This window comes from Xenopus tropicalis, chromosome 1 (genome assembly GCF_000004195.4).
Source record: "Xenopus tropicalis strain Nigerian chromosome 1, UCB_Xtro_10.0, whole genome shotgun sequence".
NCBI classification, from domain to species: domain Eukaryota; kingdom Metazoa; phylum Chordata; class Amphibia; order Anura; family Pipidae; genus Xenopus; species Xenopus tropicalis.
In genome coordinates this window covers 118,029,974-118,318,331 of record NC_030677.2, presented here as the reverse complement: position 1 = coordinate 118,318,331, position 288,358 = coordinate 118,029,974, and the positions used below count along the sequence as shown (strand labels likewise).

Sequence of the window (288,358 nt, the reverse complement as noted above, 5' to 3'; positions counted from 1 at the left end):
ATATAATAGTATAACCTGCAGACCAGCACTTCCAAAGCTAATACAGAGTTACCTAAGAAATCCTACCTGTAGTTCTAAAGCCATTCTCTTTTTGCCACAGCACAACACTACTAGGGTTGTAAGGCCAGTTTTGGCTATACTGTCTGACAGTCTGTATGGCACCTTGGGGCAAAGTTTGGACATATGTTCATCCCAGACCTGGGATAACTTTGACATAGTTGGCCAGCCTGAAGTATATAGCAATACAATCCCTGTTCTGCTTAAAGGAGAGGGCATATATTATTGGTAGCTTAATGCACAGAAAGTCTTAATGTCCTATATATATTGATAATGGGTGAGTGCAGAGGACCTCTTATTGTTGTCTATATGAATTTTGTGGTCACAGCCTCATTGCACCCCGCCTAATGGTTTAAAATGTAGTGGTAAACACAACTTCCCCATTTTTTGTTATAGTTTATACAGGAGCAGTGGCCAGCTCCATGTTATAACTCCCACCCTTTCCAGCTACAGTCAGGTGATCCCAGTGGGCCAATAAAAGGGCAACCATTTGGGGGTTTTAACCTTGAAAGCAAATAAGTTGCAGCTAAAACTCAGTTCCTTTGTTAAATGTATATTAAAGCAGTAGGATTCTTAATGAATCAGACAAAAGTGAGTGTAGGACTGACCAGACCGGGGATGACTGTGACATAGTTGGCCAGCTTGAAGTATATTGCAATATATGCACAAACAATCCATGTTTTGCTTAAAGGGGAGGGCATATCTTAGTAGCTTAATGCACAGGGTGTCTTAATGTCCTATATATATTGTTAATGGTTGAGTGCAGAGGATCGCTTGTTGTAGTCTATACTGTTATCCTATTGGAAACCAACAGACCAATCACATTTTGTCATTACTGTGTCAGTCATACAGTGCTTGTCTATGTAGCCTGTAGGCCAATTGGTTACATAACTTGAAAATCAAGCAGTGCAACCACCTATACTTTTTCAGGTTTAATCAATATGTATAGCATTCATTAAAAGTGGACTCGAAGTTCATTTGATATCAGGCAAGTTTCTGCAGTTTCCTAGTGATTAAAATGCTGAATAGGAATTATGTGGGTGTGCCAACATTGAGAAATCTAGCCAGGCATCCAGTCAGTGGGGTTATATGGTTTTGTATGGAGTTGGTTTGTATTTCTGGTTTTAGTATCTAAAATCTATTCATTCAAAAGCAACTGCCAGAACTCAAGAAGTTTGTCCCGGCCGGTTCATAGATACTACTAGGAAGAATTTATTATGATTCTGATTATTTAATTAGGAATGTGTATCATTTAACATGTGCATATATATATATTTTTAACACAGAAGGCAAAAAACACAAAGACTTTTCAGTAAGTTGAAAAATGAATGGATTCAAATGTACAACGTAATTATTTTCCTTATGTTGATTTCTTTTGGAGACATCATATATTACCATGTAGATGCTAATTTGGATAATATCAAAGTGTGATTAAACTTATGACCATTATAAGTAAACATTAAGTGGCTCCTGAGAATTTTCTACTTTCCTTTCCAAGCAATAGGCCAGCTTTCTCTTTTCACTTATGCCAATATGCAGGGAAGCATTATTTTAAGAGAATATAAGAAGACTATAAACTTTACTTATAGTTATATACCCCTTTAACTCTGATTTGTAAACACGTTAAGATTCAGGGCCAGCTAGATTGACTCTGGGTTCAGTATTTAGTTATCTACAACATTGCTTAGAAATGTGTTTGCCTACTATTGTTGCAGCGATGACATTTATTATTCAGTGGGGGAAAACAGCAGTTTTACTTTTTTGTATTTTTAAAAAATACTGCATGTAACTCTACAGACCACATGAGAAAACTGCAGTTCACACCATAAATCACTTCAAACCACTGTGCATTGAAAAATGTTTCACTTACAGGATGCCAAATCCCATTGTTTTGGTCCCATGGTAGGGGGCCTTCATCACAATTGTGAAGATTCCTTAATTCATTCCATCAACAGAGCTACAAATGCATTACAGTGCAGAACGAACACCCTGCCTGTATGCTGCAGTTACAATAAGCAATAGAACCGGTATACAAAATGGATCTGAATTCTATTCAGGAAATCAAAGGATAGATATGATTATAGCTACCAATCACACACATAGCAAGCAACACTATCTGCCCAGCAGGGCCTGAATCCTCATCAGGCAGGAATTTGTTTTATAATTTAATAAAGAGCAACAAAGTGTTCAAAATGAATCTGTTTATCCTTTTGCTTGTTTTAAAGCTAGCCATGCCAGGACTGATATTCCTTGAGGAAGGTTGTGTAGTGTGTGTTTGAACAAAAAAAGAATGATTAGCATCATTCACCATAATGCAGTCATTTATTGGAAAAGGGGGTGGTATAACAAAGCAATGCCACCCCCAATCACGTTGGTCAAGGTACTAATATTAGACATAGAAAATAAAGTCCTTAAGACCATCTATAAAAATATATTTCATAGAACAAGCCCTCATGTAAAACCCTGCTGCATCCAAAAAAATACATTTTGAAAAAAAGAATTTTTTTAGGAGTATGTGCCCCTGGGAAATAGAAATCTGCCCTTTTAAATACTAAGAACTGCCCCCTGGGATCATGCAATTCACGGTGCACACAAACAAACCAAGGCACACATATGTAATTGGCTATAAAATAGTATAAAATAGTCAAAACCCAGGCTAGTATAGGTGTTAGAGCATGGGGTATATGTGACTTTCTTAAACAGGATGGGCCTTCGCTATATGGAAGAGACCTGCGGAGCTGGGGTGTAGTGGACCTACAACTCACTGTAGCTGTGTGCAGTGCAAATTAGCAAAGATGGGCGTCAGAAGGTTCTTGCAGTTGAACTATAGACAGATTTATTGTCAGAGACAAGTAGCAATGCAGGGTTATACTTACAATGCAAATACAGATGTTAAATGATAGTAGTACTCTGAGGACAACAAGAGAGGATGCACACCGGTTTATCCCACCTCCTTTTAGAGTCTGGACAGGGTAAATGCAACTGGTCAGCTTGACACCCCTTTGGAAGCAGTCTGGATAGATACCTCAGTCCTCAGGTTGAATACCTCTAGCTTTAAGAGTCCACAACCGACTGTGGATGAGAGTTTAGATACTGCCTGTCTCCTATGTCTTAACCATGGCCCTATGCTGAGGCAACAGTGCCTGTATGGAAGGGTACTTCCAGCTACTTTCCTTGGTGGAGCTGAAACTGCTCTTGCTTCCTTCCCTCTCTATCTCACTCTCCTAGAGAGTGCTCTTACAAGAGTAACTATCTAACTGGTCCTCGTTCACGGGGTCCCTGTCCCCGACTTCTCTAGAGTATAGGATGATAACTCTAGGGCAATAAGGCTTTACTGGGGCCTGTTCTTATCCCAGGCTCAGTGACCTGTTCCTGAGACACAGAGGCAGCCAAACAGGAAGCCACACCCTCCTGCTAAACACTATATGAGGTTGCAAGAGGTGTGGTCAACCCGATAACCAATGAGGTATAAGTGCAAGGATAAAGTGGATACATGGGTCTTTGCCCAGTAACAGCATAAATCAGGAAGTAGTAGGGTTGAAAGCCATAGGGGCATATTAACCCTATGGGTCCCTACACATACTTGTTAGGTCACATCATCCAATTAATGGACAGCGTTCCGACTTTTACTCCCACACTACTTCCTGTTACAGTTAGACCTGTATTATTTCCTGTCAGGTGATCTTTGAGGGAGCACACAGCCCATCATAAAATGGTGGCTCAAGGTAAGAGATTTAAAAGTGCAGTACATACTGATATATATTCCATAAATACACAAAAAGAGGTTGTGGGAGCACTCCAAGGCTAAATAAAGTATACAAATACAATGGAAGTGCAACTGATCTGGCCAAATTAACTACAAACATACAAAAAGAAAAAGGGATTGATCAATGCACATTCCCTGGTCCCCTGTTTCATAAGTAAATTGTCTGTTAGTTTAACAGACAATTTACTTATGAAACAGGGGACCAGGGAATGTGCATTGATCAATCCCTTTTTCTTTTTGATATATATTCCAGTTTGGTAAAATTATTTCATAGGACACTTGAAGTTGGGAGTAAGTATTCATTTTGGGGTTAGTTTTCCTTTAAAGGCCAGTACCTTTGACTCTATGGAATGCCAAATCTGCTTGGCCAGATAGAGCTCTAGGATGTTTTAGGCAGGGGACTAATGCTTTGAAAAAAAGTAATTGTTGAGCTCCTCACAAAAGAAAGGAAAGCCCCAAAAAGGTTCTGTTGCATTCAATGTTGTTTACCTTTGAAGGACATTTTGTTGCATTCAGTGTCCAAACACATCAAGAATAAACAAAGCAACAAATGGACAATCTTTCATCTTTATATTCATAATATTTGTATTCTTTAGTATATGTCTGTGCATTTCAAATTCATATAGTTATGATTATGATATGACTGGGAGACATATTGTAACCTGCTGCAGAGAGCATGTTCAAGAGTGTTCTGCACACCTCCACCTTTTTCCCTTGTCCTATCTGCTCCATTACCTTTCTGTTCAGTGTGTACTTTGACTTTGATGCCTGTACAATGAATTTGCATTTCTCAGTTACTTCTTAAAGGAAAGGTAAAAACTAAGTAAGCTTTATCAGAAAGGTCTATTTAAATACAGCTATAAGCACTCACAGAAATGCTGCACTGACTTCTCTGTCAAAAGATTTGTTGTGTCTGTAATTCATGTGCCAGCGACATGCAGCTTTCTGTTCTCTCCTCTCTCCTGCTCCCTCCTCCCTTAAGAATGCTAAGAACTCACACACCCCCTTAGGAATGTGGATCTGAGCCAATCAGCAGGAAGCTGACTCATAGGGGCACATTTACTAATCCACGAACGGACCGAATGCGTTTTTTTCGTAATGATCGGTATTTTCATAAATTTCGTAAATTTTTCGTAGCCATTACAATTTGTGCGAATTGTCACGACTTTTTCATAGCCGTCGCGCCGAGTACGAAAGTTTCGGATTCATTCAAGCTTCAGTATCGTGACATTCCTTGGGCCAGGTTGGAGCTGCAGAGTGCCATTGAGTCCTATGGGAGGCTTCCAAAATCATGCAAAGTCTGAAAGGTTTGCCCGCCGTTTATGAGCGCTCAATACGAAAAAGTTGCGACAATATACAAGCAAATCGTAATGGCTACGAAAAAGTCCCGACAATTCACGCAAATCGTAACAGCTACAAAAAAGTCGTGACAATTTACGAAAAAGTCATAATGGCGACAAAAAAATCGCATAAAATACGAAAAAAATTGCAAAATGTTTGTTTCCAATCCAAATTTTTTCCCATTCGGATTCGTGGATTAGTAAATGTGCCCCATAGTCTTACTAACTGGGCATGATCACTTGGTCTGGGTGTCTGTGCAGGAGTGAGGCATTATGGGAACTTTCTTTACACAGCTCAGCGTTTTTTCTTCCTGTTTGGCTTCTGATCATCTGAACAGGTGAAATATGGGGAGACTTAAGGGCACTATTGAGACAACTGAAGGTATGCCTGCAGCTTGAGATTGACTCTTTATTAGCCTTTCCTTCTCCTTTAACTTACTAGTAAGTTTTGGTCACAGGTGCAATAATCCTTAATCATTATTGCTGGGTTACTTACCCATCCTATTAGTATGAACTTCTTTATGTCATGGTAGTTGCTGGGGTCAATTTTACAACAGCATGTTCATCTTAGCTGTTAGATGTGCTATTCTACATTATCAAAAATTAGTTCAACCAGACTTAGGGGCATCTGTTTAAAAAACAGATGATTTTTGTTCTTGGTAATTGAATATGTGTCCTTCCAAAATGGCTCCTCTAAAAGCATGAGAACACATACTGAAGTGTTTATTCTGTTGTGGACATTACAAATCTTCTAATGGATTCTTTGAATTTATAACATACTGTATACTGGTTCTATGACAGGTTTCTGCCTCATTCTGTAGCAAGAGTACAGCAGATTCCACTTTAATAATGTTTCACAGATCTTACTTTACAGCCTCACATTTTACATGCAGAGCAGTAAAATTAGCCACATAGTGAAAAAAAATGTACCAAAAATATTTTGACCTAACTTCAACTTTTTATATGTAAGAAAATATTCAAATATGAGAGAAACAATGACAGTTGTATTTATCCATGGAAAAATGTTTGTATATCTGCCCCCAGTTCTGTAACAATGCATGGCACAAGTTACAACAACAAGGTGGAGTAAGCAGAGGTGCCCTAGGGGTTCTACCCACCTGAGGCAGCCAAGTTGATACCCCTCGTTCCCCCTGTGTTTAGCCTTGCCGTGTCAGAGGGGGGAGAGGGGAAGCCGCATTGAGAGCACAGTAGCACTATCTGCACTAGAAGAGGTGAATTTCTGATTTAAAAACTGGAATTTTGGTTACCAAGAGATGCTTTTTACCGCCCCTGGTAACTTGCCGGGCACTGCCAAGTTTCTCAACACGACTCATGGCAGCAGCGCCCCTGGGTGTAAGAAATTTCTTTAAATTGTTCATAACAGAAAGTCAGGAGCACAAAAGCCTTACTCTGTTTTGTAAATACAGCCTTTTCTATGATTCGGCACTAAATATCATTCCATGGCCCACTTCTATGAATTTGGACTGCAGTCATGTAGTATCCGCGGGCAATACTTTGTATGCAGTTTACATATCAGATTGGGATATCAGTGACATTAATTTTGCAATTACATCCAACTTGTAGGGTGAGATCTGTCTATGACAGCACATCCAATGTTAAAAGGCTTATTTATCAATTTTCCAATTTGTGAATTTTTAATTTGAATAAACTCAAAATTTTACTGAACTCAAATGTGTGCCTGCAGGAGCTGCAGGTTTGCCCATGGGTCAGGCAGATTTGGGGCAACATTCACAGATAGTGAGAGTGTTCAGGCCGTGGTCTTCTTTCAGCCCCCCCGCCCACAATCCTACTGTACCCCGCTTTCACATCCGGCAGCCTCTATTTATGAATGCACACCTTCCCTGACCCGCTACCTTTGTGACATTATAGCTGGGGCAGGTCATGCTCTGGTCTATAAATAGAGCTTGGTTATCAGACTGGGTGAGTGGTGGGAGCAGGCGGATAGGGTCGAGTCAAATTAAACTTAAATTAAAACATGCAAAAAAAACCTCAAATGCATCAAATTTGCATCCTACCCATCATTTTCAGTGGGTGTACAAACTCTTAAGAAAGTTTGAAAAGCTCAAAAACTTTAATTGAAAAACCACATCAATTTTGCCTGGGACAACTCCATTGACTAAACGTGCAAGCTTTTAGATGCTAATGTTTTACATTCATGTTTTTTGGATTTTTTTGGATTTAATAAATATTGAACATTCCAGCTTTTATGAAAAAACATTTGAATTGTGGCAGGACTTCAAAATCAAGCATTGATCGATCACCACTGTATACTGAACACTTGTTTTTGGAAAGGAAAATCTTGGGTGGTTGCTCTCATGGGGCTATTTAGCCTCCCGGCTGGTACTGTAGGTCCAGGGCACAGAGTTCAGCATCTAATCCTTTTGTTTTCCATTAACCTAAAACCATTAAATACTCTACAACACAATAACAATATGGTTAAGAGTTAGTTACACAGATTTCTGTTTATTTTTGTAATGTGAATACATTTAGGATTACTGTTCAACAGAGCCATCAAACTAGCCATTTTTTAATTCAAAATCTCTAAACAGTTTACTTGGAAGCCTGGCAGGTAAACACAAAGAAAGGTTTCGATTTCACACTGTGGAAAAGATGTATAAAAGTGGAAATGAAGTAATTGTGGTGAAAAGTCATACAGTAAACCATTTTATTGATTACTAGGAAAACTGTATCTTTTATCCATATGGAACAACTGCTGTGCATCGTATTTAATCCAGCTCCACATTTATACATTTTGCCTTGCTATTGCCGGCCATGGGTTTGCAAGTAATGGATGTGAAAGTCCAAACTGATTAGTGGAAAAACGACAGATTAAGATGCCAGGTTTGATGGCAAAGAGTTATCTTATCCAAACTGTGACCACACAAATATGTAGAGCATCTGTGACATCAAGCAATCCCACTTGTGTTAGGGGGAGTCACACACTGACTAACTTATCAGATGCAGTTTCTATAAGACATGCAATTGTGCAGGTTTACACAAACACTGTATTGTAACTCTTTTTCCAGTCCAAAATTAGCTTTTCACATTACTGGTGTAGAGAATTGATTACATGGGTCCCTCTCTCTCAGATGGGCCCCCATTTGTGTGTGGAGGAAGGGAGAAGTGCTGCTAAACTAAACCACTTAACTGCACAAATAGATATTGCACATTAATAGACAAGCTCATTACAGGTGTTGGACACAATGATTGTCCAGTGTACCCTGAATCCTGAACACTTGAGTTCCTACTGTAGTGGATTTTGCCTGAGGAATACTAACCCCACTACTTCTACTCGACGGAGCAGAAAACTGCTCTAATTCCCTAGGCCTGACTATCTTACACCCCTGGGATGTACTGTAGCAAAAGCTAGGCTATCATTAACTGGTCTTCATTCATAAGGTCCCTGGAGCCCCAGCTTTAGCTTTTCCCACTTCACACCTATATGTAGACTCCTGCCTCAGGCTCCCTAGCAGCATCAACTCTGTTTGAAGTGGAAGTTAAAAGAGCCATGAGCTCTCAGTCACTATAATAAACCATCACAGGAAGTTGTCATAACCATCCTGGACCAATAGGAAGTACAATCCTGCCCAAAAATCCATGTTATAGGCAGCAGCACTACCTTTAGAAAGTAGAGGGAAATCACACTAGTAAGGAATTTTCCAAGCCATTAGGGATTTAACCCTATAGGTCCCTACACTAAAATTACATTGTACTGAAAAATAAAGCTTGTTTTTAGCGAACTAATATTAAGCCCTACAGACCTATGCTGATCATACTGCTGGTTCTTTTACTGGGCCTACAGAGGGACCTGGTTATAACATTTTTAGGGCCACCAAGTAAAAAAATAACTTGTGGGAGTTTTGAAGACAGGGAGGAAAAATAAGAAATTAATTACAAAGAAAAAGAAAATAAGAAATCAACATTGGTACTGTGGTTATAACAACAGGGTGAACCCTGGGGTGTGGGCACCATGAAGGAATAAATTGCTGCACATTAAAATAATGAGAAACAATGGTTTGGTGGGGTCTAAAAAGACATTGCTATAGAGTCTTAACGTCTAACTTTGATGAAAGATGAAATGAGTGGTACAAGAGGCTGAAATTATGGAAATAAAGGATTTATAATGGGAATGTGTGTATCTGTACACACAATCTTGACATTGCAAAGCACTGCAAATTGTGAACAGAAAATTTGTGCAGAAATTCTGAGCACAAAAGTACATTTTATCCTACATTGACCACAACTATTTACAAGGAACGTTGGATCAAACATGTTACCTGTGCTTCAGTTCATGTGCCTGTTGCACAGGGTACAAGATTTCAGCTGTCACTATCACACTGATGGAATTATGACAGATGCAGAGGGGTTCAGTTTTATGTAGCTTTTAGTGCAAATTGGAAATGCACATATTCTCTTTAGCTATTCCCAATGACATCTGCTAAGCTGGAAACTGTAGCACACAAATTGTTGCTAAACTATAGCTCCTACCATGCTTTTAAAATGATTAGATAACTAAAGGAGGATGCTGGGAGAATCAGTACAGAAAGACCTGTTGTGTGAAATGACTCTGAAGCAATTTTGAACTAGCTTGGGATTCATAGAACATTATTTTATTGTGCAAGTGCCTGGCAGACGTACCACTTGCTTTTCTGTACATGATCGTTTAATACTGCACCTGCATAATGGATTTACAGAAACTTCATAACCAAAACAAAATTAATGGTGCTGGACTTTTGTTTTCAGGGTTGAGCCTGAATAATATCTAACTAATGACAGAATCAGAAGAGAATGCAGGGCAGAGGAATGCAATGTTACTGCCTTAAAAAAGATTGATAAAAAGGCAGGAGCTCCATCTTGTGGCTGTCCATACAACAATGCTCTGGTTACTGATTCAGTTCAGGTATTACTCAGTGTGGTGGATATTATGTTCATTCTCATTAGAATATTTTTTGGTTTAAATGACATTTAAAAGCTACAATCTTTAATTATAGATTGACTTCACAATAAAATCATTCCCATGTCATACCTAGGAGACTATATTTTCTAGGGGTGACATTTTCTTTTCAAATTATAGTGTTAAAGCCAAAAAGATTCAGCATACCAATTATTTCTACCCTATATATTCAATATAAAGTTCAGACATTTCAGATATTTTTTATAACATAATGCATGTTCATAAAAGTGGGCTTTGCAGAACCCTTAAACTATTGAAAGTATAGCTAAGCAGGTTCAGCTTAATCCTAACACGGGGAAGTCTGTACTCTTTGTTTAGCAGTGTGATCATGGGGTCTACTCTGTGGTACCTTCAGTTTCCTACCAAACTTGGACTTGGCCAGTTGCAACTGCCGGTAGAACACAGGTTATATGCGACTCTCTCCTCTCAGGTGGGCCCTCGCTGCACTGATGGCGGAAGGGTTAACCACCCTGGAATTACACACAGACCTTGACCTCTTAAGTAACTAGGGGGCAGTGGTTCTTAAAACAAAATATTAACTCTGTATTGCCTAGGTCTTTTTATGGGTACTTATTAGATAGTATCAATCATTTCATAAATCCTCGAAAACTTTGATCCCTTGGATGGTACCCTTACATTTCAGCTGCAGTGTTCCCAATACCATAGTGGTAGTTGTGACATAACAAGTTGTTCACAACCTCAGGGCCGTGAGTTCACAGACATAGGGCAGGACCCAAAGAGCAAACGGTTGGTATCACAGGATGAGGCGTTTATTAGAGAAATGGCAAGTAGCCATCAGCATGTTCCCATAAGCCAGTAAGTGGTAGCCAGCCTGCACTCTGATTCCTTCATTCCAGGGGAACAGTCCTTCCGTAGGGAATAGGGAAATACACACAGTTGGGGGGAATCTTCTTGCCGCAGCTAAGGTAGATTCCAGGGGAACGCAGGGGAGGGTGTCCTGCCGTAGCGAGATTACACCCCAGACAAAAAGGCTCATTGGAACTGTTGGAAGCCACCTTTGTAGCCAGAAAGGGAGCAGCCCCTGTCGTAAATGCAGAACAGGGTTTGATTCCTTCTGCCAACCCAAAGGCAGCTTCCAGAGGGGGCCAATCATGACTAATCCCACTGGGCCTATGGGAAGCCACCTAGTGAGCACGCCCAGTTCAGTCTATTGTATTTATAAGACAGAGCAATGCTCTCACAAGGGGTAACTATGTGTATTGTGTTACAGGGTGTGGCTCTGTGTGCCCTCACAATAGGGGCAATTACATTGGAAGGGCCAGACAGAGCTGGCTGGCTACATACAATACACACTTAGATGAGATTAACCTACACAATGCATTTGCTACAACAGGCAGGAGGGGGCAGGGGGTACATTTCAGCGTAACCACAATATTTCATGTTTTCCCTCCAATTTATACAACTTGTCACAGTAGTGCTCATAGATTGGTGAACACGTTCTCAGTGCTAGGCAATGCTCACAGTGCTCCCTGTGAATCTCCTTTCCCTGAGCCTGACCACTTAAGTTGGCAGCGTTTCACCGCAGTCTACTAACCCTTCCTGCCCTCCTCGTTGGAGTCTCGTTGGCTGCTCTGCTAACTACCCTGATTCTGCCTCTCACTCATAGAGTGCTACAAAACTTCTAACACTTTCTGTACCTACTGGGGCTTATTCCTCCCAGGCCATTCAGCAAACAACATCCTCCAGCAAATGGGGATCAAAGAGACAGAACATGTGATCGCTTCCTCTTCAAAGACTACGGAGCCCTGACACCCCACCCCTCCACCTCCCAACTATAAATCAGGCCCAACTCTTAGATGAATAAAACCCTTCCTGGCAGTACCTGAAATAAAGGTTGGCAAAACCTCTACCCTCCTACACCAGAAAATATGTAAGATATCAGATAGCTAGAAGGAATGTCTGGCTATAAATAGATGTGGGAGGGTTAAGAAGCTGTTTATTAACTATGGTTTAGGTGCTTCTTTATATGAGCTGCCATGTGATCTCTAGCTACAACAGAACTACTTTAATTACTAATCATTTATGTGGAGAAATAGAGTAACATAACTTTGTAATCCAAGAAAGGCAGATTGCACCTCAAAAAATATGTCACAGACCAATTGTATCTTTAGAACAGTTTATTTTCAGAGTCAATGTTTTTCATGATACTGTTAACACATGAAGCAGTAAGCATTGCTTTCATGGTGCCCAATCCAGTACTGAAGTGGCACATTACATTAAACCTGGTCCCTGCTCCCCCCCCCACAAAAGAAAAAAACAGGACTCTTTAGATAAAGAGAAATCTAGTTAGCCCAACTCTAGAGACAATTGTTACAAAATAAAAATGCAAAAGACAGCACAATACACACATAATGAAGATGGATAACATTGAAACATAAAGAATATCTTTTAAAACAAAACTCTTTTAATGTACACAAATCAAATGGAATTGTAGTCCTCACTGAGGGCAAAATACATGCACCAGTAGAAAGGTCCAGACAAGCTAATCACCATAATGGCGTTTACATATTTACGGTTTGAAAACTTACTGTAGGATGCTAAATGGTATGTCTGCCCATTCGCCACAATGTTTGAAGACAACATGACCGTTTGTGCTATGAAGGCAGTTTTTACTACATCCTTTGTTGCCTACCCAGCTTTAGAAGAAATCGTAGTATTGTTGGCTTCTGCTGACTGATCCCAACACACTAATCTGAATGATCGTGGCTCGATGGATACAAAAATTCAATTGCAAGAGAATTTAGAAACTGGAAGACAATGGAATACAAAATGTTTTTTTGACAGGTCAGTTCAGTCAGTTTAGCTGATTTTAATATTTATCATTGTCTGGAACTTCAGAATTCGTTGTCCCAGACTGGCTCAAATAATGCCTGGTTTAGCATGCCTAATTCCACAGATGGCTATGGTCAATCTTCATTGACCTGTTAATATGATAAATATTATTATTGATTGCTATTTATTGAATTAATACTTTCCCCTGGCAGATTCATCATAATTAGATACATTCAGAAAGAATCATTCAACCCAATTTATTATTTGGGAAGATAATACGAGTTTTAATTAGAATTAAATGGTTATTCAAATTAAATTACATTAGATATTAGAATCCCTAAAAATAAGCCATTTTGAAATACATACCAATTATTTACATAGTCTGTGTATTGTGTGGGTTTTACACAACTCTTGCCAAAATGACTTTTGTCTACAATTAAGATTTTTGGATTTCCTAACCCCAAGCACTGGCCAAGGTTCCTGAATTGTCAATCTGTGAGAGCCATGACGATGCTTGATGTGCACTAATTCAGATACTGAAGGATGAGCGTTAATTAGTTTTAAGTCTCATAGTGGAGTGGGGGTTTGGCACATGGGTATTGCTAATGTAGTGTGGAAATTAGTGGCCTTGCAGTAATAGGGACGGAACTGTCCATATATTGCCCTTTTTAGAAGAATCCAAATTAAATAGCCTCTGGCTATTTAATTCAGTGCTGCTTTTCTATCAACAATAGAAGCCATATAGATAAACCAAATTAGTGCCTCTAAGCAATTTAATTGCTAGTTGGAGCACGTGCTGATCAATGATTATTCCACAAAAAAATACAAAATGCAGTGATCTCACTGGGTTTTTTATTAACTATCTGACACAAATGAGCCACCCAAATGTTTTATTGAATTTCCACCCGCTTCTCCCCAAACTTCAGTGACTTCACTTGTGAAACCTACTAAACTGAAGACTTTTTTTAATTAGTTTATCACAGTTTACTTACGATTTATTACTGATGGTATTAATGGATATATAGATATATTTGATGAACTGTGATTTTGATTTGGGGACTCACCAGCGTGGCAAAGATGAATTCATTGTTTTCATGTGAAATGGATCCTTTCTGTTTGGTAATATGTCTGAAATTGCCCAGAATTCTTATATTGAATTTATAAGGAAACCTCTATAAGCTACTGTGATTTTATATGTGGTATTTCACTCAGACTTTGAAATTCAATAGGGATCTATTTTGTCTTTTTGTTTTGTCCAGTTATTGTTTTTTAAAATGCTTAAACGAGTACGTCTGTCTTCTTGGGACAGAATCAGGCAAATGATGTGTGGTTCTTATATCACATGCAAAATCAGTACAACTGTATTTATATATACCTGAAAGCAATGCATGCTCAGTATGTATGTATATATATATATATATATATATATATATATATATATATATATATATATATAGTAGAAAGAGTGCCGCACACACAGGGACTTGATACAAAAGAAAAAGTGGTTTTATTGAAAAAATTCCAACGTTTCGAGCACAATCTGTGCTCTTCCTCAGGGACAAACTTTGTCCCTGAGGAAGAGCACAGATTGTGCTCGAAAGGTTGGAATTTTTTCAATAAAACCACTTTTTCTTTTGTATCAAGTCCCTGTGTGTGCGGCACTCTTTCTACTATATTTTTGTTTTTGGACCTGCACCAAGGGCATTTGGACTTGTATAGGGTGTGCTCCTCCCTGTATACTATATATATATATATATATATATGTGTGTATATATATATATATATATATATATATATATTGAAATTCAACCAGATTATTTACATACATTTCACCAAAATAACTGCAAATGTGTGAAAGTTAACCTAACTAACTTATGTAAAATGTTGTGTGGAAAAACCATAAACGAGAATTTAATCAGTTGGAAAACAGAAATTCAGTTGTTACAAAGAGCAGAAAAGCGCTTCAATTCCATTCCCCATTTATTATGAACAATCATATTAGGAAATGTACACGAAGCACGCAGTCAAGCAGATTCACAGCCAACATTTAATATTTTATTACTGTTGAGTGCAACCAACCAGGGGCGTGCATTTAATCAATAATAATCACAAAAACATGTTTATATGTGCATTAAATCTGCCTCACAAAATATATGATTACGTTATTTGCTTTGCATAACTTTAAAGAGTGTTCATTTTTTTAGGTGCTTTCCACTGGGGTATGAGTGCCTATTGTAATCATTTGCTCTATGGATCTGAAATGGGCAGATTTAGAGCTGTATGCAATCACAATATATTACCTATTCAAATGTAACGAAAAATTAGGGACAACAAAAAGAGTGTTAAAAGTTATATATATATGAAAATCCCCTACATTTGGAATGCCCTCCCTGATTTCCTCAGGAGAGAATCCTCCCCCAGTCTTTTTAAAACTAAGGTTAAAGACTACCTTTTGGAGCACTCGCCCAGCACCTAATCTGGGAACTGGCACTTATATTGTAATGTCACCCACTGTGACCTACAGCACTTATATTTGCCTATTTGTGTTAGTTACCCTCCCATATAGATTGTAAGCTCTACGGGGCAGGGACCTCCTTCCTCTTGTGTCCTCGACTCTTAAATTATTGCTGCTGTATTTATCTGTATTTATTGTTATACTTTGTATTTATCTATTATCTTATTAACACCCTGTTTGTATTGATGAATTCTACTGTACAGCGCTGCGTACATAAGTAGCGCTTTATAAATAAAGATATACATACAGATATACAAAATACATTTTCCAGATTGTTAAAGGGGCTGTTTCCACCATAATAACAGTGAATGCTTGTGTTTGACATATTCACTTTAATTGGGTTTCAATTAATAATATAGCTATAGGTTGTGTGGTTTCTTGCAATGATCAAAAGAACACTACAGCTGAAAGTACATTTATATTTCTTTAAACCAAAAGGCAACAGATCATATTAAAACTCTCCTTGTTCAACATGAGTTCAATGGATAGGGCTTGTACGGAAGATGATTTTGCCCATTGTTTTAATTAGAGAAATCTATGGCTTTTGTTATTTTTGAGCTAAACAGGTCGAACTGAGAAACTGACCTAAAGAGAGAAAACTATTTTCTAGTTATTGGCAGGTAGTTAATCAGATTACAAGAGCACAAATTAACTCCCTGCATAATGGACTTCATTATACAAGCCGAAACAATCACAATCAGTGTGTGAAAGGATGCATTTGTTTATGCAGAGCTCATTATCTATATAAAAGCAACCCCAGATAATTACAGGGGAGGTAGCAAGTATGAAAGCAAAACAATTCTCCTTTACTGCTTTATAATAAAAAGGAATAATCGTGCCTTAAAATAATAGGCAGAATGCATTTTTAACATATTCATTTTGCTCGTGTTGAAAAAAGATGTATATAAAGGTGGCCATACACGAGGCGATTTCGCTCGTTGTGCGATGAACGATTATATCGACAAACGATCGTATGGCGATCGAGTTCCCATACGATATGCCATCCACGGGCAACGATAATTCGGGAAAGATTTTGTCGCATCATTATCGTAAGATACCTACGATCGTACATCTACGTACGATCGATGTCGTTGCTGGCAATCGTGACATGCGCAGAGAACAATCGTTGAAAGACAAATGTCTGACACTCACACCAACTGGCAGATTTTATCGTTAAACGACAAAAATTTTTAAACCTGGCCGATCGATTTTGGGGACGATAATGTCGGCTCGTTTAGTGGGCCGACGATCGTTCGTACACCACCAACTATACGATAACTTAACGATAGCATCGGATCGTTCGGGAATCGGTCGTTTGTAAGTAAAAAATCGGTCCGTGTATGGCCACCTTAAGTGTATATTGCTGTGTTAAACTCCTTAAAATTATAAAAAGATATCCATGAAAGTTTGGTAAATGTATCCTCTTGCTTTCCTTGCTTTTTCTTTTTATTAGTCTACCACAGTTTCAGAATAACTAGGGAAGTGGGATCAAGTGAAACATTAAAGCCATTATAGGTTTCAAGGTTCTGTGCTGTTTAAAATAACAAAAACTAGATAGTAAAAGAATCTAATAGGGATGAGCGAATCTATCCCGTTTCCATTCGCCTGCAAATTCACAAATCTTTGAAAAGGTTCGCAAAACGGTGAAAAATTCGCAAAGCAGCAAAAATGATGCGTGCCAGAAAAAGAGGAATAGACAGATAATAAAGATGCCGTTTGTATAATTGTGTCTGGGCTTCTTGGGCAGGGTTAGTGTATGGGAACAGGTAGGAGTATGTATTTCTTTTCATCTGTAAAGTAGTGAAAAAAATAAACTGAAAAAAGGCTTCCATGTATGGACTTTCCATAATTCTGTACATAAAGGTATGCCAAAATATCTTCTGTATGCTGTATTGTTACTGTATTGAAAAATCTGCTCTGTCACTTTTTATACTTAAAATGTGCTTTTAGCTAAAAATATAGATGCTTATACTATCTTGCAAAAATACCTTTATTATTTATTGCTTAATGAACAAGCAAAGGTTACATTTTTACTCATAAAGGATGCTATGTTGTGCAGAAGACCCAATTACCTGTGGGTGACAGGCAGGGCATCTGTCATAGGAAATGGGGTGGGGGGGGGTGGCCTCGACTGCTGAGTTAGATTTAATCAAAAGGGATGAGGTTTGGGAGAGTAGTGGGCAGGGACAGGCTTGGGCAGTTCAGGGGCCCCAGTTCAATAAGGCAACCTTGCTTGCATGCAAAAAACAAAAGTTAAGATAATTGGTGGAAAGCAATAAAAAATCTGTGTAGCATTATTTAAAGACCTGGTTGTAGGTGAGTTTTTTGCCAAAAAATAATAAATAACTTGGTGCAAAATGAAAAAACATGCAGGTAAGTGGATATTTACATCTGCACGTTTTGAAAAGTTATATTAAATAAGCACAAATGCAGTCAGCACAAGGGAAAACTGTTCACTGTTTGGTAATTTATTTCATGACATTCCCCACCTATGTGCTGTATATGTGCCTGTATATGCACTCCCTCCCCCCAGGCCTGCATCCATTTAATAAATAAAACACACTGTGACTATATTACAGGTTATGATACTGGAAGTTAACATATGTAAATATATATGAATATTTTTGGCTTACCCTGCTTCATTAGTCCACGTTTCTCACATTTTCCTACTTTATTAAACCAAGGCATATTTCCAGCAGAGCCAACCAACACTCACAGGTTAAACAATCTCATTAACAAACACCTTGCTTAACAGAAGCAAATTTCATATGCAGGTAAAACAATGGGCACAGGCATATATTACACCACAGGCATTCTTTTTGCTTTGCTTTCCACTATGGCTAGTCTTGAGCTGGCCATATACAAAATCCGATTATTTGGCAAGGTCAACGGGTCTTTACCAATCTGGCCACTTATATAAAAGGCCATATCTGGCTTATGAAATATTTTGGTCCCCGGGCCAACAATCAGATCATAATGGAGGCAAGACTCATATGCTTTATGCTTATGAATCAAAGCAAGCTCAATATTTATGGAGATTGTATAAATTGCAGCAACAGTGTTTGATACATATATAACTGACAGATGTGTTCCCATGCACAATATGTCTTGTATAATATTTTTTCAACTGCTAAAGCTTATACAGATATGCAATCTACTATACAGAATGCCTGGACTATGGGGGGTTTTGGATAATGTATGATGCATCGGGGTACATTCCTTCAATTTAGCTGCCTTCTCTCTCTTTTACGCTTATGGTTAAGCCAGCCACTGCAACACAGCAGTGTAGCAAATGTTTATTAGCCATTCATGTATTGGCTTACACAATCATTTACACATGTTTTCAGGTAAATGTTGACGCTTATTTTGATGACAATATCCCTTTAAAGACTTCAAGAAATATATTATTAAAACAGATCCTCATTTTAATTCTATATAACAATTTAATTAAATGAAATCAAGATGGACTTCCATATGTTTTCTAGAAAGCCTGGTTAACTGCAAAAATACTAGACAAAGAGTGGTCTGCACAAATGTAATGGTCAGCACAACACATATGGAGGTTTAAAGATGATACTGAGCAGTGAGGCCTAGCCTTGAGTTTACATCAAATAGACACAGCAAATGCCCTCTTAAAACAGAAGGTATGCACAAGTCCAGCTGTAAGAACCTCATTGCTACACAAAATGAAGGCATAACCCTCACTTTAGTAGCTGTGGGCTGGGACTAACAAATTACTCCTTCAGAACAGCTGGTATTATAGCACAGATACAGCCATGAATACAGGAGCCGAATCTGCACCCAGGATGACAAACTGTTTAAATTTTGTAACATCACATCAATGCTTGATATGGGGTAATGGGTTCTGAGATGAAGAGTACTTAGCACTGTGCCTATAGAACATAAAAATGGCAAAGATAAAGTGCTTATTCTTGAGCCTGCAACTAAGGTTCATATGCCAAAAACAGGTTTGGGCTATCAAACCAAGGGATCTATTATTACACAGTTGCTAATTAAGAGTACTTTAGGGCATTGGTAACAGAATAAAGGGTTTCTGCTGCAGGAATATTTCTCAGGTTTCAACTCAAAAAATTCTCAAAGCACCCATAACATTTCCATTTCCTACCATGAGCAGGTTCCTCAAAATACCTGGAACTTGGTGTAGCTGCTGTACCAATAGTAGCTGTACCTCTACCAGGGGCTGCAAAGTGTGGCCCCTAGTAAATCATCGTGTTTGCAAACACAGAATTCTAATTTCATTAGAAATTTAAATTCTGCCATATGCGCCTGTGTGCACTGAATCCATTTAAAAGGAGAGATGCCACAACAAATACCATTTATTTATTTGCTCAATATAAAGGACTCTAAGACTCAGATAAAAAGAAATACAACATTAGAAGAAATAATAACATATATATATATATAAACCAATAAAAATGACAATGGAATGTAACAACTTAAACCCACTGCAATTTGTACTTGTGGTCTGAAGAAAGCAGCTGTAGAAGCAGTGGAACAAACTGTATAATCTGGTGTGTTTTTTAGTGGGGCAGAGGTACCAGGATGTCAACGTAATTGATTGGAAAGAAGCCCGACTGGCCATGAAGCATCCCTTCATACCAGTTTTCATCAATCTGATTGGTGAGAGTAATGATGTCACCCTCCTTGAAGCCAAGTTCACCTTCATTTTCTGGATCAAAGTCATACAATGCTCGACAGCACGGCTGATCCATGGGAGCCCCTATAATAAAAAGAGAAAACATTTAGCTTCAAGAAAAAGATGACATGCTACAAAGGTACATAAATCCAGTTGGTCAGTACTACTCTCACCAATGGCTTACTGCATTTCTTCTATCCTATATAATTTTCAACCTGTGAAGATTTATGGTCTTTATCGAATGGAAATATTAAAGGTGTTGCTAAATATGTTTCCATTTTCAGTTTTGAAACCCTCCAGTTTTCTTTTCATGTTAAACAAACAAGTCTTAACATATTCAATTTGCCACAAGACTTTTCTTAAGGGGACTGTCATGGATTTGTATGATTAAATTACACTGTAAAATCATTCATTCTACCAATTTAAATTTTATTCTTGAGCCACTAATTGTTTTTTTTTTTAGTTGTATTATTGGTGTGTAGGCTGCCATCTCCGGTCAATGTGCCTCATGCTATGCTTTCAGAAAGAGCCAGCACTGTACAATGGAACTGCTTTCAGATAAGCTATTATTTTTCCTACTCAATGTAACTAAGTCATGACTTGGGTGAGCTGGACTTTTATTTTTACTATTGAGTGCAATTCTCATATCTACCATTGGGTGGGGTATGGGAGCATTTTTGTAGCAAAATAGGTGTCAGCAAGCTGTTATCCTGCTACCTTCCCATTGTTTTGTTGATAGGCTACTTGGGGGGAAATGGGAGGGGGTGATATCACTCCAACTTGCAGCACAGCAGTGAAGTGTTCCTGAAGTTTATCAGATCACCTGGGAATCTAAGAACATGTATAGCCCCATGTGAAATTTCAAAATTAAATATTAAAAACATGTTCTCTTTCAATGCAGGATTCTCGTGGAGGAGCACTATTAACTGATTAATTTTGTAAAAAAAGAAACAAAGCAAGGAAAGAATTATACACTCCTAAAGGGAGAGTTTAACTGACCTTTAAACAGTATGTCTGTAATAGTTACAGGAGGATTCTGCATTTCTAGATATAGTATTGCTTTAATAAACTAATAATTCATAGCTATTCATTGGTATCACACTTTGAAAACAAGCCTGTACATAAGGAAAACAGATTGGCTATGGGTGGAATTCTTGGCTTCTTGTTTCCCAACACAAACTGTGCCATGCAATCTCTGCTACACAGCAGACTCATGCATCATCATGTAGGGATCAATGAAATGAAATATGTGTTTGATTTAGAGGGACATTTCTGCAGGTGCTAACAGCAGATCAACTCTTACAAATTATATTTTTTTGCAGGGATTGAGAAAGAAAGCTACAAAAAATGTGAATTTCCAAATTTTTGAAGACTGAATTAAGAGATGGTTTAATTTATGTGTCACGTATTAGGGGCCTATTTATCATTTATAAAGCGGTGTATTTTCTTTTATGCTACCCAATCACCATATTTTACTTTAAACTGTTATAACCTATTCAAGTCAATGGGAAAAATGTAATGCCATAGAAATATGACGATTTGTTTCACTGGAGGTTTTTTCACTTGTTGGTTTTTACACAGTATTTTCAAGTAGGCACATCATTTTGTTACGGGGTGTTTGGCTGCCTGGAACAGTTGGACACCTTTCAGTCTATTACCACGGTAGTGCTCAGTGCAGAAAAGAAATAGGAAATACTGCCCAGCAGTAACTATTGTGACCACTATACAGAAGTTATTCAGGCATTATTATTATATATTCTAGCTCAGCAGATAATATAATTATATCAAACAGGAAAGCTCAAGTTTATATGTCCAGCATGTTTTACTATATTACAATTTACCTGATGGTTTGGGGGTCCCAGCAAGAGCAATACCCCCGTTAAGTTGGCTGTTTTCAAGCTCCAAGCTCATGCGTGGCTTTGGCTGATATTCTCTTCTGGGCTGACTTGAAGCTTCTCTTATTCTGTAAAATTTAATACAAATATTCAAATAAATCCTGTATGTTTAAAATATATTGCTGAACTCCTGAATTCCCCCATATTTTATTCTGTATTGTAAAATAATACAATGTTTCACCATCTCAAAGAGATCCCACATCTACAATACAATAATAATAGTATTCCATCACAATATACAAAATACTGGGTTCATTAAAGACAGCAAAATGCTTTAAAATACGGCATTTGGTGAGTATGCATTCTGTAGCATGATGCTATCAGTGTCAGTGCCCTAAGCAACACAGCTGGCCACCTCCACCCCCCTGCCACCACCTCCACCACCCTGCTTGTTCACTCACATGCGCTAGTTCATTCTAGAGTGCGTATTGATGCTCTTGTTTGTTTGTCGAGCACAAACAAGCACTGTCACAAGGGCCCTGACTAGGAGTAGACAACAAAGAGGTATGTACCTAGTGCCTCCCCACCATTGTGCCCTGAGAATGTGCCTCTCCCACCTACCCACACAGGCATTATATTTCTATACACCTTCCAGTCAATTCATTCAAACCACTGTTTTGTAGCTTGGTCAGTGTCCCTTAAGCAGATAACTGCATAATTTGTTTTTTTTTTAAAAACTATGGGGCTGATTCACTAAAGTGCGATAAAAATTATCGCACGCTTTTTTGCGTTAAAAAACGCAAAATAATTTGCGCGCGATTCACCATAGTATTATCGCGTGCGAAAAATCGCCATTTTCGCATGGGTTATTTCTCGCGCTAGTTTTACCGCATGCGTTAATTTCCGTGCTGAAAAGAATACGATCGCATGATTCACTATAACTTTTGCGCGCTAAATATCGCATTCGGCTATGCGAAAATTAACTCCTACTACAGGCAGGCGAAAAATTATAGAAAAGTACAGTAAATGAGTTTTTGCAATAAAATATGGACTTACAGTGTTATTTATGTGTCTTTTTACTTGATTTTACTAAAGTCTTGGCATGTATGGAATTTCGCTACTAATATACAGTACTATAGCGGTGAATATGTTGTCCCCAAAATATACTGTACTGTAGCGGCGAATATTTTTTTCGTGCAAAATACATTACTATGTATATTTTGGCGTTTTTTTTCCGCGATTTTGTAATCTCGCGAATTGCGGACATTTTGTGGCGATTTTGTAATCTCATGACATGTGCGACTTGGGGCCATTTTGTGTCATTGAGGCTGGAGCCACCAAACTGAGAGGAGATGCCTGGGGTTTCTGACTTGCTACCAGGGGAGAGGCGCTATATTATCAGCATGCTCCTGCGTGCAGGATATGACCAGCCACCGCCGGGGGACTTAGGGGTCCACGAGAGGAAGAGGGCAATCCTGGACGAGCTAAGACAAGGTTTGCTCGCCAGGTTTGCCCTTGATGTGGGCCCCCGCCAGCTCCGGCGGCTGTGGTCCGACCTTAAGCGCAGGAGCCCAGAACTGGTCGCTGAAATTAGAGAAGGTAATTATTGTACTTTATTATGCTTTTACAGTATACGTTCAGTAAAAGATTTAGCAAGTAATTTGAACTAAAGATACAAATGTAAGAAATGTCAGGGATGATGAAAGTAACATAGTAACATAGTAAGTTGGTTTGAAAAAAGACATACGTCCATCACGTTCAACCATAATGCCAGTGAGGAACTGAAACGTTGGTCACAATAAACCTCTGAATATTATTTCACATATTTGTGACTCCTTGTCAAAATCATGTGTGTGCTGTCACCCCATGCCTGTCTAGATTTTGTTAAAAATAGCGCACATTTTATCGCACTTTAGTGAATCAGGCCCTATGTTTAAATACTACTAGTACTATCATACTAATTACTATCATATTTTCGCTATATATGAAAAACACACAAAAAATTTTTCTTTCCAAACTAGACCTTTCATAAATGGGAAAAATATCCACATGCCAAAAGGGAAATAAGATTTAAAGTTAGATAATTGATGCCAATGTATTATTTTGTTGTGCACCTAGTTTGTATAGCAATGTTTACCACATTTTATTAATTTACTTTGTGTCTTATTAAACACCCAGGCTGCACTGGAGGCACCAAAAGAAAGCCCCTCTTTAATTAAAGGGAGATAAATAAAAGGAACAGTTTTCTAGGAATTGTTCAGCTCTGCACAAATAGATCTCAAGTCACTTAAAAGTCTAAAACCAACAAAGCATTTACTAAATAAGGAACCATATATATATAGGAACTATATAGGAACCAAGAGCATCAAAATCTGCGTGGATGTCTGACAATTATTTGTAAATTATGCCAGTTGATTCCACTTGATTCATCTAATGTTGCTTTTACCTACTGACTGGTCCATAAAGACTTCTTGTCCCAGTGCCAGTGACAACATCTAAATCCCTGTTAAAGCATGGGGTTATACACAGCCTTTTTATGTCTCTACCAGTGGGGGCAGCGCATTTTGTTGATATCTACGGAAAACAAGGAGTGAGCTACATTCAAATATAAAAAAAAAGCAACACACTCATTCGAAAATAACCTGGAGGTGCCAAATATGGGCTGTGATTGGCTATTTGTTGCCCCTATGTGGACTGGTAGTCTACAGGAGGCATTGTTTGCCAGTACACATGGTTTTATTGAAATAAAGCTTGCCTTCAAGCCAGGATTTCAAAGCAACTGCTTTGAGGCCTCTGGGAGCAACATACAACGAGTTAGTGAGCAATCACCAATATCGAGGAACGTTTTGTTTGTTTACCCTTCTTAGTTATATCTGGATAAAATATTGAGCTTAAAGGGTTACCTACTAGATATGTTGGATGATACATGAGTTGCAAAGACATTAATCAGTGGATTTCTATAGAGTACATTTTGTACCATAATTTCCTTCTGCAAGACCATGAGATTATAATGGCAGAAAATGAATCTGATTATCATGATGTACTCTGCATGATAATTAACAAGCTTCTAGCACCATTCCCATTACCTATACTGTATATACATATATTAAAAAAGATTCAGTATTTTTCCACCAGATGGCAAAGCTGAAATGAAGAGATTTAAATAGATACTTATTTTTATTTGTTGCCCTTCCAGAGCCTTTTAACTCAGTTTGTAACTGTGTAACAAATCATTACTATTAGAAGCCTCCCACACTATATCTTGTGGAGAAGAGAGCTAATTATAGTTAGTTGAGCTGGGAGTTAAGAATATAGAGTTTAGACATTGCCCTAAGCGTTGCTGTTTACAGTTCGATGTAATCAACACTCTCCCTCAGACAGCCTTGTGCTGATCTGCTAACAAGGGAAAAAACACCATCCAATAATACATTTTCTAATAAATGCTTAATTAACAGCCTTGCTTCTCTTCATTATTTCAAGAGAGAATACTATTTTACCACTACTAATTTACATTTACAAATGAACGTAACTATATTGGATGTGTACAAGCATTACAGTAAAGGAAAGGGAAGAAAAAAAGGGTAGAAAGGACGAAAGCTAGCTATGTTATTGGCACACATGAATCAATGCCCATACCACTCTGCTTTGGAACACTGTACAGTTCAGCTATTGCTGGATTCTACTTTCTGGTTCTCAGGCCAATGCGGGTATAGAGGGTGTTTTGTCTCCTCTAACCCAACATTTTTTCCAAGCCTCAGTACAGAAATTATTGGCCCCTATACTTCCCATTGTTAAATTAATGAAGAAATGCTGCTTAGGCCAATGCAACATAGTCCTCAGTACCAGTGTATTGCTGTAGGTGCAATAACCATTTTGAGCATGTTATAGCACCTGCAACTAAAACTACAGTAGAAACTTGTCTGCTCAGGTACCGGGTCATATAATTACATTTGCCATTACAAAATGTTAAATATTGCAACACATAGTAGTGGGGCTATACACTATCAATTAGTAGCAAATTCAGCAAGCATTCACATTCAGAGCTTTATCAAGTTATGTGAATGCTTTCCACAGGAACTATTTTTAAAACATGCAGTATATGAGCCATGTCTCTTGTATTATTCACAATCCCTTTAATCTGGTATTTAATATAGTCTTAATCCATTATAAACTGCAATATCAAGCAGCAAGCCTGAAATTTTTAGGGTTTTACATAAGATGAAGACTTACCTCTGCTCCAGTTTCACAGCAACCTGCTGTAGGATTTGTGATGCTTGCCTGTGATACTCCAGTTGTGCTTGTGCAAGAGCTGACAGCTGGCTCACCTGCTCAATCTGACAAACAGAAAAGGCCAAATTCATCATATATATATATATATATATATATATATTTTATTTTATTTTTCTTTTCAAAAACAGACAGCACACAAGTTTAAAGTGCAAAAATATGTATTTTGCATGAAAAAGTATTTTGTATGAAAAAGTCACATCATATGCTTACTGTACACATTCCTCAAGGCATGTAAGCAGCAGTTACAAAAATACTTTTGTATATACAGTATATATACATATATATATAAGTTGTGCAGCGCTTTACATTGATTTATAAGAAACAGGGGTCTTGCAATCATTTAACAAGCATGAGTTCAAGAGTAAAAATTGGATTAGAGCTTACAATCAAAAAGGCTTTGTGAATGCTACAATAATGGGCTGATTTTATTGTTTTACATTGTTGTTATATTGTTTATTTCATTTTTGGGGGTCCATTATCTATAGGGCTCCACAGTCACCCAGCTAACTGTCTAGGGGGCTGATTTACTTACCCACGAACGGGTCGAATGGAGTCCGATTGCGTTTTTTTCGTAATGATCGGTACTTTGCGATTTTTTCGTATGTTTTGCGATTTTTTCGGATTCTGTACGAATTTTTCGGATCCAATACGATTTTTGCGTAAAAACGCGAGTTGCGCATTTTTCGCGTAAGTTTTAACGCTACGCAAAATGTGCAACTTTTTACGCAACTTTCGTAATGGATACGAAAAACTCGCGTTTTTACGCAAAAATCGTATTGGAGAAAAATTCGTACAGAATCCGAAAAAATCGCAAAACATACGAAAAAGTCGCAAAATGTTCGTTTTCAAGTCGGAACTTTTCCAATTCGGGTCGGATTCGTGGGTTAGTAAATCAGCCCCTAGGTGTACTCAACAAACCCAATCACAAGCATCAGGGTGTGAATCAGCAGTCTGTGTGGCAATAGAATAGGACAGTCTTGAGAAATATGTATTACATCACAGATCAAAGGAAGGCAGCAAAACTACATGCAAGACTTTATCAAAGATAACTTACGTCCATTTCCAACAGGTTAAACATGCTTGATTCTGCAATTTCTTTGGACTCATCAAACTTCTCTAATGCCTGGCGGATTTCATCATCCGTGATCTTGCCTTGCCTTTTCTTTTTGTAATCAAAGTCCAGACGCCTGCCTTCCAGCTTTTTTAGGTGATGCTAAAAGCAAAGCACAACACTGATGCTATGGCAGACTTGATAGTAATTCCATCTGCTTTAGAATAGACAGGGCCAGTGGTGTAACTTGGTCTGCCTTAACTGTCAGACCCCTTTAGAAGATTTGTTTGCAGGGGGCCCGGCATGAACAGTCGTTTCGCTAACACCCCCACCCAGCCCAGTTCTGCTTGAGGTCAATACACAGCAGAAACGGAACGATCAGCACCACAGTTAACCCTAATACAGCATTGTAGTTTTAATTTTAAAGGGAAAACATACTCAATTTACAGGTAGAATTTGTTTTTATTTTCACTAAGGGGCACATTTACTAAAACTCTAACATTTCTCATTTTTTAAAATTTGGGTAAACTCGAGTCCACGAATGTTTTAAATTTACTAAAAAGTCAAAATTAAAAAAGTCAGTGCAAGAAAAGTTGCAAAAAACCTGAATTTTTCGACGTGTCACATGAAAAATGAAATTGTTGCACAAAAAATCAGTGTCAAAAATCTAAAACCTGTAAAGTTTCAAACCAAAAGAAGGATCTTTCAGGAAAGGCAAGGAACATCTGCCATTGACTTCAATACAATCTTGGCAACTTTTAGCTGGCGAATTGTCAGATTCGGATCTTTAGTCGCATAGTAAATCTCGACAAAGTCGCAAATTTTTTTTCCCCACAACTTTAAGCACTATAAATCCGAATCTGAAAAAAAGAAATATTCTGAGCATTCGTAAATGTGTCCCTTATTGCCCCCAAGAAATATTAGGGCTGTTCTAATGTACTGAATTTACTAAATAAGAACAATAATCTCCTATACAAGCAGAGAAATAAAAATAAGTTAAACCCTATAGTACCTACAAAAAAGAAACAGTAACATTTAAGAAACAGTGTATGTAGTTGCACCAACAAGACTAAAATTAAAGGGGGGCATTTACTAATGCACATTTTTTTCGGGTCAGGTTTTTTGTCGCCAAAAACCCGAAGTGACTTTTCCACAACTTATTATGCAACAATTCCAAATGCAAAAATACGCCAGCTAAAACCTGTCGAGATAATGTAGAAGTCAATGGCAGATGGCCATTTTACAATTGGAAGATCTTTCTTTGCTTTGTGGTTTTAGAGGGTTTGGGGGTTTTTTTTACATTGACTTTTGTGTGACAATACAAAATGTCAGTTATCACGTGACTTTTTTTCATTCCTGCTTTTTCAGTTTAAATCTTTTGATAAATGACTGCCATTTGTGTAAATCAGAAAAAAGTAGTTTTAGTGAATCCCCCCTAAATGACACATTAGAGATATGAACTTGTAGTGCAGATTTAATACAATATTTACTTTATGTTTATATAAAATATGCAGGTAGGCTGCTATGTGTGCACAAGGATTTTCTGTACAGATTTCTATAATGTATTCATACCTGAATCTCTCTTAGATCTTTGTCATGTAAGTTCTGCAGTGGGTCTATGAAGTTTTGCTTCACATCAATATCCAAGCAGTCTTTGATATCTGAGAGCTCCCTCATTGCATCTCCTACATCAATCAGCGCTAAGCCTAAGGGTGAAAAATAGCATCATCTCCAGAGAAAAGACAGGAAACACCTGCACTGCAATGACCAACTAATAGTGCCACAAATGAACAAATCACTAGTAAATCACAATTTACCAGTCAGTCTAGAAATATATCAGTACATAAGTATCACCCTTGTGTGCCCTAAAGTATCAGTATTAGATAGAGCCACCTTGGTGTTGACAAAGGTTTGCTTATTTTCTACACCGTCATTTATGTATATGTACCCAGGAAGAGTAACAATACCTCTTGAGTCACAAGATGCTTACCACATGATAACAGAATGCAATAGTATTAAATACTACATGCTGCAAAAGGAAAATTTTATTACCGAAATTTGATTCATCACCAATTTCCCTTCCAAACTTGAACATGGCTTCAGCCAATAAAGCTTCAGCTTGAGGGTAACCTGGTCCTTTCTCTTGCCCTCGAATCTTTGACATTGTGTTCAGCATGCTGAGTTTTGCCCTGGAAGCTGTGTACAGAAAAACAGGCTAGTGAAGGCTAAGTGGTTTAGTAACAAACATTGAATTTTTCTTCTCCATTTCATACACATGCTCATGGGGTTTTGTAACAGTGGTAATTCCTTCCACAAGTTCTTCCAATCTAAAATAAAAATATAAAGCGTACTAAGGAATCGCTCTTCTACATCTGCTAGGATCGCTCTTCTACATCTGCTAGGATGAATAAATTTTTTTTTCAGTGTCTTTTCTATATTATTTATGTTATTACAGGTATGAAAACTGTTATCCTGAATGCTTGAAACCTGGGGATTTCCAAATAATGGGTCTTTCCATAATTTGGATCACCATACCTTAAGTCTACTATAAACTAATTTAAATAAACCCACCAGGATTGGTTTGCCTCCAATAAGCATTAATTATATCTTAGTTGGGATCAACTAACAGGTTTCCAGATGTCAAATCCTGTACTGTGTTCTTATAAACAGAGTATGTTGTAGCAAAAAGAAAACATTAAACACCTTCTTAATAAAAGCAAATCATGTTCCTATTTCATTATAAGCATCTGGGCAGAAGGAGTTCATGATGCATGACCCAATTCGTCCCCCCACCCTACCCAGTGCAGTCTTCCCTTCATTAATCATCCTTCTGAGTAACATAAATGAGCTATAAAAATGTGCAAAAGACTAAATTCAGTGAAATGCAATACTAAAACTGCACATGTAATAGAATTCAGCACTTTCCATAATGAATAAGGGAAAAAAAGGGGGAGAAAAACAGGAACTGGAAAACAGAATGGAAAAATACATGATATATAATAGAAGAGAGAGAAAAAGAAACTGGGATGATGAAACAGAAAGTGAACATGGAGAGAGTTAAAATTGTATTTGCTTAATTCAGCTGTGGTTATAAAACCACATTCCTTAGGCTAATGTCACACGTGGCGGATTCTTGGACTGTGGATAAACAAGTTGAGAATCCGCACCTACACTGGAAACAGCCTTCTTTGCGTCATGTGTGCCTGCAGCCGGGCCACAAAATGTTTCCAGGTACAAGTAAGGAAGAAGGCTTATGCCAGCATAGGGGCAGATTCTCAGCCTGTGTTTATCCTTCACAGTCCACAGTTTTGAATATAATTGTCTTTTTACCCATAGGGGCAGATTTATTAAGGATTATAGTTGAAGTGATGTAAAAATCACTAAAAACACCAGACAGATTTTAATTTCACTCAGGTTGCCTTGCATCAATAGCTTTTAAAATGTTACCTGCAGTGACCTTCACTACTACTGTGTTTGCCAAAAGAAAGTTACAGAAATCTTTTTAGCTACTAAATTATTAATATGCTAGCAAACACTGGAATAAAATCTATGCAGCAGCAGGAACCATGGCCTGCACACAATGATTATGCAAATGAAACCCAAATATTATATAAATACATATATATACACATATATATATATATATATGTATGTATATATATATATATATATATAATATGTAGCAGAAGCCGGCACTCACGTGTAGAGAGGAATAGTGTGCCTGGGTGCAGTCCCAACGAAAAATGTATACGAACTCTTGTAGGAAGGTACCGCTCACACAGGTCTTAAAGTTCTATATTGAAGCTTTATTGTAGCAATAAACTTTGACAAAGGTTGGTGTTACAGCCGAAACGTCAGTTTTCCTGCCTCTATAATAAAGCTTCAATATAGAACTTTAAGACCTGTGTGAGCGGTACCTTCCTACAAGAGTTCGTATATATATATGACAAAGATGTGATTGATGTTCCACTGACTGGCTACCAGTTTTCAGATGCAGAAGCGGCTGAGATACTGTTCACAGAAACCGCTGAGGAGACTGCCCCTCTAGCCTCAATCACAGACTTATACCATGAAATTTTGAAAATGAAAGAACGTGAGATTGATCTCAAATTGCATGGCATTTATTTGTTAGATTTCTATAAAAGGCAACATATACCACGAGGATTCAGGATCCGTAACATCCCCACCATTGGTAGGAACAACGTGGAATTCTGTAAACGCTGGTGTCAAATTTTGAACAAATGTTCTATGGACCTTATGCTTCTGGTAATTGATGAAGTCTCCAAAAACCTTGTTAAAACACGTACGGATATTTCAGCGTTTGAACAAGCCCATGCATACACTAACCTCTGATAATGATACTAAATGGCTGGACAACAGCAACTATCACACTACGCTGCTGAACTTCACCGCTTCAAGAAACAGAAAGTAGCAACAGTCTCCACAGACTACCAGAGCAGACGAGTCTACAGATGGCTCACAGGAGGAGAGAACACTTCGCGCAGTAACATCATTAGATCTTCAAGACCATACTTCTGTGATTCCTTACCATATACTTCACAGTCATCAGATGCCGACACACCTGGCTCCTACAGATCCCGAGGGAGAGGCAGAGCAAGGAAAGTGACATATAGCACCATTACGCCTAGAAGCAATTTTACTGGGACCCCCCCGTTATCTACACGCCATGCTGCACAGCCTTTTTTAGGACCAACAACACCACCCAGAGACGGAGGCGCCCGCACAAGAGAAGGGGTGGGCGCAAACACCCGTTCAATAAGGGGGGCCAGAGGAATGAGGAAGTAGTATTTAACCTCAGCTCCATCCACCTGTCCGAATCTGAGATGAGTTTGCTTAGAAAAGGTCTGTCATTCGTACCCTCACAGATCACCAAACCTCTGGATATTCTGATTGACATACATAGATTCCAGCGCACCCTTAAACTGAAGGAACACTTCAGACTTCCCTCCACAGAGCACAATGTCTTTAAGTCACCCAGCTCATTCGAGCCCACTAACACTCCCAAATCTATTGAAGCATTCACGCGCCTGATGATTGACGAAACCAGAAAATGTTCTGCAGAACATACCAGTTTCCCCAACCTCTCTAGAAGTGAAAGAGAAGCTATTTCCAGCCTTGCCAATAATCCGGATATCAGACCTGCGGACAAAGGAGGATCAATCGTGATACAGGATTACACCGATTACCGCTCAGAAATCCTACACCAACTAGCAGACAAAACTACATATCAGCAATTGCCTTCTGATCCCACTGCCAATTACAAAAAGCAGATAGATTCCTTTCTGCATATGAGCTTTTCAATGGGACTGCTGTCACAGAACACTTTGAACTACCTCCTACAAACACACCCCATCTGCCCAATCCTGTATACCTTACCCAAGATCCACAAGGATAATAAGAGCCCCCCCGGCCGCCCAATAGTAAGCGCACGTGGTTCTCTACTCCAACCTATTGCTACCTTTGTGGATCATTATCTTCAACCACTGGTACAGGATATGTCTACCTACATCAAAGACTCAGGTGATTTTTTGGCAAAATTGCTACAACTACAACCATTGGCACCCAATGCGCACCTAGCAACCATGGATGTTTCCTCTCTATATACTGTGATCCCTACGGATCACAGCCTAGAAGTTGTCAAAAACACTCTCTCTAAGCATCCTACTACCAACAGACCACCAATAGATTTTCTCATCCACCTACTACAATTTTAGCTAAACCATGAACTACTTCAAATTTGAAAGGTCATACTTTTTGCAAATAAGCGGAACAAGTATGGGTTCTAACGTAGCACCATCATTTGCGAACTTATTTATGTCAGAATATGAGCATACTCATATTCTATCTAAGTATGACACCCACATATACAAACTGTATCGCTACATCGACGATTTGTTTATCATATGGACAGGTAGCACTGAACAATTTTCATCTATGATACAAGATTTGAATAGACTGCCCTCTCCAATTCGTTTCACCACCGCCATTGACGCACATCAAATATCTTTTCTGGATCTGACCATCACATTAACGCAACGTGGGGTACACACAATGACCTACAGAAAACCGACCGACCGGAACACTCTTCTGCATCATTCTTCATGTCACCCCCCTCATTTACTGAAGAGCATTCCATACTCACAAATGTTACGGATGGTCAGAAATAACTCCCATCCAAACCAACTGGAGGAACAACTTGATGACTTGGTGAAAAGATTCCTTGAAAGAGGTTACAATCCACATGATTTAAATACTAGCAAAGAAAAGGCACTCCTGTGTCGTCAAGATGAACTACTTAGGCCAAGACCAATTACAATTACGTCCACACCAGACAGACTGACTTTCCTGACCACCTTCAGCCACAATAAAAAACCCATCATTGATGCCCTCTACAACCATTGGTCCGTGATGGCCAAGGACAAAACACTACCCCCGGTTTTCAGAACACCACCCCATGTGGCCTACAGACGAGGCCGCAGCTTGAGAGATTTGCTTATGAAAACGGACCCTGCACATTGCTATAAGCCTAACAAGCCCACCATGTGGCTTAGCGACAACAAACCCGGTTGCTTCAAATGCCCTTCATGTACCACGTGTGGTAATCTACTCACTGGCACAGTATTCCAACACCCCCACACTGGCAAGCCCATACCCATTAAACACCATGTGACATGCACATCGAAATTTGTAATATATTTTATCAGATGTCCCTGCGGTCTCTACTACATTGGTAAATCTATCACGACATACCGAGATCGCATGGCTAACCACAGGTCAGCGATCCATACAGCACTCGATACAGGCAAAGCAGATACACCTGCTGCCCTTCATTTCTTGTCCCACCACCATACACTGGCTAGTATGCGTTCGATGATAATTGATCATATACCACCCCCGGTCCGGGGGGGAGATCGCGAGAAATTACTATTGCAGACGGAACTACGCTGGATCCATGGACTAAATACGCTGAATCCTTACGGACTCAATGAAGTAGTATCCTATGCCCCATTTTATCTGGGTAAATGAATCTGAGTGATTTGATGCCTCCATTAACATATGTACTCCTGGGAATGATGGCACACCTAATGGACAAATTGTACTACTTAACATGTGCCTATATATGAGAGATTCTCCGTTCTTTCTTTTTCTTTCTCTTTTAAGTTTTCTTCCCTACTTCACCTGTTTGTCTCTGTTCTTCTCCCCCTTTTTCCCTTTTGTTTATAGTTTATGTTATTTCTCGTGTAAACAAGTGATGCTATCCCTACACCACATTGGTGAGCTGCTTGTATCTGTCCACAACCTTCCCTTGAACAACGATTACTACCGATATAAGTCTAGATCAAGGCATGTTGCTCCGTATAATACCCTTTCCCTAAGCCCAAATGGGCACTTCTCATAACTGACACCAGGGGGAGACACCACCAGGAAAGCCCCGTTGGTCTATGTCCCCCCTATATGGGCGGGTACCCATACCATGGGTGCTGACCAGTCTCCTCCCTTGGCCGGTATATCTACGGCATGTTTGGACATTATTTTACCATTGCTGATATTCTCAATACCGAATATGATCACTCTACTTACTCTATTGATGTGATGTGTTTCAAACACATACGGCTTGTTACCACACACCTAGAGGGTAAGTAAGTTAAAATGATATGACAACGTTTCATTGATTCTGTTAGTCTTTCTCTGTGGCACGGGGACCAACCCTTATTTCCCACTGTACCTACTCCACTGATGTGATGTGTCTCAAACATATACTGCTTGTTTCCACACATCTATCGGGTAAGTATAACCATGTAATTAAAATAATGTTACGTACACCCCCTTGACCCGCTACAGACGCTCTTACCCCATCTACACTACTTTACGGAGCTATTGTCCGCCTTTACTACCCGTACTTCACTCAAGTAAGATCTGCTTACTGGCGCTATGATGACAGCCGTCTGACACACGGGCCATTGACAGATGCGTGCAGCTTACCCCACTGCCGGTTTCAGGTACTGCCTTCCTTTTCCTATAGTGGCACCTAGCTTCTCTACTTCTTTTCCACAAATAGTGGTCCTTATCTTTGCCCAAGCCAGCTGGTTCTTATTCTTCCCGGCGCGCTAACACCCCGATCACCGGAGCGATCGGCTATGTGTTGTGCTATCCCTATAAACGCTTAACTTGTGGGTTAGGGTTTGCAACACTATTTTCTAGATATATGTTTTTATTTGTCCTGTCACACCTGTATGTTTGGGTTCACTATTAACTGTATCTGTATCCTAACTGGTCTATAATTGACACTATGGGGCTGATTTACTAACCCACGAATCCGACCCGAATTGGAAAAGTTCCGACTTGAAAACGAACATTTTGCGACTTTTTCGTATGTTTTGCGATTTTTTCGGATTCTTTACGAATTTTTCGTTACCAATACGATTTTTGCGTAAAAACGCGAGTTTTTCGTATCCATTACGAAAGTTGCGTAAAAAGTTGCGCATTTTTCGTAGCGTTAAAACTTACGCGAAAAGTTGCGCATTTTTCGTAGCGTTAAAACTTAAAAGGTGCAAAGTTTCGCGTAAGTTTTAACGCTACGAAAAATGCGCAACTTTTCGCGTAAGTTTTAACCCTACGAAAAATGCGCAACTTTTTACGCAACTTTCGTAATGGATACGAAAAACTCGCGTTTTTACGCAAAAATCGTATTGGTAACGAAAAATTCGTAAAGAATCCGAAAAAATCGCACAACATACGAAAAAATCGCAAAATACCGATCATTACGAAAAAAACGCAATCGGACTCATTTCGACCCGTTCGTGGGTAAGTAAATCAGCCCCTAAGTATATATTTTTTGTTACTCTGCGATCAGATACGCCGTTGTTACTGTTTATTTGTTACAGTCCACAGTTTTACTTTGAATCTCGCTGCTGTGTATATATATCGTTGTTGCTTTATTTTAGACTATTCACTAGACTTTATTGTAGTTTATTGGTGACCACGCGCTGTCTGTATACGGTCAGTGTGACGTCACCAGCACACATCCCTTGTCCGTGTTTTCCCGCCTCTAGCTGTATTTATTGTTCGTTTGGCACTCTATGTTTCAACTTTGAGAAAGGCTGAAGCGTTCAGCCGAAACGTCAGTTCACCATGTAATAAAAAGACTCTGTATTTTTGCACATAAGACCTGTGAGAGCGACTTCTTCATGTTCAACTTTTATATATATATATATATATATACAGTCCAAAACGTTTTCAGCACACCATACTTGAAATACACATTACCTGGGTGCTACCTCCATGTATCTGATTATCCAAAAAATCCAAAAATATAAGGTGCACACCAGGAACTTTTAAAGATAAAACATTATTTTTATTGTATCATGCTGATAAAACGGCCAACGTTTCGGTCTCCACCTAAGACCCATGGTCTTGATAAAGGTCTTAGGTGGAGACCAAAACGTTGGCCGTTTTATCAGCATGATACAATAAAAATAATGTTTTATCTTTAAAAGTTCCTGGTGTGCACCTTATGTTTTTGGATTTTTTATATATATATATATACACATTTTTTATTTATTTATTTTGCCTAATAAAAAAGTAATTCTAAGCAACTTTCCAATATACAAACATTAGATATATTTCAGTTAATTACAGCTATTTGTAAATGAAATTGCAATTCTAAGTAGTTTCTGTCTGTCCTTTGCTATTTTCATTTTTAGCAGACATCAGCTCTCCCCCAACTATACTAATAATACTATAATTTCCAATGCCTTGCATGTTCTTCTTCAAAGCATTGTAAGGATTTGTGTCTTGTTTGGAAGAGAGCTGTAGGAAATAAATTGTTTCATTGGTTCAAAGGCAGGGACCAGAAGGGGCAACAGCATAATAGAGATGGGGACTGCTTTCAATGGCAATTACATTTACATACAGTATTAGTGTAAAATCCTGACAATTTTTGATGAATTTATTATGGAAAGTTGATTCAAATTATTTATATAATTTATTCAGGTGGACACCCCCCTTTTGAAAGGGAAAATTCTTCAGGAATATTTATTACTGTGCTCATTTAACTGACTAAGATCAATAGGAACAGCATTCAGTTTCCACCAGCAATTTATTGATCTAACAGAATAATTTGGTTTATAAATAGCTTTCAACAGAAGGTACAGAATAGCAAGGAGTAGTATATGTTCCCATAGCAACAATGGTTTATCCTAGGTAACCATAAACGCTGTTCCAAATATTTTTCATATAGTTGTGAGTTTGTGCTAATGCCACAACAATTTTTAAGTAAAGATAACATAAAAATAAACATATTTTCCTAACTGTGTCAGCTGCTGCAGCAATATAGAAAGATTCCCCACTTAGCAGCACACGTGCCTAAGAAGTACATTCATTCTAATCATTGCTCAGCTATGACCAATTTACTTTTTTTATATAATGATATCAGTCTATAACTATTTATATGAAAGAACTGACTCGCTTTGACAGCTTGTGTATAAACCATGATGATGCAGTGTTCTATTACTAAGACACAAGTTAGTTCTGACAAATTAAGCATAAGGATATTGCTCTTCCGAAAAAAGAGTTACATTATATAAGCCAAATACAATTGCAGGGGTTAACCAGTAAAGTTTATTAAGGCTTAAGGATTTTAATATGGTTTTGGCAAGCTGGTTACAGAAAATATGGAATGATCAGTTCATTTTATGCCTACTTGTTACTTCCCTTACCTGGGTTCGGCTGGAGATACTCTGTTGTTTTTGTCATTATCTCCATGACGGCCCTGCTGGTTACATCAACTTTCTGAAAGTGGGAAACACAGAATTGATTTGAATGTAGTGCGGATTGCTGAAATTTGAATTATAAAATTATCAAAAAATCAGTAATTATCCACCCTACCCTCTTTCTTGGTAAAAATAAGTGAATATGAGAAACGGCTGTAGAACTAGCAAGCAACAGATGGAAAGGCAGAGACAGACGAGTTTTCCAACAGTGAGAAAGATGGGCAGAAAGATACACATTTATTGTGTATGCCTAAAAGATTTTTTAAACATTCTAAATGTCCAGTAACGAGAACTCTAGATGTATGTGCATTTTCACAGAAAATCGTAATAGTTGCCCTGCTCCAAGCTGCATCCATGCCCAATGCGTCAAAATATATGCAACTGCCTTTGCGTTTTGACGGAAGTAGCTGGGGTTGCAAATGACAAGTTGTACACCAGCCTCTTGGCAGCAAATACATGGCTAAATACTTTTCTGATAATATGTCTTGCTGACACAGGGCCAATTAGCATGACTGGGGTTGTTCAATAAAATCTATAGTTGTAAGAGTTGTGCTTTTCCCTATGGAGAATTTTAGGAGATAAATAGGAGACTGGGGACCAACAAATCATCACTTTTGAGTTTCTCCTAAATCATTTCAGTACCTAAGGATTTTTTTCTGTAATATGTTGTTATATGTATTACTGGGCCTCCATTCACAGGTTTTTGGGTTGTTTTTTTTTTTGGTCCTTGCAACAAAGAATTAATACATATTAGACTTCCTTGAAAAAGCTGTGAATACTTAGCAGGCATGGGTATATATGCACTAAGTAGCACATATTAATCAATACCAACCTTCAAATGATATTATGATCGTTAATATGTATTTATAAAGTACCAAAATATTCAGTAGCGCCGGTAATAACACCACTGTGCATCTCCTTTTGAAAATTTCAATAGTACAGGTGCACAAACCAGTGAACCTTGCTCTTTGCTGCATATGGTATTTAACTGCCTCATGTCACAGTAATATTGGCTTGTACTGTCTAATTAACACTCCTACTAGCTTTCCTACATAACATGCATGAGAAAGGCCTTTAGTACAAGCATAATTGTGAAATGTTTCTATTCAGAGCACAACAAATGTATTATTTACTTGTGTAAAATTGGTTTCAGTGAATTTTGTGTGAAGGAAAGCAGCTAGTTATCTGCTGCGTACAACCTTGTGGCGGTACTGTTACTGTTAAACAAATAGCCAAGTAATGTCTGGGAAAAATAAATTAGCATCCTACTTGCCTATAACAATCAGTGCAACACAGGGTATTTATAACACATTCTAATGTTGCTTTGGAAGTGAAGCTCATGCGTCCTGTTGTGGTTGGGTTCTCATGACAGATGGTTATGTTTTGCATTATCTGTTGGCTTTCTGTAGTTTGTTAGACTGACACAAATCAATAAATGAAATACTTAAGAAATAATGAAATAACCTCCTATACCTGAAACCTAAAGGTAATTCTGTTAAATGTTTACCCAAGTCCAGTAATTTGTAAGGACCCCCATTTTATTTAAAATTAAAAATGTTAATTTTCAGCAATAATAGAGCACATAAAATATATGGATTAATTTATGCTTCTTAGTGCAAACCCTGAGAGGCAGTCCCCTTGGGTTATGCGATTAAGAGAAGGGGGGCATTAGCTGTTGTTGAGAAAATGTTTGACAGCAGCTTAATGTGATTAAACATCAGTTCTTAAGTGACATGATCCTGTTATTGCTTAGAACATCACAATCACATCACAAGGAAAGAGTACGAAAAAAGTATTTTCAAGGATATTTAATCATAGTTTATTAGAGCAAAATCTGCCCATTGCATAGATTTTATGTTTTATGTAAAACCTGGAAGCTCAGATTAACTTCAAAGGGTCATTGTACATTACTCATCTTCCAATCTTCCACTGGTCCTGCTGATTTTACTATGAATTTTCAAAAATGTGTTAGACTGAGTTTTTAGTTTTGATGTTGCTAAAATAATCTAAGAAAGACTAAGAAAATTTTATATAAAATGTACATGTATAAATATGCACTGGTCAACATACAAAGGGTTTCTTTTTTCAACCCGAAGCTATGTAACTATGTATGAACAATAGAACCTTAGTATATACAATGCTGTATGCTTACCACGGTTCACATAGGTGCAGTTGTGTGTCCCTGGACCATGTTTGTGTAAATGACGCACATTGTAATAGCAGTAAGGAAGGAACTGTAAAATATCAGTAGTTTATTAAAACATGACTGGTTACAGCAAATCTCAAATGTACTACTGAATTTACAGCACCTTAGGCATTACTGTTCCAACGTGTGTCCTCCCAGGTTTTTTGAGCCAATAATTTTTACAAAGATACCATTTTATCTCAGGCTGATTGCCACAAGCTTCCTTATCAGCATGTTAGCCATCCCACTGTATTACTATGCCCTAGCAAGGAGTGATTTTACCCACAGTCCAGGGGGTCTGACCAGAGGGTCTTATATATAGTTAGTATGGGCATGGAGAGCCTAACTGGTTTGTAAATTGTCTCTATAGCAGAGACAACCATATTCCCTTTATGTAAGTACTGCAGTTCTGCATGGATATATTAGGGTAAGGTCACCCTATAAGCCATTTATTTAAACCCCTATTCCCATGTCTCCATATTGACCACCATTTTATAAGTATTTATATTAACAGTATCTACTACTATAATGCATAGCATTCCTAGTACTCATTTTCACACTTCAGTCATTTGCAGTAGATATAGAAACAGTATTTAATATTTATCATTTGCTAGGATTTCTGCCTTTTAGTGATAGAGTATGGTTTAATACTATGTGGGGAATTATCTGCAAGGATGTATGATCTCCCTGTGTGGAGACACCTTGGAACACAAAGTACTTCAGTTTCCTCCCACACTCCAAATACATACAAGCAGCCAAATTGTCTCCTGATTAAATTGATCCTAGTTTGTTCCGTGAATGTGTTAGAGAAATTAGATTGTAAGCTGGGATCTCTGTAAAGCACTGTGTATGCATGTCAGTGCTATATAAATAAAGCATAATAATATTATTCATTTACAGCAGGCTGACTTACTGTTACATGTTGTACTAAGTGGCTCTGTTGTTTCAGTCCTTAGAAATATTAGATTTATATAACTAAATTAATAAAACTTAGCTCAGGCTCGATATGAAGTTGAAATTGACTTTTTCAGCAAATGCGTTCTAATTCTTATTCACAGCTGATACCAGTTTGAGAGTAATGATTGCCTGGCTTCCACGAGAACTATGCCTGAATCATAATGAGAATGTTCAATAGATTCATTACAATGCAGGAGCTTGATTTGTTTTCAAACCAGCAATGCAAGAATGCAACAAACAGAAGAAAATACACAACAGGGGATAAGAGAGTAGAGTGGCTTTAATAAACAAAACTATTTATAATGAGCCTTGAATTAAATTGGTAGGCTGAAACTGCTATAATATTCCCTAAACACAGTATTTTTTGGGAAAACTAGCAGGCAGTGGAGTTCTTTTTTGTAGCTAATCATGTGGATGCAATCCAAGCCGTGCATATGGTTAAAAGTTTGCTCAACAACTTTTTCACTGGTCTTTATTCTTAATTTTGCTTTTTTTTTTTAGTTACAGGTATGGGATCAGGTATCTGGAAACTAGTTATCCAAAAAGCTCTGAATTATGGGCCATAAAGGCCATCTCTCATAGCCTTTGTTTTTTTATCAAATAATTCAGATTTTCAAAAACAAGTTCCCTCTTCTCTGAAATAAGAAAAAAGTACCTTTTACTTGATCTCAACTAAGATTAAATGACTAAGATAAATAATTTTTTTAGTATGGAGATCCAAATTATGGAAAGATCCCTTATATGGAAAACCCCAGGTCCTGAGCATTTTGGGTAACAGCTCCCATACCTGTATGTATTAGCATTCAAAATCTATCTGGGTGGCAAAGTCACTGACTTAGCAACCAAAAGCTGTGAGAATTCATTTTTATTGTTATTTATTTTTCTATTGTTTATACTTTTTTAGGTCCCCTACTAAATGCAGATTGCATTATTGGAACCAGCGGTGTAACCGCACTACAGGAGATCCCACAACAGAGGGGGTACCTGTAAGGACATGCTCTACCTGTGCCCACATTTGCAGGGGACAGAGGAAGCTGACATTACACCACTGTATGGAACCAACCTCAAAACCTCAATACACTGTCTTTCAAGAAGAACATTTTTTTATTGTTTTTTGTTCATGACTCAATGTCAGAAGCCAGCTCTCCTCCAGCCAAGAGCACTTAAGGTGTTTTTGGACTTTTGCAAAACTGTCAGCAGTATTGGGTCTACGTGTTTTGGTTCCCTAGGCCACCCACATGCCTTTTTCTTATTTACCCCTTTCTCCCATGTCTATTAATATTGTCCTAGTCCCCTCACTTCCTATCTGCCATTCACCCCTTGCTGCCTTTTTCGCTACATGCCATTCTCTCTTATGTCTTTCCCCTACATGGGCTACCGCTCCTTTTAATCCATCCGCTGCCATATGGCAGTCTCTTTGTCTTGTCCCATGTACAAATTTCCCCCAATCTTCCATTCTCTCCTTTACATCACAGATACTTCAGTGTTGGGAGGCAGGGTAACCACAGGGAAGTAAATGGTGAGCTCATGAAGAGGAGTAGGACTGGGTATCTCATCACTTGGCGCATGCTGCAGAGGCTGGATATTGGCAGGGAGAGGGGTTAGTGTATAGTTTGTTTAGCAAAACAGTGCACACACAACAGAGGTCATTCGCGACCCCTGGGGTGCAAAAGCATCCAGCACTCGGTGCAGAGTGCAGGGTTCAGGGACTTGGGCTACACGTCCTGACGCTCAAACCAGGGGTGTGGCTGCCGGTTGAGAAACTCGCCTCAGGTGGAAAGGCAACTGAAGTTACCAGGGTTGGCAAAAAGCTGTTTGAAACCATTTTGGCTCTTCTAGAGCAGAGAGAACTATTGTGGCCCCCCTGGAGGGTGGCATTCCCTAGGCTGCCTAAAGGTAGCACTCACAATGACGTGTCGGGCAGGCAGCTGGAAGGGAGGATGCCTACGGGTCCCCTACTGCCTTCCCCTTTTAAATGGAGCACTGCCTAATGCAGGCAGTGTTCCATTTAAATCGCTGTTTGCAGGTCTCTGTGCTCTGAAAAGGAGTACAGAGGCCTCTTTTTGCACTTTGCCCACTGTGGTGGGCATTGTAAATGAGACCTAACATTTTTATCAATCAAGTGACAAATACCAGATACCTGCTTTGAATTTATCATACACTTTGGTGACTGACAGTTGCAGAACTGCATTCTTACTGGCAAACTATGGAGCAAACTATGGCAATAACAAGGTTTTCTCTTGAAACAGTAGAGCTTTATAGCTGGTCAGGTACTTCTACTTTACAAAATCCAGCATGCCTTGCAAGGGAGGATTAAATAGCAGACATGTCACTTTCCACTGAGAGAAAAAAAAACTATTTACACAAGCTGAGAAAAAAAGTTTTTATAATCTGTATGGTGCATTTGTATTCTGATTCTACTACACACAGGTACTCACCCTCTCCATTTCTTTGAAGTCTTCATCTAGCTTGGTCCCCTCTGCTCCTCCAACTTTCTCACTCACTTTCTGTAATTAGAGAAAAAACATTCAGTAGGGCTGCCTCCAGGGACAGTATAAATCCCCAAAGAATTGCAGGTATGGGACCTGTTATCTAGAATGCGCAGGACCCCGGGTTTTCCGAAAAATTGGACTTTTCGTAATTTGGATCGCCATACTGGTGATTACTAATATCTTTATACATTGCAGTAGGGGGTACATTACAAAGGAGACCAGAGAGGGAGAGGCAGAAGGCGCTGGACCAGAGAGGAGGGGCGGTGGAAGGAGACTGGAGATGGAATGGCACAAGGGCAAGGCCCAGATAGGTGGGGGAGGGAGACTGGAGAGGGAGTGGAACAAGAAACAGGACTGGAGAAGGAGGGGCAGGTGAGGGAGATCGAAGAGGGAGCGGCACATGTAGAGGGACCGGAGTGGGAGGGGGTGGGATACCGAGGAGAGAGAAGCGCAAGAAACAGGACCGGAGAGGGAGGGGCAGGGGAGGGAAACCGGGAGCACAAGGAAGGAAAGATGGCTGAACGCTTGAGAGGTAGTGAGACAGGAGATGCCAGTGACAGCGCCTTGTATGGTTAGAAAGTGCGGGAAGGCGGAAGGGGGACTGGGTGGTAAATGGTGGTAGCTGCTTGGAGAGAGCAGCAGCTAGATGTGCTAGTTGTTATAAACAGCGTGTTCTGACGTCAGTACGTGCCGTTTATAAGGATATAATTTGATTGGACCATAGGGAAATGGCCAAACTGTAGATGTATGTATGTATGTATGTACACCTTTATTTATAAAGTGCTACGTATTTATGCAGCACTGTACAGTAGAATACATTAATACAAACAGGGGGCTATTAAGATAATTATAGATAAATACAAAAGTATAACAATAAATACAAGATAAATACAGTTGCAACAAGTTAATAGTCAAAGAAACATGAGGATGGAGGTCCCTGCCCCATAGAACTTACAATCTATATGATATCTATATTATAATGATATTAAACACCACCCTCTTGTATTGAGTTTTACTCACACATTTGCATCATTCAACAAGTATAGGGAAAAGCCTATTTATAGAGAAATAAAGGAGATTCTCTTAAGATGAAAACACATTTTTTTCATCTGCTTTTTTTGTGTGCGAATGATTAATCTGAAATTTTCTGCTGTATTATTAGCTTCTAACAGCCTGTTTTATCTTTAGCTCAAGTCACATAGGATCTGAAGGACACATGCAGAAACTGAACAGCTTTGTGGAACCAGAAAGATTTATTCCTTGGTTACCAGTAGACTCTATAGTGTGGCATAAATATGCCACTTTGCAATTAGCCACTATGTTCCTTCCACTGACAGTGGGCAAAAAGTCCACTAAAATAAGTCACACCCTTTCTCTCTCAGGCTGAACTCTGCTAGCCCCACCTTGACTCTGCAGGGCAGCAAACGTTAAATAACAGCCAGGGCAATTAGTAAAATTTTGGGTACTGGGGAAGGGGGGTAGGACATGATGTGTATTCCAATTATACTATCGAATATGAAAAATGTTTCCCCCACTAAGCCACCCACATGTTTAGTCACATGACACACAATGATCCATAATTATGCCCTGTTGTAATATTACAGTAATTCACATTGCTATAATGGGATTCACATACTAGGGAGCTTTTACAACTTAAACTCCCATTAAAATTCTCCACCAAATGGTGTTGATGTCCAGTAGAATATATTATTTAACTGAAAATTAGTCCTTAGATCCAAATAATATCATTAAAGGGAAACTAAACCATGAGTGATGTTTAAAGAAACATTATAATTGTTAAAGGTATTAGTGAGTTTTTTTTAACTATAACATTTTTCTCATTGCAATTAATCCTAATCTAATGCATTAGAATTAGTAAATGGTTGAACAAGTCAGGGTAGGGGTCATGGGCAAGTTTTTTTATGTAATATAAAATAAAAGGTTGACTCCAGTTCTAGAAGTCCAAAACAATGGATAAACAAACATCCTTTATTGGTCAGCTGTCAGAAAGTAAACACACATTCTCCAACGATTTTAACTGCCAAACAGCATGATAAAGTAATTTGCAGTGGGAAAAGAAAATACTGGCTTAAAAGTAGACACTAAAGTTAAAAGATCCCTTTCAAGTATGCATCTACCTGAAATATCCCAGCATCCCCTTATGTATTGCACTGAAAGGCTAAACAAAAGCTTTTGCAACAACTACAAAAACATTGACAATCAAACTCTTAAATAGCTAAATTAGCAGCCTAGAATTCTTATACAAGCTAATTCATACCTTTCAACATAAAACTATTAGTCCATTTCCATCTGTGTTGTTCTATGACATACACCCAGATCCTTGAGAATAGGTATGCAGCAGAATATGAGGGCTAATGGTGATCTGCAAAAGTTGAGGGGTAGGTGGGACCTGTTTTTAGGCCCCTTGGACATCGGGCTGTTGCTGTCCTGCCAAGAGATTGTGGCTACCAGGCCTAGGCACTATTTTCCAGACTACATGTCTAATGGGTAGCATCAAAATCATACTACAAAAACTAAGCAGAACCACAGCATCAGTCTAGACCTATTAATTTTACTTCTAGAGCTATGTATTCCCCAGTTTGTCATTTTCTTTACATTAAGCTCTTTTACTTTGACAGGATTGATTGTATTAGCACAAAATATTGAATCATATAATAAAATAACTAGATGAAACACCATTGTGCCTTGCCAGTTTGCTGAACCACTGAGTTTAAAATAAGGCTTTTTATATAACTACTACTTTTTATGTCAACAATTTATTGGATAATGTCATTTCTGGCCTAACATTCACGCTCACTTTTGCGAATATAAACTGAATAGAAGCTGAACTGATTGAGAGAAAAGTTTTAAAGTAATATAAAAATGAATGTGTGGAGAATGCATTTAATTTAAAACACACACAGGGCCTCAATTACAAAATACTTAATAGGGTGCAATCCACAATGTAGAACACGCATCTGCCCGAATGACTGGCAAAACGTCTTCAAGAAAACACAGCAAGTCCAGTTGATTTGGCTTACTTACTAGAGCTCCACAGTATTTTGCTTTTAGGTAAAGCTTTCCTAACAGATTCTCCTAAAGGACATGTAAACCCTACATTTTCCTACCATATATAAAAGTTGGGCACATCTCCCCCACCCAAACCACACCATTTGTTTTGCATATATCCCCTCAGTTTGCCATTGTCATTACATTTTCCTAAATAGCATTTTTTTCAAATTTTACCCGGCAGCCATTTGCCCTCTGACACATTATCAGTGACACTTACATCAGCAAACAGCACATTTGCGCTGTAACGTTCATGGAATTAAGAATGCAAGATTGAGCTGACCATATACAGAGGGTATTTCTCTATTTAATGACCAATTTCAGTGTGATCTGACAAATTATTGCAAGGCTAATGTGCACTAGTGATCTTTTATCTGATATCAGTCAGAATATGAATTGCTCAGGTTTACAATAACGTTTGCCCATTGTCCAATTGTTTGCAGGACCAAGCAGGTAGTCTTCCTAGCTTCATCTAGATGATTTCGCTTGAAATGGTTGTTTTCATTAGTGGACAAATTATACTTTAAAACGATCATTCCAGGATAAGCTTGGTCCTACAATACTGAAAAAGATCTTTTAAAAATCTTAACATGTATGGCCAGCTTTACACAGGCAGAACCTTTATGGAAACCAGCAGTGCTATCTCTTTATTGGCTGATAGACTGGTTGTGTGGTAACCCGAGTTGAGAAGAACTGAGCATGCTCATTAGCCAACAGCCAAAGTAAATTCTTAAGAGAGGGGGCCGAGTGGGTTAGAGGAGAAGAAGTAATCCTAATAGATAAAGGGGATGCTGCAGCCTTACTTATAATCTTTTAACCAGAGTGGCAGCTAGTTAAAGTTTTCAAAAAGGCTGTTCATTGATTACATTTTTTTGTGGGGGGGGGGGGGGTTGAATAAAATTAAATGCAGTCCACTGAACTTATAAAGCCACTTTACACGGGCTGATAGCAGTGGGATAGCTCTTAGGAAAGCAATTTTTTGGCAGTTTTCACTTTTATAGGCCACATTTCACTTTTATTAGCGACAGTTTATCCACCACCTCTTATCAGGACTAAATGGGCTAGTAACAGACTAGTAACAGCTGTTAAGTAATACAGGTATGGGACCAGTTATCCAAATGCTCGGGACCTGGGGTTTTCCGGATAAGGGATCTTTCCATAATTTGGATCTCCATAACTCTGCTAAAAATCATTTAAATACTGAATAAACCCAACAGGCTTGTTTTGCCTGCAGTAAGGAATAATTATACCTTAGTTGGGATCTAACTTATCTTTTTATTCTGTGCAAAAATAAAGGTTATGTTTTGGAGGTTTCCTCATCTGATAACAGGTGGCGCTACTTTACTTAGTATGTATTATTGATACCCTGTATATAGCATTGTGTTTTTACTTAATCTGTAAATCTTTCCATAGTGTCACCACAGAGTGAAGCCAGACCATTCTGAATGTGAAGTCCACTACTCTGTAAAATTTATAATTAACATTTAGATTAAGGTTGGAAACAATGGCAGCTGGTCTTCTCACTGAATTAAGGGAAATGATTATTTTTGCTACAAGCTAATACTTTTCCAGAGCAACAAAGGGAAAATATTTTAAAAAGAATGAATAAATAACTTTTTACAAGGCAATTTATACACTACACTCAAAGATGAGTGCTTATTTAAGTTGGAGGCTTGTACGTGCTGCCAGTCAGATGAGCATTTTGCCTCCTGAATTGCTTTCATATTCTTTTGTTCTTTTACTGCCTTGTAAAGAATACAAAGTATTATAATGCCAGAGCTGAACAGGGGGACTGGCAAAGGCAGCAGTGTTCCCCCTCTTGCTTTCAATCTGTTAAGACACTTGTTGAAGAGTACTGCAGAAGCTATTTCCTTTGTGAAGCCTAATATTTGTTCAGTGAACACAGAGTACAGGTATAGGATCCATTATCCAGAATTCTTGGGGCCTCTGGTTTTCTAGGTAAAAGGGATCTTTCCGTAATCTGGATCACCATACCTTAAGTCTTCTAAAAATCATTTAAAGATTTCATAAACCTAATTGGATTGTTTTTCCTCTAATATGGATTTGGATTAGTTTAGTTGGAATCAAGTACATAGTACTGTTTTACTATTACAAAAAAAAAAGAAAATCTTTTTTTAAATTAGATTTATGGGTTCTATGGGAGATAGCCTTTCCATAATTCAGAACTTTCTGAATAAAAGGTTTCCAGATAAGGAATCCCGTACCTATACTTATTGCCATTGACAGGCTGGAGGCTAACCAAAGTTCACTTATATATGGCATGTGAAGCCAAACCCTAAATCAGTAAATGGACAGTAGAAACTTTTGTCCTATTTGTTCTTTATAACATTAAACATTTTTCCATTTAACATAAATTTCTGCAGAATAAAACTGGGAAGTCTTTTATTTGTCAGGTAAAGCAGTATATGAAGCTATAAACAGAAAACATATAAAAATATATGTAAGAGAAAATAGGAAGCCATGAAGCTATAAGCGCAGGGGCTGCATGACAAGGGATCCGAATGACCAGCAGCCAGATTACACTGGTTTATGTTTAAAGATTGGCAAAATCAGATGCAGCTGTGTAAATTAAGGAGGGGGAAAGCTGGGCTGGAGGTGGAGAAGGATAGGGATGTGATGTCACAAGAGAAGCAGTTCACTTCCTATCTTCAGAACAGGTAAAAACATCCCACCCACCCTCATCTATTTTGTTAAATGCCAGGATATTCTCTTCCTTATGCTCTCATATTATCTATTAATAACAGAATGGGAATGTTTTCCTATATGCACTGTTATATTGTGGTTTCGGTAACATTATACAGTATAAATGTGAGAGTCTGCATGGTATTATTTATGTTAAATGAAAGTCCTTGATCCAGGGAATTTTCTGATCGCCAGGGGGGGTCAGGAAGGAATTTTTTGGCACAAGCTTCAGGCTGCGTTTTTTGCCTTCCTCAAAACAGTGGTTATATGGTAATGTATTTTAAGTTGTATCTGTGACAGCAGTGGTAGGATCTTGCCAGAGTACTGCACAGGAAATTTTAGAAGAGGGAGAAAGGAGCTTCTTTCCTTTGACTGCACAGTGGGTTGATACAGACACTACTACTGCCTGTGCTAGGTGACAGCCTGCTTGGATTTCCTATCATCGAGGCACTGCAGATTCAGGACCGGCAGCAGGACTGCTGAACTTCTCTCATGGTGGGAGATGCAGCTCTTGCTGGTAGCAGAGTTTGGGGCCATCCTCTCTGTAGGTAGAGGCAGCCTAATACTGTAGTGGTAGATAAAATGACAGTGCTGATCTCAAGTATTCAGTAAGGAACAGCAGAGCATAGTAGCGATCTCTTATGGAATTCTGGCTTTGAATATTGCCTTGGGGTGAGGCTGGCAAGGTCCTATTTATTTGATAAAAATGTAAATAAATGCTGTGGCCTCTTTTTACCCATTTCTGGCTCCTGGTGTTTTATTAAGGTTTGTAACAATGGGGTTCAGAGGGATGGTTGAAAGCAAAAGGCAATTGAGGAGTCCCCTTGTCTTCTTAAAGTTAAAAACATTTGTAAATGATCATGTGGATATAACTTTCAATAAAAGTAAAATAAAATACCTTAAAGGAGAAGGAAAGGCTAAGTCACTTGGGGGTGCTAAAATGTTAAGCACCCCCAAGTGACTTTAATCGCTAACCTCGTACCCCGGGCTGGTGCCCCTGTTAGGAGAAAACAGCACCAGCCTGGGGTACCTGGAGCAATGCGCTTCCTTCTTCCGGCTTCGTTTCGCTGCGACTAACACAATAGGCGCATGCGCAGAAGAGTGAAAAGCCGACTTCTCTGTTAAAGTTACACTATTCATTCTACTGCGCATGCGCACACGAGCGATACAGGAAGGAGGAAACGCTGCAGGTACCCCGGGCTGGTGCTGTTCTTTCCTAACAGGGGCACCAGCCCGGGGTATGAGGTATGCGATTCAAGTCACTTGGGGGTGCCTAACCAAGTGACTTTGCCTTTCCTTCTCCTTTGAGAACTGTAGAACTCAAGGATTTGAACGTCATAAACATTTCAAAAGATGTTCCCTATTTTATTATTTTCTCATTTATCTAAAATGTCCAGAAAATTATAAACATCAATTTGTTACTAATGTTACTGAATTGGGAAAATATAGCTCCTTGAGTACATAAATCTCTGATATGTTTTTACACTGTCTTGGATGAAGGAGAGTCAGGAGAAATCCAATCTAAAAATATTGACTTGCTTGCTTGCTGCTACCATTAGAATCTGAAGGACATTAATGACAATGAAATTGTAGTCAGTCTATTTTTTGTATTTTGACTTTGTTTTTTCAGGATTATCAAATTAAGGGCAGCAAAAATTGGATTAGGTTTTGGTTTAAATTGAGTTTTGTTTCTAAGATGTTAAAGAATGTTTTCACTTTAGGACTTAGATAAGGCATAGAATGTCTACACTTTGTAGTTAACACTGGATAGATTGATATTCTTTTGTTATTTTAAATTTCTAGGAAAATCTTAGGAGTAACTACCAGGTAATGTTGCTCTCTTAAGTTTGAGATTCTATTGCCAATAAATTCTTATTTTAACTTGAATGCATTATGAAGTAAATTATAGTTTATTCTAGCATTTTGCTCAGACATAGTCTGACGTCTTTTTTTTTACGTGCCCACAATTTTTTTTGTGATTGCGCCCTTTTTTGACATGACCACATCTTTTTTGATATGCACAATTTTTCACAGCAAAATTTCACGGAAGTTTTTCTAAACAATTCACCAATGGCGAAATGCAGAAATTCACTGTGAATCCATGTCTGGCAAAAATATTTTTTTTTCCTTTAAGGTAAACTCAAAAATTGTACCTCCATTAGGGCATTTTATGTATTTTATTTGACTCATGCCTAATGTACTCCATTTATATAAAATACAGTTTGTTAATGAAATTTTTTTTACTATATGAGGAATTTAGCAGGTAAATATGGTACCTCTATTTTACTTTAATATCTTGTGTATTACAGGATTTATGCATTCATTCTTAGACATGTATTTTGGATTCCAGAACTCATTCAATCTTTGTATCTCTGCTGACCCAACAACCATTTCTAATATAAGTCTAATTCAGAGGTTAAAATAAAAATTCACAACCTTTTGTACTTATGAGCCACATGCAGGTGTAAAAAGATGTTGGTGAGCCACACAAGCATAAAATGTTCTCTGGGGATGCCAAATAGGGGCTCTGATTGGCTAATTGGTAGCCCCATGTGGCCTGCTAGCCTGCAGGAGGCTCTGCAAACCACTGGTTGGGGATCGCTGTTCTAGTTAATCTAAATATTCGCCTGGTAAGGAAAATTTTTGTTCTTTTTACTGTCATAAAAATTAACTTAGAATGTAATATTTTTCTATCCTTATATTTCCGCAACAGCGGAATATTCATTAATGGATTAACTATCTTCAGGATACTTTTTCATTAAGGTTTAGGGTAACAGAAATTGCCTTCTCTTACAATGATTGAAATGGAGGGTGAAAACCTACAATGTGCCATTACCCTTAAAGGTAAATTATTTTTTCAAATTGTTTTATAATATAATTTAGCATAATAAACTTCAAGCAATACAATCTTAATAAGTCTGAGTCTTTTTGAGTTAACAGTTTTTAACTTTTCTAAGATATTCTTAGAGGTTTTTAAAAACTTTAATAATAGCTAACAAATGATATGGATAACTGACCTTTAATTATAACAAAAGAGGACATTATCATACCTTAAGGTGCAATCTGTACAACATTTCATATCTCTGTTGAAACTGTTCAATATAATTGCTAACTTTTGACTATTTCTGACATTTTTTCATCCAGTCTGCAATTCAGCTTTTGTTGAAAAGCAGAAAAGTGTCATCTTTATACAGAATTTAACAAGTTTCATTAATGATGGGCGAGTTCACACTTTCTTCAAACTTCACAGTGGTGCCAAATTAAAAAAAATCACATTTCCCACTAGGAGGAAAGAAAATGTCTTCTCTTCACTGCTGAAGCAATAGTTTTTTAATGTCTGTACTCATTCAGCTTTGCTTTGATATCTGGTACAGTCATTTATATTTGTCTGATACTGTTATTGATCTAGGTCTGACAAACTTTTTGTCAGTTGTCATTTTCAATCTGAAATTTAAGGGCACACTGGTTGCAGTTCTACAAAAAATGGGGTGTTCAAAAACATTTGACTAATAATGTACATAAATATAAAAAAAAAAACTAAAGCCTCTAAGATTTAATAATGACAAAATTCACAACAACTGGCAACCCGTCTTCCAGAGGAAGACAAAACTACTGAACGGGATCAATTAAGTATATGCCTTTGGGAGAAACACTTGTAAATATAGGCTTTGGGAAAGCATATGTGCAATAGGTGAAGACAAAAATGAAAACTGAAAAAAAAAAAATATTAGATCAAACATTTAAGGAATGAACTGAAGAAAAAAGAGAAGTGGGCTAAAAACTGCCATGGTTTAAAAGAGGTGCAGGTTTGTATGCCAGAAACAGCATCTGAAATGGCACTGGTGCAAAGGTTCCAGGTCTATGATGTACAGGTTATTACATTTTTAAACAGTATTTCCTTTTCTCCTTGTACTTGAACCCAATGTGCCATTACTCTTGACGGTAAATTCTTTCACTTTTCAAATTGTTTTATAATATAATTTAGCATACTAAACTTCAATCAATACAATCTTGAAAAGTCTAAAGAATCTTAATACCTAACTATTTAGGCTGTTTTTTTTTTCTTTTTGATATATCTGTTTTGTGCTTTTCTAAGATTTCCTTATATGAATAACTGACCTTTTTTTATTTAATTATAACAAAAGAGGACATTATCATACCTTAAAGGAGAAGGAAAGTCATTTTGGCATTTTACTGCCAATAGATTTGCCACATTAGTGCCATCTAGAACAATATATTTATTCTGCAGAAACCCTTACAGACACTGGAACATCATGTTTACAAACAAGGAAACAAGAAATCCTCTGTTTCTTTTGATAGAGGACTCAGTGCAACATTACTGTAAGTGCTTATGGCTGTATTTACATAGACCTTTGTGATAAAGCTTACTTAGTTTTTACCTTTACTTCTCCTTTAAGGTGCAATCTGTACAACTTTTCATATCTCTGTTGTAACTGTTTAGTATAATTGCTAACTTTTGACTATTTCTGACAATTAACCCTTATTGGTGGTCTTATTTAATGTTGCTATGTTTTTTTTATTATTATTAGGTTTAATGTATGTATATACAAATTATGGGAAATTATTATCTGGAAAAAAAAAGCCTCACAGATATTTCAAAACATTTTAATAAATATATGTAAATTAATGCTAATATGTCTTTATGATTAGCAATGTTTTTAATTGTACTTTTTACATTTCTTTTATGTTCCTATAAACGATCATTCTTCCATTATGTACAATATAGATTTTTTTAAAAATAATATATGTAGAATTCAGTTTTTTATAAAAGTGCTGACGTTCAACAACCCATTCTCCTGAGGGATTAAAGAAACCTTTTTCTTATAAAACGTAACACCAAATAATGCAGTATACCTTACTGGCTACCATATCCAAAATATCCCCTTATCACTCAATAGAATACCTTCTGGCTATTAGATGTTTTAAATTATAACCCTATCCAATCCCAATTTACGGTTTGATAGGTAGTTAAGCTTTGTTTTGCAGAATTTTCTGGGTGTATTACAACTCCAGTGTTCTCTTTTGATGTGAAATGAAATGGTGTAATAAACTCATATGCAATTACTGTAACACCACTTTTAGTAAACAGTTTGATTTTCAACATGGGAGGAAACATAGCATTATTTCTCATTTTATGGTCAATAAAAATATTTGGCTATACTTTTGAGAATGTTTCTAAAGCAATATATGTTATTATACAAAAATGTAATTATGTTGGATACAAAACTGGGTATATAAAAGTATGCCATTATGAATATACATTTTTTTATTTGCTATAGGATTTTAAGAGATTACTTTTTTATTCTGAATTTCTGAAGTGTTTTATAATCTATATATTTGTATAACATCTTATGTTTATTGTGTTTTGTTTTCAAATCAGCAAGTGTTCAATTCCGAACCAAGGTTAAAAAAGCATTCTAAAATAGAAAATCTATTACAGTACTAGGTAAAGCTGGCCGTGCATGGAAAGGTTGCCAAAGTGTTGTATCGCCAAAATGGTGGGTCAAATTGAACAGGTCCCTGGCCCCCATACCAGTATTTGGATTTTTGTGGGGCCAGTGCAGACCTGTCAGGAAAGTAAACCATTTACAGCTTGTCCCACCCCCAACAGGCTTTCCCAGTCTTTCTAAATAGCAGTAAAAAAAAGCACTGATTATGTATCTGAGAAGCCATCCATTGGATAACATGCTGCCAACACAGTCAGGACTGGGCTAGTATTTGCACATGTATGAGCAGTTTTGCCCCTTTCCACAAAACAGTTACTCAGGCATGCATCAGGAATCATTTCTTCAGGGTTTATCAGTTATATTGTTATAACGTACAATAAGATAACAGCTAAGGATTGCAAAGTCAGTTACATTAAAAATAAAATAATAGAACACTGATAATAATGTCACATACTTGCCATATGTAAATGGTTTTATGCCTAATAATATTCCAATATAGGAATTGACATTCCATATTTTATAGTTGTGACTATTTGTGACCACACCAGCGATCCACAACGATCCATTATAAAGGATCCACTATTCTATCCACAAATTCTGGGAAACTGCAAGCTGGCAGGTGTACTTTTTTAACTGTTGTTGCTCAACTAGTTAAGGCTAAGGACACACGTAGTGTATGGAGCATATTTTCGGCAAGCCAAATATATGCTCCATACGCTCAAAAATGCCCCTACCTGTTCCTGCACCCGATTGAATGGAATACGCTTGGGTGCAGGCACATGTAGCCGAAAATATGAAGGCTTGCATTTTTTGGTGGATATCGGCTACATGTGCCTGCACCCGAGCATATTCCATTCATTCGGGTGCAGGTACAAGGTAGGCTGAATTTACAGTAACGAGGCGTATTCTCGCCAAGCATTTTTTGCCTTGCCGAGAATATGCCTGTGTGGCATTAGCTTAAGACATAACACACATACAGTGCTCTCCATTTTATTCATAAACATATTCACAGTTAAAACCAAACTTGCCAATAATATTGCAAACATTTGTTGACAACTGTACAACCAAACAAATGCCTGTTGCACTCCTGAAAGTCTTCTGATAATACTGAGGTCTGTGAGAAAGATTGTGTTTGGGGAGGAACTTGTTTGATATTCCCATGCTTGTCTAAATGTCTAAAACACTTTTTGTTAATGTCAAAAAGATAACTGTGGGAAAACCAGTGTTGAACAAAGTGTGATATATGAAATGTTTCAGTTGTAACTCCCTGATCCTGATACAACTGTTGTTACAAAAAAGAGTGTTTGCGGAAGGACTAGAAGAACACCTGCTGACGTGTTGGTCCTCCTACTTTTAACCTACGTTTTTAAATGGACTGTGACTGCACTAATCCGGGAATTTAGTACAAAAAACATCCCACAAAATGTTCCATGCCATGTGATTAAACACAAATATGAATTTATAAGAAACATTACTGAGCAGAAGATTTATAAGTGTACATAAATGGGTTGTTCATCTGAGTACAACATTCACAAATCTAACAGTTCACATTAATAGAACAACAAAGAAGTTACTTTGCCCACAGAGAAAATCCCTGGTTATAAAGCTGTGCACAATAAAGCAAAGAACTGGGAATTCTCTCAGGAAGACTGTATAAATAAATGCTATAAACACAATTTTCTCCATGGCACGCAGCAGTAACAGTAGATGAGAAATATCAGATATGTTGATTAGAGATAGCTGGAAAAAGTCATAAACGGCTTCATGTATAATGCACTTCACTCACTGTCAATATTTTATTGACAGACTTAACATAGGAAGGTTTGAAGATGCCTTTAAAACAAATGTTTGTTTTGGGTTTTTTTAAATAATAAGGGTCTTATTTGCTTATTAATTTGCTGAAGATTTATAGTTTATCAGGTTTAGAAACAGGACTCATGGCAAGGTTTTTTCAATTCTGTAATCTTCTCAGCAAACGCAGATCAATAGAGAAATTAAATAAGGCAACAGAATTGATTTCATAGCACTTTTAGTGTTTCTAGATACTTAGATCTGCCAGGGGGCATAATATGAAAAAATGACAGTGACAAGGAAATGGTGCTGAAATAAATTTGAAAAGAAGGGGAAAGCTGAAGTAACTGTCAAACTGTAATTTGACCTTCAGAGGAAGCAGTATTTAGTATATACAATTAATAAAGTACCCGCTATTGTAAAACATAAGGATATTTTTAAGTCACTGAGGCGTTCCATGACTATATAAAAGCACGAGGCCAAAGGCAAAGTGCTGTTATACAGGTCAAGGAACTCCAAGGTGGCTTCTAATATCTTCATATTTTTTAACTAAGGGTACTTTATTTATTATAATATACAAGTTTCAGTGAGTCATGTGACAGGAATAACATCACTAAGCACTGATTATAAATGATGATATCTTTAAGCACTGATTAAAAGGATATAATTTAGCGGATATTCATCGCACTTGTGTACTATAAAAGTATAATGCAGGTTTAAATAATAAGTAGCCAATTACCTGTGTTATACCATCCAGCTATTCCTTATAAAAAGAGTAAAAAGCAGCCTTCAAGAAAGGCATCTAGTTAGTGTGGGTTGGGAAATGGTCAGATTGACCTGGAAATAAAAAGATACTTTTTACAAATATGCTCTTGGCACTTTATACTTGTGGTAGGGGAAAATTCATCATCTATTCTAATGAATAGTGCTTAAGTGCACCCATTAATAATTGCAACCCTGGAATTACGGTCACCCTGGATGTGGCAGTAATCTCACGTCTCCTACAGCGTGTTTCGTGGTAACATACATAGTAATTCATGCCCAGGGGTGTTCAAGGGCCCCTGACTGCCCTGAATGCCCAGATGCTGACCCCCACAAACTTACTTTTCTGAGCTTTGGAATGGTGCAAGGGAGGCTGTATCACTAGTACAGAGTGCAATTGCCCTTAAAGTTACCAGAAGAGGCTCTTGGCCCCACCCCTTGTAACTGAAACGGTAATGCTGCCTGAGGCATTAAATAGTGGGCACAACACAGTGCACAGCTACAATAAAACTGGAATTTTGGGGAAAATGTTGTTTTAACACAAGTTGCATCCAAAAACTACACACTGCTTGGAAATTATAAATGAGCCTCTGTGTATCATTCAGAGGAGAGAATAGCCTAAACTACCTGTGATTTTAGAATCAGGGTCAATCTTGCTTTATTAAAAACTGTTTTTCAAAGTTCGATTTAAAGGAAAGCTCTGGCAGCCTACATACATATAAATATACAACAACATTCAGATATATAAGGCTCCCTGTGCACAATAACATACACCCATATGTTTCTTTGTGCTGTTTATTTATTTATATAGCACCAATTATAAGCATTGTACAAACAGGGGAATGTTATTATATAGCAAAAATAGATAAATCTATGCTTAAGTGTTTAGATGTTTCAATACATAGTTGGGAGGAGGTCTCTGTCCCAAAGAGCTATTACGAAAAGACGAGGATTAGTTTCAAATTATAGTCACGGAAAACTTTTTTGCACAAGCACATTGTTCAGCTATCCATAATTAACATCTTCCAGTATCCTTTGTATCAGCAGTCAGAAAAGATGCTGGCCATTGTTATTCTGCTACCAGCTTTCTGGAACTGGAGAAACATCGAAGTCCATTTTAGTCTTTCCGAATTCTACTGTACATGCTCTTATGACTGTAAAATGGATCACGAAACCCTTATTTAATGAATGGTGGTGGATAGTTGGAGTTGTATTTTGCAACAGGTATAATATTTCACAGTTACAGTATACTGCTGGGGAAATGTTATAACATGGGCAAAGTTTTGTAAAATCTAGTCACACAAACCATTCAATGAGCAGGAAGCATTTACTCTCGCTCTGAATTATTTAACTTGGTAATGTCATTGATGGGTAAGAACAGTCTTTTTGAAAGGAATATTAATCTCTGTGTTCACATATGGACTAATCAAATTAGCACTGATTCAAATAAATAAGGTGATGATATGTTAAGTGAGGGGTCAAATAAAGAGTGAAAGTTGATCTTCCAGCTGCCAGTACAGCACAGAGCAGGGCAGTGTAGAATAGATTACAGCAAGCTTTTAGACACCATGTTGTATAGATCTTTCCTTAAATACTTCATAACAATGAATAATGTATATGGCAAAGATGCGTAGCACACCACACATGCCTGACCTACATATTTGGATGTGTTTAGTCATGCATTATATTATGCCTAATGATAAACCAAGGCAGATAACTGATTTTTAATCACCTAGTGGCTGCCATGCTCAGAGACACAGTAGTTACTGTTCCTTTTCTTAATTATTATGTTGCAATTTTAAAAATATAAATTTCTCTCGCATTTCTAAAAAGATGTATCTACAACATGCTTTGTACTGTTATTGTTAGGATTAGCTCACTAAAGGCACAGGGACTGTGTGCTCAGTGGATCCTGGGATGTGTGCCTACACTGGCATATCACCAGCAGGCTGTCAATACAACCATATGAGACAATTGTGCCCTTTTCAACAAGCTGAGTTTGTAACCATTTATTAAAAAAGAAAATAATATATACTGCAGGTTTGTATCCTAGGTAAGCATCCTGCGCAGCTTTATGAAGCCCTTAAATAGCTGATCGGGGGTCATAAAAAATTACTGGCACTGCAACTGATCCCACTGGTCCCATATTAACAAGTAAAATCAAATCTTTCCCATAATAACATGAAACAAATGGGTAAAGAAGACAATACTATACTTCAGGGCTCATATATGTCCACAAGTACAGTTGCGGTCCCTGCACTTTTGCCAAAGTGAGTTGCACGTCAAACCACTTTAAGGTACTTTCTTCAAAATGTGCTCCTCCTGTTTAGTTGCACTTGGCCTTTCTGCCTTCAGTGATGTATCACTTGAATGCAGGGATCCCCCAACCTTTTTTATATTGCTGTTATTTCCTCCCTATATATCCTCTTATTTTCCTTGTTTCTTCCAGAAAGAAGAATTATTCCTGAGTAGCAGGAGGGGATACAGCTTTCCATTTCTTTGGTATCATAGTTTTGCTGCTTGTAGCATAAAGATGGGTTGAATTTAACCCCAGAAATACTTTTTTAAACTAAATATATTTGTGCCTTTTCGATGATAAAATCAAAGGCAGTTTAATATTTATAATTATTTACTTCATGTCAGTGTGTGGTGCCAGAGTGCTTGTTATTTCCACATAACATGCCATATGTAGCATATTTAGTTTTACAATAGTGCAGAACACAATAATTAAACGTTAGTCTGCTTTGCAGTGCTATCAGGCCATCTGCAATCAAAATTGGCTGTAATTATAAACCTAATCAAGGAGATTTAGCAGATTAAAGAGAGGACAAAGAGTAATGAAGCAGCTGGTACAGTAAGTGTAAATTCAATTTCATTCATTTGAAATGCTTCTTCTTTGTTTAATTAACACTAGCTTGAACTCCTAAACGGAAACTAAATGTGTACCAACATGGATGCCAGAATTGCCTTTGAGTGACAGGAATTCCAATTGGAATCTGGGTGGTTTTAAGTATCAAGTTTTATACTCCAAAAGTATGGTGCAGGGGTGCTCGACACCATGTTTTTCACAGGGTCATGTCATTAAAGGAGTTTGCCCAGGAGCAGTAACCCATAGCAACCAATCAGCAGGCAACACTTACTGGTAACCTGTTTAAAAGCAAACATCTTATTGGTTGATATGGGTTACTGCTACTGGTCAAACTTAGTGCCTTTTATTACATATGGGGGTTAGTGCCCTGCTCTGCTCTTTTCTGACTTTCCACAGGTCACATAATTTAAAATGCAGAGCACAGACCTGTATGTGCCCCATGAATACAGTGCTGCCTGCATTTGATAGGACTATATTCAGGTAGGGGGCAGGTAGGGAGAGCATAGAGTTTTCCCCCTCCTGTCCCAAACCTGCCCCTTATATATGTAGTAATGCAAGTTAGAAAGCACCAGTAAGCACATGGTGTAACAAAGCCTTGTACTTAGGAGTAGGCAGAAGAGGCACCTGCCTAGGGAACAACGATTGGGGGGCGCCAGACAAGAACCTCTCCTGCCTACCTGTAGTCCACTCTACGTTGTCATTGCTCCCGCCAATTGTCATTACGCGGTGGGGGCAATGACGCCACCACTTGACAGAACTGCGCATCTGCATGGGGGGGCTAAGGTGCAGGGGCGAGGTGCCCGACCGGGTTGCCTAGGGTGCCCCTGCCTATACTTGTCAGTTAGGTGCTGGGAGCAAAGAGCAGCAATAAACTGGAGAGAAATGTCCTGTAAATAAGCACATACAGTATACTTTTGTGTACATACATTAGTGCTCTAGCACTTGCATCTGGGGTAATAGAAAATTATTTATTTGCACTGTAGCTTTCACCATTTGCCATATCAAAACATAACATTATCAGCTTTTACCATTGCAAAATGAATTTGCTCTCATATTGTGGTACAGATAGGTATTGTAATAAAAAACTGAAAAATTGTTGGGGTGACCATAGTACAATATTTCTCTAGCTTTGCTGTCAACTATAGGCTGTAATGTAATGTTTATATTAAATAAAACAGTGTGGTGTAGCCGTCATTTTGCTCCCACATGTGAAAGGCTTTAGACTTGGTGGCTGTACGTGCCCAGTGAACTGCGTAGTAAACTTTAAATGAGATTAAAAAATAAATAATCCTTAAAAAAACCTGTTGAGATATTGTGTTTTTGCAATGTAAATGTTCTGAAGCCTTGTGTGTTTGGCTAGTAGATGCAGGCAGATGAAATACTGCATGATGTGTTTGATTTGTTAAAAATTGATGTCGCCCCACAGCTCAGTGCAGTCTGTGCGATTACCATGGAAACCCAGGCACCAGAGGATAAGAAAGAAGCAATTATTTTCCCAGCTGATAAATATATTAAAAATACAGAACTCTACTAGGAACTGAGATATCTTCCCATTTATCAAAGGATTTATAATTTTAGTACACAATGAATGATGACTCAAAAAACAAAAAATGCCGCAAAATGGCTTTAAAAACAGCAAGTCATCTCCAAACCAGCAGATTTTTTTTTTATATGTTATGGCTTTTTATAAGGACAGCAATATGTACCATGGAAACATACCTTGAAACTCAACATTTGTTCAGGAGCCCATTAGATCATAACAAATTTACCACCCAAACCAAATGCAATTATGAAATCTGAATTCCAGCTATGGCTGTACAAGAAATGGATAATATGTGATCATTGCACTGAAGGAACTTCTACTACAGAATTACACCCTAATAATCATTTCAGCTGACTGTGCATATTGTTGATTTACAACCCGTAGCATAAGAATCAAGCCCTTGATAAGAAATGTTGGACATTAAGCTGTAACTTAAATAGTACTGGGGTTTAGTGGTGTGTAAAAGAATCCACAAGCAGATGTCAGACTACAAGGCAGAAGCTTAGCTTCATTCTGTGCTCTTCTCTCCACTCTATAGGCTACTCCTCCTCCCTTCTGCTCTATGTGTCAAAAGCCTTTCTGAATACCATGCCCAGTGCTAAACAGAAAATGCATATTAAAATAAACAGCTAACCTTTTTACAGAGATGGATTGAATTGACATCCCATTTTACAGTTCAAAACAACAAACTGCAACAAATTCGATGAAGGTTCTGAAAGGCAGCCTACTGTGTTTTTGAAAAGTCAATAGCCAACCTCAAGCTTTACTGAAAGATAAAATATTTGAGGTGACCTGGCAGCCTTTGGTTTGTTCTTTGTCGATAGTATTGAGTTGTCCAGTCTTTACATTTTTAGGTACAGTTAGTACTTTAACTGCTGAAGGTTAGGCAGCAGTCATAACACTAGGTATTAAACTGGTTATCCAATTGCAGGCCATCATCATAATCCCCTTGGTCTGCTCCATCAAAGTTATAGCCTTAAAGTCTTTTAAAGTTGGATACATTTATAGTTACTTTCTAGCCATTTTGCTGAACAGTGGTTAGATTACCCTTGTTTTGGGCAACCTGGTAGAGTTCAGGGTGCTATGGCAAGGATAACTTGCCATCAAGATCACCAACATTTATCCCTTCCAGTGCATGTACTACAATTCAATTAAATTTGATGTGGTGCTAATTTACTCATTATGAAGGGTAGAGAACAGCAAATACCTGGAATGTGATGGCATGGGTTTAGAAACCATTAGTGATGGGCGAAATGTTTCTCCAGGCATGGATTCGCTGCTAATTTCCGCGTTTCGGCATTGGCGGATTGTTTTGCGAAACAGATGGAAAAATTCGCTGCACGTCCAAAATTAATAGCCGCGGGCAACTAAATAATAGCCACGCGACAAAATAATAGCCGCAGGCAACAAAATAATAGCAGCGGAGACAAAAGAATAGCCGCGGGCGACATTTTTCCCGTTTCGCGAATCTTTTGAAAGATTCGCGAATTTTTCGGCGAAACGAAACGGGACAGATTCGCTCATCACTAGAAACCATATTATAATTTAAATGTAGGGGGCCCACTGGCTGGCTTGCCCAACCAATATCTGGCTGAAAATTGTCCAGACATCTAAAATCCCATAGGTTCTGCTGTATAATGTGATAGGGCTTATCCTATTTGGCCCAGGGCACTGGAAGGAAAATCGGGCTAAGATCAAGTATGGCCTGCTTAAAGGAACAGTAACACCAAAAAATGAAAACTTTTTAAAGTAAATGAAATATAATGTATTGTTGCCCTGCACTGGTAAAAGTTGTGTATTTGCTACAGAAACCCTACTATAGTTTATATAAATACCCTGCTGTGTAGCCATGGGGGCAGCCATTCAAGCTGGAAAAAAGGAGAAAAGGCACAGGTTACATAGCAGATAACAGATAAACTGCAGAATACAATGGCGTTTTATCTGTTATCTGCTACATAACCTGTACCTTTTCTCCTTTGAATGGCTGCCCCCATGGCTACACAGCAGCTTTGTGTATTTAAACTATAGTAGTGTTTCTGAGGCAAACACACCAGTTGTACCACTGCAGGGCAACAGTATATTATATTGGAATTTCTTTTATACACTTGAATTTTTTGGTGTTACTGTTCCTTCAATAATGAGGGACTACTGTGTAGCATGATCATTAGTGAGTCCAAGAAAGTAGCTGGATAATAATGTCTAAATGGAGCAGCCCTGAACCCCACTGATGAGGTGATGGGGTATTTACCAGATAACATCTTTTGCTTCACCAAATCAGCTGAGGCTGTTAAACTGGCCAACGGCAGGTAGGTTCAGATAAAGAACCCTCACAGCTTTTATGTTGAAACTATTTGCTTAAATAAAGAAACCCTTTCATTACTATTTCCACATGTACTGGAGTGTTAAAGTGTTGCAAAATTGCACCGATAATAAGTAGTTGCATCCCATTGAAAAATATTTGTCACAAGGCACCAAGCAAAATTCATGTGTGCAAAGTAGGGGGTATAACACCAAGCTAGGGTGCTCTTTGTACCTTGTACCACTGTAGAGTGCTTATGAGTTCAAGAATCCCTGGGGCATCAGTAAATAAAGGATGTGGCTGTACATTGTAGAAACATATATGATTACAGAAGGGGCTACTGTTTTTTTTTTCTATAGTTTTATTTATCTTTTTGCATTGTATAAAGAAAGGAATTCCACACTGAAAGCTAACATTAGATCTGAATTCTGCAGCAATATAATGCTGGTGTACTATTCATACCTACATGTTTCCACAGCATGCTGTGTTGAACAATATATCAGAGAAGTCTTCCCCACACAAGTAATGAGTGGGAGTTGAAAAGCTGACATTTTGTTTTCAATAAAATAGAACAGTGAGTAACGGAAAAAAGAAAATATTTTGAATGGCAACAATAGGGTGGATTGTTAAACTGCACCTTCAGAAAATCTTTTTACCTATATTGTACAACATTGTATTGATTTACTAAGGAAGATATAAAAGTGTTGGTGCACTAAGGCGTATATCTGCACCCCTTAGGCAAGGCTTTTTCGGCGATTTCGGGAAATCGTGCCGCCGCGTGTGCCATCCCGCCGGCGACTTACATGTTCGCCGGTGGGATGGCGGGTCATGGCAACTCGGGGAGATTAGTCGCCCGCGAACAGGGAGTTTTGTCGCGGCCGACTAATCTCCCCGTGTGCCAGAGCCCTTATAGCTCCGTTCACTTTACCACTTGTACCTATCTCTTCTGGAATTTGTTCTCTGCACTTTGAACAAGTTGCAACAAATCTGACACAAGGTGCACAATGGATACATTGTGCTGCTTTGAATAGGCAGTAACTAGAAGGCTCTTAATGCACCTTGTGCTCACAGGTGCTCCTTCTTGAGTGTCAGTAATAATGTGAAATCTGGGTGCAAGCCCACATGCTGCCTTTTATATGGTGCAAATGTTGCCAGCACACCAGTTACAGTCTAATCTCTGATAAAGCATTACAGTTTTCAGCATGCCAACTTCTTTTCAAAGAAGATGCTAAGGGATATAGTTTCACAACACCCAAACAACGATAGCACCAAAATGCATTAGTTAATAGAGCTTATCCAGCAGAATCCTGCATTCAAGTTCATTTTTTAAAAAGGCAAACTTTTTTTTATATTAAATTCTGAAATCTGACATAGGGCTAAACACGTTCTTACTTTCCCAGGTGCCCTTAGTCACGTGACTTGTGCTCTAATAAACTTTAGTCATTCTTTGCTCTCCCTCTCCCTTCCCCCTCCCCCCCAGCAGCCGATCAGCAGAACAATGGGAATGTAGCTACCTAGCACATGTATTGCTAAAAATGCTCCCGTGTCTTCCTAGTGGTAGATATGAGAATAGCACTCAATAGTAAAAATCCAAGACCAGCTTGGGACTCCTCCAGTAACATGGGAGTAGGAGAAACAATAGGGTATCTGAAAGCAGTTCTAATGTGCAGCATTGGCTCTTTCTGAAAGCTCAGAATCAGGCACAATGCACTAAGATGGCTGCCTACACACCAATATTACAACAAAATAAAAAATACCTTTATTGGTTAAAAAATCAAATGTTTCATGTAATTAATTATTTGCAATGTGAACAATGTAACATACCATAAAAATCATGACAGAATCCCTTTAATAAGGCATAGGGCTGCATGTCCTCAAGAATACTTACTAAGCACTTTATCCATTTCAATGAGTGTTGTTTTGAAATACTGTAAGTTTATTCAAACCAAATGTGGCTTTTTTTAAGCCATTACATTTTCATTTTCCTGCAAACTCCACACTGGCAAATTATCAGAACAATGCATAGCAACATGCTGCCCAGCAAGCAAGTTAACGTAGCATGAAGAGAGACTTTCACGTCAAATTACAGCTCTTTGGAATGGTACATTTGAGCAACAAACCAAGTATGAAAAGCAGGTTTCATAGCAGGTGTTTCTCTTAAATAGTTTTTAATCCATTAGAATGATAGGCACCTTAATCATAGAACAACTATGGTTTTGTTCTTTTAATATGTCTTTAACTATTTTGTCACATTAAGTAATTGCCTGTGACAAGTAAAAAGCTGGCAAGTCAGCTGCTATTGAACCATGAGATTCTCGATCACAAGGAGGCAGCAGTGGAAATGTATAAGCTGATATCATTCAATTTCTTTTTTCTTGACCTTTTGCCTCCATCATACAGTGAAAGCTGATCAGCAAAACTACTTGAATCACTATGCTTTACCAGTAATTTTAAAAAAAAGTATCTTTTAGGCACTCTCTAAAATCTAACATATAAATACACATGCATATTGATACTCTTATTATGAGAAAGATTTATTAATGATCAAACTGGGATCCAAAAGGGTTCCCAACAATTTGATCTATCCCTGTTTAACAGCATTTTCTGGACAGTCAGCAGATTCTTTCTGACAGTTGGTGTTAAAGAACTGACACATTTATCACAGCATATAGATGTGTTGTCACAATGATTTTGGCTACTAATCAGTCAAAGAAATCCACTTTCAAAGGGTGCCAAGTACTTTATGCAGTTTAACACTGAGTACCAACACCCATCCAAATTCTAAATATCTGATGCAAATCGTGTATGGGAAGAAAGGATTCAAACATTGAAAGAATATTATTGAATAGGAAATTACTGGTATCATTTTACTGTGCATTGTTACTGACCAACAATCAATAATATATTAGCACCATATCAATGTTATATTAGCCCTATAGTCTTCCATACAAACAACAAAAATAATTAATAGAACAAGAGACAACGCTTCTTCCTGAGTCATCCAGTCATCAATACTAAGACCCAGTTATAATAAAGTATTGATGACGCTATTGGCACCACTATGGGATTCCATTCTCAGCCTAACAAAACTATAGGCCTCCTAGTTTGATATTGGCGGTAGGAAAGCTTTGGGATGGCGGTAATAGGGCATAAGATGCTAAAATACATTTCAAATCCCAATACTAAGGGGCACATTTACTAATGCACGAACTGGCCGAATGCGTCCGAATGCGTTTTTTTTCATAATGATCGGTATTTTGCGATTTTTCGGAAAATTGTCGCAACTTTTTCGTAGCCGTTACGTCTGTTTCGCAAAATGTAGCGACTTTTTCGTAGCGTTACGACTTGCGCAAAAAATCGCGACTTTTTCGCAGCGAGTACGAAAGATTCGGATTCATTCAAGCTTCAGTATGGTGACTTTTCTTGGGCCAGGTTGGAGCTGCAGAGTGCCATTGGGTCCTATGGGAGACTTCCAAAATCATGCTAAGTCTGAAAGTTTTGCCCGCAGTTTACGAGCGCTCGATACAAAAAAGTTGCAACAAGATACGAGCATATCGTAACGGCTATGAAAAAGTTGCGACTTTTCGCGCAAGTCGTAATGGTTACGAAAAAGACGTGACAATTTACGAAAAAGTCGTAACGGCGACGAAAAAAATCGCAAAAAATACGAAAGTGTCGCAAAATGTTCGTTTTCCAATCGGAATTTTTCCAATTCGGATTTGAATTTGTGTCTTAGTAAATCAGCCCCTAAGAGTCTGTGTCAGCATGGTTTATATGTGCAATATATCTTGCAGGTAAGCAGGAACCTAGATACTGGGATGGCAGTGGATGTGATCTACTTTTGCTTTCAGTACCACACATAAGATAACTGATTAAATTAAAGAATATTGGCCTGAAATATAATATTTGTACATGGATAGAGAACTGGCTGAAGGATAGTTTACAAAGAGTCCTGAATGGAACATTTTCTACTTGGACCAGTGCTATTAGTTGAGTACTTGTCCTTGGTGCTTTGCCTTTTTATTCATAAATTACCTTGAAGTGGGCATTGTAATCACGGTCACTAGTTTTGCTGACAATAATAAAGTGTGCATAGTGCAGAAAAATTTGACTTAACTAGAAAACTTGACAGCTAATTGGCTCAATGCTGATAAACAGAAGATTATGTGCTTCAGTAAAAATAACATGGACGCTAGTTATGGACTAAATGATAGTGTATTGGGGGCCTCCTTATTTTAAAAGAATTTGGGAGTTGTTTTTTTTTGGAAGGCACTCAGTGGCTACTAAAGAAAAAAAACCAATTTCTTGCATAAAACGGAGCATTCACTCAAGGAATGAAAACTTAATTTTGCTTCTTTATAGAAGCATATCAGGATATTAATGAGCTGGCTGAAAATTCCAGATACGAATTTGTTCTTTGTCATGGCTCTTAGTTCTTACATAGGAAGATGAACAAAGTTCAAATGCCATTCATGACTCTCTATCAAACTATTGAATGAAAACCTTTTTATATATAAAACAGGACATTTTTTGCCAAGAAATGGTATATTTGTGAGTGATGGATAACTGGTCCTTTAAGACCAAGTATTAGGAAAAATGTTATAGGGAACATGTATAAAATAATTCAACTGCATATTGCTATGTATCAAAATTAAACTCGAACCCAACAAGGAGTAATTTCAGGCTTGAGTAAAACTATTATAAAGCATAAGAACAATAAAAATGGCAATCAGAAATACTAAAAAGAAATATAAATTTAACTTTAATCAACATGCTTCAGATTTATTTCATCGGTTGATTTAAGAGATTTGTGCCTGTACTGACCCTGCTGTTAATAGGGGTTACTCTATCCTGTAATAAATCATAGTAGCGTTATATGAGAGTGAAGGAAATCTAGATATTACTTTAGGGATTCCAGCTATCATAGCAAAGCCCAAGTATTCACTGAGGCTATAACTCATCATTTCTGAATCTTCTCAACTCAATTTCATGGCTGCACAAATGCAAGGTTCACAAGAACCAAAATGAAAAGAACATTAAACACAGATGAAGAAAATGGTTCAACAGTAAAATAGGGCATATTCAAAAACTGAAGTGCACTAAAGCTTGTACAGGTTGCTTCTTATTTAATGCTATCAAGTACAATTGTTACCAAATGAATATGTGCAGCATGTAACTGCTTTTAGTTTTATTCTGGCACAAACTTTTGTTTATAAATGAATGGGATTTTGCCAAAGGCTGTCTTCCCTATTTTCCACAAAAAGCATAGCACTTTATACATATAGCGATATATTCATTCCATGATGCATTGTGTGCTCAAAATATGCTTTGACTTTAACTACAAACTGATCTGAGCAACTAAAATATCTCACTCCTATAAAATGTATTTCTTCTATACAATATTTACTTCTGTAAGTCCCATATTTTGCACCAGGTCTTGTACATTAATCAGTAAAAATACCTTTAGAATGCTGTTCTGTGCTAGAGGTGATTTTAAATTGCTAAAGGGTGCCCAGTATTATAATGGGAGATGATCCTAACATCTAACCAATGCCACCAAATGAAATAAAGATAGGCCTGCCCACAAATCTGGGCCTGTCTCTAGGGACACATCTGGTCTGCTGCATCTTGGCAATAGATCCAGTGACATTGTGGCCTTATCTGTGTCTACCTCCAGCTTATTAAGCAGGGCAATGGGGGATAAATTCTTTGGGCTCTAGGGTTGCCACCCTTTTTGGGAAAAAATACCGGCGGCTAGGGTATAAGTGTGGGACTGTGAGGGGAGGGGCTATGGTGGAATATGTGCAGGGTTATGCTGCAAAGGGGGCAGGGTAATGGCACAAGAAGAATGGCACAAGAAGAGGCTCAGCATGGATCAGGCCAGTGAGGCAGAAACTTGGTGAGTTGGGTGAGGGAAACAAAGAGGCAGGATGGGACAGGGCAGAAAAGGAAGTGGGAATCAGAAAAATTGGCACACCTGGTAAAGTGCATGGGGGGTTTATTTGTTTGGTTAATTACTTCTGCCTATCTCCAGCTTACCAATTAGAATGAATGGTGTCAAATTTGCACCAAATACTTTTGTGTTCATCAAACTAAAGGAGCCTAATTTTAATTTTAAAATAAAGGAAATTTGCCTCTAAATTACTACGGGCAGCTTTTTGGCACCCCTTGTAAAGTACTGCTATGGAAACTTAAATTCTGATTTTAAGCAACTCTCCAGTAACATTGTGGATTTTTATATCCTTTGTACTACAGGTGTTGACTCCCGAAACAATGCAGCAGGAGCCAGCTGAAGAATGAACCATCAGAATCAGTGGCGTAGCGTGGGCTTTCGTCGCCTGGGGCCGACCGGAAATTTGCCGCCCCTCTATTTAGTTATTCTTAAAAAAAATAGACAAAATAAAAAAAGCAGCATTACATTTTTTTTTTTTTTTTATTGAATTTGAAATGCGGTGCGCATGTCATAATTGTCAAAAGTGGATTCAGCTGTGCATCCGTGGCTGCCCATGGTGGCAGGGCCGCCATCAGAAATCACGGGGCCCCTCCCATCAGTACAGGACACACAAAGTACCTAAAAGTATTAGGGTCACCCTACCACAGTGCCCCCTAACACTATGCTGGCCAGGCCCCCCTAACGCTATTCTGGCCACGGTCCCCCCATACAACTGCCCCATAGACAGTACCCCCATACACAGTGCCCCCAATTGCCCCATACACAGTTCCCCCCACACACATTGCCTCCAATTGCCCATAGAAAGTGCCCCAATTTCCCCATAGACAGTGCCTCCAATTGCCCCATACACAGTGTCCCCATAGACAGCCCCCTCCACACAGGGCCCCAATTGCCCTTAGACAGTGCCCCCAATAGGAAGTGCCCCCATACACAGTGCCCCAATTTCCCCATACACAGTTCCCCCATAGACAGTACCCCCCAAAGACCTTGCCCCCCCCACAGAAAGTGCCCCCATACACAGTGCCCCAATTGCCCCATACACAGTTCCCCCAATAGAAAGTGCCCCCATACACAGTGCCCCCAATTGCCCCATACAAAGTGCCCCCAATAGGAAGTGCCCCCATACACAGTGCCCCAATTGCCCCATACACAGTGTCCCCATAGACAATACCCCCCAAAGACCTTGCCCCCCAATAGAAAGTGCCCTCATACACAGAGCCCCAATTGCCCCATACACAGTGCCCCCAATAGGAAGTGCCCCCATACACAATACCCCACAAAGACCTGGCCCCCCCCCATGGAAAGTGCCCCAATTTCCCCATAGACAGTAGCCCCCACACAGTGCCCCCAATTTCCCCCATAGTACATACCCCCAACAGACCATCGGCGGCGGCTCCTTCTCTCTTACAGGCAACAGGCGCTTCTATAAGGTTGCGCCTCGTCGCTGACGTGTGAAGTCATACGCACGGGCGCAACCTTATAAAAGCGCCTGTTGCCTGTAAGAGAGAAGGAGCCGCCGCCGCCCCTTCTGATACGCCGCCCGGGGCCATGGCCCCCTCGGCACCCCCCTCGCTACACCACTGATCAGAATGACATTCTCTTTCAATCAAAAAATGATAATTCTTTGGTATTTGTTACATGCACTAGTAATGCTCCCATAATATATAAGAGGTAACTCATTTGCACCGTACAACTGGCTTAGAATTACAAATTCATGTAATCTGCACATCAGCATTAATGATGTACCAGGTCAATCTGTTATCCTCCTCCATGGTGCCTTATCTTGAAACACCTACAGAATATAAAAATGTGACAGCATGCTTCCAATAATTAGCATCCCTGCGAAAAAAAATTCAAACAGGAGGAATCTCAGTCGTCGTGCCATCTAAGTTAAATAATATGAAGCAGATATTTATTTCCTAATATAATCAATGCATCTGAACAGATTATACAGTTCATTATTCCAAAGGCGTTGGATGGAAACATGCAGCAATCCCTATTCTTTTATTCAAACACCAAAAACAGTTCTAGCATCAGTTTAACAGAGCATGCGTCATCTTACTGGGCTGATGTGCAAAGGTCACTTTTTTGACATGATAAGCAATGTGTAGGCTTCACTGTGATCAAAGCGAGCCACTAAGTATAGCATGACAAGCTACAGACAGGGAGGAGAGTGGGAATGTCATAGGTCTGAGAGAAAAATAAAGAAGTGGCTCATACACATACTCTATACCATTATGTATTTTCATCATGTTAGTGGTAGGTGGCAGCAAATTAATGATAAATACATCTATTTTCAATCAAAGTTGACAAAACTGGAAAGTAATAATGAAGAGAATCAATAAATGCAGCCACACTGGTGAGTTGTTATACAGCAGAATGGAATGTTAAACATCTAATAGTTTCTGTGGCTGATTTATTAAAGCGTTGGTTCACCTTTAATTTAACTTTTTAGTATGTTATAGAATGAACAATTCTAAGCAACTTCTGAACCGATCTTTGTTAATAATAGCTGTTATAACTCCAAACTGGAGAGTTGCTAAACAATTATAGAAATAACTAAAAACGAAATTAAAAAACTACTAAAAAATGAAGGCCAATTGCAAATTGTCTCAGAATATTACTCTCTACATCACACTAAAAGTTAACGCAAAGGTGAACAACCTCTTTAGCGGCACCGCTACATTATCCCAAAGCCTCCACACCTCTTCCAATTCCTTAGTGGTACTTTATACAGGTATGGGATTTATTATCTGGAAACCTATTACCCAGAAAGCTTTCAATTATGGGACGGACATCTCTCACAGACTCTATTTTAAGCAAATAATTCAATTTTGTTTTTCCTTTTTCTCTGTAAAAATAAGAAAAAACTGTACCTTGTATTTGATCCCAACTAACATATAATTAATCCATATTGGTTGCAAAACAATCCTACTGGGTTTATTTAACATTTAAATGATTTCTGAGTAGAGAGATCCATTTTTAGTGCTGTACAGTATAAAATGATCTTGTGACAAACACACCACTAATGGGGTTGCAGTTTTGTATTCACACTAAGGTACAACACTAACATTTTCCAAGTAACTCTTATCAGGTTAATCTGACCACCTTATAAATACATTATTAACTTACCAAGCACAGGGCATTGTTTTACATGCAAACCAGTTTTTAGGGTGAAAACACATAGAGCTACTAGTCGCAGCTACTAGTTATGACTACAAAAATAGACAATGCTGATCATTTACTGATAATTGACATTATAGGGTTGATTCACTAAAGTGCGATAAAACGAGCGCTATTTATAGCATGCATTAAAAATTTTATTGTGTCTTATTTTTCGCGTCTTAACACACGATTCACCAAAAGGATATTTGCGTTAATTTAGACGCGATGTTGTTTGCGTTATTTAAGTCGCAAAGACTTATTTTCATGCGGTATTTGCCGCAATGCGCGCTAATTAACACAGTGCGCTACTTGTCGCGTACACTAATTAATGCATGTGCGCTACTTATCGCCTGCAAGCCATATTAGCCATACCATTTCCGTGCAAACTGGAGGCTGCATCACTCTAGGGCCAACACATACTTGAATAAATCACACTGCAAAGTCCATATTGTGTTACCAAATATACCCATTTCACACCCATTGTGCTTGTAATAAGCTATTTATTTTGCCACTTGCAATGGTTCTTTCTTTCCTATTGGTTCTAAATAGAACCAATATTTTAACCAAAATGTTAAATAGATGAAAAATACGCAGACATCTAAAATACAAGCAACTGTAACTCAGAGTAAAGAATAGTGCATTCTGTGCCAGAGAGAACAAAAACAGAAAGTGCAAGCATACACACTGAAATGAAGGGCCTTTTTATTTAGACAGACATATAATATGGAATGGCAGAATACAAAATTTTAGGAAGTAAAGTCACCTACATCCATCCTTCCCTCAGGTAAAGGGCAGTAGTGGATATAAAGGGTTGTCCGTTAAAGAATCTATTAGAAAATGTCCCATGGAGTTAAGCCTAATGTTTGTGCATTCAAGTACTACTGATACATTCATACCATGTAAGAGTGCACATAATACATAAAAACCATAAAACCTTTGAATTTACTACTGTCAGTACCTGAATACCGGTGAACAATGAAGAAAGGAGTGTTTATCGCCGGAACACTGAATCCTATCATGTTGTTATATAATATATAATGTTGTTTAATTTGCACTACAGTTCCTATTTTTCTAGGTAAGTTCCTTCCAGACTGAGAAACAAAACATTACAGTGCATAAAAGGATTGCTGTTTTACTGGGACAGATGTTTAATGTGCAGGAGACAGAGAAAATAAATGTGAGGTACAACATATTGTTCTGAGTAATACCAGTCCTGAAATAACCCATGGTAATAACTTTTGCTTGTTTTGCAAAAAGTCTGCAGAGTAAATAAAGAAATTATTTTATGAGAGTTGTACATGTGCTGGGGTCAGCAGGCATGCAGTACAAATCAAAGTGCAGGAAACCAGGCAATGCCGCTAAATATTCTAACCACAAAGAGATCAGCAGTTTTAATACCAGAAATGGGAGAAGGGAGTACAGTTCACAAAGCTATCTAGTACTAATTGAAATAGGCCTCCTGCCCTCACAATAAAAGCTGCTGTAATGTAATGGATTGAAAATATAGTACTTATCCATAAATATTTTATGCACAAAGCATCAAACCTTAACTTCAACTCTAAGGACACTAACCATGTCACCAAACAATGTTACAGTGCATGAAACAGTGGAGTAGTTGTTAAGCTCATGTTTAGCTCTGAAGGGGCAAAAGGTTTTTGGAATGTTATTTTCTACCCTAATCCTCTAATATCACAGTAAGTCACAGTATTTTAATCTAGATGAATTCTTCTGCAGGGTTGGACACGGCCGGCGAGACACTGGGAAAACACTCAGTTGGCCTCAGCCCTATTGTCCCTTGCAGGCCTTGCAGACCCAGCCCGCTTTTCTTGCATGGCAACAGCGTGCTCCAGCGCTCCCCAAGCCCGTACTGAACATGGCGGCGCTCCCAACCTTGGAAGGGGGTGTGATACACAGCACAGGAGGGGGGAGCAGGGGGGAGCAGGTGCTCGCTGGGGGGGCAGGTTCCACAGGCGGCAGCCCTGGTGGGCCCCTGACATTTCAGTCCTACACTGTTCCTCTGTTGCTCACTTAAGATCATTTTTATTCTAGAGCAATATCTCTTAACAACCAATCAGACATTACATTCAGCACATAACTTGCAGTAGCAAGCTATTTACAAAAATACAAGCCAAAATACATTTTAATGCATCTCTCACCTGATAGTAGAAGTACATCAGCATGGCAATCAATTGGGAAACTTTGTTTCATACCATAATATCGGTGCATATATGGCCACCTTAATGTATGTATATCTTTATTTATAAAGCGCTACTTATGTACACAGCGCTGTACAGTAGAATACATTAATACAAACAGGAGGTTTTAAACCTAAATTGAGGTAGCAATTATTTGCCAATTCTGTCTTCCATAATTTGATCCTCTATTGTCACCCAGGTCAAAAATAATTTACACTGCTCCACTACACATATGCTCTATTTTAGCCACTAAAAGCCACTTATGAAATATTAAAAAGTACTTAAAATGTAAAGTGTGATATCAGATCACATCTTAAGGCATGTACAATGCTGCAAAAAAATTTGTATGCAGATGGTATGGATTCATTCTGGTTACAAATCAGAATATTTTGTAAGTGAAGTAAATGGAGGCTACCATACTGTTCCTCATCAGAACAACTATTTAAATCTCATCAGCAGGCTCCAGAAATAGTGGCCTCCTGTGGGTGAACTTCCACAATCAGAATTATATCTCATCCCTAACAAATGTTTTCTTTTCCATGCAAAAGCTCAGGCATGGTAATACCCTTGTTTTACACAGCAAGAAAAGAAATGTACAGTATATGCATATAATACACAAGAGCCATGAATATCCTGTAAATTATAATAAACAGTGCTTAATGATGTCATCAGTTATAATCTGTGTTAAGTGATATCATTTCTGTCACATGACTTATTAAAACTTGTGTTTTGTGACTTGTATTGTGTATAATATACCCCCTGTTGTAAAATACAAAGATATTAAAAATCCCGTTGGAGTTCAACCATGACCTGTATAAAAGCACTGGCCTCCAGCCTTGTGCCTTTATGTGGTCAGAAAACTTCTTGGTCACTTATAAGATCCTTATATCTGTAAATTATTCACTATATAAGCAAATATATTTAAAATGCCATTAATAAATCATCTGCATAATTTAAAAACACTGCAAAAACAGTTCTTGTTAAAACTGCTACCTATTACAAATTTCCAGGTAATCCAAACACTTAGGGGCCGATTTACTAACCCACGAATCCGACCCGAATTGGAAAAGTTCCGACTTGAAAACGAACATTTTGCGACTTTTTCGTATGTTTTGCGATTTTTTCGGAGTCTTTACGAATTTTTCGTTACCAATACGATTTTTGCGTAAAAACGCGAGTTTTTCGTATCCATTACGAAAGTTGCGCATTTTTCGTAGCGTTAAAACTTACGCGAAAAATGCGCAACTTTTTACGCAACTTTCGTAATGGATACGAAAAACTCGCGTTTTTACGCAAAAATCGTATTGGTAACGAAAAATTCGTAAAGAATCCGAAAAAATCGCAAAACATACGAAAAAATCGCAAAATACCGATCATTACAAAAAAAACGCAATCGGACTCATTTCGACCCGTTCGTGGGTAAGTAAATCAGCCCCTTAATATATGCGTGTGTACTGCAATGGTAGCTGCATTTTACACAAAGGATCCAGAAACGGATAGTGTTAACATCCTTGGTTAATTTAGAGTATGTAATCATGGCTTCATCCCTTTTAGAGGAGACAAATGAACAGCCAACAGGAATTAGGTCAATGAATCACACTATTTGAATTACAGATGACAAATACCTCAGTGCCTCATAGGCTCTGTTAATATTTACATTTCTTTTTCTACTAAAAATGCTGCAGAAGGCATGAAATGGGGATTTCTTACTACAATGTTGTCCTATTTGGATGTTTCTCTAAGTGCTTAAAAACATAACCTAAGCTCCAATCAATGTACCAGCCAGAGGTGAGCTAATGACAGTGTATGATAACAATGATAGCAGCCTCTGAGGATTCTCTGTTGGATAGCTCACTGACCTCCCTGCCAGTGCTGGGAATGGGACAGATCACAATAACCCAGAGCACATAATAGCTTTCTGCACCATAAGTTGGTAGGCCAGGATCTGAGGAACAACATATCGGTTAATGGCTTATGTATACCAAAATTTGAGGGACAATAGTAAGCCCTGTGACTTCCCCAAAACAAATCACATTCCTAATTCCACTGTGTAAGAACTGTTTGAAAACATCATTAATAAAAATAATAAGGGTAACATGTTAGCTCAGTGCTGTCTTGCAGCTACGGGTGTCCAATTCTGCCCAGGCTAGTATCTGCAAGGGGGAGTTCATATCTTCTCTTGATGTCTGCACTGGTTTCCTCCATGTGCTCATGATTTCTCCAAAACATCTGAACAGGCTAAACAGTTTAAAATTGGCAACCAATAAGATTGTTGTATTCATTGTTCTACCTGCTAGCTGAGAAAAAACAATCACTGATTGGCTGCTATGGGTTACTTCCCATGGGCAAATTTGCCCAGTGTTAATAAATGAGCCTTAGTGTCTGTTTCTGTGTCCGTGTGGGAAGGACTATATAGGAGAATGTAACAAATAGCATTAATGCAATGCAAACAATTTAAAGCAAACAATTCATAACTTCTGTAAACCTGGAAAACAAGCACTAGAGGAGAAAAGACTGAGAGTGTGCAGTGTGTAGTGGCCTTGAATGTAAACTGCAAAAAGTGCTCAGAAAAGCACCATAAGTAAGTTTACATTAATTTATTATTTGGGTTTAGATACCCTTTAATGCACATTTATATTTTGCAAGTGACAGCACAAGATATTATGCTACTAGCCTGATACTTTTGCATTTCACTCTTAAATCATTGTTGATTGTAAAAAAAATTGCAATTCTATCCTATTGTGTTTTATTATGCAATGCTGATCAGCTTGCAAACTGATGTTTGCAATGTTACAAAAGTTCAAATCTGCTCTCTTTTGTAGCATACTAGCTTCAATTTATAATGGTTTTGTCACATATAAAAGCACTGAGCTATATTTAAGCCCTGCTCCTGGATACAGATTTAGAAACACGCCAAGCTTATGGATCCAGTGGGAAAGCTTTAGCTGTTATCTTGTCACTTGTGGGACTTCCTTGGGGCAGGCAAATCAAAACAATTTACCTTTAGGCTTTTATAAGAGATTACAGTCCAACCATTCAGACGTGGATTTAACATACCTAATCACTTCCATTACTGTAACAGTGTAATCCCCCACAGTCTCATGGTCAAGAAAAAGGAAGATTACTTATGAACTATAAGTTTTCTAAGGGAGCCTGCTGAACAAACACGTGCGCAGCACAAGGCAATCTCTTAAGCAGGGGGATTAATGCAGCCAGATCACTCTCCTTTTCATGGGTGCTGCCAATCATACTGGATGGCAAATGCAGCTGATTGATTGGATAAATTGTAGGACCAGGAGAGTGAAATATTATGGATTTATTAATGTTTGTATAAAGCAGCAGGCAGACTCATTATACTTTTTTATTTCAAAATTAAAAAGTTTACATAGCAAATAATTCACTCTACCAAAAAATATACTGCTTTCAGGTAACCTATTTTTTCACCTATTCCCATGTAACTGGAGAAGTCCCAAGCCGGACTTGGATTTCTTACTATTGAGTGCTATTGTCATATCTACCACAGGATCGGCTGCTGGGAGGGGGGTGGTTTTACTCCAACTTGTAGATCTGCAGTAAAGTGTAACTGAAGTTTATCAGAGCACAGGTCACATGGCTGTGGCACCCTGGAGAATGAAGAATATGGCTAGCCCCCTGTGAAATTTTAAAATTAAAGATTAAAAAATCTGTTTATGTATTTGAAAATCCAGATTTCAATGCAAGACTCTGTTGGAGAAACTCTATCAACTGATGTGTTTTGAGTCAAAGAACCATTTGAAAGGCCAATTATTTTATATTCAACATATTCACTTATGGTGAATGCTGTTATCCTTATTTGTTCATGGCTTATCTTTTTGTGTTTAATCAGGATCCATTCGCAAAGAACATATTAAGAAGATCCAAGCAACTTTGCATGTCCCAAAAATACAGAAGCCTAGAGATGTGAAATCCTTTGAAGGTTGTAATAAGAGCTGTATTTCGGTCTGGTGCTGCCCTAGGTGCCCCCTTCAGCGGTGACACATGTTCACAAAAGAAAGTGTATCTTCCTTCCGCCTCAGCTCCTCCTTCCCCTCCCTTCCAGCTCCCCTAAATTCAGGAATGATGCACACAGAGAACTAACATAATTAGTAAGCACCCGCAAAAAAATGGTGTTTAATTCAACGTTTCGGCTTAGACTCAATCCTTTTTTAGGACATACAATTACAATGTGATCAAGTGATGAAACATATAGCTGACTTTTATCGCCAATGCACATGAGAGGTCTGTCTACACAGTTTTTTTTTACGTCCTCTCATTAAGTGATGTCACGATCAGGGTATGAGTGTTGGGGGAGGGTTTTGCACAAACTGTTTTCATTGTAATTGTGTGTCCTGAAGACGGCTTGAGTCTAAGACAAAACGTTGAATTAAACACCATTTTTTTGCTTCTTACAAGTCCTGTGAGTGCGGTTTGTTTGTGAACTATATATATAAATACCAATAGAAATAAATGATTATAATGAAGAGATGCAAACAAACTGAACTGAATGACAGGGAAAGCATCTTTCTTTCTTTCATGTTATATTTTATTAACAGGAGCCAGTGTTGTAATGTTTTTTAGTCTGTGGGAGCATGGGAAGATCTGATAACCACTGCATTCCTCCAGGCAATGGCTTATCTCTGGAACCTGTACAACTACATTCCTAAATACACTACATAAATGTTTATTGCATTGAAAATGCATGACACAAAAGACAAAAGGGTTCATTTAAAAAAGCAAAGAGGTAAAATGGACACACACAGTGGGGATTTTCATAAAGGTACTTGCATCCATAAATCCTCCATGCACATCTATCAAGTGCCAAAGTACCTGTCCAATATGCTCTATACATCCTGGTAAGGATTTTTTATTCTGGGGCTAATTTACTAAAATAGATGCAACACTTCAGTTGCCATAGAAACCAATCTGACATTTGATTTTATTTTCAAACTGGTATGAGACTGGTCAAAGCTAATTGTTGACTTCCTGCTTGGGCAACTACATTGGTGCGATTTGCTATGTCCGTAAACCCTTCTGAATTTTTTCCTGCATTAATTATATGGTTATTTACTATATCCAAATGTCAAGGCCAGAGGATTGATATGCAGATATTTGCATTAAGTAAATCAAAGTATAATATATAATATAATTTACCAGTAGATTATTAGCACCCAATGACATGATGCTGGTTGATGTCTCTGCAGAAAGGGTCAGTGGCAATGTTCTGAACAAAAACTTAACCAGTAGATAATTTATATCCCAGCTAAGAATAATAATAATTTCCCATATATTTATATCAGTACATGTTGCCCCTTTTACCATAGACCACCATTTTATGATTGTCTGTGTGCTCCAGACTAGCATGTATGCATGCCCTTGGTTTGTGTAAACGCAGTGCCTTATGTTCAGAGTACTGCACTTACTTAAATCATACCTCCCAACTGTCCCGATTTTGGTGGGACAGTCTCCATTTTGACACCACAGTCCTAGATTCTTTCTGAAAAGTCCCTCATTTCAAATTGATCTGCTGCACTGAACCTGCACTGAATTCTTAAAAAGATACAATTTTTCTCAAACTTAATTAAAAAAGTAGCTTTTGGCAGAGAGTACAGAAAAATTAACAAGCTACACCTGCACTTAGATACAATTGTAACTAATAAGCTAAATAGGTCTCTTGGGGAACAGAGACTTGCAGCTTAAAGGGCAATTTCACCTTTTTTTTTTTAGCAAAACTGTGATAACACATAAAACCACCAGAAATGTGACTTGAAATTGACTTCTATAGAAACTCGCAAGCTTTTTTACATTTGAGTTTTTGTGTTTTTTTTGCACTTAATAAATACTAGACATTATTCAATGGCACATATTTCTAGAAAAGTATATTTGTAATAAAAAAGGGTTTATTTATATGTTTATGATATCAGCTACTTTATGTGATATACTGTTAGACCTGCAATGCATTGGGTTATAGTCCCCTTTATGTATCTTTCCAGCCGTTTTTGTTTTATTTCTGTTTTAGAAATAAAAATACATTTCCAGCCTCTGCGCTGGGTGCAAGGAATTTCAGAACAGGAAAAACAGGAAGCTTCACCATAGATTACTGTTCCCAGGTTGTAGAATTTATTGTAAAAAAATGCTGACAGCTTATTCTGCTGCATAGAATAACATTTCACAGATTTAGATGCTATGTCTTCTATCCCTTCATTTAAATCCATTAAGAAAACAGGAAAGAAAAATATAAGTAGGCAAACTGTATCATATAGGCTTTCTCAGAATATACTCAGTTACCAGTCTAGTGTTTATATTTCTCCTTTATATGCTTATTAATGATCACCCTTTCTTTTTTGAGAGCACCTTCAACTAGCAATGTGTTTGTGACACAGCTATGCCTTTTATTGGGTTTCATTTCAGAATACCAATCTGTTTGGAACCTGAAGTTTTATGTGAGGTTTTTTACACAGTGAAGTTTTAACGAGAACATATTGGGATCATTTATCATGGAGCTGCTGCTTCTGCAACGTCTCACAGTGAAAACCATGCTGGGACTAAATATGACCTTGGATCGTTCCTAATATTGTTAACTAGACACTTCAATGTCATAAATCACATGGATTTGGCAGGTTCCTGAATTGTGCACTACATGTGCCAAAGATAAACCACTGTGCTTGCTGAGATGCCCATAAAAAGAGTAACCAAAGCAGCATGAAATGATAGTGCATCCCTCCAGTCGCCTCTGTTGACACTTGATTACATCACCAGTGAAAACCAGTGACTGATGCTCTATTTTTTAACAATTAACTTTCATTCAGATCTGTTTCTGGGGGCAACTTGTGAATGTTTTTGTGCAAAGTTTGTCTCACATAAGCCTACATGAGCCACTCTTCAGACCAGTAAGGCTACCATTCTGTACTGTACACTGTGGTGTGGTCGCAAGTGGTACAGTAGTGTTGCCATCTGCCTGGTATTTGACCTGCCCAGTCAGTAAATCACCAGTTAGGGCCAGGGCCGGAATTAAAAATTTACCAGGCAATGTAAATACCCTTTAAATCCCTCCCTTCGCTGACCCGCTCTGCTGCTAGAATACCCCTTATAAGAATAGACCTGCCTATGTTCTGCCCATTTCCCCCACCCAATCTGCCAATTTCCCCACACCACCCCCATGAGACATCACCGCCTACTCCCCGACCTGAATTCCAGTTATTTTACAAAAAAGGTGTCAACCCTAGGAACATGGACATTCATGTTAGACAAAAACAGATGCTGTTTTACTATTGTGAAAAGGTATTTTCAAACTACACCCACATCCCAGTCTCAATCATAAACATACTGTAACCCCTCACCAACACATGCACAGCACCATACAAACGCTCAGTGGTAACCAGCTGTACAGTTAAGCAATGAGTCAGATATATGTCAAAAATGTGATGTTATACTGGGAATGAGAAGCAAATAATTGTATGATTAACCAAGGAGTACTTTGGCTTCTCCTTTCTGGAAAAATAATCAATAGAGTGTGTCATTGAGGGTGTAAGTCTCTTACCTTCTATAATTAGTCTTATTTTAGATTTTTTACATTTAATATTGCTATTTTTACTTGTATCACTTTTTTATCTTTTGTTACATGTTATAACATGCTATACTGCCAATTGACCTAATACTGCCTCATGATAAAAAACACATTATTGTATAATTTATTATATAATTTAAAGCTTATTTATGAAGGTTACTTTTATCTCCGTTACTTTTAGTTTCTGATGCTTGTGTTGACACTATAGCTCGCCAGATAATATTTCCTGAGGTCTTTGTACATATCATTCTGTGGCTGTAACCAACACCCTGTAGGGGCACCCTCAAGCACTGCAGCTTCCCTGGAGACAAGGAGGGAAAGTGACAAAACCAGTTAATGTTCTTGCAAGGCAAGGAGCACAGAGTTTACTAGCAAAAATAAATTATGTTTACTTTTGGCCACAGCATGGCCCTTCATGTTGAGATCAGATTTATAAATTTATCTGTGCTTCCTTTAATAATTGAACTTTCATTTAGGAATCATTTTAGGCATACATGATGCTTCATATTAAGATCAAAGATCTGACAACAGGGGCAATTTCCCATCCCCTCCCTACCTTATTCTGTATTGGAATGATGGACTTCAAGTCCCATAATCTATGACTTCACAATAGAATAAGGTGAGGATGAGATTGAATGATTGCCCAGTGTTCCCCAACCAGTGACTTGTAGGCAACATGTTGCTCCCCAACCCATTGGATGTTGCTCCCAGTGGCCTTAACAAAGGTGCTTATTTGTGAATTCCTAGCTTTGAGGCAAGTTGACATAAAAACCATGTGTACTACTAATCAGAGCCTTCTGTAGGCTGCCAGTCTACATAAGGACAACCAATAGCAAATCACACCCCATATATTTTGCACCCCCATTAACATTTTTTATGCTTGTGTTGCTCCTCAGCTCTTTTTACATTTAACTCATGGCTCATGGGTAAAAAAGGTTGGGGACCCCTGGATTAGCCCAAGGAGGGGGTAGGAAAATGGACCTTGCCAGTCAGATTATCATGATTTTATCTCAGACTCAAAAAACATGTAAAGCTGTGGAAAAAAATATATACATTTTGGGGGTTTGTTTGCTGTGCAACTTTTTTTTAAAGCCTTATTTTTTAATTTTTAATTGCCTCCAATATAATATCACTAGGTTCTCAGAGTTATTTTAATATTGAAAAACAATTATATATGCAATTTATAGCTGCGTTAAAGCTTATTATATAACACCATTAATCAATCTCTAACCCTGTATTCATTCAGGATTCTGACCCCTGTCAGCATGTGAAATGGGTAAACTTATTTCAGATGATAAAGGTCAGGCTGGCTCTGGCAAGTCTTTCACACATTACAATTAAAACGTGAAGATCTATATTTATCCTTTTTTTGTTCTCCTGTAGCACTGAAAAAATCACAGTATGGGTGCATTTTTCTCTTTGCTTTTCTGTATATTTTCTTTTCTACTTACCTTTTAATGTTTTATCCTCTCCTCTTACTCTATCTGACATATTGCTTTATATTCTTCCTCCATCTCTCACAATCCATCATCAAATGTTATCAGTTATATATCTGTCCAGTTCCCCATCTTTCATTCCTCTTCCCTAGAGGGACCACTTATGAGGTTAATGCCTATTTGCTCTCCTACATACACCCGAAAACCCAGTTTGAAGGTCAAATTAGATGAGTTGTGGGGTGCATTTGATAAAAGTAAAAGTTTTTAAATGGCACATACAACAATGATTTCATACATTAATTAACTTGTTATTAGCTAAGAAGGTCCTGCATTTGTGACTTCAAGGGGGTTTGATTTTCTCCATGCAAAATGTCTAAAGCCACTGACCATAGATTGGAGGTTTACTGTGGTATTTTTTGGCTATTTTGCTATGGCAAAATTGTTTCTTTCTAACAAGTAAAGCAAATTATGTAATTTGTTTTGAGATATAAAAAGTCACATAATTAGAAATATAGAAATATAACTGCAATCAGATAAGGGTTTATAAGGAGAAATGCAATAAAAGCTGTTTCAAAACATCACCCACTATATACTGCATGTACTGTATATGTCAAACAAAAAGAGATACATTATAGTTCAATGTGTTTCCTTTTTATCAGAATATCTATGGGCCTACATGGACCAGCAAAACCTTGCTCTGACCAGTGCTCCTGCCAACCCCTTGGATGTTGCGCTCAGTGCCCCCAAACCAGGTAGTTATTTTTGAATTCCTGACTTAGTGGCAAGTTTTGGTTGAATAAAAACAAGATTTACTACCAAATAAAGCCTCCTGTAAGCTGATAGTGTGCATAGAGGCTACCTAATAGCCAATCTTAGCCCTTATTTGGCACCTCCAAAAGTTTTTTTACATTTGACTGTGGCTCACAAGTAAGAAAGTTTGGGGACCCCTGGCTTAAGGGCTAGCAGTAGATCTTGTGGCAAGAAGAAGAGCCATTATGTAGAAATAGACCCACCACAATATAACTTTAGTAAGAAAAGCCTTCACTTCCGTCAGCCACTTGAAGAAATGTCAATATTGCCAAAAAATTAATATATTCCACAAACAAAGCAATGGGAACTTATTTTTGCAAACAGTTGCAACAGAATGCAAGAATTCACTATTTTGTTTGTTTGAAAGATTTTACTTTAAAGCTGTGCATAGTCTGGGCTGTGATACTAAACCCTACTACAAAGCAAATGCTAGGAACATTTGTATTCGCTGAAATATTTTCATTACAATGTATTAAAATTAAATTCTTAGTTTACATTTGTGATCTGCTTAAATGAATGGGAAAACTTCAAATTTCGATCTTGTGAGTTTGAGTTTGTTTTTCTAAATCGTTTTTAGAACATGGTTTGAATTTGAGTATTTATAGCACCAAAAAAACTTGAACATTGATAAATCTCCCCCTGAGTGTACTTTTTTACAGTTCTCATTATACACCTTAATAAAGCAAAATACATGCATCATAAAATGCCTGGACATGGTTGAAAAAAGTTCTTCATTTTACACTTTAACTCAAAATGCAGTAGGCCAATGGTGTTACTGTAATATTACGTGGGTGTACATCTGGCCAAATAATGATATACATGTAAATATTTAGACATAAACCATACCATCTATGCTAGCGGTTCTCAACCTGTGGGTTGGGACCCCTTTGGGGGTCAAATAACCCTTTCACAGGGGTCGCCTAAGACCATTGGAAAACACATATTTCTGATGGTCTTAGGAACCAAGACACCGCTCCTCTATGGTTGGGAGTCACCACAACATGAGGAACTGTATTAAAGGGTCGCGGCATTGGGAAGGTTGAGAACCACTGATCTATGCAATACAACTTCATAGGAATTGAGTTATATAAAAGCAAGAGGTGTCCATTATTTAGGTCTTTTGCACCTAAATATCCAAACTGACACACAGCACCAAGCTTTCCAAACAGACCTGTAGCGTCAAAGCTTCTGGGCTGCAGCCCCATTTTCTTATCAGGATTCCAAAGCCAACAAACTACACATCTAATAATCTAACTGCTGTATTTATAGGGAAATTAGGATCTAAAGCCATTATGGTATACAACTATTCATTTACTGTAAACTAACCAATAAAAAAACAGCAAGATTAAATGATGCAATGAAGTTATTACAATTTTAATGTATACACCATCAGTTTTTAGATGTTCATGAATAGCGTTGAATACATAGTTATTCCTTGGGAAATTAAGTGAGGATAATAACCCTTATTCTGCACCAAATCCCACCAAGAATAAACAAAAGTTCAGCCAGTGTACAACGTTCCATTTACAGCTGTGCAAACAACAGTGCTAGCTGGGCAGGACTCCACTCTAAGGTTATACAGGAGACCTTGGGAGCAAGATACACAAGTACAGTTAATTCAGTCACTCACCCATGACACTAGCTGCCCACAAAACTGTTAAGCAATCAATTGATTGCTTATGTCCATTTTTGACAGCAGAATAGGCTGAACCTGGTCACAGAACTGCACATTCCTGTATATATACAGTGGTTGCTGTCACAATGGGACAAGTAGGACCAATGTATTCAACTGGATGTCTAAAACAAAGGGCGCTTTTTATTTGACCCCCCCCCCCCCCCCACATACTTAAGGCTAGTTCTGGGATATTGTAAAACTCCAGTAACCATCAGATTGGGCTAGTTCCATAACGGGGTAATTATACAGTGCTTGAACTGGAGGTTAAAAAGTGGGGGGATGCTATGTGTGTTGACATAGCGTGGCTTGCAAAAACAAGCCCCTCCCATAATTATAAGTCACACCCACTATTATAATAAGCTTTGCACACCAACAGTTCCTGTTTTTATCCACTTTAAAGCAAAGACATTTCACAATTTCTATCTACTGAACAGTTTGATGCCCAATATTCATAGATTTAGCAAAGTATGCTATAGGGAGCCAAAAATGATAAAGTGAAACCCAAGGTTTTCTATTTGAATGTGCTATTTAAATTACATATGCTATTGTGGGTTCCAGTTCATATTATATTCCTAATAAGGTATGCCAGCCAGTATAAAATGGTAACTGTTAGAACAAGTGTCAGCTGTTCTAGTAATCTTAGATAGGGAGCTATAGGTTATTTCCTGGTCTTTTATTATTGTTATCCTTTGCTTATTTAACACCAGCATTTTCCATATATCTTGTAATAGGTTACATACACCACTCACATCAGTGCTTGCCCTATACAAGGCACTTTGGCCACACACCTTATGGACAGTTTTATCAAGGGCCATGTTTTGGCATGTAGGAGAGAATCAAGGCAGGCATTAGAACAAGATAGAAACTCCTAGTTGGAAGCCAACCACAGCACATGGGATTATGGGCTCTGTAACTGGACAGGGAACTTGGGAAGCAGTGGGTGAGTTTTAGAATGACATATAGTGGGTCTGGGGCTGCAGGGACATGAAACAGACAAAGAACAAACAGGTGCACACAATATTACTGGAAAAGAGGCTGGTGTAACCCCGCCAAGGCCTTTTATAAAGCAAAGACAAAGTATCATATTAGCAGAGTCAAGCATACAAGACAAGTCAACAAAGTCAAGCAGGGAAGAGGTTACTGCTTCTGGCAGCAAAGAGGTCTGGAGAGACAAATAAAAGAATAAATACTGTGAATACTGATGCAATGTGTGAGTTGGGTTCCAGAGAAAGTGACCTGTAGTAACTGGCAGCTAGGTTTATAGCAATGAGCAGTGTGACAGCAGTTAACATACTGATTTTGCACTAAATGTGTTTAATTTTCCCTACCTATGTTTTCCACCAGCAGCTCTGCTAACCAGACTGCCAACCCTTTAAACTGCTACAATTTCATACATTAGTTGTTACATTTGAAGCATACTTCCTGGGCTTTTAGTCTGCAACATAATAACTATTACATTTGTTGCTGACATTTTTCAAATGCTCCTGAGAAATGTATCTAATTTTAACATTAACAGTTTAAAAGGCAGTTAACCTAATTAACAAATTAAAATGGGGGAGGAAAATAAAACTAATTTGTTTTTAAAAACCTACATTTTATAATACATTACAAAATGAAGACATTATGTATGGTGTAGTAAATGAAATTATGTTTGTAAAGGTGCCTGCTCCTTTAAGAATGTTACTATACATTTAGAGATGTACTCATGGGTCAGTAGGGTTTTGATGGAAAGTAATTCAGTCATTCAGATATTGATGTGCTGTTAATTTAACCTTCCCATCAGGAAAAAGTAAACTGCATGTCGGCTGTTTTGCTGATTCAGCAAGAAAACTGAACCAAAAAAAAATTTATTGATGAATTTTACCCTTGGAGCTTTCAGATAAACTCCTCTAAACCTTTTATTCCTTTATTTTGTTCAAGTTTACAAACCTTCCACAACACAGTCGAAGATTCATATGAATTTCAGCCAGTGAATATTTTATATTAAAACCCACACCAAATAAAAACAGACTGTGCAATGCAACTTGGTTGAAGTTGATGTACAGTTATACAAATGTAGTCACAATTAAAGGGCTTTCTAAAATATTTTTCAATAATGGATCAGCTATTAACTATTTAATTTCAGTGTCTACACTTGACCCCTGCATTTGGGCAGGCTTTCTAATAAAATAAAATGTAGTGACAGATGACAGAAATCAACACTTGGTAAATAATGTACTAGATGCCTAGGTTTTACCATACCAGCCCCAAGGCAGCTTCTTTTCCTATCTTCGAACTGAGAACCCCCTCTGCCACCACTCCTGCACTCAGACATGGGCGAGGGGGGCTTCACAACTTGTCTTAAAAGAGTCGTACCAGCCTAGGGGTACATGGGCCCTATGACAATGAAGAGCCATGAATGAAAAGTTTTCCTTCATCTTGTGTCAGCTCTTTTCCTAGTGACAGAAGCAATGCATGTATTCAGTGTGGCCTGCATGCTGGAGTTATTACTCGTGACTAGAGCAGATCATGCATGCCCAGTGATGCCACCAGCAATGAAAATAGGGGACTAAATCCTTAGAGGTCATCTGTACCTACAGGCATGTACAGCAGCCTTGTACATAATATTGGTCATATCTTGCCTTATGCTAGTTGCCCTATAAATATTTTGGTCTACTTAAGGAAAATAACATGGGAAGGGCCCCTGCATTCCTTTTCTAAGAACAGATACTATATATGCCACTGTTGGATGTGCAGGGCTCTGGGCCATTGGGAGGCTGGGGGGCAGATCCTGGTGCAGATTGTATTCCTTTCTCTCATGGTATTTATTCCACTGAGTGCAAAGATAAGTTTTCTATTGCTCCCTGGATGATTAATTCAGGGTGCATTTAACAGGGTTATGTCATCACATTACTCCTTTTATTATAATACAAAATGGGCTTTTTGTTGGAGCCCTGCAACTCTGATCCTGAAAGTATATTTAGAATTCCTTCCAAAAAAGCAAGTGTGAGATTTTGTTGTTTGCCAAAGAGCAAGTAAATTAGGTCACCAAGAATCCAAGAAACTGATTCCATTAAGCAAGCATAAAATATAGCAATAACTTTTCCTGAATCAGGGGAAGCTGGTTGTAAGAGGGCAAATAAATAGGCCTGATTGGGGCATAACTGGGCAGGCTGGTGGTGTACCTACAGGAGAGTCTACATTTACTAGAAATGACAAAGGTCAGAACCGGTATTGCAGGTTTACTGGCAGAGTCAGTATTTTACCAACTAGGTATGTGTAATAGCAGCCGGTAGCAACCTTAACCAGGTAATGTGCAAAAACTAATGAGAAATGCTATTACACAGCAGGTATAAAGCATATTGCTTTAGTCATTATACGTGATGCTGAAAATTACGGCATATACAGTGAAAGGCTTGAGGCAAACAATAGCAATAATAGAGGCTTTAAACTCCCTAATTAAAGGTAACTTTGAAATCATGTCCTAGTGTCCCTATGAGAGGGGATTAAAAAAACAGAACTGCAATATCACATCCTTCCTGCAGAAGAGCCGAGAGAGAGAGGAGACCTCCCCAACCTGTTTAATAATGCAGCTGATATCAGATAGCTCTGCATGGAGCTTTTGGCTGCAGGCAGCAGTAGGGATGAGGAGGTGACCTCTATGGGAGAATTTCTGTGTGAACACTGACTGCAGACAAACTGATGTAAATCCTAAATCTAAGATCATGATTTGGCTTCAGCAGTTAGTAATCCCTCTATGCTGTGCCTATCTCCTAATCTCCATTTTATCCAAGTGTGCTGTGATACACAGGAGAGCTGCTGCACGCCTCCAACACAGAGACAGAGAGATAACCCTGCTGCATTTTATCACCATTGCTAGGATCACAGCTTTCCCCTGCATTTACTGCCTGTGCATCACCATAGAAATAAAACCACAAAGATGAGGCAGATTACTGAGTTACCTCAATACATTTCATTTTGACCTGGATTTCCATGACAGCTGGCATTGTCTTTTGTTTAACCCATGGCATGCTGAAGTTTTATTGTGTGTATCATGGTTATCAGTCAGCCAGTGGGGTACCAAGCCCCATCCTTACTACAGTCATGTGGGGGTTCCCATGGGATATATATTATGGGAAAGCAGAGTATCAATTCCAGCCTACCCCCGGATCCTGCGCTAGTATTTACATCTATTATGGGGGGGAGGGGGGGATTTCTAGCAATTACACCCATATAATCAGATGTATTGATGCACACACTCCATATAGCAACAAATCACAATTGCAGCGATAAAAATAGCCTGGAGATGCCCCTGGGGGTTAACCCTTACACAGCCAGAGCGCTGCTCGCCTTGCACAAATGCCCCGAAACCTGCTGAACAGATGAATCCGTGTCATAGTCGTTGTTCCCAAAATAATGTAGGCAAGAGCCAGGGCGACAGGGAAAAGGGAAGGACCCCTCTGCAGAATGACAGGGGGCTGCAGCCATGAAATCGCTTGATTTACCTGAGTGGCTTTGTGGAACTGCTTCTTGAGCCCTGCTACCGACATGCTGCAATATGGCCGGGTCCCCTCCTGCTGCTGTTGTTGCTGCCTGGTGTCCGGGTGAGAGGTGCAGATGGCCGGCCTCGCTCGGGACTGCAAGGGAATTTCTCCTCTCCTGCTCGGATGGCAGTAATCCTGTGATGCTGCTGCCGCCTTAATGCAGGGACACCGTGACGTCAGCAGGCAGCCCGCCTGGCTCCTCCCACCTGCCCTCCCCTGTGTGGGGCCTCCCCCAAGTGGCGGCGCATCAGGGGATTCTATCACCTTCTGGGTGCAAATATTTCTCGCTATAAAACCAGATAGGAAACATATTCTGTTAATGCCTTTAAGAGGGGCCTGGATGAGTTCTTTAACAATCAGAATATCCAAGGCTATTGTGATACTAATATCTACAGTTAGTATTAGTGGTTGTATATATAGTTTATGTATGTGAGTGCAGGGCCGCCATCAGTGGGGCACAGGGGGTACTGTTGTGCCGGCCCGGACGATATCCTCGCTTTAAAGGGGGCCCGGCTGTGACACAGTTTTTTTTTTTTAGCTGTCTGTCCCCAATGCATACATCACTGCCAAGCACAAAGCACTGGACCTGGGGTATCCCTTATAAGGGGTCTTTCCGTAATTTGGATCTCCTATCTTAAGTCTACTAAAACTTACATTCTCTTTAAATTAAATGTCTTTCTAGTCTGTCCCCCACTCCCAAATTTGATGCTGCTGTTCAATGTTCAAATTATTTGGGTTCAAGCCCTGCTTAGCTAATACTTAGCTTATACATTTGTTGAACCATATCACTCATTCTACTATATTTACAACAATATTCAGTAAATCAATTACATTAGGTACCTTCATTGGCTATCAGTCTAGGCTTTAGGGGATATCTAGGAAAGCAAGTTAGCACTCCCCAAATCTCAAACTAACTGACCATTAGCCTTGGGCACTTTACTATGCTTTGGGCTCTTCTAGGGGGCAAAACCTCACAGCATAATCATAAGCATAGCATCTTTGTCATTTCACTGTTTCTGGTTGTTAAATAATTCAATAAACTTAATGTAAAAAAGGGAAAAAATGCTATTGCAAGGTGCACATGTTTAACCACAAGATACAGTAGAGAGCTAGTGTACTGGAAATAGTAGGATGAGGTCCCCAGAGAGATGTGACAATTTCACTGCACAGGCATCCCATAACAGTGTAGGGTAACCTGAAACACCCTGTGCTACGTGTGTACTACATTACTGGTGCTTGAACTATGCTGAAAGGTGACTGTGTGATAAAACATTACTTTGTAGTGGTTCAATATTTGTTAAATAATTGTCACACATTGCTTGTAACATGCATAATGCTGGACTTACATTTCCAGGAATTATAGTTCATATCAATACTGTACATTTAGAACGCTTATCTACTGGGTGTTAAAAAGGGTGGGGAAAATTAGATTTGAAAAATAGGGGTTCTTCGTTGTCACCTGTATAGTACCCACAGATGAAATCCCTAGCTGATCAGTGGCCACCCCTGTGATTGCTAATAAATACTGGTTTCTACTATACATCCCTTCCTTAGAGGTATATTTATCATGCTGTGTAAAAAGTGGAGTAAACCATTACCGGTGATGTTGCTCATAGCAGCCATAGCAGTTGAAATCTAATTGCTGATTGGTTGCCCTGGGCAACATCACCGGTAATGTTTCACTCCACTTTTTACACAGAATGGTAAATATACCCCTAGTGCATGTGCAAAGAATCTTTCTTCGCCTTTATCTGCAGCCTGCGCTAAAGTGTCCCCCCATCCCAATACAGTATACGGTATGTTGCCATACTGTAGGCAGCTCCGTATGTAGATAGAACTGCCAGTAATGGAACACATTCAGGTGCACTGGGGTCTAGCTATTTTCAGGGACATACAGTATGTCTGTATTAATTTGATTTTCATTTACAGATAATTTGCATGCACTTATATACAGTTTCTGTTAAGGCTATTCAAACCCAAACAATGTCATAGTTAAAGGACAAGCAAAAGTAGAATTGCTGAGGGGTTCCAACATGTATATTTCTTTATAGCACCATGCCATCATTTTGTTCAGGAGTCCCAGCAACATCTGTACCACCCTATATAACATACCCCCCAACTGTCCCGCTTTTCGCGGGACAGTCCCGGTTTTTACAGCGCATCCCGCTGTCTGTACGAAAATGCAGAACATTCATTAAACTATCCAGGCCAGCGGGATGCGCTGGCTGCAGCCAAGCGCTCTGGCTCCGTCAAGTCCTGTGGCTCCTACTTCTTATTCTGCTCCTCGTATGGCGGGGACAGGCCCTTTAATAAGGTTGCGCCTGTGCATACGTGTGATGTCACACGTACGCACGGGGCGCAACCTTATAAAAGGGCCTGTCACCGCCGTAGCAGGAGCCGCATAAGGAACAGGAGCCACAAGAAGTAGCGTCTATGGGGGGCACTGTGTATTGGGGGCCTTTACTATTGGAGGTACTCTCTATGGGGGCAATTGGGGCTACTGTGTATGGGGGTATGTGTATAGGGGGATTTTCTATTGGAGGTACTCTCTATGGGGGCAATTGGGGGCTACTGTGTATGGGGGTACTGTGTATGGGGGCAATTTGGGGCACTTTCTATGGGGGCATTGTGTACGGAGGGTACTTTCTATGGGGGCACTGTGTATGGGGGCTACTGTCTGTGGGACAATTGAGGGAACGGTCTATGGGGTCAATTGGGGGCACTGTCTATGGGCGTTGCTGTCTATGGGTGCAAATGGGCCACTGTGTATGGGGGGCACTGTCTATGGGGGTGCTGTCTATTGGGCCATTGGGGGCACAATTTTAACTATTTTAAAAATGAATTTAAAAATTGGGTGTGGTAATTGGGGCATGACCACAAAGTGGGCGTGGTCAAAAAATTGCCAAGTCTTTTTGTCCCTCTTTTCATTTTTCAAATGTTGGTAGGTATGCTGTATAAGCACATGCATGGTACAGAAATTTTATTTACTGCTTATTCAGCAAAGGAGCTGCTGAAAGTGATTAATGTTCTCTCTATGTACAGGTAATAGAAAACTTAAAGGAAAACTCTACCCCCAGACTGAATACTGAATGACCTATTAAAGAATCTCACAAAACTGGAATATAAATATCAGTAAATATTTCCCTTTTACACTCTTTCCCTTGTGCCACCATTTAGTGATGGGCTGTGTGCTCCCTCAGAGATCACATGACCAGAAATAATGCAGCTCTAACTGTAACAGGAAGTAGTGTGGAAGCAAAAGACAGAACTCTGTCCATTCATTGGCTGATGGGCATGTTTGTGTGCACTGTGAATCCTATGATCCCAGGGGGCGGCCCTTAATTCTTAAAACGGAACTTTTCTATTTAGGATTACCCAATAGCACATACTACTAAAAAATATATTTTTATGAAAATGATTTATCCTCCTCAACAAAAATGGAAAGAGGAACAAAAAGAAATGCCGCATTTTACAAAATTTGGCAGTAAAGTTTGACCACATTTCTGGGGGTTTTGAGGTCTTGTTTCATGTGTTTTTACAGTTTTACTAATGAAGGTGAATTGCCCTTTAAGATGCATGTCTCAGTTCCCCCAAGAGACCTTTTAGCTTATTAGTTACAATTGTATGTCAGTGCAGGTGTTCAGTATTCTGGGCTCTCTGCTAAAAGCCTACTTATCTACTTATGTTTGAGAAACTTTGTATCTTTTTTAGTGTTCAGTACTGGAGATCAAAGGTAACTGAGGGACTGCAGGCTGAGCTGTTAAAATCTGGTCTGTTTTGCGATAATCAGGACAGTTGGGAGGAATATATTTTTATAGAGACCTACATAGTTTGGCAGTATAGATTTCCCTTTAAGGTGGCCATCGACCAACTGATCAGCAAAAACCTTGGAAATCGGTCATCTTCCCTATTGGACAGGATGGACAATTTTCATCAGGCACAAATATCTATGAAACCAATTTCATTCAGCGCCTCCTGTCACTTCCTCATTCCCTAGAACTTTGAAGGAGCTGAAAAGACTAATTACCAGATCAATGAGAAGCCCCTGATAATGCACTGCCCAAAGGCTGCTACTTAGAGAAGAGAGGGGTTTGTTTAAAGTTAAATAGGGATCTGTTTATTGGTCTGTTTATAAAAGGGCTGCCAGATAAGGTCAGTGAAGAAAACCCAGCTTTAAAATTAGTGCTCTCTAATAGGAATGTAATTATTAAGAATGTAAGAATGTAATTTCAACACAAGTCCTATTTATTGTGTTCCCTTTTATCAAAGGTGTTTTTAGGTGTATACTTTTTTTTTTAAGAGAATGGCACACTGGTTGTTTTTTCTCCATTGGTGCCATTCAACAGGAAACAATGGAAGCCAGAAGCAGATAAAACTCCGCTGTCCACCTGTCACCACACCTAGGGGCCGATTCATGAAATCATGAGTTTGAATCCGAAAGTCACAAAATGTTCATACCAAACAATCGTAAAATGCAGGAAAACCTTTCCGACTTTGATCCTTCTGTGCATGATTTTGGAAGCCTCCCATAGGAATCAATGGCACTCTGCAGCTCCAACCTGGCCCAAGGAAAGTAACGATAACGAAGCTTGAATGAATCCGAAACTTTCGTATTCAGCGTGTCAATACGATTTTGTCGCACAAATTTTGTTGCAAAGTATGAAAAAAAAAAGTCATGCAAGGTACAAAAAAGTCACAGAAAATAAGCTTGGAGCGTTTGTGGATTAATAAATCTCCCCCCTAGTGTTATTTAATGGAAAGGCCCTCACTGACACACATGGAGTGGTGACAGGAGGGCCTTCATGTAAAAATACTGAGGTAAGTAATGACAGATGGACAGGGATGTTTTTGGCTGCAAGCGTTTTCCACAAGAAGAGAGTGGTGGTCAAAATGCTCCATGTGCAATTAGCCTAACGCTTATAAAACAGGCAGCATGTTAGAACTTTTGTGCTTAGGCAACACCAGGGTTGCCTGGGGGGAAAGAAAAAGGACTCTTAGGGGCTGATTTACTTACCCACGAACGGGTCGAATGGAGTCCGATTGCGTTTTTTTCGTAATGATCGGTACTTTGCGATTTTTTCGTATGTTTTGCGATTTTTTCGGATTCTGTACGAATTTTTCGGATCCAATACGATTTTTGCGTAAAAACGCGAGTTTTCCTATCCATTACGAAAGTTGCGTAAAAAGTTGCGCATTTTGCGTAGCGTTAAAACTTACGCGAAAAGTTGCGCATTTTTCGTAGCGTTAAAACTTAACGCTACGAAAAATGCGCAACTTTTCGCGTAAGTTTTTACGCTATGCAAAATGCGCAACTTTTTACGCAACTTTCGTAATGGATACGAAAAACTCGCGTTTTTACGCAAAAATCGTATTGGATCCGAAAAATTCGTACAGAATCCGAAAAAATCGCAAAACATACGAAAAAGTCGCAAAATATTTGTTTTCAAGTCGGAACTTTTCCACTTCGGGTCGGATTCGTGGGTTAGTAAATCAGCCCCTTAGTTTTCCATTAGGCAAATACAACAAATGTCCTGTTATATGTGAAACCTGTTCTTATGCTAAAGTTCTGTAGCCATAATTGTAATTTTACCCTTTTTTAAATCTCCCTTTGCAATAACTAAAACCACTGTATTCTATACACCTTATCTATTCTCTGCTATGTACTAATATACCTTATGTCCTGTTGGCTGTCCCCACAGGTTCACAGTGGGTTATTTCTATAGTAGTATTTCTGAGCAGACAGCATACAGTAACACTACATTACTCGTTCACCTTGGAGCTAACTTTTAGTATGTTATGGAGGGTAATATTCTGATATTGCAAGTAGTCTTCATTTTTTATTTTTGGTAGTTTTTAAATTATTTCGCTTTTTGTTCAGCAGGTCTCCAGTGTGGAATTTCAGCAGCTATCTGGTTGTTAGGGTCAAATTACCTTAGCAACCAGGGAATGGTTTGAATGAAAGAGTGAATTTGAATAAGAGAAAACCTGAATACAAAAATAAGTAATAAAAAGTAATAATAACAATAAAATTGTAGCCTTACAGAGCAATAGTGTTTGGCTGCTCAGGTCAGTGACCTCCATTTGAAAGCTGAAAAGAAGCAGAAGAGTCAAATAGTTTAAAAACTATAACATACTAAAAGTTTACTTAAAGGTGAACCATCCCTTTAAGGGTGTGATCGACAACTTGTTTTGGAAACTGGGCATAGAGTGATGGATGGATTCGCACAGAGGAATACATTGTTTCAAAACCGATTCGATGGAGTGGAACAAAATTTCCAGCATGGTTCTGAATGTACAACTGTCTTTAGCAAAGCATGAACATAACGCAAACAGAGCCTTGAACAGTAGGTGCACTTTGTTTATCTACTCTACCTATCCTTCAGAATGAGAACAGCTGAAATAAGGAATGGATATTACACTGTGTCTTTACTGACTAAGAGATATATATGGGATCCTATCAGGCACAGGTCGTTACATAGTTACATAGTTACATACGGTTGAAAAAAGACCAGTGTCCATCAAGTTCAACCCATCCAAGTAAACCCAGCACACCTAACCCACACCTACCAATCTATACACTCACATACATAAACTATATATACAACCACTAATACTAACTGTAGACATTAGTATCACAATAGCCTTGAATATTCTGATTGTTCAAGAACTCATCCAGGCCCCTCTTAAAGGCATTAACAGAATCTGCCATTACCACATCTCTAGGAAGGGCATTCCACAACCTCACTGCCCTCACCGTGAAAAACCACCTACGCTGCTTCAAATGGAAGCTCCGTTCCTCTAATCTAAAGGGGTGACCTCTGGTGCGTTGATTGTTTTTATGGGAAAACAGAACATCCCCCATCTGCCTATAATCCCCTCTAATGTACTTGTACAGAGTAATCATGTCCCCTCTCAAGCACCTCTTTTCCAGAGAAAACAACCCCAACCTCGACAGTCTCACCTCATAGTTTAAATCTTCCATCCCCTTAACCAGTTTAGTTGCACGTCTCTGCACTCTCTCCAGCTCATTAATATCCTTCTTAAGGACTGGAGCCCAAAACTGCACTGCATACTCAAGGTGAGGCCTTACCAGGGACCTATAAAGGGGCAAAATTATGTTCTCATCCCTTGAGTCAATGCCCTTTTTTATAAAAGACAGCACTTTATTTGCTTTAGTAGCCACAGAATGACACTGCCTGGAATTAGACAACTTGTTATCAACAAAAACCCCTAGATCCTTCTCCATTAAGGAAACCCCCAACACACTACCATTCAGTAGATAGTTCGCGTTTATATTATTTCTACCAAAGTGCATAACTTTGCACTTATCAACATTGAACCTCATTTTCCAGTTTGCTGCCCAGTTTTCCAATTTTGTCAAATCGCTCTGCAAAGCGGCAGCATCCTGCATGGAACTTATAGTTTTGCACAATTTTGTGTCATCAGCAAAAATAGAAACAGTACTCTCTATGCCCACCTCCAGGTCATTAATAAACAAGTTAAAAAGCAAAGGACCAAGGACTGACCCCTGCAGTACTCCACTAACCACACTGGTCCAATTAGAAAATGTTCCATTTACCACCACTCTTTGTACTCTATCCTTCAGCCAGTTCTCTATCCAATTACAAATATTATGTTCTAGGCCAATATTCCTTAATTTGATCATTAACCTTCTGTGAGGTACTTTATCAAACGCTTTAGCAAAGTCCAAGTAGATGACATCAACTGCCATTCCAGCATCCAGCCATTCCAGGTCGTGTCATCAATGCAGTCTTTATGAACTTATTATGTAAACAATGGTATTCTAAGGCAATGATATCCTACCTTTTGCACTACATCTATTCAGTTAGGCATTTTGATGGCTGTCAGAATGGAACCTAATTATCAATGGGGATAAGCAAAAGAAATAAGAATAACTATAAAAATTTGATGTATGGAGTTTTCGTTTTTGGTTGCCAAAGTCACTGTGAACCCAGATTGCAGTTTTATGTATGCTGGAAAGAGGGAGTAGAAGAAGGCAAGTAATTCAGAATCTAGATGAAAGTAAAGTCCAACAGTGACAGTTGCATGGAACTGGCCTAGTCATACCATATGGAAGGCTTAATAAGGTGGACCTTCACCTCTGTTATGCTAAGGGAAACATTTATGATTGCTCAAGCAATAGTAAAGGAAACCCCACCGGTGATAAGGAACCCATGCTGAGTTTCATTAGTTGAGGTTTTTTTCCTTTTCGTAAATAATGAAAATAATAATTAAACGTTTTCTACCTAAAAGCTGCCTGACTTTTTATTATTTAAACAAAAAAGGGGGGCAAAAACCCTCAGCTAAAAAGGTATTTTTGCCCACAACCCTTCTTCTGCCTTTAGCTATTATTGTAATGGAAGTTGCAATTCAACAACTATACATGTCCTCTGTTCTTTTATCGTTTTTTTTACCCACAAGGGGGAAAAGGCAAATGCCCTCTATTTACAACCCTAAAACCGGTGCTGGTGAATCTGAATGATAATCTGTAACAGGTAAGATATGGAAAATATTTTCTGATATATTTGTTTTCAAATATTTTTAAAATCATTTCAAAATACCTTTTTGGAAAATATTCCACAGTGCTGTACAATAAATAGGTGTATACACTCAACATACATATTATAAAAAATATATGACCGATAGCCAACACAAGAGGTAGAAAAGGCCCTTCTAAAAAGAGCTTCTATGCCAAACATAAACATAATAAAACATCAGAAATGATATTTATTACCAACTTTCAGATAAAATAATGTTTGCCTTGAAATTTAAGTGGTAGACGGAAGAGTTTCTTTGGCAGAAAGTAGCAAATAGAACAATTGTGTGGAAATACCCAGAGTGCTATACTGTTTCATATTGAGGTCACTTGGCACAAATTGAAAATTACAGTAAATAAGGAGACACACCTTGAATATGAAGAATAGGGAATATGAGAACTGATAAAGAGATGCAGAATTCAGGACTTACATTGACAGATAGGGGGGATTTGCCGAAGTTGTGATATTGACACAAAATAAAAGTGGAGAAAGATTTGTTGGATTTTCCAACTTATTCACAAACCTCTATCTCAACTTTTGTAAATTCTGCCCATAGAGTTGGATTGTAAACCCCTGGCATGCTGATACTTCTAATAGAACACACATACATGTATTGCATACACTGAACAATTTACCCCGAGAGAACTGAAATTCAGCTACTTATTTAGTTGTGTTTCACTTCTTGTAATTCCAGACTGTTTGGTAGACCTAAACACCTAAGGGTACAATATCATTATCTAGGAGAGTAGGTCAACATATTTAAGTAAAAAGAGCTCTTAATAATAATATTATCAGAGCTGTAGAAAAATATTTAAACAATAAATAAACAATGTGAGTGAGGGTGCACAGACATAATACAGACCCAGAAGTCACTAAAAAGATAGTAGAGAGAACATGAATATGTAAGTATCATTACTTTCGAAGTGAAAGTAAGAGCCCAATCTCTAAATAGAAATCACAGATTGGTTACTTATGATACTTGGATGTGTTTTCATAATTTCATTATATAATTCTAATTTTACAAACATGTCATGTGCCATTATATCCAAGAGATCTGAAGCTCCAGGAACTTAAGACCTATATATATGTATTTATGTAAGTTCCTTGACTTGGTTTGTCCCTCCAGCCAAATACAAATTGGTTAGCATTGTGTAAAAGATGTAAGGCTCAGCTTCTATTTATTTGGTTCTATATCTGATTTCCATCTCCTTCAAGCGAACAGCATGGAACATAAGGAAAGTTCATGAAGATAACCCCATGCCACTTTTGTGAGTGCATTCTAAAATCTTCCTGGCTTAAGAGGAGACCCCCTAAGCATTTTATGCATATTTATTTTTCTATATTAGATACAACTAAATTGTACAATATTCTAGGAAAAAAAATATTGTTTGGGTATATAGATGGGTTTACTATGGGATCAGATCAAATCACAGTCTAGCATGCTGAATAGATTTTACCTGGGATCTGCATCTCCTGTACAGTGATGACCAATGTTCCTGTTCATATAATGGACAACACTGAGGTAGCGCATATGGTGAGAAAAAATATTTTTAAATTAACTAAAAAAAGAGAGTTAAAACCCAATACCCCCAATACACTCAGGTCAATTTTATAAATCCCTCATGAGTACTGCATTGGTTGCTATTCACTAAGCCACTTCAACAATGGCACATAAAAGTTTGTATATGACAAAAAACTCCTATTTATTAATTACTGTTAAAACCACACGTTAATCAATTTCATAGAATTAAAAATGCAGCAGCCACCAGAAGTATTTATACATTTATACCCTTGGAATATGAGCACTGTGAACCCACTTTAGTCACAAGCTAGATGATGGTATAGGTAAATAAAGTCAATTTTAAATTGCTACATATATATATGTAGCTGTATTCAGTTGCCATCTTGATGATTACTTTGAACAATATGGTCAATAAGGATAAATATTCAGAGTGCAGAGACCTGAGGCAAAGCTGCGTTAGTCAGTGCAGAATCCAAGAAAGGCAGCAGGAGAGGCAGATAGGCATGTTGACCTTCTTTTACACTACGGGGGGGGGGTTTTATGAATTCTCAAATTGAAATTTTTGCCATTTTTTTAGCACTAAAACTCCAAATTTAAATTATGGTTTCAAAAACTTAAATGTTTGCTATTTATTAAACACAAAAATTGGAAAACTTGAATGTGAAACTCTGCCATGTACATGAACTTGTATGCTTTCAAGTTCATGTAGAAATCAATGGGCAAAATTTATGCCGTTTTTAAAAAAATAGTTTTTAAAATTTGTATGGTTTGTAGACCCATTCAAAATGATGGAATATAGTCACATAATAAGTTAGGTCCATCACGTTCAACCATAATGCCTATATATAACCTGCCTAACTGCTAGCTGATCCAGAGGAAGGTAAAAAAACCCATCTGAAGCCTCTCTAATTTGCCGCAGAGGGGAAAAAATTCCTTCCTGACTCCAAGATGGCAACTGGACCAGTCCCTGGCAACTTGTACTAAGAGCTATCCCCCATACCCCTGTATTCCCTCACTTGTACTGAGAGCTATCCCCCCTACCCCTGTATTCCCTCACTTGTACTGAGAGCTATCTCCCATACCCCTGTATTCCCTCACTTGTACTGAGAGCTATCTCCCATACCCCTGTATTCCCTCACTTGTACTGAGAGCTATCTCCCATACCCCTGTATTCCCTCACTTGTACTGAGAGCTATCCCCCCTACCCCTGTATTCCCTCACTTGTACTGAGAGCTATCTCCCCTACCCCTGTATTCCCTCACTTGTACTGAGAGCTATCCCCCCTACCCCTGTATTCCCTCACTTGTACTGAGAGCTATCTCCCCTACCCCTGTATTCCCTCACTTGTACTGAGAGCTATCTCCCATAACCCTGTATTCCCTCAGTTGCTAAAAAGCCATCCAACCCCTTCTTAAAGTTATGTATCTATGCTATCTATGTATCTTCTAAAGCTATGTATGTATAAGCTAATGTATCAGCTAGTACGACTGATTCGGGGAGAGAATTCCACAACAGCTCTCACAGTAAAAAATCCTTTCCGAATATTTAAACGGAACCTCCCTTCTTCTAATCAGAGTGGGTGCCCTCGTGTAAGTTGGAAGGACCTACTGGTAATAAAACATTAGAGAGGTTATTATATGATTCCCAATATGAATTAGATGCGTTTGAGGGTTTTTTTTCACAGTTTAACCAAGTTTTTTATATTCGAATTTTTGAGCAAACAAGCAAACACTGGAGTTTGGTAAAATTTGCGTTCATTCAAATTGAAAAAAAAAGTAACTTATAGCAACCAATAAGATGTTTGATTTTAAACAGTTGACCACTGCTGACTACCTGCTGATTGGTTGCTATAGGTTACTGCTCATGGGCAAACGTAGTGACTTCTATTGCATAACCCCCATAAAGAGAAAATGTACCGCACTCACAGGAACTTCTCAAACAGAAAAGTGTTTTATTTACAAAAATGCTTCAAGCACCAGCTGTGCTCTTCCTCAGGGACAAACTGGTTTAAGGGTAGTGCTCCTCCTTGTTCTTTCGCATTAAATATATATCTTTTTTTATTTTATTTATTTTTTTACAAAAAATGCACTTGTTTTGGCAAAGTTTATTAAAACTGCACTGGTTTTTACATACCACCACATAAAATGAAGCAATAAAACTTTCATTTTGACACAATTTTTTGCAATATTTTAAACTTGGTCACATTTTTGCTCTAATTACAGTTTTAATAGAATGGCATACTAATATTTTAACCATAATCAAATAAAGGAGTATGCCTAATTCAATGTGATTTGGTGATCATAAATAATGTACAATACATTTAATCCATATCACTATCACAGCTACTACATTTTTGCAATTACATGCCTCTGAATAAAGACAAATATCATTATTCATGCTCTAAATGAGGCTGATGGAACAAGTAAACAAATTCACAATGCAAATTACTGCTGTCAGATATGTCAGTTATGATATACAATGTTTCAACTTTCATGAAAGGCACAATAACCTTCTAGAGAATATATGCTAAATAAGATTTTTATTTTTTAAATTCTAGTTAAAGGAGAATAAAATATCAAGACACTGTGGGGGGGTTGCCATTTTGGCAAATTGACTAAAATTCCTCACTTTTTAACCAATGCTGGCATTTATTAATTGTTAAATTTGCGCCAATTTATAGTGTGCTATGGCAATTTTGTTCCTGGTGAGAAGACTAAAGGTGGCCGTACACGGGCTGATTCTAGCTGCCGATATCAGTCCCTTAGACCGTTTGGGCAGCTAATCGGCCTGTGTAGGGGCACTAACGACAGGCCTGCCCGACCGATATCTGGCCTGAAATTGGGTAGATATCGATCGGGCAGGTTAAAAAATTTAGTCGGATCGAGGACCGCATTGGCTCATTGATGCTGTCCCCGAACCAACTTCGCCTATACCCGTCGTTGTAATTTGATTGTTTGGCCCCAGAGACAAATGACCGATTTAGCCTGGATTCGCTCGATATCGCCCACCCGTAGGATATCTGAACGTGTATGGACACCGTAACATATGTACTCTAGTATTTTTTTCTCTTAATATGGGGAGAAAGCGGTGCTTGTTTGACCGTTTCCCTTTCTATTGCCTAGGTGCATTGTCAAAATCAAAATATCCATGCAAAAAACCTTGATGACCCAACACCCACCTCTGTTGCAAGAGGAACTTTTACATTGTTACACCCTGACCTACATGTGTCACAAGTTTAGTCCAGTTTCTAGTTTGATGATGGCCCTACTGGGTCTCATCCACACCAGGGCCCAGAGTCAAATAGAACGTCCAGACACAATTTCATGGTTCAGTTTTGAAGAAACCTGCGTGCTAGTGAACAATACTTGGTAATATCATTTGCCAATAATAGGCAGAGGTGAAAGCTACACAAGATCATTTTATGGAAACAAATCCAGCACAAGTTGGGTGCCAAACCATGTCAGATATGTCATGTTCAAAATACATTAAAATATTAATTGTCTATATGATATGGATACAGTAATTCATCATGCTTGTTTTGTCAATTTTGTCTTATGAATTTTATTGCAAACTGCAAAGATTAGTTCAAAGAATTGTGCAAGGTATTTTTAAAGGACATATACTAGAGGTTTCATTTTGCCTATTCTTTATTCAGAACACTGCCCTGGGCTTCCCAAGGTAACCAGCCCATAGCATCTTAAGAAATAAGCCCCTTGTGTAAATAACATTAGCAACAAGAACGGCAGCCTGAAACTTTAACAATAAGGCCTTGGGTAGCCCTGTCACAGCCTTTCTAATTGTGAAAATTTGTCCATTAGATTTGTATGTTTTGTGATTTTATATCTATCAAAATTTTTCTATACAATTTTTTTTTTCAAGCAATAAAAGTGTTATCGGAACAGGGCTATCTATACCAGGTCTACCAGGGGTTTCCTCGCTCTAAATAGCACATCTTCATACAAGCATACTATTGTAGAGGATTCTTCCGGCCCAACAGAAGTTGAACAGTGTTGCCATAGCTCATATGCCAGATATATAGTACCAGTGTCGGACTGGCCCACAGGGTTACCAGGATAACTCCCGGTGGGCCCAGGTGTCAGTGGGCCCTCCTGCTTCTAACCATCTACCCTAATTCATGGTCATTTCCTATTTCTCAAGGGGAACAAATCAACTAAATATAAAGAAGAATAGATTTTAGTGCGTAAAGATAAAAAACTAGGAAAATATAGAGGTTGAGTGAGAAGTGTATGAGAGATAGTTTGAAAAGTGGGCTCAATGTCTAAGGCTTTCTGGGGGGGCCCTGGCATCTCAGTCAGACACTGTACTGTACTGTGTAAATCAGCACAGCTTAAAGGGGAAATCCACATAATTTCAAGCAACTTTGCAATATACATAATTTTTAAAAACAGTGTGATCATCTCAGTAGCAGAGACCTGTGAAGAAACAGACTTAATGGGCAAGGTGTTCTCAGTCTGTTTGTCTCTTCTCCCCTGTTCATATTAGTACCTGAGCAACTCACGCTGATAGCTATTTTCTGCCTTTTTTTTTCTCAGTCAACAAGCTTTCATAAACTGTGCCATTCGCATAAATGAGTCACCATTTTTAAATTAACTCTAATGACTCTTTTAGATAATGTTTCTGCAGAATATTTTTAATGACTTTATAATTGTTCTGTCCTCACAATGTGCTACTCTTGGGTAGTGTGTAGCTTGACATCCAGCTTAACCTTCCTACACTCCAATTAAATAGACTAAGATTGAAGTCTGTTGAATTTTACTGGATGGCAGGGCAAGAGGTGATACTGAAACAAATAGAATGAAATACAATGAGTATATTGCAATGAACACACAGAAAAACAACTGCATTGATTAAAAGCTGCAACATAAATGCTGGCACAAATTATATACATACTGTATGTCCCTGAGGTGCTGGCAGCTTTAGTGGTGACTTAGTGCAAGTCCATTTACTTACCAGCAATGCTACCATGGGGGAGAAGATGGATATAGCATGCTTTCCCCACATCATGGGCTACAAAGTGGAGTCTGGACTCCCACAATGCACTGTAATAGGTCACATGCTAGAAGTATGGTGGCTGCAAAGGGTCAAAAATTACGCTACAAACAGCCAACAGAGGGAGCTTACCACCAAAGAGTATAAAATATATAAAATAGTTTTTATAATATATATAAAATAGTGCACAGCATATTAGCATGTTAGTTGTTACAAATGATATTTAACATCCCAATCCAACCCAACATAGTAGTTACATAGTTACATAGTTACATAGGGTTGAAAAAAGACCAGTGTCCATCAAGTTCAACCCATCCAAGTAAACCCAGCACCCACAACCCACACCTACCAATCTATACACTCGCATACATAAACTATATATACAACCACTAGTACTTACTGTAGATATTAGTATCACAATAGCCTTGGATATTCTGATTGATCAAGAACTCATCCAGGCCCCTCTTAAAGGCATTAACAGAATCTGCCATTACCACATCACTAGGGCATTCCCCAACCTCACTGCCCTCACCGTGAAAAACCACCTACGCTGCTTCAAATGGAAGCTCCGTTCCTCTAATCTAAAGGGGTGACCTCTGGTGCGTTGATTGTTTTTATGGGAAAAAAGAACATCCCCCATCTGCCTATAATCCCCTCTAATGTACTTGTACAGAGTAATCATGTCCCCTCGCAAGCGCCTCTTTTCCAGAGAAAACAACCCCAACCTCGACAGTCTAACCTCATAGCTTAAATCTTCCATCCCCTTAACCAGTTTAGTTGCACGTCTCTGCACTCTCTCCAGCTCATTAATATCCCTCTTAAGGACTGGAGCCCAAAACTGCACTGCATACTCAAGGTGAGGCCTTACCAGGGACCTATAAAGGGGCAAAATTATGTTCTCATCCCTTGAGTCAATGCCCTTTTTTATACAAGACAGCACTTTATTTGCTTTAGTAGCCACAGAATGACACTGCCTGGAATTAGACAACTTGTTATCAACAAAAACCCCTAGATCCTTCTCCATTAAGGAAACCCCCATAGTGTGTTGCAAGCCACTACTGTGCAGAGCTCCACTCTGATGTCACTGGTAGTGATGGGCGAAATGCTTTGCCAGGCATGGATTCGCGGCGAATTTCCACGTTTCACCATTGGCGGATTGATTCACGAAATGGATGAAAAGATTCTTTTGAAAGATTCGCGAATTTTTCGGCGAAGCAAAACGGGACAGATTCGCTCATCACTAGTCACTGGGGGATCAGGCATTAATATCCTTTAATCTTTAAACATTGATTAGTAATATCATTACTAAGGGGCCCATTTATCAAAGTATGATCGCTTTAATATACAAAAAAAATCACCTTTGCGTATTTTTTGCAACTTTTCTGTTAATTTGCATGACTTTTTCATACCACAGAAAGCAGCGACAATTTGTGTGACAAAATCGTATTTGTCGCGCCACGTACAAAAGTTTTGGATTCATTCAAGCTTCGGTATCGTGACTTTCCTTGGGCCAGGTTGGAGCTGCAGAGTGCCATTGAGTCCTATGGGAGGCTTCCAAAATCATACACAGAAGGATCAAAGTAAGAAAGGTTTTCCCGCCATTTACGATCGTTCAGGAACAAAAATTTTGTGACTTTCGGATCGCAATTAGATATTATCGTGACTAATACGATTCTTTTGTAAGCATTTTCGTGATATTTCTGATCATCAGAAATTATCGTATCTAATCCGAATTTTACCAATTTCAGGATTCAAACTCATACTTTGATGGATCAGCCCCTAAGTCATTATCATAACTAGTGCTCGGTCATGTCATTTCTGTCACACGACTCACTGAAATTTGAGTTTTATGAAAAACAGAAGTACCCAATGTCATAAAATATGAGGATATTAGAAGTCACCTCGGAGTTCCATGACCTGTGTAAAAGCATTTGCCCTTTATATTTTACAATAGAGGGGAATACATGATGTTCATGCCTATGTTTTAAAAGCAAAAATCTCTGATAAGTGGGGTTGCTCCAAAAGCATGGAAGTTCGGCCTACCTTCTAGCAAAATAACTCTGCTAAACTACAAAACCCTTGGTGAGTGAACTCACAATTAGGCCTGATGCTCCAGAATTTACTGTTTTGATTAATATAAAGGCATAAATACAACACATGTTCAGTGTTGGGATGTCCTTATTTAACGCTTGCATGTGATTCTTTAGAAGCATATCACTATGTCTATTGACACAGGCCACTGTGGGTATTCTGGTGATGGTGGTAACTGCAGGTTTCTTCATCATCAATAAGTGTGCTGCCTGTGATCCATCTGAACAGACTGGTGAGGTGCATTAGTGCTTGTATTGGCTTTGGACGCAAGTACATTTACTAAATGGTGTTAATCCATGCAATGCGTGACCGCAACTGAGGTTCCTAAATGAGCCATAAAGCTCATCAATCACAGCACTGTCTGTTTACTATGAAACTACACCCGTGCTTTGGCACTTTGTCTCTGTGCTCTTATCTGTGCAGGAGAACCACGTTTAGCCATGAATCCTCTGACTGCTCCTACGGTGCTGCCTGCCCACAGCCTCCAGCTGCCAGTGTGCACCACCAGTATAACCCCCACCCAAGACAAGTCTATCCTTGACATCTGGCTGCAAAATAATTGCGAGGGGCTGGAAGTAAAAAGTGGGGGCCCCAAAAGCACTACCTGCCTAGGGCACAGTCTTAATCTGTCTCTGTCTCCACCTTGTTATGAATAAGTGCTTGGTACTTTTCTCTGCCATAAATAAAAGGGAAAGGAAACCTATGTTGAAGAACAGCTCCCTGGAAAAACTTAAGGCCGAAACAAAAATTATGCAATAAAGTACTTGTACATAACAGATTATAATTAAATTGTATAGTAAGACAGCAATTTATTTTTCAGAATTGCCTTTTGGGCTACGGTGGTGCATTTGCACAGCATTTTTACTGAATCAACATAAGTTAGTATGAAAGTAATGAAGCACAGCTCTATCACATAAAAGAGAAATAAGAGGTTATTCGAAGTCACCTCGGAATTCCATGACCTATTTAAAAGTACTTACACAGACAGTTTTTGAGGGGTTAGCTGGCAAAATGCGAGCTAGGGCCTAAGTCAACATTATAAAAATGTATCTGCAATATAGCTGTCAGTAGGTGGCAACCCTACCTGAGATCCCTCTCTTCCCTGGCTCTCTCCATGGCATATCACACCTTTTTATAGTGACCAGCTTATGCCTTGCCCATTTCCATGCCCACCCATTTTTCTGCCCCATACACCCATTCTCTTGTCTAGCCTGCCCATTTCCCCACCCCCAAGAGATGTCAATGCCTGCCCCCCCCAACATAAGGCCAGTAATAAAAGGAAAAAAAGGTGGCAACCCTACTCACCCTTCAGCCATGGAACTTCCCAATTAAGCATAATATGCTTATATTTTGTATGTATGTATATCTTTAATTATAAAGTGCTACTGTATTCTACTGCTGTACAGTAGAATACATTAATATAAACAGGGGGTATTAAAATAGATAAATACAAATTATTACAATAAGCACAAATAAATAAAAGATACAATTGTAATAAGATAAGAGTCAAAGACACAAAAGGATGGAGGTCCCTGCCCCGTAGAGCTTACAATCTATATGGGAGGGTAACTTACAGACACAAATAGACAAATATAAGTGCTGTAGATCACAGTGGGTGACACTACGATATAAGTGCTAGTTCCCTGGTCAGGTGCTGGATGAGTGCTCCAAAAGGTAGTCTCTCCGGAGGAAATCAGGGAGGGCATTCCAAATGTAAGGGGCAGCAAGGCAGAAAGGTTTAAGGCGGGAAATAGCAGTAGTAGTGGGGGGCGCAACCAAACGATTGCTCTGCGAGGAACGAAGCAGTCGGCCAGGAACGTACGAAGACACAAGGGAAGAGATGTATTGAGGAGCAGAGGAATGGAGGGCTTTGAAGGTTAAGAGAAGGAGTTTGGAAGATATTCTTTGTTTAATAGGAAGCCACGATAAGGCCTTTAGCAGGGGAAGGGCCTGAACTCTCCTGGGTGAGAGGAGGAGAATTCTGGCAGCAGTATTTAATATAGACTGTAGGGGTGAAAGATGGGAGTTAGGGAGGACAGTTAGTAGCAGGTTACAGTAGTCAAGTCGGGATAGGATGAGAGCATGCATGAGCAGCCTAGCTGTTGCAGTAGAAAGAAAGGGACGGATTTTGGCAATATTGCGCAGGAAAAAGTGACAGGTTTTGACAGTGGTGTTAATATGGTCAGAGAAGGAGAGACAGGAGTCAAAGATCACCCCCAAACAACGCGCCAAATCGACCGGGCTGATGAGGGTGCCTTCAATAGAGATAGAGAAGGGGGGTTAGGACTAGGCTTAGACAGAAAGATCATTAGTTCAGTTTTTGTTAGATTCAGTTTGAGGTGGCATTGATTCATCTAACTGGAGATGGCCAGGAGGCAGTTAGAGATTTGAGTCTCAGTTTCGACTGTTAACGAAGGGGTCGAAAAGTAAATTTGGGTATCATCAGCATACAGATGAAATTTAAAGCCAAACGAATGGATAAGATCTCCCAAAGACAATGTGTAAAGGGAGAACAACAACGGCCCAAGTACAGAGCCTTGGAGTACCCCCACATTAAGAGGAACTGGAGATGAGGTTTTGTTAGCATAGGAGACAGTGAATCAACGGTTAGAGTGGTAAGAAGAGATCCAGGATGCAGCCTGACTACGGAGACCAATCTAATGCAGAATTTGCAACAGGAGGGAGTGGTCAACCGTATCAAATGCAGCCGATAGATCTAGGATTAGTATAGAAAAGTTACCTTTGGCTTTGTCAACCTGAAGATCATTCGTAACTCTGCACAACACTGTCTCAGTAGAGTGCGCAGGCCGAAAGCCAGATTGCAGCGGATCCAATAAATTATGTGCATTAAGAAAGTTAGTGATACGGGAGAAGACAATACGCTCTAAGATTTTGGAGGCAAGCGGTAGAAGCGAGACAGGACGGTAGTAAGAGAGACAGGACGGGTCCAGCATGGCCTTTTTAAGGATGGGCTTGACACAGGCCTGTTTGAAGGAAGAGGGGAAGCTTCCCGAAGTCAGAGAAGAGTTGAAGATGTGAGTAAGAGCCGGAGTAAGTTCAGCAGCACAGTGTTTAAGCACTGCAATAGAAGCCGGGAGACTTCGGAGACAGTTACGGGACCAAAAGAGCTAAGACATGCAGCTCTTTTAGAGGGGGGAATTTGATTGCGGATGGACTCCACTTTGTTCATGAAGAAATTAGGAAAGTCCTGGGGAGAGTGCATAAAGTGAGGTAATGGAGTCTGTGAGGGACGCAGAAGGGTATTGAATAGAGAAAACAGGTGTTTCGGGTTGGATTTATTATTGTTTATAAGGGTTTTGTAGTATTCCTGTTTAGCCTTCGACAAGGCAGAGTTGAGGCAGGCCAATAGGAATTTATAAAGTCCGCTTGCGTACGGGATTTCCTCCACATACGTTCCGCAGACCTCGCACAGGAGCGTAAGAATTTGGTGCTCACATTCAGCCAGGGGCGGGGGGTTTGCACCCGAGTACGCTTAGGCCAAAGGGGTGCAAATGAATCAATGGTGGAGGCTAGAATGCTGTTGTACTTGCTAACCAGGGTGTCAGGGTCAGGCATCTCATTAAAGGAGGAGAGACTGGACCTGAAAGAGCGAGCTAAGGCTGGGAGGTATATGTCACGTGTATTTCAAATTAGTAAAGTGGGGGAAGGAGCAGGTTGGGAAGGAGAGTGAGAGACAGAAAATGTAACCAGGTGATGGTCAGAGAAGGGGAAAGGGACACTGTTAAAATCAGAAAGGGACAGGTTTTTGGTAAAGACTAAATCCTGAAAGTGGCCATCCTTATGAGTCGGAGCGTTTGTCCACTGCTGGAGTTCAAAGGATGAGGTTAGGCGGAGTAAACGTAAGGGCCAGGGTTGCGAGGGATCATCAATGTGGGAGTTGAAGTCCCCAAGGATGATTGCAGGGCCGTCAGTAGAGAGGAAAAAAGAGAGCCAGGTTTCAAAATCAGAGAGGAAGGTACCAGGGGAGGAGGCTGATGGGGGCCTGTAAATGACAGACCCGTACAGAGAGAGGATGGAAGATCTGAAGGGCATGCACTTCAAATGAGGTAAACAAAAAAGCTGGGGGAATAGGAAAAGATGCGAACCGGCAACGGGAGGAGAGGAGAATTCCAACTCCCCCACCATGTCCATTGGTCCGGGGGGTGTGGGAGAAAGACAGACCGCCATGAGAGAGCGCAGCTTTAGTGGCAGTGGCATTCTGCAAAAGCCAGGTTTCTGTTAGTGCGAGGAGATGAAATGATTTAGAGCAGGACAGATCGTGGATTAGTGTAGCTTTGTTAGTTAAGGAACAGACATTAAGAAGGGCACAAGAGAATGGAAGGCAGGAAGAACGGACATTAAGAAGGGCACAAGAGAATGGAAGGCAGGAAGAACGGACATTAAGAAGGGCACAAGAGAACGGAAGGCAGGAAGAGTAGGAACCTGAATAAGGTTAGAGACAGCAGAGGAACGACAGGCTTTAGGCATGGGGACAGAAAGATGAGGACGAATATAAGTAGGTATGGAGCAGGGCCCGGGGTTTGGAGAGACATCCCCTGCAGCCAGCAATAGTAGGAAAAAGAGTGAGAAGATGTGAGCAGAGGATTTAAAATGAGTGCGCCTCCGCGTACGGACAGTAACCGGGGGACAGAGGTGTTGTAAGTAGTTATAAAGGGTGAAGGAGCTGGAGTATGTAGATGGGAGCAGGGAGGAGGATATGTGGATGGAGTATGAACAGACAACAGGAGGGTTAAAGGAAGCGACTACCTTAGGGAGCACCATGCAAACAATCAGTAGAAATGGAGTGAGTTTTGCCATTTGCAGGTAAAGTCCCAGATGGAGTATGTTCACTGCTGTTTGCTATACTTTAAGTTGCTATACTGCTGAGCTGCAACCCCCAGCCGAGCTGCTCCCAGAGAGCTGGCATATGATTCCCTATATATTCTACAGCAGTGTTCCCCAACCAGTGGCTCGTGAGCAACATGTTGCTCCCCAACCCTTTGGATGTTGCTCCCAGTGGCCCCAGAGCAGGTGCTCATTTTTTAATTCCTGGCTTGGAGGCAAGTTTTGGTTGCATAGAAACCAAGTATAATGCCAAACAGAGCCTCGTGTAGGCTGCCAGTCCACATAGGGGCTATTAAGTAGCCAATGACAGCTCTTATTGGCACCCCCAGGAACCTTTTTCATGCTTGTGTTGCTCCCCAACACTTTTTGCATTTGAATGTGGCTCACGTGTATAAAAGGTTGGGGATCCTTGTTCTACAGGATATTCATGGCTATGTTTTAAAAGCATAAAACCTCTGATAGAAACTAGGACATAGTGTTGCTCCAAACAACCCTACCTTCTAGCAGAATAACTCTGCTAAAGTACAAATATACAAAAGACATCATGAGTGCTTTTACAATTAGGTCTGATGGTCCATCATTTACTGTTTGAAATAAAGACTGTCACCTGGAGTGCCACTCACAGATCTTTTGTAAAAAAAAAAAACAGAAATCTATACACACATATATATATATACAGTATGTATATATCTATACACACACACAGCAGTAAACTTCCTGACATAACTTTGTTTTAGCTCAATAAGTTATGAAATGTGCCTGAGCAGTGACGTTATACCATTTCTTCACTTGCACCTCCACCAACACCATTCTGTGGTTTCCAGGATGCTTCAGTTCTTACCGACACATGGAACTTTAACTGTGTCATGGAAAGCTTCCATCCTCTTTAAACTAACAGCGGCTCTGCAAACTGAATGAGGATTAATACACAGGCAATTTATGATGAGGACATTACAAATGGAGACCAGAATTTTAACTATGCTCGTGCCATCAAATATGCCTGAGAGGGAGTAGTACATTTTATTTCTGCAAAGGTTTCCCTTGTTTTTGGTTACAGCTTGCGTTTACCTTGTCATATCAGTTGTGTACAAAAGCATCACTTTGAGTGTTGTTTTGGAACAGTAATCTTTAGCAGTGCTATTTGACCAGGCAGAGTGGAAAATGATCAGATGTTTGTTTTGGCTCAGAAGCCTCCCTCCAAGGATCTCATAGGCAATCTACAATGTAAATCAGACATTAGAAAACATAACAAATGCACCTCTGATTTTATTTATAAGCTAGTGAAGCTATAGGAGCCCGAGTGGAGATTCCTATGTGGCCTATTTATGATAAACTCTGGACAATGTGACACACTTTGGGGCTGATTTACTTACCCACGAACGGGTCGAATGGAGTCCGATTGCGTTTTTTTCGCAATGATCGGTATTTTGCGATTTTTTCGTATGTTTTGCGATTTTTTCGGATTCTTTACGAATTTTTCGTTACCAATACGATTTTTGCGTAAAAACGCGAGTTTTCGTATCCATTACGAAAGTTGCGTAAAAAGTTGCGCATTTTTCGTAGCGTTAAAACTTACGTGAAAAGTTGCGCATTTTTCGTAGCGTTAAGTTTTAACGCTACGAAAAATGCGCAACTTTTCGCGTAAAGAATCCGTAAAGAATCCAAAAAAATCGCAAAACATACGAAAAAGTCGCAAAATGTTCGTTTTCAAGTCGGAACTTTTCCAATTCGGGTCGGATTCGTGGGTTAGTAAATCAGCCCCTTTGCATGTGCAAAACAAAGCCATGTGTTTTTTGCTAAAGGTTTCCCTGTATGTAGCATGTTTATCTAAACACACTTGCTTCCAGTTTGTGCTCTACCTATGTCTACAGTGAAGGTTAAAATAGAGTTGCGTAAGTTTTACGTACAATTAGCAGGTTAAGCTATGTGTTGCTCCATGTGTGTCACTGTGAGGGGAGGGGTGTATAGTCTATGACATAGACTCTATGTTATGTGCATACAAGTCAAAATAGTACATATGTGCAAGTCATCATTGCTTCATTATATGTTAATTAAATGTAGAAGTTATAAAAAGTAGTATCAATTTCAAGAAAGTAACCATCCGGCACTGTGGAATATATCAGCACTATGTAGGGATAGTAATAATAATATATATAATACTGCACAGTTATTCTGGTTGTCATTAGAAGTGTTGGCTTTTCCAGACAGTATAAATGTATGCTACAAAGAGATATTATTTGGATTGATAAACACCAGACACCTTAGGCCTCATATAGTATATGTGGGACAGGGTGCAAAGTGCAAAAATCAGGCACAAATCACCTGCACTTAGCACCTCCACGTTTTACATATATACAGCACTGTATTCATGAGAGGCAGGCAAGGGCAGCACAGGAGCTTCAGCTTGGATGACCTGTAGCTTAGTCATTCACAAGCCAACTGGTATTACTCACTATGGAGCTCTGTATGTGCCACTTACTGTGGTGCTTTATGAATTATGCACCAGATTTTTAATCCTGCTTAAGGTGCAGAGCACACACTGCAGTAGACATTGCCAGGTATAGCAGTTAAGTGCTTAGTCCATGTGGGGCACATTTTTGCTCATTCTTTCACAATGTTTACTCTTTTTATACTTTTGAAATATGCTAAGTATGTACTGCTAATTATGTAGTCAATATTTGTGCATAAAGTATAAAAGAACAATGGTGGTAATGGTAACCCCAAATGTAATAAAAGGCACTAAGTGGTCTAGTAGCAGTAATCTATAGCAACCAATAAAAGATTTGCTTTTAAACAGGTGACTAGTAATTTCTACCAGCTGATTGGTTGCTATGGGTTACTGCTCCTGGGCAAACTTAGTGCCATTAATTGCATAATTCCCAAAGTAACTTGTCTAGAGTCATAGGGAGTTAACACAGGGAATCCAACCATGGTCTCTAACATGACATCTCACATCAAAGGCTTATCATGTAACCTCTAGGTCAATTGCTTCTCCTTTGGGTGGTTTTGGGTTTATACCTGATGAAGGTGTCTTGTCCCTTAAAATATTAGTGCTAAATGTTTGGTGTTTTGCTGTTAATATTGTCACATTGTGACTATAGCCTGTGCATGTTCATTGCCTTCTCCCTGCCAAAGACAGGTAGTGCTGTATTCACAGGGGCCACTAAAGTCTCTGTGTGGCAACATGGAGGGCAATTAGCAGGCAACACAGGTTGCAAATTGATATAGATGGCAGATTGCATCCATTTTCTGCACTTTGTACTGCCCCCTAATCTGTTTACATGTACTGGATAAAAATAACTAGTACTTTAGTGAAGAATGTATTGCATGTCACTTGTAAAGCATTGATTCTGGCAATTTTCAGTGTCTAAAATAGGATAGGATACATGACAAAATGCTACTGCTATTCCACACAAATGTTTGCACTGACAAAATGCTACATTAAGCAAGTCTAAGTGGCTGGGATAAAAATAAAGATGAAAATTAAAAATGTGTATGTATTTGTGAGTACATTTTGTTTGTTTTCTGCATTCAGGCACCACCTAGTGATATATCAGCAGTACTAAACTAAAAGCTAGTAACTAGGTAAAATGTAACACACAATAATGTGTTTATTTTAATGTAACCTTTCAGTCCTTTACCTGGCATACCTGGAATAAAGGGTACTTTTCAGGGCACTGTATATTCAGGGTCAGACTGGACCGGTGAGACACCAGGGAACAACACAGAGGGCCCCAACTCTTGTGAGCCCCACCGACCTGGACCCGATCCAAAGCACTGCAGTTTCCCCACTGACCAACCTTCCCTGATCATGGAGACATATAAGGGGGTTGAGTGATCAGTTGACGGGGTCCATGGGGGGTGTGGAGGGAGCGGGAAGAAGCAGCGGTGAGCGGGAGGACGCAGCAGGGGAGCAGGGAGGAGGAGGAAGCAGCAGAGAGCGGGCCATAGTATGAGGACAAGGGGGGACTTTAGTCCAGCCCCCCCAAAAGTCTAAGGGACCATGAACTAGCCCCCTGCCTAAAAAGTTTGAGGACCCCTGCCATAGACAGTTTCTATATCATAGACTGGTGGCGGCTGTTTGGGCCTCTGTGTATTCGAAATGTCATTCCTTTATTTAAAAACTGAGTAAGATCTCAGCCTGGCAATTATAGGCCTGTAAGTTTTTCATCCGTGGTGGGCAAGTTATTTGAAAGCTTGTTAAGGGATCACATACAAAATTATGTAGTGGAGAATGGCATTATGAGCAGTAATCAGCATGGCTTTATGAAGGACAGGTCATGTCAGACCAATTTAATTGCCTTTTATGATGAGGTAAGTAAGAAGCTGGACAGTGGGGATGCAGTAGATATAATCTATTTGGATTTTGCCAAAGCATTTGATACTGTTCCCCACAAACGACTGCTTTATAAACTAAGGTCTATTGGTCTTAGTGAAGTCGTTTGCACATGGATAGAAAACTGGCTACAGGATCGGGTACAGAGGGTGGTTGTTAATGGTACATTCTCTACTTGGAGTAAGGTTCTCAGTGGGATCCCTCAGGGTTCTGTCCTGGGTCCACTTTTGTTTAATTTGTTCATAAATGACTTAGGGGAGGGTATTATAAGTAATGTATCAGTGTTTGCAGATGACACAAAACTCTGCAGGCCAGTCAATTCTATCCATGATGTGGTATCTTTGCAGCAGGATCTTGACCAACTGGCAATCTGGGCAGCTAAGTGCCAGATGAGATTTAATGTGGATAAATGTAAGGTTATGCACCTGGGATGTAAAAATATGCAAGCTATCTATACCCTTAATGGGACTGCACTAGGCAAATCCATAATGGAGAAGGACCTTGGAGTCCTTGTAGATAATAAACTTGGCTGTAGCAAGCAATGCCAGGCAGCAGCTGCAAGGACAAACAAGGTTTGTATTAAAAGGGGCATAGATTCACGGGAGGAGGGGGTTATTCTTCCCCTTTACAGAGCGCTGGTAAGACCCCATCTAGAATATGCTGTTCAGTTTTGGTCTCCAGTGCTCAAACGGGACATTATTGAATTAGAGAGGGTCCAGAGAAGGGCAACTAAGCTGGTAAAGAGTATGGAAAGTCTCAGTTAAGAAGAAAGACTGGCCAAGTTGGGTCTGTTTACACTGGAGAAGAGGCGCTTAAGAGGTGACATAATAACTATGTATAAATATATAAGGGGATCATATAATAACCTTTCTAATGTGGAATCAGTCGTGCTGGCCGATACATTATATAGCTTTAAGAAGGGGCTGGATGGATTCTTAGCAAGTGAGGGAATACAGGGTTATGGGAGATAGCTCTTAGTACAAGTTGATCCAGGGACTGGTCCGATTGCCATCTTGGAGTCAGGAAGGAATTTTTTCCCCTCTGCGGCAAATTAGAGAGGCTTCAGATGGGTTTTTTGCCTTCCTCTGGATCAACTAGCAGTTAGGCAGGTTATATATAGGCATTATGGTTGAACGTGATTGACGTATGTCTTTTTTCAACCCAACTTACTATGTTACTATGTTAATATTTTGAATTCCAGGTCATACCTGGCCCAGAGGTACATCATAGCACCAACTATCGATCAAATTAATAAAAAAATATTCTATATTTATTATTATTTATTAAATATTTAGTCTAAGGAATATTTAGAATAAGCTAAAAATATTGTTGCCTTTTGTGCACCTTAACGGTAATACTGCTCCGCCATCATGCATTTCATGGACACAACACTAGTCTGGAAGAAAGAAGCCATTATTGGGTCAAGATTGCCATCTAGAGGCCACTGCAGAATTAGTCAGCAGTAACAGCAACAATGAAAATTACAAGAAAGACAACAAAATATTGTCACCCAAAAAAGACAAAATCTTTTTTTAAAATCTTTTTAAATAAATGCCTTACTATCAATTGATGATTTAAATACTGTAAAGCATCAGGTTTCAGGTTTCTTTGGTTCAAGGCCTCTGAATTCCAACTCTTGTACAAGGTTACACATATATAAACACATTGGGGTATCAGTCATGGTTCCAAAAACACCTGGGACAGAAAATACCTGTAGGTGTTCATGTGAAATGTAGGAAAATCAAATAAGCTAACTGTACTTCATGCTAAGCCCATAGAGACAGCTCCAATTTTTGAGACCCAGACCCCCCACCCCCCCCGGATCAGCAACCCACATTTTTAATCTCTTTGACCTGCTACCTTACACGCAACTGCTTATCTGCAACCTAATCTGCGACCTACTGACCACAATTAAACCAGATGTACTGTTGCTGCAAACTGGAAGTGGCATCATCAGAAGTAGGCGGAGGTAGGAAAATCGTTTTAAAATAAGGTTTATAATGGTAAAATAAACATAATACAGGTAATATAACATATGAAATATGGATAAGCCCACATTTATTCCTGCATCTATCCACCCCCAACCTGCTTTTCTTGCAGGTAATCTGCGGGTACCCCACGGTGCAGGACTTTCCAGCTGCCTCATCTTTCCAGCTAACTCATCTAGTATAGGTAAATCTAAGTAAGTATTGAAGTATTGCTAAGTAATCATTGAAGATGTTTTCCCGAGCAGCTTCTTCAGTTCAGCTGACTGGTATGGGAAGTCCTCAGCATATAAACTCTTCAATGATTACTTAGCAAGTCCAGTTGCTTTAGATTTACCTATACTAGATATGCCATTACCTGGATGATAGTCATAGTCATAGTCATATCTCCAGCTACCTCCTATATATTTAATATTACTAGTTATATAGCACAGACATCTTTTGTGGCACGTTACAGAAATGATACTTCATTCACACCAGTTACACAAATAAAACTATAAAATAAGCAAACTGTAAGCATCTATTGCCTTTATATTATGTTGTATTTTTAACATGTGTTTAAAAAGTGCCTGCAGGTTCCTTAGCTTTGCACAATAGATGAGTGTATATATTGAACATACAGATTTATTCAAAAATACAACTGATATAAATGGTAAGCGGACCCTGTTCAAAGAGCTTACAGTCTAATTTTTAACCTGATAATGTTAAATTGCAGTGGTTTATTTATTGTCAGTTTTTATGGTTCATCATACAATGCTTATAAATACAACAGGAATACTGGCACATCACTATTAGGACTCCTCTTAATACCTAGACACTTTGCAAGCTGCTAACCAAGGCTGCTGAGAATAGTAGCAACGGTATAACTACAGGGGTAGAAGAGGGAATCTGGTATGGACCCATGCTCCTCTGCAACTAATCAACCCACTGACCCATGCTTGTGTCCCATAATACCGTTTCCTGACCCTAAACCTGCATTTACATCTATTGCTGGTGAAGGACCAGCAATAGAAAAGTAGCAGGGGGTCCATGGGTCACAAGTTATGCCACTGAAATATATATCTACTAACCCAATGTCATTAGAACAATAATGATACTGTCCTGAAATTATTAAACCATATTAGTTATTTCAAATTGTAACATGAAATTATGTCTCAAAATGGCCAAAGTGGATCTTTATCTATAATCCTTTGTGCATGTGTGGTGACCAGATCACTTGAAAATTCAGGGACATGTGTAGAAAATCCAGCCAGCAGGGCTGAACTGATTGCAGTTTATTTACAATGCAATCATTGTTGCCCTGCAACATGTATTTATTAGACATATCCCTGAATTTTCAAGTGATCTGGTCCCCTTACTTTGTGCATCACTCTGTGAAATTCCCTCTGCCGTGACTGGGTAGAACAGCAGGAACGTTTTCTCTTATTTCCAATCTCCCTGCAACTTTGATAACCTTGCCCAAATACAAGGATTTGTTGTTTTATAACATCTTTATGTTGCTTAGCCATGATCTTACCCCCAAATCAATTAAGACAAAGTTTTTTTTTATATAAACCCATATGTTTCTCAAATGCTGGTAACAACTTGTTTATTCAAAATCCAACCAATCTATTAAATCTAAAACTGTAAATTGCATCTGCCCTTCCTAAAGTAGGTGGCCCTAGCTTAATTTCAAATGAAAGATTATGCACTCTCAGAATTCTGCTTACCAGCACACTATCAGTCATATTACTACAGTACCTTATGTAACATAAACTGTAATCAAACACATTGTTGTGAATTTGTTTTGTGCTTAACCCTCTGAGAGTATGAAATGGGGCTGTGTGTGACTGATAGGTTGCCATCACAGGAAAGGGGACTGTAAGAAGCAGACATCTCGCACAAATAAATACGGTGAACCAAGGTAGACTTTACTGAAGAGCTTCTCACAGGGATGGCAATGTACAGCATTGGAACACTGGTAGTCAACATTCTCCAACAGAATCAGTTACAGAAAATAAAATGTATACTTTTCCAGAGGATCTTCTCACATTTTCACACACAGCATTCCCTCTCCAGTGCTCCAACATATGGACTGCTGGTAACTGCTGAGGGGGCCTCCTCTCCTAATAACACTATTTTCCCTTTTCTTTGTTGTGTCCGGCATTTCTCCCAGCTGTCTCACTACAGCCTGTAGGTTCTTAATCAACCTAGTCCTGAATGCAACAAGCTCTAGCTGGAACACAATCACCTGGGCTCCTAGCCCCAAATACTCATTCTTCATCAGGGTCACAGGCTGCCCAGCTACTTATTACAGATACCTACCATCATTGAGGTGGTCCTGGCACTGAACTAGTACCTATCTAGGGGGGCCACCAAACTGGTCCCACTCTTTAGTATGTTTTGCCTTTTTTATATTATCAGGCCAAAGAGGACGTTCCTGGCTCCTGCACTCTCTTATAGGCTCCTGTAATCTCTACACCAGTGATCCCCAACCAGTGGTTCATGAGCAACATGTTGCTAACCAAACCCTTGGATGTTGCTCCCAGTGACCTCAAAGTAGGTGCTCAATTTTGAATTTACGGTAAGGAGGCAAGTTTTGGTTGCATAACAACCAAGTATAATGCCAAACAGAGCCTTCTGTGGGCTGCCAGTCCGCATAGGGGCTATTAAGTTGCCTATTATAGCTCTTATTGGCACCCCCAGGAACCTTTATCATGCTTGTGTTGCTCCCCAACACTTTCAATTTAAATGTGGCTCACGGGGGATCCCTGCCCTACATGCTAATTTTAAAGGAAAAGTAAAACTTAACTAAAGAAAAACATGAGAAATGCTGTACATTATGTTTTGGGCTTCTGTACCAGCCCAAGGCAACCACAACCCTTTAGCAGGGAAGATCTCTGCCTCAAAAGATGCCCCAGTAGCTCCCATCTTCTTTTCTGCCGATTCACTGCACATGCTCTGTTCTGCTGTCAGTTACTGAGCTTAGGGATCAACTCATATACTGTATATACAGAATATAAATTTAACTGTATAAGGCTGATTAGTAATTCATATATATTCACATTAAAAGGCGGTTCTGAAACCAAGCGCCAGAATTGAATAATCAGACCTGTAGCATCAGTTTATATGACTGACAAGCCTCATTTTCTGCTTGATAATTTGCAATGACCCCTAAGCTCAGCTTCTCAAGACACACTGAGAATGTGCCTCGGACAGCTCGAACAGAATCCAAATTGGGGGGCTCCTGTGACAACTGTAAAGACCTATATCATTACTACTATAGAGATGCTGAAACTTTAAACTAGTGCAGTCAGTTTATAATAGAAAATATGGCATTTTTAGGCTTAATTATCTTTAGGGTTTAGTTCTCCTTTAAGGGTTGATGCAACCTGCTGGCTGAACAAATTATTGTCCAGCTATTTACAACTGAAATAAAATACAGTATATATTTCAGGCCTTTGTAATGTGAAATTGTGTCCCCATGTAAAGTTAGTGCAGGGAGGCTGGGGGCAGCATTAACCAAATTTGATGAGGGCAAACTAGGGACATTGCTAGAGCACTACAAAACACACAAAGAGGGGAAAGGTAGTATAACATGGCTAGGCCATTTTCCCTGTCTAGACCTTTGCCCTGTTGTGACCTTCAATGAATTGGCTACAACCCAAGTACTTATAATAGTAAGAAAATCTATATGTACAGGGAGTCGGGGTATGTTATTCTTTAAACTCATACTGATCAGTACGTCAGGCTATTTGTAGTGAGCTTGTAGTACAGAACACTTGTGCCTTTATGCCTGATTTAGTTGCTGCACAGAGCAGGAGGCAAGCAGTAAAAACAACAGACACCCACACAGAAGTTCTGCTGAAGATTTTCCACAGCTTTGTGGAACTGCAAGCTAACTTCTTAATGCCATACTTTTTTGAGTATAGTTTTTAGTATTCTTAGTCCTGGAGGGAATTCATTTCTAGAGTGGGCAGTATGCAACAGGAACACCTGACACTACATCAATTTTGTTAACAACTTTGTTGCTTTACTTTCAGCAGTATTTCTTAATTTGTTGCCTTATGTAGCCTTCACTATGTAAGAGCATAGGGCATGACTAACTCTGGAAGTTACCTAACTAAATTCACATGTGCAGAAATGTCATCAATGAAGGTATTTTCTGAAGTGTTCCCAGTCAAATAGGCACATGATAGTGTGTCTGATACCACTAAGTTCTTACTAGTATCTCCGAAGCCGTAGTAAAAATCTCTGCATTATAAGAGGGGGTCTCACTTATGCCCTTTAGCACAATAGTAATAAGTGGCTTGTGATCTGTTTCTGCATGAAACTCAGCGACCATACAAATATTCCTGAGATTTCTCAAACACTAGCGCAAGGATTTTCTTTTCTATCTGTGCATACAAAAGTCTAGTAAATATCAGTGCTCTGGATACATAAGCCACTGGCAGCCAAGAGTCATTTGTTTATGGAAGAACGACTGCCCCATAGCCTTTCTGTGATGCACCAGTAGACAACTGTTGATCTAAGTTCAGATGGCAGCTACTGGTAGGTAACTGTGTAAATTAGCTGTAAATCCTTACCACTGTCTGTGCCAGTCTGTACTGCATGTATTAGTGTGGTTGAGTTACACATTTTCTGAAAGTGATTCTCTCTGCCACAATTGTTAAAAATGTTTCCATATGTAGGGCATTGCTTGAATGTGTGTGACTGTCCACAATGTTGCCAAACAGAACTTGTCAATGTATGAGCTTTAAAAGGGGAATCCTCAATTCACCCTTCACCTTGAGCCAACCCATTGACCCCCTTGTTGCATACCTTAATGAAACACCAGGAGACAGAGGTGGAGTAAAATGGCCACAGCATTTATTCACATTTTATCAAATAAATAGGACCATAGCAGCCTAACCCAAGGCAATATTCTAAAGCCAGAATTCCATAAGAGATTGTTACTATGCTCTGCCGTTCCTTGCTAAAGACTTGAGATCAGCACTATGTCATTAAATCCACCACTAAGCATTAGGCTGCCTCTACCTACAGAGTGGATGGCCCATGAGAGAAGTTCAGCAGCCCTGCTACTGGTCCTAAATCTGCAGTGTCTCGATGTTAGGATTGTAGGTTGAGTAGTTGCTTGACTGGCTGGCAGGCAAGGAATTCATTAATATGCACTGGCCACGCAGCATATCAGAGTCAGGCATAGGTTTCTTAAACCCCTTGCATGCACTCCCCTTTCTCAGTTCAATCAAGTCGCTCACACAGCTAGTACCTTTGCAAACCTTCAGCATTGCCTGAGAGCCGAGCTGTGAGTTGTTACAATAGTTTCAAAATGTCAGCTTGCAGCTATTGTGCTGACCACGAGTTACAGATTTGTTACTTTGTTTGTAAGCCAGCAGCTGCACCTGGGAGCTGTGAGTTGTTACAATTGTTTCAAAATCAGTCTAGCAGCTATCATGCTGACGAGTCAGACTTGTTACATTGCTCCGGGTCTTAAACAAGGGGGATCCAGTAATAGTTTACCTTTTGCCTTATAGCACTCGATTATAGGAAATCCAAACAGGCTGTCACCTAGCACAAGCAGTAGTAGCGCCTGTATCTATCAACCACCGTGCAGTCACCGGAGAGTGTCCTTTCTCCCTTTGCTATAATTACCTGTGCAGTACTCTGGGAAGGTTCTACCACTGCTGTGACAAATAAAAATCCATTATCATATATACACTGTTATAATCCAGAGGAAGGCAAAAAAACAACCTGAAGCCTGTGCCACTTATGCCCAGAGGGGAAAAATTCCCTGGATCAAGCAATCGTAGTTAACTTGAATTAATACGATGCTGGCTCTCACATTTATAAAGATACAGAAACCACAATGGGTTTTATAGTGCAGTAAAAATCTGTTCTGCTAAAGGGGTGTCCATCTTGCCTAGGACAGTCTAGTCTAGGTCCTTGGACAAGTTTTTGAAAGGCCTACACGAGTATTAAATAAGTAATACTGCAGTACACAAGTTTGGCTAGTGCTTTAAAAGAGGCCACCACTGTTGCCACTTACAATGTTGAGGGTTAACAGACCTGGAAACTAGTCATCCACTGACTTACCAAGAAGTAATATCTAAGGTTAGGCAGTGCAAGACCACCTTAACTTGCAGGGCTTGGATGATTTTTAAATTAATGTAAGAATAGTCTCCAGCTCAGAATATTTGTAAAATGGTTTCTACAAACTTAATCCACAGGGAGTGAGGGATAGTGAATAATTTGCCCCCAGCTGTAAAATATGAGGATATCTAAGTCACTTTGGAGTGCCACGACCTGTATAAAAGCACTTGGACTTCAAGCCTCATATTTCTAAATAGTCATGGAACTTCTCATGACTTATAATATCTTTATATTTTACAATAAGGGATATATTTTATAGATTTATATTTTATTATTCTATAGACCTCCTTTGTTTCATTAGTGTACTACTTCACACAAGCATATAAATAGAAATATATATACATACATAGTAAGACAGGTACAGTTAAAGGCTGTTATAAAATGTTTAATAAAAAATAGCATGTAGAAAAGAGTGGTTGTATAACACAGTGCAAAAAAATCTTGATCTGAGAAACATTAACTTCCTTACATGTAACATACTATAAACAGGTATTTTTGTTGTCCTTATTCATTGCCTGTATCAGAGAACTATCTTATAAACCAGTCACACCAGAATAAATACGCTCCCTTAAATAAACAGCAGAATGAAAACAATTACATTTAAATAGCATTATAAAAATGACAAAAACCATGTATCTCTCTCATAATAAACATTAGCATGTCCTTAAATATATACATAATTAGGGGAGGGACAAGGTGTAATGGATTATCTAGGAAACAGTATAGTAGGAAATACTAATTGTAGATTCTTTCCCACATATGTAATAAAATGCACTAAGTTATCCAGTAGCAGTAACCCATAGCAACCAATAAGATGTTTTCTTTTAAACAGATGACCAGAAAATTCTACCTGCTGATTGGTTGCTATGGGGTATTGCTCCTGGGCAAACTTAGTGCCTTTTATTACATAACCCCATAAGTGTCCCTGCTTGTAATAGCGGATATGGGTTTGATGGCATGGAAAGCCTTCTAACCAAGATTGTGATTAAAATCAATCCACCATAACAGTGGATTACAGCCAGGGGTACCCGCCTCAGGTGGCAGCAGCCCGCAAGTTACCAGGGGTGGCAAAAATCTACTCCTGGTAACTTTAATTGCACTTTCTGCACTAGTGTGATGCACTGTAAGCATTGGGTGTAAGGGGGAGGCATTGGAAAGGCCACCTCAGGGTGGCAAGGACCGCAGAAACACCCCTGAGCACAAAGTAAACCCAGAACACAAATTAAACTACTGTTAAAAACAGTAGTGTTATAAACAGTATTGTACAAATGGCTGTTGCAAATATAGTGATCTGTCTGTGCAATATGGTCCCCAACATTTGCTGAACAGTAGTGCAATATCCCTGCCAGAGGTACGGTAGATTCAAGAGATATGTCTCTTCAGCAGTGTGTATTCTTCCATAAGTCTAGCCTTCTCATTAAGTTTTTCCTGCACGGCTTTCATGAGGCTGGATGCAAAAGGAAGCTGAAACAAAGAGAAGAGAAGAAGGGACTATTGAATGTGGCTTGGACTTCATCTAAGATGCATCCAATAATTGCTTTCCATATTAAATTCCATTTTGTTCTAGGAACTTGTCAACATGATCTCTTCTCATAACTTCTGCACTGATCATTCTGGTTAGCGCAGCTAATATTGTGCTTTATCTTAAAAATGACTAAAGAGCAGGAATAAAATGAATTAAGATAAACACCGTATTGAAGAAGTCATGGTTTGGCGATCATGTTAATGATGCAATTTGCAATACTAGCAGCTCTGGCATTTATCTTCAATCATCTGATCAATATGAGGTTACAGTCATCAGCAGGGCAGCCACAAAGCATCCAGCCCTTTGGTAATATAAGAGAAAGAACTCATTCTCAGCTGTCCTGATTTTCTGTTCCTATCATGTGCCCCTTGTTGAGACATCATGGTGTAAAATGAATGTTACAGAAAAAAACATGTAAATTAAAGATGTGGAGGGTAGTTCTAATTAATCTCTTTCTGAAGCCAATGTGTCCTTATGCTCTGTTACATTAAATGTTAATATCAATGCTCTTTTTCATTAGTTACATTTCTACATGTCATAAATAATGGCTTGTTATAGACGGCAACGGCATAATGTTAGGCAACCCCCAATAATTGTAATCGTTTACCTTATACCCTGGGCTGGTGGTCCTGTTAGGAGAAAACTGCACCAGCCTGGGGTAGCTGCGAGCAAGTGATCTTCCATCTGTCTTTGTTCTTCCGAATCCCAGAGCTGGCGCATGCGAAGTAGGGTGAAAATGCTGGCTTTCTTGTTAAAGATCATCTTTCCACACTACTGCGCATGCGAAAGTGTCTCGAAGACAGAAGAAGGAAGATGTTTGCTTTCTTGCAGTTACCCTGGACTGGTGCGATTTTCTCCTAAGGCTAATGCCAAACTTAGCATAATTGTAAACAATTACAAACACTAGGGGGTGCCTAACATTTTGGCACCCTCCAGTGATTGTACCTTTCCTTCTCCTGAGGCACACCCAAGCGCTACCTGCTCTTTTTTTTTTAACTTATACCTTTTAGTAATACAGCCCAATCTGTCCTGACCCTGGGTGGTAGCATTCCATTTTACAGTATATCTGCTCTCCCATGCAGCCAAGGCACAGGACATCTGTAGGGCCAAAAACAGTGGAAACCAGAAGGGATTTCCTTCAGTAGCAGAATAGGGCTGGGTTACAACAATAAAACTGTAGCCTCATAGAGCAGTAGGTTTTTGGCTTCTGGGGCCAGTGAGTCCCATTTGAAAGCTGAAAAGAGTCAAAAGCAGACAATTTACAAACTATAATGAATAAATAATGAATACCAGGTGAAAAGATGCTAGAATTGACCATTCTATAATATGCTAAAAGTAACATAAAGGTGGACAACCTCTTTTAAAATACCTGAAACAAATCCTGCACTAGACTCACCCATATCAACATTTACATATTTATTTGTTAAAGTGAGTACAGGTATAGAATCTGTAATCCTGTTGTTCTAAAAGCTCCGAAATATGGGATGGCCAACTCCCATAAACTCAATTTAAAGCAGATAATTCTCATTTTTAAAAGTGATTTCCTTTTTCTCTATAATAATAAAACAGTAGTTTGTACTTGTTCCTAACTATAATATTATTAATTCTTATTGGATGCAAAACAATCCTATTGGGATTTTTTTGTTTACTTAGGGGCAAATTTAAAAAATTCACCCACGTACTATTCATCCTATGGAATTTTTAGACATGTATTTATAAATGGGTGAAAGTTAAAACACAAAAATTTATAAAAATGCTTCTAGAACTCCCATAGCAATGACTAGAACATGGGTGAGTTTTTATGTATTACACCCTAGACTCACATTTTGATAAATCAGCTTCTTAAGGTCTGGTGATCCAAATTACAGAAAGACCTCTTATCTGGAAAACCCCAGTTCCCAAACTCTCTGAATAATAAACCCCATACCTGTACAATATTATACATCTCCCTTTCCTGGAGCGTTGGGTGGCTTATACCCATTCTCTAAAATGGATCCTTTTCCCACAACCTTCACCTTTCACCGAGGACTCCTACTAACCATCTTACAATTCTAGAACCAATGATAGAATTCAGCTTCTCAACTGCACCAGGAGCCCTTTGGTTTACTTACTAGCAGATGTAGTGTCTCTCTCTAAATGGGGTCACTATAGTTCATTTTTTGTTATTTGCATATGTAATAGAAAAAAATTATAGAGCATGTCTACTTATTTTCTCTTTTACTTGTAGCATATAAGATACAGCCACCAACTCAGCTAGCAGGTTTATGCTTGCCAAAGTTGCCATGTCATTGTCACGCAGGTTTGTAACAAGTTCTTATTATTTACAACAGTCCTACTATTGTTTTTTATTCTTCTATGAAGAAACTAACAGGGGTTGGCTCAAGGCCCATGGTACACAGGGTACATTGTCCTTTGGCATAGAAGCACCTGAAATTAGCTGTGCAGCCTGCCATTTTCTTTAATTGGATCTGCCTGTCAATAGCATTGTTCAAAGAAAACTATAGCTCCAGAAAGATTACTTAACCAACCAAAAAAGTATAAGACAAAACTTGTCCATTAATTGGCTGATGTGATCTGACATGTATGTGTGCTGGGGGGGGGTTGGCTTAGTACTTAAGGAGTACCCATTGGCACATACTACTAAAAAAGTATATTGTTATGAAAATGGTTTATTTAGATGAAGCAGGATTTTTTAATGGATACCTACATTGTTTGCTTTAAGCTGGTACTGGATAGAAAACACTCAAATATGCTTTTTCTGTCCAAAATCCACCTGTCACTGATTATGCCAAGCAGATTCACATTAATAACAAGCAGGATAGCCACACTTTGGACACTTTTTCACCAACTGAAAAACATGGGAGAATACACTGTGTGCCATAGGCCTAATGGTCAATGTCGGACTGGCCCACAGGGATACCAGGAAAACTCCCAGTGGGCCCAAGTGTCAGTGGGCCTTTCTGCCTCTAACTATTTGGCCTATTTTATGGCTATTCCCTTTTTTTTGCTTGAAGAATAGATTATAGCAAAAAGAAAAAAAATAGACTAGTAAAACAAAAAGGTTAAATGAGTAGAGGAAGAAAAATAGTTTGGAGAGTGGGCCCATGGTTTGAGGTTTTCTGGTGGGCCCCAGTCCGACACTGCCTAATGCAACAGAAATCCTGATCTGATGCCACCAAGAACACATTTTGCCAAAAGTGGTTGGCCATGGCTTTGAGCAGGCATAAAATTAGCAGAAAAGTTCAAGCTTGTTGATACTATAAAACATTATGCCATAGGCATTCCTATGTAGTAAGCACAATTTAGGAAAGGTATAATTAGCAATAAATATTTTTAAATTATAAAGTGGGGGTGCAATTAGTGTGTGACCACATACATTGAGATGGAAAAAAAGATCTTCTGAACTCCCCCATATTAAAGGAAATACAGACATTTATAGGGTATATAACAAAAGGTACAAAGTTTGCTACAGGTTTAGCTGCCTATAGCAACTAATCAGCAGGTAGCATTTATAGGCCATCTGTTTAAAAGCAACTGTCTTTATTGGTCTCTATAGGTTACTGCACTTTGTGCACAGCAGTTTTACCTGCAACTTGCTTTTGGAAAAGGTTTTTGCGGTTAATGGACCTGGACAAATTCCTGAAGGAGCTACAAGCTGAGGTGTTACAATAGAGGTCCTGTAATGTTCTCCAGGCAATTATAAATAGTGAGCATTTGCTATAACAGGCCAGGGCTTTTTTGCAATTCACCTATTCACTAAGTAGATATTGTCAGTCTGTAAATTTAGATGCAACGTAAAGCAAATCGACTTACATTTATTCATAGCATTATAAATACATTAGTGCCATACCCAGACTTTTAAACCAAATGGTTTAGTTTACAGTAATGTTTGTGGAAAGTTATTTTCCAGTGAAAGTGTCACTTCTTGGTAAGAAGGTTTTTGTGCTATCAGGGCAAAATGAAAATTTGTTTCTCAGGCATGCAATAAGCACTACATGTGATATAGAACTACGGGCTAATGACAAGCTGCATTCATTTTCTATCAGTTTCTATACACAAGTGCTAAGTGCTCTTCATTCTTAACATACCCTTCTGCAAGGAAATAAGGCTGCTGCAGGAAGTAGAGAGCGTGGTTCTTTATATTTTTATACAGGGTTGAAGGGGTTAACAGTGATGATAATAAATATTAGATTTTTATTCCATTTTAAATGATAGGGGTTAAAAGCAATTTATTAAGAATGTATCCCTTACTATCAAAGTATTATGAGCTAAGATGTTCTTTAGTTGCCACAAGGTGGAGCCAATGTATAATCTTTGTTTAGACACTGCCTTGCAGATTGAGATGCAACAATAGGAACTGCCAGTGTAAACTTTGGGTGATCAGTGTTTTCCAATTAGGGAAAAATTGCCTTAACACTTCACTGGCAAAAGCCCATGAATTGTTAATGTAAATTTTGCTTGGTTTTAATAATACCTATAAATGACATGATTAGCAAGGAAAAAGCCAAAGGATGACAATTGTACACATGTATTCATTCAAACAGTCCTTGGTACCTAAGTGGGTCCCTTCCCAGGAGGAAGGGGGGACTATGAGAAGCTCCACTGGCACCAAGAACATATAGCTATGACATAGGAGAAATAGTACATTGTATCAGTTCAGTATTTCTCAAAAGAAAACAGTTAGTCTTACATATATTGGGAATATCTGATTTCCAAGAATGTTTACTGGATCCACTAACTGCTGTATTTAACGTGTGCATAGAATATGGGGTAACCTGATTGCAGTTCCACTATCAATTAGACATCTGAAGATGAGTGAAAATGACATGTTTACCTCTGACATATTTATACTTATACGCATCACAGAACACAACCAGGTGCAGCCAGGGTATTGAAAATAATTGCCCCTATGTTCACTGACTCCTGCAAATTATAGGGCTTAGTGTATGTGTGTAATCACTTTCATTAAAGATAGTTTTGCACTCTTGGCACTTCTGTATATTTGTGCTTAGTGCTGCTCAGTCCTTCATGCCTTCCACTCCGAACTGAGCACTGCTGCACCTATTGAACCCTGCAACTACTGTCACTTTCGGACAGGGTTCACTCAGTGCCCTGTGTCAATCGCTGCAGTTCAGTTGCACCAAAAGCATAGGGCCATGCGTCACTTGCATGTGCAACAGCAGAAATGATGTCAGGCAGACTTTAAAAATATTTGGCTCAACTGTGCCCGATTTTCAAATAGGCACATAACCATTAATTTTGGTAAATCAGATGCAACAAGCATAGTGCCCTCTTGCAACAGCAATGACCCTGGAATTCTTGGAATAAAAAGCCAGCATTTTTGGGAAAAAAACACTCTAAATTGCACTTTGCTCACTGCACTGAAGTTTAATAAACAAGAGGCACAGAGAGATTAAATTACTTAACAATTGTCAAATGAAGTTAGAAAAATCAAACCTAGAGCAAACTGAATCCAAAAGTGACCAAACTACACATCATACATTACACTAAAAATCATGTGTGTCCTATGTACATCATAGGATTGTTTTGTCTCCAATAAGGATTAATTATATCTCAGTTACGATCAAGTAAAAGTTTCTGTTTTATTATTACAGAAAAAAAAGGAAATCATTTTTAAAAATATGAATTATTTGATTAAAATGGAGTCTGTGGCAGATGGCCTTTCCGTAATTCGGAACTTTCTGGATAATGGGTTTCCGAATAAGGGGTCCGATACCTGTAATATATTATATCTTTAAAGAAACAATATACAATAAAAAAAAGCCTTTTCTCACCCTCCATCTGATAGTGACAATCACATATTAATTCCAATAGAAAAATATGCAAAGGACTACAGAATGCTCAATATTCTGCTGCCGTGTTACATTTCTTCCTATATATTGCTAGAGATATACAATGCAATAGGGAGAACAATAGAATGTATATGCATGGATGCCATGCTGAAGCCATTTATGTAAATGGGAGATATTTTGTCTGAGGAAGCAAGCAGCGGTAATAGTGAAAGCAGGAGCAATGGTTAAGCAGAGAAGTGCTCTCGGCAGCTGTGCAGTCTGATTAGTGATGGCTGGGGTTTCAATCTCGCCACATTCCGTAGTGAACAGTTTGAATATTAATGGTGGGATGTGTACACGGCAGGCTCAACACATAAAAGAAATCTAAGGAAAAAAATTCTAATTAAAGGAGGAATAAACCTCTTCAATTAAAGAGTTCACATTGTCAAGTACTATGTGATCCCCCCAAAATAAATCTTAATGGAAGTTAACAATAAATGAACTAATGGTTCACTGAAGGTTACAGACTCCCTGCCGTTAAATGGGAAAGAGCAATTACTGATTAGTAAGAACTACTCTCGCACTCCCCCTTTTGTTCCACCCCAAATTACAAAGGCTGGATTGTAAAAAAAAAAAAAAAATCAAAATAAATGAAAAATAAAATAAAAATAAAGGGTCTTTCAAGCATAATTGTTGTGTCACAGAGGAATAAAATGAGCCTGAAAACGATCTAAAGAGATACAGTGCAGTTCATTATGTTAAACAGCAAGGGCAGTGGTTTCCTTGTGTTCATAAAGACTGCTCTATTAAATTTACCTCCAGTCAATAATTAGGAGTCCACAAATAAACCCAGGCAATTAAATCAATACTGCTGGACAATTATGTTCCATAGCCCAAGCTCAGTGGCACAGAAAGACTGTATATTTTACATAGCAGCATTAAACGGTCTGCTGCAACAATCAACCTTATTACTCTTATCATTAGCATAGGTATAAAACTTTGTCTGATTCCATGGATTAGGAATCTATAGAGAATGTAAGTTCAACAACAGGGAAAAGAGGGCTTATTTCCGGCACTATTTAAAAAACAACGGCATATTAATGTAGCTGTTCTAACATGCAACAAGGAGCTGCTTAAATGGACTATTATATTTTCAAACCGCTGAGGTGAAACTAACAAGAAGTTCACCGTTCCTAATCCATTTGAGTCCACGATGAGCTGCTTTCATGACTGCTGCTTTCACCTTAAAGTAATAGGGTAATAAAGATTTCTAATATGAAAAGAGTAAGGGGGAAAGGCAAGTGTTATATTAATGATACAGCTGAACTATTCAATTTCTTTTATCAGATATGAGGGTGAGTTAGGTACCTGAATCCCCTTCTCCCAGCTTTGGAAAACTCAATAGCATTAAACCAAAACAAGAGAAATTGTACACTGTAAATGGCACTTTGCTTAACAGCACTTAGATCAGTTTCCTGTAATTACTGTTATATATATCTGAGGCAAAGGGAGTTCATATGCACTAAAAAATTCTGATTCTTGCACTGATTCTTGTAACACCAAATCTAAATGAATTATTCAAATTTGGTATGGATAAGATGGCATCTTCTTTAAATCCCCAAGCTGCAAAGTTTCTTAACATTTCAATGTAAACATGAGAAGTCCTAGATACCTTCGGAAGTCATGGAGTTAAATGTCTTAGGTTAAAAAAAAGTGCCAGTAACCAGCTGCCCTTTTAAAAATCAGCGACATTAAGGTGATAAAAATTATCACAAAAAGATGGCAACATTCTGTAATAGTTACAGGTCAATTGTGGCCAAAAAGGCCATATCTGATTGCTACGTGGTATGTCCATTTTATATACTATTTAGAAAAGATTAGGGACAGCATTGGATTTCACTTAGAATGATGGCTTCCTCCTATAGCAGAATGCTCTTATTTGTCTAGGAAATGAAAGGTAAAACTTTAGCATTTAATGCTGTTTTTATTACATTTTCTAAGAGGTATATAATGCTGCTGAAATGCTTGCACATCAGCATACTGGAATATGTACAATTAGATATTCTTTTTACTTTATTCTTTACATTCTTTTAAAGTTAAATGAAGGAGCTAGACACATAAAGTAAAGAACTTTGGAGCAATAGAGGCGCATATATATATATATATAAAGGGAGAGCGGGGAACTCTTAATGATTTCTAGACAGTGATATCTAATTTTCCTTGTTCTCCATAACTGCATGTATCATGTATGAGTATCAAATATTTCAACAGATCTCCCCCTATGAGGGATTTTTTTTATCACAGGAAGAGAAAACTTACATGAAACAGAAGAAAAGTTTCATGGATTCTTGTAAATGATGTCAAAACAAAAGCAAATCTATGGCTTGAGAAGCAGGGCTCTCACCTGCCAATAAACTGCCCTTGATCACTTGCAAGGGGGGATCCTCCCAGCTGACTGAATGTGCAGAGTAAAAAAAAAAGGAGACTTGAAAGGGAAGAAAAAGTATCACACAGGTCACAGCGGCAGTCTCGGCAGAACCCTCGGGGATTTCAACTAGTCTCGCTCTTGTCATCCTCTATGCAGCTTTCCACTCTGCCCAGAAAATGTCGATAGGAAAATGTTTGAGGGGCCTCTTGTGGAAATTTTTTCATTCTTTCTGCATCGACAGGATGCCAAATCAATATTTAGTTCCCACTAACAAGCTGCTCGAGGTCTCAGTAGAAAATATTGCAGAGAGTGCGGGAAGACACAGTAATAAACAGCTGTCTGACTGTGAGGAAAACATGAATTGACTGGAAGCAGGTCCATAGTAAAAGGTCATTGCAACCCATGAACTCTTCAGGTGTCCCTATCAAGCGCTGACTTTAAAGTAGTAGCTTTTCCTGGGAGGGACGGAGAAATAGATACTTGTTTCGCTAGCAGACAGCATGTATGCCAGCTAGATAATTAAATTAGTCAATCTGCTAAGATTCTGGATGGGTATTCCCCAGGTCCCTTTCTTCTTTGTTAACTCTTTGGCATGAACTTGCTTAACATCAAAATCACAGCAGCAAATGTAAAAATGTAACCACTTCATTTCCAGGTTCTTGTTGACACTGTTTACAAAAGGCACTGCGGATTGAGCTACGTATATCTTCTTCACATGCAGATAAGCCTGCTAGTGCTTGCTTGGATATATTATACGGCTGTTTTGTTGTTTTATAATCAATAAAAATGCCTCTTTATACACTAGCTGATAATAGCAAGGGCATATAAGAATTATGCAAACACACAAGTGCTTGGGCAGTTATCAAAATGAAAAAATATTTACTTCATGTATAATAGCATTATGCAGAGTTGTACAACATTTATAGGAAATGTTAAAAGCAAAACCAATATTTTCTGCCACTTGCTAAGCAGGGAAAACTTGTAGAAACACGGTCAATAGGGGAATAAACCATATCAAACCAGGGAATATACCAGTTTTAACTGTAGATTTATTTATCAAGCATGTTGAGTGCAGCAATAAGCCCTTGAAAATAGGGTTAAGAGACACCTGGGATATAATAGGAAGGGGCAATCATTCATAATCATAAATCTCGTTGCAGTCGGTATACCTACAAGCACAGTGTCAAGGGTTATAGGGAAGTGCTTGTACAGACATACAGTTTTGTGTCTGGATTGGAAAGTTTGCAGCAACAGTTACCTATCTCCGGGGAACGCAGTCAGCAGTGGCATATTTGGGCTTGTCAGCCTTCCCACCTTCTCCGTTATACAATATATCCAATATCTCAACACCAAACCCCAAACAGAGATGGAACACTAGCAATGCCACTCAGTGGATGTCTGTATTATAAGTAGGTTCCTCTATTAACCAATATTAGAATTGCTAATATCTTTACTATACATTTTGTTTGTCTTGTAAATGTCACACAGATTGTTTCTGTAAAGGTGGTACAGTACTAAAAGCACACATAGGGTTAATTTTGCACTCACCCATTATCAATATATATAGGACATTAAGACATTTTGTGCATTAAGCTACCAAGATATTGCAATATACTTCAAGCTGGCCAACTATGTCAAAGTCATCCCTGGTCTGGCCAGTCCTACACTCACTTTTATCTGATGTGTTAAGAATCCTACTGCTTCACTATACATTTAACAAAGGGACTTGGTTTTACCTGCAATTTACTTTCAAGATTAAAACCCCTAAATGGTTGGCCTTTTATTGGCCCATTGGGATTACCTGACTGCAGCTGGAAAGGGTGGAAGATACAACATAGAGCTGGCCACTGCTCCTGTATAAACTATAACAAAAAAGTGGAAAGTTGTGCTCACCAGTAAATTTTAAACCATTAGGCGGGGTGCAATGAGGCTGTGACAACAAAATTCATATAGACAACAACAAGAGATCCTCTGCACTCACCCATTATAAATATATATAGGACATTAATTTGATTATATATCTCCTACTTGCTGGGATAAATTTAGCTAGTTTTTAGTTCTCCTTTAAAGTAACACAGACCCATTTCTATAACTTTTCAGTATCACCAATTATGAAGTACTACAATGCTGTCTTGTAACACAACTGCCCAATACTAAAGGTCAGAATGAAGAGAGAAATACTACATACATGGGGCGGCATTGGACAGAACCCACTGTGTTCTCCCACCGGTGGAGAAAATGCATTGTGTGATATTAGCCAAAGACGTGAGTCAGTTTGTATGTATGAGAAAATGCTACCCTGAATCAAAAATAATGAGAGCAATGAGAAACCACACAGAAGGTGAGACAAAAGTGCAGATTAACATTTTGATATCACCCACTCACAGAAAAGTAAGTCTTTAGTAATGATGTTATTCAAAATGTTTTTCTCTTTAATGCTTAGTTTAGGTAAAAAATATAACATAACATTAGACTGTTGTGTAGTTATGTAACTACACGATGGCGCTAAAAGGAGGATAGGAAATGATGACACTATGCTATTAATGGGGTAGTTCACCTTTAACTTAACTTTTAATATGTTATAGAATGGCTAATTCTAAAAAAAACTTTTCAATTGTTCTTCATTTTTTTTTTTATTTATAGTTTTTGAATTATTTGCCTTCTTCTTCTGACTCTTTCAAATGAGGGTCACTGATCCTAGCAGCCAAAAAAACTATTATTCTTTGAGGATACAATTTTATTGTTATTATTAGTTTTTGTTACTTTCTCTTCAGCCCCTCTACTATTCATTCATCAGTCAATCTCTTAAACCACTCCCTGGTTACTAAATTGGACCCTACCAACCAGATAACTGGCTGCGAGCTGTGGAACAAAAAGTTAAATAATTAAAAAATTAACAATAATAAAAAATAAAGACCAATTGCAAATTGTCTCAGAATAGTTAATTCTGAAACTCTACATATTTAAAAAATAAACCAGACATGCTAGGAATTCAAGCCTTTTTTAAGGCAGTCACACAGCTCGCTGTAGATCATATGTATGTACAAAGCATATACAGTTTTATTTCTTCAACTTTACAAGAATACCAGGCTTAATAAATGCTTAATCCATATTTTCAAACCTAAACGCACCCTCTAGTAAACTGCAGTTATAAATAAAAAATGATGATTAGACAGTGATGTAGCGCACTGGAAACCTTTATCTTGTTCCTTTATTCACTGTAAAGGAACATGTAATGGCTATATACATATACACATAGGTATATTCTGAATACCTGTCCTTCCAGAAGCTTTATTATGTGGTTCGCCCATTTTTTATCAGATTCCACCAACCGCTTTATGTTTGCTTCTTCCTAATGGGAGGGAAGGGAAGGAAATACAATTTATGGCAGATTTTGAAAGCATTTGTGCACACAGAATAAAATAGATGTGTCATATCTAAAGCACCCAGCATCAAAAGGTTCCATATATACATTACACAGGCTTATTATATTAACAACAAGGAACAATCAATATCCCTGTATCTTCCATAAAAGCACAAAATGGCTTCATGGAGCTAGTCCAGGTTTGCCCAGGCTACATAAAATTCACAGGACATCGGTGTTTTCAGTATTTCCATTACATCAATTGCACAAACTGCAAGATAATTATTTTATTTAATCAATGCACTGATTCCTCAAAAATAAATTTGCACCAACTTTAATCCAGCCTTAATTATCTGAACATGCCCAAGTCTGAAGTCTGACCAAGCGCAACCAGAACCTGCTGCTGATGTCATGGAGGATTGGAGGACAGGGTTAAAAAAAAACAGGCCAGCCATACATACACTACTTGGGACCCACCACCCACCTGCTCAAAAAGCCATCACTTGCAAACCAAACCCACCCATCCTGCAGGTAAACCCAATGATTTCGGGATAGCCTTTACATACACTGCTCATTAAAATTGCCCATTCAGGCATCATCATACATACATAATGTTGAAAAAAATAACATTTATTTCTTCTGCATTCGGTATTACGTGTGGTGTTCAGTTCTAAAAACAATTTGATCTTTATATCCCAAGGCTTAGGACCAGATAGATGTATTTATAGCTATTATAGTCCCAGTTTAAGACCCAACTGGATTTCTAAATATATATTTAATCATAATTTATATAGAACTGACAAAATACATTGAACTGGACCTTTTAGAAAATACAATGTGAAAAGATGAAAAACAATTTGCATACAAAGTATGTTGTCTAAATGAAAGCAGCAGGATTTAACAAGGGTTTGGATATGGGGTGTTAGATGATCAAAAATGACTACTAGGCAATGGGCCAGTGTGGATGAATGAAGGCTAGCATTGCTACTGCAACTTAAATCTGAGTAACTCATGAAGATGGTAGAGGAAATACAGTAGTTTGCAGTAAAAATACCCACTCACCCACATTAGTTTGCAGTAAAAATACCCATTTACCCACTTTAGTTTCATCAGAATGTGTACTTTCGGAAAATATATTGTTTTCTAGGGTCTCCATACTCTTAGGGGGTCTTATCACCCATAATACACATATGGGGTGCTTATGCAGCAGCCAGAGTGTCAGATGTGAAAATTCATATGCACTATTTTCACTTGGGTGCCTGTGTAGGCCACACAGTTTGAAAAATCTGCATATTGGGCATCAAACTGAACATCAAAGAACAAATGGAGCACACCCTATAGAAATTCAACCGCCCAGGGTGCTGGCAAAAAAAATTGTTATACAGACAGTGAGCAGCACACACAGGGACTTTGCAAAAAAATCACACTTTTAATGAGAAAAAAACAAGTCCAACGTTTCGAGCACAAACTGTGCTCTTCCTCAGGGACAAATTATATATTAAAATTAAAAATTATAAATAAAAGAGTACAAGAACGTTGCGCAGTGGGCTGCTTTGATTTTTTTTTGCAAGGGCTGCTTTTTACTTCCAGTCTGGCCTTGATCATACCAGTCCTAGCAATAGAACTGCACAAATGATTTTATTGCCATTCCCACTACTGTTCTAAACAGGAAACAAACCTTGGTAGGTGAAACGCTCAAAATTTCCGGCTCTGTATATGCACATTATTTAGGGTGTACACATTTCACATTAAGTACACAATTATGAAATACTGTTTTCCTTCACAGAGGAAATTAATATTTACTGGAAATGAATATCTGTATACTGTACCTCTTCATCCTGGACATCTAATATCTCATCCAGGTCAGTGCATGATATGTTGAGGATAGAGGCTGCAAGAGATTGTGCCTTGTGAACAGATTTTTTGGATGGACCATTGTTTGCTTCTTGAAGTAAGTTTGCCTGCCTGATTTCCTTTCTGATTTCTTCTATATTTAACAGCAGCTCTTTAGCTAGACTCTAAAGAAAACAAATACAATTTGCCAAGTTAGCTTAAAATAAAAAAATATTTACAATTATATATCTACTTCCATTTCTATGCACCCATTATGTCACTGACTACAATGGAGGGAATGTCAACATGTATTTTATGATACATTATGATAAATAGCGCCCACTGCCACTGCCCAAAATAAAAAAAAATGTTCTGTGTGTTTTAAGCTGGCCATACACGCACCGATAATATTCGTGCGTGTATGGCAAGTCGGCAAGGTGACTAATATCGCAGGAGGCTGCTGATATCGGTCGACTCGCCGATCGGGCCAGTTAAAAGATTTTGATCGGGCGCCATAGAAGGCGCCTGAGCAAAATCTGCCGTCAGGGCTGAATCGGCAGAAGGAGGTAGAAATCGTATTGTTTCTACCTCCTTATCTGCCGTTTCAGCCCTGAAGGTTAGCGGCTGATTTAACTATCTTTTTGCGACCGTTGGTCGCACGAATGATCAAAAATCGACACGTGTGTGGCCACCTTAAGTCATTTATAGATAAAAATGCTAATCTGCAGTAAAAATTATCTTTAGTTACATTTACCAAAGAATTTGGATTTGAAGATGAATAACTATGAAGCAGGTTGCTGTTTCACAGTACAGGTATGGGACCTGTTATCCAGAATGCTTGGGACCTGAGGTTTTCTGGATAAGGGGTCTTTCCGTAATTTGGATGTCCATAACTTAAGTCTGCTAAAAATCATTTAAACACTGAATAAACCCAATAGGCTTGTTTTGCCTCCAATAAGGAATGATAATATCTTAGTTGGGATCAAGTACAAGGTATTGTTTTATTATTACAGAGAAAAAGGAAATCAATTTTAAAAACTTGAATTATTTGCTTATAATGGAGTCTATGGGAGACGGCCTTTCCGTAATTTGGAGCTTTCAGGATAATGGGTTTCCGATTAAGGGATCCCATACCTGTACATACTTTAATAACAAGCTACAGTACACTTCCTCACAAAAGAAATAAAATATCTGCAAGTGATAAAAATCTCTGCAAATCTACAAATAATAAAACTATTGATTTTGGTTACCGATATGTTAAACAATACCTTTGCACTTGTTCTATAGCACAGAGTAAATATTTTAATTTTATAATTTGCTTTGCAATTTTAACTGTTGACTTTCCAAGTATCGTATTTTTGCCATGCTGCCTAATACTGGGAAAGATTAAACTGAAGCACCAGAATCTGACCTATTAAAGTGTCTTCTGTAGATAAGCTGCATGCTTCAGTAACAGTAAAGCACTGAGCACTCTCAGACTGTAAGAGCTCAGTTATTCAGTTACTTCATTTAATAAAATGCACCAAGCCTATTATTCAGTTTACAGCCTTAGCCTAATGCCCCACACAGAGGTTAGTACACAGAGATTAGTCGCCCAGGATAAATATCTGCTACTGCAGGCTACTAATCTCTCCAAAATGCCTTTCTACCGGCAACAAAGTGAATCGCTGGTGGAAAGGCTGGTGTATATGTTGCCTCGCTTTCCGAAGTTTCCTGCAGAAAGAAACTTTGAACGACTTTGGAGAAACAAAGCTAAAGGACGGCACAAGCCTAATAGGTACTAACTGATATTGTTCAGGCCTCTAATTTATTTTACCCAAATCCAAGTAATTTTAACAACAATATCTCTTTTTTTAACCATCACTTCTTGTGTGTGTGTGTGATTTATTTACAACAGAATACTTCTAATATTCTAATAATAATGTTGTTGTTATAATAAAGGGAAACTATACTGCTATTATTCACAAATTAACATACTCTAGCACTATCTTAAGGTAGCCATATATGGACAGATTTAAGATGACAATTTTGCCCCTTCGGACCAAGCCAGCAGCTTAACTGCCTGTGTATGTAGCCCTCCAACAGGGCTGCCTGACCAACATTTGGCAAAAAAAATCCCTAAGATATCAATAGGCAGGTTTAAAAATCCCTTCGCGGAGTATGGCATTGGCTTGCTGATGCTGTCCTTGCCTTAATGGCCTGCATTCCCATCCCTGTTATCCAATCGTTTGGCCAAACGATGGATCAGCCTGATATAGTGAGCATTTCTGGGAAAGATCTGCTTGCTTAGTGTCCTCACCAAATTAGTGGATCTATCAATATATGGCCGCCACAAGCTCCTGTATTTTCTGTCTTGAAGTTCCACGCAGAAACAGCTATCTGTAATCTGCCTTTTGGACACTGCATAGTATATGATTCTGCCTGGCAGCACTGTTGCCAAGGGTCCCATTCTGGGATTTTGGGTCCCACTTCATATTGTCCTGGGGCAGCTGGGACTTCTTGCTGAGAGGAAAAGAGATGCAGCAGGAAGGAAAGATTTATTGCTGCTTGAGAATGTTTAGATCTGCATTCAATACTGATGTCTGCTCCTGTGGGTACAGACCCATATGGCAGTTCATTTAATGCTTGTGTTGCAATGCACCAGAATGCATACAGTATGAATCCAACATATGTCAAATAGAATAAAAAACACCAGTGTATGAGGCCTTAGCCAGAGAAGCAGACTTAGCAGGCTTAGACTAGGCATCAAAGGACAGGAAAGCTACCCAATATAGATTTTTAAAAAACATCTGAAGGGTAACTCAACCATAAACAAGTTCACAGCTGCATCATGCTACAAAAGTTTATATATGCATAGTGTATGTCTGAAACCATATCTGTGGTTATAAGAAAATTAAAGGGTATTTAAGACATCTAGACAGTCAAAAACCAAAAAATAAATCAACTGACAACAGCATGATTTTTAGTCCCAAAGTTCGTAAATGCAGCTGGCGACTTGTAAGATGGAAATATCCTCATCTGTGCACAATTTCTTTTCTTTCAAAGTTGCACAGTTTCATATGAATTTTAGAAGTAATATACAGATATTGGCAGACTGATACATATATAGAGGGCGAGTATTCCTGGAACTGCAGAAGCAGTCAGCCACATTATTCAGTGTCCTTTGTGTCGACACTGAAAAAGTTTCGAAATACATTGACAATACATTGGTGTACTGTACCATTTCATCTTGTTGCCAAGGTGTCCCCAAGACCAACACATATGATAATAGGTAAAGAAGTTAGCCAGTGCTTCTACCATGCTAGAAATGATGGCTACTTAAAGTGTTGGAAGGTATTTGATATGTGGGTCAGGATAAACTCAACCAGCACCCTACCCTAACCCACAAAATGTTGCCACTGTAGGACCTGTGCCCAACCCATACCAGCATCTTTCTGCTCTGTACGCTACTTCTGCGTTTGTCTTAGGTTCCAAGACAGGGAAACTTCAGAAGCAGAGAAAGTATGTACTTCCCCTGTATGACCCACACCCAACCTGAACCCAAAATAGTTGCCCAAATTTCAACCCTAACCGCCTGACTTGAGGGTAAACTTGAGGTTCCCATCATTAATTTCATTGTGAAAAGGAAAGTCAACATAATATCTTATTCTGAAAACTATCAATCACTTTTATAAATGCATTAAATGTCAAAGTTGACTCTTTAAAAATTAGCTTCTCTGTGATAAGGCCATGAAAAACACTTTTCAAAATATGAATTTACATTACAAATCACCTATAGGTCATGTTTATGGTTTTTCACTGATAGGGCTGATTATGTAAGTAATTGTTACCCGACTGTCCCTTCTCAACTGTATCAGTTATAGGTTCTAATGCTAACAGATTCCTGCTGCACAAATATGGCAGCCCCCTCATACAGGATATCAGATAGGTTCTCTAAAAGCATCAGGAAGTACCATTATGTCAAAATTATAAAGATCATGCAAAGACAATGTTATAATATATTTAAAAACAGTTTAATTTTAGGTGTCAGTATCTCTTTAATAAGACATACCTTTACAAAGATGGCAAGCTCCTCTGCCCTTCTGGTAACCAACAGCAGTTTATTCTGAATGACTTCTAAAGCTTGTTCACTTTGCGCCGCTAAATTGTGAAGTTGCTGAGTGGCTGTGTTTTCCAGTTTAGATATGGCATGCTCAGATTCTGTCACTTTAGTCTCAAGGTTGCTGACCTTAACAGTCTGCAAAATACCAAAAATATTTTCTGCTCACAGAATAATAAAACAAGAAATATTGATTTAAAGAGTCCCAATTTCTTACCACATTCCTTTCACATAGAGCTACAGTATGAGTAAAAATGCATTACATATTCATAAAAATATATATATTTTTAAAAGGCAATGGTTCATTTAGTGCATGTGTTGTGAACACCCGAATACTATCTTAAAGGTTCTGTTGAATTCTGATCAAAGTGTGGTTCCTCAGGACTAGAATAGGAAGGAATTAGAATGTTGTTGCTAATTTTGATATTGAATGAGAAAAATATATATTTTCTTGACACTCAAATAACTGTAAACTTAAAAACAAGAATATTTCTGTTACATTTGGAATTTAATCCTAGTTAAATAGGAAATAGTGTTCTTTTATTTCAAAATTATGACATATTGACATTCTGGGCAGCTGATTTTTATTACCATCCAGTCTATATATGGTGGCTGGACACAGTCAATGAGCATAATAATTATGTTCTTCGAAGAACAGGGCCCCCAGGGTATGGGCTATTTTTTTTAACTAGATCAGTGTTTAGAAGCTGCAACACACAATACAAATTTTAAAAGCAAACCATTCAAAACAAAGGTGACAGGAAAAGAAAAGGGTACCCCCTATTTTGCATTCAGCAAAAAAAGATGTACAGAATATATTAGATACTACAGACACACTATTTAAGTGGTTTGCTTGGGGTGCTGATGTTAATTGTGAAAAAGGGAGTTCACGTGGTAGGGGACTGAGGTCTGGGAGTTCACAGTGACTTTTACATGGACATTATGTGTGAATAGAAAACTTGAATTGGCAAAATCTTATACTAAGAAGTTAAAACATTGCCAGTGTTGGCGCATGCATTTAAGCAAAAGAAGCAGTTTTATTTCTGCTATATGTACTTAAAATTATTACTAATATACAGGGCTGTGGAGTTGGTAGATAAATTCTCCGATTCCGACTCCGACTCCTCAGTTTCTGATACTTCCGACTCCGACTCCTCTGTTTTTAATATGCTAATGCAGTGCTGTCCAACTGGCGCCCCGCATGCGGCCCGCAACCCCCCTCTGTGTGGCCCCCGCCTGTCTGGCTGCTTTGATGGCTTACTCTTGAGTAAGCTTTAAATGGTATCAGTACTGTGATTAACTGCCCCCCTGCATGCTTCACACCTCAGATTCAGGCTGTAAACCCTCTGTATTGTTTAAAAATGTAATCCCCTGTGTTGTTCACACCTTTTAATCTCTGCATTGTTCACCCCCTGCAGTGTTCACACCTCAGGCTGTAATCACCCACATTGTTCCCCTGTTCACACCTCAGACTGTAGGAGCAGTAGAAACCCACAAATAATCCCTGCACACTACAAAAAGAACATATACTGAGGTGGTACTGCAATTAAATTTTTTTTAATATATAGTTATTGTGCAGACTGTAGGAGCAGTGCCAGCATTGTGTCACTGTATGCTGCCTGTGTGTGCCCTACAGCATAGGGCAAGCAGAGTATGGCACACACAGGCAGGGTAGGGCAGGCAGAGTATGGCACACACAGGCAGGGTAGGGCAGGCAGAGTATGGCACACACAGGCCAAGTATGGCACAAACCAGCCAAGAATGGCACACACAGTCAAAGTATGGCACACACAGTCAAAGTATGGCACATGCAGGCAGGGTAGGGAAGGCAGAGTATGGCACACAGGCAGCATAGGGCAGGCAGAGTATGGCACACAGGCAGGGTAGGGAAGGCAGAGTATGGCAGGTTTTTGCTGTAACTACAACCATTAATATGGGTATGGTCATGTGATAACACGGGTGGGGTTTCAAGTGGGTGTGGTTTCAAAAAGGGGAGTGGTCAAAACTGGCTTTCATTATCGGCCCTCCACCACGTAGGTCGGAAAAATTCCGGCCCTTGGCACCACAGAAGTTGGACAGCACTGTGCTAATGTATTTAATACATCCAGGAAGGGGCACTTAAGCTAACTTTACAGCTGAATTACAGCAGTTTTCAAATGTTTTAAAGCTACAGTCTTAAACTATTGACTATCCATTCCCTTCACGTATACAAGTATTTCTAGCCCTGCAAATTTTTTTACTTAATTAGTTATCAGTGAGAGTTATGCTAGGTTCACAGTGGGCATTGTGTTCCCTGTAACAGAGGAACACGACGCAGTGGAGCTGCTGCACCTTAACTGTGCGTTACGTCCCATTTAGTGAAGCATACAGTCAATGAAAAGCATGCTTCATGGTGACTCAACGTGTTCGTTTATGCACTGCGTGCATTGGGCTTTATTCTTATAGCAGAGAAGTCATTAATTATGACTGTTTGTGAATTGGGACATTTAAACTTGCTTTATTATTTTTTTTTTTATTCCCATTTAAATTTAGTAGGAGTTGGAGTCGGTTCATTTTTTGCCGACTCCAGGTACCCAAAAAATTGCCTCCGACTCCACAGCCCTGCTAATATATGCACTTAACCTTCATTCTTTACTTAAACACAACTGCATCAAACACAAAATAACATTATTGTTGGAATCTACAAGTCTGACATTGGAAGTTTACATCAGTCGGATTGGAGGATGCCATTTACTGTATTTATTACAATCATCTCTTTGTGATTAGTATCTAATATAACGTGCACATTTTTTGCCACATGGGATGTAGGGGCACCTTATATTTTTATTTTAAACCAGGGGTCCTCAAACTTTTTAAGCAGGGGGCCAGTTCACGGTCCCTAAGACTGTTGGGGGGCCGGACTAAATTCCTCCCCCCATGTCCTCATACTATGGCCTGCCCTCCGCTGCTTCCTCCTGGTCTCCCCTGCTTCTTCCTGCCCCCACCTTGCGTCGTCCCGCTCCCCACTGCTTCCTCTGGCTCCCCCCTGCGTCCTCCCGCTCCCCATTGCTTCCTCCAGCTCTCCCCTGCATCCTCCCTCTTCCTTCTGGGGGCAGGGTAAATTACTGTGGGAGGCTGTATCCGGCCCGCGGGCCGTAGTTTGATTATGCCTGTTTTAAATAGTTAGGGTTTGATTTTAAAATATGTATTCAATGTAATGTAATAGTATATTTAAGAAAACTTGGTGAAGTTTGCAGTATCTAAACACTGATCTAGTTCAGAAAACAGCCCGGTACTGGCCCTGTATCTTTTACTTCTATGACTGAAGGAGGCCTTTTGCTGTATCAGTGTCTACATATATTCATGTAACCACCTTGTACATACAAGCGTGAATTTTCTTTATGTTCTTCCGTTTCATTTGAGTAGAAAATGAAGCTGCACTGACACATTTCAGTGTGGGTGATAAACTCTTTAATTCAGCAACATACAATAATAAATGGGTTAACTGCTTGCCCAGAAAGGTGTGTGTGTGTATGAAGTTCAATTTTCTACTAATCATAAAACAGAGACAGTGTGGGATTATGCAGAATGTGGAACGTGTGTTGCTCTAGTATAAGCAGTTCTGTATATGAGAAAACGTATTCCTTCCGGATTTCAAGTTTTAAAATTTAGAATGAAGCCACAAAAAACAACGACTCTGTGCTACATATTGCACTGAAGTCTATATTTATCTTTTTAGGCAAAATTGTGGTACGGCGGTAGTGATAAATTAGCAAATAAAAATAAAAATCAGAAAAAAAAAATTAAACAAATAACCCAGCAGATTAAGGAAGCGCAACATACACAGCATGTGTAAGAATGCTATTTACCTTTTTTTCCATGTCTTCTTTTACTTTGTGGTACATCTGCTCATACTGTGCCTTTTCTTTTGTAGCTACACTAAGCCTCTGCTTTAATGAATCAATTGATGTCTTCTTGTGAGAACATTCTTCTGTCAATGCCTTCACCTAGAGGATAACCACAATGAAGAATTAATCATGATCGAAACAAATGACTAATGCAATGCTTATTAACAGACAGTCCATGTACAAAACAGAGCTAAACTGGTGGAATTTTATAGTATACCTTATGACACTACTGTGTGATTAGCAACAAGAAATATGTCATTTTAAAATGAAAGTCAAAAAATGATGCAATAAGACTGTAACACCTGGAAAATTCTAATCACTGCTGGCTAAAACAGCACCTTGAACCTGATCATAACTTATCTAAAAAAATTATATTAGTGGCAAAATAATCCTTTTGGGTTTGTTAAAGGAGAAGAAAAGGTAAAAATCATTGGGGGTGCTGAATGTTAGGCAACCCCCAGTGATTGTAATCGGTTACCTGAATACCCTGGCCAGTGCCCCTGTTAGGAGAAAACTGCACTGGCCAAGGGGTTAATGCAGGCGAGCGATCCTCTTCCTTCCTTCTCTTTTTGATGAGATCCTGGGGCCCACTCATGTGCAGTTGAAGGAAAAGCCTGCTTTTATCTTAAAGTTCAGCTTTTCACTCCCCAGTGCATGCGCTAAGACTGAAGAAGGAAGAGGATTGCTTCCTCGCATATACCCTGGCTACTGCAGTTTTCTACAGGAGCACTGGCCGGTAGTGATGTGCGGGCCGGCCCAATACCCGCGGGTTGGGTGAGTTCGGCCTGTCCTCGTCACAAAATTTGCGGGATGTGGGCAGGTTTGGGTTGACCTCTTCTGCCAGCTCTCTCCGCCTGCAACCTTACACTACCGGCTTGTGCTTCTGGATTTATAGGCGCGCATCTACTCCACCCCACCCCTTTTGTGACATCATCACTGGGGCAGGGCAGGCCTATAAACAGTATGCAGAAGCCAGGTTGGGTAGGGTTCGGGTTGGGAGAAGGCGGGGTTAGGGTCAGGTGTGGGTCGACTTTATCTCGACCCACATATCACTACTGGCAGGGGGTTTCAAGTAATCAATTACAATCAAGGGGGGGGGGGGTGCCTACTATCCTAGTATTTTGGCACCCTCCAGTGATTGTAGCTTTACTTCTCCTATAATGTTTAAATGTTTTTAGTAGACTAAAGAAGAGACTCATTATCTGGGAAAGCTCCCATATACCTACATACAACAGCTGTTTCAGATACTTTCAGGTGATAATTTTGTTGGTAAATGATTGAAAGAAAAAAATAAATATTACATATATATATATATATATATATATATATATACACACACTGCATGTGATGTGTGTCTGGGTATATAATTAAGAAAACGTGTATTACAATGAGCATTAAGGAACAAGTAATAGTTTAAAATAACTTATTTATAAGTATATAGTAATATTGCCCAACCCTGCAAATCCATACAGTGTAAATACTTGTATGCAATTTACATGAAAATATAATACCAGTCAGTAAAAGGATTAAGACCAGTGGGGGCCAGCAGATTCATTTCGTTACCAATTCTGCTTACAGCAACATTATTATGATCCGTATTATGTGTTAGTTTTCTATCAAGGTAATGGCTGTCATGGGAAGATTTTAGCTGGTCTCTGGTGTATTATTATGCAGCACATGTAATACTTGTTACTGCATTGCAAGGTGATTTTGTGAATAATAGGTTAAGGGAATAAATATAGAGTGTGCATTACCTTCCTTTCAAGACTTTCTAACATTTCTTTGCTAGGTCTCTCGTTTTCCTGGTAGGTTTTCAGGCGAGTTTTCTGATCCTCTATCAAATGCCTTTTCATGTTGACATCCCTTTCCATTCGTGCAACCCTTAAGAGAGACGAGAGACCCGTGTTACTACTATGCAATTCAGATTTATCGTCTTATAGAATGAAACAGATGCAGCGTCTGTGCAGTCTTGCTATCAATAAAACAAGTTGTTTTACACAAGGAAAACATTGCCCTTCACATTATTAAACTCTTTTAAAGTTGGAGTATTCTAGAACATGTTTGCAGTTACTTTTCAAAAAATAAAATGCAGTTTAGTATCCTGTGTATATATGAATGAGATTGGTGCAATAAGAAAATAATTATACTTGTGTTACAGTCCAAAAACAACACCCATCGAAAAACACAAAAATTTCTTACAGATAAAGAGAATAAAATAGATCATTAAGCTCTCTCAGGAAAAAATGGTGCTTGGCCAGTACAGTATAACAAGAGGAAAAATTATTCAACCACTATATATTCCCTAAGTCCCTGGAAGTGCAACACACTTTCCTAAGTGAACAAAATGTCATTGTTTAGGAATGTGTTGTTTGTGCTGTACCTATATTTTGGATACAACAATGAAAAAATTGTTATCGTTCAGAACTAGTTGTTCCATAATGATACCTTGACCCCGTAGTATTTTACAGCATAGATACAGCATACAACAGTTATTAATACAACAGTTATTAATGCATTTTTCAATACACTGGACACAAACCAGGGACTGCAAGAGCTTGCATTATATTGTTTAACATTTACAAATACTCACCCAAATCAAGTACATGCAAGACAATGGCAAAAGGCTGCACCCAAGGTTTTTTAACAAAGAAAACTGAAAAAGTAAAGCTGATGCCACACAGGGCTGATTCTTGGCCTGCAGAAAAATGCTTGCCAAAAATTAGCCCCTCTGACGGCACCAATCTCCTACCTTGCCTGAACCTGGAAGCAGTGTCTCTGGCCAGGTGCAGGCAGGCATGATGGATATCAGCAAAAAATGTTAAGGTTTGCATTTCACAACTATCTGCCACATCTTCCTGCACCTGGGTGGAGACAATGCTGATTCTTGGTTTTTCTACAGGCAGAGAATCAGCCCTGTGTGGCACCAGCCTAAAGGTACACAAAGGGGCCCATTTACTTACTCACGAACGGGCCGAATGCGTCAGATTGCGTTTTTTTCGTAATGATCGGTATTTTGCGATTTTTTTGGAAAATTATCGCGACTTTTTCGTTACCAATACGATTTTTGCGGAAAAACGTGAGTTTTTCGTAGCCATTCCGAAAGTTGCCATTTTTTCGTAGCGTTAAAACTTGCGCAAAAAGTTGCGATTTTTTCGTAGTGTTAAAACTTGCGCAAAACGTTGCGCCTTTTAAGTTTTAACGCTACGAAAAAAGCGCAACTTTTCGCGCAAGTTTTAACGCTACGAAAAAATCGCAACTTTCGGAATGGCTACGAAAAACTCGCGTTTTTTCGCGCAAATCGTATTGGTAACGAAAAAGTCGCGATAATTTCCGAAAAGTCGTAAAGGCGCCGAAAAAAATCGCAAAAAATACGAAAAAGTTGCAAAATGTTCGTTTTCCAATCGGAATTTTTCCAATTCGGATTCGAATTCGTGGTTTAGTAAATCAGCCCCTAAGGCTGGGACCAAAAAAAAAACAATACAAAATTCTGGGGCCCCACTGGAAGATTGCATGTAACATTGTTGAGTGACAAATAAAGCTTAACAAGGAAGTATGGTAGAAATAACGTGCATCATATTTTAATAATTAGCCCTGTAGACTCAGCTTCTATGACAAGGAGCTAATCTTAGGGATTGACTCAAGTCATCAAGCAGAATTATTTCCTAACAGCTGCTGAGAGCACATTAAGATTGTGCAGTGCCACTGACACCCCTAACAAAATCCAGGATGTAACTTGTTTGCATTGTTATGCTAAACCTACAGGCTTGTGTAGTATGTTCAGTATATGAAATACAGCATTTCTATCCATATTCATTTTTAGGGTTTAGCTGTACTGACACTTGTTGGGGGCTACATGGGAAATGTTGAACTCTATCACAATACTGGGAATAAAGCAGTGCATAAGTCACTACTAAAATAGTCACATATAATATCAGACTACATATAGCAGACTTGTTCAATAAAAGCCAACAAGCACTTATTTTATATGGCTTCACGTACAATAGTATGGCAAAATACACTTGAAACTAGTACAGATCAGTTATTGGGAAACCAGAAAGCTCCGAATTACGGGAAGGTCATCTCCCATAGACTCCATTTTAATCAAATAATTCAAAAAATTTTAATTATTTCCTTTTTCTCTTTATTATTAAAACAGTACCTAGTACTTAAGCCCAGCTAAAATATAATTAATCCTTATTGGAAGCAAAACAATCCTATTGGGTTTAATTAATGTTTAAATTATTTTTAGTAGACTTAAGGTGTGAAGATCCAAATTAGGAAAGACTCATTATCCAGAAATCCCCAGATCCTCCGCATTCTGGATAACAGGTCCTTGCCTGTATAGCAAACACAATAGAATATTATAGCATCATATAAAATAAAGTAAGTTAAGTTAATTAAAGTAAGATTAGTAAGTAAATATAATTCAGAATGCATACAAATATACTGGAGTATATTTAGAATACCAACAAGATTTTTGTTAAACTTACTTAAAGTAATAATTCATTTATTTTTTCCATAACCAACATTTTTGAGAAAAAGGGGTGTGGTCTAATTACTTAAATGTATTATCATTTGACAAAAGGAAAAAAATAACTTAGTTACATCTATTTTTAACGCTAACTTTATTAATGATTATGGGTTTTAGGAATATCCTAAAAGGAGAGGTTTATGTAAAATGAACTTTTATGTATGAAAAATGTCATTCTGAGAAAATGTGCAGTTGGTCTTCTGTTTGTTGTATATTTTTTAATGGTTCTATTTCATTGGTATTTTCATTTTGTGCATCTCTGTTTAGGCCCTTTCCTATTCCTTTTCCAGTTTGTCATTTAAATGACTACAGATTGATGAAATAACTGGGACCCCAGTAACTACTGTAGATAACAGTGGAAGTTACAGAGTTATGAAAGATTGAACTGGGGAATCCATAAGAATTCCCGGGAACTTGTTTTTGGATGTATCAAAACTTTCCTGAGAACAGAGTCAATTGATCAGAATTAATTTGAGAGAGAGTTTGACTGCTCTAGCAGTTGAACACATTTATTTCCTGTGAGGTATTAGGAAACAGCACTGATGCAGAGCTGTTTTGTGCAATATGACTCATCCAAATCTTTATTATGTGGGGAGAAAGCATTTGGGTATTCTTTTCACAATTAAATGTATTATTCCAACACATAAAATATATGGTTGCATCTAGAACCCTGGGTAATTGTTGGATAAATCATGTTATCATTTACAGAGGGTTGATGAATCAGCCCCTAAATGTTGTTAAATTAGTCAAAATCATCAAAAATAAAAAATGCAAAATTTCTTAGACCATCAGTCTTATTTTAGTGTATCAGATTAATTGCAGTAGGTACAGGGCAACTGCGCCAAGTGCATCGCCCTCCCCCTGCATGTTGCTGGGATTCTGAGGGGGAAAAAACAAGGTGATTATGCTCAAAATTGCACTTTGCCCACTGCACTTGCAGATGTAAATGAGCCCTTATATCTGTGAAGGCTCATCTCTAAGGTTAATGTCACAATGGGTGGTCTATTCGCCTATAAATTTCCACAGACTTAGCTGGTACAAAAGATTTTCAGCCTAAAATGTGCATTAGAGCATTTCTGAGCTGAAACCCACCATTAAAGTCACTGGGAGGCAGTGATTGGATTTTTCTCTGCCGGTGAATGAACTGCCCTGCCCTGTGTGATATTAGCCTAAACAGTTCCCCCAACCATTTTTCTAAAGTGACTCAGTGGGGTTCTTTCCACAGAAATCAGCAGTTTATGCATAATTGAAATTCCATGAGGAATTCATATGCTTGGGTAAATAACTGTTCAAAGGGGGTATCCTGGGGAGATTTAAGAAATGCTTAACTAGCATGAACAGTTGGTCTATGGTAGTTGGCCAGCAAAAAGGCAAAATAAGTGGGTATATAGCGCAAGGGTAAAAACATTAATCTCAGTGAAAACTGGCATACTGCATGTGTACTGTATGTTGGTATCACATTCAGTGTTGATTATTCAATAAAGAAAGTCTGTCTTTATTTGTTTACTCCTGTGATACTTTTCTATTATCCATGGGCAATTCAGCCACCACGTCAGAAGTTTAGCACTTAAAGTTAACAGGGGTGGCTTTTTGTCTCCCCTGGTAACATGCAGGGCAAGGTTCAAAACTTGCCCCATGGCATGGGGGCCCCTGTTGCTATCCTAAGTGGTTTAAAATATTGTTACTAACTGAAAGAAGAAAAGATAAGTATTTTAAGCAAGTATATAACATGGTTATTATGCCACTAAGCTATAGTAGCACGCAAACAGAATAAATATTTCATTGAGTATTCAAAGAGCTACATATTTTTACTGGATGACTAACAGAAAATAAATCCTTAATGCACAATCTATGGCACACATGTAACATAACAGTAATGCTTGTTCTGACTATATTACATGCAGTAAATGATATGCAGCCCCAGAGTGCAATAGCATAAAACTTGAAGTTGACAGCTGATAAGACTATACAAGCCAAATCTGCTCAAACTATGTAAGGTTTACCTACAGTAAAATATGGTATTAGCTATATAGGGTTCACATTCAGTTTATTTTTTAGAAAGGTACACTAAAACATATTAATACAGGCATGGTACCCCTTATCTGTAAACAACTTATCCAGAAAGCTCCAGATTACAGGAAGGTTATCCCCCTTAGAGTCAAATTAAAGAAAATAATTCTAATTTTTATATATGATTTACTTTTTATCTGTAATAAGACAGTAGTTTGCATTTAAAGATACCTAAGCTGCATGAATCCATATTGGTGGCAAAGCAATCATACTGGGTTTATTTACTGTTTAAATTATTCTTAGTCAAAGCATAGTGCTCCAAATTAAGGAAAGATGCCTTATTTGGAAAACCCCAGGTCCCAAGCATTCCAGATAATAGATCCTACACCTATATAAGTTCTTTTTTACAGTTATCCCTTGTTACATAAAATTGTAAAAGCTTAGGCTCTAGTAAAATAGTGCCACTAATGTGAAATGTTTGTATTTAACAAACAATAATGGGAACATTTATGTTTGCCAAGTGATAACAAACACAAAACTTGTATTGTTCTAAATCCATAGTAGCCCTTTGAAGGACATGTAAACCCCACACACACAAATTTAATCAGTGAACAGTGTCTTTGAAATCTTTCAATACCTGCCACACTGGTTGTCCAGAGGTTAATAATAAGGCTGCAACATCTCCTTAATCACTTAGATTTCCTTCTCCTCCTGTAACCCACTCCCCTGCCCCCCCACCCCTCAGGAATTTGCTTTGACCTCTGGCTTGTGGGCATGCTCAGTTGTTCTAAGCACAGATTACTAAACACGCCCTCCAGTCTAGCAGCCACTAAAGAGATGGCATTGCTGGTTCCCACAGAAACTCACTCTCCTAAGCTCAGCTCAAACAAAGCAGAACTTTTTTCAGTTCTGCCTGTGTGAGCCTGTATTCATGATGAAATGTATGCTGAATAAGGGTCTGTGTGTGTGTAGGCTGTTTGCAGATTTAAATGTATCTGGTTATGTATCAGAGAAAAATGGCCACCCAGTGAAAGCTACTATTTGCTTTAGGAAAATGTGATGGTGCTAGCAAACGGAGGGTATATATGCAGTACAAATAATGCCATTTGTAGGCAAATGTAGGCTTAAGAAACTTCAAATTTATTTAATATATATAGTAGTACATCAAGAAGTGGTCTGTCCTAAATAATGTTATACTTTATTTAGCTACGAGAACAATATGCCTGTATATCTCTCTATGTAGAATTGCTGCATAAATGTGCTACAACTATATAATACCAGATAATAATAAAAATGCCTTGTAAACCTAAACAAATATAGTTGGTTTTGTAAGGATTATTCTCAGATGGGCTTTTTACATTTTGGTGCTAATTTAATACTATTCAGTACTAATATTTAAGAAAAGTTCACTTTTAGTGTCTATTACTGGAACAGTTATGTTGGTTTCAGAATCTCCTGTTAATCCTGATACAGAATGTTCATTTGATCCTGATGTTTGTACTTCCTTGCTCTTTGATTTCACACTGTGATGGAAACTCAGACAAGACGTACATGCTGAACTCCATAGACTGTTACCTAGGCTGCTCCTCCAAGGGTAATGAAGCACATTTAAGTTCTAGGGTAAAGAGTATTCTAGTCATACGTACCACTGGGTAATTTGGCACCTGATTTGTAACGCTGCCGTAAATACTTGCAGTGTATCAGTCAAGAGACAGACTTATTTTAATAAAAGTAATTGTGCTTTGTTTTTGTTTTTTCCCATTTATCAGCCATAAAATAAGCAACACAATACTCCTCTACTGTATTTTCTTTTCTTTGATAATTGGTAAGCAGATTATGATGTTCTCTTGTCTCATTTTTAATTTGGTGCAAGGGTCCTATTTTGAATAATATTGTCTTGAAATATTACTGGCGTTATAAATGCATGATTAGAATGATTAGATTCCTAAAAAATAATGGCATGCAGTTTGCTTTATATTGAAGGGACATTGTCATACTAAAATGTCCCTTTTTAAAATATTTCTGCTGGCACACTTTCTTTTACTAATCTATCCAATTTTATGGATAGACTTAGCAAAAGAAAGTACATTTAAACATATGTAGTGTACTTATTGTACAGCGCTGCGGAATATGTTGGCGCTTTATAAATAAATGTTAATGTAATGTAATGTGTATGTTTTAGGCTTTTATTTTTAATAAAATAAATTGTCAATAGTAAAATAAAGTAATTTTGGGTAATTATGAGCTCCTTATATGTATGTTTGACAATTTACTATTATTCTTAATAATCTACCCCATAACTAATATGGCATAATAGTGAAGGCACAATAATTAATAAATTGTATATGATTACAATGTTGCCTAGCCAAGAATCATAATATGTAATAAAATGCCAATTTCTTGCAAGATGGCTGTTAAACCTAATTGCATTAAAACCCCTGGATGAATAGAAAAAAAAATAAGAGGAAAAAAAGAGGAACGCCATCATTTGTACAGTGCTCTTGAATTCTGATTTTTAAAAGGCCTCAATTAATCCAAATCTAAACAAACAAAACTGTCCTTTTGCACTCGTTAGACATATAAGCTTTGGTGCTTAATCCAGTTTAAGCAGCTAAACCTTGACACATCTCTCAGCCCCTAGGCAAGGAATTACTGTATCTGAAACATTCCTCTTAGCTCTGCACTGATTTGAATTTACATCAAGGATGATTAAGTCCACTCTGGGGTCTCTGTCTAACTTTGGATGCTGCATCAAATCATCCAAGTTCACACAATTTGTGACCTTCAGCTACACTTCTCAGCTTTCTTGTAAAACCAGAAAATCCATCTGCAATATAAAATTTAAAACAGGGAAACGAAAAACAAATGTAAAGCATTAACACCTCTGTCCATCTCCCTTAACTGACCCTAAAAAATATGCAAGACTAAAATTCAATCTGAGAATTTGAAAAAAAAAAAAAAAAAAAAAAGTGTACATGGCTCCATAGATACCACGAGGTGGCAGCAAATACAATAGATCAATGAGGGAAAAGTTGAAAAGAAATTTAAACCATGCCTTTCCTGCAGATCCCGAATACGGTCCTCTTTTTCCTGGACTTCATTTTTCAAATATTTAATCGTTGTGGTCTGTTTCGTTATTTCAACAGTCATATTCTAAAGTAGATAGAAAAAAAGGCATAATAAATGATCTTGGTGTACAATTTAATTCAACTCTGGTGCTACTGGGAGGTCCACAACATACTGAATTACTGTGCGTTGTCTGGACTCCAGCACTGAAGGGATTAAATGTGCAATCACTCCATAAAACATGTTTGTACAGACAAGCAATGATGTATAATATTACAAATTTTAGTCAATTTCGCTCTCCTCTGCACCAACATAAATCTCCTGTAGGTAAAACAGTACATTAAACACAAAAATAATACATACAAATAATATTTTTGCTACCACAAACATAAAACATATTTGAGAAATGCAAGAAGACGTAGTATTAACCTAATAAGTCAATCCGGAAAATTAGTTTAATAGTTTTAGGCATTACAAATTTTGGTTGATTAATAATGACCTTTCCACTAACTTTATTGTGGTTCTCTCATTTTCTTAATGAAAATAAAGTAACGGATGCAATTACTTCATGTATATGAATTCACTGCTGCCTCTTTCCTCTAAAGGTAAACGTGATGAATACATTTTAATTCACTTCATTTTTTGTTATTTTTAAATTTGTATAAATGCAAACAGACTGAATATTTGTAGGGGAAAGAAGGAATGCAAAAGGAACAAATGGTCTGCTTTTATGTAACTTTAACCATACATGCCCAGATTTGGTAAGACATTTTTGCTTGGTTTCATGAGGCCATCCTATCATCCAAAGTCTGTCTTTACTTCCTGCCAGATCTGCACATTTGCACTGAATGAACAGAAAAGAACACTGCTTTTGCTCACACCCGCTTCGAATGTAGAAGAGTAATACCCTGCCAGATACCATCATCACTGCTGTGTGGGCCATGCAACACACCTAGAGAAGGGGTCAAAGATCAGCATATTTTCTATATGCCTTTAGATTACATGAAACCTTACAAATCTGCAATCATCCTTTCAATGGTGGGACAATATAATTATTACATTCTCCACTAAAACAACCTACCCTGGATATCATGCACACTACATCTCATTTATGATACATAAAGACCTTTAGATGGTACAAACTGCTCATACATAATATATTCAAAAGTCTTAATTAATGGTTTAATAATGATTGAACATTTAGCACTCTAAGAATCTTATGGTCTGCTTAGAGTGAAAGCATGTCCAAGCAATCTGATGAACATTTGTTCAAATAAGTTTATTAATGAAAACAAATGTTAAAGGAATTCAATGAAATGAAATGATTTTTAGTTTTCATGTACTGTCACTAAATGAATTGGGAGTGGCACAGGTGGCATTGTTGATCATCATTATCCTTCTGTTTTATTATTGCCTGCAGTGTGATTATAACAAGGGTGACACCACACAAATGGTAGCACTGGACTGCTTAGATAAAGACAATTCTTTGCTCTTCAGTTATTTTCGCTCACGAAAGAGAGGGCAATTTTGCCTGTAGATGGTTCTTTATTTATTTTATTTCTCTATTGTCAGATGGGGGACACATTCTTGTGCACTGCCTGTGGGCACGCCTCAGCTGGCAGGCAATAGTAATTTGTACCTAAAAGACAGAAGTGCTTCCTGCTCCCAAGTGCACTGCAGAAAGCGTGTCCCCTGATATGCTGTAGACTAAAGATCAGTAAGCAAAGGAAATAGGCATGAGGTGAACTAAAAAAAAACACAATTAATAAATAAAACTTACAACACAGGGGTTAATTTAGAGCAATAATCCATTGCTGTCATACACAGGCTTTAGCTTCACTTTCAGTTCCTTACATGACCACATCTTCTTTTTCATAGTTTGCATAGAACAGAGCTGGTAGGTGAATTTTGTCTGGCACAGCAGTAGTACTGGTAAATGTAATAGCAAATTTACAAGGACTTTTTAGAAGAAAGAGCATTACCTGTGTCTGACAAACAGAGCTCACACTCTAGATGGGGGAAACAATAGTATTATTCTAAGAAAAGCCACTAGGAGGGAACTTCAGGTATGTGCAGGCCATTTTAGGGCACATGCATGTGCATGAGCAAGTTCCCCAGCTTACCTGTCATCCAAATGCATGTGACATTAAGCTTTCAATGTGCGTGTGTGCTCCAACATGGCCATTCACACCAGAAGCTCTCTCCTGGCATTTGGGTGTCAGATTGTTAGATAGGTGGCTTGTCTGTGTTAGCTCGCACCTCCAATGGGAAAGGAAGGGGGGGGGGGTGTAACATTTCTAGATGGTAGTTGCCCTTTAAAGGAGATGTTGTGAGACTAACAGATTTCTAAAGTGGTATGGAATCTTTATCCCTGCTGTATGTAAAACATAACTCAGATGTCTAAACAAAGCAACAACCTCGGTACAACAAGCTACCGCCACTATGCGCCCCCTTGATTGAGAGTTCAAATGGCTGGAAACCCACAAAGTTTTTCTTACAGTGTCATACTCATTATACTAAATCCTAGGACATTTGTGCTAGTAGGCAGCACCATAGTTCAATCATAGGTTTATTAATTAACCACAATTCAATTTACAACTTATTCTGTACAAGTAATGTTTCAGCTTTAACAATTAATGCAGAAGATACTCAAAAGTGAATACTGCTTTTAAGGTATTAGTACAAGTTCTCACCATGTCCATGCTACACTGCCACTATGTTATTTTAACATCTGTCCAAAATACCAGACTACAATTGTGGCAAGTAAGTTGCTCAATGCCTAATAAATCACAGAAGACTGAGGGGTTATTTTAAACTTGTTTGACTAAACAGCAATGTCAAATTTGTAAGTAAAATAAATGATCTGCTGCAGTCTGATATTGGTGATGGATTGATAGAATGCATCCTACAAGTTGGATGTAGTTGCATGAGTTAAAATATAATGGGACCGATATACAAATCTCATGTGTAAACTACATGAAAGGATTGCCATCTGATACAACACGCCTGTCAGAAGGGAATACTGCATGCTGCGTCTTATTCTGAAGAGATAAAATATAATGGAGTCTGGCAGACTTTTTTTCATTGAAGTACATTGACTGCCGGATGTAGGAACTCCATCCGACTTTATCTGACCCGACTTTACATTACAGCTGTGTGGATCAGAGTCTGTTGGATCCTACAAAATGTTATGCCGTTGCATGTTTTTGTGTGCTGTTGCATGACAATATCAGTTAAAATTTAACAAAATTGGATCAAAATTTCCTGTGGAGTTTAGCCCTAAGTGTGACTATCCCAAATCTTTATCCTGCATGGTGTTTCAGCCATTCTGCACAATTAATAGTGAAAGACTGCAGTGCTTTAATAATAAGAACAGATGTTTAAAGGGACAAAAGTAACAGGGATCATATGTGCTGGAACAATCAATGAGCCAACCTAAGATCAAAACTGTACATAAAAGAATCTAAAGCCTGAAAGCTTTAGCAGGAAGAAAAGAGGAAGAAAAAAAAAACTAGATCAAAACTACACCCTTACTAACGACCCCAGCACATGCATAATCCGCTGTCCAATTTTTCCTTTGCGTTTGCATTCTTTTCTATTGTTGTCAGCTGTCCTCCAAAGCCTTTAGTGCTGGCTAGGGCAGTAAGTGAGCAGCTCTTTAGAAAACTGACAGGACTAAGAGATCATAGATCCTGTTGTAGCGTGCACAACACGAGCACTGAAGGAAGCACATCCTCCCTCCTGAGCCTAATGTCCCGGCTCTGCTACTACAGTCATAGGCCCTATGATCATGAACTGTTTCATAAAGGCATGAGTTCAGTATTGCTCATTTTTTTTTATGTTCCATCTGCTTGACTATATCCCTTTCACTTCATCAACTGGCACATAAGGAGTTTTTATTTTTCTTTTAGAACAGTGTTATGCAGAACATAGGTGGACTTGCTGGAGTTTGCTCTCATAGTTTCACCCCTGATGAACAATAAATAATGGCAGGAAAGAGTTTTCCTCTTCGGTTGAAAATAATTAGTTGAAAGGTGTTTGGGAACCCATTAATTCTCAATCCCATTGATTAACCCTTTTAACTGGCATAGAAGTGCCCAAAGCTGCACCCCATTGGCTGTAATGCAAATCCCTAAACAGAGGAGTGCCTTGTGCAGGAATACTTTGTGGTTCCTAATTCCTTTATGGATGTACATTTCTTTTAGAGAATATTTAACAGGTTGGAAAAAAAGTGTTGGGTATGTAATTTCTTTTAAATGTTTAAAATAAGTTCATTAAAAGGGGGCTGTAATTGTAATGAAAAAATCCATTTAGTTGTAGTTCCTTCAACAGTTTTTTTTTTTTGCAAACAATAAACTCATGCTGTGTGTCCCAAAATGCTAACATTGGCAAATGGTTGTAGAAATTAAATAAGCAAATTTAATTAGGGTAATCGATTGTTAAAAGACTGATTTTTTTTTAACCAATATTTTCTTCTTCACTGATACAGTATGCTTTGTTCTAGCAAGAAGAAGAATTTGATTCTGAAACGGGATATGGTTATAGTTATTAGCACCAAACACTACCTAACAGAATGGGGATTAACTGCTCAAAGCAACTGAATACATTTTGATAAATGAACAAAGGTTTCTTCTCTGGTAAAGTTTTGTTAAATGGAAAAGAAAATGAATGGCTCGGAATTCATCTTAGTCCCCCAATTCAATGTTTGATAAATTTACCCTTTAATATTTGCCCATTTATATGCTAGTTTTATCATGATAGAAGATTCCCAGCTTTCACAATTAGAGACAAAACTTAGTTTGTGACAGAGCATTCATTTCTACCTTAAGTTTAGTGTGGAGCTGCTTTATTTCGAGGTCTGAACTCTTTGATTCAGTTAATTGTGTGACTGGAGACTGATCTGAGGTCAAAAGGCGCTGCGTTTCTGATGATCTTTTGGCTAGATTCAGCTGTTCCTTCATCTGCTCTGCAGATCTTTCCAAATACTCTCTTTCCCGATGAAGTTCAGTAAGTTCTGCAGACAATTTCTAAGGCAAAAAATGAAAATAAATTAAAGTATTACACCTGTATTTTTATGGAAATTAATTACTGATCAGTTGCTTGTCTGCTGCTGCTGCTTTTACATCAAGCCTGTAACTAAACCCCATAAATAGAGCACCCTTAACTATAAATTTAATTGAGAGATGTTTGCTAGTTAATACAAAAGCAATATAAAAAATAAAATGAAAAGAAGCCTAGAATATTGAAATATGCATTCTGTAAAAAAAGCTCTTAAAAGCATCTACTGATTGGAAGTAATAATAACAATTATAACATTATATTTATCCATTATACACTATTCGTAAGGAGTTTGTTTGGTCTCCCCATGCTTTTCTTTGGGTAGCCTAGTTTATTCCAACAGTGCAAAAACGTACAGGAAGATTAACTGACTCCTGATAAAAAAGGGACCTGTAGGTTTCAGTGGGGCAGGGAAAGATGTAAATGATGTTCATATATATATATATATATATATATATATATATATATATATATATATATATATATATATATATATATATAGATAGATAGATGAGAGAGAGAGAGAGAGAGAGAGAGAGAGAGAGAGAGCTTAATATGAACTGCCATCAACTGCCTGGCCAGTGTTGTGTTCAGCTTTTCAGCTTCTGCAGATCATATCAAGGCTCCACAAACAGGCAGCATACTATTAACAACTTTATGTAAGTTTATTTAACAAGGAAGATCTAATCCCTAAGCACAGGGTATAACTCTATTGTACAAGAAGGAGAGAGAGAGAGAGAGAACAGGCACTGAAATAAAACTACTGCAGGCATAGCACAGTGCCCTCTATATTACTCCCAGTGGTAAACACACAGATAAGTATACTACATCTCCCTTCTTTAAATGAAAAAAGAGCAAATGAGCAAATGCAAACATTAATCCTAAACAAAGTCTTTATAGCGGCTGGGTGCCCTTACTACCCGACCACTTTTTGTGACTGTGATACGTTGGGGCTCAGCAGAATGTTCAGTACTGGGTTCCGAAGGTTCCTCTCTTGCTTCTTGCTGTGAACATGCTGCAGCTTCTTGGACCTGGTCTCCTTGTGTGTCATGGGAATCAATGTTTCCATATATTACTGGACCAGTGTCTTGCTGCATTGGTACTTTGTCTGGCCTGAGGTGTCTTCTGTTCCTCGTGTATTGCTTTCCTTGAAGTGTGACTACATCATAAGATCTAGGTTCATCTCGTACTTTTTGTACAATTGCTGGCTGCCAGCCCTGTGTGGTTTCCATCCTTACTCTGTCTCCCCTCTGAAAAGGATTGAGACTCCTGGCTCTGAAGTCATAGTATCTCTTTTGGTTTGATTGGTGTCTTTGCAAATGAGAGTACACATTCTGTGGAACGTTTGGTTTTAACACGGATGCTGAAGCTGGCAAATTGGATCGCAAGACCCGACCCATTAATAACTGTGCTGGGCTATATTTCATGCCTGTCACCGGTGTGTTTCTCAAACTCAGCAGTGCTAAGTGTGGGTCAAGCCCAGTTTGAGCTGCTTTAACAAAAGTCTTTTTGACAGTCTGGACTGAGCGTTCAGCCATGCCATTAGACTGTGGATAGCCTGGGCTTGAGAAAGTGAGTTTAAAGTCCCATTTGTTGGCAAAAGTAATCATGTCCATAAAGGTCAAATATATCTGCAGCAAGCTTAGTCCATGGCATGCTGGGTATATCATGGGTAAGTAGTGGTTCCTTCACATTGCTGGGCAGCATTTCTTGGCATGTGTTGCAAGTGCTTACTCCTAGTTCAATATCTTTTCCCATATTTGGCCAATACATGAGCATTCTGGCTTGTGCTTTTGACCTCTGAATCCCTTGGTGTGCGACATGCAGTCTTTCAATCATATGTAGCCTGCAGCTTTTAGGGATGATAAATTTGTCACCTATCATTACAAAGCCATCTTCTATATGAATTTCGTGTCTCAAAGGCCAATATGGCTGTACTACTTTGTCAGCTGACCCTTTCCGGCTTGGCCATCCATTGCTGTGTGCTTGTTTAAGTGCCAACAGCTCTGTGTCTGCCTCAGTTGCATCTTTCATTTCTTGAAGAAGGTGCTGTGGGAGGGCCACGGCAACATCAAGGGAATAGACCACTTTCTCATTTTCAAAGTCAATTTCAGTGTCCATGTCAGCAGGCTGTACAAACAGGCAGCATACTATTAACAACTTTATGTAAGTTTATTTAACAAGGAAGATCTAATCCCTAAGCACAGGGTATAACTCTATTGTACAAGAAGGAGAGAGAGAGAGGCACTGAAATAAAACTACTGCAGGCATAGCACAGCGCCCTCTATATTACTCCCAGTGGTAAACACACAGATAAGTATACTACAGCCAGTACTACAGTAACTAAGGTTTGCCATATTATCTGTTAGTGCCTCAATAAAGTTTGTCGTTACAAGCAAGCAAGGCCTCGGGAAACAAATGATGTATTGCAAATTAAGCATGTAGGTCTAAAAGCAGAGAGAAAAGTGGAAGAAAATTTCAAACCATCAAAACAAGGACTATTTTGCATTTGTTTTGCTTAAAGGGTATTCCTAATCAATAAAAATGGAATTATAGTAAAGAAAGAGCCTGTACTCACTGCAGGAGTACAATACACTACAATAGTGGCTTGATGATTTATGTTTAGTTTTGGTTATTTTTTATATAAAGACCATTTTTATATATATTTTGGTTGATTCCGTTCCAGACGGAATCACTAAACACTAAACAGAACCAGACACAACAATACCAAATATTGGATTGTCAAAAAGTATTGGTATTGTCAAAATCTTAACCATACCTTATTCAGTAAGGGGCAGAATTAGGCAGGTAGACATGCCATTTTCCTTAAGGGTGTAGTTTTAAATATAGCTATTTTAAAACATGTGTCTATTTCCTTCGAAATTTCTAATGTCAAATTTGTATGTAGGCTTTTATTTATAATTTTATTTTTTATAGCACTACTTGTACTTGTAAAATAAGTAATAAACATGTCTATCAGTTACATTACAGGGATGTTGACAGAAGCATCATAAAAAGTAAGCCATTTTCCTATGTAACATATTTTTATATTATATTATATCAACTACATTTAACAGGAGTTTGAATAATTTTGCATAACATGCCATTAAAAAAATAATATAAAAGATAATATACTTTCAAATCACTTATTTTTAGAATTAAGTAAACTATATTTTAGATAATTTAAAAACAATATTACAACAAACAAATGCAGCAGCACTTAGCACAGGGATTCATGTCTAAAATCTGGTACCAATGACCCAGAAAATGAAATTCTGGGTGTCTTTAAAACATATGACCTTTTTTTGGCTTTAACTTCCTAGGTCTTTTACAGAATGAAACCAGAGCAGCTGCTGAGGATAATATCTTGCTGGATGGTCGAGTTGTATTTTATAACTTCTACTATATAAGCATCATGGCAAGGGAAAAACACTTTCTATAACCTTGACAGTGGATTAAAGCACTTAATAGGTGAAAGCCAAGCTGGAAGAGGATATAATAACAGATGCTAGTTGTTTAATTCCACTGAGTAGAACCTACCAGCTTATATAGTAGCCAAGGTGTTTCTGGTTCACTTGCAAAAATAGTGTGATTAAAAGGAAAATATGCCCTGTTTATAACAAGGTACTACCTTGTACCTTCTACCTCTTCAATAGTCAGCAGCTTAAGGGCCACATGGCTTAACATGCACACACTGCAGTCATTTCTTGAAACTTTGCCTTTTACCTATACGTAGACATGCTGGTTTTCCTAGGAAAGAACTCTAGGGGGGGAATTCACAAAAGTGGAGGGAGCCCTTTTTGGAGTAAAAGTGGTGGAAAAACTGGTGGAAAACACTTTCTCCAGATTCACAAACAGAAATCCGCCTAAATTCCGACTCAACCGCCAGGTTTTTGGTGAAAGAAAGACAGTTTACAGACACTTTTGTGAATTTGTCGTTTAAACGACATTTATACAACGTTTTAATGACATTTTCTCCCGACATTTTCAAAATGGAGTAATGCTCAGTCTAACTCAGTGATCAATTCTAAGCGCTTCTGTTTTGTTTCCCCTAGTCTCAATTTCACACCTCTAGTAGGGGCCTCATTGGGGGATCATTAACATATTAATGGGGATTAGCAGACTATTGTTAGGGAACAAGTGTCTGTCTAACCCTAGAACAATAACTGCAAAAAGCCTCATTAACATTTTATAAACAAGTAAAACACTGATTAAATTTTTTTTTTTAGTTTTAGCAGCAGTGCCCCCTCTTTAATCACTTCACTGACATTTGCCCCAGTTTATCTGTGCCCCCAAACAGTACATGCACACTGGCACCCAAACTGGGATATTGGGGTACAGGGTTGGACTGGATTTGGGGGCATTTCCATGTCTACACAGCTGCTTGACAGCATTGCCCCCCCACCTGTTCCCAGCAGCCATCATGGTGATCAGCAGGGTTGGGGGTACAGTCCAACCCTGTACCCCAATATCCCAGTTTGGGTGCCAGTGTGCATGTACTGTTTGCTGATCCCCATGATGGCTGCTGGGAACAGGTGGGGGGGCCAATGCTGTCAAGCAGCTGTGTAGTAATGGACATGCTATGGGGGCACAGATAAGCTGGGGCAAATGTCAGTGAAGTGATTAAAGAATCAGTGTTTTACTGGACTGGATAAAAACCCGCTGGATCCTAGTCCTGTGGAACCTCTCTTCACCAGGCATGTTGGTGTGTGGGTCGGATTGCTGCTGACCAGTAATGAGTAGGGGCTGGAGAAGACGGTATTTAGACCCTAAAATCTTGTTACGGAAGTGGAATTACACAGAAATATAGAAAACATTAGAGAGCCCAGCTTTTCCTGAAAAAAATGATGCATAGTTTCCCTGGCAAAGTAAAATTACCCCTCAGGAAATGCCCCCAAAGTGAAATGACAAATGGCATATAAAATGGCAGAATGGCACTGTTGTCACTACATATATAGAGCATCTTGCTGCTCTCTAGGATTGTAAAGCATGACCAGAACTAAACACTCAAAACATGGTAGACATCAAAGCACAAGAGAAGCTAAGTGATCTAGCATACATCTCACAGTGGACATAAAATAAGTGAACTGCTACAATGCCTCCAATGCTCACTCCTAGTGAAAACTGTACCTCTTTATGTGTTTTATACAATTTCTCTGAATGATACTATATTACAGCTGGTCTTTTGTTTCTCTCATGCCTTATCCTGTCTCTCTGCTTCTGCAGTTATAAAAACCTAGGCCATGGACAACAAAATATATGTACCTATTGAGTATTGTAAACTGCTCCAGCAAGTTGAGGCAACATACAACTGAATGCCAACAGGTTACCCAAGAAATATATCAACATGTCAGCTCACATTCTGAAAATGCATAAAAGTTGAAGAGCATTGTTGAATATTTCATAGCCACGTTATGTGTGCAACACAAATCAGGGCTACTGTTATACTTCTAGATACAGTAACCTCCATAATGTTTAGGACAAATACACATTTTTTTTTTTTTTTTGCTTTACCCCCCTGGCCCTCAGTATAAATCAAACAATTCAGACGTGATTAAAGAGCACATTCCAGTTATTTGCATACATTTCAGTTTTATAGAAATTACAACACTTTTTATACATAGTCCCCCTCATTTCAGGGCACCATAATGCTTGGGACAAAGTAATGGTAGTTATATTAAAGCAGTCATTTTTAGTACTTTGTTGCATTTCCCTTGCATGCAATGACTGCTTAAAGTCTGGAATTCATAGACATCACCAGGTGCTGAGTATCTTCTCTGGCGATTCTCTGTCAAGCCTCTACTGCAGCCACCTTTAACTCCTGCTTGTTCCAGGGGCTTGTCCCTTTACGTTTCCTCTTCAGCATATGGAAAGCACGCTCAATTGGATTTAAATCAGGTGACTTGCTTGGCCATTCAAGAATATTCAGTTTTTATCTTTGAGAAACCCCCGTGTTGCCTTAGCAGTATGTTTGGGATAATTATCTTTTTGCAGGATGAAGCACCGTCCAATTTGGAGACATTTACTGGAACTTACACAAAAACAATGTTTCTATACAGCTCAGAATTCATTGTGCAACTGCCATCAATACCTGTGGTAGTCATACACGCCCAAGCCATAACATCCCCATCACCATGTTTAACAGATGTATGCTTTGGGCAGTTTTTTTGTCTCCACACTTTCCTCTTGCCATCACACTGATACCAGTTAATCTTGGTCTCTTGGTCTAGTCTGTCCATAACACCTTTTTCCAGAATTCTGCAAGCTCTTGTAAAGGAGAAAGGAAGGTAAAAACTAAGTAAGCTTTTTCAGAAAGGTGTATGTAAATACAGCCATAAGCACTCACAGAAACGCTGCACTGGGTCCTCTATTCAAAGAAACACAAGATTTCTCTTCTCCTTTTTTCCCCGAGTCTGCCTCCTGCTCCCCCCTCCCTCAAGTATGCTAAGAACTCCCTCCCCCACCCCTTAGGAATGTGTGATCTGAGCCATACAGCAGGAAACTTACTCATAGGGGCAGGTTCATGAAATCACGAGTTCATATCCCAAATGGTATAAATTCGGATTGGATACGAAAATTTCTGAAGATCGCAAATATCATGAAAATGCTTGCGAAAAGATTGTATTAGTCACGATAATATCGTATTGGCGATCCAAAAGTCACTGTAGCCTCTGTATTTCTGTTCATGAAATCTTCTCTGACAAAGACACAACTGACTCCTGAAGAGTTTTTCTGATATGCTGGACAGGTGCTTGAAGACCTTTCTTTACCATACTGAGGATTCTTCTGTCATCAGTGGTGGAGGTCTTCCTTGGCCTGCCAGTCCCTTACAGAGTAATTACAGAGCTCACCAGTGCATTCTTTCTTCTTGATGATATTCCAGACAGTTGATTTTGGTAATCCTAAAGTTTAACCAATGTCTCTAACGGTTTTATTCTTGTTTTTAGCCTCATAATAGCTTCCTTGATTTTAGTTGGCACAGCTTTACTCCTTATGTTGAACAATGGCAACTACAGACTCCAAATGGTAGAAGTAGCCTAGGTACTTTATCCCTGCACTAATGCAGCACACCTGAGTAAATCACAAACACCTGTGAAGCCAATTGTCCCAAACATTATGCACGGCACTGTATGTTAACAATTGTATACCATTGCAACTTACCAATTATAACCATTTGGCCAAGCAAAAACACTACTATGAAAGCATATTGCAATGGCTTATTTAACAGTTAATAATTCAAAAGCAAAAAAAACAAGTTTTGAAGTTTAAAACAAACAAAAATGTTATAGCAGTCTGTATGTTGTATAAATACAGGCCTGCTCAGATGGGAATTGGAAGTATATTTGTGCTGCTATGTGGCTGGCAGCGCCCAGAAGGAAGAAAAACAGGGTCAATACTCTTTGAGAAGACATACAAATACTGGCACAAGTAAATCTGTAAGCTCAGCAAAGCAGAACAAGTAATGTGCAATTCTAGTGCTCTAAGGGAATTATATTTTAACTGCCATGCATCTAAACTTTACCAGGAAAAAAAAAGCAAAAAAAAAATGTGCACATGGAAAACATTTCTGTATATAAGCAAGTAGGATTTCATTGACTTAATTGTGTTAATTTAGCTCTTCTAACAGTGCTAGTTTTTTGCTTTTCTGAAGACATTGGTATGTCCTGAAGACATTGGTATGACCAGTGTGGTGTCAAAGATCCCTAATCTGCCAGCACTTTTCCTTTTTACTGTGTACTATGCTGTCATACTTTTTGTGTGTTTTCTTTAGATATAAAGACCCAAAAAAATGAAATAGAAATTACAGGTACAGCAAAGAGACTTGTAGCTATGGCTTAAGTCACATCAACTGAAACCCAGTGGAAACACTAAGGGGCACATTTACTAATCCACGAACGTCCGAAAGTGTCCGAATGCGCAAACAGAGTAGATTTCGGTTCTGAAAAGGGTATGTATGTGTCATGTTGGAGCAGTAAGGCTCCCCATAGAAAAGTTTGGTTGAAATCCACATTTGAGGGAAACCCCTCCCAGTAGGGGGTAATTCACAAATATCCCCTAACAACACAACCAGGACTGTGGAAAGGTGACAACATAAACAACTTCATCAGACAATGCGGGACCAGCCCGTTGGGGCAGGAAGCTGGGGTCTTTGATCTGTTGATCAAAGAGAGGCAAAGTGTGGGCCTAGGAACAGCAGGGGGGGGACAGCATACAGAAAATATGGATTATAGAAATGGATCCATATCTCCGCTGCTTTAAGGTCCACATCCTCATAAATCACATAGGATTTATGAGGAGGCCCCAGGCTTCCCAATGATACCAAACAGGGGCAGCCTACACCCCTCTCTGAGTAGGGATGGGTTCTGGGGGAATGGGACATGAGACACCCCCCATGTTTGGTATCATTTTGAACGTCCACATATAGGTTAAAACAATTCCCTACTTTCATAATAATATTGAGTACTGGCAAGTACCAATATTATATGAAAAGAAACTGGCTCTATAAGTACAGAGGGTGGGTGGGAACCACCCAAAGGGGTCATGTGACCAGTTCCTGGGCACTCCCTCCTCATGCATACGGTAATGAGGGAGGGGCCCAGTGGAGAATAAAAGCACGCATGCCCAAGTATTCTTTAGCTCATTCTGGAGGCCGCAACTTATGTTGGGGGATGGGCTCAGGACTTTCAACCTCTTGCCTCAGAGGGCACAACAGATCACTCGGTAACGTACTAGGGTTTTCTCTGTGCTTTTATCCCTGTTTATTTTATTGACTGTTTTGCATGTATGTTTCTCTTTTGTAACATCTTTTTGAAACTGCACTGTTTACCCTGGTAATATTAAATATAAAATTTAATAAGTTTAGTCCTTTGGCTCTATTCCCACGTACCTCGTATGACTGCTCAGGTCTAGGTGTATTAACTGTTTGGTGTGTGTATGTGTATTGGGTAGAGGGCAGATTCTGTGTAGATGCTAATTAACTAGTGGGCTGCTAGCAGGGGGGTAGGTTTGACTGTAATTTTAACCCTGTGGCTGCTTGTGTGCTGTTAAATTAGTGAGAACTAACCCTAACTGCAGTAAGAAAGTTTGTATGCGATTTATTTCAGTAACTACAGTAGGTTTCTATCGCCTGTTAAGGATAGATGGTGGCAGCGAATAGGTGTAGTAACTCTTGGCAACCAATAGGATGTCTGCTTTTAAAGAATAAGTAAACCTTTTTTTTTTTTTCTATCTATCAGTAAAATTACTCTAAACAGCCTCCAGAATTACTTACCTTTGTCCCAGCATTCTCTCTGACCTGGTTCCTCAGTTGATTGTTTTTCTTTGCTTCCTTGTGCAGAGTGAAGCCCTGCCCCCACTTCCTTTTCAGTTCTCTCTCTTTAATTTGACTACCTGTAGTTGACCTGGAGAGCCTTCTGGGCATTCCTGGAGGCAGCAGGAGCCAGTCTGTGCATTAGCAGGGTTTTCTTTTTGATGAGAGACCTGAACAGGAAGTTGGGGCGGGGCTTCACTCTGCACAAGGAAGCAAAGAAAAACGATCAACTTCTAACTGAGGAACCAGGTCAGAGAGATTGCTGGGACAAAGGTAGGTAATTCTGGAGGCTGTTTAGAGTAATTTTACTGATAGAAAAAAAAGTTTTACTTATTCTTTAAATAGGTGACCAATAAATGCTTCCTACTGCTATGCGTTTTTGCTCCTGGTCAAATTTGGTATCTTTTATTGTATGACCCCATTAATGCAGTCTGGCCAAAACCTCCTTATCACCTCCAGTAAAGCTCCTATTGAGTTTATGATTCCATTACAAGAAGCCAAAGCCTGTTGGTGGCGGGGGGCATGACCTTCCACATCAAGGGGTCCCCAACCTATCGTATTCGTGAGCCACAGTGAAGACTTGGAGAGCAACACAAGCATTGTAAAAGTTCATGGAGGTGCCAAATAAGGGCTAATATTGGCTATTAGGTAGCCTGTATGCACACTATCAGCTTACAGGAGGCTTTATTTGGTAGTAAGTCTTTTTATTCAACCAAAACTTGCTACCAAGTCAGGAATTCAAAAATAACTACCTGGTATTGGGGCACTGAGAGCAACATCGAAGGGGTTGGCTCACAAGCCACTGGTTAGGGATCACTGTTCAACATTGTGTTGTATTGAAACCAATGGGATCTACACTTGCCTGTGGAGAAATGCTGTGTGTAACATGAGCCTGAGGGGCAACCATTCAAGCTGGAAAAAGGCACAGGTTACATACTGTAGTAGATAATATAGTATTTTACAGAATTTATCTATTATCAGCTATATAACCTGTGCCTTTTTTTTATTTTGAATGGCTGTCCACATGGATACACAGCACAGTATTTATATAATCTATAGTAGACTTTCTGAAGAAAACACACAACTTTCACCAGTGCAGGGCAACAGTACATTACAGTTTAATTACTTCGATACATTTTAATTTTTTTGGCGTTACTGTCCCTTTAAGAAGGATGCTAACTGCATTGTTTCAAACAATGGTTTGAACAAAGTTTTTGTATAAGATGTGAGGCTTAGATAAAAATACAATTTGTACATCTTTACATTTTTTAAGGTTAAGGAGATGGCATAATTTACCATCATTCTTGGCTTAACCAAAAGTTCAGGCTCTGGATATAAAACAGCACATACAAAATGGGCTACACAGACCCTGGAGAAATAAGTATATAATTCATTACCAGCTCGTCTGAAATTTAAGCAGATTCGCCACATCACTCACTTGAAAAATATTCTCTATCAAATGAACTTATTAGCAGCCCACAGCAGCTTTTGAAAAAATGTAAAGCAAATGATGGTAATATAAAGCACTTTTAACCAGTGCCTTAGCTACTTGTTAGGGTTTACTAGCCTGTAGAGACTATTAAGTACCCTTTGGCTAATTGTCCATTCACAGATTACTTCTCTTTTTACTTTAACAGCACTATTTTAACAGCCTTTGCGTACTGTCAGTTGGAGTATATGAATGACACAATAATATCATGCATGCATAATAACGGGGTATAAAGTTACATTAACCTTTCACATTTCATAACAAGTGAAAGAAACTTTTGATATCATTGGCATCAAACTTTTTCTTTTCTTTAACACTTTGATGTTCATGTCAAGTTTGCTAATTACTACTAATTGCCTATGAGGCATATATGTTGTATTATTTTAACATTTAAAATAAAGTTGTCTCATACAGATAAAGTCAAATTTTGAATTCCTACTGAAGACAGGTATAACAATTATGTTAAGGTGATCCTAAATAGGAGTAGCAATTAACATGATTTCTTTCAAAATGCCAGCCTTCAGTGAGGTGTTTTATCTGGGTCATACTTATAATAAATGTATCATGTAAAATTGAACTCATTTTGAGTCCCGGTGTGTCCCCATAATTAGTTTGTCTGCAGGTTGTTGCTGGAGAGTAACTCTTCAAAAAAAATATTTTTTAAGCAGTTTCTGTCCGATCTATCTCTGATCTTCCATTCCATATTTATAATATAAGTATATAATATAATATAAAACTTTATGCGCATCAGCATTTTTTACACACACACATATATATATATATATATATATATATATATATATATATATATATATACATACATACATACATACATACATACATACATACATACACACACACACACACACACTGGTATATAAGTATATAGAATTTATTGTCTATTCTCTTAATCTATTGAGGAACTAAAAATGTTTCAAAATGATCCCTAAATTACCACGCTGTACTGCCAGCAATTACAGAGTCAGTTTATAGATGTGAGGATAGAGGCTTGACATAACATGACAGTCTGAATGTTTTTGATGGTTTCTTTTCTAGATGAACTGAAAGCATTGACATTCCATTAACAAATAACCTTGTCTTGGCAGAATGATGGGATGCAAGAGTAGGGCAGTCACGTCCTGATCCACGTGGATACTTAGCTCACAACCTGTTTCGTGCACGGTTTACCCAGGGAACATGATCCAAGTGACATTTCACAAATTCCTGAATAAATGTTGCTACATTCCCCCAGCACAAAGACAGGCTGTGTCATGCACAGATCAATAACAGCACTGTGATATATCAGCTTCAAAATCAAAATAAAAAAGTTACCAGGCAAAAGCCATGGCCCTAGAGGCTCTGACATCTATAAGAAAAGGAATGACCTATGGAAGATATGTACTGCAAAAAAAGCCTGTTGGCAAATCATACATATATAGGTCTGCAGATGCTTTACAGATTTTACGACTCTATTTATTATTGTTAATGAAGTCTAAAATTGTCCTTTATTTTAAATTATCTTAGGCTTATATACTGAGACCCTCAAGCCTTATTTGCTTTCTTTTAACTGATAATATTAACCTAAAAAATATGAAGTGTTTAATTATGTGATACAAAATGTGAAAAGTGTAATTTACTTAATATATATATATATATATATATATATATATATATATATCCAAAAAAGACCAGCAACACCGAGTTATGTTCCAAAAACAATCAATTGTGTATTAAAAACGCATGAACAGCCAACGTTACGTGCCTTGAGAAAGGTCCCGATGGGGACCGAAACGTAACGTTGGCTGTTCATGCGTTTTTAATACACAATTGATTGTTTTTGGAACATAATTCGGTGTTGCTGGTCTTTTTTGGATATTTAAGTCATTTACCTTGCACCCGAGCTAAGAGCTGAAGCAGAGTGCCACCCTGGGTTCGCTATATATATATATATTATTCTAGAACTGCCATTTACTCAGGGGTAGAAAAAACAAAATATTGTATATAGTTAAATTGTTCCTCTTTTAAGTTTCCCTTAAAAGAGCTTCTTCCTGTGCCAACTACTTTTAAATTTATGTCTAAAACTAGTGATATTGTAAAACAGCCTGCAGACTGGCACAAAACCTAGGGCTAAAATAAATGGCTTTGTACCAAATAAAATAACTACATTAAACTAAAATGTCATTCTCCACAACACACTTTTGGGGCTCATTTTTAAACTTTAGGCCTTTTTTCAGCCAGCTGAAAGTTGAACAATGAAAACAAACAACTGATTGGTTACCATGGATTTCTGCCCAGGTGCAAATTTGTCCAGTGTTTATAAATGAGCCCCACTGTGTGTAAAAAACTTGCACATGGAACCTGCACTGCTTTTGAGTGCTTTTTTTTCTCCTCATTCGAGTGACAACTAATGCAGAGTCTAAGGACAAGAAATACAAGCATCTCAATGGAGCATTGAAAACTTGTGAATACCCAGACTGGGTCTTTGTCAAAAAAGCATCAGGGTAAAGCAGAAAAACCAGAACAATACACAGACAGAGGGAAAATAGCATAGTCCTGCCATATGTTGCTTGAATATCATTAAAACCTAGGAGAATGTTTAAGAAACCTCACATACCTGTCTTCTGAAAACCAAGCAATGCCATGAGACTGGGTATACCCAAAAGACCCCACACCAAATCACATGAAAAGTAATGGTCTATCCTGTCCAGGGCAGTGAAGAGTGCTCAGATCTATACATTGTGGAGTCTAAACAACCGCTCAGTAAGTGAATGGCCAAACATAGGGGGGTTATCTCAAAAATCTATCTATATCTATTAGGGGATACTAAAGGGATACTCATTTAAGGAGAAAAAAAACCCGCTTGGGACAAAGAAGATGTTATGAAAGAGGCATAAAAAAGTTAGAATGCCAAACTGCCAACTACTGCTATTAAAGTACAATGAGTGATTAGATGTTATTTATTTAAGCAGGATTTCATTATCAGAATGCAATTTGTGGGTGCATTAATTGATTTAATTATCTGTTTACTTGGGAGCAGTTATTTACCTGCTTACTAAAATTGAGTAACCCAGAACTATAATGTCTCTGCAAACTATCATTTTAACACAAATGTATATAGTAAGGCAGAATTATTCAATAGCTAGAAACACAGATGAGCATTTACCAAAGCAGCAATTGCAGAATCTTTTTTTTATTTTGTATAATGTGAAAAGAGAAAATTAAGGGTGAGTGGTAGGGGAACAAGTAAAACATAGGAAACACCATATGCTGACCATTCCTCAGTTTAAAAAGAACTAAAAAATCTGCTTCGAAACTTGTGGAATATTTATAAATCTCATATCTACATGTTATTTTCAGCTGAGACTTTTGGTAGATTAGAAAGTACCGACTGCAAAAACATCTGTCTCCGTCTGTAGCATTGTAGTTTCTGCCAACAAAGCTACCTTGTGGGGATTGTTGAAGGAGCTGGATGTGAAGGAAGCGTATGTTACAGCAAATAAAGCCTGGATGAAATGAATGCCCCTTCCCCTTGTGACATGTAACGTTATTTAAAGGCAAAGAGGTCACTCTTACAAGGTAGGAAAATAGCAAAATATGAAGCCAAAATAAAATATCTTTGCTCCAAAAGTTTTTCTACTTTTCTAAAAGTTTCATAAGCCAATGAATAACAACTAATCAATAGAAGGAGTTTTAGTATTCATAAAGCATGTTGTAAGGAATCCACACATGGATGTCAGACTGCGGGGTAGAAACTTACAGGGTAATTTAGTAAACAGGCTTTTAGTTTGCCCTCATCTAGAAGCCCAAAGCAACCTAAAAATGATGTCAGTAATTTCAAATTAAGAAAATCATTCCTTAAAAAAGTACTGCCATGAAGTAATTTGTTTTCACGAAGGTGGCACTGCAGTTTAGGAATGGCTTATTAAAGTAACAATATGTATTACTTACACAAATGTATTAATTAATTCATTATTATATTGAATAGAAAAAATAAATCAACAGGCGCACAAAATGTTTTTGACTTTTTTTTAGCTGTGCCAATTTGTCAATTCTTTACGCTGCTGAATCCAGTTCTTTACTGTGAGTTAGAACTTACGGCGAATGCTAAACTACAAGATGATCAGTTTGCCAAGAACCCAAAAAGAAGAAGCAATGCATTCACTTTCATGTGATGAAAGCTTATGCGGCTTAATGAATTGGTACATTTTTCCACATTATTTTTTGTATTGCTCCTTATTATTGCTAAGTATCCTTCTGAAACTTTGCCCACCAGATCGAGCTTCGATGCTATGACCAACATAATCTCTGCAGCTTTCACTTAAATTACTTTAGTTTACCTTATCTTCTTTAAATGCTGCACTTCTGTCAACCACAATAGTTTTTCTGCCACACTATGCCATTCCAGTGCAATATTTGCAATATCTACGGATGTTGTTCAGTATGATCGCAATGAATATGGCTTGTGATGAACATTCCTTACAACGCTCTATAGTTTCTGCTTTTTTTTTAGCTAAAAGGGGCAAACAAGTTATATTTAGATCAGGGCTTTATCAGGGCCATTGTATGACAATATTTTTTGCTCTCACTCCAGTGTTACTTTGGCCTTGTCTTTAGGATCTAGTTCTCTCTCACTGTATTTTTCTATAATATACAGTTTGACTATTAGCCTATGGGTCAAACTGTAAATGATATATAGACATAAATGTGTTACGTCAAAAACTGCTATTCATAAAATGCTACTCTGTGGGGCTAAGTTATCAACATTCAAATTTGAATTTTTTCTGCAATTAAAATATTTTTGTGCTAAAACTCATGAATTCAAATTAGGGCTTTGAAACTTGTTGTACAATATGTACAATAACATTTTACTTTTCTTTTTTTTTTTTTTTTTAAAACACAAAAGTAAAATTAAAAGCTTGCAAGTTCATGCAGAAGTCAATCTGAGTTAGATAGAAATAGAACATATGTAATTAATGATTTATTGCATGCTAACAATTTTGATAAGGTTATTTATTAGTTCTCTTGGGTATAACATCCTGCTGGTTTCTAATTTGCTGATATGGCACTGCCTGAAGACACCACACCAAATTGGAATTTCGGAACTATTTCCAGAAGACATGCTGAATCAGCTCAACATCAAGGGACAGAACAGCTGCCCGGTGCAGAAGACTCTTCTTGGAAGGAATGGTAACATGTAGAACCAAAAAAAAAGGTGACCAGATGGTAGGGAGTAACAGAAACTCAAAGGAAGGAATTTTTTCCCCTCTGTGGCAAATTAGAGAGGCTTCAGATGGGGTTTTTTGCCTTCCTCTGGATCAACTTGTAGTTAGGCAGGTTATATATAGGCATTATGGTTGAACTTGATGGACGTATGTCTTTTTTCAACCCAACTTACTATGTTACTATGTTACTATGTAATACAAACGTACTGTAACATTTTTGGAAAGTGTGTAGAAAAGTATTTGCATGACATTTTTGTTTTGACAAGCCAATTGTGAAATAAATGTGTTTCAAATTTACAGGTATGGGATTCATTATCCAGAAACCCATTACTCAGAAAGTTCAAAATTACAGGAAGGCCATCTCCCATAGACTCCATTATAAGCAAATAATTATAATTTTATATCCTTTTTTTTCTGTAATAATAAAATAGTACCTTGTACAGGTATCGGACCCCTTATCCGGAAACCCATTATCCAGAAACCTCCGAATTACGGAAAGCCTGTCTCCCATAGACTCCATTATAATCAAATAATTAGGATTTTTAAAATTGATTTCCTTTTTCTCTGTATTAATAAAACAGTACCTTGTAATTGATCCCAACTAAGATATAATTAATCCTTATTGGATGCAAAACAATCCTATTGGATTTAATTAATGTTTTATTGATTTTTTAGTAGACTTAAGGTATGAATATCCAAATTACGGAAAGACTCCTTATCTGGAATATCCTTGGTCCCGAGCATTCTGGATAACGGGTCCTATACCTGTACCAACTAAATTATAATGAATCCTTATTGGAGGCAAAACAATCTTATTGGGTTTAATTAATGTTCAAATTATTTTTAGTTGACATATGGTATGGAGATCCAAATTAGGGAAAGATACCCTTATCTGGAAAACCATAGGTCCTGAGCATTCTGGATAAAAGTCCTATACCTTTATTGGGAAACACAAGTTAAATGTAACAGAAAAAAAGACATGTAGAGATCATTTCCCTTTTCATCTGACCTATAAAGTGTGGACATTAAAATGCATATTGGCTTCCTTTCCATGTTGTTAGATGCAGCTCTGCTTCTTAGGATCTAAAATAGTTTAAATAGTACCTGTTTAACATTACTGGACCCTATCAAAAATTCCTATGGTGACCTACAAATGAAGGTAAGAAGTACATTCTGGGGTCTTCGAACTTGCCTAAACACAATAAAGGCAGATGCAATTGTTCCAATTTTACTATTACTTTATTTCTTATACTATTCTTGCTGCAGCATTCTGCCTAGTTTTTATACAGGCGTTTAACTCTTTTTGCAGATTTTTGCCCTAGAAGCTTATATTTTTATGTAAAAGCAGATGTCATGCTATGCCCTGACCCTTTATTATGTGTTAAGCGATGCTGGGATTAGTAGTGCAGCAACATATGGAGGGCCAAGGTTAAGAAACAGCATATTTACAGAAACAGACACACAAAGTTATATTTAGCTAATTAGTTCTTGTGTATCAGCGTTAAAGAAATGTAACACTAAAAAGAATTTACAAATAATGTGTAGTAAGGGGTAGTTTTAGCTAAAATTGAGTTGGCATTAATTATTGATTTCATAAAAAAAAAAAAAAAGAGGTAAAAAAATCGCAAACATACGTGGAATTATTTCCTGAAACCTTTAATAGTTGATATTTATTGAAGGATAAAAAACAAAAAGTTTCTATAGAAGTCAGTAGGAATTGTCCCAAGTTATTAAAATGTTTGAGATATTTGAGTCATTGAAATGAATAGAACAATGGTATTTTTGCTAATGTACGACGCCTGAGACAATATGTGAACTTGACTATTCAATTTAAGCTTTTTTTTAAAAAATAAGCTAGCTCTGGAAGGGGAAAACAACATGCAGTTGTGTAAAAGTCACACAAGTTTTGTCCAAAACTTTTTTTTGCTTCCACTGGTGAAGCTTCACTTTAAGAAAATTTTATGTAGGCCTATAAATATATTTTTTTCCCCAGGAAACTGAGGGGTTACTTTCCTGTGAGTCTTTCAGGCCTGTTTGGAATAACTGTATTCATGTAATAATAGTTTTTGAAATTTTTTACTTTCGGTCTAAGAGATTTGTGGATTACACAACATAAACATTTGCATGAAGTATGAGTGTATTAACACTACTGAAATATAGATGAGAATAAGAAATGGAATAAAAAAACTCTTTATTGATGGGTTTAACCTTTTACTTCAGCACAGCAATTATTTCAGTAATAATCTTCTGTTAAACTCTAAGTAAAGACTACTATATGCCTTACCTTTGCCATCTGCTTGCTGATTTGAAGTCTTTGCTGTGCCAGATGCAGTTCAGCTGTTAGTTTTATCTTCTCTTTCTTTAGCTCATCTGCACAAGCGCTAGCTGCTTGCTTTCCTTTTTGTAACACGGACACCTGGTGCTGTAAGGATGCAACTCTTTGCCTTAACGATGACACAGAGGAAATATGCCTGTATGCCAGGATTTTGTTTCTCTTCTCTCGGTGTCCTAAACATAAATGCATTGATGAAAAGGTCTGGGCATTTAATCGAACTTTTCAACTGGTTAATTTATTAGTTTTCCCTTTTTATAATTAGAAACACAGGCAATGCTTTATTACTTATGAAATGGTTTGAAAGCCAAATACTTACATTTAGAACATTTGTAGTAAGGTAGTCAATGAAATGCAGAAATAGGGCTACAGATTTCTTATGAAAGCAATACTCTTATTATTGCCAAATTCTCTATTTTTACATCAGTCTCTTAAGGATAAGAACAGCAATTTTAAACCAGCTACCCTTTAAGAGATGCTACAAAACTACAACTCACATCATACTTATTCAACCAATGGTATTGGTTGCAGTTTTATAAATGCTTCTGGGTTACAAGGCGGACACTGCAAGACTAGTGTACATTTCCTTAAAGTTATCTATATGGATAATGTGATAAGACTGCTGTTGCAAGTTCTGCATATTTGGCCAAGTTCTATATTCACTAAAGAATGTGTTGTTGCTGTTGTTTTAGAGCCCATTTAGCTAGACAATGGTCAGCTGTCCATGAGATGTTATTATGTATAAAAATAGCTGTATTTGTATACTGCAAAGATGGAATACATCATCATTAGAAATCAGAAAGTAACTGAGAATAATTAACAAATGACAATCTTCAAATTCAAGTTCTGCCGTAGAAACACAGTAAATTAACTATTTTATCAAAGGACGAGAGGCAAGCACTACTAAGTGAGCAGAAATATAAATGGGTTGTATTATATTAGACAAACTTAATGGCTCTTTTATGGTGGAGCAAGTCTCCTTTGGAACTGTAGAGCATACTTTTATTACAATAGCAACAGTTGACATGAGTTTAGCCAGGTGGGTCTGATGTGCCAATAAAGCCTTTGCCACCTTTATTTAAGAAAGTAATTAGACTGTGCCTCAAAGGTTGACCATAGTCTTTTTGCTGCACAGGGGCCTGCATCTTTCATGTGTGTACCACTAGTTAGTATTTGTATTTTGGGAAAGTAAATGTTACTGTAGTAACATTTAATTGTATGTCTGTTTCTGCAATGGTTTTAGGTCAAATCATTTCATTTTGCATCAACATGCAACTACAGCAAAAAGGAAGAAAATAGTCATATGCTTTATCTTGAGATAACCTTCTGTAAAAATCTTGCAAGCTATAAGAATAAATCACATTTAAGCATTAGGTCATAAAAATTGTATTGTAATATTGCTCAAAAAATTATTCCTATATTAAAGGACCATTGTCTGATTACCATGTCAGTACACTTTGACACTGGACAAGACATTACTAAGAAAACTGCACTTTGGTATTTTAAAGAATAGTTTTCTATGAGGAACAAAAACAATAACAGATGCTACTTTAGTAACAGGAGAAAAATATGAATACAATTTGTAGCATAAAAAAGAAAGCCATTAGAAAACAGAATTCACGATTCCTAGAGATCTTCCATGGCTCAATGATCACAAAGGAACACACCTGAGCTTAAATTAGATATTTAAAACAAATCCAAAATACATACCTGATTTTACAGCAGGTGGATGGAGCCTGGTGCAACATTTTGTAATGTTTCTTTTCTTTGCTGCACTCTCATGCAGATAATTCTGCTGCGAAGTAAACAAAGACTTGTTGAAACATTGTTAAACAATGGATTTTTCATCATATATATTACAGGCACAGGATCCCTTTTCTGGAAACCCATTATCCATAAAGCTCTGAATTATGAGAAGGCCATCTCCCATTTTAAGCAAATAATTCAAATTTTTTAAAATTATTCCTCTGTAATAATAAAAGAGTAACTTGTACTTCCTAGGAACTAAACTGCAGGAATTCATATTGATGGCAAAACAATCCTATATCCTTTAGGGTTTATTTAATGTTTAAATGATAGAAAACCCCAGAGCATCAAAAGGAATGTTTTAAAGCCATTGGGGGGAATTCACAAAAGTGGTGATATTGAGACAAAATAAAAGTGGAGATAGATTTGTCGGATTTTCCAACTAATTCACAAATCTCTATCTCCACTTTTGTGAATTTGTCTTTTAAACAGACAGTTTTCAGATTTTCTAATATTGGCAACATTTTTTTATGAATTTGCTTTTAGCTCTTAGTAAACCTGTCAGTGCCATCAAAACCAGACCCACAGCTACATCAGCCTTGGAATAAAGATTTTACCAGCAGGATTTTGCATTTCATATGCCATTTATCAGTTCACTTTGGAGGTATTTCCTGAAGGATAACTTTAGTTTGCCCAAGAAAACTATATATAATTTTTTTCAGGACAAGCTGGGATTTCAAATGTTTTCTATATTTCTGTGTAATTGAACTTCTATAACAAGATTTAAGGGTCTAAATACCTTCTTCTCTAGCTCCTACTCATTACTGCTCAACAGCAATCCGGCCCACACACCAACATGCCCAGTGAAAAGAGGTCCAACAGGACTAGGGCCCACCAGGTATTTATCCAGTACACTTGTACCCCAATATCCCAGTTTGGGTGCCAGTGTGCATGTGCTGCTTGCTGATCACCAAGATGGCTGCTGGAAATAGAAGTGACACAGCTAAAGGAGGTGGCCAATGCTGTTCTGTAGTTCTGGACATGCTTTGGGGGCACAGATAAGTTGAGGCAAGAGCCAGTGAAGTGATTAAAGAAGGGGAACTGCTGCTAAAACTAACATTTTTCCAGGGAGGCTTTACTTTTCCTTTAAATAAAAATGTATACAATATATTCACTCAAAATGTTATTATTGCCTCATTCATTATGCTAAAACTAGAATAACAATGCAAATGTGAGGTAAAAACTTTTTGTATACAAGATATAAATTATTTTTTTTTTAATCAGTGTTTTACTTGTTTATAAAATGTTAATGAGACTTTTTGCACCTATGTTTTACGGTTAGACAGAAACTAGTCCCCTAACCATAGTCTGCTAATCACCATTAATATGTTAATGATCTCCCAATGGTGCCCCTTCTAGAGGTGTGAAATGGAAACGGGGTGAAACAAAGCCAAACAGAAGAGTTTAGAATTGGTCTGACAGAGTTACACTGAGCATTATTCCATTTTGAAAATGTCAGGAAAAAATGTCGTTAAAACGTCGTGTAAATGTCATCTAAATGACAAATTCACAAAAGTGTCAGTAAACGGTCTATCTTTCACCAAAAACTGAAAAGTGTTGGTTAAGTCTGAACTGAGGTGGATTTCTGTTTGTGAATCACTTTTACTCCAAAAAAGGGCTATCTCCACTTTTGTGAATCCCCCCCCCCCCCATTGTGTCTAGGCTTCAGGTCCAAAACAGATGCTTCAAGTTTCAAGTTTTTACCTCCCATATTAATAATGCACATTAGACAAAACTGGCAACACAGAAGCTAACTACACCCCTGAACAGAGTCTGTAGGGTTTTGGTACACGCAGGTATTTTTTTTTTGTAATTATATATTTATAAAGCAGTTTTCAAAAATTACATATCCATAATCTGTATACTGTATATCAAAGCAGTGTCAGATTAAGTTCATTATTGTACATGAAATCACTACAGTTCTAGATACTATTTTTACTTATGCTTTGATGTATTGTGTATTCCCCCACACTCAAAGCAAGTTATATAAGTCCATATAATTAATACTTCAAATTACCGGCATGCTTTCAGCCGGAGTGCTGCTGTGAGAGACACCATCATGTTTAACATTCTTCTTACATTTAGAGAAGGAAAGGTAAAAATCACTGGGGATTGCCAAATGTAAGGCACCCCCAAGTGATTTTAATCGCTTACTTTTTACCCTGGAGTGGTGCTCCTGTTAGAAGAAAACCGCACAAGCCTGGGGTAGCTGCGGAGGAGCGATCCTCTTTTGTCTCTCTTCATCCTTCAAACATTTGGCAACCCCCAGTGATTTTTACTTTTCCTTCTCTTTTAAAAGGAGTTGGAGACCCTGCTATTGGTCACTGGTGGACCCAGTGAAATATTATCTGCTTTGTTCATTAATTCAGTAATTTTTTCATTTTATAATCTTTTTTGGAAAAAAAAAGGTTAACAGAGTATATACTCTCCTGGTGTGGAGAGGTTGTCTGAATCCAGGTCAATATCTTTGAAACAAGTATAGGTAAGTGTATACTTCAGTAATACAAGTAGCAATGTACTCGTACCTCATTAGGGTCAGAGTAAAGAATATAGTTTTCCTGTTTTAAGTGGTGCTGGAACTGCAGACTGACAATATTACACTAGGCAAGCAGAGCTGCTTGTTATGCAGCTCTGTATATGAAGAAATAAACTTTAAAATAAGCAACAAAGAAAACTGACAAACCATAATGCAGAAATCATGCAAATACATGCCTTGCCATAGGTCAGTTCATCACTTGCATCTTCACACCCTGAATGAGTATACTCAGAACAAGTGTTTTCATCAGCTGAGTTTGTGTAATCCATACATAAATTTTCTGACTTGGCTGTTTTAACAATTCCTTCTTTCTCACTCCCCAAAGTTTGGGACTCTGAATCACTGTGTATTAGAAAAGAATCAACAGACATTAGCTAACAACAAAACCATATTTATCCCATTAATAACTACCTAAGGTTAATCCTGTAAGTGCAACACAATGTAAAACTTTGAACCCCTTAAAAAAAAGATTTGGAAAGCTCTGTCAAAAGCATATGGTAGTTTTATAGCTTCCTTTTTAACACAGGCCACAGATCTATTTTCAGAATAGAAAGAAGATATTGTTTGCTTTACTTTAAGAAATAAGTCACATGGCTGCCGAGAAAGAGAATTTTATCAGGACTTGTTCCAGATTTAATAAAATGCATTTCCCTCAACAATACCATAGAAAAGCTTTTTGCTTGAGTAAAGAATTCTGGAAATGAGTACCAGGATTGCTCCTAAAATTTCTATTTACATGGCATGTACTATACTGCTGAACCCCAATACCAATAAGGGTAAAACTGGTATTTACTTGTGAATCTGATCAGCCTGCTGTCTTGGCTCTACTTTAAATCCCACTAGGGGTGTTTTTTTCTTGGAGAAATCCAAAAAATAGGAAAAAAAATTCAGCAGGTTTGCTGCAAAACATTTATTGTGGGTAGTGGTAACACAACATGTTTCGGGTCAATACCCTTTATCAAGTGTTTTTTTCTTGGGTATTCCATGGAAATGAATCAACAATCAGTTGCCCATGACAATTTATTCTAAAAGATTTTTGAATTACCAATACAAAGAATGGGAAGAAAGTAAAGAGACCCTGTGTCTGCAGGAAAAACAACAGAAAGCACAAGAGTGTAAATGATATAAGGATATTTGAACCAGTAAACAACAAACGCAGAATGTTTTGAATTAGCACCCTGCCTATTTTAACCTATTCTTGAGCTCAAAACTAGAAATGCTATCCATTGTCAGCTACTGGCCCTGGTAATAGATTGACTGTGAAGCTTGAGTTTTATTGTTCATTTCCTATTTAGGCCTACTAATCTTCATCTACTATTCTCTTTTCCATACTGATGCAGTGTTGCTAGGGAACAAAATGTAAACAATCAAAGAAATATTAAGGCTAGTTATGAATAGCCTTAGGCTAATGTCATGCAGGGTGCAGCCTCAGCTTTTCTCCTCATGTGGCTTCTCTGCAGGTGGAGAGAAGTGAATGCGTACCTCTCCACTCCACCATTAAAAGAAACATAAATAGTAGTCTACCTTTGACTGGTGAGAAACGGTTCAAACTTGGTAAACAACACAGATTACTTGAGCTAACAAAATGTCAGTTGTGTTGATTAGCTGGAATTCAATAAAAATATCACCCCGTGTCTCAGTTTTGTAGAGTGCTGCGGAATAATTACTTGGAAGAAACCGGTGAGGAAAATATTAAAAGACAAGGCAAAGATTTTTGTACCAGGGGTATGCCAGGCAAATTTTACAATGGATACAGGATATTCTAAGAAACAAGTGAAATATTGCATTATTGCATAGGCGGATAGGGACCTCAACACTCTATTCCTCAAACCTCCAATGGCGGCATATAAGAAAGGGTTTATTATTCAAAACCTATGGTGAAGATGGACCTGCTACAATGTTACTGAAACAATCAAAACCCATGGTTAAAGATCAACACAGTGGGATGTAATTGGTGTTCCAGCTGTACATATCGCAGATATATGACCCTGGGACAGTTTTTCATCATGCACACTGGGGTAAAGGCTTTACAATTAGGTCACAAATTACCAGTACAACAACTCATATCATTTCTTTCATAACATACATATGAGTGGTGCTATACAGGCAAAACTGATTTAATGTTAAGACAACAGATTGCTGCCCATAACTCTGTAATCACTACGGCATTTAAAAATAATAGGACAATGAGACTGGTTGCTAAACAATTTCTTGAAAAGGGCCATAGACTACTAGCTTTTATATATATATTTTACACACATTAATCATTAAAGATTAAGATCACTGTTCCAATGAGAATGCTTCTGGATCCTTCCTGGACTGAAATGCCTTGATAACTTTTTTAGTTAAGTTTTTTTATTGCTTTTTTTTTTCAAATTAAAACATAAAAGATAAAAAAATATGTAAAGAATAGGCAAAAGATACAGAAACTTTAATGGTTAATGTGCATAATGTTTTAATGCAACAGAGTGCACAAGTTCTTTTTAATATAGTAGATAGCAACCAAGACAGATTATTAAAGGATGAAAAATTATACTTTAGGGCCATGGTGGTACTTCCATAACCTTAGAGAGCACTGAAAGACTGTCAAGCACCAAGAAATATACAGAAGTAATCAATAACCTATTTTTAAATTAGTGCTAATGACATTTTGAAAGCTTGAATAATCTTTTCAGGTAATCAGGTTTCAACTGCTGTAGTTCTGGATTTGAGTTACCCTTGATTCTTTTATCAAGACTTGTTACATGTTGTCTTATGTTGCAGCTGTATAACAATCCTTATTTCCCCTTTAATTCGAGCTCAGCTATCTATATATGGTTCTTAACTTACAAGAGATAGTGATAGCTTGTAAAAGGATTTTTGGTCACCGTTATAAAAGTACAATTATTGCTTTGGTAACTGGGGTTTTCTTTAACTCTTTCTGGTGTCAATAGTGGTGTGGTGAGTACTGTTTTCTATAAATATTGGTTTTAATATTCACATTGAGTTTTAATAACGGTCCTAGACTAACTAGTGCAGTACATAGTAATGTATATCAATAAAGGATGTATAAGTTACCATGTACTGGTTTGGATGCCTGGGAATTTAGAATGTTATATCTGTAATAAATGGTAAAAGAAAAAAAGAACCCATTGCAATGATTATGCGGCTATCATGTAATTAATCTAAAGAAAGGATTGCTTTGTGGTGAATAAAACAAGAGTAGACCCTCTAAGGAAAGTTGCTGCAAGACAAGGCATTTTTAAACAGTGTTCAATTAAAGTTAGTACAATGACTGAGCATAAAACATACATGAAATACTTAGTGAGGATGGTTTTTAATTTAAGGGATGTTAAACAGCTTGTAGACATCTGGTAGCAAGCTGAAATGGGTCATTTAAAATTTATCTAACTAAATTAAAGGGGGGAAAAACTGCTTTTCCTCAAGGATCAGCATGTCACAAGATAACTAAACTGACTTCGTAGGCTTGCCTGGGAATCCTTAGCTGTCAGCGGTGAATATGCAAAGGGCCAGCAAATTAAATCAACCTGCCAAACTGTCAATTTCAAGCCTCATGACTGCATGAAAATAGCATCAGTGGAAGAAATCAAGCATTGCCTTCTTTTGGGCTTCCTGGCACCTATTCAACTGCTAGTACAGTTGTGGCTAATTTTGCATGCAAATTTCAGTCAATAAGCTCAGAACAAGACCTCCCAAGATATTTCAAAGGATCTGACAGGGTTTTTTTTTCTGAATACCGACAGTAGTTGAAATTCAATCTCCATTTGCCAGTGCTTTGCATATGCACAATGTCCCCTCAACAGAGCAGAGTTAATGAGAGCCGTACCTGTCTTCAATAACATCTTCCCATCCGTCTCTGCTGAAGTTCTCAAACACACTGCTCATAACCTTGATAGACTGATTAAGAAAAGCTTGGTGACGTCTTAAAGAGATCTTCTTGACTGCTCTTTGTTTAACCTTGTTTACTGTATGCTTTTTACTTCTTTGTCTACTGTTCAACTCTCTAGTGGCCAGAACAGGGACTGTTCTAACCTGGTCCAGAGCACGTTGTAGGTTCTCTATTTGCCTTATGAGATCCTGGTTTTCACTTTGCAGCTTGTTACCTTCTTCCAATAGTATCTTGAGTGATGTGATCTCATAAATTAGTTCTGCATTCTTCATCTCTAACTTCTCTCTTACTTCATATGCTTCTATATTTTCAGTCTTTAGTTTTTGTACTTTTCTTTCCTTAGAGTCTGCATCTATTTGCAGACTAGTTACCAATAATTTTAAAGAATCTTTCTCTGCAATTAATTCTTCATTTATTCCTTTTAATTTTGTAACTTCTGCTTCTAACCCACATAGACGTATTTCCAAACGATTTGCCTAAAATACAATTAAAAGAAAATGTGAATGCTGTATATTTAACAAATACAGGTATGGAACCTGTTATCCAAAATTCTTGAGACCTATTATCCAGAATGCTTGGGACAGGGTTAAAGATAAATGAATGTTTCTCACTACACTATAAAAGTGCTACTGACTCAAAACCATTTTTCTAATTAACAAATAAAGGAACATTTTCCTTGTCTGTAAACTAAGCAAAGAATTAATAATCTGATAGTTATGTATTAGCATTAGAGAGTGGCATGTCAAATTAGTATGAAAAAAAATTGTCACTGGGCCTGAAATACTCCATGACAGGACTTATCCCTTGAAACTGTGTAATGATCATGCCTTTGGAACTGACAGAAACCTTTTCAGTGCTGTCCCCTTTAGCTATAAGTGCTTTACATTCATTTAAATGTGTTCATTCTCTTGTTGCATTATGTTATACACAGCAAGTCACTCAAAATGATTAAAAGGAAATGCAAAATGCCTTTTGGGCTTATTCCCTTTGTAAGCAGACTAGCACTTTACAGCTACGAGATACACATTTCTACCTTGCAAGTAAAATTAGAGCGCTGATTCAGAGATGATAAACTAAAACAAACTGGGTGACATTCTAAACAGGAGCACTCAAATTATTTCATTACTCACTACACCTTAAGATAAATGAATGTGAGTACTTCCTGTTCTGTGTGTTATTACTTTAACATGATGTTTGTCATTCCATAATAACGAGATGACAGCATTCATTAGCTGGCCATATGGCATTTGTTAAAAGAACAAGCAATCAAATCATTGCCTTCAAATAACTACACTCTTTTTACAACTTACTCATAGACAGAGACAACACTAATGTGGTGTTTTGACATTTAATTACTTCCACTGTATGCTACCAATTAAGTAGAATTTGTACTTAAAGCTCCTCCACAGATAAATATTTTGAGGACAATGAACACAAAGAGAAAAAATTGCATTGCTTCAAAACTTCTGTGTATTGAAAATTAATAAACAGCTATATACTTTTTATTTTAATGAAGGTCACAAAGTTCAGACCCATTTTAGAAGATTCTTTTAAATACTGAGTTATTATGATTGCAAATATTTAAATGGTAAAAGTCCCCTAAAGATCAAAATTGTATATCTTAAAGACAGATGTGCTATTTTGTATTCATTTCATACCACTGCATCATTGCCGGGGCAGTTAACATGTTTTGCAGCCATTCACTATGGCAGTTCCCTTTGTGTCTTCTTTTGCTCCTGATTTTTCCCCATCCCTTACTGCATCTACCCCAGTTCTTTCATTCTCCTTAGCTTTATTTTCGGGGTCCAGACAAATTTAGTTTCCCCTGTAATCTTACACGCCCAAACCTTTTTATTTTGCTATCCACTTTTTAACTGCTTAAGAATGTTTTCACTATTCCTTTTCTACTGTTATTTCCCCATAAATCTTTTGCTGTCCTTTCTGCCTCTTCCCTTGTTTTTTTGTGCCTGCTCTTCCCATTTCATTTTGTTATTCTCTTCCCTTTGTTTTGTAATATTTTCCCTTACCTGTAGTTTGTTCTAATATGGATCAAATACCACTATTGCAAGACTAGTAAACAAGGGATCTGGCCAGGGACTGAGTTTAACAGATGTGTTAATTACCCATCATTTGTATACTATCTAGTCCTGTAACACTGCTATACAAGTGATCTGTCGCATTGGTTCATATTAGAACAAATGTCAGGGACAGATTAAAGAACATAAAGGAAAAAGAAAAAGTAAAAACTAAGTAAGCTTTATCAGAAAGGTCTATGTAAATACAGCTATAAACCACCCACAGTATTGCTGCTTTGAGTCCTTAGTAAAAAGAAAGACTTTCTATTCTGCATACATTATCTTCTGTGTAAGACTTCCTTCTCTAAGCTAAATTCTTCAGGGCACAGTACTGCCTGCTCAATATGCCCCCCCCCCCCCCTGTAATCTGAATACAGAGCACAGAGATGTAGGCACAGAAGGGATGTCAGACCAAGCCAAAATGGCAGCTGGTATCTTAAACAAACGAAGCTTCTAGGGCTCTTTACTCGGGTATCGTAAAGCATTCTACAGAATAGATACAGCCTTCTAGCTTCCACTATTGTGACTAATCTATTGGCAATAAAATGCCTCAGTAGCTTTCCTTCTCCTATAAGGCACCCTGCTTAAAATATTGTCTATCTCATTTTAACTGCAGTTGTGTCATAAAGGAAATTAAAACAATATTTGGGACACCCATGTACTTTTCTGTTAAAACTTTGACTTTACTTTGTTAAACTAATTGGGTAATTCAATAAGTCCTTCAGTTTATGAATTCATGTTAAATGAATTACGGTACCTTGTGCAAGGCCTGTTGCAAAACCTCATCTTTATTTTTCTTCGGGGTGCTGCTGACGATCTCTTCCTCTTTAGCAAGTATATAAAGCAGTTCTGCAAAAAAAAGTAACTATGTATGTATTATATTAGTGCACCATCTCAAGCTGACCTGCAATGGCATGTTTGTCATTTCCTAACTAAATTAATCTATCTTCTTATCAAAAAATTGGAGTTTTTTTATGCAATCACCTCTCTTCAAAGTCTAATGTCATACAATTACAAAGTCTTTGGAACATCACAATGATATCTTTTTTTTTTGTTATACAGTATGAACTTTACAAAGGTACAATACATTTGCAGGTTACGGATATTGTACTTTCATTCCCATTCTTTTATAGACTGCACCATCTTTTGCCTTGAAAGGAAATTCCAATGCCTTTTTATCTACATAGTCTCTGGCAGTTTTGTTCTCTGCTTCCTGTGCCCCTGCTAGGAGGATCAGAGTGATTGGGGGAACAAAGCAAATAGAAAGAGATTTAAGCAGGAGTAAAACTTTAAACCACTTTGCCTCTGTTTAATGTAGATACTGCTCATCTCGGGCATAGCACACTTTAACAGTTATATGATTGGCTTTGTAAGAAATGACAAAACAATGAAATGCACAAAAAGAAACTAGGCTCTAAACAAGTTTACTGAAAAGGAGAAATGGAAACTAAAGAATATATAAAAACACTGTTGCTAACAACTAAATTGCACATTACATGTCTCAGTTATTAAAAGTGAACCTACAAGCACTGGTATCTTTAGTCACTCTTAAGTGAAATGTTTCCCTTTGTGTAGCTGCTGTACCCATCGACAAGCATCAGTGAGTGATCAGCATCAGTGAAAAACAAGAAAATGAATATGTTTTGGTCACCCATTTCATTAATTGTGCAGATTTTTCACATTGAGTCTCTGTTAATTGCAGTAAATATAATTACTGGCTATTAGCATAACAAGAATTATAATTGTTGTAAAGAAAACACTATCACTGCTGAGACAAATTGCTGGCTGCACCAGCTGAAGAAGGGATGTCATTCTTAAATAGAACCTTACACAATCATTGTTTCTTCCATTCAGCAGTTCAGGAATAAAAGTAAATTGATCAAACTAGAGGGAAATGTGCTACTGTTAGAAACTTACATAATAATGTATATGTTTCCAGAGTACCTTACTCATCTAATGAACTGAAGGCTCTTAAAGTGCAACTTACGTACCTCAGCATTCATTCAATATCCTATACAGTCCAGAAACAATGTAAAACAATGTAATGCAAATGTGTATTTTCTAGAATATGCTTTTCTACTAAAAGCTTCATGAATTATAACCTGCTTTCTATGATTTTAATATTCTTGCATAGTTACATATGTTAACATCAGCTATTCCCATCTATATAATTATCTGAAATAACAAACTTACGAGTGCTATTCGCATGAAGCTTTCATGGCCCTAAAGACAAAAACATTTTTATCTGCCTTGTGGTTATAATCCACACGCAAATCAAATTACATACTGAAAAATCAAGTGCCTAAAACTTCTTGTAATGATTACTAGAATATATTATCTGACCGACTTGCCTCTGCAGTTGCATCAGTACCATTGGGGAATTCGACTATCACTTGTTAAATACAGTCAGCACAGTATTCCAAAGGCTGGTACACTCTGGGACAGGTTCAAAAGTTTAATCTTAAACATTATTAATACTGTGTGAAGCTCATTGTCGAACTTTTATATTATCCTTTTCAGAACCATCAGAGGGCTGGCAATCTAGTAATATTCCCTATCTAATAAAAGCAGCGCTAGTTATTTAAAATAAATATGCTACATTCCTTCTGAAACTAAATAAAACTTCACTCTTTTTAACGTGTATAAACTTTATTGCCCTCTATTATTTTTAAAGAAGCCATATCACCAAAAATATGATTATAAATGTAATATACGGTTACACTGTAATGGTAAAATCTGTATACAGGTATAGGACCTGTTACGCAGAATGCTTGGAACTGGGGGTTTTCCAGATATGTAATTTAGATCTCCATACCTAAACTCTACTAAAAAAATCATACAGGCATTAATAAAACCCAATAGGATTATTTTGCCTCCATTAAGGATTAATTATAGCTTAGCAAGTAAAAGGTGCTGTTTTATTTTTACAAAAAATGTAATCATTGTTTTAACATTTGAATTATTTGATTACAATGGGGTCTACAGGAGATGGCCTTCCTGTAATTCTGGACACTCCGGATAACAGATTTCCAGATCATATAATTGTACTATTGGCACCAGAAGGACCCCTACAAAGTTGCTATATAAGCATGGCAACATGGAAGTGATCATAACCTGGTCTCCTTGAGAATATTTTGCAAAGATAACTCTATCAGGGAATAATTAAGATGTGCGAACTTTGGCAGTTTAAGGGCATCGCTGCAATGTATGAAATACTTTTCACAGGGTTAAACTCAGAGGAAAATGAAATGTCTTTAAAATACTACTTAACAAATATACCTGTCAGTATATTCCCCTTTTAAGTAAGTAAAAACCATTATGGCTTGATAGAATGGCTAGCATTTGAGAGGAAAACTGTCTGACGAGAACAGGGGAAAAACAGAGAAACTGAATTGATATTTATTATTTACAAAACAAAAGCACCAGCTAATTAGAGCATCCTATGTAATAGATCCAGTTCTAATAATGTAACTATCAATGGCTACTTAAATCAGGAAGATGTTAAGATGTTCAAAAGAGACATGTGAAAGTAAAAAAAAACCTTCCTGGACTGGATGGCATTCATCCCAGAATACTAAAACACCTTATATATGTGATTGCCAACTTTGATGTCTCATACTGGCAAATTGCTAAAGTGGTGCCACTGTTCAAAAATGGATCCTGCTCTAGAGTAGGTGTAAATGTAACATTTTCTAATTAGACCACTGATATCAGTTGAGTACCACAGGGCTCTGTACTGTGATTTTAAGTTGTTTATTCATGACCCTGAGGTGGGCATTGTTTGCACTGTCTTTATTTTTACTGATAGTACTAAATTGTGCAAAACCAGAAGTTCCATACAGGATACTGCTGATTTGCAAAGAGATTTGTGTACACATTCAGTGGTAGTGTCTTGGGGACCTCCTAAATTAAGAAGGATTGGGGGATTTTTGTGGATAAAAACCTGTGTAACGGTAAGTAGTTTCAGTCAATGGCTATTAAAACAAATAAAGTACTGCACTGCATAGAAAGGTGTTAGGTGTTTACTCTAGGGATGACATTTTTTACCTTGAGTATGGAGTGCAGTTTTGGGTCCCAGCGGGATATTAATGAGTGGAACAATAAAACTATGAGGAAAGACTACGAAGGCTGAATTGTTTTCTCTAAAGGAAGAGGCACCAGTGAGGTGACATGATTACTTGACGGTTGATGTTGTGATGGCAGATTAATGGCTTTAAGAGTGATTTGGATGACTTCTTGGACAATTATAATATCCAAGAACACAGTGATCTCAAGATCTACAGTTAGTTTAGCATAGGCGTTGGTATATTTTTATGTGTGTGTATTGATAGGTCTGTATATGTATGTGTGTGGATTGATAGATAGATTGATAGATGGATGCACTAGGAGTCATTTGGAGAAACAAACTTGTTTCTGTATCATGAAATGAATGCAGTGATCTATATAGAAAATGCCCAAAAGAATAGTTGGCGGACAGAACTATGGAGCTTGCTCCACATTTACTAGACTACTAGTAGGACTGAGTCTGAGTCTTTTTACCCTTTTAATGCCTGACAGAAAAATATCAGATTAGGGAGAAAATGTAGATGGGTGCAATTAATGCCAAAAGAAAAGACTTAAACTCTACCTTTAAATTTGTGTCACCTAGATATTATAATTAATTACTGCTAGGATATTTAGGACACTATACCTTCTCGTTCTTGCTGAAGACACTCATTTAATTCTTGTATAGCTACTTTGTCTGCAGATGCCTGCACCTTGATTTGATCTAGTTCCTCTTCTAAGTTCATTCTGTAAAATAAAAATGATAATACTAATAATAACAATAATAACTATAACAATAATAATAAAGTTTTACATTTAAATTGAATTTTGTCAAAAAGATGACAAGTTCTAGTTTATTCAAACTGGGGCAAACTTTGCAGCTTTTATTATATTACACCAGCAAAAGTTACTAGTCAGAATTAGATCATAACATAAAATCACTCATATAGACGTTATTAAGAGTACCTAATAATGTGGCAAATCAAATCCAAGAATATAAGTAGAGGATACCCATATATAAAGAGTGTCATATCAGCATAATATTGCCCTGGCATGTCCAGAGTTAAACCTGGCAACATTTGGCTTTGTGTCCACAAGACACCCTTAATGAATTCAATACACAACAAGGGACTGTGTTGAGGAATGGGCTGAATTTTCCAAACTCTTACCTCAGGAGGACACAAAAGATAACTCGGTAACATACATAAGGTTTCTCTGTGTTTTATTTCCTTTAATTTTATTTACTCTTTGTATGTATACTGTATGTCTCATTTTGTAACATCTTTTTAAAATGCACTGTTTACCCTTGTAATATTAAATATAAAATTAAATAAGTTATGTCCTATAGCTCTATAAAGATCCCCACGTACCTTGTATAAATGGTCGGGCCTAAATGTATTAACGGCGTGGCTGTATGTGTATTGAGTAGAGGGCAAGTTTTTTGTAAATGCTAATTAACTAGTGGACTGCTAGCAGGGGGGTGTGTTGGACTGTAATTAACCATTTGGCTGCTAGAGCGCTGTTGAATTAGTGGAAACTAACCTTAAATACAGTAAGAAAGCTTGTGTGATATATTTGTGCATTAGGTTTCTATCACCTATTAATGATAGATGGTGGCAGCGAATAGTTATTTGGGGCGGTGGTGTGTTTGGGGGTGCTTGATGTTAGTCTAACCTGTGTGAAAGGTGACTGAGTGTAAGCCCTTGTTGCCCCGTCCCCGTGTCATACGCGTCTGAGAGTGGCGTTTCCTGACAAAGAGTTTGTACATTTTAGTCACTAGTCCTCTGTAAGACAGGCAGAGCTATGTTATTGAGCATTTTAACAAGGCACAAGGTGGAAGATGCACAAATGTGGTTTTATCACAAATGAATCATGAAAATAAATGTAAAATACATCCAGAAATAAATACGTTTACATTTTCCTTTTTTTCCCACGAGTCTTAAGGGCAGATTTGTTGAAAACACAAATAAACTAATTTTCACTAAAAACCACAAACGTCTAGTCATTTATTAAAAGATTTGAATTGATAAAGCACAAACAAAAAAGATGTGGGGCAAAAACCTCAACTTTTTCATATTGATGCACAAATGCAAACATCAAATAAACCATATAATGACTGTTTCCTAATGCTAACAAAAACTCAGAAAATGCCCCTTCCAGGTTCTCTTTCAAGAGGCAGCACAGGCAGCATAGGGCAGGCAGAGTACGGCACACACAGACAGCATAGGGCAGGCAGAGTATGGCACACACAGGCAGGGCAGGCAGAGTACGGCACACACGGACAGCATTGGGCAGGCAGAGTATGGCACACATGGACATCATAGGGCAGGCAGAGTATGGCACACAAAGGCAGCATACAGTGACACAATGCTGGCACTACTACTACAGTACTACAGTCTAAGCCTAAGGTGTGAACAATGCAGTGACTAAAAGGTGTAAAAAATACAGGTGATTACAGGTGTGAACAATGCAGGAACTTATAGTTGTAAACAATGCAGGGGTTTAAAGCCTGAATCTCAGGTGTGAACAATGCTGGGGGCAGTTATTGTCAGTACCGATACCATTTAAAACTTACACAAAGGTAAGCAGTCACAGCAGCCAGACAGGTGCGAGGGCGGGGGGGGGGGAGCACTGCTCTAGAGTCTGAAAACTTAATGCATTAGTTGATGAAACTTTACCAAGATATTTTAAACACATTAAAATTACTGGCATTACATTGATGCTGCTGTAAAATGTATCAACAAATAGCATTTAAAAAGTTTAGAAATTCTGTAACCCAGCTAACTGTGCTGCCACTGGGTAATATAAGAACAGGTCTAAGGAACCTAATTCATTATAAAAACTTTTTGAAAAACTTTAAAAGAATAACAAAGAACTGAACAAAATAATTGTAAATGGCTGTGTTCAGCATAGCTAGGACATCTTGATTTTTCCAATTTTTTCTACAAAATGTTCCTCTTCGCCAGTCAAGGCAAATGAATAGAAGGGTTGCTGTAACTAGCTCTATCGCTAGTTTGCTTTAGACAGAGAGCAGAAAATGGTATTCTTCAAGGCAACCATTATGTAACAGGGTTTGGGTGAGATTTATGAAAAATCATAATAGAACAACAATACATAATGATCAATGGAACTTATGGAATTTAACCCCTGGAAAGCATGGTGGCATTTTCAGGAAAGTGGATATGATTAAAATCAACCTCTTCTATGTGAGTCAACATCCCAAACAAGTTGTTCTTTTGGTCTAGGATAATGAATCCTGGAGGCTCTAATAATGATAAATATGAATTTTGATCAAAAGTTATGGTTCTGACCGATTCCATTGCATTGTAAAAATCTGGGAATCCTGCAAAATTCACAGAAGCAAGATTACAATCAACCACTAATTTTTGAAATAATGTTAAAAACACTGGACTACCACTTATATGTATTTAAGTTTATATTAGGAATATTTTGTGCCAAATAGGGCATCCTTAGAGGGTTTGGTTATGGGAAAATTAAGCATTAAACAGAAAAAATAGAGTAAAAAGAAGTGTTGGGGGGGGGGGGTGTTTATGCAAACACCACAGGAAGGCTAGTTAAAAATCAAGACAATGCTTCTTTACAAATATTAACAAAAGCCCATAATACCCTAAAGTATCAGGAGGATATATACACAGTATGGTCTCTGAGAATATGCAAATCCAAAATACACCATGGACATCGACAACAGAGATTCATTACCTCTAATATCTATTAACAATCCAGATGAAACAAAAATCAGCTTGTAAAAATATATTACACTTCATTAAATTCAAAGTCTGCAATCACGCCTGCAGTGGTCACACTCGGCAGGGCACTGTTTTTTAAGTTGAGCAGTGATCAGTGATTATTATCCTATTGATAATGAATTCAGTTAGACTATACTAGGCTAGATTCATACAGCAGGGAAAGTAAGCATTGGACACATCAATATATTTCTAATAGGGCTATTGACATGAAATTTACACCAGACATTGGTAACAACCCAAGCAATCCACACATACAAAGAATTCAAAACAAATAACTCCATGTGTAGTAAAGTGGAATGACACAGGGAAGTATTGAACATGCTTACTGAAATGTATTTAATATTTAGTAGAAAAGCTTTTGTTTGTAATGACAGCTTCAAAGCGCCTCCTGTATGGAGAAACTAGCTTCATACATTGCTCAGGTGTGATTTTGTCTCATTCTTCGAATCCTGAAGGTTCTGGGGGCCTCTTTTATGAACTCTGTTCTTCTCTAAAACCAAATGAGAGTTTCCTTGGCTGTGTGTTTGGGATCACTGTTTTGCTGAAATGTGAACCCTTGTTTCATCTTCAGCATACTAGTAGATGCCAGCAGATTCTTATCAAGAATGTCCCGGTAAATTTCTCCATTCATCCTTCCTTCAAATATATGAAGTCTGCCAATACCATATGCTGAAAAACAGCCCCATCCCATGAAGTTCCCACCTCCAAACTTCACTTGCTGGTATGGTGTTTTTGGGGTGATGTGCACTGCCATTTCTCCTCCAAAAACAGTGTGTGTGTAATGACATCCAAACAGTTACATTTTTGTCTCATCTGACCAGACTGTTCTTCCAGAATTTAATTGGCTTGTCCAAATGTTGTGCAGCAAACTTTAAACTAGCTTCCACATGCTTTTCCTTCAGCAGTGAAGTCTTGCATGGTGAGTGTGCATAGAGGTAATGTTGGCTGACTGCATTACTTATTGTTTTCTTTGAAACAACTCTACCTGCTAATTCAAGGTCTTTCTGAAGCTCTCTGCAAATGATCCTTGGCTCTTGGACAACTCTTCTGATTATTCTTTTGAGACTTTAGTAAAAAATCTTGCGAGGAGCACCTGATTGTGCTAGGTTTAGGGTGAAATTATTAAGGCATAGAGGAGGGGCAGACAATATATGCTCTGAGATTTTAAAATACCTTTATACAGGTATGGATGTTTTAATAAAAAAAAATGTTGGTTTCATGTTTAATTTGACATTATCTTTGATTAAACAGCTTTATTTTATGTGTGAGAAGTCCACTGTAACGCAATAGAAGTTATTTGTAATTATTTGTAATTGCTATTGAAAACAGTATTTGTCGTTCCCATGCTACATCTTTACAAATCTTTCAAATACATTGTCTTACACTTTTTACCATGAAAAAGTCCCTAAGGTAAAGAACTAAAAATTAACATTATTTGTAGTTATACAACAAAACAGCACAATGACAACAATTGTTCCTGCTTGTTGAACATCAGAATCTTAGTCCAATATGAAAAATGTAGTATTCATTCATACCCTGGCAATGGCAAAGAGTAATGTACTTTGTAGACCATATAACTTTGAATTTAAAAGAAAAAAAAACAAAAAAAACCTAAAATCTTTAATATCTAGGAAAGAAGGCTTTTTCAAACTACTGAATTGGCTGTTGAAAAGAAAACATTTATGCTCCTCGTCTGTAGATGTCTGACACATTCTTTACATGTTGTGTAACACTGAGTAGTTCACGGATATATTCCTTAAAGGTATATGGTCATGGGAAAACTTTTTTATTTCAAAACAAATCAGTTAATAGAGCTTTTCCAGCAGAATCCTATGTTGAAATTAAAAGAGCAAACACATTTTTTTTTTATATTTAAATTTGAAATTTCACATGGGGCTAGATATGTCCAAACTAATCCCAAAGTGCCTAAACGTTATTTAAAGGAGTTGGCGCTCAAACAAACCACCATGTGTAGTAAAATCAACCAATCAATATTTATTGCACAGTAAATCAGTAGATTAAAAATTACAATTTATCGATAAATATACAAAACAATCAATATACAAACAATAAGGAAAAAATTCCAATACATAGAATAATAAAGCACCAATCAGTGATTCAGTTAAAAACAATGAATGAAACCAAAAAATTGCTAGACTTAATCCAATCAAAATTCCTAATTCATTAAAGAGTGAAATCAGCACAAAATTTTAATTCATTAGAGGATATGTTAAATAAATAAGAGAAACCTTGGGAAGAAAACCTATACTAAAAAGCATAAAGGGAACAATCAATTGGATATATAGCAGAGTTAAATGGAGATAGGATGTTGTGTGGAATCCAAACATCCAAATAAATAATGAGAGCTCCAAACGGGGTCTAGCTCCTAAACGGGCCCCTCACTTAGTAAAGAGGGCAGCACTTCTTAGAGTACTCCCTTCAGACCAATACGCACACCCCACTTAGCCCAGAGTATAAGCACACGTGTTAGTATAGAGTATCCCAGGAAAGTGCGAGTGCTACACAGGCGCTTCTACAGAATAAGTATAAAACCTTGTAGAGAGTTGGTCCCCCACAAACTTATTACAAAGAATTAAAAAGTAGCTATCAGTATAAGCACTCAATGATAAAAAATTCAAGCAGTTACATGGGAGTAGGAGAAACAATGTCTTATCTTTCTGAAAAGCTCAGACTCAGGCACAATGAACTGGGATAGATGCCCACACACCATTATTACAACTAAAAAAAATACATTTGTTGGTTCAAGAACAACATTGCCTTGAGAGGAAACTTCCGCAATTTCCCCAAAATTGCGGCGCCGCGTATGCCATCCCACCAGCAATTTACATTTTCGCCGGTGGGATGTCATTTCGGGGAGATTAGTCGCCTGCGACAACGGAGATTTTTCGCAGGCGACTCATCTCCCTGTGTGCCAGAGCCCTAAGAGGTTAGAGAGCTGGCTATTTTGTTAGACAACTGTTCACTCCAGCCTTTATAGATTACATTTTTGCCAAACTAACTATATTAGAAATATTTTTTATTTTGCGCAGTCTGTCACTTTTACCCAGTTTCATTTTTATACTTCACTATTCCTTTAAATCAGGGGTGTCAAACTCAATCACATAAGGGGGCCAAAATCTAAAACACAGGCTAAGTCGTGGGCCAAATTTTAATTTTAATGTACTTAGTAAGATACTAAGGGGTATATTTATCACAATGTGTAAAAAGTGGAGTAAGACATTACCGGTGATATTGCTCATAGCAGCCAATCAGATGCTTTGCTATTGTTGAAATCTGATTGGTTGCCTTGGGCAACATTACTGGTAATGCTTCACTCTACTTTTTACACAGCATGATAAATATACCCCTTAGTCTTAGTTACTATGTGAGGAAAATGGAATTTGATCAGGCTGGATGGTCAGACACACTCACCAAGGGCCACATAAAACAGCCAGGTGGGCCGGATTTGGCCCGTGGACCTTGTGTTTGACATATATGCTTTAAATCATCCTGTGGCTCTAGGTGACAATACAGACCTTGCAATAAAATTGATCCTTCTGATACAGAGATCATATGCATAAACCTGTGGTTTGTCCTTCAGATTTTGACATTTTAACATCTTGGGTAAAGATATTTTTTTTACAAAAAGATGTATCATGTCATTCCCCACAGTATGTCAGAAAAACAAAGTGTATACCAAAACTACCCGTGTCCCCAAGTGTTTGATATTTTATACTATTGCAATTCAATGGTATATTTATATGTAAAGAAAATAAACAAAGAAGACAATAAGAGACACGTTTCAATGTTAAAATCTATTAGTCTATTTTGTTTTTAAGGCATTGAAACAATCAAAGGATCATTTGAAGGCCACTCTTTATTGCTTATGTTTGTAGGAGTACCTAAATAAACATTTGCTGAACAACTGCAGTATAAGTCATAAATCATTTTTTCTTCAAATTTGAAAAGTATTTGTGGGTTATAAAAAGGTTCTGTGCATAAATTTGGTTAAGATAACAAAACAGCAATGTTAATTAGAAACATAGTTAGCTATCAGATACAGGCAAATTATTTCCCATTACAGTACTATAAAATAAAAGAAGGGCTTCCTCAATTTTCAAGGCAGATCTTAAAACCCTCTCACTCATGGAAGATCAAAGCAGTGAATGACATGTTTTCTCTAGTATGACTTTTCTTCACTAACTTTTCCTCTGACTACAGCTAAGAGAAGTCTGTGATGGGGATAAGCACTTAGCCCAAGGGACTGGTGGTACGCGGCAAGAAAGAAAGCAACTCCCTTGTGCTTTTTGCAGGTCACTACCAAGGACCATGTTAGCAGATCCATACCAGACCCTTAACAGGCAGCTCTGCTGGTAGCAGTAATTAGCTTGGACAGATTTGGCTCCAAGAGTAGCAGCGAAGCAACATCATAATGAGCTCAGCTGGGATTAGCAGGACAGGGCAGGGAACCAAGAGAGCTGAGGCATTCTGCATTGCGTATGTATCAGGAAGATCAAACGAGAATGGCTGCTTAGGTTATCCCCTCACCACCTCGTTCCAGAAATGAAGCAAGGCAGTGTGTAAAATACAGGCTAATGAAGAGCGACACCTCCAACAGATGAGAGCCACATTAATTAACACAATCCCTGCAATGTGCTGTACCATTTCGGCTACTGTGGACAAACCTGCACGCCACTGATAGAAGCATATTGTTTCCTGCTTCAGCTTATACTATGATTAGGACTGAATGTTTAATGCAGAGCTCTTCAGCACATTACTTTACCAGCTTAACTTTAAGTCAGACGCACAAGGTGCTTGATATCTGGCTATCTACAATAGTTTCTAAAAAAAAATATATATTATATATATATACAAAAATATAAATAATAATATTGCATATTTAATGCCTTGTACTTTATGGTAACTAAGATGCATAAAAACATATGGTGGCAGAGCAATCCTATAGGGTTTATTTAATGTTTAAATGATTTTTAGCAGACTTAAAGTATGGAAAATCAAATTACGGAAAGGCCCCTTATCTGGAAAACCCCAGGTCCCAAATAGAGTGTGTGTTAAAAAAGATGCATTGTTTATTTAATCAACATCCATGTTCCAACATTTCACTTTGTCCTTTCTAAGGAATCAATGTTTTACTGCATAAGTGCAGAGCACACTGACGTCAATGGCAACCACTGAAGGAGCTTGATAGCCAGCTATCAAGCTTATGATGCTTTTAAAGAAAGAAAATGGCCCCAGTTCAAAAGTATAGAAATTATAGAAAAATTAAAATTCCCTAATGCAGATATAATTTATAAAATAACATATTAATTTTGTAATGGTTCACGGCCAATGGTTCACCGCCTGGCCCTTTGGTATATTAGGTTTTATTGCTATAGGTGGGGGAGTTTATATTTGGGATTTTTGTTTTTCACGTTCCTTTGAAGTCTCATTCTAAATCTGTCACAGATACTACATGGTAGATTTATCAATATTCTAGATTGTGGTTTTCCATCCAAAATTGCTAATTATGCTACTTGGTGTTCTTGCTTTGTGATTATCTAGTTTTTTCTTTTTTAAGAAAAGGGCAACTTTTTTTTTTCAGTGACATGGATGCTTCACTGTTCAGTATGTCTGTGTTTCTGAATATTTGTTTAAAAAAAAAAATCTGATCCACAGACCCTATCTCTATCAGGATTCTAGATTCAGATCAAACATTCTAGACTTGCAGAGAGTGTGTTTCAATGTTAAATTATTTAGAATGTGTCAGTATGGGATAATGAAACATGGGGTTTCTAGAAAAAAACTTGGAGAGGAACTACATGGAGGAATAAGAATCTCAAAGTATAGACTAAAATTAGCCCAATTAATGCAGTGGAAATTTTAAAACAGAGGGTATTTACATTCTCAATTATTAAAACCTTTATTAATACCTTTATCGAAAAACCAAAAATTTGAATATTTTAACCCTTACTCAAGGAATAATTAAGATATAATTAATAATTATAGGAGGCAATAAAAACCTATTGGGTTAATTGATTTTTTAGTAGATTTAAGGTATGGAGACTGAAATTGCAGAAAGACCCCTTATCTGGAAAGCCCCAGGTCTCAACAAAGGAGTGTGATTTATATTATATATATATATAATACACATTATCATATGATTTAAAGTTTTTAATGTCAATCAAAACTGTATTAACTTAGAAAGAACACTTACTTTTCAACATGAAGCTTTTTGTTTTGCCTCTTAAAGTGAGCAAGCTCATTCCACACTGCATCAGAGTCTTCATGGCGAAGTTGCCTTGGATCTGCACGCTGGTTTCGCTTTTTATTTTCTTTTCCCCTGTTATATTTGGAAGAAGTCAATGAACAAAGGGAGCTTGACTAAATAACCACTGACCGCAGAACTGTGTGTGTTATACAAATGTTGACAAACTTATCATCTGAAGACTGCCCTGCTTCCAGCAATTTTTAAGTTCCTTGAATTCATTAATCTACTTAGAATATAGTGCCAAAGTACCAACAAATAATAGCATACGGTCTAAATGATGTGCAGATCTAACACTGATCACAAATAAATACATTCATTTAAAAGTAGGTGGATAGTGAACCTGGCATATATCATTAATCAAAATAACACAAAGCAAAGAATCAGTAAACAGCCACATTTATCAAACCACAAACTGTTTTCCCCATTAAAATTGTTATTCTTTCAGCTTTAAAGGAGAAGGAAAGGCTAATAAAGAGTTAATCTCAAGCTGCAGGCATACCTTTAGTTCTCTCAATAGTGCCTTTAAGTCTCCCCATATTTCACCTGTTCAGATGATCAGATGCCAAACAGGAAGAAAAAACGCAGAGCTGTGTAAAGTTCCCATAATGCCTCGCTCCTGCACCGAGACCCAGACCAGTGTACATGCTCAGTTAGTTAGACTATGGGGGAGATTTACCCGAATTCAAACCCTGAATAGCAAAAATTTGTATTGGAAACTAAAATTTCGCGACTTTTTCGTTGCAGTCGCGACTTTATCGTATTGAATGATCGTAAACGGCGGAAAAACCTTTCCGACTTTGCATGATTTTGGAAGCCTCACAGAGGAATAAATGGCAGCTCCAACCTGGCCCAAGGAAAGTCACGATACTGAAGCTTGAATGAATCTGAAACTTTCGTACTCAGCACAACAATACGATTTTTTCGCGGCGGCGATGAAAAAGTCGCGAAAAATATACGAAAAAGTCGCAAAAATACCGATCATTCGGATGCATTCGAAGCGTTCGTGCCTTAGTAAATCTCCCCCTATGAGTCAGCTTCCTGCTGATTGGCTCAGATCCACATTCCTAAGGGGGTGGAGTGAGTTCTTAGCATTCTTGAGGGAGGGGGGAGCAGGAGAGGGGAGAGAGCTGGGTGTCTCTGGCACAGTAAAATAGACACAACAAATTTTTTGACAGAGAACTCAGTGCAGCGTTTCTGTGAGTGCTTATGGCTGTATTTCCATAAACCTTTCTGATAAAGCTTACTTAGTTTTTACCTTTCTTTCTCCTTTAAAACATTTTTTAAAGCTGAAAAATGTTAACAATCTAGCTAATTTCTATAAGTTTCTAAAATGTCCCTCCAGTGTATTTTTACCATAAGGGCTTTTAGCAGGCAAAAAACAATACTATCATACAGGTCGTATGGTCCACCGGTTGGTTCTTAAGTGAAAGAGTGAAAAGTCATTACATTGTTATCACATATTTCTCAATCATTGGAAATACATGATAAACAAGGCAAAATCAATATTTCCACTGACAATTCAATCTTTGTCCTTTAGAAGAAAAACACAGCAATTCAATATTTTTTATATGTCCAGCAGCAAAAACACAGACACATCTCAAATTTCAAAATTATACAGACAGGTGTCAAAAATATCTTACTATAGTATTTGAAGGTATTTAACGAATAGAACATTTAGGATTTCTTATGTCTATTAAAAATAATGTAACAACTTTTAAACAATAATGTAGTTACAGTAAAAATTCTGATTGGTATTTTAGCATAATTACATAGTTCAGATCTAAAACATTCTCATTAGTGCAGTAACACACAGCATATTACTTTATAAAATACAGGTATCATTTAAACGTACCTGGCATACTCTTCAGATTGCTCTATCTGTTGTTTAACTTCCCTATAATTACTTTGCAATGTCAGTAGCCTCTCTCTTCGTCTTTCATGAGCTTTTCGGATTTCAGCATTTTCCTGCATCTAGAATTAATTTTAAACTGTAATTAACGTGGAACATATTGATCTTCAGTTGTTAAAAAATATGTTGCACCACAAGCCATATAAGTGGATTCATGCTCTGTGGTCTTACATGGTGATGGTCTGGTCTGATTCAGATGACAGGCCCATCTTTAGGATGACTTTAAAGTTGTCTTGTGTATGGTATAGGAAAGGCAAATTAGTACACATCACAGAACAATAAAGCCATTGCAAAGAAATACATTTCTAACAATACAAAATAAATAAAATAAATAAAAATAACAAGTGCAACACTGCAATTTCTATTGTATTGCAATCAGCGGGCTCTTGTATAATTTAGAATACTCAGGAGTTAAAATACCTACACTGTGATAAATATAATTAGGCAAGTGCATTCTACGTAGCCCCCTTACTTGAGTCTAGTGAAGCCAAGTATCATAGGAAAAAATGTGCAACAATCACCTGATCATAGCTTCTCTGAAGAAGCCCAAATCACACTGAGCATGAGAGTGTCACTGACACACAAAAGATTGCTTAATAAAATCCAAGATGAGGAGCTCCTGTGCACAACCTAAGCCATGGATCAATACTGTTAAATAGATTCTGAAACTCTAGGCTGATGCATCACGTTCAGTATATACAGTGGAGGAAATAATTATTTGACCCCTCACTGATTTTGTAAGTTTGTCCAATGACAAAGAAATGAAAAGTCTCAGAACAGTATCATTTCAATGGTAGGTTTATTTTAACAGTGGCCGATAGCACATCAAAAGGAAAATCGAAAAAATAACTTTAAATAAAAGATAGCAACTGATTTGCATTTCATTGAGTGAAATAAGTTTTTGAACCCCTACCAACCATTAAGAGTTCTGGCTCCCACAGAGTGGTTAGACACTTCTACTCAATTAGTCAACCTCATTAAGGACACCTGTCTTAACTAGTCACCTGTATAAAAGACACCTATCCACAGAATCAATCAATCAAGCAGACTCCAAACTCTCCAACATGGGAAAGACCAAAGAGCTGTCCAAGGATGTCAGAGACAAAATTGTAGACCTGCACAAGGCTGGAATGGGCTACAAAACCATTAGCAAGAAGCTGGGAGAAAAGGTGACAACTGTTGGTGCGATTGTTCGAAAATGGAAGGAGCACAAAATGACCATCAATCAACCTCGCTCTGGGGCTCCACGCAAGATCTCACCTCGTGGGGTGTCAATGATTCTGAGAAAGGTGAAAAAGCATCCTAGAACTACACGGGAGGAGTTAGTTAATGACCTCAAATTAGCAGGGACCACAGTCACCAAGAAAACCATTGGAAACACATTACACCGCAATGGATTAAAATCCTGCAGGGCTCGCAAGGTCCCCCTGCTCAAGAAGGCACATGTGCAGGCCCGTCTGAAGTTTGCCAATGAACACCTGAATGATTCTGTGAGTGACTGGGAGAGCTCTTTGGCATTAGCTCAACTCGCTGTGTTTGGAGGAAGAAAAATGCTGCCTATGACCCCCAAAACACCGTCCCCACCGTCAAGCATGGGGGTGGAAACATTTTGCTTTGGGGGTGTTTTTCTGCTAAGGGCACAGGACAACTTATTCGCATTAACGGGAAAATGGACGGAGCCATGTATCGTGAAATCCTGAACGACAACCTCCTTCCCTCTGCCAGGAAACTGAAAATGGGTCGTGGATGGGTGTTCCAGCACGACAATGACCCAAAACATACAGCAAAAGCAACAAAGGAGTGGCTCAAGAAGAAGCACATTAAGGTCATGGAGTGGCCTAGTCAGTCTCCGGACCTTAATCCAATAGAAAACCTATGGAGGGAGCTCAAGCTCAGAGTTGCACAGAGACAGCCTCGAAACCTTAGGGATTTAGAGATGATCTGCAAAGAGGAGTGGACCAACATTCCTCCTAAAATGTGCGCAAACTTGGTCATCAATTACAAGAAACGTTTGACCTCTGTGCTTGCAAACAAGGGTTTTTCCACTAAGTATTAAGTCTTTTTTTGTTAGAGGGTTCAAAAACGTATTTCACTCAATGAAATGCAAATCAGTTGCTATCTTTTATTTAAAGTTATTTTTTCGATTTTCCTTTTGATGTGCTATCTGCCACTGTTAAAATATACCTACCATTGAAATGATACTGTTCTGAGACTTTTCATTTCTTTGTCATTGGACAAACTTACAAAATCAGTGAGGGGTCAAATAATTATTTCCTCCACTGTATACAATATACAGGATTTCTAGCCTTATTCATTTTTACGGTTTAGTTTTCTTTCTAGTATTACTAAGTTTTTCATATATTTTCTGTTAAATGACTGGTTAATAATAGTTCTGATGCCAGCTCTTTTCCCTTTTTACTTTAAAATAAATAAATGCTTCACAGACTTATACGTTCTCACATTACTGGGACAATATATCCTATTCATGAGTGTGTTTTGCATTAACTTTAATAAAATGCTCAGCAGAACATATTGGCATAGATAATTAAGAGCAGGGGTCATTAATCATCTGCATATTTGTGTTTATCCATATAGGTGGAGACATTTAGGATTGCACTGGCATGGTTACATTAACAAAAGACTCAGATGAAAAGTGGACTCCAGAGGTAAAACTATTAAAGGGGATCTGCTGAGCTGAAAGTATGGTATTAGAATTCTAAAAAACACTAAAAATAGATGATTAATGAAGAGGTGCTGAAAGAGACACTCTGATTAAGTTTATATTAATTTTTTACTTGGGTTTTGATCTTCTTAGTAATTTTGCAAAGTGCCACTGTTTTAAGCTGGCCATACATGCATTTTGGGCAATTTTAATCGTACTTTAAGACAATCTGGGCCTGTATGCCCAAGTTGGCGGGTCATTTAGGTCAATAATCACACAGTATTACTGGTTTACTGATCATTGTTCCTGATGGAAATGTTTTGGAGGAGCCAGAGCAAATAAACTGCGGGTTGACTAATCTTGTCTGTCAAGACCCATAAGGTAGCCATACACTGGCAGATTTAAGTTGCTGATTAGAGTCTTTTAGATCGATTCAGCAGCTTGTCTGCCTGTGTATGGGGACCCCCGATGGGCCTCCCTGATCGATATTTGGCTGAAAATCAGTCAGGTGTCAGTCAGGCAGGTTTGATTTTCCCGACGGATCAGGGACTGCATTGGCTCATTGGTGTGGTCTTGGTCCGATGGAACCTATACCCATCGTTGTAATTCAAACATTTGGCCCTAAGGCCAAATGGTCGAATAGCCTGATATCAATCACCTTAGGTGGGCACATTGGGAGACGTTCAACTCGTTTGGCAACCTCAACAAATGAGGGGGTCACCTTTACATACCTCTTCAGACTGAAACTTGTACATATGCCGTGGGCTAAAATTTTTGGGTGCCTGTAATGGATAATGAACCATATAATGGAATTCTATATGTCAAAACAGACACAGCAAAGGGGCAAAAAGAAGGGGTCGCTTACACAAAGCTCTTTATCTCTATTTAAATTAGCTAAGCTGATTATCTTGGCTTAAATCACTCATGCCTTTTAACTTAAAACAAAAAAAATATATATTTTTTTCAATTAAAAGAATAATAGAATAGGAAGAATACATTTTAAGCATAGGTTCTATTTATTTTTCTTAGCCGGGTCACTTTGAACTTGCTGTGTGAAATATTGCCACGGCTACTATTAGAACATGGGGTCCATGTTATGTAGTAAGCAGGGCCTGGCTTATTAGCTCAGTGTCTGCCTGGGCCCACTGGGAGGCAGGTCATGCCAGTGAAGTAGAATGGAACTGCAATTTAAAATAAAAGAAATCTTAGCCACTTAAAATAAACCTGAACCCACCCTTCTGCTCTATCCCAGCCATGCCTTGTTAGAACTAATAAGAATGGCCGTAGCCTCATGGATGAGATTCAAACTATCTATATAAAAAAAAATCCAGACAACAAAATTCCAAGTTCTTATCTGAATTATCTGATCATTTTAATCAATAGTTAATGTAAGTATATATATATATAAGTATATATATATATATATATATATATAAGTTTATGATGGCAATGTATAATGTATTAATAGAAATTCGAATATAGAATGCTCAACACCAATTAAAATAAAAATATGCCGACAAAGCTGGATTTGTAATTATGGCTCATAGAGGCTGCCCCTTTCCCCTCCCTCTCTCAGCATTGCACGCATGCCCATCCATTTCTCACATACGGAGCACTGGGGTCAGGACTCGCTGAAGTGTTCTGCGAGTGCTCAGTGTGTGAGCAAAGTTTAGGTGTGGCTGGGCTGTATGCTTCCCCTAAATTTGTGCAGCCCTAGGCCCGGACCTTTGTGCCCTCGCCACAAATCCGGGCCTGTATGCTGCTCTTCTGGTTTAAACAAAACATGAAATACATTCTGTCAAGTACTGGCACGATCAATATATTAAATGTGAGAAAAGAGGTTAACCAAGAGAGTGTGACTGCAACAGCTAGACAATAACATTTAATTTACCAAATCATTTTATGTATAGATGCTTTAGGTCTGCACTTTCAATAACGTAATAGCTGCAGTAGATTTTAAGCAATCACGCACTTTTAAGCAGCAGAAACTACTATCTACGCATGATCCAGCAGGTATATAGTACAAGATGACAGGGCTTTTCATTGCCCCTACTTGTCAATGCCAAGACTATCAAGATCTGCAGCTATGCCCCAGGTGTTTTGCTCACATCTACCAATAGCGCTGATCACACAATCTGTTATGCCAAAGGCTAGATTGCTCACTTTGCACAGCAAGGTATTTAGAACACTTTGGGGGGGATTCACAAAAGTGGTGATATTCCGACAAAATAAAAGTGGAGATATATTTGTCGGATTTTCCACCTAATTCACAAACATCTACCTCCACTTTTGTGAATTTGTCTTTTAAACAGACAGTTTTCAGATTTTGTCAATTTCCCGAAATTTTTTTTATGAATTTGCCTTTAGCTGTTAGTAAATCTGTCGGTGCCATCAAACCCAGTCCCACAGCTACATGAGCCTTGGGATACGAATTTTACCAGCAGGATTTTGCATTTCATTTGCCATTTCACTTTGGGGCATTTCCTGAGGGGTAATTTTAGTTTGCCCAGGGAAACTATACATCATTTTTTCAGGACAATCTGGGCTTTATAATGTTTTCTATATTTCTGTGTAATTCCACTCCTGTAACAAGATTTAAGAGTCTAAATACCTTCTTCTCTAGCCCCTACTCATTACTGGGCAGCAGCAACCCGGCCCACACACCAACATGCCCGGTGAATAGAGGTCCAACAGGACTAGGGCCCACTGGGTTTTTATCCAGTGCCCTGTTGGGGCCAGTCCAACCCTGTACCCCAATATCCCAGTTTGGGTGCCAGTGTGTATGTGCCACCAAGATGGCTACTGGGAACAGGTGGGGGCCAATGCTGTCAAGCAGCTCTTTAGTTCTGGGCAGGATATGGGGGCACAGATAAGTTGGGGCAAATGTCAGTGAAGTGATTAAAGAGGGGGCACTGCTGCTAAAACTAAAAATTTGCCTGGGAGGCTTTACTTTTCCTTTTTGATAAAAATGTTTACAATATATTCACACAAAATGTTATTATTGCCTCATTGATTAAGCTAAAACTAGCATAATCATGCAAATGTGAGGTAAAAACATTTTATATATAATATATAAATTAAACTTTTTTAATCAGTGTTTTACTTGTTTATAAAATGTTAATTAGGCTTTTTGCACCTATTGTTCTAGGGTGATACAGAAACTTGTCCCCTAACAATAGTCTGCTAATCCCCATTAATATGTTAATGATCCCCCAATGGGGCCCCTACCAGAGGTGTGAATTGGAGACTGGGGGAAACAAAACAAAACAGAAGAGCTTAGAATTGGTCTGACAGTGTTACACTGACCTTTACTCTATTTTGAAAATGTCGGGAAAAAATGTTGTTAAAACGTTGTATAAATGTCGTTTAAACGACAAATTCACAAAAGTGTCTGTAAATTGTCTTTCTTTCACCAAAAACAGAAAAGAGGCGGTTGAGTCGGAATTTAGGCGGATTTCTGTTTGTGAATCTGGATAAAGTGTTTTCCACCACTTTTACTCCAAAAAAGGGCCATCTCCACTTTTGTGAATTCCCCCCAATGGGTTTTAAAGTTGCAGTTAACCTTGAACCTAACATTATGTATGATGCTAACAATGGTATTCTAAGACAATATGCAGCCAATAAGTATTTTTAAACAATGTGGGTTTTTTAATTATTTAACTTTGCTCTTAAGCTATCCAGCTTGAAGTTCACATTGTTATCTCATTTTTAAGGCCTAAGTTATCAATAGTCTCTATACCTATGAAAGATAAAAATAATTATATAAAACATAGCTAATATATAAGGTTAAAGATAATTTAAAACCTTGCTGTATCACTCAATTGTTCCAGTGCAAATAACTATTTACCTGACTTGATAATGATAGTAAAATCACAAAACAAAAAAAAGTGTATGGGCGTTTACAGAACCTGTAACTTAGGTTTGTGAAGGTTCTTATTCATCCAGGTCATGGTATATCTGTTGTAATAAGTCAAATCAACTAGACTTGATGTGTTTTTTTTCTTGAAGACGTTTCACCAGTCACCTGACTGGCTTTCTCAATTTAGACTTGTACCCTGAAATGTTGCTCCAATCAGCATAATCGGTTTATCATAACCAACATAGAGTAAGGGATCTCATGAAGGTAAGGTGTTTATTGTATAAGCATGATTGGAGCTATGTGGTGTTATTAAACTGTCCAATGAGAGGTACCAAAACAGCATTGTATGAGGCTGACAATAGATGTCTACTCAATAGATGCCTCTAACTCAAGCTTGGTTTTTCAGGTTTCACATATATGGCTTCTTTAATACCTCTTTTGAACCACTTTTCCTCCCTGTCCAGATGGTGAACTTGGCAGTCTTCAAACATCTGTTCTTTTTCTTTAGATGCATGTACACAGCTGAGTCCTGACCAGAGGAGCTGGCTCTTTTGTGGGTGCCATACACTGGTGTAACTGATAATTGGTTTCTCCCTCATACAAGTCAGAGCATTCCTCACGGCACTGCACTGTATACACAATGTTATTCTTCTAATCCTTTGTGATTGGGTCTTTTGGGTGAACCAGTTGCTGTCTCAGTGTGTTGCTGTGTTTAACGCAGACAGGGATGTAGTGTTTATTAAAAACACAGCTACATACAAATTCTTTCGTCTGTCATGCTTTCCACCTTCATCTGTAATTTTGGTGTTATTGCTTATTCTTCTTCTTCCAGTTTTTAACAAAGGCCCTATCTGGATACCAGCAAGTTTAAAGGACCCCTCTGAGATGTTCCAACTCTTTTGCCTTAGCCTTCGTGCTGGTAGGGATCTTGTCTGCACTGTGTTGTAGGGTTCTGATAACCCCCAGTTTCATGGGGGATGGCTGTCAAAATTTTTCACTGTGTTTCTCCTATTTACTGTAGTCATTGCATCTGAAAACTAGTATTGTCTGCAATATGCTTTTATATAACACATAATGTAGATATCAGTCAATCATGATTGAGCATTAGTTTGGCAGCACAGAGCTAAAACTTGTCGAGATCATGTAAAAGTCAACGGCAAATGTCCTTTTTAATACTGGAAGATCTTTCTTTGCTTTGCGGTTTTCAGGTTTTTTTTTTTACTCTGGCTTTTGTGAAACTATATGAAAAAGTCTCAGTTTTCTTGTGACAAGTCAAAAAAGTTGCGGTTTAGTGCAACAAGTCAAATTCACAGTTTTAAATTTTTTCCACAGCTTTTTTTCAATTTAGATTTTTTTAGTAAATGACTAAACAAAAGGAATTCTGGGAATGAATTCCAGACTCTTAAAAAAATCCCATTTACATGGGTTTATCCTATAGGCTACAGCTCACCCACTGGGTTTGAAGCTGAAGCCAGGACAATAGCTGATCAGATTCCCAACTACAGACCGGTTTCGCCCTTTCTGGAGCTCCTCAGTGTAGTGCAGGGTTTTCTGATCAGCTTAGGTAGAGTCACCATGTGGTTCTACAAACAAATAGATAGGGCTAAGGCGAAACCGGTCTGTAGTTGGGAATCTGATCAGCTATTGTCCTGGCTTCCGCTTCAAACCCAGTGGGTGAGCTGTAACCTATAGGATATAAAGCCATGTAAATGGGATTTTTTTAAGAGTCTGGAATTCATTCCCAGAATCCCTTTTGTTTGCTTTTGTCTGTATGAGGCAGTCTCCTCAACCCTATTTATTTGTTTGTAGAACCACATGGTGACTCTACCTAAGCTGATCAGAAAACCCTGCACTACACTGATGAGCCCCAGAAAGGGCAAAACCGGTCTGTAGTTGGGAATCTGATCAGCTATTGTCCTGGCTTCAGCTTCAAACCCAGTGGGTGAGCTGTAACCTATAGGATATAAACCCATGTAAATGGGATTTTTTTAAGAGTCTGGAATTCATTCCCAGAATTCCTTTTGTTTGCTTTTGTCTGTATGAGGCAGTCTCCTCAACCCTATTTACTTGTTAGTAAATGACTGACATTCATGGAAATTAGTTTAGTCATGGTTTTTATATCAAGATAAAACCACGAAAATCCAAATGTTAATAACCCCCCCTTAATGTTCCTATACATTTTAATTTGTTTACAACATTACCGTTATAACAACAGTATAATATTTTCTTCATCTGCCTAAGGAAAAAGGTTACTTGCCAGGATTATACTTTTGAACAAGAAACCTTTGGATTTAGTGGTATGCCCAGAAAGACACAATTCGGGCAATATGTTCAGATACAAATGAAACTAAAAGATTGTTGAGGAATGTGCTTCTTCCTACTCACACAAATGTTGACAAAAACGGAATACCGAGCTGACCATCGAGTATGTGCATCAGCAAGCCAAGAATTGCACATTCTTTAGATTAGGTTTTTTTCGCTAAAATATTGTGGTCATAATGTACAGCTTTTATCTCTTATTAGGTAAATTTATACAGATCCAGCAAATGAGCTACACTATTCAGTTCATTCTCTTAATAAAAGAGTATGACTTAATAAAGTTAAGCAAGCCATTTTCATATTTTAGGTAGACCCAGAAACTAGTTTAGAAATACTCATGCATGTCACTTTTATGTTGTAGTGAGATATTTCACTCTACTTACAAGGAGTATACTGACCCACTCTAAATAGCAGGGGGCACAATTTTAGGTCCAGACACATAGGCTAAGAAGTTTTTTTGAGGTAGAAGTTATAGGGTCTGATGCATGTAGTTGCAGCCCTATATTATATTTTTGCTACAAATGAATTATGTTTATATGTAGATTCTGTCACGTTAAGCCCTAAAGAATCTGCATTTTTCTTGCAAATTGTAAATCAGTTGATTTTTAATTGTTCTAAAGGCTTAATATTTTTAGAAATAAATTCAATGTACATTCAATAAAAATAGCATCCAAAATACTTTTAAGCCCTACAGAAAAATATATCAGGTAGAGTCAACGATCTTATTTTAGCTGAAGAAATGGAGTCAGACGAAAAATACATAACTAAAGAAGCATGTTATACTGATAATCATAGAAAAAAATAAGCGTGTTTTGTTTCCCATTACAGTAAACCCCTACAGCCTAAGCTTTATTCCACAATTTCTGTTGAATTCGTTAAAGTGCCTTCAGCTTAATTAAAGAACTATGTTTTCCGTCCTTAAATCTGCAAGCTTTAAACAGGTAGGCCAAGGTTTATAGAGCTTTCACCTTAATCTGGAGTGCTTTCTCTAAATGCTCAATTCTCTTTTCTGCTATCTTAAGCTTCTTTAACTCTTCTGACTCTTTGGAAAATCCTTTTGGGGACAGAGACCTTGAACGTTTCGCAGGTTGCACCTGGAGAATAAAACAAGGACATGGTTGAAGGAGTTGAACATTGGATTATGAAAGACATGCAAAATTAAAGAACAAGTAATTGAGAATACTAATAATGAATTATAAAAAAATTCTGCCTGGAATACTAGAGAAATAACAAGCAGAATTACCACAGTGCTACTGCTAAAGGTTTCTCTGTGACTCGTTAATGAGAATATTCATTTACATTTACATTGTTTCTTTCAGAATAATGATGTCCCATTAGGGAAGACTAAAGGGTTATAGACTCAGGAATGCAAGAAACCTCATTACAAAGGAGGGGATAGAGGATGGTCTAATTGCTCTATAAGGGTCCAAGGTTACACTTGATAGGACAACCGGAAACAAGAGGGAAAGGCTTTTTTCCCTTTGAAATGGTTTAACACACTGTGAAGTAGAAGGAACAATATGCTTGAGGAATATAAATACAACAGACAGTACATCTTATACAGTAATGACCATATGGTCATTAACTATAATGTTGCTAACAAGAGAAAAGAATATGTGTTTCCATTATGTACAGCTTTGTATAACAATCTGTTAAGAGAAGTATAAAAAGTAAGGTTATTAAACTGAAATGTGAATAAGTTGATATTTCCTTGCACAATTTATACTTATGTACAAGCACTGAACACAACCACCATGCAAATATAAATAGGTGATGGTTATACTTGATACACTATGGTATTAAATTACATGTACCACTAGACTATATCTTACAAATTGGTCACAGCCAAATTAAACAACTATTGTCTATGCAACACTTTATCTGGATATTTTGTCATGGCTCCCTCCCACATAAAGCATAATGCCTGAGCAATACATTAAATTAACAAAATAACGAAATAATATGTGGCTTATATATTTTACGGTCCAATTATTGATTTTAGAAAACAGAAAAAAAGGTGTGTGTGGCAAGTAAACATTACCCTGTATCTACATTACACTGCATCATAAAGATGACTCTCATATGAGTGGTGAAAAATTTTCAAAAAAACCCAAAAGTCCAGTGTTGCTTTAGACTTTAGACTGAGTAAATGTGGCCCGTGAGCCAAAAAGTTTGCCCACCCCTGTACTAGATACTGTATATCCATACCTGGATAAATGAAAATCATCATAAACACCTTTTGATATTATTATGGTTCTCTGTCCAGAATAAGGCAAGTAATTGTGATTGTATTTTAGACAACAGTTACAAGGAGAGTGACAGCTGGTGCTACAAAAAGGATTATTTTCTCCTTTACCTTATTATGGGGAAAAAGTAACAAAGCTTTGCAATATGAAATAATTTTTAATTATATAATATAAAGCTGTGAGAAACGATTGCACAGATATCTACAAAACAGTAACAGAAAATATCAGGAAGATGAGTAGAGGAGAATTCATTAATTATGTTTTCAGTAAAAAATACATAGAAATAGCTAAAAATGCGAAATAATTTCTGTGAATATCAAATGTTTGATATTAATCAAACAGCAAAATAAAAACTATCATGTCTGTTTATAAAACTGTGTAAAATAATGTTATAAAAAGTTAAAAACGAGTTTAAAATATATATAACAGTGCTTTTCCTGCTACATGTATATGGATATGCTTTTTTTTTTTTTTTTTTGCCTGTCCCAACCAGTGCCCTGTTGTGTGCCTAGACAGCCTATGCTCGCTTTGGATTATATCTCTTCCCTTATAACCTAAAGTGTGTCAGTCCACACCACTGCTTCCACAAAATCTCTAGGCTCCAAAATGGCAGTTAAAGGACAAGTAAAGGTCTATTCACTAAGGGTTTCCAACCATTGATTGTAATTGCTACAACTAGGCATCAGGCTTTGCTGAAAACCACAACAGCCCAAGGCCCTTTGTATGGGAGAATCAAGCCATCTTTACTCCATCTACAATAAATTTCTGTAGTGTGCATGCTCTGACCCAGGGATGTGCAAGAAGTTTTTCAACAAAAGGAAAATTGGCCTAGGGTCTAAGGTTAGTGATTAGTTTCATTGGGTGCTAAACAACCCAGGGATGTGCAAGGAATTTTTCCGAAACAGAACATGCCATCCCAGCACTTGGATACAAAATTACCACAGTGTTTTTTTTTTTCTTTTTTTTAACAAAAAGCAGAATTGGTCCAGGGTCCAAGGTTAGTGATTAGTTTCACTGGGTGATTAACAAATTGGCACTCCCAAGTGAACTGTTTTTTTGCTGTTCCATGACACATGTACAGCTTCTAAGGGCATCATAAACTTCTTTCATCACAAGATGATGATGATGATGATGTGTTCATCATAGGAACCAGACTGCTAGGAATACAGAAATGCACAGACATACAAAATAATTTCTCTATTATACTGACAATTAATGTAGTTAAAAAAAACCCACACAAATAGTTTATCACATTTATGTCACACACATTATTAGAATGCAACCCTCAAATAGCCTAGTTGCAAATGACGGCAGCACTGTTTTACACATGAAGGCATACTTCATTTCTCAGTTATAAAGTCATACCTTTTATTTGGGTATGCATTCTTTGTGAAACAGATGGATTTTTGCCCAAGCAGAAAACCTCCATTACTGAAAATAATCCTTTAGGTCAACTGCATGAATGAACAATTTTGGATCTGCAGTGTCACAAACAGATTGGGATTTACACATGCAAATTACCCTCATTACAGATAAGGTCATTATAGGTAAAAGCGTACAGAAAATCTGGCCTGCTGGTGACATTCCAAGCTTAAATATGGTCACCTCTGGCCTACAATTCATTTGACCAAGTATCAAGTAAACAAAACATAATTTATACTGGCATAAAAGAGTGATGGGCATCAGAACAACATGATTTCATGCACATAAAAACTATACATTGTCCAGTTAATGTAAAGGTTAGTGTCCAAAGAAAAAAAATAAATATAGTGAGGCATTTCAAAAAAGTGTTCAAACGTACAAATTATAGCATACATTAGGGCAAAACATTTCTATGATTGCATTAGCCCAACAGGGCAACGCACAACATTCTTCAGGTTGATGGCTGTGCATCTTTCATTTAGTTGTTGGGATGCAGTCAAAAGAAGTAAGACAAGACACTCTGATAGCATGACTTATAACTATGTGCTGCTAGCCAACGATTATGATGCAGTTGCCACTCATCTATATTAATGCCAGCAATGGAAACTAGCACTTCTCTAAGCCTGGTCCCCAGATTTCCACAATATGCGTCTTTACTAATACATGGCCATATGGCAACCATAAGAGATTCCTCTTGGGCAGTTTTGGAGCCTTTCCTGCATTGTTTTAATATTCCATTAATTTTAATGGCCATTAGGCCCAAATCCTAAGGTAGAAGTAAAAGGTTAACACCAAGGTTTACAAGCTGACTTTCTTATTTAGGAAATGTAACCACAGGCACCAGCATCAGAAGCAACTGAATAGTTAAAATGTAATTGTTCAAAGCATGATAAGTTGTAAGAAATTAAGCAGTTTTTACAGAAAAATTACCTCAATATTTTATAGTCATTGCCATAGAGCAAAAAGATATAACAAGCCTTTGGCAAATGATTTAAGAGGTTGCAAAAATTATGAGCAAAGTAGTGTGTTATTAAAAAAGTTAGTTCTTGAAATCCTTGTGGGAAAAATGTTTTGATTCAAATAACCTCAATTTGACACAAATGCACCAGACAATAAAGGTTTCCTACCTCGTGCTTTCTCCCAGCCCTCAGGATGCTGCTCTCAAGTGCATCGGCACCACAATTATTTACTCGAGTTAACTGAAGGTCTGTTGTTTTAAGCTTGTCCTGTAGAAATTTGATTTCTGATTTCTGAGAAGCTATTATGAGTTCCAGTTCCACCAAGGATGGATGTTCACAGTCCTAGGAAGGTAATTAAAAACAAAAGATTATATATACTAAAAATAAATAAAACTGCTTGAACTGTTCTCAGAGATTTCTCGAAAGGCCCATTATTTGCTAAATATTTTACATACTGTAAGAGGGAATAATGTTCACTGTTGCATTTCTACTTGGCTTGCTAAACCTCATCTAACAAATGGAACAGTTAAACTATTCATTTATAGCATTTGCGAATTTCACTTAACAGGACTCAAAGACAAAACTGAACATAATCGCACATTCCAGGAAAAAAGTCTTGTAGTTTAACATCCTTTATTGTACTGCCAATGCACCCAACACCAGGCCATACATTAACAAGTCATGATATATGACATTCTTGGTTTGCAAGGTACTTACAGGAAAGTGGGATTAAACACATTCGGCAAGAAAATTAACTTACTGTTCTAGTAACAGAGCTTTTAAATGATACTGTAATGAGGGGTTCGCTCTCCGGGTTACACTTTTCTCCTCAGATCACTACTTAAATGAAGTGCTGCATGTGCCATAGCCCTTACTTTTGTGTTTTGGATGTAGATTTGTTTACTTGCATATTTTCTTTCATAGTTGTATATCCAGGAATTAGCAATAGAATAGAACATAATTTTCTGCAATACTTAAGTTAGTTTCTCCCTTGTTGGGTAAAGGGTCTGGTTAGAAATTAGGAATTTGGGCAAACAGCATCACCTAAGCTAAAAGGCTAGATATAAGGTTTTGTAGTGTTATCTTATACCCTTTTATTAGATAAACCCATTTATCTAATATGGCAACATACCATAAACCATAATCACTGATTCTTATAACCAAATAGAGCTATACGAATAAAAGTGAATGATAGTTCACATTTTGGCCTTATTAAAGGAGAAGGAAAGGCTACTAAAGAGTTAATATCAAGCTGCAGGCATACCTTCAGTTGACTCAATAGTGCCCTTAAGTCTCCCCATATTTCGATCGTTCAGATGATCAGAAGCCAAACAGGAAAAAAAAAAATGCTGAGCTGTGTAAAGAAGATTCCCATAATGCATCGCTCCTGCACTGAGACCAGCATTGCAGGCGGCGCATGCGCATGTTCCTCTTCTGGGAGCGTGCACAAACAGGAGTGCTCCCTTCCAACAGACCATCTGTGCCCACTATGAGCGCACACAAATAGCAAGCGTCCGGTTGCTATGGTGACGCGCTATATACAGAAGCGATCCGGCCAGCGTTCGGGGGGGAGTGAATGTTGCACATGCGCAGTGTAGTGCACTGAAGAAAAGGAAGTGGGCATACCACTTCCAAGATGGCGGCGCCATTGACTTCAGCGAGGTTAAACTTTGAAGTAAGTTTAACTAAGTTATTCTTGCTATAAGAGCCAAAACTATAGTGTTTTTCATTAACAGTAGTAGCACTATTGAATGGTATCATTTATAGATTTTTGCCTTTCCTTCCCCTTTAAAATCACAACACAGCACATATACAACATGCATAATTTACAATAACGTTTAATCCAAATAAGTACACATTTGTGGATTATATATAAAGTCAAAAAAACATTTTCTTCTTTTTAGAAGACTACATACTAGAAGGATTACTGGCATGTGTTAAATATACCAATCCAAAAAGCCAAAATGTTGGTGAGATTTAATAGAAGTCAATGAGAAATGATTCCAATTACTTTATTTATTTTCCCAGTTTATTAAAACATTCAAGTTCTTTGGCCTCATTGAAAATGAATGTGATTGTTACTAGCGCGTGACACAAAGGGCCAGATTCATTACAAGTTATGAGTACAATTTGCGAAAATTCGCATTAAATACGAAAATTTCTGATGTGTGTTAATTTTGCGAAAAGTTGCATTGTGCTTGGACAAAAATATTGTGGTATGATCCGAAAGTTATGAAATGTTTGTATCCGGACGATCGTAAACGGCGCAAAAACCTTTCTGACTTTGAACCTTCAGTGCATGATTTTGGAAGCCTCCCATAGGAATCAATGGCACTCTGCAGCTCCAACCTGGCCCAAGGAAAGTCACGATACCGAAGCTTGAATGAATCCAAAACTTTCGTACTCATTGCAACAAATACAAAGTACGAAAATTAACGAAAATATTGCAGAAAATACGCAAAACTTGTTGTAAACTTTAGAAAAAAATAAAATTTTTTTTGTTATTGGACCTGTCGTACTTTAATGAATTCGAGAAGAAAAGTCGCACACGTTTTATCGCAGTTATTTCTTTCACATCTGCATCCCCCCCACAAAATCGAATTTGATAAATCTGCCCCTAAGTTCCTTGAACAACAATATCATAGTTATGTAACAAGATGTTATTCCTTTAACTACTTGACTCCTACAGATTTTAGAATTTACAATCTGTGCATAAAAGGTTCTGTCTGGAAAAGAACATGAATTGTATAATCTGAGGTACTTATGAGTTCCTATCCTATGTGCTTTACCAGCCACTAAAGCACATTTGCAGTATTCAAAATGGCCGAAAAGAGCAACACTGACTCTTGGGACCTCATCATTACAAGATCCAATAGAAAAAATAGGCACGAGCTGTTACAGCAGCAGTGAGGTAGCTGCATCTTTTAATAAATGTGGGATTTCATTTTATTTTAAAGCTGCAGAATAATATTTAGGCAGTTTTCTTTATATGCCATGGGATTTTGGTTAAAAAAAACTTAACTTTGCATCATTTTTCAATGAAGAAACTCATCAGAATAGTTAGAAGGCATCTATTTTTAAAACCTAAGTAGGTTGAAGGGTTTATTTCACTGGTAAAGGGATGTTTAGCTACATATTTTATTACTGAGCCTATCCCTGTATTATTTCCAGCACACTGCTGTGCTATGGCTGGCCACTTTTGGCTAAAAGTGGCATCAAGTGACATACATCAGCATCACTCACCAGGTTAAGTAGTTCCCAGTTCCGGTTAAATGATGCTTAAGTGATAAGAGAACTATGGAAAGTGCAGGAATAGAGAAAATACAATGGTAGTTCAAACCATGACAATCTACAGGCAGAATTAGAATAATCTTTAAAAGACCTTTTATAACTGGGAATACATAATTGACACATCAGACACAACAATTCCTACAGCACTCAAGGATTGCAGAGGGCAGTTCGGCAGTTAATTCCCTATTCAGAAGACCTTGTTTACCAAAAGCCTTCTGTAAAGGGTAAGCTAATTCTCCATCATTATGTAACTGCATTGCACTGGACAGATGAAACAGTGACCACAAGCAAAGTGCAGAAGCCCTAGCACTAATATTTGTGTCATAGCACTACTGTGGGCCTGGTGATACAGTTTCATACCAAAGCATTGAGATAATAGATGATGTGATGAAGGACACCCTAAGCAGGAGGCCTTTGATTAGAGAGGGCTGCTTGATAGGGAATGTAGTCCTTTGCTAGTGGATCTGCATTGACCATTGATGATTGCAGGAAATATTAGAGGAAAACAGCATGTCATAATCTTATTAATTTGGGCCCCACCCACCATGTATAGCAGAGAAAGCAGGAAGAAACGTATCCCCAGAGTGGTAGGTCAAAGCAAAACTATGCTGTATGATACCTGTAAAACTCAAGTGAAGGATATCAAAAATTCCTTGTTTAAACAGGTTTCAGGTTTTATTTCTTGCAGCCTCCTGACATTAACAAACATAGGCAAAACATTTCACCCTATTGTCTCCCTCACATAAGCTTTTGTCCTCGACTCCAAAATGGCCATTTCACTCCCACTTCCTGTTTTATTGCTCCTCCTTTTGTTTTAATCAACTTTATTAACAACTTCACTGGAAATACATCAATGGTCAGTCTTAGTTGCTGCCTCCTATTAACCAAACCAATTATGACTTAACTATTAACAATAAAACATATTACATTTCACTTCCTTACAAACTTCAAGGGCGTTACAGGCACAAATGCAGAATTGAGATCCCCGACTAGGCACGAATGAAGAGTTGTGATTGATGACCAGGAGCATTTATACTGACAGCTAGGGCTAGGTTTACTTTCAGTGCACATTCTCTACCTCAGTGATCACAGCAGCGAAAGCTCTCACAAGATGATGCAACCAAACATGGCCGTCAACAGCCTGCTGCACATCTGCATTTTAGCCAAAGGAACAGGAGAGAGAGGGAGGGAGATGTCAGGAGTCTGATGGAGTAGCTGGAGGAGGGGTGGGTGGTCTGTGCAGGGGAGCTTTTTTAGTTTATTAAAAGTTTTACTTCTCCTTTAATCTGAAATATTGTGATTATAGGTTATGGAAGGCACACCTGCTCTATAATGTGCATTATGTGTAAAGACTATGTTTCCCTTGTAATGTATCAACACTTATATTTGCCAAAATATCTTATAGCAGAAAGCTGGTAAATTCTGGTCTTGTTGCATATTGTTTTATTAGAACCCCGCTAACTTTGCAAACCAAACACCTATTTCCCGGTCATGGTTTTTCTGAATTTATTTTGACAACCTTAAAAAAAAAAAAAGAACAAAAAAACACTTTTTTTTTTTGTTTGCTTTTGCATGAATTTTTTTGTACCCAATGTCAACCTTCTTTAAGGTTCCTAGGCCCAACAGATGCAACCCATGCTCTAATTACAACTGTTTTAAGTGATATTGTAGAAATGTATTTAAGACAACAGTAATGCAGATACAGGTACTACTATAAAGATTGTAAACATGTAAAAATTAGCCTATTTGTTGTGTTTTACATGTTCTATAAAATAACCTGATACTTTTGTATGCTATATATTTCTACATATACGGTAGCTCAAATTGCCCCTGCTCATATCCTACCTTTTTGCTACTTTTTACCTTTAGAAGTATAATTTAGGTTATTACAGTTCATAAGTCTATAAATGCCCAAAATCCCAATAATGCAAAATGTAAATCTTTTAAATACAGTGAAACTGTAAAATGTATATTACCAGTGTAAACTGTGGACTTTTCTCCCTTTGTGTTTTTTTTTTCTACCTACAGTAAAATCTCAATCATACTCAAATCCAGTAAAGTGTGGTTTTCAATCTGCTAACTATGCATTCCATAATAGCCTGTAATTATTAAAAACTGACAAGAAAGCTACGCCACCTGTGTTTGTGTGAAGCCAGGTAATGAAAAAACAACAACACTGTCATCACCTCTCCGTTCCTGATTGCATTATCAAAACTGGAGCCGAGTTTGGCATCTGGGTGTGACCTTGTTAACTGCTAGGGTAATTAAGTTTATTCAGTGGGGAAAAAGGATGATAAATTATTAGCAAGAAGATTTTGTTCACATTTTATTAAATTGGCCTGTCAAAGGGTCGGCCAAATTACCAAGGGCCTCGTTTATTGGAGACCAGCCATATTGCCACATCTGTTACAATTATTTATAATTTCAGCAGTTGAAAACCAACTGAGTTAGGCATCCGCCATGTAAAGTAATTTACAAATTATCTGATGAGGGAGTGTTTTAGCTTTTCCCTCATTTCTAGCCAGCAGAAAGCCGCACTGTAATTACAGAACACGATTAGGTTCTTTGGGGAACTTATCTTGCACTCGTAGCCATAGTAAGATGCAGCAAGAACATATGGAGGAGCTTGTGCTTCTACTCCCTGAAGCTCGTGACCCGCCTGCCGCTGAGCCCTTGAGTTGAATTTGAATGAGAGTGCCATGGCTAATGTTCTACACATGCACCATTTATGCCACAAAACAAATCGGATCACTGTTAATTATGAAGCCGCTATAATCAGGCCTTCACATCTGTGTAATGTGAGGCACAGTAGGCTGTATTCCAGTAATGTACAACTACCTTTGGGTCACAAATTGTGAGCCATATTGCCTCAGTTGTAGTTTGCTAAATTCAAAACAGCTCTTCTGATAGAAGTCCAAAAGAAGGATATTTTTATCCAGCTGTTTCTTTTTTTTTTCTAAATAGGAGCTTTTCTTTATCAGCTATTGACCAGAATAGTTAAAGCATATGGCATAAGTTCATTAATGAACAGTAACAACGAACTCATTTTAACAAATTCACTAGAGTCACAAGAATCAGATTAGGTCCATGCCTGTCATCTTTCTCTCTTCATATTTACAGTGTTGCATTAAAACGGACCCTCTGCCTATGCATATTGCTTCTGCATATTCTAAATATTACATTAAAAGTCACTGTTTAAAATTGGCCCCTCTGAAGAAACAAAGAAAAACATGTAGATGTACTTTGAGCAGAGGCTAATTTTCTTTGAAAAAACACAACTTAACTCCCTTTTAAGAACACTTTACTCAAAGAAAAAGCTTTTTCATAGAAAATCAGCTAAATATGTTTCACCCAGATGGCAAGCCAGCTACAGTTTAATTAATCCACCTTAAGTCATTGAGCGTTCACTGCCGGTAATAACAGTTTGAGTAATTGCACACCAAATTTTCCTAAAATGTTTAGAATTTCATTAGTGAAACAAAGCAGAACTTCACAAACCATAGAGGGATGCTTCCTTTTAATAAACCAAAATAACCCCTAAGTGAAGTGTAGCAGGAATTTTAACACAATTCAGATTTGCATTACCGCTTATTAACAGGCAATAGTAAAAAAAACAGTGAAGAAGCTGTTAGAGGCTAAATTTATATTATAAACAGACAACAGTAAAAAAAAAAAAAAGAAGAATCTGTGGCTTAATTCATATTATTGAAATAATTTTATTAGCATGAAACTGTACATTTAAACTGGATATTCCTTTAATAATAAATTTAATTTGAAAGCATATTAGCATATTAGTGCCTATAATCATTCAGGCTAATGTATAACAAGTGCAAATAGAGTGAGAGAAGGGATATGCCAACTTGATGCTCAGCTGCTGAGAACTATAACTCCCAGATGTCTTGTCAACAAAGGCTATTGAAAATTGCAGTTGAACAACTAAGGCAACTAAGGCCTACTACACACAGCCATTTTGTCACACAGATATTTGTGACAAAATATAGCAACTTACATCAGGGGGTCATAATGCTTTTTAGTCCATAAAGAGCTCTCTCTGAAACAAATCCACCACACCAAGTAGTACACTAAAGCAGTAGTTCTCAACCTTCCTAATGCCGCGACCCTTTAATACAGTTCCTCATGTTGTGGTGACCCCCAACGATAAAATTATTCCTAAGACCATCGGAAATGTGTTTTCTAAAGGTGTCGAACGACCCCTGTAAAAAAGGGTCGTTCGACCCCCAAATGGGTCCCGACCCACAGGTTGAGAACCGCTGCACTAAAGGCATCATATAAAGGATCATCCCCAAATCATGATGTGAGTGGCACAATCTACAGTGTGAGCATGTATGTACAGGTATGGGATCCCTTATCCGGAAACTCGTTATCCAGAAAGTTCCAAATCAGGGAAAGGCCATCTCCAATAGACTCCATTATAAGTAAATAATTCTAATTTTTAAAAAAGATATCATTTTTCTCTGTAATTTTAAAACAGAACATTGGACTTGATCCCAACTAAGATATCATTAATCCTCATTGGAGGCAAAACAAGCCTATTGGGTTTATTCAATATTTAAATGATGTTTAGCAGACTTAAGTTATGGAGATCCAAATTACAGAAAGATCCCAAATCTAAAGCTATGGGCCAGATGTGGTTCTAGTTTTTTCCTAATCTTTTTTTTTTATTCTTTTAATTCTCAAGTGTTCCCAGCATAACCAACAGCTTCATATTCATATCAATATGCTATCAAAATGAGCAAAATTAGATAAGATCAGCAAAACAATCATCTGGATAACTAGCACTCATTGAAACACATTAGTATCCTTCTTTTTATCAAATGTTCAAATAAATGATGATGGGGCAGCTGCTTTGGGGGAAAAGATGGCTAGCGGGTTGGAGGAGATTTTAAACTAGGAGTGGGGGGGAGGGTGCAGTGGGAAATTCTGTGGTAGACAGGATAGATGAGGTAGTGGGCATAGTAAGGGAAAATGGGGGAGGAGACTTGCTTCGGGATACTGATAATGGCAGGGAGGCCCATAAGTTGTTTACACGTCATTCTCACGCCGGAACCAGTATTAAATGTATGTTTACCAATGCAAGGAGTCTGACTGGTAAAATGGGAGAGCTGGAGGTACTGGCGTTGGAGCGGAAATATGATGTGATTGGAGTTGCTGAAACTTGGTTGAATGAGTCTCATGACTGGGCAGTTAATATTGGGGGGTATACACTGTTTCGGAGGGACAGGGGCAATAGAAAAGGAGGAGGAGTGTGTCTGTTCGTTAAGCAGGAATTAAAGGCAAATATTAAGGAGGAAGTGATGGGGTTAACAGAGGGAGCTGAATCCTTATGGGTTGAGGCCCAGCTCCTGTTGCAAATAGAAAAGGCTGCTAGTTTGGGGCAAGTGATAATAATGGGGGATTTTAATTACCCTGATATTGACTGGGGCAATAGTACTGCCAGGACAGTAACTGGGAACAAGTTTATAAACTTGCTGCATGACAACTTTATGTCACAGGTTGTTGAGGAGCCAACCAGGAACCATGCTATACTAGATCTAGTGATCTCTAATGACCCAGAACGTATAGCAAATGTGCAAGTGGTTGAACCCCTGGGTAATAGTGACCATAATGTTATTTCATTTGATGTTTAGTGCAGGAAACAAATTTACACGGGGGCAACAAAGACACTGAATTTTAGGAAGGCAAATTTTAGCTCCTTAAGGGCAGCGCTTCAGGGCATAGATTGGGGCATTATGTTTTCTGATAAAAACACAGAGCAGAAATGGTTGTCATTTAAAATGATATTAAATCATTACTGTTCTCAATTCATTCCATTAACAAGAAAAAGTAGAAGTGTTAAGAATCACCCCCTATGTGGCTTAACTCTGAGGTAAAGAAGTTAATAGGGAAAAAAAGGAAAGCTTTTAAGAAATATAAGTCAGAGGGGACAGTAGCTGCGTTTAATGAATATAAACACTATAACCAGTGTTGTAAAACAGCAATCCGGAAGGCAAAGATAGAAAATGAGGAGCGCATCGCGGCCGAGGCCAAGACTAACCCCAAAAAGTTTTTTAAGTATATTAATAGTAAAAAGATGCAGGTTGAGGGTGTGGCCCCATTGAGTTATAATAACAATATGGTTACAGCGGATACAGAAAAGGCAGATGTGCTTAACCAGTTCTTTTCTTCTGTGTATACAGTATAGGAACCAGTGGGCCAAGTCCCACCCAATAGCTGCACTGTTAACTGCACAGTGGTTGGCACAGGATATGGTGCTTAAAGGGTTACACACGATAAATGTAAACAAGGCACCTGGGCCAGATGGAATACACCCTCGGGTACTGAGAGAGCTAGGGGCAGAATTGCAGTGGCCCTTGTTTCTGATATTCTCAGACTCTCTTTCATCAGGTATGGTACCTAGGGATTGGAAGAAGGCGAATGTCATTCCTATATTTAAAAAGGGAGTAAGATCTCAGCCTGGCAATTACAGGCCTGTAAGTTTGACATCCGTGGTGGGCAAGTTATTTGAAGGCTTGTTAATGGATCACATTCAAAATTATGTAGTGGAGAATGCCATTATGAGCAGTAATCAGCATGGCTTTATGAAGGACAGGTCATGTCAGACCAATTTAATTGCTTTTATGATGAGGTAATTAAGAAGCTGGACAGTGGGGATGCAGTAGATATAATCTATTTGGATTTTGCCAAAGCATTTGATACCGTTCCCCACAAACGACTGCTTTCTAAGCTAAGGTCTATTGGTCTTAGTGAAGTCGTTTGCACATGGATAGAAAACTGGCTACAGGATCGGGTACAGAGGGTGGTTGTTAATGGCACATTCTCTACTTGGAATAAGGTCCTCAGTGGGGTCCCTCAGGGTTCTGTACTGGGTCCACTTTTGTTTAATTTGTTCATAAATGACTTAGGGGAGGGTATTATAAGTAATGTATCAGTGTTTGCAGATGACACAAAACTCTGCAGACCTGTCAATTCTATCCAGGATGTGGCATCTTTGCAGCAGGATCTTGACCAACTGGCAATCTGGGCAGCTAAGTGCCAGATGAGATTTAATGTGGATAAATATAAGGTCATGCACCTGGGATGTAAAAATATGCAAGCTACTTATACCCTTAATGGGACTGCACTAGGCAAATCCATAATGTAGAAGGACCTTGGAGTCCTTGTAGATAATAAACTTGGCTGTAGCAAGCAATGCCAGGCAGCAGCTGCAAGGGCAAACAAGGTTTTGAGCTGTATTAAAAGGGTATAGATTCACGGGAGGAGGGGGTTATTCTTCCCCTTTACAGAGCGCTGGTAAGGCCCCATCTAGAATATGCTGTTCAGTTTTGGTCTCCAGTGCTCAAACGGGACATTATTGAGTTAGAGAGGGTCCAGAGAAGGGCAACTAAGCTGGTAAAGGGTATGGAAAGTCTCAGTTATGAAGAAAGACTGGCCAAGTTGGGTCTGTTTACACTGGAGAAGAGGCGCTTAAGAGGTGACATGATAACTATGTATAAGTATATAAAGGGATCATATAATAACCTTTCTAATGTTTTATTCACCAGTAGGTCCTTCCAACGGACACGAGGGCACCCACTTCGTTTAGAAGAAGGGAGGTTCCATTTAAACATTCGGAAAGGATTTTTTACAGTGAGAGCTGTGAAGTTCTGGAATTCCCTCCCCGAATCAGTCGTGCTGGCTGATACATTATATAACTTTAAGAAGGGGCTGGATGGATTCTTAGCAAGTGAGGGAATACAAGGTTATGGGAGATAGCTTTTAGTACTAGTTGATCCAGGGACTGGTCCGATTGCCATCTTGGAGTCAGGAAGGAATTTTTTCCCCTCTGCGGCAAATTAGAGAGGCTTCAGATGGGGTTTTTTGCCTTCCTCTGGATCAACTAGTAGTTAGGCAGGTTATATATAGGCATTATGGTTGAACTTGATGGACGTATGTCTTTTTTCAACCCAACTTACTATGTAAATCATTCAGCTAATTTTTTTTTTTAGTTGTGTGATGACAAATCAAACAATAACTGCCTTAAAGAACTGGTTTTCATCACAGTGTTTGAGAATGATCTAAAAATCTGAAAGGTTTAGTCTGTAGCACCTGTTACTGGTCCCAAATAAGAATGTCTTGAACATATTTTGCGAGTTGCTGTTACCAGTGCTCCACTTTGATCAACCCTTTGAACATTTCAGCAGAAATTTTTTACTGAGAAGATTCCTGCCGACTTAAATTCGAGAATTAAAAGAACGTTCTACCAGTTGCAACTGAATTATATATCAACAGAAAGCATACAACTGTCAGATCTTCCATTACAAATAAAAATATTCAATTCAAGTTAATTACAGAGTTTCTGTAGATGCTTTCTCCACTAAACCAATCTTTGATGTCAGCAGGTGTGTGTGGAAACGTAAGAAACAAGACAGCTAGACGCAGGCCACATTTGTTCAGTAAACACAATTAAATATTTATTAATCATACACTTCCAATTTTAATTAAACATAAACTACATATCTAAACAATACCATTTTAATGTGTGTGTTTGTAGGGTGATTACACAGGATAGTTTAGCTAGGTATAAATGCAAAAATCTGTTTGTTTGACAAGTTCATCTAAGAAGCAGTTATGCCCAATTAGACCCTTAGGTAACATGTGGGTAACAATAGGGCTCTAAGCAGGACTGTTGGGAAAGGACCACATCATGGGGTATATTTATCATGCTGTGTAAAAAGTGGAGTGAAACATTTACAGTGATGTTGCTCATAGCAGCCAATCAGATGATTTGCTTTGGTTTTTTAACTGTTGAAATCTAATTACTGATTGGTTGCCCTGGGCAAAATCACATGCATTTTGTAGCCTGAGCATTTTACAGCGTAGCAGGTAACAAAATACTTGAAATCAACCGCCGTTCTTTCCTATGTGAATCACTTGTTTACAGTGTGCAGGCGATGTGAGAAATAAATCGGTGGCAATTTTGAGTGTCTTGTTGGCTGCCCACAGAGCTAGAGACACTTGGGTGGCTAAATTCAGCTTATTGCCCTGTGTGACATTCTAATAGGCCAGTGTGATGCTTGCATCATGGATTTTCATAACTTACCTTGAGATATTTGGCAGAACCTTAACCAGATATCAGTCAGGCAGGCTGTCATTTTAGCCTTATAATTGCACAAATGCACATACAGTTGAAACATTTTCAGAAACAAGTCATTAATGAGAAACCAGTAACACTGCTAAGATAAGTATACTGAGCCACAAAAGATCTACCTAATACAGATATTTCTTTGTTACCTATAATATATAAACATCTACTTCACTAAATTTAGTGAATTTATAGGACACTGAGTCTGTTAAACTGACAATGGAAAAAAAGTTGGAAATTGGGACAATGTTTAAATGACCCACAAACATAAAAAATAGATGCCTTTGTTCAAAAACAAAACAAAGTGTTTACTACTCTCAGCCGGTGGTGTAGGCTAACACAGCCTGCAATTGTGATGGGTAACAATAATGATTTTAAAATAAAATCTCTCTTGCAAGTATTCTGCCCCCCAGTGCAGGTGGGCATGTTGGGGCACATACATATGCACAATGTAAGTGCACCAGCTCACTCATTATGGACATAATAAATGGCAAAAAATGTAAATAATTTTTTTTAAAAAATGGACTCTATAGGATTTAGATCTTATATCACTGAACCAGGTTACTATGCGTGACATAAGTATTTGAATAGACTCAACATTTCATAGTGCTGATAATATTCTTCTAAGTTTTTACATATGAGTATATATAGCTTTGCTGAATAACACACTCACTGTGTCACAGGCTTAAGTGTGGATTTGCTAGTAGCATCTGGTTCTGATTAAATCCAACCACTTTTCTTTGAAATTGTGGTATTCTATCCACAATTCTGACCACTTTATACAATAAGTGAAAAAGATTAAATCCAATATTAGGAATACATAGATACATACTTTACGAAAAAATTCTTGAGTAACATACATGTTTTAGGCAAAAGCCCTACTTTAAATATTATGTTTAGCTCAAAAATATATCACTTATTTACATATTAAATATTATGTTTGCTACAAAAATATATCACTTATTTACACATCTGGTAAAAACTGTTTCTTCACTGGAGTTTTTGAAGAAAAAGATTTCGAAGAGCAAAATCTGAATTGCTTAACTCTTAAAAAGAATTTTATTATGAAAATAAATGCTAAAGCTGTTATTAGCATGAAGAGTAAGCAGAACAGAAAGTACTGCGAGGAAGGACAATAATCCTGCTTGACATTCTTTCAGGAGCTCTTGGGCTCTGTGATTTGCAGAAGCAAAATCTGAGTACAGCTGTATTTGCACTGTATAAAAAAGGCCTCAATCTTTATTCTACTTTCTTCTTATTTTAGAGTGCTTCCAAGATCTAGGTCATAAGCAAAACTAGGAAATAAACAATCAAAGCAAATAAACCTTCAGTATTCCAATGTGTTTCTTTCACAGAATCTGACAATAGATCTAACCTTATAGAAAAATTATTACTAAAAGTATATCATTATACTATATAACATATATTGTAATATGTTATACAATTTTATAATAATTAAAACGGACACCATGCACCAAAGCTTCCTGGTGGTTTTGAATACTATTTAAGTTGCATTCCTTGCTATAAATTGTCCCAACTGATAAAGAATACTGGCTAAAACCAAAACCAGTGCAAAGGTGGACAAAGGTTATTTGAGAGTAAGCCAAACAGCAAAAAATTTAGGTTCTTTGCTTCATACTGTACATAACAGAGGGCAATAGGCTGGGCAGGTAGAAGGGGGCCTCAATGGCTCTTTGTAAAGACTAAGGGGCCTATTCATTAAACTATGATTGAGCCCAAATGCTAAAACTTCGTATATTTTCCAAGTTTTAGAAACCAGTATGTAAGTTTTGGAATTCATTCAAGCTTCAGTATCGCAACTTTCTTTTGGCCAGGTTGGAGCTGCAGAGTGCTATTGAGTCCTATGGGAGGCTTCCAAAAACATACACTGAAGGTTCAAAGTCAGAAAGTTTTCCGCACGGTTTACGATGGTTCGGATATGAAAATTTCGGAACTTTCGGATCGTATCCTGATATTTTCGCACGACCACGGTGTGATTTTTCGTGCAATTAATGCACATCAAAAATTTTCAGATTTCATCCGAATTTTTCCCAAACGTACTTTTACAAAATTTCCGAAATCCGGACTTTCATAAATCAGCCCTTCTACGGTAGGTGGCCATACACAGGCCGATAAAAGCTGCCGACCAACCGCTTATCGGCCGTGTATGGGTCCTCTGATGGTTCTACTCATTTGATATTGTGTGAAAATTGTGCAGACATCGATCAGGCAGGTTTCAAAATCCCGTCCAGGCAACAAGCATTGATGCAGCCCATGCCCCGATGGCCTGCATCCTGTAAATGTGATCAATCGTTTGGTCTGGGGCAAATTTTGCACCTTTTATTACATGCCCACATAGGCTTTACCCTTCATGACAGGGCAGTAGCGTTCTAGCATTGTAAACTGGGATCATTTGCTCTTAAGCAAACAGAAATCCATAGACATTTCAGCAGGAAATAAGTAGGAGATGCATTTGTCTTGTTACAAGACTGGCTAGGACAGAATTCTCTAGGAAGCTAACAACATTTTGTTTCCCTTTAAATTAATTATCAAAGGAAAAAGCTGGCGAAGCAAGAAATGCAGGGTCAGTTATGGGACAATATATAAGTTACAAAAACAGATCCATATACCCTCTGACTTGGGGTTCACACCCTCATAAATTAAATACTGGCTATGTGGACGTCACATGCTTCCTGGTTCACAACAAACAGGATTATTCCATACCCAACAATCAGGAGGGATGTTTTTGGGGGACTGAATTATCAACCCATTTACTGCTGAGGTGTTTGGTGAATTAGTGTTAAATGCTATGAAACAGAATAGTGTTGACTCATGATAGTTAGCGATTTGACCATACTTGAAGTAATTGTGCCTGGCAACTGTAAGTTTTTCTGGGTGTTGGAGCTGTCTTTAGAAAGCAGTGGCACTAGTCTAAGCTATGTGTTAATACAAGTGAGAGACTAAGCACTGGAGTGTCTAACCTCTTAAAGCAACACCAAATATCACGTGCATCTGATGTGGTGCCTCTATGACAGGCATCAACGAATTGAAGAATTACTTTATCAGATTGCAATGCCTGCAAAAATGTAGGCAGCATAAAACCAGCTGTATACAAACCCTACTTGTCCTGTTTTGCAATACGCTACATTTTGAAAAAAGAAGAACATTTTTAGCATTAGCACTGTTTTTAGTAAATCCCACACAATCCTTACTTTAAGCAATGTGTATTCAACCTAGCAGTACTGTGCAGCAAGATGTTACTATACAATGGTTATTTTCACATTCTCTCTGTAAACATGTATAATTAATACACCATCTAATACAGGGTTCACTAATGGCTAATGTGAGGTTCTCCCTGCTGCAAAGAGGATACCTTACCCAATGTGTGCTGTCTGCAACTCTCTGCAGTCAAGAGGTTAAAAGAGAATGTCAATATCCACAATAGAAAGAGAAAGAAACCCATATCTAATAATAATGCTGGTCCGGTGAAGCACTCATAAAATATAAATACATTACAGATCCTAATGCTGTACCTGAGGTTCTTGAGGTGACTTGGGTAATGCACTGAGGGCTTCTTGCAGTTTCACTTGAAGCTGGCTAATCTGCTGTTCCTTTTGATGTATCTGGTCTGTGAGAGCAATATTACTCTGCCGGAGTTGAGCCTCACTGGACTTTGCCATATCATAACAGACATTCAAGTCATTATAAAGCTGCCAGCAAAAAAATGTATATATAAAAGTGTGTGTAGATATTTTCATAAACACTTCAGGAACAACAGGGCATGTTTAAAAAAATATATTACGTTCCTGTGGCAGTTGGACATTTTCATATTAGCAGAAGTTCTAATCCTCTGATTAGCTAAAGGCGGTCTAGCCCTGTAAATGTTTAATGCTTCACTGGATACAGATGGATTCAAATACTGCCCATTCTAACATAGAGATGCACATGAACACAGGTAAAATAAAGCCATTACAAAGGACATTCAAATACCAGAGAAACATTGCTAAGAGGGTATGTTTTAAAACTTATTCTTGAGTAAACAAGGACTATAGACTGCTCTTGTCCACATTCAGTTCTGAAAATGACTTTTACCATATTTTTTTTTTTTATGATATGATATTAGTAAGGTACTTTATTAGTAAATAAAGATACAAATAATAACAATAGTATAATAATACATATATAGAGACTGTAAATATAAATAGACCTATTAAAGTAGATATGAATGACCTATATGCCTTAAAAAACAGCTTACTAGGTTGTTAATGAGTAAGATACATAAAGTCTGATACCAGTTTGCTAATGGCTGTTTGTTTTTCTTTCAGTATCGATCACAGGTGTTTTACAAGTGAAATTTACTCATTATATACACTAATATATTGTTAAGAAGGTAATGCAAAAAAAAAAAAAAAAATTACAAATCTCTATATTAGACTATATTATGGTCAAAGAACATTGTGAAATGCTTACATTTTATACTATACATGTGTGCAATGGTTTTTAAAAGTAGACGTCAGAGTTTAACAGATCAATACTCCCTTGGAGAAAATAAGCATTGTTCAGGGCCCCTTTAGATGACAACAAGACTACAAATAAAAGAAAAAAAAATGCTGCACCAGCCATTGATCAAAAATATTTAGGATGAAACTTGGTGTCAACTAATTCTCATCCTAACTGGCCTTCGAGCAAATGGTCATTACTTCTAGATATCACCTAATAATGTCTTTCACAATCAAACAACCTACAGTGTGGGAACCACTGGTGTATGACATATTTATATGTGAAGAAGAATATTTAGCAATACATACCTTCTGGTATGAGATTGTTTCAGTGGTGTGAGCATCTTCCTGATTTCTTAGTACCTTTTGAGTATCCAAATTGAGAGCCTGAAGCTGTTGGATCAGCTCAGCTTGCTGTGATGCATGTTCATTGCTTTGCTTGTATAGATTTTGCAGTTCTTGCAACTCCTTCCTGTTCCAACAATTCAAGATATAAAGGACAAAAAAACATGAAGCATAAGCATTTATTGCCTTTTATATGTCAATTCCTATGAACTTTAGATGATGATAAATCTTCTGTTGTATGGAAATTAAAGTAATACATTCCATTCTAAATTAATTGCAATGCAAACATACAACCAATAATTGTTATTTATGTTCCGCATGCACTTCCCAATTATAATTTGTATGCCGCGCTAATTCTAGATATATGAAGCAGTTCTCTTTTATTTTTTACTTATATCCCTATATTAGTGACTCCTTTGACAACTCCTCTTTGCATCATACATGTAATGTATAGACTTATTTTCTGTTTCTGATTTTTTTGTGCAAAGATGACTTGACTGATATACGATACAAACAAGATCTCACGGTGTCCTTATGTAGCAAATGTTCCCCTTTAATGAACCCAAGGAAACCAAATGACAGTTTGTTTCAGCTGGACTTGTCTATCAAGTTCACTTGTGTCTTCTTACCGGCTAGATATCTAAAAATAGTCTGCACAGTCTGCATTAATAGCACTGTATACCTTTCAGAATGAATCACAATCTCAAATATCTACCCTTACCTTTTTAATTTTACCAAGATAACCAATTCTTAACCCTTTGAATGAATGGAATGTGGTGGTGGCACATTATATATAAGACTGAGCACATGCACTTTCCCCTACAGACTGAACAATGCAGCTCCAGAATCCATATCACTACTGTTTCAAATCTTTTTGTAAATACAGATAAGTATCCCTTTAAAGTATCATTATTAACATAATTGACTGGCATATAGAAAAATCTTGGGATATGCACAGTGCTGTGAATATGTTGGCACTTTATAATTAATGTTATAATAGTCATAATTGTCAAACTACAATCTATATGGTTACACAATAACAAGGTGCTCACTTATTTAACAGGTACATAAAAGTATAAACTTATTAATCCTTCCACAAAGATTTCTAGTAAAAATATAACTACAGTGAAAAGAAATCAAAACCCCTATTATGTAAATTAAACAATGAATATAATAAGACTACCTTGGAGAACCTTCAGCAGATGTAGCTGCCTCCCCTTTTCTGCAAATGTACATGGCCAGCCTTAAATTGAATGAACCTATTGGGCCCAACGAGCTCCTAGGCCCAAGGGGGCCCACACAGCTGCATACCTCCCAGCTCACAAGAGCAAATCACAGTCAAGATTTGTGGCTATCGGTTACCAGGCCCTAGGTAAACCTTGCAGTTGAGATTAAATTAACTCCCATTGAAGTTTATTCTGTTATTTTACAAAATGACTTAACTCATGCACATTTTTCATTAGTTATCACCAATACAGTAACTCAACTGAATCTCTCTGCCACAGAAGTGAATTATAAATGTATAATTTTTTACTTAATTTTTGAATGTTTATATCCATATATACTTTTCTTGATACGATGGGCTGCACCCAAACCAACCCGAGAAAAAAAGAAGGCTATACATTTTCCATCTAGCAACTTGTGGAAAATGCTCCTATTTATTGCAAGACAAAAGTATTTTACAATTAGACTGTGTAAGGCAGATAGTGCCCACATGTTGCAGGTTAAAAACACGAGTGCAAAACCTACAAACAATGCACTCAGAAAAGCAAAGTGTACTCTCCCAAGCTAGTGCAATGCATGCTTAACAATTAGGCTTAATCTTTATGAATACTGTAAAGCATAACGTAGGTATTTTACCAGAATGAGCAAAAGGGAAGTGGCATATTTTACTTTTCCACTCTCTGAAAACTGTTTTTTCGTAGTGATTGTTTTGTATCTTCTATAATTTACACACAAGATTTATATATGTAGATTCAGTTTTCAGATTTTTTTCAGTGGTGGTTAAGATTAATAGTTAAATACAAGTGTATGATGATCTTTAATACAAAAACAAAAGTAGACTATGTATAAATTGTAATTATTTTAGCTCTGCACCCTAAATATCAGTATACTGCATTGACAAGCAGAGGTAACAGGTCAGTAAGTGAATCTGCCTCTGTCAGTGAAGAGAAGAAGTAATGATTTACTCAGAGTCTTGAGACACATATTCCTATACTCCTGACAAACACTGAATCTTTATATGATGTCACCAAAAGTGCATTTGCTTAAAAGAAACCATCTCACACTAAAGGTTACTAAAAGAATGTGTTTCAGACTTTACATTTACTGCTCGCTTTCCAGTCTTCTTTTTTTCCAGGTCCATTGACCTGCAAAAAATGTCACCAAACGTCAATACACTGTGGGAAATGTAACTGTAAATCATTAGATACCATTAGAGACAAATGGATATGTCCTAGATCATTGTACCTTGACTGCTGATTAATGACTGTAGGTACAAAGTAGGGGAAAAACACTATTGGCTTTCTTAAGTGAAAGAACCTTACAGCAAGAAGGCTATAGCACAGTGTAAAATAAGCAAGGTCCACTGTTCCAAAGATGCCTTTTTATCTATCCATGTACCATGGCTAAATGAAGTACTATCCATAAACCCTATATTATAATCATAGTATAAAATACCGACCAGGCTATAAGAGCAGATGCTAAACTAGGCACCCTAATCACTGAAAATAGAGTCTTTTAAACTTTGCCACACCTTACCTGATGAAACAAATTATGTCAGAAAATACATCACACCTATTTGTAAAAACCCAGGCTGGATGTCCTTCAGTATGAGGGCTATGACCTCCTCTAGACAAATGACTTTGGTATTCTCCCAAAGGCCTTGTAAGACTGTGCACTACCTATGCATTACTACACACCGTTCAATGAATTCCATAATCAACTTTTTTTTTTGCAATTTGCACACTGCATTGTTCCTTTCCTGTATTTCAACAGGCCTATGTGCTCCTTTTCAGGGGGCAGAAATCTGCAGCATTCCTAGTGCGGGGCAAGCGGGAAAAAGAACATAAGCTTTCCTCCACCTGCCCCTTGACTTACCGGTCATATGGCCATGGGGGGTACAGCCTGCACTAGGGCCTTGTCCTTTCTACATGCCCTGTGCATTAGCTCACGCTTTTGCATCAATGTTTAAAAAAAAATAATAATAAATAAAATTTTCAGAACAAAAACAGGCTTCTGCTATTACAGACATTTTTTCTTTAGACAATGTAGTGTTTCAAGGGTTTTACTAGCCACACTCTTTAGAAAACTGAGCTGCAACAAGTCATCAACTCTATATTGCTGATCATGTAAAAGCTTCTCCTTATAGAGTGAACTTTTCCCAGTGTGCAGTCATTACATTCTTCAAAGCAGAAGCGAGGCCAAACAGCAGGACACTGTAGCTAATAGTAGGAAAGCTGTCAGATCATAGTGGCTTTAACTGAACTTTCCACAAAGGCATTTAAAAAAAGGTTCAGCTATATGTTTCAGCTAAGATTCTTATTATCATGGCTATGGCTAATAGCAACTATGAGCAGAACATCTATATTGTTGCAAGAACAAATGATAACTCAAAAAGTTATTTAAGACCATATATGTAAGGTATGGGACCCGTTATCCAGAATGCTTGGGGCATGAGGTATTCCAGATAAGTGGTCTTTCCGTAATTCAGATCTCCTACCTTAAGTCTGCTAAAAAAAAAATATTTAAACAGTAATTAAACCCAATAGGAATGTTTTGGCTCCAATAAGGGGTAATTATATCTTAGTTGGGATCAAGTAAAATGTACTGTTTTATTATTACAGGGGGAAAAGGAAACTATTTTTAAAAATGTGAATTATTTGATTAAAATAGAGTCTATGGCAGATGGCCTTTCCGTAATTCGGAACTTTCTGGATAATGGGTCTGATACCTGTATTAAATCAACATAAACTGAAGAAAGAAAACAATCCACATTTCAATAGATGACAGTATTGCCGTATAAAAGCGAATAGACAGTCTATAGTCTGGAAATTATACAGCAACCAGAAACAGAACCATCTGTAGGGCTATGGCATATGGATTGTTTACCACTACTTTTGATGGTTATGAAAATACCACTACTCAACCTAGATGACTTCCCAATTACTTGAATTGTTGCTCAGTTATTAGTAGAGGAGAGTAATTGTCATATGCGACGACAGTTAAAATAAAATAAAATTTAAAAAAAAAGGAAGGTCTTTGTGCTCCTAGAATGGAAAAGTTGCATCTGTATTTGTCAGCACTGTTTTCAGAGACAACGGATGGTAAGCACCACACTGGTGCTTAAATATTGTTTAGGTAAAGGCACAAGATTATACTTAATTAAAAGTAATATCTACAGTACAAGCTAAGTTAACACTGTGCAAAATAATACCTTTTAAGTAGTGGTATGTCTAAAGTAGCTAGACTTACTAAGAAATCTTAAAGTGATACTGACAGCCAATTAAAAATTTTTTTACACCTGCTGTTGTGTTTTAATTTGTATCAGCTTTAAATTCCTTATAAACTAAATCTGCAAAGTTTTTTCACTTCATAATTATGGTAGCACAAATTACAGCCATGTTTGTTCCCCTCTTCCGGGTTTTAATTTAAATGCCTCCCACGTGAATAAATATGCCCAATCACAAACCTGCAACGCCCCTTCTGCTTTCAGCCGGTGTGTGACAAGCTCAGCTCCATTGTTTATGTGTAATGGGGGGGGGGGGGGGGGGCACGGGAGAGCTTAAGCTGGCCTGCTATTTAATTCTTCGTGGGAAGAGCAGAGAGGGGGGGCAGAGCCCTTTAAAGCAGGCAGGCAATAGTAAGGTCAAGCCTGCCTGCTATCTAGTTCACAATGCGCTGCGAGGAGAGAGTGAGGGAGGGGGAACTCTTTGAAGCAAACGCCAAGCTGAATCCTCCCAGTTTATGAAATAGTCCTTTTGACAGATTGAGAAGTTACAGTTGGGTTGCCAGACTGGTCGGGTTCAGGATCTTTAGTAGGATTTATGTAGAGAAATAGGACTTTTAGGAAAAAACAGTCAACATGACCTATAGGTAGGTTTGGAAGTAGGTTCATATTTTTAAAATAATTTTTTTTTTGGAGTCAGTATCACTTTAAACATTTTGACCTAAACCTCATAGACAAGGTACTGTTTTATTAGAGGGAAAAGGCAAATCAGCCCTTCTAGATTAAAATCCTTTATGATACTTCTATACATTAAGGTAACCTACATTATGAGATATGACAAAGACATTTAAGGTAGTGTGCCAAAACCTGGTATCCAATTCATATAATTTAGCTGCATATGCAAATCAGGATAAGGAAGGGTTAAAGAGCGTTTGCAGGCAAACTGAATCTGAATCCTTAAAATCACGTGACTTTGTCACATAAAGTTGAACATTTTTCGCAGTTCTCTTTTAGCCTCCTTATCCTGATTTGCATATGCAACTTAGGACATGTATTCGGCCAAATCTTTGGCCTAGAACTCAAGGGAGTGATTTACATGCCATCTAAGTTAAACAGCTGAAATCGATTTGCTTTTTATGGCAAAGCTTTAGAAACCCCATAACATAAAACCATAAAACCCATAAAACTTCTGTACACAAATAGAAAGCCTAATTCTGCAGGGCATAGGGCATAGTGACCCTTGACAGATGGTTGTCTTTATGACAGTGCCAATTAAAGAAAGGGAAGACAATATTTCCAGAGATTCTAAAAAAATTTCTTAAGCGGTCTCCTTCAACAAATAATCGAAGGGTATAGCATGCTGGAACTCAGTTCAACCTAAAGTGTGCTTGCCCCCACTAGGCGGAAGACTGGCGGTACAATGAGGCTGTGACCACTTCCTAATGGTTTAAAATTTAGTGGTGAGCACAACTTTCCCTTTTTTTTTTTTTTTTTGCTATAGTTTATTGAAGTGGCCATCTCTATGTTGTAGCTCCCAAAATTGATACCCTATAAACAATGTAATAAAGCAGTAGAATTCTTAATTAATCAGATGAAAGTGAGTGTAGGACTGGCCAGACCGGGAATGACTTTGATGTAGCTGACCAGCTTGAATATTGCAATATATGGACAAACAAACCCTTTTTTGTTTAAACAGAAGGGCGTTTTTAGTAGTGTAATGCATGGAATGCCTATATTTCCTATATATATTGATAATGGGTGCAGAGGACCTCTTGTCTTTCTGTATAAATTTTGCGGTCAGAGCCTAATTGCTCATTACTTATCAGAAGTTGAATTATACACAAATTAAGGTAGCATTAGAAGGCTCGTTATTTTTCCTGTGTTAACTAGAAGTGTTCCCCAAAAACTTTCCTAAATAAAAGGAACATTAAAAATGACGTGCTAAAAATTGGCTGTCACTTAAAGAGTTAAACATGTTCTTAGTTATACTTGATGAAACCTGAAAATTTGAACAAATGTGCATTAGCAGAAATATCCAAGAAAGACTGATAAAAAAGCTATGGGTGGAATACAGTACATTTAAGAGGAATGTCAAACAGATTTTTAAAGAAGAAAGAGATTAAATACCTGAAAGTATAATCTCCCACATTTCTTTAAACTTATTCCCAATATACATATAATATGTTAAAAAAAATTCTAGCTGGCCATATTCAAAATGTGCAGAAGACAGACTGATTCCAAATGATCCATTATAAGCCTTTTATGCAGATTTTTTTTTTTGCTAATGTAATCCATCTAACCCAGATGCTGCATGGCCACAGATTACCGCACATAGGTGAAAGAAAAACACTTGTATTTATTAATCTGGTCAAAATACTTTAGGGGCCTTTCAAAAAAAAGTTTTTATATCAGTATTAAAAGGCTCAACTACTTAATAACATATGCACCACCATCCGCAAATGTGCACTGAGAAGCTAAAGCCAATTGCCTCACCCAAGCCATGAAAATGTGGCAGTGCCTTCAAGCTAGATGCAGTATGATCAGAGTATGATCAAGGATTAAGACTGCTGTATCAAACACTTTAATTGGAAATACTTGCCTCAGCCTGGTCAAATCAGTTTCTCTCTGTGCCAACTCTGTCTGCTTTACAATGACCTGTGATGACAGCCCATTTATTTTGTTGTGCATAGCCTCCATCTGTTTTCTTGCTTCTTTCAAGTCAACTTCCATATCCTAAATACAATCATGCAAGATACAAAATAACAAAAATATAATTCAAATAATAACACATAAGTGGAAAAAGCATTTCTATTTATTACATAAAGTACCCCCAGCCATAGAACAGATTTTATATAGATATATAATTTTAAAAAAAAATTGAAAGTGTAATGCATTACTTTATTATTAAACATGTAAAATATTAACTAAAGTTCTGCAAACCTGAGACATCTTAAAATTAAAAACTGCATGTATTCTTTAAGCTATATGTATGAACAGAATCTGTTTTACTGTCTAATGATTAGACTTTAGGATGGCTATTTGATGTCAGCTTCCTGCTTTGCGCCATCAATTTTTAAGTAGCTGTGGGTTTTAAGTGTAGGAATTTAAATGAATGCTGGTCCCCACTGGCATGTTTGAATACATAAGTTGTTATCACAGCAAATAACACAAAGCATAAGTGTATGCCACGGTGAAGTTTGGAGGATCATACGTGGGAATGTATCTACTCTGCCTTATACCTTTATTTTGCCATCAATGCCAGATTTGTCTGCTTTCCACTGTGCCTCCTGCTTCCTTGCTTTCTCCAGGTCATTGAGCAGGTCAGCACATCTCTTACTCAACCCCTCCTTTTCCTGCTCTAGATTTTTTAAAATCACTGCTGTCTGTTTTTCCTTTTCTTGCGTATTCTCTTTATTACTCTGTAACAAAGAAAAGGCTGCAAATTAAATCCATAAAATAATGACATGTGCAGGTTATAATCAACAGATCAAGCACAAGTGACCTTGGCCCCTAAAGCCCGTATGGGTAGTTCTGCAGTTTTATTAATTTCAGTCGTGCAGGTGAAAAGGACCTATTTTTCTAACTACTTGACAGCTCTGATGAGCACAAATTTGCAAGGAATCCTTTAATTGATCAAAATGCCTTTGATGATGTCCCCAGCTATTTTTGAGACCCACACAGACATATCATTCCAGACCTCGGCTTTATCAATAAATAATACCAGTCCCATCAGATTGTAATTAAAAGAAGCCACATATTCACACTACTTTCGTTTGCTCCATTCCCATCATTAACTATTTATCTAAAAGCTATAAGCCTTAGATTCTTGTCTTTAAAGCAGTAACATGAAGTTAGCTGTATGAGGATTTACTGCAAAGTACATCAAGGCCTCGGGCAATTCTTTTGCAGTGCATGTCCCTTTCCATGGCACACAGTGGCACCCAGCTTGAAGCAGGAAACTTCACAACAAGACAACACTTGAAAATGTTCTAAGATGATGTACCTTAAGTTCTTGACTTTTATCTTTTAATTTTTCGTGGAGGTCATTCAGTTCCTTCTTCAGGAGTGTATTTTCTTCATCTACAGCTATTTTTCTCTGAACTAAGTTGTTTATTTCTTGCTGTTGCCCTGATGCTCTCTGTTTGATTAAAAGAAGGGGAAAATACGGAAAAAAGGCAATGACACTTCAGTGTTTATTGATTGCTCCTTTGAGGTTTTCAAATGTGTGCAAAACCAAAGCAGATTTTGCTTAAAACATAAACAAATACCTCTAAGCAAGACTTATGTTGAATGTGTTGAATGAATATGTTTACTAGTAACAGCAAGGTAAAATATAAGGTCTTATACTCTCATCAGAATATGTTCAGCCTTGATAGACTGGAAGGAGAAAGCCTAATAATTTGCATTTTGTAGCAGCAAAATTAAGTGCATTTTGGAAAAGTTATGCTTTTAACCCTTTCACACTTCAGTTATATGTATTGGCAGACAATTATTACATAATGTATGCTCTTCTGTGCATTTCTTGGAGAGGGCTTTGTTTTTAAGGTATGGTTGCTTTAAAAAATCTGCTGGACTTTTTGTGTAATTTTCTGCTATGAGATATACTGTAGGCTTTTAAATACCAAATAACTCTTATTTTTTTTATAGTAGAGTAACAGATTTTAGTCATACCTAAAAATATACCAAATATGTTTTTATATATTTATATGGGTCAAAAACTCCCAGAAAATCAAATTTACAAAGTACCACTCCAGAAATCTGCATAAATTCTACTTACAGTAGGTTTAACCCAGGAAACCAAACATTTTTGGAAAGAGCACATTCAGAGAAATCTAAACTCTTAACAACCCAACTGCAAGGTTCCAAAAGTTTAAAAAATCATTTCAAAGCATTTCAAAGTCTGCAATTTACAACATCTTATCTCCTAAATGACATTAGCTACAAACAAAAAACACCCTATATATGAAAGCCAAGGGGTCTACTAAACCGAATAATGCACAATATAAATATGTTTACGCATGCTGACTAGAGTCCTGATCAATCAGAAGTGGCATCATCGGAAACGGGCAGGGTAGGGACAAAAAGTTTTAAAATAGTAATATATGGGTAATATACGGTAATACAAGATAAGATAAGAAATATAGATAAGACCTACAACCCCATCTGAAAATGCTACCTGCAACTCGCAGGGTACCTGCTTTGTGGGTAAGCCATGGGTACCCGATCCACTGCAGGACTCTGATGTAGAGGTCCCAGAATAGAACTAGAAAGGGAAGTTTGAGAACAAACTTCATGTTGGGTTGAAAAACATGACATCACTGAATGGGCTCTGCCCACTTTCTCTGACCTTGGACCACAGTTATACAGTAAAAACCACTGTGCAAAGTTTGGGGACCCTGGTTTTAATAGTGTCTGAATGGCAGCAACTTAAATTTCCCCACTGAAAGTCAACAAGTGACATCTGATTGGCGGTTGGTGGCTCCACCCCCTTTTTCTAACCTGGAACTGCAGTTACCCAGTGACTAACTCTGCAAAGTTTAGGGACCCTAGGATTAATAGTTAAAGAACGGCAGCAGTTTAAATTTAAACCAATAAAATTCAATGGATGAAATCTGATTGGCTGTTAGTGGCCCAGCCCACTTTTACTATTTTTGAACTGCAGTCCCCCAGTGACCAAGTTTGCAAATTTTCGGGACTCAGGCATAAAATTTGTGAGACTGACAGCATTTTACACTTCACCATTGAAAGTAAATAGACGAAATGTTATTGGCTGTTGGTGGCTCCGCACACTTTAAAAAAAAAAATTTGACCGGCAAATACCCAGTGACAAACTCTGGAAACTTTAACAACCCTGGAATTAATATTTAAATAATGGAATCAGTTTAAATATAAACCAATGAAATCTAATGGGTGGAAATGGATTGGCTGTTGGTGGCTCCTCCCACTTGTTCTAGCCCTGAATATGTAGTCATCCAGTGACTGACTTTGCAAAGTTTGGGAACTTTGACATAAATAGTGTGAGAAAGGCAGCATTTTAAATTTAAAAAAAAAAATCAATAGGTGAAGTCTGATTGGCTGTTGGTGACTCCACCTACTTTTTAAAACCTAAAAAATACAGCCCCCTAGTCACCCTGGTGTTAATACTGTGAATGAAAAGAATGGCAGCAGGTTGAATTTCCCCATTTAAAATCAATAGTTAAAATCTAATTGGCTGTTGTTGGCTCCTCCCACTTTTTCCTAACTCTGAACCACAGTTTCCAGGTGACTAGCTCTGAAAAGTTTGGAGACCTTAGTATTAATATTTAAAGAATGGCAGCAGTTCAAATTTAAAGCTATGAAGTCTATAGGTGAAATCTGATTGGTTGTTGTTAGCCCCGCCGACTTTTCTAAATTTGGAACATAGTCACCCAGTGACAAACTGTGCAAAGTTTGGGGACCCTGACATTAAACTTGTGAGAATGGCAGCAGTTAAAATTTCCCCACTTAAAACAATGACAGAAATGTGATTGGCTTTTGGCGGCCCCGCCTACTTTTTCTAACCTTGCGTACGAAGTGGGCTCCACCCACTTACAAAAATACAAAAAACCTTAAATGCGTAAAGTAGTCACCCAGTGTCTGACTATGCAAAGTTTGGGAACCCTGGCAACAAACCAATAAAAATCAATAGGTGAAATCTGATTGTTTGTTGGTGGCTCCGCCCACTTTTCAAAACTAAAACTGCAGTCCCCTAGTGACCAACTGTGAAAAGTTTGGGGACCCCGGTGTTAATACTGTGAGAATGGCAGCAGGTTGGATTTCCTCATTGAAAGTCAATAGGTAAACTCTGATTGGCTGTTGGTGGCTCCACCCACTTTTTCTTACCTTGAACCACAGTTACCTGGTGCCTAACCCTGCAAAGTTTGGGGACCCTGATGTTATTACTGTGAGAATGGCAGCAGGTTGGATTTCCACAAGTCCATAGGTAAAATCTGATTGGTTGTTCACAGCTCCGCCCACTTTTGGGCATTCAACAATCATCATATTTTCATGCAGGCTGACCCCATGACTATGTGATTCAAGTTTGGGGAGTGTAGCCTCAAAGCTGTAAGATTGGCAGCAGTTTCAATTTTCCCATAAAAGTCAATGGGTAAAATTTGATTGGCTGTTGTTGGCCCCTCCCATTGTGCGTTTTTTTTTAAAAAAAACTTGAATGCGTAGTCACCCAGTGACTGACTGACTGCAAAGTTTGGGAACTCTGGCATCAAACCAATAAAAATCAATAGGTAAAATTTGATTGGCTGTTGGTGGCTCCGCCCACTTTTCAAATCTAAAACTGCAGTCCCCTAGTGACGAAGTGTAAAAAGTTTGGGGACCCCGGTGTTATTACTGTGAGACTGGCAGCAGGTTGAATTTCAGCCAAATCAATAGGTAAAATCTGATTGGCTGTTCACAGCTCCGCCCACTTTTGGGCATCCAACAATTATCATATTTTCATTCAGGCTGAGCCCATGACTATGTGATCCAAGTTTGGGAAGTGTAGCCTCAAAGCTGTAAGATTGGCCGCAGTTTCAATTTCCTCATTAAAGTCAATGGGTGAAATTTGATTGGCTGTTGCTGGCCCCTCCCACTTTGGGGGTCATCCAACAAATGTTGCTGTTTCATTCGGGGTGACCCCATGACTATGTTATTCAAGTTTGGGGGCTGTAGCTTCAAAGCTGTAAGTGTGGCAGCAGTTTAAAAATCTTCCCTGTCAAAGTCAATGGGAAAATTGGGGGGTTCGGAGGGGCGCCACAAAAAGACGGGGGGGCAGGATCGCTTAGAAAAGCACAAGCAACCTGCTCCGCTATTGGGCGAAGAAGTGTGGAGAGTTTGGGTATTGTACCCCTAAAACTGTAGGAGGAGTAGCGTTTAGAAAATGGGGGGCACTAAGAATAAGAAGAAGAAGCGCAAGAAGCGGAAGAATAAGCCAAAGTCGAAGAACAGTATGTTGGGGTTTTCAACCCAACATAAATATGCAGGGGATTAAAGTCACAAATCTCCGTTGTTGCGGGCGAATAATCTCCCCGCAATTCCATCCCCCTGGCTAGAATGTAAATCGCCGGTGGGATGGCATACGTGGCGCCGCGATTTGCCGAAGTCTCCCAAAATTTCCTCTCAACTTGTGAAGCAGGGTGTAAGGGGGCTTAAGGAGGCCTCTTTTAAAGGAGAAGGAAAGGCTAAGTCACTTGGGGGTGCTAAAATGTTAAGCACCCCCAAGTGACTTTAATCGCTTACCTCGTACCCCGGCTGTTGCCCCTGTTAGGAGAAAACAGCACCAGCCCGGGGTACCTGGAGCGATGCGCTTCCTCCTTCCGGCTTCATTTCGCTGCGACTAACACAATAGGCGCATGCACAGTAGAGTGAAAAGCTGACTTCTCTGTTAAAGTTCGGCTTTTCACACTACTGCGCATGCCCGCGAGAGCGATACAGGAAGGAGGAAGCGCTGCAGGTACCCGGTGCTGGTGCTGTTCTCTCTGAACACCGGGCACCAGCCCGGGGTAAAAGGTATGCGATTCAAGTCACTTGGGGGTGCCTAACATTTTGGCACCCCCAAGTGACTTTGCCTTTTTCTTCTCCTTTAAGCTTTTGTTTAAGAAGTAGCAGAGAAAAAAAGTAATATAAGTCTCAGGGACTACCACATATATTTAGGTTATGACCTCTCCTTTAAACAATCTAATTTGAAATAAAAAGCCTTTTTTATAATACTGTATCATCATTTATATATCTTCAAGCACCCCATACATATTGCTATTTTAGTAGAAATGGGGGGCAGGGGAAGGAAGCAGGCTATTATAGATGATCATATCATTAGCACAAGCTAACCAGGATTGTTACTTATACATTGAAAGGAGAGGCAGGCATCGGGCCAAGAGGAAGAGTTACACATTAATCTGTGATGCAGCTCCACATTATTGCAATGAAATTAAGACTTAAAATTTCTATGATGTAATGTATCCATCTACTATAAAAAGCAAGCACATTTGGTTCTAAAATTCAATGATTCTTAAGGAATATTTTTCTGTTTAATTTATGATTACATATAATAAATTGGGTTTAACATCCATATTGAGAATGGTGTATGGACACATTTTTTTTTTAGAGACCAATGTGCTTATAATGACCCATGCTGCTTCTATGAGCAATTAAAATCAGGTATAATTAGTCCATGCATACCACATCCAGGATAAGAAATTATTTATTGGTAGGCATGCATAAACAGATCCATTTCATAGACCTCCCTTATGACAACTTCTATTAAGGCTAATCCATCTGACATATTTATGACTTCTCATTAATAATGAATTTGCATCACCATAATGTACTGAGGTTTGTTTACCTGCATACAACTAAGGGAAATTCATTCAAAAATGTATGCACATGGCATGTTACTGATTTTCTTCATTCAATCTTTTGACAAAAAATATTATATCAATCAATTTTTAAAGACTAGACTACTGAACAAAAGAATGGAGGATGTCATCATAGATACTAGATTTTTTTCTCTCAAAATACTGACCTTTTTCCCCACAACTTCGTATTAGGAGTCACTGGGATTAATGTATTACATATATATTTTCTAATTTATTTGCCTCCCTTTACTGAAATTTATTTTAGGCTGTACTTGGATCCCTAGTAGGCCAAAAGCAGTTAACATTCTGCACCCACATCAATGATATCATAAAGGGCTTACTTTGTTCACCTGTAAAATTGGGCATTAAAGATTATAACGGTTATGAGAATAAGGCGATTGATGCAAGCACAAATATGCCACAATGTCCCTCTACTCCAAGAAAAATTAGTACTACTCAACAGCACTCATTAAGAAGTTTGACTGCTGCACATAGATCTCATGTCATTTTAAAGAGAAACTAGAATGAACTAACCTCTGGGTAATTTCTAATGTTATGTCTGGAAAGTGAGACATAGGTTATAAAGCAGTCATGCTAATATATACATATTTTTTTTAAATTAGCATATGTTGTGACACAGTGTCAAGGAAGGGTGAAACAGTGTCAAGAGACTGTGGCAGCAATGGGTTAGATAAAATAGCAGGGAGAATTTTTTTTTTATCAACAATACTTGTGGCAGAAAGAAAGACTTGCATTCATACCTGTTTTCTGACAAAGTCTAACATTAAAGAAGCCATGGTTACACATCTAATCGACTCCTACTTATATACTGAGATGCAGGACACTGTTGCACATTTATGGTACATGATCCACATGATCCTGTCATACAACAACATGAGATTTTGTGGGATGCACCAAAAACTTATCCTCCTTTCTGTAGCTTACAACTGACTAACTCTATTCCTCTCTGATGATAACCTGCTGGATAAACTACAATCTGGTTTTAGACAACAACACTCCACAGAAACTGCCCTAACCCGACTAACAAATGACCTCTTATTGGCTAAAGTCAAAAACCACTTCTTACTGCTAATAATTCTTGATCTCTTTGCTGCTTTTGATACTGTTGATCACCCTCCCTACATTCTCTTGGCCTTCACAACACTGCCTTGTTCTGGTTTTCATCTTACCTCACAAATCGTTCTTTCAGTGTCTCTTACAATGGAGCATTATCTTCTCCCTTACCACGTTGTCAGGGTTCCTCAAGGTTCTGTCCTGGGCCCCTTATTATTTTTGCTCTATACTTGGCAAGCTAATCAACCTCTATGCTCTCTCTCTCCTCTCCTGATCTGAACCTAGAGCTCTTAACTTGCATCCCGCCCTGCTTTTCTGCTATTTCTACTTGGATGTAACACAGTAAGTTAGGGAAAAAAAAAAAACCACACATCCATCAAATTTAACCTTTTATGCCTAAAAACCCCAATCTGAAGCATCTCCAATTTGGCACAAATATGCTTTTAATACTGGCCTGAACTACCCAGACTCAGTGCAGCCTTTCTTGGTACTTACCTATTCATATACCAGTATCTCTATAACTAAGCTTATGTCATAAATCCAAAATACAAACCTGTTCAAGTTCCTGTATTTTGCTATCCTTTGCCTGCAGGATTTCCAGCACTTTTCTGTCTTTGGACTCTGCTTTACTCTTTTCTCTACAAAAATAAATATATATTGGCACATTAGCACAGCTAATTTGTTCTTAATCATTTCAATTTGCCAAGTCTGGATGATAAATGTCATTTTAAGAAGCAAAGAATGAAATTATCTGTGACCAGCATCCCCCTCCAGAATTAATCAGTGTGCATATGGCAAGTGACAGCATATTATTGCTGTAGCCAATTATGACAACTTTATTATTATTTTTTTATTTTTTGCACAGAAACAGATTCTGAACGATGGGTAAAACTAATTTTAAGGTATTTGCTTTAAACATGGTAAAAATAACAGAACTGCCCACTGGATCTTGTTAAAAGGTAATTACTTTATAATAAGTAACCAAAAACTTTGGACACTAAATATATATACAATTGTGCACACCACTAAACTGTAAACCATTAGGCAGGGCGCAATAAGGCTGTAGCTACAAAATTCATATAGACAAAGATCAAGGTGTCCTCTGCACACACCTATTATCAATACACATAAGACATTTGGTGCATCAAGCTCGCCCTCCCGGCTGTGACATAACATTGCCGGCTGCCTCTTCTGTATTTATAGACACGCCCGCCCCTTTTGTGATGTCATTGCGAGGCAGGAGTGGGTCTGTAAATACAGGCCACAAGCCACGTCGGGTTCAGGATAGGAGCAGGTGAGTTAGGTTCGGGTGCAGGTCAAGTTCTTCTCAACCCGCACAAAACTTAGGGGCACATTTACTAATCCACGAACGTCTGAAAAGCGTCTGAATGCGTTTTTTCGTAATGATCGTAATTGTCGCAACTTTTTCGTAGCCGCTACGACTTGCGCGAATTGTCGCAAATTTTTCGTAGCCGTCGCGCAGAGTACGAAAGTTTCGGATTCATTCAAGCTTCAGTATCGTGACTTTCCTTGGGCCAGGTTGGAGCTGCAGAGTGCCACTGAGTCCTTTGGGAGGCTTCCAAAATCATGCAAAGTCTGAAAGGTTTGCCCGCCGTTTACAAGCGCTCAATACGAAAAAGTCGCGACAATATACGAGCAAATCGTAACGGCTACGAAAAAGTCTCGACAATTCGCGCAAGTCGTAACAGCTACGAAAAAGTTGCGTCAATTTACGAAAAAGTCGCAAAATGTTCGTTTCCAATACGAATTTTCCCATTCAGATTCGTGGATTAGTAAATGTGCCCCTAAATATTACAATATATATGAAGTTGGCCAACTAAGTCAAAGTCATCCTCTGGCTAGGCCTACACTCACTGTCATCTGATTCACATGAATTCTGCTGCTTCATTATACTTTTTTTTACAGGGACTTGCTTGCTTTTACTGTGAAAACTGACTAGAGTTGGGAATGATGGGACTATAAAAAAAAAAAAGGGGAAAATTGTGCTTACGACATTTTGGGCATAATAAATGCACAAATATTTTAATATGCTTTATATATTGGTAATAAGTGAGTAGAAGTGGCAATACATTTTCCAAAGGAATAGACAGCGATGCACAAGCCTTTAAGCAGGTATGTGCCTGCTTGAAAAAAGGAGGCTAACTGCTGAGCTAAAACGCAGTCTACCAGATACAGTGAAAAACTCTACGAAAATTAGACTCTGTCAGGAGGTTTATGAAGATCAATGGCTGAAACAAACTCCTGTTTAGCTAATTAGAATCACTGATGTACCATAATGACTTAGGCTATGGGTATTTGAAGACTTCTTTAGGATGAAAAATGGAGTCAGGGTATGCTGTCAATTTGTAAAACTTTTAAGCACCAGTCTATTTCCCATGGGACTGCACATTTTTAACATTTAACTGTGCTGTACTGAGACACAAGAATTATCCATATTTAGTTTTTATGATCTTCCCAAATCTGATAACTCATTCCAGATCATTAACAGGCTACTCCTCTAAATCTTTAAGCAAGCATTATGTGGAAAAATAGGACTGCACTATGCTTTTCTGGGCCTTGGCCCATTTATAATGAGATGCCAGACTATGAAATATTATAGGTACAGAATGATCGTTATATATGAATGACAAGTAAAAATATAGCTGGGGCTTAAATAAAATTCAGAAAACTAAAACAGAAGGGAAATACAACATGCAAAATGGGGAAAAAAAGAAATTATGTAGGAACCAATGTGAATGGTGTATTAATATTAATAACTACATGTTTATGAAACTGCCTGTGGCAGAAAGAAGAATTGTACATAGTTACAAATTTTTATGCGGCATTCCCACACCTCTGGGTTTCTTAAATGGGTAGTTCACTTTTATCTTAAAGGGGTTGTTCAACTTTAACTTAATTTTTAGTATGATGTAGAGGGTGATCTTCTGAGACAATCTGCAACTGTTTTTCAATTTTCTTTATGCTTGGCTTTGAATTATTTAGCTTTTCATGCCAGAGAGGGCCTTACTACATGCTATATGACAGGGTACAGGGCTCTATTAAGGCCTGCACCTGCCAGCACTCCATATTTTGCACATCTAAAAGACACCCCAGTTCGGGGAAGAGAGGGCAAACCAGCACTCTGCCCCCTACATTCTAAATCATACTAAAATGTAGTGTTTTAATCTTTTTTTTCTGCAGACCTGAATTAAACCAGGGAATCACTTTACTGTCCCAAAATACTGGGTAATAACCAATTCTGTACTTTGCTTTAATTATTATTATAATAACTGTAGGGAAACATTACAAATAATAAAAAAAAAAAAAATTTGATGCACAATGATGAAGTAAAGCAATCTGCTCTGTAGATGCTTGATGTAACAGCAACATGCAAAGTACTCTGCAAGTGTTTTAAAGGAGAAGGAAAGGCTAAGTCACTTGGGGGTGCCAAAATGTTAGGCACCCCAAGTGACTTTAATCGCTTGCCTCGTCCCTCAGGATACCTGTAGCGAGCGCTTCCTTCTTCCTAACATTTTGGCACTCCCAAGTGACTTAGGCTTTCCTTTATGTAAAAAAAAACAGCACTGCAGGAAAAAAACATAGTGATTTGTGAAATTGCATTTTGCACACTGAGCCAGGCAAGTGAGAACTCTCTTGAATTCTCTTATACATTATATGGCTTTGAGTTTGGTATGTTTGTTAGTGTGAAAGCAACAAAACCCTTAACATAGCACAGCAGGACTAGTAACAGTAGTAGTGTAGCAAGAGTTAAAAGCTTGGTACCTTGAACTACTAAACTGTCCTAATTCTACAGAGAGAAAGTCATGACAATTCATGTGGGTAACTGATGCAGTTCTCATATAACTGATGTCAAAGAGAAGTTTGTGTTAAAGTTATTTGTAGTAAATAAAAAAAAAAACATAGGCGCCACAAGCTACTGATCAAAATATCTGGACAGAAAGTCTCAAAAAGTCCATTGTATGGCAACATTAGAAAGTTAGAAGAGTTCAAATTTGGCTATTCTAAAATACAGCTTGCCAAACCAACTCTCTGTACTTAGCTAGGTATGCCACACACTGCTTCAAAATGTGTGCATTCTAGTGTTGTTAGTAAAAACATCAACAAGTAAAAGGAAGGCTGAGAATAGTAAAAGATCTGAAACTTATCATTTAATTTCCGGAGGAGCATTATATTTAATAAAATAAATAAACTACATAGAATTAAAGTCCTTGCTTCTGTCATTGAAAACATTATACTATTTGTTCCCAAGGAAATTTTGAATTCCCCCTATAAGTCTATTGATTTTAATTTTTCATTTATGCCCAAATTAACAAGTACCTCTTTTCCTCTGGGATCAAATTCAGTTGAAAGTAGTCTGACTTTCTACAGAGCAATGGAATCCAATTAAGTGTTTGGCCTGAAGACAATAGTCCTTGTAATTTGATGATACCAATATAAGGAATTAAAATATTGCTTGGAGCAAAGAAACACTTGTAAAAAAGAGTATGGCATATATGAGGAGTTAACAAAATAAGTAATCAATTACAGCTTTGCTTCACCCTTGCTCTGCATGCTAATATTTAGGAGTTTTTGCACAAAAGCTTGCAGCAGTACCACTTCCTGTACTAAATAGAATGCAATCATCATTATACATGAAATTATGCAGCAGTAATTTTCATATACAGATATAGGACCCATTATCCAGAATGTTTGCGACTAAGGGTATTCCGGATAAGGGGTCTTTCCGTAATTTGGATCTTCATACCTTAAGTTTACTCAAAAATCAATAAAACAATTAGGACTGTTTTGCATCCAATAAGGATTATTTATATCTTAGTTGGGATCAATTACTAGGTACTGTTTATTAATAGAGAGAAAAAGAAAATCAGTTTTAAAATTCAAAATTATTTGATTAAAATGGATTCTATGGGAGACGGGCTTTCCGTAATTCGGAGCTTTCTGGATAACGGGTTTCTGGATAAGGGATCCCATATCTGTTTATATACACACATTATATATATATATATATATATATATATATATATATATATATACACACACACACACACACACACACACATATATATATATATACACACACACACACACACAAATACATACACATATATATACTTGCATATGTACATACATATATATATATATATATATATATATATATATATATATACACACATATACATATATATATATATATATATATATATATATACACATATACATATATATATATACACACACACACACATACATACACACACATACATTATTTTTATATATATATATATATATATATATATATATATATATATATTTTTTTTTTTTGTGTACACTCTGCTAGGGTTAAACTTGTATGAAACATAACAAAGGTGGTATGAAGGTGATAACTTTATTGCCTCTCAAAGATGATAATCAGCTTTAAAAAAAGAAATTGAAATGTTCTGAAAGCACATATGTTCCCAAATGCATAGCAAGAAATATCTTATTGTTATAGAACAAGTGTTGCAAAGTCTGTAATATGCAAAACAATATGTGCCTTGGTTCACATTTTCTGGTTAATATTAATATGGAAATAAAAATATAGGGTTTAAAATAGAAAAACAACTATGCACTGCTTCAGTGCACAGGGTGAACAGAAAGTACATGTAAGAAATAATAGTGCATAAACAGCAAGGTTTGTAAAATGTTAACAAAAAAAAAAAAGTGATATACGGTAATATTATTTGGTTAAGTTTCCTTTATGAATGCTTTAAACCTATTGACCCTATTTCCATACAAAGGAAAATGTCCCACGCAACCCAAAACTAGGTTCTTACTTTCCTCAGTCTACTGCCTCTTTCTCTCAATTTCTAGCTGACCAGGTGTCCTATGCCCTCCATTAGTCTTGATGCCCTCAAACATTTGCAAGTAATTCACTCTAGTTTATTGATGACCCCCTATACCCAGTTCTTTTTCTCTTTCCATGTGTCTCACTGCCCTGAGCTGCAATGGCTTTTTCATGTGTTCCAACTTTGAGAACACACATATTCCCCATTATAGTGCCTTCCCTGGAAAGGTTTCATTACATACAAATACCTTTCTAAAATGGACAGAATTTTTATCTTTCCTGCATTTATCAAGGAAGTGATGCCACTAGCCACACAAAATTCTTAGTTCACACCACAAACTATTGTGTGCTTTAGTTCCAAAATTTGTGTGCAAGCACAAGTGCACAAGTTAGAGGAAACAGTGACTGGCACACCTAGGCCCATGGAGGTAGGGTACCACTGTAAGAGTAAACGCTATACCAACAGGCTCGTATGAATGCACTAAATAATACATATTAGTGGTGATGGGAATGCAGGAGAAGGGGGTCACAAATCAGGAGGCACCTAATTCTCAACTACATCAGCAGAACAGCTAGCAAGGGCTAATCACACAAAATAAACCAAAAGTAAAAAAAATGCAGAAATTTAAGAGCTAACCCATCAAACATAGCTGGTCTTCCTACTATGTTAAGTTGGCTGGCAACATATACACACACTAATAACTCTTGCCTTGTTCTGTCCGATTTGTTCACAGATGTGTTCAGCACATCAACTAGATATTCTTAAAGTGGGCTCATGTAGTACATTTTCTCGACCCCATTAAAAAATTACATTCAGTTACTGTTAACTTAACAATTACCAAACGTTGAATACTACACTGAATTAAATTAAATTCTGACTGCAGCTATATCTATGATAATCTTAAAAAAAGTAGTACAAAAAATCATAATCTAGCTACCAAGAAAAAAATGAAAGTGCAAAGTTGTCAGATGCAATATTTTTCAAATTATTTTATTTTTATTTATTTAAATTGAGTTTTCAACTTGAAATGTCTATCATTTATAGTAAAATTTTCTATATTTAGACAGTCATAAGCCTTTTGAAGGGCTAAAGAACAAAAAAGTCAGCATTTGTGAGCAGACTGTTTTAACATCTGCGCTTCACCAACATTTCCCCTGAGGATTTTTAAATGATGCCTTTCTGTGCTGAATAAAGTGCTAACTTGCACCTTGAATTTCAAACTGTGTCCTGAGCAGCCATCCAGTTGGTACAGCACCAGCTGAAATCCCAGTGGCCACTGTTCAGTCAGGCTTGACTGCAATTATCATGTCAATATTTTGTGCTCCGATATGCAGATATGCACACATGCGGGCTGCATAATGTTGCTCTTCTCCATGGAATGTTGCCTTGCATTCAATGCTAAGGGAATTTTAAACAAAATGAGATATTAAAATTTCACAGACTAAAGACAATTAGTAAAATCACTTAGCATACAACATGCAAAGAATTATTTGCTAACTGTTCATCATACTCCAGCAAAAAATGTATATACTTATAAATATACGTAAAATTTAGGACATTTGTTACTGTGATAGTCTATAGCTTGGCATACATACAAAGATCACCAAACAAGCACATCTTTGCCCAACTACATGCTGGGCCAAAAAAAGGCTGATTTGATCGTTTGGCCCCTGGGCCAACGAACAGATCATAACGAAGACAAGTTAGGATGGGGCCAATGCAGCCCTCGCCCAATCTGTCAGAGAGGGCCAATACACTGTTGACTTGTTCTGCATCCTGCTTCTAGTTAAACTGGAAAGGTATTAGTGGCATCCACTGCCTATCCATCCAATACAATTTAGCTTCCCCAAACAAAAAAGTCACTCTTCGCCTTTGCTTAATATCAGATATGGAACCTACTTGCCTGTGGTGCTAAACAGTTTATATCAAGAACATCCAGCACTGATAACATGCTTTCTTTTTCAGGTTACAAGTGTGTTCTCTTGAGCAATGTATTTTTGAAAGAACGTCTCTCTGTGAAAAAAAACCTCCAAAAACAAAGAAAAAAAAATATCACTCTATGCAGAAATCCCTCTTTAACAAACCCTACATTACCACTAAATTAAGACTTGTAAGGAATAAGGCTGAGCTTATATTTGTTTTCATGGTCTCCAGCGGGAGAAATCAGTCCAGGTGGATTAGATATAGCTCTTCCCTTTACCTGCTTCTATGGTAAAACTGTGCAGCAACAAAAGAAATAAGTGACTCTGTTTGCATAATTTAAAGATCAATAGTATTTCAAGTAGGTGGAAAGCATTATAGATTGCACAATGACTTGGTAAAAATACCTAGAGATTTTCTGAGCTCCCAGACGTCTCTACTCATTTGCACAGTAAAGACATTTCTTTTGCTATTTATTTCTGAATATTCATTGTAACTGCATACAGTAATACAATATATGTATTCCTCAACTTTGATAGTAGGCTCAGGTTTGCAAAGTAAACAAATGCAAAAAGTTTAGTTGCCCTGGGAATATAATTTGACCCTTTCACAGTGCTGCATCCGTGCTGTAGATTATACTACCTTGTCATTTTATGTTTATACCCAATATAAAAGTTACATTTGTAATATATATGGATTTAGATTTTGTACAGCAAAGAGAATTATACAGTTAGCCTACATTTGTTCACTAGTCAAGACCAGTAATGACTTTACTATGACAAAGACTTTGCTTAAGTAAATTTCAAGTTTGGGCTTAAGAGGTCATTATTTCCAATTGTGCTGAAACAGCATTACAGTAGATTAATGCAGATCTAAAATTCATTCCAAGCACTGCAGGTTTGACTGACTGCAACAACCTATTTCTCTCTGTAATTCCCACTCTGCTCATGTCATTACCAAACTGGCATTTGTGGAAAAATAATTTGAGGGAAGAAAGGTCTTAAACAATAACATCTGTCACTACTATCTTACAGTCTGACACATTTTTCTGCTGTACCTTCATGCTAAAAATGCCAATTTGATTTGATTCAATAACTTCATTACCATAAACAATGCTCCTCTTGCTTCCTTATTAGGTTGGAAGTCACTGGCATGGAGGGACCTTCTTCCCTTGTTTCCCTATTACAGATTGTATTAGAGGACCCCAAAAGTGGTTTAAACAAAGCCTAAAGTTATAGCTAGTTTGGGAGAAGTCATACAGGCACTTTTGACTCTACAAGATTTTTACAAGCATGTATATCGAATGGTGAGCTCTTACCCACTGATAAATATGCTTCGGAAAATCCCATAGCAATGAATAGAAAATGGGTAAGCCTTTATGTATTAAACGCTAAACTCAGATTGTGATTTATCTGCCCCTAAATCTCAATCTCACTTGTGGATCTATGCAAACAAAAGAGGAGACCAATAATTAAACACAGAAAAACAGAACCAGGTTACAAGGAAAATTATCATTGGTGTATGCTATAAACCCAGTACAAGTTTGTTGGTGAGAACAGGGAAAAAGCAGAAATTCTGAACTCCTATTTTTCATCTGACTAGACAGACCAGCTAATCAAGGGTTCCCTTTTAATAGGCCCAATTCTAGTAATATAACAACAGATGCATGTGTCACTCAGGAGGAAATTCAAAAGAGACTTAAACATGTAAAGATAAAGAAAGGCCCAGGAACAAATGATATTCATCCCAGGGTGTTAAACAAGCTTAGCTCTGTGATTGTCAAACCTCTTCACTTCATTTTTCAGGATTCATTGAGGTCTGGCATGGTGTCGAGGGACTGGCAAATTGCTAATGTGGTTGTTTTTCAAAAAGGGATCCTGTTCTCAGCCTGAAAACTATAGGCCTGTTAATCTGACATCAGTGGTAGGAAAGCTTTTGGAAGGGCTAGCAATGGATATGATAGTTGAATACATTGCAAATCACAATAGCATAAGTTTGTGCCAGCATGGTTTTATTTGTAACAGATCTTGCCAGACTCATTTTGTTGCCTTTAATGAGGAGGTGAGCAGGAACCACCACACTGGAATGGTAGTGGATGCCATCTACTTTGACTTTGCTAAAGCATTTAATACAGTACTGTACCAAAAGGCAATGATAAAATTGAGAAATATTGGCCTGGAACATAATATTTGTACTTGGATAGAGAACTGGCTGAAAGATAGTTTACAAAGAGATTGTAAATTATAGGGGATTATTCTACTTATAAAAAGGAAATAATCTTTACACTGACAGAAAAAAAGTTTGATCTATGTTACACTATTCAGCATCACACTAACACATTAGTGTCCTTTGAGCCAATCTACTCAATTTATGATTATAGGATATTTTTTTTCAATTCCAAGCCCAGGTACAGTGTGATACTGTATTTATACAGTCAGAACTATGAGTTTTATAATGATATATCTGCTTAAGCAAATCACCCTAAATATTACTAAAACTTTCTATAAAATGTGTTAACAGCAAAGTCTGTTAATTATCTATAAAGTTCCAAATTAAGCTACGGCTGTCTCCAAGAGTCCATCTTAAATAATTTAATTTTTTTTTTTTATTATTTTCTTTTTTTCTGTAATAATTGAAAAAAAAAAACAAAAAACAATGCCTTGTAATTGATCCTAAGTAATGCGAATGAAGCCATATTGCAGACAAAACAAAGTTACTCTGTCTTATAGTCTGTCTATTTAATTATTATATTACAGGTATGGGACCAGTTATCCAGAATGCTCGGGAGCTGGGGTTTTCCGGATAAGGGACCTTTCCGTAATTTAGATCTCCATAACTTAAGTCTACTAAAAATAATTTCAATATTGAATAAACCCAATAGGCTTGTTTTGCCTCCAATAAGGATTAATTATCTCTTAGTTGGGATCAAGTACAAGGCACTGTTTTATTATTACAGAGAAAAAGGAAATTAAAAATTAGAATTATTTGCTTATAACGGAGTCTATGGGAGATGGCCCTTTCATAATTCGGAACTCTCTGGATAACAGGTTTCCGGATAAGCAAACCCATACCTGTACTTTTACCAGACTTACAGTACAGATCCATATTACATAAAGGACCCTCATCCAGAAAACCCCAGGTCCCAAGCTTTTTGGAAAATAAATCCTATACTTTTACTGAACAACAGATGGTTGTTGATCAATACAACCTAAATTTTATATTGCAGTGGCTCACTGTTTCTTCCTGTGAAGTAATAAAATGTTGAGATCAGTCCTTATTACCATATTCTGTCTTTGGCTTGAATAAATATACTGTATAGAGTGCATGCTATTTCTTTCATTCATATATTCCTTAGAAACAGGTTATAAATTAACATTTTTGCATGAAATTTGAATCTTAAAATAAATTTATATATATATATATATATATCTTCATTTACCAAAGCCGGCACTCATGTCAAAGTTGAGCAAAGGATGCCTGGGTGCAGTTTCAAAACTCAGGACAACATGCTTTAGAAAAAGATGCCGCACTCACAGGACTTAGTGCGAAATCAAAAGTTCATTTATTAGTACAAACGTTACACTAACGTTTCGGCTGTCTCCACAGCCTTTTTCAAAGTGAATAGACAGTGTGAGGGGGAGGAGGCATCTTTTTCTAAAGCATATATATATATATATATATATATATATATATATATATATATATATATATATATATATATATATAAATTTATTTTAAGATTCAAATTTCAAATATGTAGCAGCTTCTAATTTTGCTGTGAAGGGCATGATGCTTCCATAGAAATATTTAAAAAAATATCAAACACTTTAGTTTTTTTTAATTCATTTATTAGAACATGTAAAAAATATATATATATCTGTTTTTTTTATTTTGCCTTTTTTGTTAGCAGTGCAGAACTTTCTTCAAGTCGAAACAGATTAATACTGTGAAATTTCAAAGCAATCAAACATTTTAGGACTGCACAAACATCAGGAACCAATCTCATAAAACCATTTTACATATTCTGTACCATGTTCCCTTTAAGTATTTCAAGACATATACCGGTATTTGTACTGCAAAATACAAGACTTATCCACAAAATTGTAAAAGCTGGGCCACTGAAAATTAGACTTACCTGTCTACAACTAAACCAACTGCTTGTGTGATATCGGGATTAGCCACCTGTAGACGCTTCCACAATGACCATACAAATTCTTTGTCTGCCTGAAGAGAAGAATACACAGAATATTTGGCATGACTTATCAAGAAAAATAGTATAATATTTTTTACAAAAATCCTAAATTATATAACAAAGTGCAAGCAATTGAAAAAAACGTTATTTTAAGAGTAGAATGCTTTATGTAACTTTGGAAGTGATTCTTTTAGATGGATGATCCTTTGACAAGGATGTGAAACAAGGTTAAAGACAAAATAAAACAATAAAACAAAAAGACAAATGAGCTAAAAAAAAAAAAAAAAGCTTCATAACTTTACATAACTATTGTATCTCAGACACATACTTGCAAATAAAATGTTAATTGCCATTCTTACTCTATGTAAGATTTCCATGGGGATGATCTTTTTTCCCATAAAAACAATCAACGCACCAGAGGTCACCCCTTTAGATTAGAGGAACGGAGTTTCCATTTGAAGCAGCATAGGTGGTTTTTCACAGTGAGGGCAGTGAGGTTGGGGAATGCCCTTCCTAGAGATGTGGGAATGGCAGATTCAGTTAATGCCTTTAAGAGGGGCCTGGATGAGTTCTTGAACAAGCAGAATATTCAAGGCTATTGTGATACTAATATCTACAGTTAGTACTAGTGGTTGTATTTATAGTTTATGTATGTGAGTGTATAGATTGGTAGGTGTGGGTTAGGTGTGCTGGGTTTACTTGGATGGGTTGAACTTGATGGACACTGGTCTTTTTTCAACCCTATGTAACTATGAATCTAGTATGTAGAGAGACCTGAATGGCATTATCATGGTCTCCTTCCTAAAACGATAGTATTCTAGATCTGTATATAATGTAAAAATACATTATATTGACAAATAGAAAAATAAATCTCTTGCTGTAGGCATGTTGAGGATTTAATAAGACACAGACATTTTCAAGTAATCAAACTCAAAATCAATGTCTATTTATTTTTTTTGCCATAGTATCAAGGTTTGCAGTCTGCCATTTAAAAGAAAACACTTATTCACTCCTATTGTTTAAAGAAGTTCTGCCCAGTATGCTCAGTCTACTTTAAAGGCTGAGAAAATCTCTGCATTTTATAGTGAGTTACTATAAGTATAATACCTACACTGTCAAACAACAGCTACATCTATTTTGAAAAAAAAGCTATAGAAACACTTATCTTACATGTCTTCTAAATCAGTTCAGAAAAAAGCATAAAGGCCCTTTTATACAATGTAACAATGCAATATACACGGATCTGGTTGTAGATGAGCATTCTAAGTGTTTCAGACTTGCATGTATTTATTTTGCTTAATTATTAAACAGCTTTTCAAACATCTTGGCACAATTAATAGACACGCTAAAATTGCTCCCTTAATGGTTACAGGAGCCAAACAACATCTTTAAAAAGCAAACTCTACATCCCGCCTGAAGTTGGCACAGGAAGCAGGATTTCCAGCTGTCCAGCCCTGCGAGGAATCCATCTGCAGCATACCCAAGGATTGTCAAGTATACTTGTTTCACGCCTGCTGATCAGAAAGCGCTCTGAGTATTTTAAGTCTACCAACAGCATGTTACAAAGAAAATGTAAGATATGCCAATGGAGTGTTGACAAAATTGTAAATTAATCAAAACACACACAAGCTCTTAATATGGCCAGCATGGTATATTTTGATACATATAAGATATCTACACTGTAATAAACATAAATATGCATTAAGTTGTTGTTTAAATTGGTAGCTAGAAAGTTTTATTTTGCATGTGACTATGTTATGTGTATTTTAATTCATAGCCCAGATTATCTAGGTGCATGAACAATAATAATAATCCACAGGAGCACTTACCGCTTGTTCAGTGTGCTACACGCCAGGAACCACTCCCAGAAGGATCCCAGAAACGTTATACCAAAAAATACATATAGCGGAGCACCACTGATTAAAAATCAAAAAATCTTTATTCTATCTTAATAAAACCTTGAATACATCTCCTGCAAGGACCTAGCGCTTAACGCGTTTCGTAGCCTCCCGCTACTTCCTCCGAAGCTTCTGAGGAAGTAGCGGGAGGCTACGAAACGCGTTAAGCGCTAGGTCCTTGCAGGAGATGTATTCAAGGTTTTATTAAGATGGAATAAAGATTTTTTGATTTTTAATCAGTGGTGCTCCGCTATATGTATTTTTCAGATTATCTAGGTACAGGTATAGGATCAGTTATGCGGAAAACCATTATCTAGAGAGTTCCGAATTACAGAAAGGCCATCTCCCAAAGACTCAGTTTTAAACAAATTTTTAGAAATGATTCCCTTTTTCTCTGTAGTATTAAAACAGTACCTTGTACTTGATCCAAACTAAGATATAGTTAATCCTTATTGGATGGAAAACAATCCTATTGGTGTTATTTAATGTTTAAATTTTTTTTTTTTTTTTTAGTAAACTTAAAGCAAACTACGGAAAGATCCCTTATCCGGAAGACCCCAGGTTCTGAGCATTCTGGATAACAGATCCCATACCTGTATATTACTGTATATACTCGAGTATAAGCCGATCCGAATATAAGCCGAGGTACCTAATTTTACCTAAGAAAACTGGAAAACTTATTGACTTGAGTATAAGCCGAGGGTGGGAAATGCAGCCGCTATTGCTAAGTTTCAATAATCAAATAACAGATAAATAAATAATAGATAACTTTAGGGAAAGAAAAATGCTACAGCAGCAGACAAAAGGAAGTTTGGGAAGGCTAAGGAAGCTTCCATACTAATTATCAAGTACTTGCCATCCTGCTGTGTGCTTTGCATGACTAGAGGATAACAGATTAGAAAGAAAGCAACCACTTTACCTTCGTTACATATCATATCTAGAGTTGTTCCCATTTCCCCAACTATTGCAGCGACTTAATCTCGAACTTCCAGGTTTGCCAGAAATAATGCACATATATCAGAAGCACTGACAGTGAATGGTGCGCCGCGCTTGATGCCCATCCCATTGGTTCCTTAATCAGAAGAACTAACTGTGCTTGTGTGCGTCCCTTAAGGGTACAGCGCCGCACCGAGCATGATGTCCTGCGCACTGCGCGGAAGGTAAGGTCGTCCACGGGGGGGGGGGGGGGGGGGGCGCTGTGCGCAACAAGCACAACAAGCGTCCCTCAGTGGTGCAGCTCCGCGCAGGTCAATGTTTATTTGAACTACATTGCCCAATTAGGGACTAGTTATAAAGGTCATGGTGGATTATGCCCTTTTGATCTTACGTGCCCTTGCATGCCCTTTCATACCAGGAGACTGCTTAGTAGGAGCGATATCACATTGGGCAGAGACAGAGGGATGCTTGGAGGCAACAACGCTGACTCACTTATGCATCCATGCCTCTCAATTATTGTGGTCTAGTGTATAGTACCCAGAGAGATCAACACCGACCAGTAGCCATCTGCAGGGAAGGTAAGGTCGTGCCGGGGGGAATGCTGTGCACAACGAGCACAACATGCATACCTCAGTGGTGCAGCTCTGCTCCTGAGTGGCTCAACGTCGCACATGATGTCGGCGCACATCGTAGGGTAACGAGCACAGTAAGCGCGCAATGAGCACAACAAGCTTCGCGCCGCGCACGATGTTGTGCACACTGCGCGTCTGCACAGATGGTAAGGTCGCCCACGAGGGGGCAACGAGCACAACAAGCTTCGCGCCACGCATGATGTTGTGCACACTGCACGTCTGCACGGATGGTAAGGGCGCCCATGGGGGGGGGGAATGGTGTTGGAGTGGCTGTTCGCACAACAAACTCCACACCGCGCATGATGTTGGCGCGTATCGTACAGTCATCCACGGGGGGGGGGGGGGCGTGCAATGAGCGCATTGCATCTAGTGTGTGCAGATGTTTACCGTACATGCTCGAGTATAAGCAGAGGGATACTTTTTCAGCCCATTTTTAGTGCTGAAAGACTCGGCTTATACTCGAGTATATACGGTAATTTGTTGACACAGGGTCAGTTAACATACAATAAGGAAGTAAATTTATAGTGTTTAATATAAAATCACCAATACTACTAGGACATTAGGTTGCAAAGTATGTGTCAGTACATAATGTACGTATATATAAAATATCTATGTATTCAAGTCTGTAAATTGAATATTACCAAGACATAACAAAACTTTTGGCAACTGTGGCCAATATAATTTGACTAAATGTGGAACTCACACTACACGTTGGGAAAAATATACACAATTAAGGATGTTTAAAAACAGCTGCTCTGATAATGCTATAGATCTCATTAAATGCCCATGTGGCACTGCATATGTGGGGAAAATATGCAAATAGTAAAATACCTGTAGGGACCCCAAGATTTGGGCCCCTTAGCTGGGTTCCCCTTTAGACAGGCATACCAGTGGGTGGCCTTGTGGGATATGGACACCTAAGGGTGGTCCTAATTGTGTGTGTAATATAATTATTCTTTCCAGGTTAAAAGAGAGTTTCCTCTGCAATTCAGCAGTAACCACTAGGAGGTGCTGCAATATAAAAGGGGATAACCCATGAAGTCTTACTTTCGGGGACTTCCCCTCTCTAAGAAGTTAGCTACAGGAGCCAGTTTAGATAATTCAGTTAGATATTTTATAGTCACCCTAGGTGTGAAGGGATAGATAGTGTTATTTAGTTGGACAGTTTGAGGCCCCTCCGAGAAAATCAGTGAGGTTATTACCTCCCGGCATTACTGTCCGTAGTTCAGGTACATTCAGTGGCTAGATCAGGTTACAGCATATTCCCAAAGAGGGGAGATTTGGAGAAAGAGAAGGTCCTGGTTTGGACATTGGGGAGAGATACCTGAATCTGTATTACTGAATACTGTTTGGAATAAATAAAGAAGTTTGTTTGGTTTATCGGCAATCTCAAGACTCCTGGTTAATTCCTCCCCAGCTGGATCACCAGCAACCGGGTAAGCACTCACCCAAGGGGCAGCAAGGTCCCGGGAGTTGCAGGAAGTTTGCCAAGTTGAGGCCTACACAACTCATCACAGCTCAAATAACACACACACTCAAATATACTTATAACCAACACTCACGGTGTGCTACATACTAAATAGGAATCATTTAAAAAAAAAAAAAATTTGTTAAAGATCCCCACACAACACAGAAATCCCTAATATACCTATCACTGTAATCCGGCTAGGGCGTATGGTAACAGGTAAGCAATTACAATCACTGGGGTTGCCTGTTGGCACCCCACAGTGAATTATCCTTTCCTTCTCCTTTGTATGTATGTATATCTTTATTTATAAAGTGCTACTTAAAGTATGATAATAAATACAAGGTACAGTTGCAACAAGTTAAGAATCAAAGACAAGAGGATAGAGGTCCCTGTCCCGTAGAACTTACAATCCTTTAAGTTGTGTTTGGGTGGAGTTCCCCTTTAATATTATCATATTTTACAACAGTGGGTGCATTATTCAGTGGGTACATTCTAGTGTTTTGACACTATACTTCGAGATAGTGTAAATCCCCTTTGGGGAAAAACAGGCAGCTTTCTGAAGTTACCCAAAGTTTCCTTGCGAGGCTGGTGGGAATGCATTTGGAGGATTTAAAATGCCGACGGTAGAGATTCATGTGGGCGGCTTGTCTGTCTTAGCCCTTAAATTATTCGAACATCTGGTTTATTTTGCCATGTAATGGTTCTAGAGTAACCTGTAGGACAAATCAGCTTACATTGTTGGAGTTTGTCTTTTATTGATACCTTCAATGGCAGCTCACTTTGCTGTTACAGGCTTTAGGTTTTGTGTTCAATTTTTTTCAACATTTACATTACTGGGGTCTGCAAAAACTATGGTTATATAAGCTTTGCCTCCACAGTCTGCAGCTTTTCTTTTTCATCTTTTTCTCATTTATCATACTTTCCCCCCTCTCTCTCAACAGTTACATCAATTATAAAATTTCCTATGAAAATGAGCAGTGGTCTGTCTTGCCCAAATACAGATTCTGTCTGTTCTGTGTCAACTCATAAGCCTGTGGACCTTACTTGCCCTACTTCATAAGCCTGAGTGCCATTCTTGGCACAATTAATCAATATCTGTACCACTCTCATCCAATAAATCAGTCTTTCCATTCCCCTGTTACATAAAATCCATACAACCCTGCTCTCTCTACATCAAAGATACTAGCTTCTGTGTGTATCTACCCACCACAATTCCAGCCAACACATGTTTCTTTACCAGTGGAATTACCCTCTGCATTTGTCACCCCATATACATCAGCCTTTCCATCTCGTTTCCAATTTGATGCACTAACCTCCTAATCCGTTTGCCCAACACAGAGTCCACAAAGCTCCTGAAGCTTAAAAATTGGAATGCTTTACTAACAAATGAGAATGCAGTGTTGCATTCCACAGATTATAGCTGGAAATCAAATACAGTGTTTAACACCCTATGTGTTTTTTAAGTCAACCTACTAAGCCTGCCACTTGCTAGTGAGAATATGTTGCATTTCAAAACATATAGTCATCATATATGGGGGACAAGAGGTTCAATTAGATCTAGATTGCAAGCTCTACAGGGCAGGGACCTCCATCCTCTTGTGTCTTTGACTCTTAACTTATTGCAACTGCACCTTGTATTTATTTGTAGTTATTTATATGTATTTATTCAAATTTTTATTTGTCACATACACAGTCATACACAGTACGATATGTAGTGAAATGCTTATATGACCGCCATTGACCTTAAAAAGAGAATTACAGCTTGTATAAGAAATAAATATGAATAAAGAGATACGATAGAAAATTAAATTCAACTAGGATACAAATAGAAATAAAAATAGAAATATACAATAAAAATAGAAATATACTGTACAATAGATACAATAGGAATTTTGAAATTTGGTGAAAGAAAGATGGTATGCAAATATGCATAAAAAGTGTCTTATTAAGGTGCCTTTTTTTTTAAGTGACTTTGTGCAATGGTCCAGAATGTAAACATAAACATGTAAGTGAAGATATGAGTGTAGATTGTGCGTGAATGTGTCCATAGTGTCCATGGATGTTCAAGGACTGTATTAATTCTGCATATGGGTGTGGTTGAGAGACCTTATCGCCTGCGGGAAGAAGCTCATCCTTATTCTCTCTGTGTTGGCCTTCAGGGAGCGGAATTGCTTCCCAGACTGCAACAGTGAACAATCCATTACTGGGATGGCTGAGGTCCTTCACGATCTTCCTGGCCTTGGTCCAGCACCGCTTGGTGTAGATTGAGTGCAGGTCAGGGAGCTCGGTGCGGATGATGCGCTCAGCTGATCGCACCACCCTCTGTAGAGCTCGTCTGTCTTGCATGGTGCTGTTCCCGAACCAGGTTGTGATGTTTCCCGTCAGGATGCTCTCTGTGGTGCAGGAGTAGAAATTCCTGAGCACCTTGGAGGGCAGTCTGAAGTCTCTCAAGCGTCTCAGGTGGTACAGACGCTGCCGGGCCTTTTTTACTACGGTGTTTATGTGACAGGACCATGCCAGGTCCTGCGTGATGTGAACACCGAGGTATCTGAAGCTGTCCACTCTCTCTACTGGGCTCCTGTTGATGACGGGGGTCTGGTAGTTCCTCTCCTGCTTTTTACTGAAGTCCACTATCAACTCCTTTGTCTTGCCGATGTTCAGGAGGAGATTGTTGTTCTGGCACCAGTTCTCCAGATTTCCAATCTCCTCCAGGTAGGCCGTCTCGTTGTTGTTCGTGATTAGGCCGACCACGACAGTGTCATCAGCCAACTTGATGACAGTGGTGGAGTTGGTAGTGGCCACGCAGTCATAGGTGTATAAAGAGTACAGCAGGGGGCTCAGAACACAACCCTGAGGAGCTCCAGTGTTGAGAATGAGGGAGGCTGAGATATGTCCGCCCATCCTTACTGCCTGTGGTCTGCCAGTTAGGAAATTGGAGACCCACTGACACATAAATGAACTGAGTCCCAGGTGCTCCAGCTTGGTGATTAGTGTGGAGGGAATTATGGTATTAAATGCAGAGCTGTAGTCGATGAAGAGCATTTTAACATAAATCCCTCTTCGAGTGTCCAGGTGAGTGAGTGATGTGTGGAGGAGATGAGAAATTGCATCGTCTGTGGAGCGGTTTGGGCTGTCATCAAGGTATGCAAACTGTAGAGGGTCCAGTGTGTCGGCTAGTGAAGAAATGATGATGTCTCTGACTAGGCGCTCAAAGCACTTCATCACTACTGAGGTGAAGGCTACAGGGCGATAATCATTGAGAGAAGCAGGATGGGGTTTCTTCGGGACAGGAACAATGATGGACTCTTTGAAGCATGTAGGGATAACCGACTGAGATAAAGAGATGTTGAATATCTCAGTGAACACAGGTGCTAGCTGGTCAGCGTAGGCTCTGAGAATACGACCTGAGATGCCGTCTGGTCCTGCTGCTTTCCTGGTGTTCACTCTCTTGAAGGCTCTCCTCACGTCATGCTTGGAGATGATGAACGTGCTTCCGGTACTGGCAGTGTCTTCCTGTCTACAGCCGTTAGCACCGCTAGTATTAGCATCGCTAGCGACTTAAGCTGCAGCCTTGAAGCGAGCATAGAATGTGTTCAGCTCGTCTGCCAGAGTTGCGTCTGCGTTTGTCATGACGGTTGTTGGTGTTTTATAGTCCGTTATTGTTCTTAGTCCCTGCCACAGGCTCCTAGAGTCACTCTGTTGGAGCTTTTATTTATTGTTTATTTATTGTTATACTGTGTATTTATCATCTTAATAACCCCCTGTTTGTATTAATGTATTCTACTGTACAGCGATGTGTACATAAGTAGCCTTTTATAAATAAAGATACATACATACATACATACAATTAAATCTCTTCACATTTGCAAGGCAACCCTTGTAATTTTTTAAATTTATACTTTCTGCTTGTACCCTGCTTCCTCTCAAATCACTGTCTGTTTGCCAGAATAAATGTCCACATTTCCCATTGTTACAGTTGGAATGGAAATCTGATATTTAATTTAGTCAGGACTAAACAATTTGGCTTAAAGGACAATGAAAGGTTAATGGAAAATACATCTCATTCAATATGAATGGTTTATTATCTCTTACAGCACAGTTTTGCAAGCACCCTGGCGTCTTGTAGGAGTAATGGCACTCTGAGCCGAAGGCAAGGCAAGGCCTCTGATGATATCAGAAAAATCTACTTGCACTTCCTGCTGGCTGCCAGCAGCAGTCTTGAACCTCAACAGGAGTAATTTTGAGTCTCTGTGCATGCTTGAAATCTGAACCTTTCCTCTGTTCTGCCCTGGTGATTGGCGCACGTGCAGTAACGAGCATTGAGGGAACAGAATCTGTTTCAAGATGGTGGCAAATTTAGGGAAAAGGAGCAGAAACTTTGATATTTAAATAAATTCTTACATCTTATATTTGGCGAGTATAAACTATAGCAATCTAACTTTACCCTATGAGGATTACTAAGGGGATAGTGTTTTAAATTTGACTTACGTTCTGCTTTAAAGGCCAGTTTGCTGGTCATATGAAAAGGACATTTTTATGTAAACAATGGAAAGGTATAGACAAAGGAAAGCTATGTCCGATATTGGAATTTTCCAGTGGAGTGAGTTTTACAAACCAATAGCCTTTAATATAAAATAACTTGCAAATGAAACAGGTTAAATAGATTGCTAACAAAAAAAACAAAAGCAGAGCTACCACAAGGCATATTATCATATTGAATTATAATAAATGATTTAATATTTTCCTTTCATCATCCTCATTAGAATAATTTCTCTTTGTATTTTCTTCATTAATAATGGATGCAGGTAAAAGAAGGTGTTTTTGTAGAATGGAAACTGACAAAAGAGGGACTCCTTTAACACACTGATGTGCCACTGAGACAGTAACATGAATTGTAATTCAGGATCTTGCAGTTTAAGATAAAAAGATTTAGACTGCACGTGGTTTTTAGTAAGTGTATGCATGATTAAAGGAAAGGCATTCAATAGTTCTTTGTTTTTGTTAATTCTAAGCATTTAACCTTTTACCCAATGGCACATGGCAAGAAAACAGCAGTGAAGCTTGTAGAGTAAGGGCATCAGCCTGTAGATGTTGGGAACTACAACTCCCTCTATACCACATATGGCTGAATGGAGATATGCTGCAGCGGACATGTAAGGTTATCCAAAATATAATAATTTGAAACAACTGGCAGATGGATTTTTCCTTTATAGACCACAACCGCTACTCTTTTTGCTATTATGCAGGTGAAATTTAAATGTGTAAAAGTCTCCCTCATACCTGGCACTGAGACAACTCTTCATTTAAGTGCTCTACTTCTTCTTCAAGTTTACGAATGCATTCTTGATAATTTTTCTTTGCTGCCATGATTGTAGGATAACTTGTAGGATTACTCTTTAGAAAATCCTAAAATGATTAAAAAAAAATTGCATATTGGGTTAATTGACTTTATTTGATATTCTTGTGTAAACAGATAGATGAGAAATCCTGTGCCTTATAATATAAATTCAAAGGTGCAGTTTTTACTGTACATAGAAGAATAATTTGGAGAGCACAGTGTTTTACCTACAATTACAAGGAAATCAGTCTCCCAGGCTTTGTGAAAATCCACAGTGAGTAAAAACAGCAGTTTGTGCAGAATGATCCTGCAGTAGTGGGGGTTTAAAGCAGAGTGGGGGATTCCAGCAGGCACTGGATTATAATCTACTGGTGTTGTGGATTGGTTGCAGCTCAGGGATGGTGCTAATTCACATTTGAATATGGGAAGTGATTGTGGGTCCAGTCGGTCACTAGGAAAGGCCTTAATCCCACAAGCTCTAATACAGAAGTCCAAATGAGAAAACCCTAAATTAAATTAAAGGGATACTGTCCTGATTAATATGGTGCACTCTTTATTTCTAAATTACATTGTTTACATAGAAAATAATTCTCTCTACCATTTAAATGTTATTCTTGAACCAACAAATGTATTTTTTCTAATTGTAATATTGGTGTGTAGGCAGCCATCTCAGTGCATTGTGCCTGAGTCTGAGCTTTTAGAAGGAGCCAGCCTGAACTGCTTTCAGGTAACCTATTGTTACTCCTACTCCCATGTAACTGGAGGAGTCCCAAACTGGACTTGGATTTCTTACTATTGAGTGCTATTCTCATATCTACTGAGAGCTGCTATCTTGCTACCTTTCACTCTGTTCTGCTGATTGGCTGCTGGGAGGGGGGGTGTTATCACTCTAACTTGCAGCTCAGCAGTAAAGTGTGACTGAAGTTTATCAGAGCACAGGTCACATGGTTGTGGCACCCTGGGAAATGAAGAATATGGCTAGCCCCATGTGAAATTTCAAAATTAAATATAAAAAAATCTGTGTTTTTGAAAAACAGATTTCAATGCAGGATTCTGCTGGAGAAGCTCTGTTAACGGATGCATTTTGAAAACACATGTTTCCCCAAACAACAGTCCTTTAATACTTCCAGAACTGGTAATAAGATACATTATAACACCTATTTTACATTTTTCAGGGGACCAGGAGAACATTATGTAAAATCCAGAAAAATGTAAAATCACGGAAATGTGTTAAAGCAGCTCATTCTTAAAAAGTCCTAAAAACATGTAAGCATGTGAGTCAGTTTTACTTTGAAAGACAATACTTACTGTGTTAATAAGATGGGTTCAGGAGTGCCACATTAATGTTACACTATGGAGGCATGTGCAAGGTCTCTCACAGATGCACAACATAAAGCAATAAGTGATTTGTGCATGACTATATAAGGTGCAGACTAATCGTTACACACTATTTACCCAGAGCCATGGTAAAATATGTATCTGGTTAGTATGTAAGTACATAGTACATTAAACCTCTTAATTTCACAAATAATACCAGTCATAAAGGAAAAGGGCCATTTTAAAGACACATTTCCTATGTAAAAAGTAATACATATACCATTGCTTTGGGCAGTGCTGTCAAAGCTGCGCCCATACAAAATGATGCATACATCAGTCAGATGCTAGCATATTCCACTCCATGAAATATGCAATGTTAACAACTTTAGGGGGGAGAAGAAGTAGAGTTGTGCAGGGCCTGGTCACATCACGTAAGTCACGCAAATTATATAACTTATGCATAAACTTATAACTTATGCATTTACTCCTGCCTGCATCCTCACCCCTGGCTACTACCTTTTCTGCCCCAGCTTGGTCCTCGGCGTGTCATGTCACCATGTCCTAGGCGTCATTAGCGTCGGCTGGTGGGATGCGGTGACGGGATGTGCTGGGGCAAAGGACCACACTGAGGCAGACAGGTGAGGATGCTGTGGGGGCAGGGGGGCTGTAGTTTGAGGACTAACTATAGTCCGGCCCCCCAACAGTCTGAGGGACTGTGAACTGGCCCCGTTTAAAAAGTTTGAGGACCCCTGTTATAGAGGTTAGTGGCACAAAGGTTAGCATTGCTACCTTGGAGTGCTGGGGTTGAAGGTTTTATTCCAGCCAGAAAGGAAATTTGTATGTTCTCCCTATGCTTGGAGGTTCCCTCCAGTACTCCAGCTACCTTCTATACTTGAAAAAAACATACAGTCAGGTCAATTGGCTCCTGATAAAACTGACCATAGTTTGTGAATGTGATAGGCAACTTAGACTGTAAGATCCACTGGGGCAGGGACTAATGTGAATGATGTATAATCACTGTAAACTGCTGTGGAATATGGTAAGCACCATCAATTTAATTTCTTGTGTTACTGGTCCTTTTACTGAAACCTAGGTTGCTAAAAACTTGGTTCTCATTTCACCATTTTCTAAATATTCTTGTAAACAGGCTTTTTAACCTGCGTTACCATGTCGTAATTTTTTTGAGTTTTCCCTACGGTAACTGTGTAATGAGGGTAGCGCAGGGAAATTTGGATTTTCAATTTTCTCTAAATTCAATACTTCTAAAAGAGCTAAAAGTTCCAAGACATCACACCACTGGTTCAACAGCAAGCCCATGAGCATGGAAAAAATTCTGGTCCTGGGCCCCCTTACATTACCTCATCTGTCTCCCCTAAACCTTCTGCTGTATGAGGGAGTGAGTGCTGGGCATATGCTAGAGTCCAGTGCTGATCCAATCAGGCAACAAGCACCCAACACAGACCCACTGACTGGCAACCAGACCTGGGTCTCACTCATCACAGGCCTGCTACACTACCTGGGGGGGGGGGGCATATTTAATACCAGCATCAGCGATTTTCTGCCCGAAACCAGACAATTTTGTTGGTATTCCACTGGTACTCAAGCTGGTGAAAGACTCCAACACATGGTACTGCAGTATGTTCCTGGTAATAACATGACTTAAAATGATAAAGTAATACAGATACCATTGCTTTGGGCACTGCTGTCAAAGCAGCGCCCATATAAAATGATGCATACATCATACAGAAGCCAGATCCTAGCATATTCCACTCCATGAGTATGCAATGTTAACAACTTCAGGGGGGAGAAGGGGTACAGTTGTGCAGGGCCTGGTCACATTGCGTAAGTCACGCAAATTATATAACTTGTGCATAAATTCCACAAACTCCATAAACTCCAAAACTTGTGCAATTTATGTAATTTCTGCAAGCAATGCCTAGAAAACTACATAACTTGCGTAGAAACTTAAGTAACTTGCATATCAAGCAAAAGACAATGCATGGAAGCTTTGCAAGGACAAACTCGACTGACCACCAATGAATTAAATAAAAAGGTAAATTCATAACTGCCTGACTCCCTATGCATTCCCAGAAAGCTGGAGATTTCAACTTATAAATCAGAAACCAGATTAGACAGAATGCAAGGAGTAAGATATGTTATTCTGGTGGTTGCTTACAGTAATTTTAAAGATAAAAAAGGCTTACTTCTTTAATGTAACTTATGCAAAAACTTATGTAACTTTCATATCAAGCAATGACAGCAGAGAGCAGGGGTACAAAGGTAAGAAGGGGTTAAACCTAGGGCAAAATCTAGTGCCACCCCCCATAAACTGAATAACTTATTAACACATTACTCAATGGAACTCTTGATACGAAATTCTTATTATAGAGTAACATCAGCTCTGAATTGCAAATACAAGGAATGTGGGCAAAATGTTGGTACTGTGTGTTTGTGTGCATGGGGGCCCATATAAATAACTTGGGCTGGGCCTGTCAGCCCTGTAAGAAGCTATCACAGTCACTTTCTGCTCCCCTATTGGTAACTGACTCTCATTTGCTGTTCATCCATTAACATTTCCTGCAAGTATTTCATTGGCTTCAGGCCCTTCCAGTAATAAGGAAATTATGAAAAGCCCCTCACTATTGAGTTCCATGGTAAAAGCACTGGGTTATGTAATAAAAGGCACTAAATTTACCCAGGCGCAGTAACCCAGCACCACCAATCATCCAGAAGCAGTGACTGGTCAGCTGTTTAAAAGCAAACATCTTATTGGTTACCGTGCCATAGCAAATTCTGCATCTTTTATTATATATATAGTTGCAATTACAATTGGGCTCATACAGCAGGATAACGGACTGATGACCCGTAATAGACTTAGAAATTACAACAAGGGCTATATAAATGGTGCTTAGTGTGTATTATGAAACACCCCTTGAGGAAAAAAATAAATATTAGAACTCACCTGAGAGTTCCATAAACTATATAAAATAATTCAGCCAATACGTGGTCATAGAACGCCTTCATGTCCTACAATACTCGTTACATACCGCCCAACAAAGCTCGCAGTTCTAAATAGCTGTTTAAATTTCCCGCAACTCCGTCCAAATGTTTAGCTCCTCAGCTCCTGACAGCTGGCTCATCCACACATCGTAAATCTCATCTCGCGAGAGTGAGACGTCAGAAATGGACGCTGTGCGTAGCTGCCTGCGGGGTGGTGACGCGCAAGGGGGCGGAGTCACAACCTTAAGGCGCTAGGATTAGGCGGCAGGTTGTAGATGCCGCGGAAAGCCGCGGGCGCTTGCTGACTATTTTCTCTTAGAGGCTATGTTTGTCAGAACAACAACAAAACAAAACAAAACATTTTTAGTTCGTGCTTGCTGCCCATACCTGCTGCTTTCAAACCTCCTTTTTCCAATAGTTGACTAAAATAAGCAGTTCATTTTGTATGGTCAGTGGAGCTTTTATTTGTGCCAAGGTACGGCAGTAGCCTCTATTGGAGCATTTACACGTAATATATGGTTAGAAGTCATTTTTTTTTCTGGTCACAAATCTTAAGCTAGCCAGGGAAATAGAAGAAAAAAACATTTTCCTGGTAATTACCAGCAATGCCTGCCGTGCTTTACTCCCAGTTTTAACAACAAAAAAAAATTTGTGCAAACTAACATACTCTTTGGTGCTTTGAGGGTCCCAGATTTTTTTTTTTTTTCTGTAGACAAGAACCAAACATTTAGTGATTAAAAGGGATAAAGAGAAGAGGAAAATGAAGGTGATACTCAGCAAAAGTAATTTTGCATACTTTTTTTTCATAGTGGCACAAAATGATCCCAGAGTTTTTGTGCAATGGCAAGATTTTCAATGGGTGAAAATGACCAAATGAAGTCGCTGGGTGAACAAGAAGGCCAATGCATCCTCTTACCCCTCAGGCAGTTTCCAGGCTGCCTCTGTACATGTGTGGGCACACCATGTTTTGCACAGAAGCAAAGTTTGGTTATGCACCTTTGAAGCTAAAATAACAGTTTTCCTGTTCAGTCTCCAACACTAACCTCAAGCACTTTGCAACATTCCCAGAAGCAGAAACTTGGGCTAAATTGGGGATCAAACATATCGAACACTTGTACACAAATGGACAATAGCCATGCACAGAATGGGCCCAACCCCACCAACACTTGCCAAATACAGTTATACAAACTTACCTACTTAGCCAGAGGCTGTATAAACAAATTTGGAGGCATCTGGTCCCCATGGCTTGACTCTCCAGCAACAACCACTGAATGAAGAATGAGACTGTCCAGCTCCCCTCTTCCTATCCCCTCTTTCCTACTTTCCTTTAACCTTTCCAGTTAAAATCAATAAAAAATACTTAAAAAAAAAAAAAATCACTGTCTCAGCAGGGTTCACTTTCCTAAGTTGGCTTCTGTTACCTAAATCTTGTTAAGCCTTCTTATAGTGTTTGGATCTTGCTACCCACCTTGATCTTAGCTTGTCTTTGACTACATTTTTGCCCAACCCTTTTGTGCTTTGTTTACTCTGGTCCTAACTCTGAAGTGTGCAGGTTCCCTTTTAAGTGCTAAAAAGTCTTGGCCCCAGAAGGACATTATGGGGCCCATTCAAAAAACCACAATTTTTATTTTTGAGAAAAAAACATTATTTCTAATTCATAGAACTTTTCGTTATATCGACAATATTTTCATTAAAATTCCGCGACTTTTTCGTGGTTTGCGTTAATTCCTGCGAAAAAGTATTAGTAACATTTCAGAATTCATTCAAGCTTTGGTATCGTGACTATCTATTGAAGGTTTCAAAGCCAGAAAGGTTTTCGAGCCGTTTACAATCAGGACTTTCGAATCGCAACCACAATAATTTTGAACGACCAAGAAAAGAATTTTTGCGACATTTTTGCACATCCGAAATTATCGTGGTTATCCGAATTTTTTCCAATCGTGGTTTCATGAAGGGGCCCCTAAAAATTACCTGTATGTAATGTTGGTTGTTTTGCTCTGATAGGGCTGCTTTGTAAGTAATCATTACTTGAAGCTGGTAAACCTGATTATTTTGCCAACCTGACTGTCTCTTCTCGTCCTGCCAGCTATAGCTTCTTATGCTATCGCACTCCTGCTGCACAAATTTAGCAGCCCCCCATAGAGGAACATGGGGTAATGTAAAAGCATAGGGCAAATACTTTTAAGACAAAACTTTAAAAAACATGCAGTAACAATGTTATAATAGATTTAAAAAGGGTTCAATTTTTTATTGTCAGTATTTCTTTACTTCATGGAGGAGTAGGACCACATCAGCTATCACCCAGGGTTCCTTATACACAGTCTGCTAGTTATTTTGATTCTAGTCAAGTTTTATGCAAAAACCCCTCTTGCTAAAAAAACATAATTTGTGATATAGGGGCACATTTATCAAAGTACGATTGATTCCGAATAAAAAAAAAAATTGTATTTTTTCAAATTTATAGAACTGTGTGTATTTTCTACGTATTTTCTCTAATTTGCGCAACTTTTTTGTACTTTGAGACAAATTTTACACAACAAAATCGTATTTGTTGCAGCGAGTGCGAAAGTTTTGGATTCATTAAAGCTTTGTTATCGTGACTTTCCTTTGGCTAGGTTGGAGCTGCAGATTGCCATTGACTCCTATGGGAGGCTTCCAAAAACATGCACAGAAGGATCAAAGTCAGAAATGTTTTCCCGCCATTTACAATCGTTTGGATACAAAAATTTCCCGACTTTCAGATCGCCAATAGGATATTATCGTTACTATTACGATTTTTTTCGTAAGCATTTTCGTGACATTTCCGATCATCAGAAATTATCGTATCCGAATTTTACCCATTTCGGGATTCGAACTCGTACTTTGATGAATCTGCCCCGTAGTATAAAGTTTGCCAGATGAGTTTTATAGTAGTAATGCATTTGTGTGAAACTTCACTGGAGGAATGGAAATGCAATTGTTCATAAAATACACTTTTAGTGGAATTATGAATGATGCTGCTGTTTTGAGACATTTACATAATATTTTTCATATTCTTTTTGGAATATGCTCATCAAGTCATTCCATTAACACATGAGTCCTGTGTATGAGGCAACTTTAAACTTGGAACAGAAGGGGCAATGCAAATGTTTATCAAGACTGGGCCTGTTTTTCTGTAGCAGCAGGTTCACAGTTTCAGATCAGTTAGGGGCAGATTTATCAATTGGTCACATTTTTGATTAGTGATTCCTATTTTTTTGCACTGATTATCATATATAGGTCAATGGGAGCTGTCCCAGGCATTTTTTTTTACGGTTCCTTCACTTCAAAGCTAGATTTTTTACGTTTTTGGGGGGGGGGGGGGAGGTGGGCAAAAGGTATTTGTGTGTTTTTTTTAACACATTTTTGCAAAAAATTTTTATATTCAGTTTCTTAATAAATAAGGAAACTGTCTGCTCTTGGCCTGTACAACCACTGCTCATCGGGCAATATTATTTTTATTCTTTGTATAGAGACAACATATTCTGCTGTGCTGTGAAGCTGGAGCCTGCAATCTAAGGTCCAATTAATATTAACACTGGTCAGTTTGGTCAAGGAACAGCCTGTCAGCATGCATTTCTTTTTGCAGCCATGCAAGCAATGTTTGGAAGTGCTCTATTTGTTTTAACTGGTGTTTTTCACCTTGGGTTTAAAGGGCATCTATTATAGCAAAATTGTTTCCACCCCCTATGGGTGCAAGCTACTCTGGTTAGAGGTAACAATACTATTTTGGGCAGAAAATGCCTATAGCAAGTGATATGCGAAAATATAGGGAGGGCTCTCTTTACCTCTTGCATTGGTTGTATTTTTGTATGTAATCTGTATTCAGTGTACACCCCCATTTATTGTACAGTACAGGTATGGGACCTGTTATCCAGAATGCTTGGGACCTGAGGCTTTCCAGATAAGGGATCTTTCCATAATTTGGATCTCCATACCTTAAGTCTGCTAAAAATCATTTAGATATTGAATAAACCCAATAGGATTGTTTTGCCTCCAATAAGGATTGATTATATCTTAGTTGGGATCAAGTACAAGGTAATGTTTTATTATTACAGAGAAAAAAGGAATTTATTTTCAGAAATTAGAATTATTCGCTTATAATATAGTCTATGGGAGACAGCGGTTCCATAATTCTGAACTTTCTGGATAACGGGTTTCTGGATAATGGATCCCATACCTGTAATGCAGAAAATATCGTCACTTTATAAATATGTTTTAATAATAATACTGTGTATGTTTACTGTGTATATTTATTACAGTGGTACCCACAAACTGGCACAAGAATAATTAAATAATATTCCAGCCTTCTTAGATAAGTAGCATAAGATAATTTGTCTTGCAGTCACCCTTTTATGATTACAACACATGGTATATATCTCTCTGAACTTTATAAGCACTTTTTATTTAAATTTGTCACCTGTCAAGACCAACTGAAGAGCTCCTAACAGATGGTCGCTGTTTCTCCCTCAACACCCCCCCAATACACTTTTACAAGGTAAACATATGCAACAGAAGTTATTGTGTACTGTTAATACAGAATGAAAATATTTAAAAACAAAAAAGCTAATGCATGCAAAATGCAATGATTTGCTAACTAATCTATAAATAACATTGTATAACCCTTTGTTTGTAGCACCATTTTAATTAATTGGAATTGGAAATCCAGTAAACTTACAACTCAAAATCCAGTTTCAGAAATTGTTACATTATGGGCTAGATTTATGATTGCTCAAGCAAAATCACTCCGACTTTTCCTGTCCCTTTCATTACAATGCAATCGCTTTAGCACAGTATCTCCTAACAAAGGTGTTTGGTGACCTCGCTGGTCTATTTCAGTCAGCACCAGCATTGTATCCCTAAAACCAGTGATGTATGAGTTCTACTAAATAAATCAAATTATTTTGCTACAATATTCCAGCTTTACTTAAAATTGTAAAATTAAATATTCACCTTTTCTCCAAATTGCCTCTAATCTGTACAATATTTGCACATGTTTAAATGGCTAAAAAAACTGGTCTACAGTGTAAAGCATACTTGTAAACTGAGAGCTTCATAAGGTCTGTGTTTAAAAAAACAAAAAAAACAATAACAAGCTTATACCAACTACATGCAAGGTATTTTTTTTTTATAGGAAACTGTTTAATACCAGATCTGAAACTTTTAAAGTGTTATTTAATATTCTTTATATTATATAATATTGAAAGGCCTGATAAGTTTCATATGCCTCTGTTGCTATAGCATATTTAGCAGACTATGGGGCACATTTACTAACCCACGAACGGGCCGAATGCGTCCGATTGCGTTTTTTTCGTAATGATCGGTATTTTGCTATTTTTTTCGGAAAATTGTCGCGACTTTTTCGTTACCAATACGATTTGCTCAAAAAAACGCGAGTTTGTCGTAGCCATTCCGAAAGTTTCGCAAAATAGCGATTTTTTCGTAGCGTTAAAACTTGCGCGAAACGTCGCGCCTTTTAAGCTAACGAAAAAAGGCGCTACGAAAAAATCGCCAGATTTTGCGCAACTTTCGGAATGGCTACGAAAAACTTGCGTTTTTTCGCACAAATCGTATTGGTAACGAAAAAGTCTCGGTAATTTCCGAAAAGTCGTAAAGTCGCCGAAAAAAATCTCAAAAAATACGAAAAAGTCGCAAAATGTTCGTTTTCCAATCGGAATTTTTCCAATTCGGATTCGAATTCGTGTCTTAGTAAATCAGCCCCTATATGTTGCTCTCTCAGTTTTTCAGCTACCAGAGAATGTGGTCTCTCCCAATTCATAGGATCTTTGTGTTGTCCAATGTAGTACTTTTACGATAGCCTCTGCCTTTACGGATCTTAAATGTTTGCATACAAGAGAAATTTCTTTTAAGACCTTGCTGTAGGGATTCTATGTGCAATACATTTAAGGTCTTTCAGTTTCCGTTCTGTGTTTTTGTTGTGTAATTTGGACTTCTTTTTATGAAAGCATATTGCTATATATTTACCTCTGAGGATTGCTGTGCTTTGTGGACTTCCCACAATGTAGAAACTTTAGTTAGGTAACATTTATAATCAGTGCTAAATTGAGGATGATATAATAAGTATGGCATTGCGGGAGCAAAATTAGGCATTTGGTACGAAACTGAAAATAAAGAAATTAGAAAATGAAAGCAAAGATATGATTGGTTGCTGTTGGTAACTGCACTGGTGCAATTTAGCAAAAAAGTCGAAAAGTGATGTTGAGGGGAAAGAAGGCATTAAAAAAGCTGCATTTCAACACATATCTTTTTTATTTATAATGCAGCAAGTATCGCAGATATTTTGTATTTAAATTAATTAATACATTTTCATTTCTTGCTATGCTTTTGCTAACTGGCTGTTTCATGTCTTAAGTCTAGAACATTGTATTACTATTGAAGGTCTTGCTACAAGCACTGTCATGAATAGCAGGCCACTGTTGTCTTCAATACAGGGATTCAGCAACAAAATCAACAAAGCTCTATGGGTAACCTAACAAAAAATATATGACCAGGCTGTTGACTGTCTCTGTGTGTATACAGTGAAGCTGCTACATTAACTGTACTGAAGTTCTACATTTCACTTTGCACACTGGTTTAGGTCATGTTCAGATCCTGCCCCAGGCTACAACTCTATCATCTCAGCAAGACTTGCTAAAGAACATATGGAAGGATCAGTGTGTTTTGGCTGCAGTTTTGAATTCCATGTCTGAACTCTAGCGGGATTCGGTTGTGGCTGTTTTCAGATGACAGCAGGCATGTCTACTGTAAGAAATAATTGTTCACATGACTCTGAATCACTGAATTAACATTTTTTGTTCAATGTAAAGTATTGTGTCAAGCTAAAATGCACTGTTAATAAACATTTGCAATGCAATTTTGAATGTATTTTTTTGCTTTGTAAGTATTTTAAAAAAATCTTTCTAAAGAGTACCTCTCCTTTGCTTTTAAAAATCAGTTGTGTTTTTGACAATGGGCAAAAACTTGAAAGTTACAGCTTGGCTGCTGTCATACCCCCCACTATTGCCTTCAACCACTTGAATGCTGTTTGGTGTGCTTTTAGATTTTCTGTAGATTTTTCTTTCTTTGAAGGTCATATAACTTTGAATACCGTGAATTACAGAGTAATAGCCGTAAGGGCAATGACATATGAGGAGATTAGTTGCCCCACAATTAATCTCCTCTAGCAGTGACAACTAATCTTTGAATGCTTTCCTACAAGAGATTTAGGGGCACATTTACAAAAGCACGAATGCTTGAGCATTCATGCGAATGCTCCAAGCTTATTTTCGCAGATTTTTTCGGGCGTCTGCACGACTTTTTTCGTATGGCGCACAACTTTTTCGTATGGCGCACGACTTTTTCGGACGTTTGCACGAAAAAATCGGAAAGGTTTTACCGTTGTTTACAATTGTTCGGTACGAAAATTTCGTGACTTTCGGATCGCCAATACGATATTATCATGACTAATACGATTCTTTCATAAGCATTTTCGTGATATTTGCGATCTTCCGAAATTTTCGTTTCCAATACGATTTTTTCCCATTAGTGATTCGGATTCGTGGATTAGTAAATGTGCCCCTTAGTGTAAATAGGCAGCAGGAAAACATATGTGTTGCTTGCAAGGAAACTTTGGGTTACTTCAGCTGGTAGAAAAGCATTCAGAGGATATTAGTCGCCACTGCTAGATGAGATTAATTAACTAACCTCATCATGTATCATTGCCCTTACAGTATTTGGTGTTTTTTAGTCCACCTATCACTGCCAAGTAAACTGACATGTTGTACTAAATCTGTACAGGTAAGAAGCAAGTTTACAGATAGTTTACAGACAGATATACCAAAACTTCATATTTTACAATTTGAAAATTGAGTTCTCTTTAAAGGAACAGAAAAAAA

At 37.9% G+C, this 288,358-nt stretch overlaps 2 protein-coding genes and 1 long non-coding RNA gene across 5 annotated transcripts; 1 reads left to right on the top strand and 2 right to left on the bottom strand.

Annotated features, from left to right (window-relative positions):
- Nucleotides 1-14,893: 14,893 nt before the first annotated feature.
- Nucleotides 14,894-91,588, bottom strand: sh3gl2 (SH3-domain GRB2-like 2). Its single transcript, NM_001097297.1, is given in 11 exon segments — nt 14,894-15,292; nt 15,690-16,354; nt 16,800-20,187; nt 21,945-22,066; nt 26,169-26,272; nt 27,283-27,441; nt 28,852-28,985; nt 29,332-29,475; nt 38,019-38,091; nt 43,653-43,721; nt 91,511-91,588. Coding segments are annotated over 9 exon segments (1,050 nt in total). The 5' UTR covers nt 91,556-91,588; the 3' UTR covers nt 14,894-15,292; nt 15,690-16,354; nt 16,800-19,987.
- Nucleotides 91,589-126,392: 34,804 nt separating this feature from the next.
- Nucleotides 126,393-280,642, bottom strand: cntln (centlein). 3 transcript variants are annotated; one of them, XM_004910865.4, is made up of 27 exons: nt 280,408-280,642; nt 276,071-276,196; nt 265,800-265,888; nt 254,452-254,536; nt 247,460-247,594; nt 246,696-246,875; nt 246,056-246,189; nt 238,974-239,136; nt 237,699-237,875; nt 221,901-222,074; nt 218,074-218,199; nt 208,209-208,327; nt 206,303-206,428; nt 196,968-197,068; nt 193,035-193,126; nt 190,140-190,678; nt 186,490-186,655; nt 183,682-183,766; nt 181,924-182,147; nt 163,384-163,587; nt 158,550-158,647; nt 150,708-150,834; nt 148,915-149,052; nt 145,019-145,204; nt 140,964-141,152; nt 139,045-139,122; nt 126,393-127,489 (listed from the first exon to the last, which is right to left on the bottom strand). In XM_004910865.4, the coding sequence occupies exons 2-27, from the start codon at nt 276,155-276,157 to the stop codon at nt 127,388-127,390; spliced, it is 3,924 nt and encodes a 1,307-aa protein (XP_004910922.1). In that variant the 5' UTR covers nt 276,158-276,196; nt 280,408-280,642; the 3' UTR covers nt 126,393-127,387. The 3 variants fall into 3 exon arrangements, with proteins under 3 accessions (XP_004910922.1, XP_004910923.1, XP_002935714.2); XM_004910866.4 differs by having other exon boundaries at nt 183,682-183,763; XM_002935668.5 differs by having other exon boundaries at nt 280,493-280,642.
- A 5,964-nt stretch (nt 280,643-286,606) lies between these two features.
- Nucleotides 286,607-287,344, top strand: LOC116408323. Its single transcript, XR_004220870.1, has 2 exons — nt 286,607-286,948; nt 287,062-287,344. It is a non-coding gene; the product is annotated as an uncharacterized LOC116408323 (long non-coding RNA).
- Nucleotides 287,345-288,358: the final 1,014 nt, after the last annotated feature.

Coding starts and splice junctions, on each gene's coding strand:
- cntln (XM_004910865.4), bottom strand. CDS start 276,157: ATGGCAGCAAAGAAAAATTATCAAGAATGCATTCGTAAACTTGAAGAA. Junction 237,876..238,973: donor AAACAATCTCATACCAGAAG/GTATGTATTGCT, acceptor TTTTGCTGGCAG/CTTTATAATGACTTGAATGT. Junction 139,123..140,963: donor TAGATGTCCAGGATGAAGAG/GTACAGTATACA, acceptor CCCTCCCATTAG/GAAGAAGCAAACATAAAGCG.